This window comes from Loxodonta africana, chromosome 10 (genome assembly GCF_030014295.1).
Source record: "Loxodonta africana isolate mLoxAfr1 chromosome 10, mLoxAfr1.hap2, whole genome shotgun sequence".
Lineage (NCBI taxonomy): Eukaryota > Metazoa > Chordata > Mammalia > Proboscidea > Elephantidae > Loxodonta > Loxodonta africana.
In genome coordinates this window covers 31673845-31962202 of record NC_087351.1, presented here as the reverse complement: position 1 = coordinate 31962202, position 288358 = coordinate 31673845, and the positions used below count along the sequence as shown (strand labels likewise).

At 39.1% G+C, this 288358-nt stretch overlaps 1 gene segment (V, D, J or C); it reads right to left on the bottom strand.

The window, feature by feature from the left end:
• Positions 1–8620: 8620 nt before the first annotated feature.
• Positions 8621–9421, bottom strand: LOC104847281 (T cell receptor alpha variable 17-like). The segment is given in 2 exon segments: positions 8621–8979; positions 9166–9421. Coding segments are annotated over 2 exon segments (411 nt in total).
• Positions 9422–288358: the final 278937 nt, after the last annotated feature.

Genomic DNA, 288358 nt, shown 5'->3' with positions numbered 1-288358 from the left:
AAGCAACCTATTTGGACATATCAAAACAAAACAAATCAAGAAGCTAGGATACAGTAAGGAAACATAAAATAAAATAGTACAATAATTTATACATGGCTCAGAGAAAACAGTCAATATCAAATCACGTAAAGAAGCAGATCATGATCACTCCAAAAAGCTCCCAAAACAAAGAATTAAGAGATCTGCTGGATGAAGGTGCCTTCCTGGAATTGCTGAATACAGAATCCAAAAATTAATATACAGAGCTCTTCAAGACATGAGGAAGCAGATCAGGCAATATGCAGAACGAGCCAAGGAAAACAGAGATAAAGCACTTGAAGAAATTAAAAAGGTTATTCACAAACATAATGAAAAATTTAAAAAGCTGAAAGAATCCATATAGAGACAGCAATCAGAAATGCAGCAGATTAACAATAAAATGAGAGACTTAAAGAAACCGATAGAATGTCAGAGGAGCAGAATTCTGGAAGTGGAAGCCAATATTAGTGAGATTGAACGTAAAAAAAAAAAAAAAAATACTTGGCACCAATATATCTGAAGAAAAATCAGGTAAAAGAATTTTTTAAAAATGAAGAAATCCCAGATATTATGTGGGACTTTATAAACAGAAATAACCTACAAGTGATAGGAGTACCAGAACAGGGAGGGATAACAGAAAATAGAGAGAGAATTGTTGAAGATTTGCTGGCAGAAAATGTCCCTGATATCCTGAAAGATGAGAAAACATCTATCCAAGATGCTCATCTATCTCCACGTAAGGTAGATCTTGAAAGAAAGTCACCAAGACATATTATAATCAAACTATGCAAAATCACATATAAAGAGAGCATTTTTAGAGCGGCTGGGGTGAAGGAAAAGTTACCTACAAAAGGAGAGTCAATGAGAATGAGCTCAGACCACTCGGCAGAAGCCATGCAGGCAAGAAGGCAATGGAATGACTTATATAAAGCATTGAAGGAAAAAAATTGCCAGCCAAGAATCATATATCCAGCAAAACTGCCTCTAAAACATGAAGGCGAACTTAGGATATTTCCAGATAAAGAGAAGTTTAGAGGGTTCATAAAAACCAAACCAAAACTACCAGAAATATTAATGGGAGTTGTCTGGTTACAAAATCAATAAAATCAGATATTAATCCAAGACTAGAACAGAGAATAGAACAACCAGATGTCAACCCAGACAGGGAAATCACAAAAATAAATCAAGATAAAAAAAATGCTCAAAATAAGGAAACAGCAATGTCATTATGAAAAAGAACACAATATTAAAAAAATAAAGAGGGACTAAGGAATGAAGTCACAGATCTTTTGTATGGAGAGGAATACAGGGCAATATAAAGAAATAAAAGTTAGGTTTAAACTTAGAAAAATAGGGACAAATATTAAGGAAACCACAAAGCAGACTAACACTCCTACTCATGAAAGTAAAATGCAAGAAAAAAAAAAGACTTAGCAGAAACAAAATCAAGAACAAAGAGCAAGAGGAAAAGACAATATATAAGGACAAACTACTCAGCAAAAAAAATTAAGTGGGAAAAAGAAACAGCAACACACAGAAAAAGACATCAAAATGACATACCTATCCATAAATACACTGAATGGAAATGAACTAATTGCACCAACAAAGAGACAGAGATCAGCAGAATGGATAAAAATACACAATCCGTCTATACGCTGCCTAAAAGCGACACACCTTAGACTTAGAGACACAAACAAACTAAAATTCAAAGGGTGGAAAATATACATCAAGCAAACAACAATGAAAAAAGAGCAGGAGGGGTAACATTAATTTAAGAGAAATTAGAATTTGAAGTTAAATCCACCACAAAGGATAAGGAAAGACACTATATGATGATTAAAGAGACAATATAACAGGAGGATATAACCATATTAAATATTTATGCATCCAAGACAGGGCTGCAAGATACATAAAAAGAAATTCTAACAGCTTTGAAAAGTGAGATAGACAGCTCCACAATTATAGTAGGAGACTTCAACACACAACTTTCAGTGAAGGACAGAACATCCAGAAAGAAGCTCAGTAAAGATAACGAAGATCTAAATGCTACAATCAACCAACTTGACCTCATAGATACATACAGAACACTCCACCCAACAGCAGCCGAAGATACTTCCTTTTCTATGGAACATTTTCTAGACTAGATCACATATTAGATCATAAAGCAAGCCTTAGCAGAATCCAAAATATTGAAATATTACAAAGCATCTTCTCTGACCATGAGGCCATAAAAGTAGAAATCAATAATAGAAAAAGCAAGGAAAAGCAATGAAACATTGGAAGCTGAACAATAACCTGATCAAAAACAAATAATTTATACGAGACATTAAGGAGGGAATAAAGAAATTCATAAAGTCCAATGAGAATGAAAACACTTCCTATCAGAACCTTTGGGACACAGCAAAAGTGGTGCTCAGAGTTCAATTTATATCCATAAATGCAGACATCCAAAAAGAAGAAAGGGCTAAAATCAAAGAATTATCCCTACAACTTGAACAAATAGAAAGAGAACAACAAAAGACACCCTCAGGCACAGAAGGAAACAAATAATAAAAATTAGAGCAAAACTAAATGAAATAGAAAACAGAATAACGATTAAAAGAATTAACAAAAACAAAAGCTGGTTCTTTGAAAAAAACATCAAAATTGATAAACCATTGGCCAAACTGATAAAAGAAACACAGGAGAGGAAGCAAATAACCTGAATAAGAAATGAGATGGGTGATGTTACAACACACCCAACTAAAATTAAAGGAATCATATCAGATTACTATGAGAAACTGCACTCTAACAAATCTGAAAACATAGAAGAAATGGATGAATTCCTGGAAACACACCGCCTACTTAAACTAACAAAAACAGAGGTAGAACAAATAAACCCATAACAAAAAGGAAATTGAAAAAGTGATTTGAAAACTCCTAACAAAAAAAAAAACCCTGGCCTGGACAACTTCACTACAGAGTTCTACCAAACTTCCAGAGAAGAGTTAACACCACTACTACTAAAGGTATATCAGAGCATAGAAAAGGACGGAATACTCCCAAACTCATTCCATGAACCCACCATATCCCTGATACCAAAACCAGGTAAGACATCTCAAAAAAAGAAAATTACAGATCTATAAACCCTGGTGGCATAGTGGTTAAGCTCTATGGCTGCTAACCAAGAGCCCGGCAGTTTGAATCAACCAGGCACTCCTTGGAAACTCTGTGGGGCAGTTCTACTCCGTCCTATAGGGTCGCTATGAGTCGCAATTGACTCGAAGGCAGTGGGTTTGGTTTGGTTTTTTATATCCCTCAGGAACTTAGATGGAAAAACTCTCAACAAAATTCTACCCAATAGAATTCAACAACATATCAAAAAAGTAATTCACCATGACCATGTGGGATTCATACCAGGTATGCAGGGATGGTTCAGCATTAGAAAAACAATTAATGTAATCCATCATATAAATAAACCAAAAGACAAGAATCACACGATTTTATCAATTGATGCAGAAAAGGCATTTGACAAAATTCAGCACCTATTCATGATAAAAACTCTCAGCAAAATAGGAATAGAAGGAAAATTCCTCATCATAATAAAGAGCATTTATACAAACCAACAGCCACATCATCCTAAATGGAGAAAACCTGAAAGCATTCCCCTCGAGATGGGGAACCAGACAAGGATGCCCGTTATCACCACTCTTATTCAACATTGTGCTAGAGGACCTAGCCACAGCAATTAGGCTAGATAAGGAAATTTTTTTTTTTTTAGATAGGCAAGGAAGAAGTAAAAGTATCTCCATTTGCGGATGACGTGATCTTGTACACAGAAAACCCTAAAAAATCCTCAAAAAAAACTACCGAAACTAATAAAAGAGTTCAGCAGAGAATTCAGGTACAAGATTAACATACAAAAGCAGTTGGATTCCTCTACACCAACAAAAAAGAACATCAAAGAGGAAATCACCAAATCAATACCATTTACGGTAGCCCCTAAGAAGATAACATACTTAGGAATAAATCTTACCAGACATGTAAAAGACCTATAGAAAGAAAACTACAAGACACTACTGCAAGAAACCAAAAGAGACCTACATAAGTGGAAAAACATATCTTGCTCATGGATAGGAAGACATAACATTGTGAAAAAAATGTCTATTCTACCAAAAGTGATCTATAGTTATAATGCAATCCCAATCCAAAAACCAGTGACATTTTTTAATGAGATGTGGAAACAAATCACCAAATTCATATGGAAGGAAAAGAGACCCCAGATAAGTAAAGCATTACTGAAAAAGGAGAACACAGTGGGAGGTCTCACTCTACCTGATTTTAGAGTCTATTATACAGCCACAATAGTCAAAACACCCTGGTACTGGTACAACAACAGATGCATAGACCAATGGAACAGAATTGAGAATCTAAGCATAAATCCACCCAATAAGAGCAGCTGATATTTGACAAAGGCCCCAAGTCAATTAAATGGGGAAAAGAGAGTCTCTTTAACAAATGGTGCTGACATAACTGAATATCCATCTGCAAAAAAAAAAAAAATGAAACAAGACCCATACCTCACACCATGCACAAAAACTAACTCAAACTAGATTCAAAGACCTAAATATAAAATCTGAAATGATAAAGATCGTGGGCCAGGTGTCCTAATACATGACATAAACAATATACAAAACATTACTACCAATGCACAAACGCGAGAAGAGAAACTAGGTAACTAAAAATCAAACACCTATGCTCATCCAAAGACTTCACTGAAAGAGTAAAAAGATTACCTACGAACTGGGAAAAAGGTTTTAGCTATGACATTTCTGATCAGCATCTGAACTCTAAAATCTGTATGATACTGCAAAAACTCAATTACGAAAAGACAAATAACCTAATTAAAAAATGGGGAAAGGATATGAACACTTTACTAAAGGAGACGTTCAGGTAGCTAACAGATACATGAGGAAATGCTCATGATCATTAGCTATTAGAGAAATCTAAATCAAAACTAAAATGAGATTCGATCTCACTCCAACAAGGCTGGCATTAATCTAAAAAACACAAAAGAATAAATGTTGGAGAAGTTGTGGAGAGATCGGAACACTAATGCACTTAGACACTGCTTTCGGGAATGTGAAAAGGTACAACCACCTTGGAAATCGATTTGGTACTTCCTTAAAAAGCTAGAAATAGAACTACCATATGATTCAGCAATCGCACTCCTTGGAATATATCCTGGAGAAACAAGAGCCTTTACACGAGTACCCATGTTCACCGAAACACTGTTTACAATAGCAAAAAGGTGGAAGCGACCAAGGTGCCCATCAACAGATGAATGGATGAAAAAATTATGCGATATTCACACAATGGAATGCTACGCATTCATAAAGAACAATGATGAATCCATGAAACATTTCATAACATGGAGGAATCTGGAAGGAATTATGCTGAATGAAATTAGTCAGTTGCAAAAGGCCAAATATTGCATGAGACCACTATTATAAGATGTCAAGAAATAGTTTCAACAGAGAAGAAAATAATCCTTGATGGCTACGAGAGTGGGGAGGGAGGGAGGGAGGGAGGGAGAGGGGTATTTACTAATTAGATAGTAGACAAGAACTGTTTTAGGTGAAGGGAAAGACAACACACAATACAGGAGAGGTCGCACAACTGGACTAAACCAAAGGCAGAGAATTTTCGTGAATAAACTGAACGCTTCAAAGGCTAGCATAGCAGGGTTGGAGGTTTGGGGACCATGGTTTCAGGGGACATCTAGGTCAATTGGCATAATAAAATCTATCAAGAAAACATTCTGCATCCCACTTTGGACAGGGGTCTTAAGTGCTAGCACCCAGCCATCTCGATGTATCAGTTAGTCTCAACCAACCTGGAGCAAACGAGAATGAAGAACACCAAAGATTCAAGGTAATTATGAGCCAAAGAGACAGAAAGGGCCACATAAACAAGAGACTACATCATCCTGAACCAGAAGAACTAGATGGTGCCTGGCTACAACCGATGACTGCCCTGACACGGAACACAACAGAGAACCCCTGAGGGAGCAGGAGAGCAGGGGGATGCAGACCTCAAATTCTCATAAAAAGACCAGAATTAGTGGTCCAACTGAGACTAGAAGGATGGGAGATAAGATGGCAGAAGGGTTCAGAAGCTGGCCGAATGGACACGAAAAGTGAGAATGGAGAGAATAAGTGTGCTGTCTCATTAGACTGAGAGCAACTAGGAGTATACAGCAAGGTGTACATAAATTTTTATATGACATACTGACTTGATTTGTAATCTTTCACTTAAAACACAATAAAAATTTAAAAAATAAAAGGATTTTATTTTACACGGATCCACAATGAATACCCATTGAAGCAGCAATCAAGAAATCAAATGACATGTTGCATTGGGCAAATCTGCAGTAAAAGACCTCTTTAAAGTGTTAAAAAGCAAATGTCACCTTGAGGACCAAGGTGCACCTGACCCAAGCCATGGTACTTTCAATTACCTCATATGCATGTGAAAGCTGGAGAATGACTAAGGGAGACCGAAAAAGATCTGATGCCTTTGAATTATGGTGTTGGCGAAGAATATTGAATATACTGTAATCTGACAGAAGAATGAACAAATCTGTCTTGGAAGAATACAGCCAGAATGCTCCTTAGAAGCAAGGATGGTGAGACCTTGTCTCAAAGCGTACTTTGGACATGTTATCAGGAGGGATCAGTCCCTGGGGAAGGACATCATGCTTGGTAAAGTCGAGGGTCATCAACAAAGAGGAAGACCCTAAACAGGATGGGTTGACACAGTGGCTGCAACAGTGGTCTCGAACATAGCAACTGTTATGAGGAGGGCTCAGGCCTGGACTGTGTTTTGTTCTGTTGTACATAGGGTGGCTATAAGATGGAACCAACTCGATCTCGCCTAACGAGAATGATGACTAATATAGTTTGGTGTTGAGGATTCAGTTTGAGAAACACAGATATTATTCCTTTAATTAAGGAGCACACACAGTAGTAGTGGACACGGCTATTAGTCAGAGAAATAAAGGAGAAATTGCAGGTTTGAAAAGGCAGAGTTCCGTGATTGAATTTCCTTCAGTTACCAGCTCTTAAACAGATGTACAAGAATGAGTGTATATTTACTAGTTTCTACTCTTTTTAGGGGAGGAAAAAATTTTTAGGAAAAATAAAATGTAAATAAATAAAATATAAATTAAAGCTATTAGGTAAAACTTCTGAAAACGATTGCCTGAGCTAGAATGTATCCACTTGTCCTTCGACTTTCTCCTTCTTTCTGCCTGGAAGGTGTATAAGTTAGATGGATCTCTAGTAGTTTCTTAAAAGCATAAAAACAATATTGATATATGAAAGATGAGTAACAATAACCTAGAAAAACCCTGGATCTCTTATAATATGTTGAAATCACCATACCAGGCCCAAGTGCACAGTAGAGAGCTTCTTTACATGAGAGGAAGATAAGCTTCACTTTGTGAAAGACATTAGTATTTGAGTTTTCTGTAACATGAAGCTAAACTATTCTCTAATAGATACAGCAGATGCAGACAATGTTCATTAAAAATACCAATTCCTGGGACACTTCCTCAGAGGCAGATGGAATAAACTGGAATAGAGTCTAATAATCCAGATCTTCCAAGGGGTTCCAGATGATTCTGAGATGATTCTGACACAGGTGATGTTGACGGTTGAAGGTCTGCTGCTTGGGAATCCCTGCCTCTGTCCAGCCTTTCTCCTGCCCTCCCCCACCTTTTCACAAGCATGCACATAAAAATAAATGCCCTGTTTTCTCCACAAAACATTTTTAGTGGGATCAGAAGCGTCCAGAAAACTACATTTGGGATTTATGTTACTAGAAGCAAGAATAAATGGATGGAAAACTACTCTGTACTTGGTTATAGACCTACCCACTTTCGAATCAATATTTCAGAATCTGATAATAGAGAAAATACATCTTTCACTTGGATGGGGGAACTTTATGACTTTCTTATAAATTCTCATTCTACTAATGGAGAACTTGAGGCTTGGAAGTCATACAATTAATAAGTGACAGAGGAAGATTCAGATCCTTGTCTCTATTGCTCCAGAGTTCGAGTTCTTTCCACAACACAATATTTCCACTTCTCCACTGTAAAATGAAAGGTTTGTTTGAAAGAGTCCTGAGACCCCTTCTAATTCTAATGCCTGATGAATTCTGATACAGTTTCCTGTAGAGGAATGTAAGAATCATATCATGCACCTCAAAGACCCATCTAGGACTTGAGTGGCTGCACGTAAAATACTGAGCAGTCACTCCTCGTCCTCAGCAACTCTCCAGTGCAGTGTTTATTTCTTTAACTGAGAAAAGTAGTTTGAAGGATCTTTTGGACTCATCAATCCAAATACTTCACCTTTGGTTATTATGTGTCTAGGCTTATATGTCCAACATTTGCTGAACTGATCCTGGCATTTCAGTTTTTCACTCTAAATCTAGTGCCATTTTCCTCAGTCCAAGGTGCTGCCAAAAAAATCACAGATTTGAGAGGGTACCCCCTTTTTTATTGCCAGTGGTTGGTAGACTTTCCTTCGTGGGAAGGAAGATGTAACCACCAACTCTACCCGGTATTAGGGGGTCTGAGCAGCAGCTCAGGCAGGTTTGTGTAAAGGCTGCAGGTGCCTGGTAAACACTGTGTATACAGAGCACAGAAGTAAGTAGCAGTGTCTGCAGCCTGGGAAGCGGTGATGAACAGGAAACTGCTCTTGGTGGAGGTATCTAGCGTGGCTCTTAGTCTTCCATTAGGTTTCTCTTTCTCATTTGAGCGTATTAAAATTTGCAGGACAAGGCCTCTACCTGAATCTTGTCTATACCACTGTAAGTTGTCTATAGAAGTTTTATAGCTGCAGTTCATGGTGACGTTTTCACCCTCCTGGATGTGCAGAGCTTCAGGATCCTGTTCTACTTGGCTGTTCACCCCTACGCAGAAACACGAGGCAGAGAGACCAGGAGTCAGTCCTCACATATTCAATTTCTGGTGTTTTTTTACATTTCCTTCCCTAATCTTCAAGTACATTTCCAAATTAACAGGAAGGCTTTACCCCACATCCTGTGGACTCTGAACTTTGGTCTCCCTCTTCCCATCATCAAGAGCCCCCAACTTACTGGTCATTTGAAGCCATAGAATAACCAAAGACACTACAAGAAGTTTCTTCATTCTTCCTCCTTCTTGGGCTCAAAGAAGATGCAGGTCTGGGGTCTGAAATGCAGCAAAGTTTCTCAGTCAAAACTGCCCCTTCTCTAGTCCTTCTGTCCTCCCAGAGAGAGTCTCAGGTTTCTTACCTAGCCAATCAGAGACAAGCTCCATATTTCCTTTGAATCAAACAAGTGCTGATTTCAAAACAACGTGAGTCTGAGGAGAGAGAGGCACTGCCATCTTGTGGTAGCAACATCATGGGGCTAATTGAACACTCTCTGGAATGGTGAAGACTGTATCGAAATGATTCAGAAGAAGTTTTGAAGCTGTATTTTCTGCTTTCAATGAACTCTTCTGTTGCTCCCTATCACGTGCTGGGAAAGACTCCAAGAGTTTCAGGTAATGCAAAGCCCCAGGACAATAATGTTATTTGTTAACATTTATTTAACCCTTAACATGTACCAGGCACTGTACATGTTAAGGGTTAAAAATCCTTTTCTAAGCATTTTTCCTTTGTTTTTTTTTCATTTTCTGTCAAGTTGTTTCCAACTCGTGACCACCCAGCTGTGTCAGAATAGAACTGTGTTTCATAGGGTTTTCATTGGCTGGTTTTTGGAAGTAGATTGTCAACCCTGTCTTCCAAGGCACCTCTAGGTGGACTTAAACTTCCGATCTTTCAGTTTGCAGTGAGAGCATTAACTGTTTGCACCACCCGGGGACTTTATGTGTATCCTTTTATTTAAGCAGTCACAGAAATCAGAACCAATAAGTTACAAGTATATATATAGATAGAGATCGACTTCAAGGGATTGGCTCACGTGTTTGGGAGGGTGGGGGCTGGCAAGTCCAAAATCCATAGGTCAGATGGCACAGTGGAGATTTCTGCAGGCTTGCAACCCAGGATCCCTAGATCAAGTGACAGGAAGAGTGCAGAGTGGACAGAGAGTGAATTCTTCCAAACTAACTATTTATATCCTGGAGGCAGACCACACCCTAAGGAACTCTCCTTTCAACTGATTGATTATATTACATTAGATAACTTTATGGAAGGTGATTACATTACTTTGAGTTAGATTATATTATGGCACAGCAACTAGTCTTAGTATTAGGCCAAACCACTGAAAACAATAGCCTAGCCAAGCTGACACCTACAATTAACCATTACAAGATCTTTTAATATTCTGTGTGATAAAATGGGAAGTACACACAAAGCCCATGTGAAGTATACTGAGTATGATGTTGTCTTAAGGAAAAGCGTGGGTACAGTTGTTTGTGCCGCAAGCTGAACTACCCGCTTTCTCCTGGTACTCTACTTTCTACTTTAAAGCATGACTGACAGAAAAGCAGACTTGGGTGTTTGGCAGATAGTTTCTTGCAAAATCAACACCTCCAGATCGAGGAAAACAATTGACATTTGTTGCTGACAATGCTAAAATTGGAGCTTCCACATGAAAATTGGAATTTTTTGAAAGCTTGTATTCGCTAACATGGACTTGACGCTTTCCCAGTTCTTAAAGATTTCCCTGATAAAACTGGTGTTGAGGAGAAACCCTGAGAGTACAGCCCCCCATCACCCTCGTAGCTCAGGTTGAGATTCACCCTTCAGCCAAAGATTAGACAGGCCCATAAAACAAAATGAGACCAAATGGGCACACCAGCCCAGGGACAAGGACAAGAAGGCAGGAAGGGACAGGAAAGCTGGTAATAAGGAACCCAAGGTTGAGAAGAGGTGAGTGTTGGCATGGCCTGTAGTTGGCAACCAATGTCACAAAATACTATGTGCATTGTTTAATGAGAAACTAGTTTGCTTTATAAACTTTCATCTAAAATGCAATTTAAAAAATTAGAAGAAGATTGGTGGAATAGTAAACTATTTATTTCGACAGTATTATAGATTCACAAGAAGATGAAAAAAATAGTTCATACAGTTCTATGTACTGTTCACATAGCCTCCTCCAATGATGATATCTTACATTTAACTGCCGTACAATATCAAAACCAGGAGATTGACATTGATACTATAAGTTAACTAGAGTGCAGACCTTATTCAGTTTTTACCATCCATTTTTTACAAGCATTTCTGTGTGTATGTGTGTAATTTTATCTCATGTATAGACTCTTGTCACCATCACCACAATCAAGATACAGATCTATTCCTTCACCACAAAGAAATTCCCTCATGGTGTACCTTTGTAATCACAACTCTCCCCCATCTCCATCCCCAGCAACCATTAATTCTCCCCTACTTCTCTATTGTTTTGTTGTTCTGAGAATATTATATAGATGGAATCATACCATATGTAAGCGATTGACTATTTTTACTAAGAGTAATGCCCTTTGAGACCCATCCAGGTTGTTGCATGTATCAATAGTTTGTTTCTTTTTGTTGTTGAGTAGTATTCCACTGTATGAACTTACCAGTTTATACCATTCACTCATTAAAGAACATCTGGGTTGTTTCCAGTTTTTTACAATTATGAATAAAGCTGCTATAAACATGTGTGTACAGGATTTTATTTGAATATAAATTTCATTTCTCTGCGACGCACTGTGATAAGTGCCAAGATGAAAATAAATGCAGTGATTATAAAGCCGATGGGAATGTAGCTCCAGAGGTCATGAGGTGTTTAAAATATAAGAAACTGCTTGAGCTGGAAATTAAACAATGAGTAGGTATGGCAATAAACCCCACAAAAAATACCCAAGAGTGTCAATGCTTGGTTATATAAGTGCATGTTTAGTTTTATAACAAACTGCCAAGGTATTTTCCAGAGTGATTATACTATTTTACATTCCAACCAACAATGTCTGAGATAACTAGTTTGTCCACATCTTTACCAATATTTTGTAAAATTACTATTTTTATTTTAGTTGTTCTAATGTGTTTATACTGATAGCTTTTTGCAGTTTTAATTTACATTTTCCTAATAGATAAAGATGTCCAACATCTTTTCATTTACTTATTCTCCATCCATCTTTCTTCTTTGGTGAAATGTCTTTTCTTTTTCTAGTTGTATTGTTTATTTGTTGCCGTTGAGCTATGAGTTTCTTTTATGGACTCTGGATATAAGGCCTTTGTCAGATACGTGCTTTGCTAATATTTTCTATCTGTAGGTTGCCTTTTCATTCTCTAGACAGGGTCTTTCACGGCACCAAAGGTTTTTATTTTGATGAAGTCTAGCTTATCTTTTTTGTTTTTCCTTTATGAATTGTCCTTTGGTGTTATGTCCAGAAATTCTTTGCCTTGCTTTAGGTGTAAAAGGCTTTCTCCTACATTTTCTATTAAAAGTTTTATGTTTCATATTAGTAGTTTCTCAAAAGGGATAGGTTAAAGAGGGGGGTATTTAAAAGTTTTTTTTTTTAATTTTTTCGGAAATAGTTTAAGGCGGGTCTCTCAAGGTAGAGAACCAATTTAGATTGGGCAAAATTCATGACATAAGAGTTTAGGATTGGTGGATTCCATGTGGCAAAATTTTTATGATGAGTTTTAATGAAAAAAACTAAGCAAGTCATTTGCCCGGATAAACAAACTGCCATCCTGATTAGGCAGCTATTTGCCCAGATGAACATACTGTTTGTTTAGGTAAATCGACCTGCCACAATTTCCTGACGAAACCAGTAAAGACACATTGCCAGAGGTAGTCGCAAGTGCTCATAGGGAAGGATTTTTGCTTTTTTACATTTACCCTCCATGGGTTTATTTAACATGCTTTTACTGAGTACGTACTGTGTGCTGCATACTGTTAGAAGCTTAGGTTAGAAGCAGAGAGAACACCTGATTCTGCTCTGAAGTAGACAGTCCACAGGGAAAGAGACAAGATAAAGGTTCAATGCACTGTGATAGATGCCAGGATGAAAATAAACATATGGTACAGCAGTTATAAAGTGAATGGGAATGTAGCCCCAAAGGTCATGAGATGCTTAAAATATAAGAAACCACTTGAGCTAGAAATTTAACAATGAGTAGGTATCGTAGTTAACTAGTGCTGCTATAACAGAAATACCACAAGTGGATGACTGTAACAAGCAGAAATTTATTCCCTCACAGTTTAGGAGGCTAAAAGTCCAAATTCAGGGTGCCAGCTCCAGGGAAGGCTTTCTGTCTCTGTCGGCTGTGGGGGAAGGTCCTTGTCATCAATCTTCCCGCAGTCTAGGAGATTCTCAGTGCAGGGATCTTGCATTCAAAGAGCGTGCTCACTCTCAACTCTTGTTGGTTGTAGGCAATCCCTCTCCTCTAGGCTCAATTCGGTCTTTCATATCTCAAAAGAAATTGACACAAGATGCAACCTAATCCTGTGGATTGAGTCCTGCCTCGTTAGTACAACTGCCTTTAATCCTTCCTCCTTAACATCATGAAGACCCATTAGACCCTTTGCCATGGAGTCAATTCCTAGTGAGCTATACATGACAAAGTAAAAACTGCCCCATAGAGTTTCCAAGGAGCAGCTGGTGGATTTGAATGGCCAAGTTTTTGGGTAGCAGCCAAGCTCTTAACCACTGTACCACCAGAGTTAGTATTTACAACAGATAGGATTATCAGATCACAAAATGGAGGACAACCACACTATACTGGGAATCATGGCCTAGCCAAGTTCACACACATTTTGGGGGAACACAATTCAGTCCCTAATAGTAGATATGGCAATAAACCCCACAAAAATTCTTGCCACCTCAGTCAAGTTTCTAGGGGCTCAGTGCTCCAGGGAATATCAGGACATTCCCTCCAAAATGAAAGACACATTGATGCACCTCACACCACCTATCCCCCCAAAAAAGGCATAATACTTGCCAGGTCTTTTTGGATTATGGAGGCAAGCTATGCCACATGTGGGTGTGCTACTTTGACCTATTGACAAAGTCATCTGTAAAGTTACCAGTTTTGTGTGGGAATCAGAGAAAGAAGAGGCTCTGTAGTAAGTTTAGGCTTCAGTGAACTTGGGTCTTATGATTCGTAACATCCGAATCGATACTGGAGGTTTCCATTGTAAACAGAGATGCTGTGTGGAGATTCTGAGAAACACCAATAGGGAAATCGCAGTGTAGTCCTCTAGTATTTTGGAGAAAAATATATGCTCTTTTACTTCAAATAACTATTCTGCTTTTGAAAAACAACTTCCGGTTTGCCGATTGACCTTGGTGAGGAATGAGTGTCTAATTTAGGGAAAACAGGTGACTGCGCAGTATGAACTTTCATCACGAACTGAATGTTGTCTGATCTATTAAGCCCTAAGTTTGGGCGTGATCAGCAGCCATCTATCATCAAGTGGAAATGGTTTATAAGAGAATGAGCTCAGGAAGATTCAGAAGTAAGTTTCATGAGTGGGTGGATTTGATTCCTTTGACAACAATTTTTCTTGAACAATTTTTCTTGAACTGTCTTCTCTCCTTTAATTCATGCCTATGGCATCCTAGGGAATTTCTTACAACCAGTTGACTGAGGAGGAAAAACCTCAAGCCTGCTTTTCAAGTGAGTTTGCCCATTATGCTGGTACCACACGAAAGTAACATTGCAGCCACATTGACTGACAGTGGTCAAGGAAAAATCCCCCAGTGGACAAAATATCGAGGGTACATTTGGGTTGCTCACCTTGGCTGGAGTGTCAGAACTACTGATCTACATTGATCCATAGGCAATGGCTAATGGTTTGGCTAGGTGTTAAGAGACATGCAAGAAACAGGATTGGAAAACTGGTGACAAGAAAATCTGGGGAAGAGGTACCTGAATGGACCTCTCAGAATGGGCATAGACTATGAAGGTAAATATGTCCTATGTGAATATACACCAAGGGCAAACCAGTGCAGTGGGAGCTCTTTGACATGGATAAAATGTCATACTCCATGGATGGGTCAACATCTTTCCTTTGGCACTCCCATGCTTACTCAATCAGCCCATGAACAAAAGTGGCCTTGGTGGGAAAGATAGAAGTTATGTGTCAGCTCAGGAGCTTGAATTCTCCCTTATCAAGGCTTATCTAGCTAATGGTACTGCGGAGAGCTTTATCTGCCAACTACAGAGGCTGACTCTCAGCCCCTGATATAATGTCATTTCCCAGGGGAATCAGACACACGGTGACAGATTGATTGCATTTGCCCTCTTTCATCATGAAGATGGCTGCGGTTTATATTCTCTGTAATAGACACATACTTGTATGTGGATTTGCCTTCCTTGCTTCTAATTCTTCTGCCAGAAACATTTTAATAAACTCACAGAATTGCTAATCCACCATGAAGACATTCCCCATAGCATTTTTCCTGATGAAGGAACTATTTTCATTACAAAAGATGTACAGCAGTGGTCACATACCCATGGAATTATCTAGTCTTACCACATACCTTATTATCACCTAGACATGACTGGCCTATTAAAAAGTGAAACGGCTTATTGAAGACACAGTCATGGCACCAGTTGGAAGAAAACACTCTGAAAAGATGAGAGCCTATCTTAGAAGATGCAGTATATGCTTTATATCAGAGACCATTATATGGTGTTTTGTCCCCCGTAGACAGAATGCATGGGTCTTAGAATCACGGAAGTGGACATAGTGGATCCTCTCACTATTACAACCAGTGACCCACTGGCACAATTTCTGTCTCCTGTCTTTGTAACGTTGAGCTGTGCTGATTTGGAGGTCTAGTTCTCCGAAAGGACGAATGCTTCCACCAGTGACATAACAGTGGTTTCACTGAATTGGAAGATGGGGTAGCCATGTGGCCATTTGCGCTTCTGATGTCACTGGACCAACAGGTAGAAAAAGAGGTTATTCTACTGGCTAGAGTAATTGCTATCAATTCCCAAGGAGGGGTTGTGTTGCTGCTACACAAAAGTTGTAGAGAAGAGGACTACGTCTGCAAACTCAGGGCACTTCCATGCCCAGTAGGTAGCACAATGGTTAAGCATTTGGCTGCTAACCAAAATGTTGGCAGTTCAAACCCACCAGCTGCTCTGTGGAAGAAAAGACCTGGCAATCTGCTCCTGTAAAGATTGTTGTTAGGTGCTGTCAAGTCAGTTCTAACTCATGGTTACCTTAGATACTACAGAACGACACACTGCCCAGGCCTGCGCTTTGGACCTCCATTATTTCTTTCTTGTGTGAGCTTTATGGTTTTTATTTTATTTTATTTTATTTGTACTTTAGGTGAGAGTTTGGAGCTCAAGTTGGTTTCTCAGGCAAAAATTTAAACACATATTGTTATGTGATACTAGTTGCAGTCCCTATCATGTGACATGTTTTCCGTGTTCATTCAACCAGCTTCTGTCCCTTCCTGCCTTCTCATCCTGCCTCTGGATAGGAGCTGCCTGATTGGTCTCCTGTGTCTTCTTGAACTAAGAAGCACACTCTTCAGGAGTATTATTTTATGTTTTATAGTCCAGTCTAATCTTTGTCTGAAGAGTGAGCTTTGGGAATGATTTTAGTTCTGAGTTAACAGAGCTTGGGCGGCGGGGGCAGGGGGCAGGGGGTGGAATCCATGGTTTCAGGGGTTCATTCAGTCTCAGTCAGACCATTAAGTCTGGTCTTTTTACGTGAATTTGAGTTCTGCTCCATAATTTTTTCCCGCTCATGCAGGGACTCTCTGTTGTGTTCCCTGTCAGGCCAGTTGTAGCCAGGCACCACCTAGTTCTTCCAGTCTCAGGCTGGTGGAGTCTTTGGTTTACGTGGCTCTTTTGTCTCTTGGGCTAATATTTTCCTTGTGTCTTTGGTGTTTTTCATTCTCCTTGGCTCCAAGTGGGTTGGAACCAATTGATGCATCTTAGATGGCTGCTCGCAAGCTTTGAAGACCCCAGATACCACTCACCAAAGTGGGATGCAGAACATTTTCTTAATAAACTTTGTTGTGCCAATTGACCTAGGTGTCCCCTGAAACCATGGTTCCCATCCTCCAGCTCCAGCTACTCTGTCCCTCAAAGTGTTTGGTTGTGTTCAGGTAACTCCTTAGCTTCTGCTTTAGTCCAGTTGTGCTGACTCTGCCTGTACTGTGTGTTGTCCTTCCCTTCACTAAGATGATTCTTGTCTACTATCTACTTAGTGATTTTCCCTCTCCCTCCCTTCCCACCCTCGTAACAATCAAAGAATGTTTTCTTCTGTGTTTAAAGCTTTTCTTGAGTTCTTATAATAGTGGTATCTTACAATATTTGTCCTTTTTCGACTAATTTCACACAGCATATAACTTTCCAGATTTATCCATGTTATGTGAGATGTTTCACGGATTCATCGTTGTTCTTTCTCATTGCATAGTATTCCATTGTGTGAATATACCATAATTTGCTATCCATTCATCTGTTGATGGACACCTAGGTTGATTCCATCTTTTTGCTATTGTGAACACAGCTGCAATGAACATGGGTGTGCGTATATCTCTTCGGGTGACTGCTCTTATTTCTTTAGGACATATTAGTGTCAAATCAGTTTCCAAAGTGGCTGCACCATTTTACAATCCCACTAGGAGTATATAAGTGTTCCAGTCTCTCCACAACCTCTCCAATATTTTTTATTTTGTGCCTTTTGTATTAGCGCCAACCTTGTTGGGGTGTGATGGTATGGCATTGTAGTTTTGAGTTGCATTTCTGTAATGGCTAACGATCATGAACATTTCCTCATGTATCCGTTAGCCACCTGAATGTCTTATTTGGTGAAGTGTCTGCTCATACCCTTTGCCCATTTTTTTAATTGGGTTATTGGTCTTTTTGTTGTTGAGGTGTTGCCAGTATCTTGTAGATTTTAGAGACTAGGCCCTGATCGGATATGTTGGACCTAAATTTTTTTTCCCAGTCTGTAGGTTGTCTTTTTACTGTTTTGGTGAAGTCTTTGGATGAGCATAGGTGTTTGATTTTTAGGAACTCCCAGCTGTCTACTTTCTCTTCTGTCGTTTGTGCATTGTTAGTAATATTTTGTATACTGTTTATGCCATGTATTAGGTCTCCTAATGTTGTCCCTGTTTTCCTCCCATGATCTTTATCACATTAGATTTTATACCCAGGTCTTTGACTCATTTTGAGTTAGTTTTTGTACAGGTGTGAGGTACGGGTATTGTTTCTTTTTTTCCAGTTAGGTCAGCCCCATTTTAAAGAGACTGTCTTTTCCACATTTAGCTGACTTTGGGCTTTTGTTAAGTATCAGCTACTCATAAGGGGATGAATTCACATCTAGATTCTCAATTCATAACATTGTCTGTATAACTGTTGCTGTACCAGGCTGTTTTGACTACTGTGGCAGTATAATGGGTTCTAAAATCAGGTAGTGTGAAGCCTCCCACTTTGTTCTTCTTTTTCAGTAATGCTTTACTTATCTGGGCCTCTTCCCTTTCTGTAGGAAGTTGGTGATTTTTTTCTCCATCTCATTAAAAAATGTCTTTGGAGCTTGAATTGGGGCTGCTTTGTATTTGTAGAATGCTTTGGGTGGAATTGACATTTTCACAATGTTGAGTCTTCCGATCCATGAACATGGTATGTTTTTCCATTTATGTAGGTCTCTTTTGGTTTCTTGCAGTAGTGTCTTGTAGTTTTCTTTGTATAGGTCTTTTACATCTCTGATTAGGTTTATTCCTAGGTATTTTATCTTCTTGGGGGCTATGGTAAATGGTATTGATTTGTTGATTTCCTTTTCGAATTTCTCTTTGTTGGTGTAGAGGAATTCACCTGATTTTTGTATGTTTATCTTGTATCCTGATATTTTACAGAAATCTTCCATTAGGTTCACTAATTTTCTTGTGGATTCTTTGGGGGTTTTCTGTGTATTCTGGGAATAAGAATACTTTTACTTCTTCCATGCTAATTTGGATGCCCTTTATTTCTTTTTCTTGCCTTATTGCTCTAGTTAGGACCTTCAGCACAATGTTGAATAAGAGTGGTGATAAAGGGCATACTTGTCTGGTTCCCGTTCTCAAGGGGAATGCTTGCAGTCTCTCTCCATTTAGGATAATGTTGGCTGTTGGCTTTGTATAAATGCCCTTTATTATGTTGAGGAATTTCCCTTCTAATTTCTATTTTGCTGAGAATTTTTATCATGAATGACTATTGGATGTCGTCAAATGCCTTTTCTGCATCGATTGATAGGATCATGCGGCTCTTATTTTTTGTTTTATTTATGTGATGGATTACATTGATTGTTTTCTAATGTTGAACCATCCCTGCATACTTCGTCATGATGAATTCTTTTTTTATATATATTGTTGGATTCTATTGGCTAGAATTTTATTGAGGATTTTTGCATCAATGTTAATGAGGAATGTTGGTCTGTAATTTTCTTTTTTTGTGGTGTCTTTACCAGGTTTTTGTATCAGGGTTATGCTCGCTTCATAGACTCAGTTTGGAAGTATTCCACACTTTCCTATGTTCTGAAATACCTTTAGTAGTACTGGTGCTAACTCTTCTCTGAAAGTTTGGTAGAATTCTCCAGTGAATCCTTCCGGGCCAGGGCTTTATTTTTGTTGGGAGTTTTTTTTTTTTTTTTTTTTTTAACCTCTTCAGTCTCTTCTATTGTTGTAGGTTTATTTAGGTTTTTTTTTTTTTTTTTTTTTTTAACCTCGGTTCATGTTAGTTTAGGTAGGCAGTGTGTTTCTAGAAATTTGTCCATTTCCTCTAGGTTTTCAGATATGTTGGAATACAATTTTTCATAGTATTCTGTTATGATTCTTTTAATTTTAGTTGAGTCTGTTGTGATATCGCCCATCTCATTTCTTATTCAGCTTATTTGCTTCCTTTTCTGTTTTTCTTTTTTCTATTTGGCCAATGGTTTATCGAGTTTGTTGACCTTTTCAGAGAACCAGCTTTTGTTATTGTTGACTTGATTGTTTTCTATTCTCTATTACATTTATTTCTGCTCTAATTTTTAGTATTTCCTTTCTTCTGGTACCATGGGCATCTTTTGCTGCTCTCTTTCTATTTGTTCAGGTTGTAGGGTTAATGTTTTGATTTGGGGCCTTTCTTCTTTTTGGATGTGTGCATTTATTGCTATAAATTGACCTCTGAGCACTGCTTTTGCTGTGTCACAAGGATTCTGGTAAGATATGTTTCATTCTCCTTTGACTCTATGAATTTCTTTTTTCCATTCTTGATTTCTTCTATAACCCAGCACTTTTTGTGCAAGATGTTGTTCAGTTTCCACGGATTTGATTTTTTCCTTCCTTTTTTCTGTTATTGATTTCTACTTTTATAGTCAGAAAATAAGCTTTGTAACATTTTGATATTTTGGATTCTGTTAAGACTTGCTTTGTGGCCTAATATGTGATCTATTCTGGAGAGTGTTCCATGAGCACTGGAAAAGTAAGTATACTTGGCTGCTGTTGGGTGGAGTGTTCCATAAATGTCTATGAGATCAAGTTGGTTGACGGTGGCATGCAGGTCTTCTGTGTTTTTCTTGAGGTTCTTTCTAGGTGTTCTCTCCTCTATCAAAACTGGTGTGTTGAAGTCTCCTACTGCTATTGTGAAGCTGTCTATTTTTCTTTTCAGTGCTGTTAGGGTGTGTTTCATGTATTTTGGAGCCCTGTTGTTGAGTATGTAAATATTTTTATGGTTATGTCCTCCTGGTGTATTGAGCCTTTAATCATTATACAGTGTCTCCTGGTGTATTGACCCTTTAATCATTATATAGTGTCCTTCCTTACCCTTGTGGTGGATTTTGCTTTAAAGACTATTTTGTCAGAGATTCATATTGCCACTCCTGTTCTTTTTTTATTGTTTTTTGCTTTTTGTTTGTGCCTTTAAATCTAAGGTGTGTCTCTTGTAGGCAGCATAAAAACAGATCGTGATTTTTATTCATTCTGCCACTCACTGTCTCTTTATTAGTGTATTTAGTCCATTTACGTTCAGTGTAATTATTGATAGGTGTGAGTTTAGTGCTATCATTTTTATGTACCTTTTATTTTTGTGGTGTTGACAGCTATTTGTTCACTTAATTTTCTGTGCTGAGTCAGTATTTTTTTATGTACTTTCTTTCCATCTCTTCATTTTTGTTGATTTTGTATTTACTGAATCTTTATGTTTTTCTTCTTTTTTGTTTTAATGGTAGATTTGTTAGTTTCCTTTGTGGTTACGTAAAAATTTACCTCTATTTTTCTAAGTTTAAATCAATCTTTTATATCTTGATATTGCCTTAACTTCCTCCTCATATGAAATTTCTGTGATTACGTTATTTAGTCCCTCTTTTTTATTTTAATGTTCTCGTCTTTTACTTACTGAGGTCTCTGTTTCTTTATTTTCATTGTTTTAGCTTTGACTTATATTTGTGACTTCCCTATCTGGGTTGATATATGGTGGTTCTGTTGTGTGTTCTAGTCTTGAGTTCTTGCCTCATATTATTGGTTCTGTAGCCTGAGGGCTCCCTTTAGCATTTCTTATAATTTTGATTTGGTTTTTACAAATTCCCTTAACTTCTGTTTATCTGGAAATGCCCTATTTTCACCTTCATATTTGAGAGACAGTATTGCTGGCTATGTAGTTCTTGCCTGGCAATTTTTTTCCTTCAAGGCTTTATATATGTCATCCCATTACTTCAATTCTGCTCCTATGACTTTCTATTGACTATCTAATTCTGAAATTTTATTGTTAATCTTTTGGGTTTCTATTCGTTGTCTCTTCATGGAGTCTAACAGTCTGTTAAATTGGTCATTTTGTACTTGTATAGCTCTCCTAAGTCCTCTATTGCTTTGTCTTTGTGTTCCTTAGCTTGGTCTGAGTTTAGCCTGATCTCCATCCCGATCCCTGGAAGAGTTCTGTATATTAATCTTTTGCATTCTACCTCTGGTAATTCTAAGACTTTCTTTTCCTACAGGAAGTTTCTTGGTTTTCTTTTTTTTTCTTTTGTTTTTGTTTTGGTTGCTTCCTGGAGCCATCGTGGTCTGCCTCTTCATGTGATTTGACATCGACTATTGTCTCTGAGCCATCAATAAGTTATTTTATTTATCATATATTTGCTTACCGTGTCCGAGCTTTTTGTTTTGTTTTCATTTACCCAAATAGGGTGGGCGTGTGAGCTACTTTGGTTGTTGGTGTCTTTGAAGTGCTCACATCCTGTTATCTGGTGTTTAGAGCTTCTAGGAGGTATGTGAGCCCAGGAGTCCATTTACTTTTCTTGTGTGGATTAGGCTCAGGTGTCCCAGTCATCGTTCACTGAGCGTGTGTTGCAGGCTTTCATCTACACTCCTAGACAGGCAGAGCTATGTAGGAGTGAGGGTGACTGGAGCAGGCACAGTTATCTGGCTACAGTAGGGAGTTATGTGCTGAGCAAGGTAGGGGACTGATAGCTGCCTGAGTATCTAGGTAGAAGGCATGTCCCTCTACCCTACAGCAGGTAGGTTGGTGAGTTTTGCAGTCAGACTTTGGGCACCCAGTGCTGTTGGTTGTAAGGACTGGGAGACACCACCTATTCTTGGACTCCTGTTATGGGTGGCTAGGTGGAATGGGTGAAGCAACCAGTCCTCAGGTCCCTGATGTGAGTGGTTGAGGGCCCTGCTTAATGGGTAGGGTGGTGTCAAGTGTTACAAATCTGCCATTCCTCCTTAGCTGTTGCAGTTGAAAACAGGCTTCAGGTATATACCCTGTTGTACTATGCTAATGAGGGCCTATACCATTGAATGGGTCCACACAGGCCTAGGTATGGGTGAAAGGTATTTGAAGTCCATGGATCCCTAATGCCTGTGCCCAAGCAAAGGGGCAGTGCCTGCCCTGAGTTCTGGCTTAGTGGGCATGATGATTTTTTATAGCTGCAAGACTGGTTTGGGCACACTTAGACTTGAGCAACCAGCTTAGGGGAGCTTAAGGTTTCCTTTTTTTGTTTGCTCGTTTTTTCCCTCTGCAAAGCCAGGAGACTGACTTGGGCACGACAGGTCCCACTTCTGGCCTCAGGGGTGCGGCAACTGCTGAACACTGCCAGATCGGCACCAGAGCAGAGTGGGGAGAGGGCAGGTAGGGGAAGAGTGGCACTTCTCCATTTCGGAAGGCCCAGAGGTGGAAGGTTATTTTGATCCTGCATAGAATGTTAGATGCTTGCACTTAACTTTTGCAGATCCAGTGCTGAATCCTCCTGGTTCTGGAGGCTTGTACAGACTCTCCACCATGGTAAAATGTGTCCCGAGCACTACTCTTTGCCTCAGCCAATCCAGCCTGCAGGGTGTGGGCTAGCTCAGGTCTGGCACTTCTTTATTCTTCTGAACTATCTCTCCCTTCCCCTGCCGATCTGTCAAACTCCTCAATTTCATCATGTTCAGGGCTCCTGGATTGTCATATGTAATTGATTCACTTGTTTTTTTTGGGGGGGTAGCCTTTGTTGTAAGAGGGACCACAGGAAGCTTCTGACTATTCCTCCATCTTCTTCCTGTCTCCTGACTTCCATTTTTTCTGGTGAGAACTCAGGCATCATTCTAAATGTTGTTTCCCAGAATACAATGTATCATCTTTCTCTGGCTATGGTCAAGAATTTTTCTCACTTGAATATACAATCTGAATACGGATTTTCTATCCATGCCTGCAATTCTCCTGCAAAACCACATTTGGCGAATTTACAGAATTCCTATTCAGCTTCATGATAATCCACATAGCATTGCTCCTGATCAAGGAGCTTATCTTATAGCAAATCAAGTGCAGCAGCAAGTAGAGGTGATTTCTGAGAGCAAAGGGATTAGAGACTGGGTAACGGAAGAGGTGGTTATAAAAACCGACTGCAAACACATGACAATGTGCAGAAACAAGGACTATAATAGTCGTGAACATTTCATCTTCATTTCATATTAGCATATTTGTGTACATGTTAGCCATTTTTTACTCTGTCTCCCCCATTTGCCTACCTGTAGTAACATAAAATGTGCTAATAAAAGCTAAACTTATATCTCAGCAGTTAAGCTACAGGAGATCAAAGGGGAGTATGACTGCACTAGGGGAGGAAAGAACATCAGCCAAAGATGGATAAATGGATTTTGCAAACTCTTTGGGGGAGTTAGCATGTTTTTGGTTGAATTAGTAATAGTTATGTTAGGGGGAAGTTTGATTTTGCTGTTGTCTTTATTTGGAAGTTAAATGTTGTTAAAAGAGATGCATATGATAAAAGAAATTCCATGGTGACATGAAATGTACTGTGGTAGCTTTGTGCTGTGCCCACTTAATTAAGCTGAAAATACATTTCCAAGAATTTGCTTTCCTGTATAGTCCGGATTAGGGTTGACCGCAAGAGAAATCTCTGCAAGATTTGGAAGGTAGGAGTGAGGTGGCAGTCATATTTCTTATGCCCTGCAGGTTGATGCAGGGCTCAGGGCACTGTGGCAGCTCACGTATGCAGTCACTCACCTCTGCTAGCTCATCTTGATGGTGACTCACAACTTGACCAGCTCCCACTAGATCTTCTCCTTCAGCTTCTCTTTGTCCTGGGCCAAGTGTATGGCATGATGGCAAATGCGACTAGCTTCTACCAAACATCACCAGCCACTAGGAGACTAAAGGAAGTGAGAGACAGACAAGTTTCAGTTTGACCTTCTGGCTTCCAATTGTCTCCATGGGTTCCAATTTGTCCTTACAAGCTGTAGTTTGCCCATGGTCTTGTTCACATGCAGCTTTCCTTCTCAAATGTTGGTCTAGCTGACCTATAGTAACTTCAGGCTTAATACCAGATGCAAAGAAAAGAGCTTTGCCTAGACTCCACCAGCCCCAGCAATTGCATCAGCTGTAATCCTTAGAATTAACCTCTTATTTTATATCACTCATGGTGGCTCTGCTTCTCTGGTTGCACCCCAACTGACAAAAACCCTAAGGAAAGGGCAAAGGAAGAGATCATCATGCCTAGTCCAGATAGAAAAGACCCAGTTTTGTTCTGTGAAAGTCTTTAAGAGAAATTGTCACTTAATTAAGTTAATATAGGGCAATTTTTTTTCAAGGTTAGACATCTTGACACATGTTCTGTCTGACCTATTTTTAGTCAAAAATTCAAGATTGAGAATGTATATGAAGAATGTTGCTCTGGACACCTGTTTCCAAGTGAGCTTTAGGGAACTTTTATTTAGAATGAAATCCTCTGATCCGGACCACATATGAAGCCACCACAGTCACTACCATTTCTTGTCTGGGATCTGCAGGTGTGCATTTCCGCCCCGACCCTGGAGCAGGGAGAGCTCTGTTATTGAGCCCTGGGGTTTTTGTTCAGCTTTCACTATCACTTCAAACACTGTGAGTTCCCAGAGAGCACAGAAGTACTTTGCTGAATCTTCCAGCTGTAAGGTTGAAATGGTGAGGCTGATAAATTTATGTTCTTTTTGAAAGTCTAGAGAATAGCGACCTTCCTTTGAGTTCGGCTCAGAAGAATCCTGAAGAATAAGGAAAATGATCCCACCACTGGGAAGTTGCTTATACCAGAAAATACCGTAATATGTCTCACTTGTTTCATAGAGACAGTTCAGAGTGACGGCCGTCCCCTCCTGCATGGATATAGCTGGCTGGACTTGAGTAACTTTCTGGGCCACAGTGGATCCTGTGGGAAAAATCAGAGGACAGAATCGATCCTGTGGTGTAGTGAATAAAATATTGTAACAATTAGACTAATTGAGGACCCAAACTCAAACCAAATCGACACTGTAGTATACTTGCTTTTCTCCAATTCCCTTTTCCTCCTCAAATCCATGCAAAGTACCACAGGCTGTGCGCAATCTTTTCATACTTAACATTCTTCCCCACGTTTGGAACCTCCCTTACCAGAGTAGATGAAGGCCAGGAGCACCCACAGTGGGCTGGAGAGTGGCATGTGGCATGTATTCCTCTACACAAATGTGTTTTGTTCCACTTGGAGCTCAGAGTTCGGTATCTCAAGTGCTGCACAGTATATATAGGTAGTTCCTGGATTCTGATGCCACTCCTCCAAACAGGAAGTACGGTTTCTTACGTGCACAGACCACACGGCCTATGCAAAGGTGACAAGAAAATCTGGCTCACCCCGAACATTCACTTTGCTTACTTTTCTTTCCTTAGTAATTAAATTAGGCAATACCTGATAAGGGACATGAAGAAAAACAAGGCATATTGAGGGTTGGAGCTGAGAGAAACTGAAGATTGAATCAATTGTTTACATGGATTATTCAGTGAAATGATTTGGGGAACTCATTCAAAGCAGAATTTAATATGGGCCATGGATCCGCCTTGGAATCTACTTACTATTCATTTGTTTTGCCTATACTTTTCTCCATCCAGAATCCAATAAAAATAATGAAAAAAACCTCACAGATCCTTGGCTTTGTCAGTGTAAAGCGATTCTATCCAATACAATTACTGTATTTTAGGCAAATAATGTGTGCCTTCGTTTGTTTGCCAGCGGAGCCTTCTGTCCTCAAGGTATTTTCATAAACCCCAGCTACTAAGGTCAATTTTATTACATGTTGTTGTTAAAAAAGTTAGCATAGCACACTTAAGAAAATACCTCCTGTGCACTGATGAAATACCTTGCAGGGAGACCAGGGAGGAAGGGAGGGTGAGGTTGGCACAGAAGCAAAGAAGACAGCATTGTTTGCCTAAGACTACAGCACAGCACCTCTTTCTCCTGCCTTCCTGAGTTCCAGGGCTTTACTGAAGTCGTACAATAAATAGAGCTACTTCAAATCAAATGGTATAAACTCAGTCTTTCTGACTTGCAGAATCTATTCAGTTGTTTATGTTTTTGTAACATTGTAACAGGAATAAAATATTACTCTTTCAAAATATGACATTTAGTTTTACTTATCAGATTCTGAAGAGGATCAACACATTAACTTCTGTTGCCTCCACATTAGAATTGTTCTTATCAGATCACGTGTTCTAGAATTACCCTGGTATCACATTTTCTATCCCGTTGACGCGAAGTGTTCAGTCTCACCTGTTAAATTCTGTGTCTCGGGGTTTTATTTGTAAAATAAAGTCACAACAAGCATACCAGATCTCTCTGTGGCCTGATACTAGAATCTGCTCCTACAGAATGAGATCTCTATAGGCTGCAAGCACTTAGTACCACAGAAGTTGATGGCTGAACTTTTGTGTATTTTTAGGTTGTGTGGAATGCAGCTGTCAATCTTCCATTTGGCTTCACTATTTTAACGGCTTGATTAATATAAAGGGATCAAAGGACAAATAAAACCAACCTCCTTGCTGTTGGATCCATTCAGACCCTGTGTGTTACAGAGTAGAACTACTTCACAGGGGTTCCTAAACGTAGTCTTAATGGAAGCAGATTGTGGCACTGCTGGGTGCATTTGAACCATCTACCTTTAGGTTAACAGTCAGGCGTAAACCCGTTTGTGCCACCTGGGGACCTAAGAGGCAAACAGACAACTAGAAAAGAAAATCTAGACCAGGTCTCGAAAACAATGCCAGTTCTTTGATGCATGTGCAAAATAACATATCAAATGAATGGAGCAAGGAAGAGAGCCTCTAGCTGTTTGAGACATCTACTCCTCTGCCCCATTCCACCTCTGTGTACTGACAGGCAGCTGGCTCTCTGGTTTGTGATTATTTCTGCCTAAGCAGATGAAGACCATGAATACCCACAGCATCCAGGGGATCAGCAGGAAGGCAGGGCTTCCCCTCCTTGAAGTGGTCCCACTCTGTATTCCTGACAGGACAGGTGCAGAGCCTCCAAAATGTGGTTGTGGGTGAACCAAGTTTGAATGTGTTATGACACTCAGGTTGGGAAGTTTGGCCCATCTTAAGCATGGTTTTGCCTCTCCTTGTGGTAACTACTATACTGAGAAGACTCCATGCGTTAAAAAAATTTTTTTTTTACCTTTATAGAGATGTACCAAAAACCAATACACTGTATTTATATTTTGACATTTCTTATAAATTGTGTCACGTGTTTTTGTTGTTGTTGTTAGGTGACACCCAGTCGGGTCCAACTCATGGCAACCCTATGCACAACAAAACAAACCACTGCCCAGTCCTGTGCTATCCTCGTAACTGTTGCTATGATTGAGCCCATTGTTGCAGCCACTGTGTCAATCCATCTCGTTGAGGTTCTTCCTCTTTTCCACTGGCCCTCTATTTTACCAAGCATGACTGGTCCCTCCAGGGACTGATCCCTCCTGATAGTACGTCCGAAGTATGTGAGACATAGTCTTGCTTCTAAGGAGCATTCTGCTCATACTTCTTCCAAAACAGATTTGTTCGTTCTTTTGGCAGTGCATGGTATATTCAATATTCTTCGTCAACACCACAATTCAAAGGCATCAATTCTTCTTCCGTCTTCCTTATTCCTTGTTCTGCTTCCACATGTATATAATTCAAAACACCATGGCTTGAGTCAGGCACACCTTAGTCTTCAAGGTGACATCTTTACTTTTCAACGCTTTAAAGAGGTCTTTTGCAGCAGATGTGCCCAATGCAATGAGTCTTTTAATCTCTTGACTGCTGCTTCCATGGGTGTTGATAGTGGATCCAAATAAAATGAAATCCTTGACAACCTCAACCTTTTCTCCATTTATCATGATTTTGCTGATTGGTCCAGTTGTGAGGATTATTGTTTTCTTTATTTTGAGGTGTAACCCATACTGAAGGCTGTGGTCTTTGATTTTCATCAGTAAGTGCTTCAAGACCTCTTCACTTTCAGCAAGCAAGGTTGTGTCATCTGCATAACGCAGGTTGTTAATGAGTCTTCCACCATCCTGATACCACATTCTTCTTCATATGGTCCAGCTGCTTGGATTATTTGCTCAGCATACTAGGTACGGTAAAATGATACAACCCTGACCCACACCTTCCCTGACTTTAAACCAATCAGTATCCCCTTGTTCGTTCGAACAACTGCCTATTTATCCATGTACGGATTCCTCATAAGCACAATTAAGTGTTCCAGAATTCCCATTCTCTGCAACATTATCCATAATTTGTTATGATCCGCACAGTCGAATGCATTTGCATAGTCAATAAAGCACAGATAAATATCTTTCTGGTATTCTCTGCTTTCAGCCACAATCCATCGGACATCAGCATTGATATCCCTGGTTCCACATCCTCTTCTGAATTTGGCTTCAATTTCTGGCAGTTCCCTGTCAATATACTGCTGCAGCCACTTTTGAATGATCTTTAGCAAAATTTTGCTTGCGTGTCATATTAATGATATTGTTTGATAATTTCCATGTTTGGTTGGATCACCTTTCTTGGAAATAGGCATAAATATGGATCTTTTCTAATCTGTTGGCCAGCTGTCTTCCAAATTTCTTGGCATAGACAAGGGAGCACTTCCAGCACGGCATGTGTTTGTTGGACCATCTCAGTTGATATTTTGTCAATTCCCAGAGCCTTGTTTTTTGCCAATGCCTTCAGATCAGCTTGGGCATCTTCCTTCAGTACCATCGGTTGCTGATCATGTGTTACCTCCGGAAATGGCTGAACGATGACCAGTTCTTTTTGGTATAGTGACTCTGTGTATTCCTTCCATCTTCTTTTAATGCTTCCTGTGCTGTTTAATATTTTCCCTGTAGAATTCTTTGGTATTGCAACTTGAGGCTTGAATCATTTCTTCAGTTCTTTCAGCTTAAGAAATTCTGAGCATGTCATATGCATCATTTTCCAAATTGCTTTTTACAGTCTACATTTTATTTTTAAGATTCATCTAAAAAATATGTATAGACCTACTTCTTCGCTGTTAGTCACTACATTGTATTCTTCTTATATGAATAAATTACTATTTTCCATTCCATTATTGAGTGATTATAATTATTATTGTTAAAAGTGCTGCAGTGAACATCTTTGTAAATGTCTGCTTGTTCACACGATTGACTTTCTTTAATGTAGATATCAGGAATTGGAATTGCTGGATTTTTAGGTATGTATTTGTTTTTCTTTTGTAGTTGAGGGAAACTGTTCCCCAAGTAGTTGCTTTTCTCCATCTGAAAAAGCATGAGTCCCCATCTCCTTATATCCCAGGAAATACTTAATATTATCAGACTTTATAAATTTTGCTGATCCGATCAAAGTGAAATGGTAACTTCTTTTCATTTAATTTCCTCTGATTACTAGGGAGATTGATGTTTTATATGTTCACTGGCCATACCTATCTCCTCTTCTTTGAATTGCCTTCTATTCTTATATGTCTTTATTATTTTATTTTTTTCTTTATTAATTTGTAAGAGTTCCCTATCGAGCCTTAATTTATAATCTTTTCTTGGCTATCTGGTTTAGAACTACACCCTAGTATGTGTCTTGCTTTTAATTTTGTACTGGGAAGACATGCGGATTAAAAATTCCCATTCCGTTACTAATTTTATACGATTTTTTACATCTAAAATCATCAAATTAATGTAATTGGTTTAGTTTTTCAATTTCTTCTTGAGTCACTTGTAGTAATACATATTTTTCTATGAAATTGTTCCATTTCCTGTGAGCTTGTTATTTTATTGCCTCAAACTGTACATTATTTTATTGTAATAAGCTTTTTAATTTCTGCTGGATCTAGAGATACGTCTGCTTTCTAATCTTTCTTATTATGATTTGCATTAGTTTCCTATTATTGCTGTAACAAATTACCACAAACTTAAAATACCAATTTACTTTCTAAAGGTTCTGTAGGTCAAAAGCCCATACTCAGATTCACTGAGCTAAAATCAAGGTGTTGGGAGGCCTGAGTTCCTCTGGAGGCCCTCAAGGAGAAGTCATTTTCTTGCCTTTTCCAGCTTCTGCTGGCTGCCATCAGTTTCACATTATATCACCTTTCCTCCCTCTGCTTCCATAGTCACACAAGCTTCCCTCACTCTGACTCTACTGCCACCCTCTTACAAAGACCCTTGTGATTATGTTGGAAGACCTGGTGGCACAGTGGTTAAGCACTGCTCTGCTAATTGGAAGGTCAGTGGTTCAAACCCACCCCCTGGCTCCATGGAAGAAAGATGGTGGCAGCCTGTTTCCGTAAAGATTACAGCCTTGGAAACCCTATGGGATAATTCTACTCTGGTGGCTATGAGTCGAAACTGACCCCATGGCAACGAGTTTTAGTTTTTTGGTGATTATGTTGAGACCACCTAGATAATCCAGGATAACCTCCACATCACAAAATGCTTAACTTAATCACATCTGCAAAATCCCTTTTGCCAGGTAAAGCTCACAGATTCAGGACATGGACATCTCTGGGGGGGCGGGGGCGTTATTCAACTTACCACGTTAAGTATTTCTTTTTTTTTTTCATTGTCAATATTACCCAAGATTTGTCTATTTTTTAGTTCTTCAAAAATACTCAGAATTGGGTTTCCCCATTTATTACTTTCGTTTTGCTTAATTTCTAAGTTATCTTTATTTTCATTTATGTATACTTTATACAGTGAAATAAATGGATCCTAAGTATTGAGGAGTTTTGAAAATTGCAAACAGCTGTTTAAGCCATACCTTTATCCAGATATAGGACATTTCAATCACTCCAGAAACATCCCTTCTGCCCCGTCCCAAACAGTTCCTAACCCACAGAGGCAACTACTGTCGTGCTTTCTTTCAGCATTGATTAGTTTACCTACTTTAAAAAACCAAACCAAACTCATTGCTGTCTAGTCCATTCCGAAAGCGACCCAATAGGACAGAGTAGAACTTCCCCACAGGGTTTCCAAGGAGGACCTGGTGGATTGAACTGCCAACCTTTTGGTGAGCAGCCGAGCTCTTAACCACTACACCACCAAGATAGGCTTTTATATATGGAATTAAATGGTTTATACTCTTTTTGTCTGACATATTTGGCGAGGAATAATGTTATTGAGGTCTATTCATGTTATGTGCAGCAATGGCTCAGTCCATTTTATCACTGATTAGAGTTCCATTGTAGGTATATAGCTCCATTGGTTTATTCAGTCTCTTGTTTGTGAACATTTTCTCTTGTTTATTGCTATTATGATTAACACTGATATAAATATTTTTGTGCAAGTTTCTTTATGGTACATGTTTTCATTTCTCTCAGGTAAATGCCAAAAAGTGGAATTGTTAATGAGACACTACTAAAGTGGTTGCCCAATTTACATTACGACCTGTGATGTTCAAGAGTCCGGTTGCTTCACAGACTCACCTTTCATTTTGAAATAAGTCCACTCACACAGAAGTTGCAAAAATAGTACAGCATTCTGTTGTACACTTCATCTAGTTATCTGTAATGATACCATCTTACATAACTATAGTACAGTGGTCAAAACCAGGAAATTGACGCAACACTATTAATTAAACTACAGACGTTATTCTGATTTCAACAGTTTTTACGTGCACTGATTTTTTTTCTGTTGCTGTATAATTCCATGAAATTTTATCACATTTTAGGTTCACATAACCGCACTACAATCAGCATACAGAACTGTTCCATCACCCTCAAGAAACTCCCTTAGGCACACCCTCACCATCAATTACCCTGGCCAACTGCTGATCCAACCCTATAATGTTGTCATTTTAAGGATGTTAATAAATGGGACTATACATTACATAACCTTTTGAAGTTGACTTTTCACTCACAATAATGCCATTGAAATTTATCCAAGTCGTTGGCATGTATCAATAGCCCATTGCGCTTTATTGCAGAATTGCATTGCATTCATTGTAGGGACATACCACAGTATGTTTATTCATTCACCCATTGAAGAGCATTTGGGTTATTTCCACTTTTTAGTCATTGCAAATAAAGCTGTCCTCTTTATGTCTGGTAGGTAATACTCTTTAACTTGAAGTCTATGTGGCCTACATTAATAGAGTCATTGCATCCTTTTTTTATGATTAAGGTTTGCACATTATATTTTATCCCATCTTTTAATTTCAGCCTATCTGTGCTTTATATTTGATGTGTTTTATATTTGATGTGATTCTCTCGTAAGTAGAATATATTTAAATTTACTTCTTTTAACCTAGTCTAACAATCTCTGAGCTTAAATAGGATCTTTTTAGCTCTTTACATTTAACGTATTTATTTATGTAGTGAGGGTAAATCTATCCCCTTGTTTTCTTTTCCTTATTTATCCCATCTATTCTTTGTTCATTTTCCCTCTTTTCTTGCCTTTTTTAGATCAGTCCAGTATTTTCCAGTAGTCTATTTTTTTCTCCTCTATTGGCTTATTAGCTATACCTCTTTGTTTTATTTTTCATAGTTAATCTGGATTTTACAAATTTTATCTTTAATTCACCAGTCTACTTCCAAATAATACTATGCCACCTCACATATACTGTAAGAATCTTAAAACAGTATACTTCCAAAATCTTCCCTGTCTTTTGTGCCTTTTTATCATATATTTTATTTCTACATATATTACAAATCTCCTGATGAATTGTTAGTTTTTGCTTTATATAGACAGCTTTTATTTATTATTTTATTGTGCTTTAGATGAAAGGTTACAGAGCAAGCAAGTTTCTCATTAAACGATTAATACACACATAGTTTTCTGATGTGGTTTAACAACCCCAAAACATGTCAACAGACTCCCTTTCTCAACCTTGAGTTCCCCATTACCAGCTTTCCTGTCTCCTCCTGCCTTCTTGTCCTTGCCCCTGGACTGGTGTGCTCATTTAGTCTTATTTTGTTTAAGGGCCTGCCTAATCTTTGGCTGAAGGGTGAATCTCAGGAGTGACTTCAGTACTGAGTTAATTGGGTGTCTAGGGGCCATATGCTCAGGGTTTCTCCAGTCTCTGTCAGACCAGTAAGTCTAGATTTTTATTTTTTGTGAGTTAGAATTTTCTTCTACATTTTTCTCCAGCTCTGTCTGGGACCCTCTACTGTGATCCCTGCCAGGGCAGTCGGTGGTGGTAGCTGGGCACCATCTAGTTGTGCTGGACTCAGTCAGGTGGAGGCTGTGGTAGTTACAGTCCATGAGTCCTTTGAACTAATTTTTCCCTGTGTCTGTGGTTTTCTTCATTCTCACTTGCTCCAAATGGGGTGAGACCAATAGAGCATCTTTGATGGCCGCTTTCAAGCTTTAAGACCCCAGATGCTACTCACCAAAGCAGGATGTAGAACATTTTGTTTATAAACTATTTTATGCCAATTGAGCTAGATGTCCCCTGAGACCAGGGACCCCACAGCACTGAGCCCAGCAATTCAGTCCCTCAGGGAGTTTGGATATGTCTATGGAGCTTCCATGACATTGCCTTGGTCAAATCGTACTAGCTTCACCAGTATTGTGTACTGCCTAACCTTTTACCAAAGTTAGCACTTATCTACTGTCTATTTAGTGTTTTTCCTTCTCCTCCCCCCTTGAGACAGCTTTTATTTAAAGAGATCAAGGAAAGAGAAAATTTTTTATATTTACTGACATATTTACCATTGCCAGTGTTCTTTATTTCTTTGTAAAAATCTGAGTTTCCTTCTGGAAATATTTTCTTTCTACAAGATAAATTTTCTTCAAAATATCTTGTAGTCAAGGTCTGCTGGTAACTATCTGTGTCTATCGTCTGAAATCATCTTTATTTCATGTTCGTTTGTAAGGTATATTTTTACTCATATAGAGTTTAGTTTTATAGATTTTTGTTTGTTTCCTTCAAAACTATAAAAACGTCAGTCCATTGACTTCTGTTCCCCTTTTTTTCTTTAAATTTAAGCCACAATTTTTATTGTTTTCCTGTATGTAATGTGTTTTTTCACTAGAACTGATTTTTTTAATGGAGGTCACATTTACAAAAGAAAAAATTCATTCACTGTTTTAACTGTTTTAAAGGAGCCCTGCTGGCGTAAACAGTTAAGCCCTGGGCTGCTAACTGAAAGGTTGGAAGTTCCAACCCACCCTGTGGCTACTCTGGACAAAGACTTGGAGATCTGCTTCCATAAAGATTACAGCCAAGAAAACCCCCATGGGGCAGTTTAATCTGTCATATGGAGTCCCTATGAGTCAAAAAAAAAAAAAAAAAGACTCAAAGTCACCTAATAACAACAATAACAATGTGTACCCGAAAACTAGTCTATGTATCTGCCAGCCTAAGCCCCAGCAAGAGGGTTTGGCTGGAGCCCCAGATGCAGGTTTGGGTACAGGCTACATGTGCCTGCGGAGCGCTGTGCTCTTGCTGCACAGAAGTAGGTGGCTGAGTCTCTAGGCTGGGAGCCCACGATGTGCAAAGAGGAGTGCCTGGCAGTTTTGTTGAAGAAGACTGTGAATCTTCCTTTCTCATTCTCACTCTCAAATAGGCGTATGTCTATCAAGAGTTCAGGACTTTTATCAGGGTATTGTTGGTACCATGGGAAGTAGTCAAATGCACTGTTATCATGAGCACAGCTCAAAATTGGAGTCCCTCCTTCCTCGACTACCAGAGATTGAGGATTCTGCTTCAACTGCTGTCGGTCAATTTTCTCCTTCTGCTGGCCACTCACCCCTGCTTAGAAGAAGAATAAAAAATCATTAGGTCCCTAAATTTATACATCCTTCTTAAAGTTTCTACTTGCATGAGCTTGTCTACACCCCAATTTTTTAATTCCCTCAAATTAATACCATATCCAGAGGTTTTTCCTCCACAACTCACAGCCTAACTGAAAAAAAAAAAAAAAAAATTTTTTTTTTTTTTTTTTAGAATTAAAAATGATGCTCCTGGGAGGTTGTCCATCCCTCCTGGCACCAGAGCTCTGTGACAACCCAGAGGGTCTGTTCTTCTCTGCAGCTGGCACTCTGACTTTAAATTCACACCCACTTTCTTTCAACAGGCCCCTCCCTTTCACAAGTGCTTTCACTTAAAGATATTTCTTTCAAGGAAGCACGTCACCATTCGGTTCAAACTTACAATTGCTTAAAACACATTCATTGAGAATGAGAAATCCCTTCCATAAATCTGGATAAGGATCAGTTCAGAATTTTTCTTCTCCAGCCACCCTCTACCTTTTCTTCACATCTCCTAGAATGTTTGGAACTTTAGACTGGGAGAGCTGGAAGTGTCAGTAGAGATGACATGCTCCAAAATGCCATTTTTTTACAATGTTGAAAGAAAGGGACTGACACGAAGCCACACTACCAGCATGTTTATGGATTTTTTTTTTTTTCTTATACTAATTAAAGTTGATTCAGGACACACAATAGGCATAAGGTTCCATTATAAGCTAAGGTCATGGATCAGAACATTGAGAGGATATATGGTTTCTGTGCCCTCAGGTAACTTAAATTTTATTACAATCTTTGTATGTGTTCCTCTTTTACATGCCCTTATGAAATAATAGGAGATAATGAAGTCATTTGCAATTTCTTTATATTTCTTCTAAAATATAAATTAAATATTTCTAAGAATATACCTAGAGGAAAAAAACTAGGAAATAATGAAAATGTCTGCCCTGGGGGCATTTTGATCTACAAATTGATGAGAGGATGGAAATTTTGCAAGGACTTTAGAAGATATAGGGCCATGGCCATCCAATAATGCAGCATTTTTGGTGACTATCCCCCTCAGTTTGAACAAGTATTTAATATTTTCCTCACACTTTATCTTCATAAGTGAAATATGAAGAATCAACTTAGCTTTTTAGTGTTAATACAGGCAAGATAGAGAGGCAGAAATTGAGGATAAATTCAGAAGCATCCCTAAAAATAGGGGTGGTCTGTGCCATAAATGGAGCGTTGGTGGTGCAGTGGTTAAGATTTCTGCTGCTAACCAAAAGGTGGGCAGTTGGAATCCACCAGCTGGTCCTGGAAGCCCTATGGAGCAGTTCTCTGCTGTCCTACAGGATTGCTATGAGACGGAATGGACTCTATGGCAACAGGTTTTTGTGCCGTAAATAATACAATTTAAAAGAACGTAAAGAGCACTTTTTTTTCCTGAAGCACAAAGAGAAATGTATTCTACCTGTATTTGATCCCATATCAAATCCAAGCAAAGAATAACACCACCACAGTCCAACAAGAGACAATATAAGAGATTGTCGCTGTTGTTAGGTGCCCTCAAGTCGGTTCTGACTCTTAGCAACTTTATGTACAAAAGAACGAAACACTGTCCGGTCCTGCGACATCCTCACAATTGTTGCTATGCTTGAGCCCATTATTGCAGCCACTGTGTCAATCCATCTCACTGAGGATCTTCCTCTTTTCCACTGACTCTCTTCTTTACCAAGCATGATGTCTTGCCATCCTTGCTTCTAAGGAGCATCTGTTTGTACTTCTTCTAAGACAGATTTGCTCAATCTTTTGGCAGTCCATGGTATATTCAATATTCTTCATCAACACCACAATTCAAAGGCAGCAATTCTTCTTCAGTCTTCTTATTCATCGTCTGGCTTTCATATGCTCATAAGGGGATTGAAAACACCATGGCTTGGGTCAGGTGCACCTTAGTCCTCAAGGTGACATCTTTGCTTTTCAACACTTTAAAGAGGTCTTTTGCAGCTGATTTGCCCGATTCAATGCATCTTTTGATTCCTTGACTGCTGCTTCCATGGGTGTTGATTTAAGTAAGAGATTACATTCTTCAATTTACTTGTCAATCCCATTTTACTTCAATCTTCCAAGGGAATTTAGTATTATTATTATTGTTTGCTTTGGGCTTTGTTATGTTTTCTTTTCTTTTTCATTTAATTATTTATGCACATCTGCCATATACATTTACTGAGTTCCTACTATGTGGGCAGTACTTGGATCTCACTTATAAATGCAACAGTTCCAATCTTCAGTCAGCCTAGTCCCAACACACAAGTACAGCCAGATAACGTGCCAAAAGAGGTCTGTATATATACAAAGAAAAGGGTAATGAACTCTACTTCTGAAGCTGGCCTTAAATAATGGACAGATTTATCAGCTACAAGAGTGAGACAAGGAGATCAACAACAAATATAAGGAAAGGACAATATACAAAAAAAAAAAGTCTAGTCAGCACATAAAATCAAGTGGGAAAAAGAAGCTGTCAACACACAAAAAAAGACATCAAAACAATAGCACTAAATTCATACCCACCCATACTTACCCTGAATATAAAAGGATTAAATGCACCAATAAAGAGACAGAGAGTGGCAGAATGGATTAAAAAACAAGATCCGTCTATATGTTGCCTACAAGAGACACACCTTAGACTTAGAGACAAAACAAAATAAAACTCAAAGGATGGAAAAAAGATATGAAGCAAACAGCAATCAAAAAAGAACAGGAGTGGCAATATTAATTTCTGACAAAATAGACTCTAAAAATTAAATCCATTGCAAAGGATAATGAAGGACACTATATAATGATCAAAGGGACAATAGACCAAGAAGATATAACCATGTTAAATATTTATGCACCCAATGACAGGGCTGCAAGATACATAAAACAAACTCTATCAGCTTTGAAAAGTGAGATAGACAGCTCCACAATAATAGTAAGAAACTTCAACACACCACTTTCGGTGAAGGACAAGACATCCAGAAAGAGACTCAATAAAGACACGGAAGATCTCAATGCCACAATCAACCAACTTGACTTCGTAGACATATACAGAACACTCCACCCAACAGCAACCAACTATACTTTCTTTTCTAGTGCACATGGAACATTCTATACAATAGACCACATATGAGGTCATAAAGCAAGCCTTAGCAGAATCCAAAACATTGAAATATTACAAAGCATCTTCTCTGACCATAAGGCCATAAAAGTGGAAATCAATAACAGGAAAAGCAGGGAAAAGAAATCAAACACTTGGAAACTGAACAATACCCAGCTCAAAAAAGACTGGATTTTGGACAATACTAAGGATGGAATAAAGAAATTCAGAGACTCCAATGAGAATGAAAACACTTCCTATCAGAACCTTTGGGACATAGCAAAAGCGGTGCTCCGAGGACAATTTATATCAATAAATGCACACATCCAAAAAGAAGAAAGGGCCAACATCAAAGAACTATCTCTACAACTTGAACAAACAGAAACGGAGCAACAGAAGAAACCCACAGGCACCAGAAGAAAACAAATAATAAAAATTAGAGCTGAACTACATGAAATAGAAAACAGAAAAACAATTGAAAGAGTTAACAAGATCAAAAGCTAGTTTTTTGAAAAACTCAACAAAATAGATAAACATTGCCCAAACCGACAAAAGAAAAACAGGAGAGGAAACAAATAACCTGAATAAGAAATGACATGGGCGATATTACAACAGACCCAACTGAAATTAAAAGAATCATATCAGATTACCGTGAAAAACTATACTCAAACAAATTTGAAAACCTAGAAGAAATGGATGAATTCCTAGAAACACACTACCTACCTAAATTAACACAAACAGAGGTAGAACAACAAAATAGACCCATAAAAAAGAAGAGATTGAAAAGATAATCAAAAAATTCCCAGCAAAAAAAAAGCCCTGGTCCAGATGGCTTCGCTGCAGAGTTCTACCAAGCTTTCAGAGAAGAGTTAACACCACTACTACTAAAGGTATTTCAGAGCATAGAAAACGATGGAATACTACCAAACTCATTCTATGAAGCCACCATATCCCTGATACCAAAACCAGGTAAAGACATCACAAGAAAAGAAAATTATAGACTTATATCCCTCATGAATGTAGATGCAAAAATCCTCAACAAAATTCTAGCAAATAGAATTCAACAACATATCAAAAAAATAATTCACCATGACCAAGTGGGATTCATACCAGGCATGCAACATTAGAAAAACCACTAATGTAATCCACCACATAAATAAAACAAAAGACAAGAATCACATGATTTTATCAATTGATGCAGAAAAGGCATTTGACAAAGTTCAACACTCATTCATGACAAAAACTCTCAGCAATATAGGAATAGAAGGAAAATTTCTCAACATAATAAAGGGCATTTATACAAAGCTGGGTTATACAAAGCCAGCAGCCAACATCACCCTAAATGGAGAGAGCCTGAATACATTCCCATTGAGGTTGGGAACCAGACAAGGATGCCCTTTATCACCACTCTCATTCAACATTGTGCTGGAAGTCCTAGCCAGAACAATTAGGCTAGAGAAAGAAATAAAGGGCATCCAGATTGGCAAGGAAGAAGTCAAAGTATCTCTATTTGCAGATGACGTGATCTTATACACAGAAAACCCTAAGGAATCCTCCAGAAAACTACTGAAACTAATAGAAGAGTTCAGTAGAGAATTAGAATACAAGATAAACATACAAAAATCAGTTGGATTTCTGTACACCAACAAAAAGAACATTGAAGAGGAAATCACCAAATCAATGTCATTTACAGTAACCCCCAAGAAGATAAAATACTTGGGAATAAATCTTACTGGAGATGTAAAAGACTTATACAAAGAAAACTACAACACACTTCTGCAAGAACTCAAAAGAGACTTACACGAGTGGAAACATACCTTGCTCGTGGATAGGAAGACTTAACATTATAAAAATGTCTATTCTACCAAAAGCAATCTGTACATTTAATACAATTCTGATCCAAATCCCAAGCACATTCTTTAATGAGATGGAGAAACAAATCACCAATTTCATATGGAAGGGAAAGAGGCCCTGGATAAATAACGCATTAGTGAAAAAGAAGAACAAAGTGGGAGCCCTTACTTTACTTGATTTTAGAACCTATTATACTGCCACAGTCGTCCAAACAGCCTGGTACTGGTACAACAACAGATAAATGGACCAATGGAACAGAATTGAGAATCCAGACATAAATCCATTCACATATGAGCAGCTGATATTTGACAAAGGCCCCAAAACAGTTAGATGGGGGAAAGACAGTCTTTTTTAACAAATGGTACTGGCATAACTGGATATCCATCTGCAAAAAAATGAAACAACACCCATACCTCACTCCACGCACAAAAACTAACTTGAAATGGATCAAAGACCTAAATATAAAATCTAAAACAATAAAGATCATGGAAGAAAAAATAGGGACAATGTTAGGGGCCCTAATAGATGGCATAAACAGTAGAGAAATCATTATAAAGAACGTAGAAGAAAAACTAGATAACTGGGATCCCCTAAAAATCAAACACTTATGCTCATCCAAAGACTTCACCAAAAGAGTAAACAGACTACCTACAGACTGGGAAAAATTTTTAGCTATGACATTTCTGATCAGCGCCTGATCCCTAAAATCTACATGATACTGCAAAAACTCAACTGCAAAAAGACAAATAACCCAATTAAAAAATGGGCAAAAGATATGAATAGACACTTCACTAAAGAAGACATTCAGGTAGCTAACAGATATATGAGGAAATGTTCACGATCATTAGCCATTAGAGAAATGCAGATAAAACTACAATGAGATTTCATCTCAACCCAACAAGGCTGGCATTAGTCCAAAACACACAAAATAATAAATGTTGGAGAGGCCGTGGAGAGATTGGAACACTTCTACACTGCTGGTGGGAATGTCAAATGGTACAACCACTTTGGAAATCAATTTGGTGGTTCCTTAAAAATTTTTTTTAAAAATTTAGATACAGAAGTACCATACGATCCAGCAATCCCAGTTCTTGGAATATACCCTGGAGAAATAAAAGCCTTGACATGAACAGATACATGCATACCCATGTTTATTGCAGCACTGTTTACAATAGCAAAAATATAGAAGCAAACAAGGTGCCCATCAATGGATAAATAAATTATGGTATATTAACACAATGAAATACTATGCATCGATAAAGAACAGTGAGGAATCTGTGAAACATTCATAACATGAAGGAACCTGGAAGGCATTATGCTGAGTGAAGTTAGTTGCAAAAGGCCAAATATTGTATGAGACCACTATTATAAGAACTTGAGAAATAGTTTAAACTGAGAAGAATACATTCTTTTGTGGTTACAAAAGGGGAGGGGGGGTAGGAGAGGGGTATTCACCAATTAGATAGTAGATAAGAACTACTTTAGTTCAAGAGAAAGAAGGCACACAATACAGGGGAGGCCAGCACAACTGGACTAAACCAAAAGCAAAGAAGTTTCCTGAATAAACTGAATGCTTCGAAGGCCAGCGTAGCAGGGGCAGGTGCCTGGGGACCATGGTTTCAGGGGACATCTAAGTCAATTGGCATAATAAACTCTATTATAAAAACATTCTGCATCCCACTTTGCAGAGTGGCGTCTGGGGTTTAAACGCTAGCAAGCAGCCATCTAAGATGTATCAACTGGTCTCAACCCACCTGGATCAAAGGAGAATGAAGAACACCAAGGACATAAGGTGATTATGAGCCAAGAGACAGAAAGGGCCACATGAACCAGCGACTACATTATCCTGAGATCAGAAGAACTAGATGGTGCCTGGCTACAACTGATGACTGCCCTAACCAGAAACACAACGGAGAACCCCTAAAGGAGCAGGAGAGCAGTGGGATGTAGACCCCAATTTCTCATGAGACCAGACATAAAGGTCTGACTGAGACTGGAAGGACCCTGGTGGTCATGGTTCCCAGACCTTCTGTTGGCCCAAGACAGGAAGCATTCCCGAAGCCAACTCTTCAGACATGGATTGGGCTGGACAATGGGTTGGAGAGGAGTGAGCTCCTTGGATCAGGCGGACACTTGAGACTATGTTGGCATCTTCTGCCTGAAGGGGAGATGAGAGGGTGGATGGGGTTAGAAGCTGGCGAAAAGGACACAAAAAGAGAGAGTGGAGGGAGAGAGCAGTCCATCTCACTAGGGGAAGAGTAATTGGGAGTGTGTAGCAAGGTGTATATGGGTTTTTGTCTGAGAGACTGACTTAATTTGTAAACTTTCACTTAAAGTACAATAAAAATCATTTTTAAAAAAATTGTCCAAATGACACACTCATTCATGATGAAAAAAAAACCTCTAAAATAATAGGAACAGAGGGAAATTTTCTGAACTTGATAAAGAACATCTACAAAATAACTTTCGACTAACATCATACTTAATGGAGAAAAACTGAATGTTTTGTCACGGACATCAGGAATCAGAGAGGCAAATCTGTTTATCCATTTTCAGAACTCTTATTCGTCCTAGTGCTGGAAGTCCTAGTCAGAGCAATAAGGCAAGAAAAGAAAAGAAAGTGCATACCTATTGTAAGAGATTGAATTGTGTCCCCCGCAAAATATGTGTCAACTTGGTTAGGCCATGATTCCCACTATTGTATGGTTGGTCTCCATTTTGTGATTGATAAAATCTTCCTATGTGTTGTAAACCTAACCTCTGCCTGTGGTTAATGAGGCAAGATTGGGTTATGTTGAAGAGGATTAAGGTGAAATGTAACACCCTTATCCAGGTCACATCCCTGATCCAATGCAAAGGGAGTTTCCCTGGGGTGTGGCCTGCACCAACTTTTATCTTACAAGATATAAAAAAGAGAGGCAAGCAGAGAGTTGGGGACCTCATAGAACCAAGAAAGAGGCACCAGGAGCAGAACTCATCCTTTGGACCTGGAGTTCCTGCATGGAGAAGCTCCTAGCCCAGAGGAAGATTGATGATGAGGACCTTCCTCCAGAGCCGACACAGAAAGAAAGCCTTTGCTTGGAGTTGATGCCCTGAATTTGGACTTCCAGCCTACCAGACTGTGAGAAAATAAATTTCTCTTTGTTAAAGCCATCTACTTGTGGTATTTCTGTAACAGCAGCACTAGATAACCAAGATACATAACAAAAAGGAAGAATAAAACAATCACTATTTGCAGACGACATCTTTTTCTATGGAGAAAATCCCAAAGAATCTACCAAAAAAAAAAAAAAAAAAAAAACCCAAAACCCTAGAACTACTGAATGAGTTCAGAAGGTCATAGGATGCACCAAAAAAGATACAAAAATCTATTGTATTTCTATTTACTAGCAATGAACATTTAGGCATGAAAATTAAAAATACAATACCATTTCAAGATGGAGGAATCAAACGAAGACCCAGGCATGTGAACTCTGAGACCCTTAATTTATGCAGTTCAACAGATAAAACAAAGCCATTCTATGCTTATCTAAGATGGAAAAAAAGTAGCACGTTTAATTCCACTTCACTGCATCATTTGGGAAAATGTTGGCCTCCACTTTTATAGCTGTGCCTCTTCTCTTTGGACTGCATGGTATAAAATATTAAACATTAAACCATAAACCGGCACAAATGGTTGAGTGCTCTACTACTAGCCAAAAGATAGGTGTTTTGAACCCAGCTGGAGGTGCCTGCTAATCTGCTTCTGAAATGTCACAGCCTTGAGAACCCTATGGAGCAATTCTACTCTACACACATGGGGTCACCATGAGTCAGAATCAACTTGAGAGCAACTGAGAACAACATCATAAGTTCTACATCTAGTTTCTTGGTTGGGTTAGAAAATCTCCAGGGCTCCTTCCAACTCTAGGGTCCGCTGGGTTTCTACATGTAAGACCTCATCACAGCATGACTTTTCAATTTACATTGAGGATTCAAAGATCGAAGAATTCAGAATATAAATTCAGAATATTACATAAAGTTTGTATATTTGATTGGTTCTATCTGGAGAAAGGGTCAATTTGAAAAACTCCGTAATGCTAAAATGTTCCCCAGCCTCCAGAAAGGACATGTGGTTCCAGCCACAGTTTGGGTGTTGGTTATAGGTGTCTGCTGTGCACTGTGTCTCACAGCACAGAGATAGGTCGCTGAGTCACCAGTCTGGGAAGGTGCAATGTATACAGCACTATATCTTGATGATTTATCCAATGAGACTTCAAGTCTTCCACTCATTTGCTCCCTCTGATTTGACTGAATTAATGAGAGAGGTGCGAGACCTTTTCCAAGGTCATGCCTCTACCACTGAAGGAAGTAAATCACATTATCAGTGTAAGTGCAGTTGAGAACAAAGCCGTTTCCCTCTTGGACACTCAGAGCTGGAGGACTTTGCTGCACACCTCCTCTTTGCTGCTTACCCCTGTTCAGAAAGAGAAACACAGAGAGAGGACTGGTCAGTGGCTAATTATTCTTTGAAAATTACTTGCAAATTTGTTACATTCTCCACAGAATCTTCCAGAAAACCATACAGATACACCTCTCTATCTTTCTCTCTTCCTTGAGTGGAAATGTCCCAGAGTCTGCTTGTTCTTTGCCCATTTCCAGATCCCTCTCGCTCACAGTCTAGTTGCAGCCGAAGGATGATCAGGGCTAGGGCTTTCTCCATTCTTTCTGTCGCTTAGATTCACTGAGAGATGAATCCTTGTGTCTGAAATATTACAAGGGCTTTCAAGATAAAGAATCAAACATTTTTACAGTAAGCCCAAAGTTGCTCCAGCGAATCAGAGACAAGACACACACACACACACACACACACACACTGACCTTCAAAGGGAGTGGGGGTGGAGGTGAAGGTGGAAACGGAAACACTGCCATTTCAGGATCAAGGCTAACATTGCTGGAGAAACGCTTGTCTCTCCTTCTACTCCTCTTCCTCTTTGCTCCTCCTTCTTTGTTTTCTCTTGTTTTATTACTTGTTTCTTCATTTCTTCTTTTCCATCCTTCCCTTTCTCCTTTTCTGTTTCTATACCCCCCTTTCCTCATTTCTTCTGTTCTTCTATTTTTTCTCTTCTTTTTTCCCTTTCTCCTTTCTTCAGTTCATTTATTCACATATATATGTATATATGTATGTATATATATATATATATATGTTTAATCCTTAACATAGAATACAAGTAATCTATCTTGGTGGTAATAAGTATGTACTTACTTTGCCATGAGGTATTTTCCTTGCTATGGTCTTCTGTCTCACGGAGTAGCTGAAGAATCAGATGAAGTCTGGGAAGGCAGAAATTCTTGAAGCCTCCTCTATGCTCTATTGTCTTTCCTTCTTTGGTCCATGAATAGAAAGGGTGGCAGTGGGTGGAGGGAAATGGTTCATCTGATTTTCTAAAACTCATATAAACAATTAGAATTGGGACTGTGAGGCATATGACCTCACCCTCTTTTCTCCTGCTTTTGAATTTGATCATGATCATAACATGTCCCACCAAATAGATATTCAATCTATGCATATGTTTACACAGAGTTTTGCAAAAGAAAAAAAATATATGTTGAATACATAAGAAATGGCAACAAAATTTGGTGTACTGATTACACAATTTTGATTTCACTCTTAAATTTACATGTACAAGCTATAAAAAATGGAATTAAAACCATTATATGGGGTTAAGGTTGGTTGATAGCAATGTGGCACTGTGGTTGGAATTTTACACCAGACTGTATACTGAGAAAAAAACAAATCCACTGCCATCAAGTCCATTCCAATTCATAGCAACCATGGGACAGAGTAGAACTGCCTCATACAGTTTCCAAGGAGCATCTGGTGGATTTGAACTGTCGGCCTTTTGGTTAACAGCTGTAGCTTTTAACCACTACACTACCTGGTTTTCCTGTATACTGAGAAAAATTTTTTTTTTTTTTAAAAAGTACAGCTGATGCTGACCCTTATCCTCCTACAGGTTTTATCAAGAAATATTGATGTTAATGTATTCTACGCTGTTAACATAAGAAAGTTTGACCCTATTTTATGCATATTGTGTATAATGTGAAGAGAAAAATGAGTGAAACTTACTACATGGTGTTCAGTAATCTAAAATTAGGTCAGCTCACAAACACCAGATTTTCCATATTCTTGCCACGTTAGAGGAGAAACAGAAAGTCCTGCTCACAAAGACTGCCTGGGAAAATTGTCATCTATCTAGTACAGAGGAGTCACAATGGTTGAGAGTTTGGCTGCTAACCAGGAGGCTGGCAGTGGAAATCCACCAGTCACCCCTTGGAAACCCTGTGGGACAGTTCTGCTGTGTCCCACAGCATCTCTGTGAGTGGAAATTGACTGAATGGCAAAGTGTTTGGTTTTGGGTTTGGTTATCTAGTACAAAAATTATTTCAGCTATGCTCCCTCTTGAGAAATTTTTCCCCGTGGGGTTGCTCAGATTATATCAATGTTCTTAAGCCCAGTTTCCTCAAGGATTCATTAATTCATCTTAGGTAGTAAACATTAGGTTTTATTACACACAAAAAATGTCTGGATATGTTGAATAACTGTTACTGGGTTTAAAAACCAAGGAGAATTTGTAAAGGCAGTTATATGGGCTCCATAGTAACTAGCCTGTGGTTTAAAGCATCAACAATAGTAGATTAAAAGAAAAAGAACCAACAGTGGGACAAGGGATTGCATGAGACATATATGTAAGCTTGATCCTTTTTTGTTATTTGTTTACAGATTTTTTACAATTTTCTAAATGACAGAGTAGCTCACACAATAAAGAATATCACCTGTGAGTACTGTGCTCCTTTTAAAAAAAATCATCTATGTGAGACCAAATGGCTAACAATTACTTTAAAGCAAAGAAGAGAAGGTAAGGAGAAGGGAAAACTAGATTACTACACGGGAAACGGAGGAACCAGCATGGAAATAATGACAATGTTGACATCTTGTGAAGAATATAATAGTGTCACTGAACAAGTTTATGTAGAAATCATAGAATGGGAACCTAATTTGCTGTGAAAACTTTCACCGACAACACAATAAAGTATTATTTTTAAAAAGATTTTACAATTTTATCGAGTTTGATTTTGTCAATCATTTTAAGTAGAGAGGCTTTCTCTACTTTCTCATGAAGGAGCTGGGAAAGAGACATAGAAATGTTAGCTGTCATTACATTTGGAATTCCTTGCCATCTATCCAACTGAGATAGTAGCTCCTTGGTTAATATACCTTCCCTTTTATTTATTTATTTATTTATTAGGTCTAGGCACGCCTCTGAAGAGGCTAAGGCTATAAAACAGACTTCCAACTCCAACCCTGAGGGGGTTCCCTTGACACCATTTATGAGCTTTAAACTCTCAGAAGCTGAGTCTGGGAAAGGAAAATAAAATTCTTAAGGACAGCCTCCACCGAGAACTTTCTCTTATCATTTTTTCACAATTTAAGAGAAGGAATATATCTTATAGAAGATCTGATGTTACAGGCAGCACAGAGAAATTTATTTATTTATTTGCATTTAGGAAAACTGCACCAAGCCTTATATAGTCATTAGAAGATGGAGAAAGCTCCATCAAAAAGCCAGTAAAGAGCACAGGAGGCTCAGATGTAGAGTGATGTGCTAAAAGTAATGATGAGGCAGGTTAGAGTCAAAATCTGATCTAGAAGCCAAGTCTCCTGATCCTCCATCTCCTAAAATGCCTCTAGGGATCACATGCTTCTAGGAAGGCCTTTTTAGACTGTGGGTCTTGCTATAAATAAAACAAGAGACCTGGAATGGCACCCCATGAACTCTGCCCATAACCCATCTCACCCCATTTCCCATGTGGATGCTTCATGTGCCACGTACTAGTCTTTCATCACAGAGAAGAGAAAGCAAATGCACTGTAAGAAAGGAGGGACTAGCCTTGAAAACACTTTCTTACCTTCTCAAATGTAAGAGAATTGAATAGATGTGATAAAAATAATTCCTTTCTCACGAAAACAAACTTTTCTCTATCGCTTTAAAAATTGACCAGAAAAAAAAAAAAAAGTAGATTGAAAGCTCATAGCAACCCTGGTGTCCCTCTTTCTGTGTCATCCTATTTTAAATGGAAAGAAGAGTTTTCATAATGGGTTGGGACAGGGCCAGGGGCTATTGAATGTTGGATTCTGTATACCAACTGTTCTGCTTGTAAGAAACAGAATAAACCATTTCATTTGTCACATATTCTGCACAATCTCAATGCTGAATGGGAGGGAGTTACTCAGGAATTCTACTGACAGATGCAGTAGCCCCTCTTGTGACTAAACAGGTGAATGTCTGTATTCAGATCCAGAGCAAGTCTACCAACCTGCTTTTGGGAATTTGCTCTACAAATAGAGAATAGGATAACTTAGACATGCTTATGATGTTCATGGAAGGACTTAACCAAGTGTAGTCACTTTTGTTTCAGAAGGATTTCCACCTGTGACAGCACACTGTTTTTCAATATTAAGTTTTTTCCTTTTTTTTTTTTTTAACCACATGGCTTATCCTCATTCTAGTAGTTGGGAGATTCTCTGCTTGGTGCTTCAAGTAAGGGAGGTACAACAGAAAAAAATTAAAGTTTTTCCCTACTATTTATTTCAAAAGTTTCAACCTGATAGAGAAATTTTTTAAATCTGGCATAAACCATAGATTTAGGAAAATGATATACTATAAGTTTGCCTACCAGAGATTAAGTAAACATTTGCTAGGTTGTTCAAAGAGAAGGGGGAGGGGGAGTATTAATAAGAAAAGCAACGAGACTTAAGTTTTGTTGCGTTCTTTTGAAGGGAACCTGAAACTTCTCCCCTTAAGAACATCATGGAAAAATCCTAAAACCTCTGGGCCACTTTCAGTTATGACATAAATCTCAGCACCAAACCCAAACGAAACCCACTGCCATCAGGTCAATTCTGATTCACAGTGACCCTATAGGACAGAGTAGAACCGCCACATAGAGTTTCCAAGAAGCAGCCGGTGGATTCAAACTGCCAACCTCTTGGTTAGCAGCCACAGCGCTTAACCACTACACCATGAGGATTTCCAATCTCAAGATAGCCCTGTTTAAAACGTCAATCTTCACCTCTCTTCTGCTGTTCACACCACGGGTATGACCCCTGCCGCATTGAGGTTGACGTGGTCTTCTCTGTTATTCCTCCTCCCTCTTTTTCCTTTGGCTCTTGCTCTTTCAGGTTAAAACCAGTTACCGTGGAGTCATTTCTGACTTGTGGCAATGCATTGTGTGTCAAAGTAGAACTGTGCTACATAGGGTTTTCCATGGCTGATTTTTCAGAATTAGATCACCAGGCATTTATTCTGAGGACCTTCTGGGGATTCAAACCTCCAACTTTTTGGTTAGGAGCCTAGTGTCTTAACTGCACCACCCCAGAATAGATTAGATAGATGATAGATAGATACAAAGATAGATAGATAGATGATAGATAGATGATAGATAGATAGATGATGATAGATAGATAGATAGATAGATAGATAGATAGACAGACAGATGATAGATGATAGATAGACAGATGATAGATAGATAGATAGATAGATGATAGATAGATAGATAGACAGATGATACATAGATAGATGATAGATAGATGATAGACAGATGATAGATAGATAGATCATAGATAGATGATGATAGATAGATAGATCATAGATAGATAGATGATAGACAGACAGATAGATAGATAGATGATGGATGGATGGAGAGATGATAGAAAGGAAGGAAGGAAGGAAGGAGGGAGGGAGGGAGGGAGGGAGGGAGGGAGGGAGGGAGGGAGGAAGGAAGGAAGGAAGGAAGGAAGGAAGGAAGGAAGGAAGGAAGGAAGGAAGGAAGGAAGGAAGGAAGGAAGGAAGGAAGAAAGAAAGGAAGAAAGAAAAGAAAGGTAGATTTGTTACCAGGCATGATGGATTTGCTGCTTGTACTCTCGTTAAGAATAACTAAGAAGAGGCTGGGCCAAGGTGGCAGAATAGACAAAAGCTTCCAGCTAGCCCTCTTACAACAAAGACCCAAAAAAAAAACAAGTGAAATGAGTATATTTACCACAAGCTAGGAACCTTGAACATCAAAGGCAAAGTTAGAAAACAAACTGAGTAGCAGGGAAGGAAGAGATGGTTCAGAAACAGAGAGGAGTTACAGGACTTCAATGGCTGGGAGCCCTCAGGCACCATTCCGGGGTGCGGCTGCTGTGGGCTGAAACTAGCATTCAGCCGCACTTGCCTCAGGAAGAAGAAGCCAGACACACAGTTTACACACAACACTGGAACCGGAGAAGAATGACCAGAGAAGAAGGATGCTCTCGGCAAAAGCTGAGTAAACCAAAAAAAAAAAAAAAAAAAAAAACCACACCCAGTGCCATTGAGTCAATTCCGACTCATAGCGACCCTATAGGACAGAGTAGAACTGCCCCATAGAGTTTCCAAGGAGCGCCTGGCGGGTTCAAGCTGCCGACCCTTTAGTTGGCAGCTGTAGCACTTAACCACTATGCCACCAGGTTTTAAAAGCTGAGTATTTATGTATATATTACCTTGCCCCTGCCCCCAAGCCTGCTTCAGTGGCTGTTGAATTCTCTGGGCCTGAGATAGGCCCTGTTGAGCACCTAGAGCCATCCTTCCAGCCTTGGAGAGGGAATAAATTCACAGTTGAGGGAAAAGATAATTTGCTAGCTCCACTAACTGAGGGAGCTCAGCACAGAAGTAGCTCCTGTCCAGGCAGAAATTGTCCATGGACTTTGAGTACCTTTCCTCTCTGCATGGACCTGTGTGGGCCTATTTCAGGAGAATAGGCCCTTGTTGGCAGGCTCCAACTGTTTCAGTTGTGTGGTGGAGAGGTGAGTGTTTGATGTTTGGCAGTGTTTTGCCTGTTGAACAGGGTCCTCACCTACCCACATCAGGGGCCTAAGGACTAGTGGCTCCACTCAAGTCACCCAGCCACCTGTGACAGGGCTCCAAGGATAACTGGTATCTCCCAGTCCTTACAACCAAAAACTTTGTGTCCCCATGCGCTGTATGCAGAACACACCCACCTGTACGTCCTAAGGAAGAGGTACCCACTTTCCTCAGAGACACTTGGAGGATGATTCTCAGCCCCCTGCCTTGTTCAAAGCGTGACCCCCTGCTGCAACCAGATACCGGTACCTACACCAATCACCCCTGCCCCTCTAAGACTGTAGGAAAGAGCCTATACCACACACTTGATGATCAGCTACCTGGACAACTGAGCTGAATCCATGCAAGAAAAGTGAATGGACTTCTACGCTCATAAACCTGATAACAGCTCTAGCCATCTGGGGACAGCACATCAGAACTTCAAAGGTGAATATAATCAAGTTAGCTCACTCAACCAACTCATTCAGGTCTATCAAAACAAAACAAAGCGAGAAGCTGGGATACAGTAAGCAAAGATAAAATAAACTAATACAATAACTTATAGATGGCTTGGAGACAACAGTCAATAAGTCAATATCAAATCACATAAAGAAACAAACCTTAATCGCTTCAACAAGTTCTCAAAACAAAGAATCAGGGGATCTTCTAGATGGAAGTGTCTTCCTGGAATGACCAGAGGGAGAATACAAAAGATTAATATACAGAAGCCTTCAAGACAGCAGGAAGGAAATGAGGCAATACACAGAGCAAGCCAAGGAACACACAGATAAAGCAATTGAAGAAATTGCAAAGTTATTCAGGAACATAATGAAAAATTTAATAAACTGGAAAAATCCATAGAGAGACATCAATCAGAAATTAAGAAGACTAACAATAAAATTACAGAAGTAAACAACTCAATAGTAAGTCAGAGGAACAGAATTGAGTAAGTGGAAGGCAGAATTTGTGAACTTGAAGATAAAGCACTTGGCACCAATATCTTTGAAGAAAAATCAGACAAGAAGAATTTTAAAAAAGTGAGGAAACCCCAAGAATCATGTGCACTCTATCAAAAGAAATAACCTACGAGTGATTGGAGTACCGGAACAGGGAGGGATAACAGAAAATACAGAGAGAATTGTTGAAGATTTGTTGGCAGAAAACTTTCCTGATGTCGTGAAAGATGAGAAGATATCTATCCAAGATGCTCATTGAACTCCACATAAGGTAGGTTTTAAAAGAAATTCACCAAGACATATTATTATCAAGCTTTGCAAAACCAAAGATAAAAAAATTTTAAGAGCAGCGAGGGATAAACAAAAAGTCACCTACAGAGGAGAGCCAACAAAAATAAACTCGGACTACTCCGCAGAAACGATGCAGGCAAGAAGGCAATGGGGTGACCGATATAAATAATTGAAGGAAAAAAATTGCCAGCCAAGAATCATATATACAGCAAAACTGTCTCTCAAATACGAAGGTGAAATTAGGACATTTCCAAATAAACAGAAGTTTAGTGAATTAGTAAGAACCAAACCAAGACTACAGGAAGTACTAAAGGGATTTCTTTGGTTAGAAAATCAATAATATCAGGTATTAACCCAAGACTAGAACAAAGGACAGAGCAATCAGATGCCAACCCAGACAGAGAAATCACAAAAATAAATCAAGATAAAAAAAACACTGAACTTCTTGGATCAAGTGGACATATGAGAGTATGTTGGCATCTCCTGTCTGGAGGGCAGATGAGAAGACAGAAGGGCTAGGAAGCTACCCAAATGGACATGAAGAGAGAGAGTGGAGCAAAGAACTGTGCTGTCTCATTGGAGGGCGAGCAATTAGGAGCGTATAGCAAGGTGCATGCAAATTTTTGTATGAGAGACTGACCTGATTTGTAAACTTTCATTTAAAGCACAATAAAAATTAATTAAAATAAAATGCTCAAAACAGGGAAACAGCAACATCATTACATAAAAGAAGGCAACATTAAAACAATAAAGATGGACTGAGAAATGTACTCATAGATCTTTCGTACTGAGAGGAAGACCAGGTGATATAAGGAAACAAAAGTTAGGTTTAAATATAGAAAAATATGAGTAAATATTAAGGTAACCACAAAAGAGACAAAATACCCTCACATCAAAATAAAATACAAGAAGAAATAGAAACGAAATCAACAACAACGAAGAAGAGGAAAAGACAATATATAAAGATAAACTACACAGAACAAAAAATTAAGTGGGAAAAAGAAATTGTCAACAACACGTAAAAAAATACATCAAAATGATGGCACTACATTCATAAAAAAAATTCATACATATCCATAATTACGCTGAATGTAAATGGATAAATACACCAATAAAGAGAGAAGAGAGTGGCAGAATGCATAAAAAGAACATGATCCATCTATGTACTGACTACAAGAGACACACCTTAGACTTACAGACAAAAACAAACTAAAACTCAAGACATGGAAATAAAATATATCAAGCAAATAAACAATAAAAAAAAGCAGGAGTGGCAATATTAATTTCTGACAAAATAGACTTTAAAGTTAAATCTACCACAAAGGATAAGGAAAGACATTATATAATGATTAAAGGGACAATATACCAGGAGGAAATAACCACATTAAATATTTATGAACCCAATGACAGGGCCACAAGATACATAAAAGGGACTCTAACAGCATTGAAAAGTGAGATAGACAGCTCCACAATTACAATAGGAGACTTCAACACACCACTTTGGGTGAAGGACAGGACATTCAGAAAGAAGCTCAGTAAGGACACAGAAGATCTAAATACCACAATCAACCAACTTGAGCTTACAGAATTATACAGAACACTCCACCCAACAACAGTCAAGTATATTTTCTTTCCTAGTGCACTTGGAACATTCTCTAGGATAGACCACATAAGCAAGCCTTAGCAAAATCCAAAACGTTGAAATATTACAAAACATATTCTCTGACCATAAGGTCAAAAAAATGGAAATCAATAACAGAAAAAGCAGGGAAAAGAAATCAAACACTTGGAAACTGAACAATACCCTCCTCAAAAACGACTGGGTTATAGAAGACACTAAGGATGGAATAAATAAATTCATAGAATCTATGAGAATGAAAACACTTCCTATCCGAACTTTTGGGAAACAGCAAAAACAGTGCTCAGAGCTCAATTTAGATCAATAAATGCACACATCCAAAAAGAACAAAGGGCCAAAATCAAAGCCTTATCCCTACAACCTGAACAAATAGAAAGAGAGCAACAAAAGAAAGCCTCAGGCACCAGAAGAACCAAAAAATAAAAATTGGAGCAGAATTACATGAAATAGAAAACAGAAAAACAATTGAAAGAATTAACAAGACCAAAAGATGGTTCTTTGAAAAAATTGACAAAATTGGTAAACCACTGGCCAAACCGACAAAAGAAAAACAGTAGAGGAAGCAAATAACCTGAATAAGAAATGAAATGGGTGATATTAGAACAGACCCAACTGAAATTAAAAGAATCATATCACATTACTATGAAAAACTGTGCTCTAACAAATTTGAAAACCTAGAAGAAATGGATGAATTCCTAGAAACACACTACCTACCTAAACTAACACAAACAAAGTTAGAACTAAATAGACCCATAACAAAAGAAGATGTTGAAAAAGTAATCAAAAAACTCCCAACAAAAAAAGCCCTGGCCCAGATGGCTTCACTGCAGAGTTCTACCAAACTTTCAGAAAAGAGTTAACACCACTACTACTAAAGGTGTTCACAGAATAGAAAAGGATGAAATACTACCTAAGTCATTCTATGAAGCTGACATATCTCTGATACCAAAACGAGGTAAAGACACCATAAAAAAACAAAATTAAGGACCTATATCCCTCAGGAACTTAAATGCAAAAATCCTCAACAAAATTCCAACCAATAGAATTCAACAACATATGAAAAAAACAAAAGACAAGAATCACATGATTTTATCAATTGATGCAGAAAAGGCTTTTGACAAAGTTCAGCACCTATTCATGATAAAAGCTCTCAGCAAAATAGGAATAGAAGGAAAATTCCTCAGCATAGTAAAGGGCATTTATACAAAGCCAATAGCCATCATCATCCTAAATGGAGAGAGTCTGAAAGCATTCCCCTTGAGACTGGGAACCAAACAAGGATGCCCTTTATCATCACTCTTATTCAATGTTGTGCTGGACATCCCAGCCAGAGCAATTAGACTAGATAAAGAAATAAAGGGCATCCAGACTGGCAAGGAAGAAGTAAAATACCTCTGTTTGCAGATGACCTTATCTTATACACAGAAAACCCTAAAGAACCTTCAAAAAAAAAAAAAAAAAAAAACTCCTGAAACTAATCTAAGAATTCAGCAGAGCATCAGGATACAAGATAAACATACAAAAATCAGTTGAATTCCTCTACACCAACAAAAAGAACATTGAAAGGAAATCACCAAATCAATACTATTTACAGTAGACCCCAAAAGATAAAATACTTAGGAATAAATCCCACCAGAGATGTAAAAGACTTATGCAAAGAAAATTACACAAACTTCCGCAAGAACCAAAAGACACCTACATAAGTGGAAAAGCACACCTTGCTCATGGATAGGAAGATTTAACATTTTTAAAATGTCTATTCTACCAAAAGCCATCTATATAGATAAAATGCAATTCCTATCCAAATTCCAGGGACTTTTTTTAATGAGATAGCGAAACAAGTCACCAACTTCATATGGAAGGGAGAAAGGCCCTGGAAAAGCATAGCATTATTGGAAAAGAATAATAAAGTGGGAGGCCTCACTCTACTTGATCTGAGAACCTATTATACTGCCACAGTGGTCGAAACAGCTTTGTACTGCTACAACAAGAGATACATAGACCAATGGAACAGAATTCAGACTCCAGACATAAATCCATCCACATATGAGCAACTGATATCTGACAAAGGCCCAAAGTCAGTTAAATGGGGAAAAGATAGCCTTTTTAACAAATGGGGCTGGCATAACTGAATATCCATCTGCAACAAAATGAAACAAGACCTATACCTCACACCATGCACAAAAACTAACTCAAAATGGATCAAAGACCTAAATGTAAAATGTAAAGCAATAAAGATCATGGAAGAAAAATAGGGACAACTTTAGGAACCCTACTATATGGCATAAAGAGTAAACAAAACATTACTAACAACTAGAAACTAGATAACTGGGAGCTCCTTAAAATCAAACACCTATGCTCATCCAAAGACTTCACCAAAAGAGTAAAAAGATTGCCTACAGATTGGGAAAAAAGTTGTAGCTATGACATTTCCGGTCAGTGCCTAATCTCTAAAATCTATATGATACTGCAAAAACTCTACAGAAAGACAAATAACGCCATTAAAAAATGGGCAAAGGATATGAACAGGTGCTTCACTAAAGAAGGCATTCAGGTAGCTAACAGACACCTGAATCATTAGCCACGAGAGAAATACAAATCAAAACTGCAATGAGATTCCATCTCTCTTCAGCAAGGCTGGCGTAATCCAAAAAACACAAAATAATAAATGTTGGAGATGTTGTGGAGAGACTGGAACACTTATACACTGCTGGTGGGAATGTCAATTTGTACAACCACTAAGGAAATCATTTTGGCCCTTCCTTAATTTTTTTTTTTTAATAAGGTAGAAATAGAACTACCATATGATCCAGCAATCCTGCTCCTTGGAATATAAAACCCAAAATCCACTACATAGAGCTGATTTCGAATCATAGCTACCCAATAGGACAGAGTAGAACTGCCCCATAGAGTTACCAAGGAGTGCCTGGCAGATTCGAATTGCTGACCTCTTGGTTAGCAGGCATATTGCTTAACTACTGCGTTACCAGGGTTTCCCCTTGGGATATAGCCTAGAGAAATAAGAGCCTTCATATGAACAGATATATGCACACCCATGTTCATTTCAGCACTGTTTACAATAGAAAAAAAAGATGGAAGCAGCCAGGTGCCTATCAACGGATGAACAGATAAATAAATTATGGTATAGTCACACAATGGAATACTACCCATCGGTAAGAACAGGGATGAATTTGTGAAACCTTTCATAATGTGGAGGAATCTGGAAGGCATTATGCTGAGTGAAATTAGTCAGTTGCAAAAGCACAAATATTGTATAAGACCACTATTATAAGAACTCGAGACATAGTTTAAACTGAGAAGAAAATATTCTTTGATGGTTACGAGAGGGGAGAGGGAGGGAAGGGGAGGGATATTTACTAATTAGATGTAGATGAGAACTATTTTAGGTGAAGGGTAAGACAACACCCAGTACAAGAGAGGTCAGCACAACTGGACTAAACCAGAAGCAAAGAAGTTTCCTGAAAACACTGAATGCTCTGAAGGCCAGAGTAGCAGGGGCAGGGGTTTGGGGACCATGCTTTTGGGGAACATCTAAGTCAATGGGCATAATAAAATCTATTAAGAAAACATTCTACATCCCACTTTGGAGAGTGGCATCTGGGGTCTTAAATGCTAGCAAGCGGTTTTCTAAGATGCACGGATCGGTCTCAAACCACCTGGAGCAAAGGAGAATGAATAACACCAAAGATACAAGGTAATTATGAGCCCAAAGACAGAAAGGGCCACATAAACCAGAATCTACATCAACCTGAGACCAGAAGTACTAGATGGTGCCCGGCTACAACTGATGACTGCCCTGACAGGGAACATAACAGAGAACCCCTGAGGGAGCAGGAGAGCAGTGGGAAGCAGACCCCAAATTCTCATAAAAAGACCAGACTTAATGGTCTGACTGATAATAGAAGCACCAAGGTGGTCATGGCCCCCAGACCTTCTGTTAGCCCAAGACTAAAACCATTCCCAAAGCCAACTCTTCAGACAGGGATTGGACTGGACAATGGGATAGAAAATGATGCTGGTGAAGAATGAGCTCCTTGATTCAAGTAGACACATGAGACTATGTTGGCATCTCCTGTCTGGAGGAGAGATGAGATGGCAGAGGGGGTCAGAGGCTGGCCAAATGGACACTAAAAGAGAGAGTGGAGGGACAGAGTGTGCTGACTCATTAGGGGGAGAGCAATTAAGACTATATAGCAAAGAGTATGTTTTTGTATGAGAGACTGACTTGATTTTTAAACTTCCACTTAAAGCACAATAGAAAAAAAAGTAACTAAGAGTCAAATGGAATTTAAAGCAGACCTAGTTCATTACTTGTGACAAGTAAGGAGGCAGGGAGATCACTGTTAAAGCACTGTCGCCCTGAACTAAGGGCTGGGGAAAGTTTTTATGCTACCCAGGAAAGGGGGAGTCATACATATTCATTGAATTCCTGGGAAGTAGCAAGTATATTTATCATGGGGCTAGGAATTAGCAAGGAAGTAGCTGCTTGGCCTGAGTCTTTTGGTTCCTCGACTTGAGTTTCAGAGCTTGGATTCAAGTTCAGGTCACCAATTGTCTCATAGCACATGCAGGGGATCTGATTTCAGCTGGTTTGCCTGAAAAACATCTGCAAGCAGGGAGATTAGAAAGAAAGAGTATGGCGGGCCTTTGTCTGCAATCTGGTGTTTAAATTTGTTTTGTAAAATCCCTCACTGGCATAGTTTTCAGGTCAGAGCCTGTTTGTTTCCTAACTGGTCTCAGATAGATAGATACATATTCCAATAATATTAGGAATATCAAGAACATTCCATTAATATTAGGTGAACTTTGGGGATAAGATCCAATAATCAGTCTAACACCAACCAAAATTCACCACAGAGGAAAGGGAAAGCCTGGCTATGAAGGTATATGGCAGAAGGTTAAATATGACCATGAAACAATTATGAGTCATCAGTGTGGTCTACAATGGAAATTATTATGAAAACTATAAAGGCAGGAGTTAGAAAGTTATTGTCTTCTATTCTGCAATAAGCCAGAACTTTATCAGTGTTATAATCAATTTCCCTTACTATAAAGTTAAAATGTTGGGAAGAGACCAGAGAGAGTAAAATATCAATCTGAGCAATTAAATAAAATATGCTTAAATCCTAGAACAAAACAGGAAATATTAAGTGAGAATTAATTTACGGCCTTTCCAATATAGCAACGCTTATCTTTTAATTAACAATAAAGAATGGAAAACTTTTCTCCACGTTGGAGAATCAGATTCAGCTGTTCTGGTCTATTTCTGTCTCAGAAGTCTGCAACTGAAAGCCTTGTTCTGTCCCCCAGCACTCCTTGCTGTTTTTCAACTCATGGATAAATTTGCTTTTGTTGTTGTTGAAAAAAAAAATGTTACTTTCTTTAAATCATTAAAACAAGAGATTTTCTACTAATCAGAACAGGATATAGTCTTATATTAGAAATAAGGCTTTATCTGCATTAAGGCTGGGTAGGTTTCTTTTCCCCAGGTACCTCTTGTCTAAATTAACACACAATCACATGCAGATCTGTATCAGCCATTTTCCTGAAACACAACAGCCTTCCAGTTACTGTGTGTTTTCTCAGTAGAATCTCCAAATTGATAGAACCAATACCACCAGGGAACCCATTAAAATAGTAGGTTCCTGGCCTTCTGTGAGACCTATTGAATCAGAATCTTTGAGGATGAAGTTATTTTTTAAATAAATTCTTTATGGGATTCTTAAATGTACAGTAAAATTTGAGCAGTATTTTCCAATTGATTAACTCTGGGAAGACTTTGTTTTTTTATCTCATTTTATGATGCCTGTAGCATTTACTTTATCTCAGAAATTCCATCATCTCAAAATTTGCTTAAGCCTTGGTTTTTCTCATCTGAGAAATGGGATAATATTACTTCATAGTTACTGAATTATTAAATGAGTATGTAAAGTGCTGAGCACTGAACTTGGCATACGGTAAGGGCTCAGCAAATGATGATGGTAATGAGAAGGAAGGCAAGTTGGGGGCAGGTGACAGCAGGAATTCTCTGATAACTTTCTGATCTAGTCCCCTGAATGCATCTGTCATACACAGGGAAGACTGAAGGCTGTAAGGCCAAAGGGTTAAAATAGAACAAAATTGGGCAAAAGAACACTTAGTAAAAGTCTCTTTATTTGCAGGTGACATGGTGTGGATGTAAAAATTAAAAAAAAAAGCAAATTATTAGAATTAACAAGTTAATTTATGAAGTTAGCTGAATAGAAGGTCAACATACATAAGAAACAATTGGAAAATAAGAAGTTTAAGGACACTTAAAATAGCACGGAATCTTTACACATGGGAGTAATTCTGACTAGGATACACAAGATCACTACCATGAGAACTAAAATTATTGCTTAGAAAAATTAAAGATGACCTAAGATAATGGAGAAATAGTCTATGTTTATGGCATGAAGACTCAATGTCGCTATCAATTTTCCCCAAATTGTTCCATAGATGTAATAATCCATTTAAGGCAGGGAAGCAATGGGCTCAAAACTGTAGTTGAAATTTTGTGGAAATTGAAAAGTGACTCTAAAAATCGGTAAGGAATCACGAAGGACCTAGAATAACAATATCATTAAGAAAAATAAAAATGAAGAAAAATTAAACTATAAAGCTGCATTTATAAGCACATTACAATATAGGGGAAATGATGTACTAATTAACAGGCAAATGAAACAAAATACATACAGAGCCCAGAAACAGACCCACACATATATGGTCACTTGATTTCTGCAAAAGAGCCACTGCAATTCAATGAGAGAAAGGTGGTCTATTCATTAAATGGTCATGGAGCAACTGGACATCTCAATGGTTTTATATATATATATATAAAACCAAACTCACTGCCATCAAGTAGATTCCAACTCATAGCGACCCTACAGGACAGAGTAGAACTGCCCCATAGAGTTTCCAAGGAGCCCTGGTGGATTCGAACTGCCAACCTCTTGGTTAATAGCCGTAGTGCTTAACCACTACACCACCAGGTTTTTATATATATATATACCATGAAGTCTATTTTACAACATAAACAAAAACTGACTTGAAGTAGAATATGGACCTAAGTGAAATAAACACACCCATGCAGTGAATAACATTGCAAAGAATGGGAATTCCAGAACACTTAATTGCGCTCATGATAAAGATTAAGATAAAGGAGCAGTTTTATGTATCCTTTACATAGATAAAGGAGCAATTGCTCAGACAGAACAAGGGGATACTGATTGGTTTAAAGTCAGGAAAAGTGTGTGTCAGGCTTGTATTCTTTCACCATACCTATTCAATCTGTATGCTGAGCAAATAATACAAGAAGCTGGACTATATGAAGAAGAACGGGGCATTAGGATTGGAGGAAGACTCATTAACAACCTGCAGTATGCAGATGACTCAACCTTCCTTGCTGAAAGTGAAGAGGATACGAAGCACTTACTAATGAAGATCAAAGACCACAGCCTTCAGTATGGATTGCACCTCAACATAAAGAAAACAAAAACCCTCACAACTGGACCAATAAGCAACATCATGATAAATGGAGAAAAGATGGAATTTGTCAAGGATTTCATTTTACTTGGATCCACAATCAACAGCCATGGAAGCAGCAGTCAAGAAATCAAAACACGCATTGCATTGGGTAAATCTGCTGCAAAGGACCTCTTTAAAGTGTTGAAGAGGAAAGATGTCACCTCGAAGACTAATGTGCTCCTGACTTAAACCATGATATTTTCAATCGCATCATATGCGTGTGAAAGCTGGACAATGAAAAAGGAAGACTGAAGAAGAAATGATGGCTTTGAACTGTGGTTTTGGCGAAGAATATTGAATATACCATGGATTGCCAAAAGAATGAACAAATCTGTCTTGGAGGAAGTGAGGCCAGAATGCTCCTTAGAAGTAAGGATGGCGAGACTGCGTCTTACATACTTTGGACATGTTGTCAGGAGGGATCAGGCCCTAGAGAAGGACAACATGCTTGGCAGAGTACAGGGTCAGTGGAAAAGAGGATGACCATCAAAGAGGTGGATTGACACAGTGGCTGCAACAATGAGCTCAAGCACAACAATGATTGTAAGGATGACGCAGGACCGGGCAGTGTTTCGTTCTGTTCTGCATACAGTTGCTATGAGTCGGAACCGACTCTACGGCACCTAACAACAACAACAACAACAATGCCAGATTCATGCATGTTACGAAAACATACTAACCATAAAGGAAAAAAATTGATGAGTTGAACTTTATTAAAATTGGAACTTTTGTACATTGAAGGACATTATTTTATTTTTTTTTATTTTATTGTGCTTTAAGTGAATGTTTACAGTTCACATCAATTTCTCATACAAAAACTTACACACACATGGTTATGTGACCCTAGTTGCTCTCCCTGTAATGTGACAGCACACTCCTCTCCACCCTGTATTTCCTGTGTCCATTCAGCAAGCTTCTGTCCCCCTTTGCCTTCTCATCTCACCTCCGGACAGGAGCTGCCCACTGAGTCTCATGTGTCCACTTGAGCTAAGAAGCACACTCCTCACCAGTATCATTTTATGTTTTATTGTCCAGTCTCATCTTTTTCTGAAGAGTTGGCTTTGGGAATGGTTTCAGTTTGGGGCTAACAGAGATTCAGGGGGCCACGTCCTCTGGGATCCCTTTAGTCTCAGACTATTAAGTCTGGTCTTTTAACTAGAACTTGAGATCTGCATCCCACTTTTCTCCTGCTCTATCAGGGACTCTCTGTTGTCTTCGCTGTCAGGGCAGCAGTCACTGGCTGTAGCTGGGCACCACCTAGTTCTTCCAGTCTCTGGCTGGTGGAGTCTCTGATTTATGTGGCCTTTCCTGTCTCTTGGGCTCATATTTTCCTTGTGTCTTTGGTATTCTTCATTCTTCTTTGCTCCAGGTGGGTTGGGACCAATTGATGCATCTTAGATGGCCTCTCACTAGCTTTTAAGATCCCAGATGCCACTCACTAAAGTGGGCTGCAGAACATTTTCCTATTAAACTTTGTTATGGCAATTGACCTATATGTCCCCACAAACCATGGTCCCCAAACCCCCGCCCCTGCTACTCTGTCTCTCAAAGTGTTTGTATTTAGGAAACTTCTTAGCTTTTGGTTTAGTCCAGTTGTGCTGGCTTCCCCTGTATTGTGTGCTGTCTTTCCCTTCACCTAAAATACTTCTTGTCTACTATCTAGTTAGTGAGTTCCCGCTCCCTCCCTCCCCACCCTCATAACCATCAAAGAATGTTTTCTTCTGTGTTTCATCCTTTTCTTCAGTTCTTATGATAGGGGTCTCATACAATATTTGTCCTTTTGCAACTGACTAATTTCACTCAGCATGATGCCTTCCAGATTCATGCATGTTACGAGATGTTTCACAGATTCATCATTGTTCTTTATCATTTCGTAGTATTCCATTGTGTGAATATACCATAGTGTGTTTATCTGTTCATCCGTTGATGGGCACCTAGGTGGTTTCCATCTTTTTGCTATTGTAAACAGTGCTGCAGTGAACATGGGTGTGCATATATCTATTCATGATAGGGTTCCTATTTCTCTAGGATATATTTCAAGGAGTGGGACTGGTGGATCATATGGTAGTTCTATTTCTGCCATTTTAAGGAAGTGCCAAATAGATTTCCAAAGTGGTTGTACCATTTTACATTCCCACCAGCAGTGTGTAAGTGTTCCAGTCTCTCCATAACCTCTCTAACATTTATTTTTTGTGTGTTTTCTGGATTAATGCTAGCCTTGTTGGGGTGAGATGGTATCTCATTGTAGTTTTGATTTGCATTTCTCCAAAAAAAAATGGCCAATAATTCTGAGCATTTCCTCGTGTATCTGTTAGCTGCCTGAATGTCTTCTTTGGTGAAGTGCCTGTTCTTATCCTTTACCCACTTTTTAATTGGGTTGTCTTTTTGTTGTTGAGGTTTTGCAGTATCTTGTAGATTTTAAAGATTAGGCAATGATCAAATTTGTCATAGCCAAAAATTATTTCCCAGTCTGCAGGTTGTCTTTCTACTCTTTCGGTGAAGTCTTTGAATGAGCATAGGTGTTTGAATTTTAGGAGCTCCCAGTTATCTGGTTTCTCTTCTGGTGTTTCTGCATCATTAGTCGTGTTTTTATACTGTTTATGCAGTGTATTAGGGCTCCTAGCATTGTCCCTATTTTTTCTTCAATGTGGTTTATTGTTTTAGATTTTATATTTATGTCTTTGATCCATTTTGAGTTTGTTTTTGTGCATGGTGTGAGGTATGGGTCTTGTTTAATTGTTTTGCAGATGGATATCCAGTTATGTCAGCAGTATTTGTTAAAGAGACTGTCTTTTCCCCAGTAAATGGACTTGGGGCCTTTGTCAAATATCAGCTGCTTATAAGTGGATGAATTTATGTCTGGACTCTCCATTCTGTTCCACTGGTCTTTGTATCCGTTGTACCAGTAAATGAGGCTGTTTTGACTACTATGGCAGTATAGTTCTAAAATCAGGTAGTGTGAGGCCTCCCACTTGCTCTTCTTTTACAGTAATGCTTTACTTATCCAGGGCCTCTTCCCTTTCCATATGAAGTTGGTTATTTGTTTCTCCACCTCATTAAAAATGTCTTTGGAATTTGGATCAGGATTGCTTTGTATCTTTAGATCACCTTGGGTAGAATAGACGTTTTCACAATGTTGAGTCTTCTTACCCATGAGCAAGGTATATTTCCCTACTTATGTAGGCCTCTTTTGGTTTCTTGCAGTAGTGTCTTGTAGTTTTCTTTTATAGGCCTTTTATACCTCTGATTAGATTTATTCCTAAGTATTTTATCTTCTTGGGGGCTACTGTAAATGGTATTGATTTGGTGATTTTCTATTCAATGTTCTCTTTGTTGGTGTAGAGGAATCCAACTGATTTTTGTATGTTTGTCTTGTATCCTGATGCTTTGCTGAACTCTTCTATTTTTTTCTATTAGTTCCAGTAGTTTTATTGTGGATTCTTTAGGGTTTTCTGTGTATAAGATTATATCTTCTGCAAATAGAGACACTTTTACTTCTTCCTTACCAACTTAGATTCCTTTTATTTCTTTTTTTAGCCTAATTGCTCTAGCTAGGGCCTCCAGCACAATGTTGAATAAGGGTGGTGATAAAGGTATCCTTGTCTGGTTCCTGTTCTCAAAGCGAAAGCTTTCAGGCACTCTCCATTTAGGATGACGTTGGTGGTTGGCTTTGAATTATTATGTTGAGGAATTTTCCTTCTATGCCTATTTTGCTGAGAGTTTTTATCAAGAATGGGTGTTGGACTTTGTCAAATGTAAAGGACATCGTTCACAATCTATGTTGTTTTTGACAAGAGCTCATATCCAGAATATATAAAGAGCACCTACAAATGAATAATAGAAAAATATCTCAAGTAAAAAGTAAGCCAAAAACCTGGACAGCCAGTGAACAGAAGATAATATCCAGATGGTCAATGAATAGATGAAAAGGTGCTCAGCAAATTAAAACCACAATGAGATAACACTACATATAACCAGAATGTTTAAAAAAGACAAAAACAACAACAAACCTGACAGCATTTGTGGTGCAGATATGGAATAACTGGAACTGTCATTAGCATGATGCACAAGGGGACTGTCGAAGATACCTGGGCAGACTGAATAGTCATGTGCATTTACACGTATTTGTTCTCTGGCCATGACACAAGCCTTTATTCTCCATAGAACCTCTTGGTAAGAGGACCTAGGTGCTCAGTAAACACTCCTTTATCTGAGAAGAAAAGGCACAGAGATGCCTCTGCATTTATTCAAGAGCCCCAGCTGTAGGGCTTTCTTATAAGCTGCAGGTGCCAGGAGAGCACTGTGTCCACAGCACAGAAGTAAGTGGCTGAGTCTTCAGGTTTAGAGGCTGTCATGTGCAGGGAACTTTCCTGTTTTGATAATGTGCATCTCAGTCTCTCTTTCTGCTTTTTATCCACAAGTGAAGACAGGAGGAAGAGGAATTCAGGACCTTTCCCAGGATCTTGCTTATACCACTGTAGGCCTGTAAAATTGTTGACTGAGTAACTGCAGTTGAGGCTGGAATCATCTCCCTCCTGGAGTATCAGTGCCCGAGGACTCTGTTCCACTTGGTCTTCTCCACTTGACCCTGGCCAGGAAAACAATATCAGAAATGATACAAAGCTTTTAGTTCACCGGTTTTGAAAACAGCCAGCAGGAAACCTGGGGTGAGCTGAGACCCTGCCTCTCACCTTCAGGTTTGGATGAATGTGCCCATATGGTCCTTATCTTTTAGACTTCAATATAAGGAGCTTTGGTCGCACTAACTGAAAGGTTGGCAGCTCAAACCCACCCAGTGGCTCCACAGAAGAAAGACCCAGAGATCTGCTTCCATAAAGATTACAGCCAAGAAAATCCTATTGGGCTACCCCATGGGGCTACTCTGTCACACGGAGTCACTATGAGTCAAAATCAAGTCCACAACATTTAACCACAACAACCTCCAACTTACAGTCAAACTGAAGGCACATGACTATTAGTGTATATCCCAGAATTTTCTCCATCCCGATATCTCAGTCTTGATACAATTTGTGATTCCAAAGCTTCTTTTCTTAGAAGAGCTGTTTCTGTGTCTTAGTTCTTGTTTTCTAATGCACAAGAGAACCTTCTGTTGGTGACTCAGCCAATCAACACAAGCCCTTGGTTCCTTCCATGCTTTTGAAATTTTAGGCACCCGTGCAATGAGGGATATGGAACCACTGCCACCTCTTGGCCACACATGCAATCTCATGGTACCCACTTCATGTCAACTACAAAGAAAACAAATAAGGAAAAAACAGCCTTCATACTTGGAGGGCGTAGTGCATCTGACGTTTAAAGTAATACTCAGAAAAGCCCTCTCTTGGCTGTACTGTGCATTTTTTCATTGTTCTTTGACTGACCTTCAAGCTAAGCTGCTACCAGAAGTTCTAAATTAGTTGAACCAAAGTGGTAAGTATAATGGATTTTGTTTCTCTTTAAAGGATGTAAGAATCTGAGCATGTAAAACCTTCGAGCTCTGGGAAAAAGGAAGAGAGAGAATCAAATACTTTGTGGATAGGTATAGAAAGCTTTTTGATACAATGCGCAAAGAATTGGGAACGTAATTTAAGAAATCCGTTTCTGTGAATAATTTTATGCTTGGCTACAGAGAAAAGACCAAGTGTGATGAGTCACAAACTCGATAGATCCTGGAATGGAGGGAGGGAAGAGCATGGCAGAGGGAGAGAAAGAGCTCTCCATTTACAGACCTCACAGAGTCTCAAGAGCCACTGTGCCCATGCAAATGATAAACATGTCACAGAATATAACTCATTATAAAAAATAAGCTTTACTTTCTTGTTTATGTCAAGTGCCATAGTTCTCATTCACAGAGGCAACTGCTTCTACGGTGTGTGCACTCACACACACACACACACACACACACAAAGTATTTTCAGATAAACCAGTCTGTGCCTCACTTTGTTTGCACTCAAAATATCTTTTAGAGATTCTTTATTATTTAATGGCTGCCCAGTATTCATTGTATGAATGCACCTTATTTTGATTAAGCAGTTTTGTATTTTTGCAATTTTAGGTTGTTTCCAGTCTTCTACTAAGTCAATTTATGCTGAAATAAAAGTCCTCGTACAAAGATCTTAGCCAACATGAACACGTATGTACATAGAAAATATTCAAAGTAGAAAATCTACAACAAAAGAAACTTTTTATGACAGACACACCACTGGATTTTTCATGGAACATGTGTTTATTATATCCAAAAAGTTTTGTAAATAAGTTTGGTCATTGAACGTGTTTTATCTTGTTGAATTAAACATCATTTAAATGAGGTCTTTGGACTTGTAACAATAGCACACACTGTCCCCCGTTAGTATATCCTAGAAGAAAAAGCCACCTCCTTTCAGATTCACTGCTTCTGTGTCATTCCATCCTTTTTCCTACCCAGCAACAAGAAAAAATGAGCAACACAGAATTTTTGAACTAAGAGTATAAATACTTTGTTCATTTGTCTTTGAGAATTGATAATCCCTTAGTTATCTACAAATCATCACTGTAGTGTATAATTTATTATTCACCGATTTGATTTATTGTAGCCACAGTGAGCAAACTCTGATTCTTACAAATCATTTTAAAAGGCAGTTTTTCTCTCCTAAATATGTCTGCTTCAGAAAGAGAGTGAAAAGATCAATGCAAGATTAGCTCAAGGCTACTTTGCAGGGTGGGAACTAAGAGAACCCAAGAGCCGAGTGTATGATGCATAACAGAGGGAAAGGACATGATTCGCAATTAGTTGTTTTAGCCAAAATTTTCTTTAACGGTAAAAAATATTTTTAACTTTTTATTTCACAATAATTATAGATGCACAGGAAGTTTTAAAAAATGTACAGGGAGGTCCCACATGCTCTTTACTCAGCATCTCTTAAAGGCAATACGTTGCATAGCTGTAGTACAATATCCAAACCGAGAAATTGTCATTGGTACAATACACAGAGCTTATTAAGGTTTCCTAGTTTTACATGAGCTCATTTATGTGTGCCTGTGTTATTTCCATACAATTTTATTCCATGCGTAGTTTCATGTAACCACCACCACAATCAAGATACACAAATGTTTCATCACCACAAGGTTTCTTCATGCCACCCCTTTGAAGCCACACCTACCCTTGGTCCCCTAATCTCTGAAAAACACTCTGTTATCTAGCTCTATAATTTTGTTATTTCAAGAATTTTATAAAAACGGAGCCATACACTATATAACCTTTTGGTGTTGGCCTTTTTCACTAAATATGAGTGACAAAAGCATGAGATCCAACCACGTTGCTGTATTTATACAAATTCTTTGTTTCTTTTTCTTACTGAGTAGTAGTATGTCGTGTGGGTTAACCACAGTTTGCTCAACCATTTCCCTACGGAGGGACACTTGGGGTGTTTCCAGATTTGGGCTACTAAAAATAAAACTGCTATGAATATTCATGTATGGGTTTTTATGTAAACATAAGTTTTCATTTTTCTAGGATAAATGCCCAAGAGTTCCATTGTTGGGTCATTTGTAAGTGCATATTTATCTATATAAGAAACTGCCAAAATATTCTCCAGAGTGCCTTCCCATTTTAGTTTACCACCAGAAATGTATGAGTGATCCAGTTCCTTCACATATTCACCAGCATTTAGTGTTTTTATTTTATTTTATTTTACTATACCATACTTACTGGTGTGTAGTGATATCTCATTGTGTTTTTAATTTGCACTTGCTTATTTGCCATCTGTATATCCGATTTGGTGAAATGTGTGTTTACATCCACTGACAATTTTCTAATTGGCTTGTTTGTTTTATATATGTTATGTATGTAGTGGTTAAGTGCTACAGCTGCTAACCAAAGGGTAGGCAGTTCAAATCCACCAGGCACTCCTTAGAAACTCTGTGGGGTAATTCCGCTCCATCCTGTAGGGTGGCCGTGAGTTGGACTAGACTCGACAGCAACAGGTTTGGTTTCTCTATATATACATATATATTCTTTATATATTCTAGATAAAAATTTTTTGTCATATATATGGCTTATGAATATTTTCTCCCAGTCAGTAGCTTATCTCTACTTAACAGGATCTTTTACAGAGCAATATTTTGTTATTTTAATGAGGTCCAATTTAGCTTTTTTCTTTTGATAAATTATGTTTTTGGTATCAAGTCTAAGAACTCTTTGCCTAACCCAAGTCCTGAAGATTTTACCCTATGTTTTTGTCTAAAATTTTTATAGTTTTACTTTCAGCTCTGAAATCCATTTTGAGTTAATTTTTGTAAAATGTTTGTTTTTTAAAAGGGAAATATGTGGTTGGCTTTAATCATAGCAGATAATTTAGCTCTCTGCTATGATCACAAATATACCATCAACAACCTCAAAACAGCATAACCAAAATGTAAGTTGAGGACTTCTTACAGAGGAGTGTATCTGCCTCTTTTACATTTGGAGCCTGCACATTTACCTTTAATATTTAAATATACAAACATAACTTGTTTAATTGCAAAGTGGTGGTACAGACAATGAATGCACTGAGCTACTAACTGAAAGGTTGGTAGATCGAGTCCTCCCTAGGGAGCACAGTTCTACTCTGACAACCATGGGGGGTTTTATGAGTTGGAATCAACTCCACAGCACCTGGTTTGTTTGTTTTGTTTTGTAGCTAGAAAGTGGCTGTAGTGTGATAGCTGTCCGCTTTCAGGTGATGCCTACATATTGGGCAAAACCACCCATAAACCAGCCTGGTGGTCCCTGGTTAAGTGTTTGGTCTCTTCTAAGGTCCGGCAGCAATTCAAAAGCTGTTTCTCAAAAAGAGTAGTTACCTGGAGAGGAAGAGAGGACTTTGCTCTAAATCCTGAGTCTGCTCTGTGACTCACTGAGAAGGGCCTGCCAAAGGCTCTAAACGGCATCTCTGTCTGCAACCGACACTTCAGGCATCACCGGTTCTACCAGATCGTATGGCCCAAGTGTCAGAGCAGCTTGCACAGCTGCATGGGCCTGCCCAGAGCCTTCTCTCGTTCTGGGCCTCACTCAGAACGAGCAGGTTTTTGGTCATTTGGTAAATGGGCCAGAAGAGGACACCCAAATGAGGAATATGTTGCCTCCAAAATCTAAAAAGGCCCACTAGACTTTATGCCACCTTTTTAGTGATATATTTACATATTTAGTCATTAAATATGTAAATGTATAAACTTAAATATATAAGACCCAAACCAAACCCATCTCCAGCCGTCAATCTCAGAAATTTCCCACTATACATTACAGGGCAATGTTTTCTAGGATTGATTTGGAACATGGTTACATCTATCTTATGCTCAAAGGTAACTGTAATCGTTCCTAACATTCACATTCTTCCAAACTTTAAAATTCTCTAAGAAAGAAATGCCCATTAATCTTTAAGTCTTCAAACTGAACTAAAAAGATCAGATTGTCCTTCCTTATCTATAACTTACTTGAGCATATGTGTCTGGAAGAAAAGAATATCCTCTACAAATTGTCTGAAGAATGAGAAATCTCTCTTTCTATTATTACTTTCTGCTTAAATTCCATGTTTTCACCTACTTCTTTGCACAAACATACCTCCAGGGTCAAAGAGTTTCGTTTCCCCAGGATGTAGCCAGGGTTTTCCCTAATGTCTCAGGAGCAGAGTCCTGTTTTTTGTCCTCATATGTGGATTTTGAAAAAGAACAATTTGAAAGGTTGAGAGTCCAGGAGCTTTATTGATTTCTCAATTGAAACCATTCAATTTTGGGAACCAGAGTCAAGAAATTAGTAAAACAAACTTGTTTCCCTTAAACTTTAGCCTACAACTTTCACGAGAAAGAATAATATACATATAACAGCTAGGCCCCAACAGTCGATGCAGTTCCATTCCCATGACTCTGTGGTAAGTCAGTTTTGACCTAAGTTGAACACCTCTCTCTCTCTTTTTTTAATTTCATTGTTATTACCTGTTATTATCAATATCTTTGTAAATCCTATCTTTATTTGACATTGGGGGTTGGAAACATTACATATAAACTCACAGATATTTCTAATACATAAAAAAATACACAACTCATAAAAATTAACCCTAACGATGAAGAAGAGTTCGGCTACATGGGCATTTTGTCAGTGGTAGTAATAGCTCCACTTGTGGAAGCTTCTGGATCCTCTGGGAATGGGGATGGAGTTTCTAGTCAGGAAATTAGTGAGAGTTGTCTGCATGGCCCTTTTCTTTTCTTCTTCGTAACATCTCACTGCTTTCCCGAATCTGCCTGTTGACTTTAGCAAAGTGATCAACTGAAACCTCCGATTTAGTTTAGAAAAAAAACCCAGCTAATCATTTCACTGTAAAATTTTTTGACAACTCTCCTTCCTCTTCTGCATTATTTCTTTCTTCAGCATTTCTTTGCTCTTCAAAATCCAGTTAGTGCAGATCTGTCAGTTCCCCCTCTTCATGATCTATGAGCTGTTCTACATCGGCAATATCAAGTTCTAAATTCAGCATTCTTGCCATATGGAGGAATTTTCACCTATCTCTTCCATCATATTATCCTGGTCAAATGCTTGGAGTGTGTTCATATAACTGAGCAAATTTTTCCATATCCCATGTATGCATTTCCCTATAACTTCATCCCAGGAAGCTGTACTAATGACAAGATGTGCCAAAAACAAAAATGGATGGTCGCAAGTGCAGTTCCTTATAACTTGAATGCATCATAAGTCGGGGACTGCCTATATTTATGTATGTGTGCATGGGTGCATGTATACACACACGCACATGTATCTACCAGGCACTCCTTAGGAGCTCCACCGGGCAGTTCTACTCTGTCGTATAGAGCCTCTGTGGGTTGGAATCAACTCCAGAACAATGGGTATATACACATGCAGAGCAAACCATGGCAATGATAAACACAAAATAACTCAGCAACAGATAGTTTGACGCCTTCCAGTTGTAAGCGAGGGCAGCATCTAGTGTATAGAGATCACATAGCATACACGATTTATGTTATGTCATTTTGTGCCCCAGAATTATAATGAAAAAGAAGACAATGGGGACACAGAAAGAACTGCATTAACTGAGGTGTGATTTCAGAACTATTTCTGATCTAACACTGGCTTAGACTTAGTAAGCAATGCATAAATATTTGTGGAGTAAGCCTGAATAATCTAACAATTCAGGTTTAGATTTGGTCAATTGTTCCTGAACTCCCTAAGTCAATTCTCCTACTTTAATGTAATCACCACAAAAAACAGTTTATTTCTCAACCTTTTGCTAAATGATCGACTTCAAGATAAAGAACTGAAGATAAAGATGCTTTTTTATGAATGCTGCTTCTAGCTATCATATATGATCAAGAGTAGAAGCATTTTGCTTAAAGTCAAGTTTCCCTCTAGGGCCCCATCTCTGCAGAAACAGCCCTGCCTCTTCCTGTCTGTACTGACTCTTCCCCAGGTATTCATAGCATGGGGATGCATCCTACAGGGTTCTCAGGTTTCTGTAGGGCTCCTGAAGAAATACTCCTGCAGAAACACACTGCTGAGACCCCGAGCTGTGAGGCTATGATGGTGAGGCTAATGGATTTGGCTGTTTTCCGGAAATTCAGAGAATATGGACCCTCTGTTGCATTCTGCTCATTATAAGACTCTTGACAAATAAAGAAAATCATTTCCTCACTTGGTGGTTGTTTGTACCACAATAAGTAAATATTTGAAGTACTAGCTTCGTATTCACAATCCAAGGTTATTGGCTCCTGCTCCAGCATAGAAATTCCAGGTTGGGCTTGAGTTACCTTCTCACCATGATAGATCCTGCAAGAAAAAGAAGAGAATTAGACTGATTCTCTTGGTGGCAGTCATGGGGTTGTAAGGAACTAATGCAAAACTGATGGCACCAATTTCCCTGCCCATCACCCTGCTCTCCCAAGGCCCATTACACAACAACAGCCTGCCATTCCCAGTGAACTTGGTAGCTGAGAGGAGCTTGACTTCTGTATTTGTGGCCATCCTTACCAAGTCAGACGGAGGCTATGAGAAGAGCATGCTGGCAAGTCTTCCCCTGAGTGAAGTATGCTGTCTTTTGTCTCACAGTCAGGCCTCAATGCCTGGCCTGTGTCTGAAAGGGCGCTTGCACAATTACTGAGTTTACTGGTGGTGTAGTTGTTAAATGATATGGCTGCTAACCAGAACGTCGGCAGTTCGAATCCACTAGGTGCTCCTTGGAAACTGTACGGGGCAGTTCTACTCTGTCCTATAGGGTCTCTATGAGTCAGAGTTGCCGCCACGGCAACAGACATGATTTTTTGTTTGTTTCTTTTAAGATGCTTCTGCACCAGAGTGGGAAATGCAACTTCCTCGTATGAGCTTGCCTGTTTCTTGCCATGGTTTCTAGACGTGGTGAGAGTCTGATCTGCCTATTTGGTCTCACTGTACTTTAATTGGATAACAATTATATCTGGACATGTACATGAACTAAATTGAAAGGCAGTAATGATGCAAACATTTGCCATATTCAGGCAATCCATCTAAGATGGGCTTGTAAGTCTCATAAAAAGTGTGATATTATGGACTATGGTGACAACTGAGAACAAACAGTCATCCATCTTTGCATAAGTTGTATGCTTTCTTGGCTTCAGATGAAATCTACAGTGAAATATGTGCACAGATTTTTCTTCCAGGCAGGAAGATAAAACTATTCACTCTCAATCATCATAAATTTTTCCTTCTACCCTAAGACATTGGAGTCAAGGAAAATTTACATCAGATGAAGTTTCTTACCTGCTTAATGGTTTCAGAGTAATTTCCTGATTGGCAAAATTTATCCACCTGCAGGTGTCCAACTGCAGTTAATAGAAAGTTTGTGATAGAAAAATCTTGTTATCAAATACTGAGGCCTGTAAGCACAAGAAGCATAGTCAAACTTGCCAGATCATACTTTCCTGTTTTCTTTTTTGGTAAATGTAGCCATAACAAGCATTGCAGATGGCTCAACGCTGCAACCAGCTCACTGCCGCAGCAGCTGTGGCTAAAAGGCTTTGCTAGGAATACTGTAGGAGCTTTGTTTCAGCCGCATCGACGTGGCGACCGATTTACTGGGCATCAATGTGCTGACTTACGATTGTGATTCAGTTGATGGGTTTTTAATTGTCCATATACTTTCTTTCCCTTAAATGAATATATTAATTCAGTGAGATTTAAAGTTCTTGTTATATTATGAGAAAATAGAATGTTTATTCTTCAAGTAGTGGTAGAAGTATCAGAAAGTGGCTGCCTCTAGGAAGAGGGATTTGACAGGAAAGGGGCACAAGGAAACTTTCTGAAGAAACCCTAAGAATCATTAACACCAACATAGCTGAAAAAAAATCAGATAAAAGAATTTAAAAAATGAAGAAACCCTAAGAATCATGTGGGACTCTATCAAGAAGGATAACTTGCGTGTGATTGGAGTCCCAGAACAGGGAGGGAGGGCAGAAAACACAGAGAGAATAGTTGAAGATCTGCTGACAGTAAACTTCTCTGACATCATGAAAGACAAAAGGATATCTATCCAAGATGCTCATCCAACCCCATTTAAGATTGGTCCAAAAGGAAAAACACCAAGACATATTATCACCAAACTTGCCAAAACCAAAGATAAAGAGAAAATTTTAAAAGCAGCCAGGGAGAAAAGAAAGGTCTCCTATGAGGGAGAATCAATAAGAATAAGTTCAGACTACTCAGCAAAAACCATGCAGGCAAGAAGGCAATGGGATGACATATAGAGAGCACTGAAGGAGAAAAACTGCCAGCCAAGGATCATATATCCAGCAAAACTCTCTCTCAAATATGAAGGCGAAATTAAGATATTTACAGATAAACACAAGCTTAGAGAATTTGCAAAAACCAAACCAAAGCTACAAGAAACACTAAAGGAAATTGTTTGGTCAGAAAACCAATAATATCAGATACCAGCACAACACAAGGTCACAGAACAGAACATCCTGATATCAACTCAAATAGGGAAATCACAAAAACAAATTAAGATTAATTAAAAAAAAAATGCTCAAAACAGGGAATCATTGAAGTCAATATGTAAAAGATCACAATAATCAAAAAGAGGGACTAAATACAGGTGGCATAGAACTGCCATATGGAGAGGGATACAAGGCAATACAGAACAATACAAGTTAGGTTTTTACTTAGAAAAATAGGGGTAAATATTAAGGTAAACACAAAGAGGTATAACAACTCCATAACTCAAGATAAAAGCCAAGAAAAACGTAACGACTCAACAAACATAAAGTCAAACACTACGAAAGTGAGGATCTCACAATTTACAAAGAAAAACGTCTCAGCACAGAAAAGTAAGTGGAAAAATGAAATTGTCAACAACACACATAAAAAGGCATCAAAATGACAGCACTAAAAACTTATTTATCTATAATTACGCTGAATGTAAATGGACTAAATGCACCAATAAAGAGACAGAGAGTCTCAGACTGGATAAAGAAACACGATCCGTCTATATGCTGCCTACAAGAGACACACCTTAGACTTAGAGACACCAACAAACTAAAACAAAAAGGATGGAAAAAAACGTATCAAGCAAACAAGAAGCAAAAAAGAAGAGGAGTAGCAATATTAATTTCTGACAAAATAGACTTTAAACTTAAATCCACCACAAAGGATAAAGAAGGACACTACAAAATGACTAAAGGGACAATTGATCAGGAAGATATAACCATATTAAATATTTATGCACCCAATGACAGGGCTGCAAGATGCATAAATCAAATTTTAACAGAACCGAAAAGTGAGATAGACACCTCCACAATTATAGTAGGAGACTTCAACACACCACTTTCGGAGAAGGACAGGACATCCAGTAAGAAGCTCAATAGAGACACGGAAGACCTACTTACAACAATCAACCAGCTTGACCTCATTGACTTATACAGAACCCTCCACCCAACTGCTGCAAAGTATACTTTTTTTTCTAGCGTACATGGAATATTCTCTAGAATACACCACATATTAGATCATAAAACAAACCTTTGCAGAATCCAAAACATTGAAATATTACAAAGCATCTTCTCAGACCACAAGGCCATAAAAGTAGAAATCAATAACAGAAAAATTAGGGGAAAAAATCAAATACTTGGAAACTGAATAATACCCTCCTGAAAAAAGACTGGGTCATACAAGACATTAAGGAGGGAATAAGGAAATTCATAGAATGCAAAGAGAATGCAAATACTTCCTAACAAAACCTCTGGAACACAACAAAAGCAGTGCTCAGAGGCCAATTTCTATCAATAAATGCACACGTACAAAAAGAAGAAAGAGCCAAAACCAGAGAATTGTCCCTACAACTTGAACAAATAGAAAGTGAGCAACAAAAGAAGCCATCAGGCACCAGAAGAAAACAAATAGTAAAAATTAGAGCTGAACTAAATGAATTAGAGAACAGAAAAACAATTGAAAAAATTAACAAAGCCAAAAGATGGTTCTTCAAAAAAATTAACAAAATTGATAAACCATTGGCCAGACTGACTAAAGAAATACAGGAAAGGAAACAAATAACCCAAATAAGAAACGAGAAGGGCCACATCACAACAGACCCAATTGAAATTAAAAGAATCATATCAGGTTATTACGAAAAATTGTACTCTAAAAAATTTGCAAACCTAGAAGAAATGGATGAATTCCTGGAAAAATACTACCTACCTCAACTAACACAATCAGAAGTAGAACAACTAAATAGACCCATAACAAAAAAAGAGATTGAAACGGGAATCAAAAAACTCCCAACAAAAAAAAAGCCCTGGCCCGGATGGCTATACTGCAGAGTTCTACCAAACTTTCAGAGAAGAGTTAACACCACTACTACTAAGGGTATTTCAAACATAGAAAATGACGGAATACTACCTAACTCATTCTATGAAGCCACCATCTCCCTGATACCAAATCCAGGTAAAGACATCACAAAAAAAGAAAATTACAGACCTATATCCCTCATGAACATAGATGCAAAAATCCTCAACAAAATTCTAGCCAATAGAATTCAACAACATATCAAAAAAATAATTCACCACGACCAAGTGGGATTTATACCAGGTATGGAAGGCTGGTTTAATATTAGAAAAATTACTAATGTAATCCACCATATAAATAAAACAAAAGACAAAAACCACATGGTCTTATCAATTGATGCAAAAAAAGCATTTGACAAAGTCCAACACCCATTTATGATAAAAACTCTCACCAAAATGGGATTTGAAGGAAAATTCCTCAACATAATAAAGGGCATCTATGCAAAGCCAACAGCCAACATCACTCTAAATGGAGAGAACCTGAAAGCATTTCCCTTGAGAACGGGAACCAGACAAGGATGCACTTTATCACCGCTCTTATTCAACATTGAGTTAGAAGTCCTAGCCAGAGCAATTAGGCTAGACAAAGAAATAAAGGGCATCCAGATTGGCAAGGAGGAAGTAAAATTATCTCTATTTGCAGATGACATGATCTTATACACAGAAAACCCTAAGGAATCCTCCAGAAAACTACTGAAACTAATAGAAGAGTTTGGCAGAGTCTCAGGTTATAAGATAAACATACAAAAATCACTTGGATTCCTCTACATCAACAAAAAGAACACCGAAGAGGAAATCACCAAATGAACACCATTCACAGTAGCCCCCAAGAAGATAAAATACTTAGGAATAAATCTTACCAAAGGTGTAAAAGACCTATACAAAGAAAACTACAAAGCACTACTACAAGAAATTAAAAAGGACCTACTTAAGTGGAAAAACATATCTTGCTCATGGATAGGAAGACTTAACATAGTAAAAATGTCTATTCTACCAAAAGCCATCTATACATACAATGCATTTCTGATCCAAATTCCTATGTCATTTTTTAATGTGATAGAGAAACAAATCACCAACTTCATATGGAAGGGAAAGAAGCCTCGGATAAGCAAAGCATTACTGAAAAAGAAGAAGAAGGTGGGAGGCCTCACTCTACCTGATTTCAGAACCTATTATACAGTCACAGTAGTCAAAACAGCCTGGTACTGGTACAACAACAGACCACATAGACCAATAGAACAGAATTGAAAACCCAGATATAAATCCATCCACATATGAGCAGCTGCTATTTGACAAAGGTCCAGTGTCAGTTAATTGGGGAAAAGATAGTCTTTTTAACAAATGGTGCTGGCATAACTGGATATTCATTTGCAAATAAATGAAACAGGACCCATACCTCACACCATGCACAAAAACTAACTCCAAGTGGATCAAAGACCTAAACACAAAGACTAAAACGATAAAGATCATGGAAGAAAAAATAGGGACAACCCTAGGAGCCCTCATACAAGGCATAAACAGAATACAAAACATTACCAAAAGTGACGAAGAGAAACCAGATAACTGGGAGCTCCTAAAAATCAAACACCTATGCTCATCTAAAGACTTCGCCAAAAGAATAAAAAGACTACCTACAGATTGGGAAAGAATTTTCAGCTATGACATCTCCGACCAGCACCTGATCTCTAAAATCTATATGATTCTGTTAAAACTCAACCACAAAAAGACAAACAACCCAGTCAAAAAGTGGGCAGAGGTTATGAACACGCACTTCACTAAGAAGATATTCAGGCAGCCAACAGATACATGAGAAAATGCTCCCGATCATTAGCCATTAGAGAAATGCAAATTAAAACCACGATGAGATTCCATCTCACTCCAACAAGGCTGGCATTAATCCAAAAAACACAAAATAATAAATGTTGGAGAGGCTGCGGAGAGATTGGAACTCTTATACGCTGCTGGTGGGAATGTAAAATGGTACAACCACTTTGGAAATCTATCTGGCGTTATCTTAAACAGTTAGAAATAGAACTACCATACAACCCAGAAATCCCACTCCTCGGAATATACCCTAGAGAAATAAGAGCCTTCACACAAACAGATATATGCACACCCATGTTTATTGCAGCTCTGTTTACAATAGCAAAAAGCTGGAAGCAACCAAGATGTCCATCAATGGATGAGTGGTTAAATAAATTGTGGTATATTCACACAATGGAATACTAAGCATTGATAAAGGACAGTGACGAATCTGTGAAACATTTCATAACATGGAGGAACCTGGAAGGCATTGTGCTGAGCGAAATTAGTCAGAGGCAAAAGGACAAATATTGTATAAGACCACTATTATAAGATCTTGAGAAATAGTATAAACTGAGAAGAACAGATACTTTTGTGCTTACGAGGGGGGGAGGGAGGGAGGGTGGGAGAGGGTTTTTTACTGATTAATTAGTAGATAAGGACTGCTTTAGGTGAAGGGAAGGACGACACTCAATACATGGGAGGTCAGCTCAACTGGACTGGACCAAAAGCAAAGAAGTTTCCAGGATAAACTGAATGCTTCAAAGGTCAGCAGAGCAAGGGCAGGGGTTTGGGGACCATGGTTTAAGGAGACTTCTAAGTCAATTGGCAAAATAATTCTATTATGAAAACATTCTGCATCCCACTTTGAAATGTGGCGTCTGGGGGTCTTAAATGCTAACAAGCGGCCATCTAAGATGCATCAATTGGTCTCAACCCACCTGGAGCAAAGGAGCATGAAGAACACCAAGGTCACACAATACCTAAGAGCCCAAGAGACAGAAAGGACCACATGAACCGGAGACCTACATCATCCTGAGACCAGAAGAACTAGTTGGTGCCCGGCCACAACCGATGACTGCCCTGACAGGGAGCACAACAGAGAACCCCTGAGGGAGCAGGAGATCAGTGGGATGTAGAAACCAAATTCTCACAGAAAGACCATACTTAATGGTCTGACTGAGACTAGAGAAATCCCGGTGGTCATGGTCCCCAAACCTTCTGTTGGCCCAGAACAGGAACCATTCCCGAAGACAACTCATCAGACATGAAAGGGACTGGACAGTGGGTAGGAGAGAGATGCTGATGAAGAGTGAGCTACTTGTATCAGGTGGACACTTGAGACTGTGTTGGCATCTCCTGTATGGAGCGGGGATGGGAGGATAGAGAGAGTTGGAAGCTGGCAAAATTGTCACGAAAGGAGAGACTGGAAGGGCTGACTCATTAGGGGGAGAGCAAGTGGGAGTACGGAGTAAGGTGTATATAAACTTATATGTGACAGTCTGACTTGATTTGTAAACGTTCACTTGAAGCTCAATAAAAGTTAATAAAAAAAAAAAAGAAAGAAAAGACCAAAATGGATGTCAGAAGAGACTCTGAAACCTGCTCTTGAACACAGAGAAGCTAAAGCAAAAGAAGAGATGGTGACGTAAAAGAGCTGAATGAAGAGGGGCTCCAGAAGACAAAGTAAAGTATTATGGCAAAATGTGCACAGGCCTGGAGTTAGAAAACCAAAAAGAAAGAACAGGCTCAGCACTTCTGGAGTTGAAAGGGCTGAAGAAAACATTCAAGCCTCAAGTTGCAATACTGAAGGATTCTATGGGGAAAATATTAAACAATGCAGGAAGCATCTAAAGAAGATTGTAGGAATATACAGAGGCACTGTACCAAAAAGAATTGGTCGACTTTCAACCATTTCAGGACCTAGCATATGATCAAGAACCAATGGTCCCGAATGAAGAAGTCCAAGCTGACCTGAAGGCACTGGCAAAAAACAAGTCTCCAGGAACTGATGGAAAGCCAATTGAGATGTTTCAGCAAACAGATGCAGCACTGGAGTTGCTCGCTCATCTACGTGAAACAATTTGGAAGACAGCTACCTGGCTAACCAACTGGAAGAAATTCATTACAAAGAACGGTGATCCAACAGAATTCAGAAATTATCAAACGATGTCATTAATATCACTCACAAGTAAAATTTTGCTGAAGATCATTCAAAAGCAGTTGCAGCAGTACACAGATAGGAAACTGCCAAGAATTCAAGCTAGATTCAGAAGAGTATGTGGAACAAGGGATATCATTGCTGATGTCGGAAGAATCATGGCTGAAAGTAGAGGATACCAGAAATATGCTTATCTATGTTTTATGGACTTTGCAAAGATATTTGACTGTGTGGATCTTAACAAATTATGGATAACATTCAAACATTAGAAAATCCAGAACACTTAATTTTGCTCATGAGTAACCTGTACATAGGCCAAGAAGCAGCTGTTCAAACAGAACAAGAGGATACTGTGTGGTTTAAAGTCAAGACAGGTGTGTGTCAGGGTTGTATCCTTTCACCATGCTTGCTCAATCGTGTGCTGAGCAAATAATCTGAGAAACTGGACTATATGAAGGACGGGACATCAGGATTGGAGGAAGACTCATTAACAAACTGCAATATGCAGATGACACAACTTTGCGTGCTGAAAGTGAAGAGATCTTGAAGCAGTTACTGATGAAGATCAGTGGCTACAGCCTTCAGCATGAACTACACCTCAACATAAAGAAAACAAAAATCCTCACGACTGGACCAATAAGCAATATCAAGATACGCAGAGAAAATACTGAAGTTGTAAAGGACTTCATTTTGCTCGGACCCACAATCAATGCCCATGGAAGTAGCGGTCAAGAAATCAAAGGTCACATTGCATTGGGCAAATTGCTGCAAAGACCTTTTTAAAATGTTATAAACCTAAGCTGCCATTTTAAGGACTAGAGTGTGCCTGACCCAAGCCACGGTGTTTTTAATCTCCTCACGTGCATACGAAAGCCAGGCAATGAATAAGGGAGACAAAAGAATAGATGCATTTGAATTATGATGTCAGTGAGGAATGTTGAATGTACCCTGGAGTTCTAGAAGAATGAACAAATCTGTCTCAGAGGAAATACAGCCAAAAGCTCCTTAGAAGCAAGGATGGCAACACTTCGTCTCACTTACTTTGGACGCGTTATGAGAAGGGACTAGTCTCTGGAGAAGGACATCATGCTTGGTAAGGCTGAGGGTCAGGAAAAAAGAGCAAGACCCTCACTGAGATGGACTGACACAGTGGCTGAAACAATGGGCTCAAGTATAACAAGAATTGTGAGGACAGTGAAAGACCAGGCAGTGTCTCATTCTATTGCACATGGGGTCACTATGAGTCAGAACCAACTGGTTGACACCTAATAACAGCATCAGTAATTCATTCCTTTTTATTGCTAAATAATCTCCTTGTATGGATTACCATAATTATTATGCAATCTCGCGTTGATGTACATTTAGGTTGTTTCTAGTATGTGTCACACATGAATGAGGCTAATAGAAACATTTTTGTACTGGTCATTTGTAGGCTTCTCTTTTCACTTCTCTTAGGTAAATACCTAGTAGGCTTGCTGGGCCATCGCAGTTTCTCAGAGTGATTGTACCAGGCTCCTGCTGTGCTCAGGGTTTGTGCTCAGCTCCCCTGCAGTTCTTCTTACTGTGTCTCTCATGGCACAGTAGTAGAGAGCTGAGTCTGATATTTGGAGTGAGCGTTTCTGCAGGTGAAAGGAGTTTTCGCTCTTAACAAGATTGGCCTGAAAACCTTGATCCTCTGTTTCTGTTGAGCTCTTCAGCAAGAGTTGAGGAGCTTTGTTGAGATACTGGACATACCAGAAAAGGAAAGGACTTGTTGTATAGCTGCTCTGGTAAGTGCAGTTCAGGATCATAGGTGCCCCCTCAGAGAGGGTAACTGGGCCTTCAGTCTGGGTCACTGAGTCTCCATTGGTCCCTCCTAAAAAATAATTACTTCATTAGATTGAAAGGAGAGCTATTCAGAAAAAGTTTTCAGTTAGGGAAGGAAGCTAAAGGCTAACATAAGTGTAGGAAAATGAAAATGTTACTTACCAAATAGTAAGAAGATGGCAAGAATTGAGATGGTGGACGGCATGGTCGTTGAGAGGTAGAAGAAAAGAAAATGATCCTTATTCCCTGGCTACACCAAATCCAATAGGCGAGACACTAGTGAGACCTTATAGAAACTCTCCGTTCAGAAGCTAAGGGTCCCTTTGTCGTCTGCATCTGCCTTCAGGCTACAAAGAAGATAGGCTTGTCAAACCACCAAGCCAACGCAAATGTGAATAGAAGCTGAAGGAAGTAGCGCCCTCTTGTGGGTTTCTCTCAAATTGCACCACAGTCACAGGATTTGTAAAAGGACTGAAGGTTTGCTTCACAGATTCACAACTAGTGCAAATATTCAGTAATTATTTTCACCATTTTTTCTCCATGGTACAGAGATCTATAACTTTCCAAATAATCCCAGGCACAAATTTTCAGTGGAATACTTCAATATTTTCTCCGTGTATCATGATATTGCTTATTGGTTCACTTGTGAGGATTTTTGTTTTCTTTATGCTGAGGTATAGTCCATACTGAGGGCTGTAGTCATTGATCTTCATCAGTAAGTCCTTCAATAGTTAATATGTCCCCATGGTTCCCATGAGTCATGGAAGGATCCCTTTGCCCGGAATGTCCTCCCTCTCTTCTTTCCTCCAGTCCTTTACCTGAATTACCTCCGTTCATCCGCCACGACTCAATGAACACATCATCTCACTGAGGAAACCTTGTTTCATGCAGTTCTTCTCAAGTAATCTGTGCTGAAAGGCTAGTGTTGTTGTTGTTTTCTAATCGCTCACGAACGGATACATTTGTGTTGTCGTTAGTTGCCATTCAGCCGATTCTGACTCATGGCGATTCCATGTACTACGGAGTTGAACTGCTCCATAGAGTTTTATTTTATTTTATTATTTTTTTTTATTTAGCTTCATAACTTTTATTCATTTTTAATATAGAATTTCAAGGCTTATCAAGAAGTAATCTAGTCCATCGTAAGAAATGGTCTTTTTATTCATTTCAGAATGTGCCCTATTATTGTGTGTGTGCTTCTGGAGAAAAATCAACAGGGTTTAAGAGCAGAGGAACTGATACACTATTCCGTTTCTCCGTAGGATTTCTTGCTGTAATCTTCATGGCCCCTACATGTCTGTCAGTTTGTCGCACTGTGGGGGCTTGCATGTTGCTGTGATGCTGGAAGCTATGCCACCAGTATCCAGATACAAGCAGGGTCACCCATGGAGGATAGATTTCAGCTGAGCTTCCAGACTAAAACAGACTAGGAAGAAGGACATGGCAGTCTACTTCTGAAAAGCATTAGCCGGTGAAAACCTTATGAATAGCAGTGGAACATCATCTGATATAGTGTTGGAAGATGAGCCCTCCAGATTGGAAGGCACTCAAAAGATGACTGGGGAAGAGCTACCTCTTCAAAGTAGAGTCCACCTTAATGACATGAATGGAGTAAAATTTGAGGGACCTTCATCTGCTGATGTGGCACAACTCAAAATGAGAAGAAACCGCTGCAAACACACATTAACAATCGGAACTTAGAATGTACAAAGTATGAATCTAGGGAAATTGGAAATTGTCAAAAATGGAAAGGAATGTGTAAACATCGATATCCTAGGCATTAGTGAGCTGAAATGGACTGCTATTGGCCATTCTGAATCAAGCAATCATACAGCCTACTATGCTGGGAATGACAAGTTGAAGAGGAATCTTGTTGCATTCATCGTCAAAAAGAACGTTTCAAAATCTATCCTGAAGTGCAACGCTGTCAGTGATAGAGAAATATCCACACGCCTACAAGGAAGACCCGTTAATAAGACTATTGTTCAAATTTATACACCAAACACTAAGGCCAAAGATGAAGAAATAGAAGATTTTTATCAGCTGCTATAGTCTGAAATTGATCGAACATGCAATCAAGATTCGTTGATAATTACTGGAGACTGTAATGCGAAAGTTGGAAACAAAGACGAAGGATCAGTAGTTGGAAAATATACCCTTGGTGATAGAAACAATGCCGTAGATCCAAAGATAAAATTTTGCAAGACCAATGACTTTTTCATTGCAAATACATTCTTTCAGCAACATGAACGGTGACTATACACATGAACCTCATCAGATGGAACACACAGAAATCAAATTGACTACATCTGTGGAAACAGAGAATGGAAAAGCTCAATATCGTCAGTCAGAACAAGGCCAGGGGCCAACTGTGGAACAGACTATCAATTGCTTATAGGCAAGTTCAAGCTGAAAATGAAGAAAATCAGAGCAAGTCCATGAGAGCCAAAATATGACCTAAAATATCCCACCTGAATTTAGAAACCATCTGAAGAATAGATTTGACGCATTGAACACTAGTCACCAAAGACCAGACGAGTTGTGGAATGACATCAAGGACATCATCCATGAAGAAGACAAGAAGTCATTGAAAAGACAGGAAAGAAAGAAAAGACCAAGACGGATGTCAGAGGAGACTCTGAAACTTGCTCTCGAACGTCGAGCAGCTAAAGCAAAAGGAAGAATTGATGAAGTAAAAGAACTGACCAGAAGATTTCAAAGGGCTTCTCGAGAAGACAAAGTAAAATATTATGACATGTGCAAAGAGCTGGAGATAGAAAACCCAAAGGGAAGAACACACTCGGTGTTTCTCAAGCTGAAAGAACTGAAGAAAAAATTCAAGCCTCGAGTTGCAATAGTGAAGGATTCCATGGGGAAAATATTAAATGACACAGGAAGCATCAAAAGAAGATGGAAGGAATACACAGAATCATTATACCAAAAAGAATTAGTCGATGTTCAACCATTTCAAGGAGTGGCATATGATCAGGAACCGATGGTACTGAAGGAAGAAGTCCAAGCTGCTCTGAAGGCATTGGCGGAAAACAAGGCTCCAGGAATTGAGGGAATATCAATTGAGATATTTCAACAAAGAGATGCAGTGATGGAGGTGAGCACACATCTATGTCAAGAAATACAGAAGACAGCTTTCTGGGCAACTGACTGGAAGAGATCCATGTTTATTCCTATTCCCAAGAAAGATGATCCAACCAAATGTGGAAATTATAGAACGATATCACTAATATCACATGCAAGCAAAATTTTGCTGAAAATCATTCAAAAACGGCTGCAGCAGTGTATCGACAGGGAACTGTCAGAAATTCAGGCCGGTTTCAGAAGAGGACGTGGAACCAGGAATATCATTGCTGATGTCAGATGGATCCTGGCTGAAAGCAGAGCATACCAGGAGGATGTTCACCTGTGTTTTATTGACTATGCAAAGGCATTCAACTGTGTGGATCATAACAAATTATGGATAACATTGTGAAGGATGGAAATTCCAGAACACTTAATTGTGCTCGTGAGGAACCTTTACATAGATCAAGAGGCAGTTGTACGGACAGAACAAGGGGATACCGATTGGTTTAAAATCAGGAAAAGTGTGCATCAGGGTTGTATTCTTTCACCATACCTATTCATTCTGTATGCTGAGCAAATAATACAAGAAGCTGGCCTATATGAAGAAGAATGGACCATTAGGATTGGAGAAAGACTCATTAACAACCTGCGTTATGCAGATGACACAACCTTGCTTGCTAAAAGTGAAGAGGACTTGAAGCACTTACTAATAAAGATCAAAGACCACAGTCTTCAGTATGGATTGCACCTCAATATAAAAATTTTACTCTCAATCATTATACACTTTTGTTCCTATGTTACTAGTCATGAAATCCAGTGAAAGGTACACAAGAAAATTTTGTTATCAATAAGTGATATCGCATCATGCCTCCTGAATCACAAACTCTGTCAAGTGTGTATCAACATCAAGTGTTGTTTTTGTTAGGTGCCATCGAGTAGGCTCCAACTCACAGCAGCCCTATGTACAACTGAACGAAACACTCCCAGGTTCTGCGCCGTACTCACAACCATTGCTATGGTTGAGCCCATTGTTGCAGACACTGTGTCAACGTCAGAGAGTAGCAGGGAAAAAAACCCATAAATGTGTGTGGGTGTGTGTGTACACACATATACATGCTCATGTAAACAAAATCAGAAAATTTAGCTCAATACCCAAGTACAGAAATTCCTGTTATAATTCAATATATGTGTTCCTGAAAATCTTGCTTTTCCAAAGCACAAAATGATGTAGTAAATTGGAATAGAGAAAAAGTAATCAAAATAAATACAACTTGGTAACCAGAAGAAACAATAGAAATTCTCTTAAAAATACTAGCGTATTTCAATTTTCACTGGCATTTATCCTTCACATCATAGTAAACTCTTTGCAGCTTTGAACATTGGAACTTGTGTTTCACCCCTCTAGACGTAAAGGTCCATGAGGGCTTTAATTTCCAATAAGACCAGGTTCATCAAAATTTAAAAGGTTATTGTTCTATATAAAATCCATATTTTTGACACTGAAAAGGAAATATCTTCAGTCTTTATCTGCACTTTCAACTTCAACAGGTAACTTAATCTTGAAAAGTTTGGAAATTCTTGAAGCCACTGAAGCAAACACTCCTTACGCTAAAGCTGAGACCTTTTTTGTTTTTATTTTTTTGTAGTGAGAAACAAGTACCTAATAGTTCTTTGGTTTGTCACAAATTACTAATGTGTTTGGAAAACTCACAGAGAATCAACTGAATTTCCACATTGTATTGACATCATAACTGTGTTCACTAATACTTAAAAACTAATTTGGGTTAGAGAGATATGCATTGTGGCAGAACAGAAAATGTTGTGTCCTATACTCTCAATGAGTAAACTTATTTGCAATACTAAGTGCTCTAGTTTGTATTTGGAGAATGTAGTCTCCATTTCTATGGCGAATACCCCTATGTCTCCTACTTTCAGTCACTGTAGCTTAGCTGCGGCTCCCAGAATAGTTAGGCTATTCAGTCAGAGAGCATCTGTGGTGCAATGGATCACTTTTGTGTGGTCTTTCTCACCATAATCTTCCAACTTCCACCAAATGATTAGGTGGAACGAAGCTAATAAGGTACAAGGAACCCTAACATGGGAATTGGTTAGGTCTGCCACTACACTAAGCATAAAAGATAGTCAATTCCAGAGCAGAAGGAGAATCACACCACCACCAAGGAAGAAGACCCAAGAGCAGAGTATATCCTTTGGACCCAGGATTCCTGCACTGAGAAGCTCCTGGAACCAGAAGGCTGAAAGAGAGAGAGCGAGAGCTTTAACCCTGAAGACGGTGAGAAGTGGTGGCAGGAGAGACCAGCATGAGAAACCGGCAGGAGATGATATGGTGGGCTTCCTTGCCCACAGAGCCAGAAATCTGAGTGCCTTTAGGCAGGAGGCTTGCTGGTAGAGTACAGTGCCCCTGGGCACTTGGTGGAGCTACAGCTGAGGGACTTAGGGCCCAAAATTACTGGAGGAGTAGGGTGCCTCAGGGCACTTACCCAAAGAGCTAAAAGAGCTTTGTAACACTTGTCTGACCAGGTCAGAGGCCAAGGGCCAGAGAAAGGTGTGCCTGTGAGCACAGCTGAAAAGAGCCTGTCTTGACGGAAGAACTGTAACCTCTTACTTTCTTCTTAACCACATAATTGTGTGTACTGTGTGTGAGTTCTGTGTGGCCATTGCAATGAATTATCAAGCACACCAGAGAAGTAAAGAGTACCATGGGAGGGACAGTTGGAATCAGAATTGGCAAAGATGGTGGAAAGAGGAGGCATGACTGACCTCTGCCTCATAGGAATCAGCCCTAGACTGTTGATCTTGATTCTCCTTGCCACTTGTGAAGTTAGAGGAGGTCAGACGCTGTCCCCACACCATTTTCACAGCATCTGAGCAAGTTTTTGTCTTTGTTTTTAATTCTAACTCAAAATGTAATAGACTTAAAAATAACAGGACTTCTTGTTGGGTACAAGACATGTTCATAACAGCATTATTCATAATATCCAAAAAGTGGAAACAATCCAAATGTCCATAGCTGATAAATGAATAAATAAAATGTGGAATACCTATACAATGGAATATCATTCAGTCTAAGAAGGAATGAAGTTCTGATACGTATGCTACATCAGTGAAGCTTGAAAACATTACACTAAGTGAAAGAACCCAGACACAAAAGGCCACATATTATATGATTCCATTTATACGAAAACTACAGAATAGGCATAGACACAGAAAGTAGATTTGTGGCTGCCAGGGACTAGAGGGAGTGAGGAATGGGGAGCGATTGCTCATGGGTACACGGTTTCTTTTGAGGGAGAGGATAAAAATGTCCTGGAGTTAGGGAGTGGTGATGGTTGCACAACTCTATGAATATTTTAAAAACCACAGGATTGTATTCTTTAAAAAGGGTCAGATTTATGGTATATGAATTATATCTCAATAAAGGTGTTGTTAAAAAACAATAGAGTTTGAAATACTTAAAATAATATAGGTAGTGAATGACTCAAGTGCTGGGGTGGAAACGGAAATGGGGGCAAGACAGCCTGCCAATATCTAGATAAACTGTAACCATTATAATATTTCCATCTTAAAGATGAAGATGAGGAAGATACCCTATGGGATCCAAGAGACAAACATACCATGAAGCAAATTGGGCTTGCATTTTAGGATCCCTATTAGCGGTTCTGGAAACCCTGGTAGAGTAGTGGATAAGAGCTATGGCTGCTAACCAAAAGGTTGGCAGTTTGATTCCACCAGGTGCTCCTTGGGGCAGTTCTACTCTGTCCTATAGGGTTGCTATGAGTCAGAATCGACTCTACTGCAGTGGTTTGGGTTTTTTTATTAGCAGTTCTACTCTGTCCTATAGGGTTGCTGTGAGTTGCAGTTGACTCATTGGCAATGGGTTTGGGTTTATTAACACAGAGTAGGAAAAAGATGTGGTTGGCTGCTTCCCCAAAGATTACAGTCTTGGAAGTCCTATGTGGCAGTTCTACTCTGTCCTAGGGTTACCAGGAGTTGGAATTGACAGTAATAGATTTGATTTTTTTTTGTTTTTTAAATTAGAATTAGCCTGGGCCTTTTCCAAGGAAGGCCCTGGTAGGGACTCCAGCAATTTGCATTTGTCATTTCATTTTCTTTTCCTTAAAGAGGAGTCCTAAAACCATAAAAGTCTCAGGCCCTATAAAACCGGCATCACTACTTACCAAGCTTACAAAATAACACAAGGTGGATAAAGAACAAACAAAGCTCACAGGATTCCTAAATATTAGGTAAACGTTCTCTTGGTAAGCTACATCCCCTGAGTATCACAGGGAAAGGCCCAATTACTCTTTTCTATGCCCCTTTGGTATTGATAAGGATGATAAGGATTGGGTTTTTTATCCTTTTAGGGGTTCTGGCCAACAAGAGTCCATGGCCACTCTCCTTTTCTTACAAACGGACACCTGAGTCCTTTGGCTGCTGAATTTGACACACTTCAGAAGGAACACAGACATAAAGGCAATGATAACAATGATAAAAAAAAAAAATGATAGGTTACATTATTGTTAGTTGTCAACGAGTGCTCTCTGACTCATGGTGATGACAAGCAAACATAAGGAAATACTGCCTAGTCCTGTGGCATCTTAATGATCATTGGCATGTTTGAGTTCATTGTTGCAGCCATTGTGTAGTGTCTTCCAACCAAGGGGGCTCATCTTCCAGCACTATATTGGGCAATACTCTGTTGTGATACATATGGCTTTCAGTGGCTAATTTTCAGAAGGTCCCGGGCCTTTCTTCCTACTCTGTCTTAGTCTGGAAGTTCTGCTGAAACCTGTCCACCATGGGTGACCCTGCTGTTATTTGAAATACTGGTGACCTAACTTCCAAGCATCATAGCAACACACAAGCTACCATAGTATGACCAGCTGACAGATGGGCAGTGGTAGCTTACACAATTATAGTCATATCCAGAATTCATTTCCATCATCTAGAATTTCTTACTCAATTCCAGAATCCAGATCATTATTTAAAGTCAAAACAAAGAGCTGCTGTGGTGACAGGAAGATCAGCGTGGAGGTGAATCAGCATAGTGTGAGAAAGACATGCTATGGACACAGACTATACTGATTGGGCTGTTTTGACACTGCAATGCCTTTGATGTAAGGAAAATCTCTAGTCAGAAACCTCTCATTATAGAACTTCCTGAAAAAGCGACATTTCTAGAGCAGCCACAAAGGAAGGAAAAGTTGAGAGAAAAGAGAATGAAGTCCCCAGTTGCTGGAAAAGGAGTTTCTGCAGTCGAAACTCAACATGACATGCAATCCTGGTCCAAATTGCAAAAACAAGGGACTAAATGCAAAGTCATACATTAGTCCATGAACTGTTGCCCCGGAAGTCTTTATTAGTAAGGTACGAAGTATTACAGCATGTACCAACTGAAATGTCATATCAGAGTTAATGTCATTTCCCAGAAATATCTGACCTCTGGGGGAGAGAGGAGCCATCTGGGCTGAACGGACAGGCATTTCTGAAGAACAGGGCTTGAGTTCCTCTTTACAGTACCCCTCCCTCAATTATTCTCTGTAGAGTAATCCAAAAACTCCAAGGTTCCTAGCTCTGCGGCATCAGAGCTGCAAGCATTTTGAGGATGTTCCCAGCATAGAGCACTGTCTGGAGAGAAAATAATAACCCATTCCAGCGCTCCCCACACCCAGGCCTTCCTGTGCTCAGAGCTTATTCTCAGCTCCCTGTCACTCAGTTCCTGTCACTGTGTCACTCAGAACACAATAGTACACAGCCGAGTATGATATTTGAACTGAGGGCTTCTTTGGGTGGAAGGAGCTGTCACTCTTAACGTGGTTGGCCTGAAAACCTCCGCTGTCAGCCTTCCAGCTTTCTGATGAGCTCTTCAGGAGGAACTCAGATGCTTTGTTGAGATACAGGACATACCAGAAAAGGAAAGCTGAATAGCTGGTCTGGTAAGTGCAGTTCAGGGTAAGAGGTACCCCCTTGGGGAGAGTCACAGAACCTTCTGCCAGGGTCACTGAGTCTCCATTTGTGCCTCCTAAAAAAGTAAACACTTTGTTATACTCACATTTTAAAAGGAGCGTGTCAAGCCTGGAAGAGGTTAAAGGATATCTTCAAATCAAGGGATAGAGCATCTTCAAAGTTTTCAAGATCGTTACTTACTGAATATCAACAAGATCACAGGCCCTGAGCAGGAAACAGAGAACATGGTTGGCTGAGAAGCAGCTGCAGCTTTTGTTCTGAAATAAACCAAAACTGAGAAGGCTGTTCTACTTTCTTCATTCTTTGGTGGAATCGTCTAGAAACTCTTTGCTTGTGTGTTAGTCAAGACTAACTACCCTACAAGATCATACCACATGCTGTGGCAAAGAGAGATGTGCTCAGAAATGAACAATGATTTCTGTCAAACAACCACCAGAAGACAGCAGCACCCTCTTTGGTTTCCATGCAGTACCTGCAGCTGCTTTTATCTTTGAATTTGATCTTATCTAGGCTGGAGTGGAGGATCCCATGTGGTGCGGTCGTTAATCATTCAGCTGCAGACTAAAAGGTCAGTGGCTTGAATCCACCAGCCCACGTCGCACTGCTGTAAGGATTTACAGCCTTGAAAACCCTATGGGGTAGTTCTACTCTGTCCTATAGCGTTACTACAAGTAGGAATCAACTCAAGGGCAATGGGTTTGGGTTTTTTTAATGCTAGAATTAAATCATAGATACCCGAATCGTAGATATAAAGGGAAATGAGTGACCGAGTGAGTGGTAGGGCTCCAGGAAGGAAACACCAAACTCTTTCTTTGCAGACTTTCCAGCGGTGCCTGGGGCCAAGGCAGAGGGTGTCGTCAAGGCAGGGCTGTGTCATCTGCCTATGGCAGGTTGTTAATGAGTCTTACCGCAATTTTTATGCTATGTTCTTCATACAGTCCAGTTTCTCTGATTATTTGCTCATCATATAGACCAAATAAGTCTGGCAAAAGGATACAACCCTGACACACACCTTTCCTGACTTTAAACCATGCAGTATCCCCTTGTTCTGTTCTAATGACTGCCTCTTGATCCATGTACACATTCCTCATGAGCACAATTAAGTGTTCCGGAATTTCCATTCTCTGCAATATCATCCATAATTTGTTATGATCCACACGACCGAATGCCTTAGCATTGTCAATAAAACACAGGTAAACATCTTCCTGGTATTCTCTGCTTTCTGCCAAGACCCATCTGACATCAACAATGATATCCCTTGCTTCATGTCCTGTTCTGAATAAAGCTTGAATTTCTGGCAATTACTTGTTGATTGATCTCTGCAACAATTTTTGAAATATCTTCAGCAAAATTTTACTTGGGCGTGATATCTATCATAGTGATTGATAATTTCCATATTCTGTTGGATCACCTTTCTTTGGAATGGGCACTAATGTGGATCTCTCCCAGTCAGTTGGCCAGGTAGCTGTCTTCCAAATTTCTTGGCGTATACGAGTGAACACTCCCAGCATTGTATCTGTTTGTTGAAACATCTCAATTGGTATTCCACCAATTCCTGGAGCCTTGTTTTTTGCCAATACCTTCAGTGCAACTTGGACTTCTTCCTTCAATACCATCGGTTTTTGATCATAGGCTACCTCCTGATGGTTGAACCTTGGCCAATTCTTTTTGGTACAATGACTCTCTATTCCTTTCATTTTCTTTTGATGTTTGCTGTGTCATTCAACATTTTGCCCATAGAATCCTTCAATATTGCACCTCGAGGCTTGAATTTTTTCTTCAGTTCTTTCAGCTGGAGAAATGCTGAGCACGTTCTTCCTTTTTGATTTTTCTAACTCCAGCTCTTTGCACATTTTATTATAATACTTTGTCTTCTCGAGGTGCCCTCTGAAATCTTCTGTTCAGTTCTTTTACTTCATCCTTTCTTCCACTAACTTTGGCTACCCTATGTTCAAGAGCAAGTCAGAGTCTCTTCTGACACTCATTTTGGTCTTTTCTTTCTTTACTGTTTTTTTAATGATATTTCACTTTCCTTATGTATGATGTCCATGATGTCATCCCACAACTCATCTGGTCCTCAGTCATTAGTGTACAATGCTTCAGATTTATTCTCATGGTGATCTCGAAATTCAGGTGGAATATACTCAAGGTCTTACTTTGGCTCTCATGAAGTTGTTTTAATTTTCTTCACCTTCAAACTGAACTTGCATATGAGCAATTGATATCCTGTTCCACAGTCGGCCCCTGGCCTTTTTCTGATTGATGATATTGAGCTTCTCCAACATCATTTTCCGCAGATGTAGTAGATTTGATTCTTGTGTGTTCCCTCTGGCAAGGTCCATTTGTATAGTCACAGTTTACATTGTTGAAAAAAGGCACTTCCAATGAATAAGTCATTTGTCTTGCAAATTTCTATCATGTGATCTCCAGCGTCATTTCTATCACCTACGCTATTTTCCAACTACTGATCCTTCCTTTTTTTTTTACAACTTTCACATTCCAAACAGGAATAATTATCAATACGTCTTGACTGCATGTTTGATCAATTTCAGACTGCAGAAGGTGGTAAAAATCTTCAATTTCTTCATCTTTGGCATTAATGGTTGGTGTGTAATTTTAAATAATAGTCATATTAGCTGACTTTCCTTGTAGGCATATGGATATTATCCTATCATTGACAGCAGTGCATTTCAGGATAGATCTTGAAATGTTCCTCTTGACGGTGAATGCAACACCATTCCTCTTCCATTTGTCTTGCTTAGTAGACAGTATGATTGTCTGATTCAAAACGGCCAGTACGAGTCTATTTCAATTCACTGATGCTTAGGATATTGACCTTTATGGATTCCATTTCTTTTTTGATGACTTCCAATTCTTGTTAATTTACACTTCATACATTCCACATTGTGATTCTTAATGGATGTTTGCAGCTGTTTCTTCTCATTTGAGTTATGCCACATCAACAAATGAAGGTCCAGGATGCTGTACTCCATTCATGTCATTAAGGTCGACTGTACTTTGAGGAAGCAGCTCTTTCCCAGTCATCTTCTGAGTGCCTTTCAACCTGAGAGGCTCATCTTCTGGCACTATATCAGACAATGTTCCACTGCTATTCATAAGGGTTTCACTGGCTTTTTTTTTTTTTAGAAGTAGATTGCCAGTTCCTTCTTCCTAACCTGTCTTAGTCTGGAAGCTCCCCTGAAACCTGTCCACCATGGTGACCCTGTTCGTTTATTTCAAATACCAGTGGCATAGCTTCAAGCATCACAGCAACATGCAACCCACCACAGTATGACAAACTGACAGACAAGTCGTAGCCTGTCTGTATTACTATGAACTATATCACAACCAAAATTTTATGAACACTTTTCTCCATTTAAACAAATATGATGCCTTTATTTGTTGAGTGCCATTATTCTATGTGCATGTAATTTTGTAAAAAAAAAAAAAAAAAATTGTAGAAAAAATAAGTCAAACTCAGGCCTCAAAAACCAAGGGGAGTATTCAGTTATAAGGTAGTCGCACACATCTTTGGAACTATGACCTTATTTTTTTTTCTTGTTGTAGTTATTGTTGTCATCAAAAAGAAAACTCCAAATCTAAAAATCCTCATGTAATTCCTATACCTCAAAGGTTGGCAAATTTTTTTCTATACCACACCAAATAGTAAATATTTTAGGCTTTGTAAGTCTATTGCAGTTCCTCAACTCTGCTGTTAAAGTGCAAAAACAGCCATAATTGATGCATAAATGAATGGGAATGACTGTTTTCCAGTAAAAGTTTATTTACAGAAAGAGGTGGCAGGCTAGCTTTGACCCCTAGGCTGCTATACCCCAAGAATTTATTCACCTACCTCCAAGTATCCATGGACTGCTGTCTGAGAAACTCAGCTTCATTTTCTTGTTTCTTCACTAAAAGATTATGATAACTCTTTGAGCAGTCTAAAAATAAAAACTTATATTTTAAAAGTCAGTGAATAGAAATGAGGAAGGAGATTTGATGATCCTAATGATTAGGATCATAACAAATTACAGATAACATTGTAAAGAATGGGACTTCCAGAAAGCTTAATTATGCTCATGCGGAATCTGTATATAGACCAAGAGGCAGAACAAGGGGATACTGCATGGTTTAAAATCAGAAAACGTGTGTATCAGGGTTGTATCCTTTGACCATACTTAATCAATCTGAACTCCGAGCAAATACTCCAAGATGTTAGACTATATGAAGAATGCAACATCAGGATAGGAGGAAGGTTTGTTACCAACTTGTAAATGCAGATGACACAGCCTTGCTTGATGAAAGTGAAGAGGACTTGAAACACTTAGTACTGAAGATCAAAGACATGAAGCTAAACCACAGTCTTCAGTATGGATTACAACCTAACATAAAGAAAACAAATATCCTCACAACTGGACCAATAAGCAACATGATGATAACTGGAGAAAAGGCTGATGTTGTCAAGATTTTTATTTTACTTGGATTTACAATCAATTCCCATGGAAGCAGCAGTCAAAAAATCAAATGACATATTGCATTGGGCAAATCTACAGTAAAAGAATGCTTTAAAGTGTTAAAAAGCAAAGATGTGACCTTGAAGACCAAAGTGTACCTGACTCAAGCCTTGGTACTTTCAATTACCTCATATGCATGTGAAAGCTAGACAATGAATAAGGAAGACCAAAAAAGATCTGATGCCTTTGAATTCTGGGATTGGCAATGAACATTGTATGTATCAGGAACTGCCAGAAGAATGAACAAATCTGTCTTGGAAGAAGTACAGACAGAATTCTCCTTAGAAGCAAGGATGGTGAGACTTTGTCTCACATACTTTGGACAGGTTTTGAGGAGGGATGAGTCCCTGGGGAAGGACATCATGCTTGGTAGAGAAGAGGGTCATCACAAAACAAGAAGACCTTCAACAGGATGGATTGACACAGCGGTCAATGGCGGTCTCAAACATAGCAACTATTATGAGGATGGTGCAGGCCTGGGCTGTGTTTTGTTCTGTTGTACATAGGGTGGCTATAAGTTGGAACCAACTCGATGACACCTGACAACAATGATGACTAAGACACTTTGGTGTTGAGGATTCAGGGTGAGAAACACAGATATTATTCTTTTAATTAAGGAGTACACACAATGGTAGTGTACACAGCTACTAATGAGAGCAATAAGGAGAAATTGCAAGTCTGAAAACTCAAAGATCCATGATTGAATTTCCTTCAGTTACTGACTCTTGAACAGATGTACAAGAATAGGTGTATACTTACTAGTCTACTCTTTTTAGGGGAGGAAAAATTTTTTAGGGGAAATAAAATGTAAATTAAAACTATTAGTTCAAGCTTCTGAAAATGATTGGCTCAGCTAGAATATACCTACTTGTCCTTTGACTTTCTCCTTCTTTCTGCCTGGAAAGTGTATAAATTAGATGGATCTCTACTGGTTTCTTGAAAGCATAAAAACAATATTGACATATGAAAGATGAGGAAAAAAAAGCTAGAAAGACCCTGGATCTCTGATAATATGTTGAAATCACCATACTAGCTCCTAGTGCACGGTACAGAGCTTTTTTACGAGAAAAGAAAATAAGCTCCAACTTGTGAAAGACATTAGTATTTGAGTTTTCTGTAACTTGACGCTAAACCATTCTCTAACGGATACAGCAGAAGCAGACAACGTTCATCAAAAACACAAATTCCTGGGACACTTCATCAGAGGCAGATGGAATAAACTGGAATGGAGTCTAATAATCCAGATCTTCCAAGGGGTTCCAGATGATTCTGAGATGATTCTGAAACAGGTGATTTTGACTGTTGAAGGTCTCGTGCTTGGGAATCACTGCCTCTGCACAGCCTTTCTCCTGCCCTCCCCACCTTTTCCGAGCATGCACATAAAAATAAATGCCCTGTTTTTCTCCACAAAACATTTTCAGTAGTATCGTAAGTGTCCAGAAAACTATATTTGGCATTTATCTTACTAGAAGCAGGAAAAAATGGAAAACTCCTGCACATTTGATAGTAGAATTACCCTCTTTCAAAAAATATTTCACAAACTGGTAATGGAGAAAATACATCTCTCACATGAATGGGGGAACATTATGACTTTCTTATAAGTTCCCGTTCTATTAATGGAGAACTTGAGGCTTAGAAGTCATACAATTAATAAGTGGCAGAGTCAGATTCAGATCTTTTTCTCTATTGCTCCAGAGTTCAAGTTGTTTCCACAACACAATATTTCCACTTCTCAGCTTTAAAATGAAAGGTTTGGTTGAAAGAGTCCTGAGACCCCTTCCAATTCCAATGCCTGATGAATGCCAACACTGTTTCCTACAGAGGAATGTAAGAATCATATCATGCACATCAAAGACTCATCTAGGACTTGTGGGGCTGCACATAAAATATTGAGCACTCCCTCCTCGTCCTCAGTGACTCTCCAATGCTTACTTCTTTAACTGAGAAAATTAGTTTGAAGGATCTTTTGGGCTCATCAATCCAAATACTTCACCTTTGGTTATGATGTGTCTATGGTTATATATCCAGCACTGGCAGAACTGAACTTGCATTTTAGATTTTAACTCTAAACTTAGTGCCCTTTGCCTCAGTCCAAGGTGCTTCCAAAAAAAAATCACAGATTTGAGAGGGCACCCCCTTTTATGTTGCCAGTGGCTGGTAGACTCTCCTTCATGGAAAGATGTAACCACCAACTCTACCTACTGTTAGGAGGTCTAAGCAGCAGCTTAGACAGTTTTGTGTAAAAGCTGCAGGTGTCTGGTAAACACTGGGTATCCAGAGCACAGAAGTAAGTAGAAGTGTCTGCAGCCTGGGAAGTGGTGATGAACAGGAAACTGATTTTGGTGGAGCTGCCTAGCGTGGCTTTTAGTCTTCCATTAGGTTTCTCTTTCTCATTGGAAAGTATTAACATTTGTAGACAAGGCCTCTACCTGAATCTTGTCTATACCACTGTAAGGCATTTATACTAGTTTTATAGCTGCAGTTCATGGTGACATTTTCACCCTCCTGGATGTGCAGAGCCTCAAGATTCTGTTCTACTTGGCTGTTCACTCCTAGGCAGAAACACAAGGCAGAAAGACCACGAGTTAGTCCTTGCATATTCAATTTGTAGTGTTTACATTTCCTTCCCTAATCTTCAGGTATATTTCCGAATTAACAGGAAGACTTTCCCCACACCTTGTGGACTCTGAACTTTGGTCTCCCTCTTCCCATCACCAAGAGCTCCAAACTTACTGGCCAGTTGAAGCCATAGAATCACCAAAGACATTCCAAGGAGTTTCTCCATTCTTCCTCCTTGTTGGGCTCAAAGAAGATGCAGCTCTGGGGTCTGAAATGGAGCCAAGTTTCTCAGTCAAAACAGCATCTTTTCTAGTCCTTCTGTCCTCCTGGAGAGAACTTCAGGTTTCTTAATTAGCCAATCAGAGACAAGCTCCATTTTTCCCTTGAATACAAACACATGTTGATTTCAAACCAAGGTCAGTCTGAGGAGAGAGTGGCACTGCCATCTTGTGGTACCAACATCATCAGGTGAATTGAACATGCTCTGGAATGGTGAAGACTGTATGGAAATGATTCAGAACAAACTAAGTAGCTATATTTTCTAGTTTTGATGAACTCTAATGTTGTTCCCTATCAAGTGCTTGGAAAGACTCCAAGAGCTCTAGGTAATACAAAGTCCCAGGACAATAATGTTATTTACTACTATTTATTTAACCCTTAACATGTACCAGGCACTGTACATGTCAAGGGTTAAAAAAAACTTTTTCTAATGATTTTTCTTTTTTTCTGTCAAGTCGATTCCAACTCATGATAACCCATGTGTGTCAGAGTAGAACTGTGTTCCATAGGATTTTCAGTGGCTGATTTTTTGGAAGTAGATTGTCGGGTCTATCTTCCAAGGCACGTCTAGGTGTACTTAAACCTCTGACCTTTCAGTTTGCAGTGAAAGCATTAACTGTTTGCACCACTCAGGGACTTTACATGCATCATTTTATTTAACCAGTCACAGATACCACAACCATTGAGTTACAACTTTGTATATAGAAAGAGATTGACTTCAAGGGATAGGCTTACATGATGGGGTGGGATGGGGGCTGTAAAGTCCAAAATCCATAGGTCAGATGACACACTGGAGATTTCTGCAGCCTTGCATCCTATATTTCAGGTGACTGAAAGAGTACAGAATGGAGAAAGAGAACAAATTCTGCCATCATATCTATTTATAGCCTAGAGGCAGACCACACCTCCTATCAACTGATGTATTACATTACATTAGATTACTTTATGGAAAGTGATTACATTACATTGAATTATGTTACATTATGGCACAGGAACTAGTCTTAGTGTTAGGCCAAACCACTGAGAACCATAGCCTGCCAAGCTGACATCTAAAATTAACCATTACAAGATCTTTTAATATTCTGTGTGATAAAATGGGAAGTACACATGAAGCAGATCTGAAGTATACTAAGTATGATGTTGTCTTCAGAAAAAGCACAGGTACAGTTGTTTGAGTTGCAATCTGAACTACCTGCTTTCTCCTGGTACTTGACTTTTTACTTTAAAGCATGACTGACAGAAAAGCAGTCTTGGGTGTCTGGCAAATATTTTCTTGAATATAAAAGAAAGAAGCCTCCATTTCAAGGAATATAATTGGCATTGGCTATTGCCAATGATAAAACAGGAGCTTTCAGATGAAAATTGGAACGTTTTGAAAACTTGTATCCCCTGACATGGACTTGACACTTTCCAAATTCTTAAAGATTTCCCTGATAAGATTGGTGGAGAGGAGACACCCTTATAGCCCAGTAATGAAGTCATTCTTGAGGTTCACCCTTCAGCCAAAGATTAGACAGGCCCATAATACAAAATGAGACCAGATGGGCATACCAGCCCAGGGAAAAAGACAAGAAGGCAGGAAGGGATAGGAAAGCTAGTAATGAGGAACACAAGGTTGAGAAGGGGAGAGTGTTCACATGTCATGGTGTTGGCAATCAATGTCACAAAAGAATATGCATATTAATTATTTAATGAGAAACTAGTTTGCTTGTAAAAAACCTACATTGAAAGTACAATTTAAAAAATAATAAAAAGATTGGTGGGGAGGTGGGGCCAAGATGGTGGAGTAGACAGATGCTTCCGGTGATCCCTCTTACAACAAAGACCCAAACAAACAAGTGAAACAATTATATTTATGATGAGCTAGGAACTCTGAACATCAAAGGCAAATGTAGAAAATGGATTGAGTGGCAGAGTGCGGGAGAGAGGGTTCAGAAGCGGTGGGGAGTTACCAGATATGAATCGCCAGGAACCCTCAGGCACCATTCCTGGGAGTGACTGTGGACAGCTCCTGGTAGCATTCAGCTGCAGTTTCCTCAGGAAGAAACAGGCAGCTGCACAGCCTACTCATACCTCTGGAACCAGAGAAGAAAGGCTTTCTTGGCAAAAGCTAAGTACTTGCTATATTTTACCACATTCTCCACTCTCAAGCCAGCTTCAGTGGCTGTCAATTTTCCTGGGCCTGAGATAGGCACAGCTCAGTGCTCTAAGCCATTCTCCTGACCTTGGAGAAGGAATAAGTTCACAACTGGGGAAAAGACAATCTGCCAGCTACACTAACCTGCGGAGCTCAGGACAGAAGCCATTCCTGTACAGGTATAAAAGGCCCATGGGCTTTGAATACCTTTTCCCCCTGCAAGACCTGTGTGGACCTATTTCAGGAGAATAGTCCCTTGTTGGAAGAATGCAACTGTTTCAGGTTTGCAGTGGAGAGGTGGGTGTTTGATGTTTGACTTTGCTTTGATAATAATCAGGGTCCTCACCTGCCCACAAAAGGGGCCTAAGGACTGGTGTCTGCATTCATGTCACTAGCCATTCGTGGCAGGTGTCCAGGGATTACTGGCACCTCCCAGGCTTTAAAACCAAAAGCATTGGATACCCATGGTCCATCTGCAGAACCCACCCACCTGTGCACTCTAGGGAACAGGGATGCCATTTCCTCACAGACAGTCGTCAGGCCCCTTCCTTGTTCAGAACATGACCTCCTGCTGCAAGCAGATATCTGTACCTACACCTATCACCCCTGACACTCTAAGATTGTAGGACAGAGCCTGTAGCACACACTTGATGACCAGCTGCTTGGACACCTGAGCTAAATCCATACAAGAACAATGAATGGACTCCTAGGCTCATATGCCTGATAACAGGCCTAGCCATCTGATAACAGGACATTAGAACTTCATAGGCAGAAGTAATCAAGCTAGCTCATTTGAGTAACCGAATTGGGCATATCAAAACAAAACACAGCAAGAAGCTAGGATACAGTAAAAAAAAAAAAAAAAAAAAAAAGTAAGGAAACATAAAATAAAATAATATGATACTTATAGATGGCTCAGAGAAAAGAGTCAATAGCAAGTCACAAAAAGAAGCAGACAATGGCCACTCCAAAAGCTCTCAAAACAAAGAATCAAGGGATCTTCTGGATGAAGGTGAATTCTTAGAATTACCAGATACAGCATATAAAAGATTAATATACAGAACTCTTCAAGACATCAGGAACGGGATCAGGCAATATGCAGAACAAGCCAAGGACAGACAGATAAAGCACTAGAGGAAATTAAAAAGATTATTCAACAACATAATGAAAAATTTAATGAGCTGAAAGAATCCATAGAGAGACAGCAATCAGAAGCACAGATGATTAACAATAAAATTACAGAATTAGAGAAATAAATAGAAAGCCAGGAGCAGAATTGTGGAAGTGGAAGTCAGAACTAGTGAGATTGAAAATAAAATACTTGGCACCAATATATTTAAAGAAAAATCAGATAAAAGAATTAAAAAAAAATGAAGAAATCCTAAGAATCACGTGGGTCTTTATAAAGAGAAATAACCTACGAGTGATAGGAGTACCAGCACAGGGAGGGATAAGAGAAAATAGAGAGAGAATTGTTGAAGATTTGTTGGCAGAAAACTTTCCTGATATCTTGAAAGATGAGAAAATATCTATTCAGGATGCTCATTGAACTCCACATAAGGGAGATCTTAAACGAAAGTCACCAAGACACATTATAATCAAACTTGCCAGAACCAAAGATAAAGGGAGAATTTTGAGAGCAGCTAGGGATAAACAAAAAGTCCCCCACAAAGGAGAGTCAATTAGAATAAGCTCGGATTATGCAGCAGAAGCCGTGCAAGCAAAAAGGCAATGGCATGACTTATATAAAGCATTGAAGGAAAAAAATTGCCAGCCAAAAATTATATACTCAGCAAAACTGTGTCTCAAACATGAAGGTGAAATGAGGACATTTCCAGATAAACAGTAGTTTACAGAATTCGTAAAAACAAAACCAAAACTACAAGAAATACTAATGGGAATTTTCTAGTTGCAAAATCAATAATATCAGATATCAATCCAAGACTAGAACACAAGACAGAGCAACCAGATGACAACTCAGTTAGGGAAATCACAAGAAAAAAACCAAGATAAAAAACTCTCAAAACAGGGAAATAGCGATGTCATTATGTAAAAGAAGACATCATTAAAACAATAAGGAGGGCCTAAGAAATGAACTCATAGATCTTTCATATGGAGAAGAAGATAAGACGATATAAAGAAATAAAAGTTAGGTTTAAATTTAGAAAATAGCAGTAAATATTAAGGTAACCACAAAGGAGACTAACAATCCTTACTCATTAAAATAAAATATAAGAAAAAAATTAGACTTAGCAGAAACGAAATCAACAACAACAAACAAGCAGAAAAGACAATATGTAAATATAAACTACTCAGCACAAAAAATTGAGTGGTAAAAAGAAACTGTTAACAACACACACAAAAAGACATCAAAATGATAGCACTAAATTCATGCCTGTCCATCATTACACTGAATGTAAATGGACTAAATGCACCAATAAAGAGACAGAGAGTGCCAGGATGGATTAAAAAACACAATCCATCTATATATGCTGCCTACAAGAAACACACCTTAGACTTACAGACACAAACTAAAACTTGAAAGATGGAAAAAATATATCAAGCAAACAAAACCAAAAAGAGCAGAAGTGGCAACATTAATTTCTGACAAAATAGACTTTAAAGTTAAATCCACCACAAAGGATAAGGAAGGACACTATATAATGATTAAAGGGACAATATGCCAGGAGGATTTAATCATATTAAATATTTATGCACCCAGTGACAGGGCTGCAAAATACATAAAACAAACTCTAACAGCATTGAACACTGTGATACACAACTCCACAATTATAGTACAAGACTTCAACACACCACTTTCGGGAAAGGACAGAACATCCAGAAAGAAGCTCAGTAAAGACACCAAAGATCTAAATGCCACAATAAACCGACTTGAACTCATAGACATATACAGAACACTCCATCCAACAGCAGCCAAGTATACTTTCTTTTCTAGCGCACACGTAACATTCTCTAGACTAGATCACATATTAGGTCATAAAGCAAGCCTTAGCAGAATCTAAAACATTGAAATATTACAAAGCATCTTCTCTGACCATAAGTCCATAAAAATAGATATCAATAACAGAAAAAGCAGGAAAAAGAAATCAAACGCTTGGAAACTGAACAATACCCTGATCAAAAAAAAGATTCAGTTATAGAAGACATTAAGGATGGAATAAAGAAATTCATAGAATCCAGTGACAATGAAAACACTTCCTATCAGAACCTTTGGGACAAAGTGAAAGCAGAGGTCAGAGGTCAATTTATATCAATAAATGCACACGTCCAAAAAGAAGAAAGGGCCCAAATCAAAGAATTATCCCTACAACTTGAACAAAGAGAGAGCAACAAAAGAAACCCTCATGCACGAGAAGAAAGCAAATCATAAAAAGTAGAGCAGAGAACAGAATTGAGAACCAGATATAAATCCATCCACATATGAGCAGCTGATATTTGAAAAAGGCCCAGTGTCAGTTAATTGGGGAAAAGATAGTCTTTTTAACAAATGGTGCTGGCATAACTGGATATCCATTTGCAGAAAGATGAAACAGGACCCATACCTCACACCATGCACAAAAACTAACTCCAAGTGGATCCAAGACCTAAACATAAAGACTAAAACGATAAAGATCATGGAAGAAAAAATAGGGACAACCTTAGGAGCCCTCATACAAGGCATAAACAGAATACAAAACATTACTAAAAATGACAAAGAGAAACCAGATAACTGGGAGCTCCTAAAAATCAAACACCTATGCTCATCTAAAGACTTCACCAAAAGAGTGAAAAGACCACCTACAGACTGGGAAAGAATTTTCAGCTATGATATCTCCGACCAGCACCTGATCTCTAAAATCTATATGATTCTGTCAAAACTCAACCACGAAAAAACAAACAACCCAATCAAGAAGTGGGCAAAGGATATGAACACACGCTTCACTAAAGAAGATATTCAGGCAGCTAACAGATACATGAGAAAATGCTCTCGATCATTAGCCATTAGAGAAATGCAAATTAAAACCACGATGAGATTCCATCTCACTCCAACAAGGCTGGCATTAATCCAAAAAACACAAAATAATAAATGTTGGAGAGGCTGTGGAGAGATTGGAACTCTTATATACTGCTGGTGGGAATGTCAAATGGTACAACCACTTTGGAAATCTATCTGGCGTTATCTCAAACAATTAGAAATAGAAGTACCATACAACCCAGAAATCCCACTCCTCGGAATATACCCTAGACAAACAAGAGCCTTCAAACAAACAGATATATGCACACCCATGTTTTTTGCAGCTGTGTTTACAATAGCAAAAAGCTGGAAGCAACCAAGGTGTCCATCAATGGATGAATGGGTAAATAAATTGTGGTATATTCACACAACGGAATACTACGCATCGATAAAGAACAGTGACGAATCTGTGAAACATTTCATAACATGGAGGAACCTGGAAGGCATTATGCTGAGTGAAATGAGTCAGAGGCAAAAGGACAAATATTGTATGAGACCACTATTATAAGATCTTGAGAAATAGTATAAACTGAGAAGAACACATACTTTTGTGGTTACGAGGGGCGGAGGGAGGGAGAGGGTTTTTTACTGATTAATTAGTAGATAAGAACTGCTTTAGGTGAAGGGAAGGACAACACTCAATACGTGGAAGGTCAGCCCAATTGGACTGGACCAAAAGCAAAGAAGTTTCCGGGATAAACTGAATGTTTCAAAGGTCAGCGGAGCAAGGGCGGGGGTCTGGGGACCATAGTTTAAGGAGACTTCTAAGTCAATTGGCAAAATAATTCTATTATGAAAACATTCTGCATCCCACTTTGAAATGTGGCGCCTGGGGTCTTAAATGCTAACAAGCGGCCATCTAAGATGCATCAATTGGTCTCAACCCACCTGGATCAAAGGAGAATGAAGAACACCAAGGTCACACGATAACTAAGAGCCCAAGAGACAGAAAGGGTCACATGAACCAGAGACCTACATCATCCTGAGACCAGAAGAACTAGTTGGTGCCCAGCCACAATCGATGACTGCCCTGACAGGGAGCACAACAGAGAACCCCTGAGGGAGCAGGAGATCAGTGGGATGCAGACCCCAAATTCTCATAAAAAGACCATACTTAATGGTCTGACTGAGACTAGAGGAATCCCGGCAGTCATGGTCCCCAAACCTTCTGTTGGCACAGGACAGGAACCATCCTCGAAGACAACTCATCAGACATGAAAGGGACTGGACAGTGGGTAGGAGAGAGATGCTGACGAAGAGCGAGCCAATTATATCCTGCGGACACTTGAAACTGTGTTGGCATCTCCTGTCTGGAGGGGAGATGGGAGGATAGAGAGAGTTGGAAGCTGGCAAAAATGTCACGAAAGGAGAGACTGGAAGGGCTGACTCATTGGGGGAGAGCAAGTGGATGTACGGAGTAAGATGTATATAAACTTATATGTGACAGTCTGACTTGATTTGTAAACGTTCAACTGAAGCTCAATAAAAGTTAATTAAAAAAAAAAAGTAGAGTAGAATTAAAAAACAATTGAAAGAGTTAACAAGACCAAAAGCTAATTCTTTGAAAAAATTAACAAAATTGATAAGCAGTTGGCCAAACTGATGAAAGAAAAACAGAAAAGGAAGCAAATAACTCAAATAAGAAATGAGATGGGAGATATCACAACAGACCCAAATGAAATTAAAAGAATCATATCGGATAACTACTACGAAAAATTGTACTCTAAGAAATTTGAAAACCTAGAAGAAATGGGTGAATTTCTAGAAAGACAATACCTAACTAAACTAACAAGCCAGAGGTAGAACAACTAAATGAACCCACAGCAAAAGAAGAGATTGAAAAGGTAATTTAAAAACTCCCAACAAAAATAGCCTTGGACTAGACGGTTTCATTGCAGAGTTCTACAGACTTTCAGAGAAGAGTTAACACCACTACTACTAAAGAGATTTCAGAGCATAGAAAAGGAGGGAATTCTCCCAAAGTCATTCTATGAAGCTAGGATATCCCTCATACCAAAACCAGGTAAAGACACCACAAGAAAAGAAAATTATAGGCCTATATCCCTCATGAACGTAGATGGAAAAATCCTCAACAAAATTCCAGCGAATACAATTCAACAACATATCAAAAAATAGTTCACCATGACCACGTGGGATTCATACCAGGTACACAGCAATATTTCAACACTAGAAAAACTGTTAATATAATCCATCACATAAATAAAACAAAGACAAGAACCACATGATCTTATCAACTGATGCAGAAAAGGCATTTGACAAAGTTCTACACCCATTCATGATAAAAACTCTCAGCAAAATACGAATAGAAGGGAAATTCCTCAGCATGATAAAGGACATTTATACAAAGCCAACAGCCAACAGCATCCTAAATGGAGAGAGTCCGAAAGCATTCCCCTTAAGATCCACAACCAGACAAGGATGCCCTTTATCACCACTCTTATTCAACATTGTGCTCGAGGTCCTAGCCAGAGCAATTAGGCTAGAAAAAGAAATAAAGGACAACCAGGTTAGTAAGGAAGAAGTAAAAGTACCTCTATTTGCAGATGACATGATCTTATACACAGAAAACCCTAAAGACTCCTAAAGAAAACTACTGAAACTAATAAAAAGTTCAGCAGAGTATCAGGATAGAGATAGACATATAAAAATCAGTTGGGTTCTTCTACACCAACAAAAAGAACATTGAAGAGGAAATTACCAAATCAATACCATTTACAGCAGCCCCCAAGAAGATAAAATACATAGGAATAAATCTAACAAGAGATGTGGAAGACCCATTCAAAGAAAACTACAAAACACTACTACTGCAAGAAAGAGACATATATAAGTGGAAAAACATACTCTGCTCATGGATAGGAAGACAACATTGTGAAAAAATGTCTATTCTACCAAAAGCGATCTACAGATATAATGCAATCCCCATCCAAATACCGGTGACATTTTTTAATGAGATGGAGAAACAAATTACCAACTTCATATGGAAGGGAAAAAGGCCCTGGATAACTGAAGCTTTACTGAAAAAGAAGAACAAAGTGGGTGGCCTCACTCTACATGATTTTAAAACCTATTATACTGCCACAGTAGTCAAAAACAGCCTGGTACTGGGACAACAAGAGATACACAGACAAATGGAACAGAATTGAGAATCCAGACATAAATCCATCCACATAAGAGCAGCTGATATTTGACAAAGGCCCCAAGTCAGTTAAATGGGGAAAAGAGAGCCTCTTTAACAAACGGTGCTGGCATGACTGAATATCCATCTTCAAAAAAAATGAAACACAACACACACCTCACACCATGCACAAGAACAAACTCAAAATGGATCAAAGACCTAAATATAAAATCTAAAACAATAAAGATCATGAGCTAGGAGCCCTAATACATGACATAAGCAGTACACAAAACATTACTAACAATGCACAAACACCAGAAGAGAAAGTAGATAAATGGGAGCTCCTAAAAATCAAACACCTATGCTCATAAAAAAGACTTCAACAAAAGACTGAAAAGATTACCAACAGACTGAGAAAAAGTTTTTAGCTATGACATTTCTGATCAGTGTCTGATCTCTAAAATCTACATGATACTGCAAAAATTCAACTACAAAAAGACAAATAACCCAAATAAAAAATGGGCAAAGGATATGAACAGGCACTTTACTAAAGAAGACGATCAGATAGCTAACAGATACCTGAGGAAAGGCTCATGATCATTAGCCATTAGAGAAATGCAAATCAAAAGTAAAATGAGATTCTATCTCACCCCGACAAGGCTGGCATTAATTAAAAACATACAAAAGAATGAATGTTGGAGAGGTTGTGGAGAGACCAGAACACTTATACACTGCTGGTGGGAATGTGAAAAGGTACAACCACTTTGGAAATCGATTTGGTACTTCCTTAAAAAGCTAGAAATAGAACTGACATGTGATCCAGCAATCCCACTCCTTGGAATATATCCTAGAGAAATAAGAGCCTTTACACGAACACACATGTTCATTGCAGCACTTTTTACAATAACAAAAAGATGGAAGCAAACAAGGTGCCCGTCAATGGATGAATGGATAAGTAAATTATGATACATTCACACAACAGAATACTATGCATCAATAATGAACAATGATGAATCTGTGAAACATTTCATAACATGGAGGAATCTGGAAGGCATTATGCTGACTGAAACTGGTCAGTTGCAAAGGGACAAATATTATATGAGACCACTATTATAAGATGTCTAGAAACAGTTTAAACAGACAAGAAAATATTCTTTGATGCTTACAAGAGTGGAGAGGGAGGGAGAGAGAGGAATATTTACTAATTAGATAGTAGACAAGAGCTATTTTAGGTGAAGGGAAAGACAACACACAATACAGGAGAGGTCGCACAACTGGACTAAACCAAAAGCAAGGAAGTTTCCTAAATAAACTGAATGCTTTGAAGGCCAGCGTAGCACGCTTGGGGGATCGGGAACCATGGTTTCACGGAATGTCTAGGTCATTGGCATAATAAAATCTATTAAGAAAACATTCTGCGGCCCCCGAGGAGTGGGATTTCTGGCTTGTATGGTACTTCTATTTCTAATTGTTTGAGATAACGCCAGATAGATTTCCAAAGTGGTTGTACCATTTGACATTCCCACCAGCAGTGTATAAGAGTTCCAATCTCTCCGCAGCCTCTCCAACATTTATTACTTTGTGTTTTTTGGATTAATGCCAGCCTTGTTGGAGTGAGATGGAATCTCATCGTGGTTTTAATTTGCATTTCTCTAATGGCTAATGATCAAGAGCATTTTCTCATGTATCTGTTAGCTGCCTGAATATCTTCTTTAGTGAAATGTGTGTTCATATCCTTTGCCCACTCCAATCACACGCAAGTTATTTTTCTTGATAGAGTCCCACATGATTCTTAGGGTTTCCTCATTTTTTTTTTAATTCTTTTACCTGATTTTTCTTCAACTATATTAGTGTCAGTTGCCTTATCCTCCATCTCCCCCACTCTGCATTCCAATTCCTTGATTCTGCTCCTATGACTTCCTATCAAGTTGTCTAATTCTGTAATTTTACTGTTAATCTTTTGGATTTCTGAATGCTGTCTCTCTATGGATTCTTGCAGCTTATTAATTTTTCCACTATGTTCTTGAATGTTCTTCACCTGCTTTATCAGTGTGTTCCTTGGCTTTTTCTGTAGATTGCCTTATTTCATTTCTGAGGTCATCCCTGATGTCTTGAAGCATTCTGTAAATTAGTTTTTTATATTCTGCTTCTGGCAATTCCAGGATTGTATCTTCATTTGGGAAAGATTTTGGTTCTTTAATTTGGGGATTTGTAGAAACAATCATGGTCTGCTTCTTTTTGTGGTTTGATATCAACTGCTGTTTCCGAGCCATTTATAAGATATTGTAATGATTTATTTTATACTTGCTCACTGAGTCTTATCTTGTTTTGTTTTCTTTCAATATGCCCAGATGGGCTATTAGATTGTGCTGTCTTGATTATTGTAGCCTTTGAATCACTTATGTCTTAGTACCAGCTGATTTGGGCTGTTACCAGCTATATAAGCCTAAGAGTCCATTCACTATTCTTGAGTAGAATCTGATTTTAGGTCACCAAGTGTGTGGTGTAGACTGTCACCTATTCGCTTAGAGGAGTAATGGTGATAGTTTTGTGCACCAGATTCTAGTAGAGCAGGGGATCACACTCCAGGTGGGGCAGGATGCTGACAGGCTTCCCCCAAGTGCCAGTGAGGTAGGTTTGACTCTATTCCTAAAGGACTTTGGTGGGTGGGCTGTGCAGCTGTACCTTAGGCACCCAATACATGTACCTCTACAGATAGGTAGATGTCACTTTCCTCAGACCCCTATGGCAAGAGGCTAGGTGGTTTGGGTGGAGCTTCAGTCCTCAGTTCCCCATTGTGGTTCAGTCTGGGCTCTGTTTAAATAGGCAGAGATATCAGACCTGGAAAACTTGTCTTTTCCAGTAATCCGCTAAAACAATTATGGTCAGACCACTATCAGAATTGCCTTTGCATTATAATAGCCACCTTGTTCCCTGTAGTGATGAAAGCCCAAGACTGTGGATCTCATATACTTGGCTGGAGCTGGTTCTGTATTTTTAGTCCAATTTCGGGAAGTCAGGAAAGGATTTTTGGTCCCCGGGTTTTTTTGTAGCTGCTTCTCTCAGGCCCGGAGAATGGGTTAGGAAAAGACAAAACAAAAACAAAACAAAACAAAACCGCAGGGCACTTCACTCTCTGGCCTAGGAAATTCCAATGTTAATGAAGCCACCTGGGAAGGGAGGGGAGGGATCAGATAGATAGGAGAGAGTAGCACCCAGGAATATAGACAAAGTTACTTATCTTGCTTGGTGATGACTGTTTTATCTGAGATTCCCAAGGGGCGTGCAGCCTGTGTGCACTGGCTGGGTCAACATTGCCCCCGAGGGTCAGGTCCACGTCCTGTGCTTGTGCTGTCTCAGAAGATGTGGTCAGTTCCTCCGCTCCCAGTCCATAGCCCAGTGCCAAGGTTCCCTGGCAGGGACGCTGCACTTCAGGCTCCAAAACCAGTCCCTGTCTCTCAGTGACTTCTCCTATCAGCCGAGTTGCTGCACTGCCTGCATGCACTGGCTGGGCTTACTCTGAGGTCACTTCAGGGGGCTAGGTCTGTGTCCTGTGTTTGAACTGTCTCAGGATGACGTGCTCAACTCCCCTAAGCCCAGTCCAAAGCCTGGTGCCAAGGTTTTCTGGCTGGGATGCTGCCTCTAGGCTCCGAAAACAGTCACTGCTTCCCCATGGTTGCTCATTCTCTCGTTAGCCACGTCAGTGTGCAGCCTGCTTGCACTGGCTGAGTCTCAGCGGAGGTTACCCCAGGGGGCTACAGGCTAGGGCTTTGTACCATGTTTGCGCTGTCGTAGGAAGCCGTGCTCAGCTCCCCTGTGCCCATTCCAAAGCCCAGCACCAAGGTTTTCTGAATGGGAAGCTGGCTCCAGGCCCCGAAAACAGTCGCTACTTCCCCGTGGTTGTCAGTGTGCAGCCTGCTTGTGATGGCTGAGTCTCTACGGAGGTTACCCCAGGGGGCTAGGGGTTAGAGCTGTGTCCCATGCCTGCTCCGCCTCAGCAAGCCACAATCAGCCCCGCCTCTCGGCACCAGGGAACCGTGAGGGCTCAAGGCTACGGTGCTGGACGCTGGCTCCAGAGGCAGTTGCTGCTTCAGGACGCAGCTTTTCACTCATCTGTCATTCAGGTCAACTCTTTAGATCTGTGTTTGATGGTCAGGGTTCGTCGATTGTCATGTATGTGATCGATTCACTGGTTTTTCCGAGTTTTTGTTGCAAGAGGGATCCGAGGTAGCTTCTAACTAGTCAGCCATCTTGACCCTGCCTCTGTACATAAATTTTTATATGATAGGCTGACTTGATTTGTAAAGTTTCACTTAAAGCACAATAAAAATTTAAAAAATAAAAGAATTTTATTTTACATGGATCCACAATCAATGCCCATGGAACCAATAGTCAAGAAATCAAATGACTTACTGCTTTGAGCAAACCTGCAGTAAAAGACCTCTATAATGTGTTAAAAAGCAAAGACATTATCTTGAGGACTAAGGTGGGCTTGACCAAAGCCATGTATTTTCAATTACCTCATATGCATGTGAAAGTTGGACAATGAAAAATAAGGACCGAAAAAGATCTGATGCCTTTGAATTATGGTGTTGGTGAAGAGTACTGAATACACCATGAACTGCCAGAAAAACAAACAAATCTATCTTGGAAGGAGTACAGCCAGAATGCTCCTTAGAAGCCAGGATGGTGAGACTTTGTCTCACATACTTTGGACATGTTATCAGGAGGGATCAGTCACTGGAGCAGAACATCATGCTTGGTAAAGTAGAGGGACATCAAAAAGGAAGAAGAACTGGAGGAGGAGCCAAGATGGCAGAATAGACAGACACTTCCTTCAAGCCCTCTTTACAACAAAGACCTGAAAAAACAAGTGAAACAAGTAAATTTGTGACAAGGTGGGAGCCCTGAGCATCAAAGGCAAGCTTAGACAATGAACTGAGGGGCACGGGGAGGAAGAGGCTGTTAAGAAGCAGAGAGGAGTTGCCGGACCTGAATCACGGGGAGCCCTCAGGCACCATTCCCAGAGCAGCAGCAGGTGGCGGTGGGCTGGTCCTAGTGTTTGGCCTCAGTTTCCTCAGAAAGAAGCAGCCAGCCACACAGCCCACTCACACTGCCGGAACCTGAGGAGAAGGGCGCTCTCGGCAAAAGCTAAGTGCTTGCATATATTTTACCTCCCCACCCCCTACCCCCAAGCCAGCTTCAGGGGCTGAATCCCTAGGCCTGATTAATACATTTAATGCAATTCCGATCCAAATCCCAAGGACATTCTTTAATGAGATGGAGAAACAAATCTCCCATTTCATATGGTGGGGAAAGTGGCCCTGGATAAAAAAGGCATTCCTGAAAAAGAAGAACAAAGTGGGAGGCCTTACTTTACTTGGTTTTAGAACCTATTATACCACCACAGTAGTTAAAACAGCCTGGTACTGGTACAGCAGTAGGTACATGGACCAATGGAACAGAATTGAGTATCCAGACATAAATCCATCCACATATGAGCAGCTGTTATTTGGAAAAAGCCCCAAAACAGTTAAATGCGGAAAAGACAGTCTTTTTAACAAATGGTGCTGGCATAACTGGATATCCATCTGTACAAAAATGAAACAAGACCCATACCTTACTCCATGCACAAAAAACTAACTCCAAATAGATTAAAGACCTAAGTATAAAATCTAAAATGATAAAGATCATGGAAGAAAAAATAGGGACAACGTTAAGAGCCCTAATACATGGCATAAACAGTACAGAAAACATTATAAAGAACATACAAGAAAAACTAGATAACTGGGAGCTCCTAAAAATCAAACACCTATCCTCATATAAAGACTTCACCAAAAGAGTAGAGAGACTACCTACAGACTGGGAAAAAAGTTTTTAGCTATGACATTTCTGATCAGCACCTGATCTCTAAAATCTACATGATACTGCAAAAACTCAACTGCAAAAAGACAAATAACCCAATTCAAAAATGGGCAAAAGATATGAATAGATACTTCACTAGAGAAGACATTCAGGTAGCTAGCAGCTATATGAGGAAATGTTCACGATCATTAGCCATTAGAGAAACGCAGATCAAAACTACAATGAGATTTCATCTCACTCGAACAAGGCTGGCATTCATCCAAAAAACACAAAAGAATAAATGTTGGAGAGGCTGTGGAGAGATTGGAACACTTATACACTGCTGGTGAGAATGTCAAATGGTAAAACCACTTTGGAAATCCATTTGTCCCTTCCTTAAAACATTAGAAATAGAACTACCATACAACCTAGCAATCCCACTCCTTGGAATATATCCTAGAGAAATAAGAGCCTTTACACGAACACATATATGCACACCCATGGTTATTGCAGCACTGTTTACGATAGCAAAATGGTGGAAGCAAGCAAGGTGCCCATCACCAGATGAATGGATAAATAAATTATGGTATAATCACAGCATCCATAAAGAATAGTGAGGAATCTGTGAAACATTTCATAACATGGAGGAACCTGGAAGGCATTATGCTGAGTGAAATTAGTCAGTTGCAAAAGGACGAATATTGTATAAGAGCACTATTATAAGAACTTGAGAAATAGTTTATACTGAGAAGAAAACATTCTCTTGTGGTTACGAGAGGGTGGAGGGAGGGAGGGAGGATGGGAGAGAGGTATTCACTAATTAGATAGTAGATAAGAATTACTTTAGGTGAAGGGAAAGACAACACACAATATGGGGGGGTCAGCACAATTGGACTAAACCAAAAGCAAAGAAGTTTCCTGAAAAAACTGAAAGCTTTGAAGGCCAGCGTAACAGGGGCAGGGGTCTGGGGACCATGGTTTCAGGAGACATCTAAGTCAGTTGGCATAATAAAATCTATTAAGAAAATATTCTGCATCCCACTTTGAAAAGTGGCATCTGACGTCTTAAATGCTAGCAAGCAGCCATCTAAGATGCATCAATTGGTGTCAACGCCCCTGGATCAAAGAAGAATGAAGAACACCAAGGACACAAGGTGATTACGAGCCAAGAGACAGAAAGGGCCACATCAACCAGCAACTACATCATCCTGAGAGCAGAAGAACTAGATGGTGCCCGGCTACAACCGATGACTGCCCTGACAGGGAAAACAACACAGAACCCCTGAGATAGCAGAAGAGCAATGGGATGCAGACCCCAAATTCTCATAAGACCAGACTTAATGGTCTGACTGAGCCTGCAAGGACCCTGGTGGTCATGTCCCTGAGACCTTCTGTTGGCCCAGGACAGGAACCATTCCCGAAGCCAACTCTTCAGACATGGATTGGACTGGACTATGGGTTGGAGAGGGATGCTGGTGAGGAGTGAGCTTCTTGGATCAGGTGGACACTTGAGACTATGTTGGCATCTCCTGCCTGGAGGGGAGATGAAAAGATGGAGGGGGTTAGAAACTGTCAAAAAGGACACAAAAAGAGAGAGTGGAGGGAGAGCGGAGGCTGTCTCATTAGGGGGAGAGTAACTGGGAGTGTGTAGCAAGGTGTATATGGGTTTTTGTGTGAGAGACTGACTTGATTTGTAAACCTTCACTTAAAGCACAATAAAAATTATTTTTTAAAAAAGGAAGAAGATGCTCAAAAGGATGGATTAACACAGTGGCTGCAACAATGGTCTCAAACATAACAACTATTATGAGGATGCTGCAGCCCTGGACTGTTTTGTTCTGTTGTATATACAGTGGCTATAAATTGGCACCAACTCGACAGAAACTAACAACAATGAAGGCTAAGATACATTGGTGTTGAGGATTCAGGGTGAGAAACACAGATATTATTCCTTTAATTAAGGAGCACACACAGCAGTAGTGGACACAGTTACTGATCAGAGAAATAAAGGAGAAATTGCAAGTTTGAAAAGGCAGAGTTCCATGACTGAATTTCCTTCAGTTACTGACTCTTGAACAGCTGTACAAGAATGAGTGTATATTTACTAGTTTCTTTTTTTTTACTCTTTTTGGGGGAGGAATATAATTATAGGGAAAATAAAATGTAAATAAATCAAATATAAATTACAGCTATTAGGTATAGCTTCTTAAAATAAATTGGCTAAGCTAGAATATACCCACTTGTCCTTCAGCTTTCTCTTTCTTTCTTTTGGAAGGTGTATAGATTAGATGGATCTCTAGTAGTTCCCTGAAAGCATAAAAACAATATTGAGACATGAAAGATGAGAAACAATAAGATGAAAAGACCCTGGATTTCTGATAATATGTTGAAATCACCATGCCAGCCCCAACTGCACAGCACAGAGCTTCTTTATGTGAGAAGAAAATAAGCTCCATCTTGTAAAAGACATTAGTATTTGAGGTTTCTGTAACATGAAGTTAACCATGCTTTAACAAATACAGCAGATGCAGACAACATTCATCAAAAATACCAACTCCTGAGACACTTCCTCAGAGGCAGAGGGAATAAATTGCAATAGAGTCTAATAATCAAGATCTTCCAAGGGGTTCCAGATGATTCTGAGATGATTCTGAGATGATTCTGCCACAGGTGATGTTGACGGTTGAAGGTCTGCTGCTTGGGAATCACTGCCTCTGTCCAGCCTTTCTCCTGCCCTCCCCCACCTTTTCACAAACATGCACATAAAAACAAATGTCCTACTTTTCTCCACAAAACATTTGCAGTAATATCCTAAAAAAAAAAAAAAGAATTTTTTTTTTTTTTTTAGCATCCAGAAAACTACATTTGGCATTTATCTTACTAGAAGCAAGAATAAATGGATGGAAAACTCTTGTATATTTGATAATAGACGTACCCACTTTCAAAAAAATATTTCAGAATCTGGTAATAGAGAAAATACATCTCTCACTTGGATGGGGGAACCTTATGGCTTTCTTATAAGTTGCCACTCTACTAATGGAGAGCTTGAGGCTTGGAAGTCAGATAATTAATAAGCGGCAGAGGCAGATTCAGATCTTGTCTCTATTACTCCAGAGTTCAAGTTCTTTCCACAGCACAATATTTCCACTTCTCAGCTTTAAAATAAAAGGTCTGGTTGAAAGAATCCTGAGACCCCTTCTAATTCCAAGGCCTGATGAATTCTGATACTGTTTTCTGTACAGGAATGTAAGAATCATATCATACACCTCAAAGACCCATCTAGGACTTGAGAGATTACACATAAAATACTGAGCACTCCCTGCTCATCCTCAGCGACTCTCCAACGCTTACTTCTTTAACTGAGAAAATTAGTTTGAAGGATCTTTTGGGTTCGTCAATCTAAATACTTCACCTTCGGTTATGATGTGTCTATCGTTATATGTCCAACATTGGCAGAGCTGAACCTGGCATTTTAGTTTTTCACTCTAAATTTTGTGCCCTTTGCCCCAGTCCAAAATGCTTTCAAAAAAAAAAAAAAATCACAGATTTGATAGAGCACCCCCTTTTATGTTTCCAGTTGTTTGTAGACTCTCCTTCATGGGAAGATGTAACCACCGACTCTACCTACAGTTAGGGGGTCTAAGCAGCAGCTCTGGCAGGTTTGTGTAAAAGCTCCAGGTGCCTGGTAAACACTGTGTATCAAGAGCACAGAAGTAAGTAGCAGTGTCTGCAGCCTGGGAAGCGGTGATGAACAGGAAACTGCTTTTGGTGGAGGTATCTAGGGTGGCTCTTAGTCTTCCATTAGGTTTCTCTTTCTCATTTGAACGCAATAAAATTTGTAGGACAAGGCTTCTACGTAATTCTTGTCTATACCACTGTAAGGTGTTTATATTAGCTTTATAGCTGCAGTTCATGGTGACATTTTCACCCTCCTGGATGTGCAGAGCCTCAAGATTCTGTTCTACTTGGCTGTTCACTCCTAGGCAGAAACACAAGGCAGAGAGACCAGGAGTCAGTCCTCACATATTCAATTTGTAGTGTTTACATTTCCTTCCCTAATCTTCAAGTACATTTCCAAATTAACAGGAAGACTTTACCCCACATCTGTGGACTCTGAACTTTGGTCTCCCTCTTCCCATCACCAAGAGCCCCCAACTTACTGGCCAGTTGAAGCCATAGAATCACCAAAGACATTCCAAGGAGTTTCTCCATTCTTCCTCCTTGTTGGGCTCAAAGGAGATGCAGCTCTGGGGTCTGAAATGGAGCCAAGTTTCTCAGTCAAAACAGCCTCTTCTCTAGTCCTGCTGTCCTCCTGGAGAGAACTTCAGGATTCTTAATTAGCCAATCAGAGACAAGCTCCATTTTTCCCTTGAATACAAACACATGTTGATTTCAAACCAAGGTCAGCCTAAGAAGAGGGAGGCAGTGCCATCTTGTGGTAGCAACATCAACGGTCTAATTGAACATTGTCTGGAATGGTGAAGAGAGTATGGAAATGATTCAGAAGAAACTATGTAGTTATATTCTCTGCTTTTGATGAGCTCTACTGTTGCTCCCTATCACATGCTTGGAAAGACTCCAAGGGCTCCAGGTAATGCAAAGCCCCAGGACAAAGTTATTTGCTACGATTTATTTAACCCTTAACATGTACCAGGCACTGTATAAGTCAAGGGTTAAAAAAATCTTTTCCTAAGGATTTTTCTTTTTTTCTGTCAAGTCAGTTCCAACTCATGATAACCCATGTGTGTCAGAGTAGAACTGTGTTCCCCAGGGTTTTCAGTGGCTGATTTTTTGGAAGTAGATTTTCAGGTCTGTCTTCCAAGGCATGTCTAGATGTAACTGAACCTCTGATCTTTCAGTTTGCTGTGAGACCATTAACGGTTTTTTTTATCACCCAGGGAGTTTACATGCATCATTTTATTTGACCAATCACTAATATTAGAACAAATTACCAAGTATAAATATAGAAAGAGATTGACTTCAAGGGATTGGATAACATGATGGGGTGGGGTGGGGGCTGGCAAGTCCAAAATCCATAGGTCAGATGACACACTGGAGATTTCTGCAGCCTTGCATCCCAAGATCCCTAGGTCAGGTGACAGGAAGAGTACAGAGTAGAGAAAGAGAGCGAATTCTGCCATCATATCTATTTATAGCCTAGAGGCAGACCACACCCTAAGGAACTCTCCTATCAATTTATGGATTACTTTACATTAGATTACTTTATGGAAAGTGATTATATTACATTGAATTAGATTACATTATGGCACAGTAACTAGTCTTAGTGTAAGGACAAACCACTGAGGACCGTAGCCTGCCAAGCTGGCATCTAAAATTAACCATTACAAGATCTTTTAATATTCTGTGTGATCAAATGTGAAGTACTCATGAAGCACATCTGAAGTATACTAAGTGTGATGGTTGTCTTGAGAAAAAGCACAGGTACAGTTGTTTGAGTTGCAAGCTGAACTACCTACTTTCTCCTGGTATTTGACTTTTTACTTTAAAGCATAACAGATAGAAAAGCAGACTTGGGGGTTTAGCAATTTTTTTTTGACAAATAAAGGAAATAAGCCTCCATTTCCAGGAAAACAATTGACATTGATTACTGCCAATGATAAAAATGGAGCTTCCAGAGGAAAATTGGAATTTTTTTTTGATAACTTGTATTCCCTGACATGGACTTGACAGTTTCCCAGTTCTTCAAGGTTTCCCTGATAAGATTAGTGGTGAGGAGAAACCCCGAGTGTATGCCTGTCAACACCCTTATAGTTCACTAACGAAGTCACTCCTGAGGTTCACTCTTCAGCAAAAGATTAGAAAGGACCATAAAGCAAAACGAGACCAAATGGGCGCAACAACCCAGGGAAAAGATGAGAAGGCAGGAAAGGACAGGAAAGCTGGTAATGAGGAACATAAATTTGAGAAGTGGAGAGTGCTGACATGTCATGGGGTTGGCAATCAATGTCAGAAAACAAGATGCATATTAATTGTTCAATGAGAATCTAGTTTGCTCTGTAAACCTACATCTAAAGTACAATTAAAAAAAGTATAAAAGCTTGGTGGGAGATGGGGCCAAGAGAGCAGACTAGTCAGATGCTTCCTATGATCCCTCTTACAACAAAGACCTGAAAAAACAAGTGAAACGAGTATATTTATGACGATCTAGGAGCTATGAACATCAAAGCAAAGTTAGAAAATGGACTGAGTGGCAGGGGGAGGGAGAGATGGTTCAGAAGTGGCAAGGAGTTGCCAGACCTGAATCACTGGGAACAATCAGGCATGATTCCTGGGAGTGACTCTGGCCAGCTCCTGGTAGAATTCAGCCAGTTTCCTCAGGGAGAAACGGTCAGCCGCACAGCCTACTCACACCTCCGGAACCAGACAAAAAAGGTGTTCTTGGCAAAAGCTAAGTACTTGTGTATATTTTACCACACCCTCCACCCTTAAACCAGCTTCAGTGGCTGTTGATTTCCCTGGGCCTGAGATAGGTACTGGTGAGTGTTCTAAGCCATTCTTCTGGCCATGGACAAGGAATAAATTCACAGCTGGGGAAAAGATAATCTGCCAGCTTCACTAACCTGGGGCACTCAGGACTGAAGCAGTTCCTGTCGAGGTATAAACACTCCATGGGCTTTGAATACCTTTGCCCCCTGCATGGACCTGTGTGGGGCTATTTCAGGAGAATAGGCCCTTGTTGGCAGATTGCAACTGGTTCAGTTATGAGGTGGAGAGGTGGGAGTTTGATGTTTCACACCATTTTGCTTATTCAACAGGGTCCTCAACTACCCACAAAAGGAGCCTAAGGACTGGTGGCTGCTGTCATGTCACCCAGCTATCCATGAGAGGAGCCCAAGAATAACTGGTATCACCCAGTACTTACAACCAAAAGCATTGGGTGCCCATGGTCAATCTGCAGAACCCACCCACCTGTGTGCTCCAGGAAACAGATATTAATGTTCCTCACAGACACTCGGGAGACAGTCATCAGTCCCCCGCCTTGTTCAGAAAGTGACCCCTGCTGGAACCAGATACCTATACCTAGACCAATCACCCCTGCCCCCCTAAGACTGTAGAACAGAGTCTATATCATACACTCGATGACCAACTACCTGGACACCTGAGATGAATCCATTCAAGAAAACCAAATGGACTCCTAGGTTCAAATACCTGATAACAGCTCTGTCCATCTGGTGACAGGACGTTAGAGCTTCAGTGGTGAAAATGATCAAGCTAGTTCACTCAGGCAGCCTATTTGGACATATCAAAACAAAAGAAAGCAAGAAGCCAGGATACAGTAAGAAAACATAAAATAAAATAGTACAATAACTTATAGATGGCTCAGAGACAACAGTCAATATCAAATCACATTAAGAAGCAGACAATGGTCATTCCAAAAAGTTCTAAAAAAAAGAATCAAGGGATCTTCTGGATGAAGGCGGTTTCCTAGAGTTACTGGATATAGAATACAAAAGATTAATATACAGAACTCTCCAAGACATCAAGAATGACAACAGGAAGGAGATCAGGCAATATGCAAAACAAGCCAAGGAACTCACAAACACTTGAAGAAATTAAAAAGATTATTCAGGGACATAATGAAAAATTTAATAAACTGAAAGAATCCATAAAGATACAGCAATCAGAAATGCAGGAGATTAACAATAAAATTACAGATTTAGAGAAATCAATAGAAAGTCAGAGGAGCAGAAGTCTGGAAGTGGAAGTCAGAACTAGTGAGATTGAAAATGAAACACTTGGCACCAATATATTTGAAGAAAAATCAGGTAAAAGAATTTAAAAAAAATGAAAAAATCTGAAAAATTATACGGGATATTTTAAGGAGAAATAACCTACGAGTGATAGGAGTACCAGAACAGGGAGGGAAAACAGAAACTAGAAAATTGTTGAAGATTTGTTGGCAGAAAACATCCCCAATATCTTGAAAGATGAGAAAATATCTCTCCAAGATGCTCATCTATCTCCACGTAAGGTAGCTCTTAAAAGAAAGTCAGAAAGACATATTATAAACAAACTTGCCAAAAACAAAGATAAAGACAAAATTTTAAGAGTAGCTAGGGATAAACGAAAAGTCACCTACAAAGGTGAGTCAATAAGAATGAGCTCGGACTGCATGGCAGAAGCCATGCAAGTAAGAAGGCAATGGGAAGACCTACATAAAGCATTGAAGGGAAAAAATTGCCAGCCAAAAATCATATATCCAGCAAAACTGTCTCTCAAACATGAAGGTGAAATGAGGACATTTCCAGATAAACAGACATTTAGCAAATTTGTAAAAACCAAACCAAAACTACAAGAAGCACTAAAGTGAGTTCTCTGGTTAGAAAATCAATAATATCAGACTTCAGTCCAAGACTAGAACACAATACAGACCAACAGGAGGGCAACCAACAGGATGGCAATACAGACCAACAGGATGGCAACACAAAAATATATCAAAATTTAAAAAATGCTCAAAACAGGGAAACAGCGGTGTCATTATGTAAAAGAAGATAACATTAAAACAATAAAGAGTGAAAAAGAAATGTAGTCATAGATCTTTCATATGAAGAGGAAGACAAGGCAATAAAAAGAAATAAAAGTCAGGTTTAAACTTAGAAAAATGGGGGTCAATATTAAGGTAGCCACAAAGGAGACTTACAATCCAACTCATCAAAATAAAATATGAGAATAAAACAGAGATTTAGCAGAAACAAAATCAACAAAAGGGAGTAAGAGAAAAAGACAATATATAAAGATAAATGACTCAGCACAAAAAATTAGGTGAGAAAAAGGAGCTGTTAAGAACACACACAAAAAGGCATCAAAATGACAGCAATGAAATCATACCTATCCATAATTATGCTGAATGTAAGTGGACTAAATAGACCAATAAAGAGACAGAGATTGAAAAATGGTTAAAAAAAAAAAAAAAAACACGACCCATGTATATGCTGCCTAGAAGAGGCACACCTTGGAGACACAAACAAACTAAAGCTCAAAAGATGGAAAAAATACATATCAAGCAAACAACAACCAAAAAAGGAGCAGATGTGGCAATATTCATTTCTGACAAAATAGACTTTAAAGTTAAATTCACCACAAAGGATAAGGAAAGACACTATATTATCATTAAAGGGACAATATAATGGGAAGATATAACCATATTAAATATTTATGCACCCAATGACAGGGCTGCAAGATACATAAAACAAACTCTATCAGCATTGAAAAGTGAGATAGACAGCTCCACAATTATAGTACTAGACTTCAACACACCACTTTCGTTGAAGGACAGAATATCCAGAAAGAAGCTCAGTAAAGACAGTGAAGGTCTAAATGCCACAATCAACCAACTTGACCTCATAGACATATACAGAACACTCCACCCAACAGCAGTCAAGTATACTTTCTTTTCTAGTGCACATGGAACATTCTCTAGACAAGATCACATGTTCGGTCATAAAGCAAGCCTTAGCAGAATCCAAAACATTGAAATGTTACAAAGCATCCTCTCTGACCGTAAGGCCAGAGTAGAAATCATAACAGTAGGAATCAATAACAGAAAAAAGCAAGGAAAAGAAATAAAAAACTTGGAAACTGAACAATACCCTGATCAAAAATGACTGGGTTATAGAAGACAGTAAGGGGGGAAGAAAAAAATTCATAGAATCCAGTGAGAATAAAAACACTGGAACACTGCAAAAGCAGTGCTCAGAGGTCAATTTATATCAATAAATGCACATATCCAAAAAGAAGAAAGGGCCAAAATCAAAGAATTATCCCTACAATTTAAACAAAGAGAAAGAGAGCAACAAAAGAAAACCTCAGGCACGAGAAGAAAGAAAATAATAAAAATTAGAGCAGAATTAAATGAAATAGAGAACAGAAAAGCAATTGAGAGGGTTAACAAGACCAAAAGCTGGTTCTTTGAAACAGTTAACAAAATTAATAAGCAATTGGCCAAACGGACAAAAGAAAAACAGAAGAGGAAGGAAATACCTCAAGCATGAAATGAGTTGGGTGATATCTCGACAAGCTCAGCTGAAATTAAAAGAATCATATTGGACAACTACTAAAAAAAAATTGTACTGTAAGAAATTTGAAAACCTGAAAGGAATGGATGAATTCCTAGAAACAAACTACCTACCTAAAAAAACAAAAACAGAGGTAGAACATCTAAATAAACCCATAACAAAGGAAGAGATTGAAAGGTAATTTTAAAACTCCCAACAAAAAAAAGCACTGGCCTGGACAGCTTCACTACAGAGTTCTACCGAACTTTCAGAAAAGAGTTAACACCACTACTACTAATGGAATTTCAGAGCATAGAAAAGGACAGAATACTCCCAAACCCATTCTATGAAGGCAGCATATCCCTGACACCAGAACCAGGTAAAAAAAAAAAAAAAAAAACAGAAAATTAGACTTTTATCCCTCATGAACTTAAATGCGAAAAAACCTCAACAAAATCCTAGCCAATAGAATTCAACAAGATATCAAAAAAATAATTCACCATGACCATGTGGGATTCATACCAGGTATGCAGGGATGGTTCAACATTAGAAAAACAATTAATGTAATCCATCATATAAATAAAAGACAAGAATGACATGATTTTATCGATTGATTCAGAAAAGGCATTTGAAAAAGTTCAATGCCCATTCATGATAAAAACCCTCAGCAAAATAGGAATTGAAGGAAAATTCCTCAGCATAATACAGGGCATTTATACAAAGCCAATAGCCAACATCATCCTAAATGGGAACAGTCTGAAAGAATTCCCCTTGAGATGGGGAACCAGACAAGGATGCCTTTTATCACCACTCTTATTCAACATTGTGCTAGAGGTCCTAGCCAGAGCAATTAGGCTAGATAAAGAAATAAAGGCATCCAGATAGGTAAGGAAGAAGTAAAGGTATCTCTATTTGCAGATGACATTATCTTATACACAAAATAACCCTAAAGAATCCTCAAGAAAACTACTGAAACTATTAGAAGAGTTCAGCAGAGAATCAGGACACAAGAGAAACATACAAAAATTGAATGGATTCCTCTACACCAATAAAAAGAACATTGAAGAGGAAATCACCAAATCAATACCATTTTCAGCAGTCACAAATAAGATAAAATACTTAGCAATAAATCTTACAAGAGACATAAAAGACCTATACAAAGAAAATTATAAGACACTACTGCAAGAAACCAAAAGAGACCTACATAAGTGGGAAAACATACCTTGCCCATAGATAGGAAGACTTAACATTGTGAAAAAATGTCTATTCTACCAAAAGCCATCTATCTATCTATATCTATATATATATATAGATATATATAATGCAATCCCGATCCAAATACCAGTGACATTTTTTAATGAGATGGAGAAACAAATCACCACTTCGTATGGAAGGGAAAAAGGCCACAGATAAGAAAATCATTACTGAAAAAGAAGAACACAGTGGGAGGCCTCACTCTACCTGATTTTAGACCCTATTACACCGCTACAATAGTCAAAACAGCCTCGTACTTGTACAACAACCGATATGTACGCCAACGGAACAGAATTGAGAATCCAGACATAAATCCATCCACATATGAGCAGCTGATATTTGACAAAGGCGCCAAGTCAGTTAAACAGGGAAAAGAGAGTCTCTTTAACAAATGGTGCTGGCATAACTGGATATACATCTGCAAAAAAATGAAACAAGACTCATACCTCACACCATGCACAAAAACGAACTCAAAGTGGATCAAAGACCTGAATATAAAATCTGAAACAATAAAGATCATGAAAGAAAAAATAGAGACAACGCTAGGAGCCCTAATGCATGGCATAAACAGTGTACAACACATTACTAACAATGCACAAACACCAGAAAAGAAACTGGAGAACTGGGAGTGCCTAAAAACCAAACACCTATGCTCATCCAAAGTTTTCACCAAAAGAGTAAAAAGATTACCTACAGACTGGGAAAAAGGTTTGAACTATATTTCCCATCAACATCTGATCTCTAAAATCTACATGATGCTGCAAAAACTCAACTACAAAAAGACAAACAGCACAATTAAAAAATGGGCCAAGGATAAGAACAGGCACTCACTAAAGAAGACATTCAAGTAGCTAAAACATGAGGAAAAGCTCATGATCGTTAGTCATTACCCATCAACTTCGATTCCGACTCCTAACGACCCTATGGGACAGAGTAGAACTCCCCCATAAAGTTTCCAAGGAGGGCCTGGCAGATTTGAACTGCCAATCTCTTGGTTAGCAGGTGTAGCACGATAACCACTACGCCACCAGGATTTCCCATTAGCCATTAAAAAAAAAAAAATAGAGACATGCAAATCAAAACTACAATGAGATTACATCTCACTCCGATAAGGCTGGCATTAATCCAAAAAACACAAAAGAATAAATGTTGGAGAGGTTGTGGAGAGACTTGAACAATTATACGCTTATACACATATACACTTATACACTGCTGGTGGGAATATAAAATGGTTCAACCACTTTGGAAATCGATTTGGCACTTCCCTAAAAAGCTAGAAGTAGAACTACCATACAATCCAGCAATCCCGCTCCTTGGAATATATCCGGGAGAAATAAGAGCATTTACACAAACACCCATATTTATTGCAGCACTGTTTACAATAGCAAAAAGATGAAAGCAACCAAGGTGCCCATCAATGGATGACTGGATGAGTAAATTATGTTATATTCACACATACGCATTGATAAAGAACAACGATGAATCCATGAAAAATTTCATAACATGGAAGAATACTAGTGAAGAATGAGCTTCTTGCATCAAGTAGACACATGAGACTATGTGGGCAGCTCCTGTCTGGATAGGAGATGAGAGGGTAGAGGGGACCAGAAACTAGCTGAATTTACACCAAAATAAAGAGCAGAGAGAAGCAGTGTTCTGCCTAATTAGGGGTAGAGCAACTAGAAGTATACAGCAACGTGTTTATAAATTTTTATGTGAGAGACTGACTTGATTTGTAAACTTTCACTTAATGCACGATAAAAATTTAAAAAAGAATTTTATTTTACATGGATTCACAATCAATGCCTGTGGAAACAGCAGTCAAGAAATCAAATGATGCATTGCATTGGGCAAATCTGCAGTAGATGACCTTTTCAGAGTGTTAAAAAGCAAAGACATCAACTTGAGGACTAAGGTGGGCCTGACCCAAGCCATGGGATTATCGATTTCCTCATATGCATGTGAAAGCTGGACAAAGAATAAGGAAGACCAAAAAAGATCTGATGTCTTCGAATTACGGTTTGGTGAAGAATATTGAATATACCAGGAACTGCCAGAAGAACAAACAAATCTGTCTTGGAAGAAGTACAGCAAGAATGCTCCTTAGAAGCAAGGAGGGTGAGACTTTGTCTCACTTACTTTGGACATGTTATCAGGAGGGATTAGTCCATGGGGAAGAACACCATGCTTGATAAAGTAGAAGGAAAATGGAAAAAGAGGAACACCCTCAACAGGAAGGATTGACACACTGGCTGCAGCAATGGTCTCAAACATGACAACTATTATGAGGATGGTACAGCCCTGGACTGTGTTTTGTTCTGTTGTACATAAGGTGGCTATATGTTGGAACCAACTCGATGGCACCTAACAACAATGATGACTAAGATAGTTTGGTGTTGAGGATTCAGTGTGAGAAACACAAATATTATTCCTTTAATTAAGGAGCACACACAGTAGTAGAGGACACAGCTACTAATCAGAGAAATAAAGGAGAAATCGTAAGTTTGAAAAGGCAGAGTTCCATGATTGAATTTCCTTCAGTTACTTTATGAGTCAGAATCAACTCGACGACAACGGTTTTGTTTGTTTTTTTTTGACTGACTCTTGAACAGATGCACAAGAATGAGAGTATATTTACTAGTTTCTACTCTTTTTAGGGGAGGAAAACTTTTTAGAGAAAATAAAATGTAAAAAAATAAAATATAAATTAAAGCTATTAAGAAAAGCTTCTTAAAATGTTAGGCTCAGAGAGAGGCAGGGCCAAGATGGCTGACTAGGTAGAAGCTACCGTGGACCCCTCTTGCAACAAAGACTCGGAAAAACCAGTGAATCGATCACATACATGACAATCTACGAACCCTGACCATCAAACACAGATCTAAAGAGTTGACCTGAGTGACAGAGACTGAGAATGAACAACCACAGGGAAGTAGCGACTGTTTTCGGAGCCTGGAGCCAGCGTCCCAGTCAGAAAACCTTGGTGCCGGGCTTTGGACTGGGCGCAGGGGAGCTGAGTACGGCATCCTGAGACAGCGAAAACACGGGATGCAGACCTAGCACCCAGAAGTGACCTCGGGGGAAGCCCAGCCAGTGAATGCAGGCAGGGCAGTGACGCGGCTGACAGGAGGAGAAGTCACCGGGAGGCAGTGAGTGATTTTGGAGCCGAGAGTGCTGCGTCCCAGCCGGGGAACCTTGGTGCTGGGATTTAAACTGGGAGCAGAGGAACTGACCATGGCTTCTGAGACAGCACAAGCACTGGACGCGGGCCTGAACCTCGGGGGCAATTTGGACCCAGACAACACACACAGGCTACACACCCCTCGGGAATCTCAGGTAAAACAGTCATCACCAAACAAGATAAGTAACTTTGTCTATATTCCGGGGTGCTACACTCTCCTTTTTATCTAAATCCTCCTCTCCCCTTCCCAGGAGGCTTCATTAACATTGGAATTTCCTGAGCCAGAGAGTGAAGTGCCCTGCGGTTTTTCTTTTTTCTTTTTGGTCTTTTCCTAACCCATTCTCCTGGCCTGAGAGAAGCAGCTACAAAGCTACAAAAAACCCAGGGACCAAAAATACTTCCCTAATTGGACTAAAAATACAGAACCAGCTCCAGCCAAACATATGTGATCCACAGTCTTGGACTTTCATCCCTACAGGGAACAAGGTGGCTATTATAATGCAAAGGCAATTCTGATAGGGATCTGACTGTAATTTTTTAGCGGATTACTGGAAAGACAAGTTTCCCAGATCTGATATCTCTGCGAATTCAACAGAGCCCTCACTGACCCACAACAGAGAACTGAGGGCTGAAGCTCCCCCCAGACCACATAGCCTCCTGCCTTAGGGGTCTAAGGAGGGTGACACCTACCAATCTGTAGAGGTACTTGCATTGGGGTCCTAAGGGACAGCTGCAGAGCCCACCCACCAACGTGCTTTAGGAATAGAGACACACCTACCTCACTGGCACTTGGGGGAAGCCTGTCAGAATTCTGCCCCCCTGGAGTGTGAACCCCTGCTGCTACTAGAATCTGGTGCACACCACTATCACCACTACTTCTCTAGGTGGATAGGTGACAGTCTGCACCACACACTTGATGACCCAAAATCAGATTCTACACAAGAATAGTGAATGGACTCTTAGGCTTATATAGCTGGTAACAGCCCAAACCAGCTGGGAATAGGACATAAGTGATCCGAGGGCTACAACAATCAAGACAGCACAATCTAGCAGCCCATCTACGTATATTGAAAGAAAACAAAACAAGATAAGACTCAGTAAGCAAATATAGAATAAATCACTACAATATCTTAGAGATGGCTCGGAGAGAGCGGTTGATATCAAACCACATAAAGAAGCAGACCATGATTGCTTCTACAATTCCCCAAAGTAAAGAATCAAAATCTTTCCCAAATGAAGATACAATCCTGGAATTGCAAGATGCAGAATATAAAAAACTAATTTACAGAATGCTTCAAGACATCAGGGATGACCTCAGAAATGAAATAAGGCAATCTACAGAAAAAACCAAGGAACACACTGATAAAGCAGTTGAAGAAATCAAAAAGATTATTCAAGAACATAGTGGAAAAATTAATAAGCTGCAAGAATCCATAGAGAGACAGCATTCAGAAATTCAAAAGATTAACAGTAAAATTACAGAATTAGAGAACTCAATAGGAAGTCAGAGGAGCAGACTCGAGCAATTGGAAGGGAGAGGGGGGATTTGGAGGACAAGGGAATTGACACCAATATAGCTGAAAAAAAATCAGATAAAAGAATTTTAAAAAATGAGGAAACCCTAAGAATCATGTGGGACTCTATCAAGAAGAAAAACTTGCGTGTGATTGGAGTCCCAGAACAGGGAGGGATAACAGAAAATAGAGAGAATAGTTGAAGATCTGTTGGCAAAAAACTTCCCTGGCATCATGAAAGACGAAAGGATATCTATCCAAGATGCTCATCGAACCTCATTTAAGATTGATCCAAAAAGAAAAACACCAAGACATATTATCATCAAACTTGCGAAAACCAAAGATTAAGAGAAAATTTTAAAAGCAGCCAGGGATAAAAGAAAGGTCTCCCACAAAGGACAATCAATAAGTTCAGACTACTCAGCAGAAACCATGCAGTCAAGAAGGCAATGGGATGATATATACAGAGCACTGAAGGAGAAAAACTGTCAGCCAAGGATCATATATCCAGCAAAAATTTCTCTCAAATATGAAGGTGAAATTAAGATATTTACAGATAAACATAAGCTTAGAGAATTTGCAAAAACCAAACCAAAAAAACCAAAGCTACAAGAAATATTAAAGGAAATTGGTCATAAAAAAAATAATATCAGATACCAGCACAAGACAAGGTCACAGAGCAGAACATCCTGATATCAACTGAAATAGGGAAATCATAAAAACAAATTAATATTAATTTTAAAAAGGAAAAAACCCTCAAAGCAGGGAATCATTGAAGTCAATTTGCAAAAGATCACAATAATCAAACAGAGGGACTAAATACAGGAGGCATAGAACTGCCATATGGAGAGGGAAACAAGGCAATATAGGACAATACAAGTTAGGTTTTTACTTAGAAAAATAGGGGTAAATATTAAGGAAACCACAAAGAGGTGTAACAACTCCATAACTCAAAATAAAAACCAAGAAAAACATAACGACTCAGCAAACATTAATTCAACTACTATGAAAATGAGGAACACGCAATTTACAAAGAAAAACATCTCAGCACAAAAAAGTAAGTGGAAAAATGAAATTGTCAGCAACACACAAAAAAAGGCATCAAAATGACAGCACTAAACACATTCTTATGTATAATTACGCTGAATGTAAATGGACTAAATGCACCAACAAAGAGACAGAGAGTCTCAGACTGGATAAAGAAACACGATCCGTCTATATGCTGCCTCCAAGAGACACACCTTAGACTTAGAGACACAAACAAACTAAAACTCAAAGGATGGAAAAAAATATATCAAGCAAACAACAAGCAAAAAGAGCAGGAGTAGCAATATTAATTTCTGACAAAATAGACTTTAAAGTTAAATCCACCACAAAGGATAAAGGACACTACATAATGATTAAAGGGACAATAGACCAGGACGATATAACCATATTAAATATTTATGCACCCAATGACAGGGCTGCAAGATACATAAAACAAACTTTAACAGAACTGAAAAGTGAGATAGACATCTCCACAATTATAGTAGGAGACTTCAACACACCACTTTCGGAGAAGGACACGACTTCCAGTAAGAAGCTGAAAAGAGACACAGAAGACCTAATTGTTACAATCAAACAACGTGACCTGATAGCCTTATACAGAACACTCCACTCAACAGCGGCAAAGTGTACTTTTTTTTCTAGCGCACATGGAACCTTCTCTAGAATCAACCATATATTAGGTCACAAAACAAACCTTCGCAGAATCCAAAACATCGAAATATTACAAAGCATCTTCTCAGACCATAAGGCCATAAAAGTGGAAATCAATAACAGAAAAATTAGGGAAAAGAACTCAAATACTTGGAAACTGAACAATACCCTGCCCCAAAAAAGACTGGGTTATAGAAGACATTAAGGAGGGAATAGAGAAATTCATACAATTGCAATAAGAAAGAAAACAATCCCTATCAAAACCTCTGGGACACAGCAAAAGCAGTGCTCAGAGGTCAATTTATATCGATAAATGCACACATACATAAAGAAGAAGGAGCCAAAATCAGAGAACTGTCCCTACAACGTGAACAAAGAGAAAGGCAGCAACAAAAGAACTCACAGGCACCAGAAGAAAACAAATAATAAAAATTAGAGCTGAACTAAATGAATTAGAGAACAGAAAAACAATTGAAAGATTTAACAAAGCCGAAAGCTGGTTCTTTGAAACAATTAACAAAATTGATAAACCATTGGCCAGACTGACAAAAGAACTACAGCAAAGGAAACAAATAACTCGAATAAGAAACAAGATGGGCCACATCACAACAGACCCAACTGAAATTAAAAGAATCATATCAGAGTATTATGAAAAATTGTACTCTAACAAATTTGCAAACCTAGAAGAAATGGATGAATTCCTAGAAAAACACTACCTACTTAAACTAACACAATCAGAAGTAGAAAAACTAAATAGACCCATAACAAAAAAAGAGATTGAAAAGGTAATCGAAAAACTCCCAACAAAAAAAAGCCCTGGTCCGGACGGCTTTACTGCAGAGTTCTACCAAGCTTTCAGAGAAGAGTTAACACCACTACTACTAAAGATATTTCAAAGCATAGAAAATGATGGAATTCAACCTAACTCATTCTATGAATCCACCATAACCCTGATTCCAAAACCAGATAAAGACACCACAAAAAAAGAAAATTACAGACCTATATCCCTCATGAACATAGATGCAAAAATCCTCAACAAAATTCTAGCCAATAGAATTCAACAACATATCAAAAAAACAATCCACCACGAACAGGTGGGATTTATACCAGGTATGGAAGGCTGGTTTAATATTAGAAAAACCATTAATGTAATCCACCATATAAATAAAACAAAAGGCAAAAACCACATGATCTTATCAATTGTTGCAGAAAAGGCATTTGACAAAGTCCAACACCCATTTTAGATAAAAACTCTCACCAAAATAGGAATAGAAGGAAAATTCCTCAACATAATAAAGGGCATCTATAAAAAGCCAATAGCTAAGGTCATTCTAAATGGAGAGAGCCTGAAAGCATTTCCCTTGAGAACGGGAACCAGACAAGGATGCACTTTATCACCGCTCCTATTCAACATTGTGCTAGAGGTCCTAGCCAGAACAATTAGGCTAGACAAAGAAATAAAAGGCATCCGGATTGGCAAGGAGGAAGCAAAATTATCTCTATTTGCAGATGACATGATCTTATACACAGAAAACCCTAAGGAATCCTCCAGAAAACTACTGAAACTAATAGAAGAGTTTGGCAGAGTCTCAGGTTATAAGACAAACATACAAAAATCACTTGGATTCCTCTATATCAACAAAAAGAACATCGAAGAGGAAATCACCAAATCAATACCATTCACAGTAGCCCCCAAGAAGACAAAATACTTAGGAATAAATCTTACCAAAGGTGTAAAAGACCTATACAAAGAAAACTGCAAAGTACTAGTGCAAGAAACTAAAAAGGACTTACATAAGTGGAAAAACATACCTTGCTCATGGATAGGAAGACTTAACATAGTAAAAATGTTTATTCTACCAAAAGCCATCTGTACATACAATGCACTTCTGATCCAAATCCCAGTGACATTTTTTAATGTGATGGAGAAACAAATCACCAACTTCATATGGAAGGGAAAGAAGCCCCAGAGAAGTAAAGCATTACTGAAAAAGAAGAAAGTGGGAGATCTCACTCTACCTTAGAACATATTATATAGCCGCAGTAGTCAAAACAGCCTGGTACTGGTACAACAACAGGCACATAGACCAATGAAACAGAATTGAGAAGCCAGATATAAATCCATCCACATATGAGCAGCTGATATTTGACAAAGGCCCAGTGGCAGTTAATTGGGGAGAAGATAGTCTTTTTAACAAACGGTGCTGGCATAACTGGATATCCATTTGCAAAAAAATGAAACAGGACCCATACCTCACACCATACACAAAAACTAACTCCAAGTGGATCAAAGACCTAAACATAAAGACTAAAACGATAAAAGATCATGGAAGAAAAAATAAGGACAACCCTAGGAGCCCTCATACGAGGCATAAACAGAATACAAAACATTACTAAAAATGACAAAGAGAAACCCGATAACTGGGAGCTCCTAAAAATCAAACACCTATGCTCATCTAAAGACTTCATCAGAAGAGTAAAAAGACCACCTACAGATTGGGAAAGAATTTTCAGCTATGACATCTCCGACCAGCACCTGATCTCTAAAATCTATACGATTCTGTTAAAACTCAACCACAAAAAGACAAACAACCCAATCAAGAAGTGGGCAAAGGATATGAACACACACTTCACTAAAGAAGATATTCAGGCAGCTAACAGATACATGAGAAAATGCTCTCGATCGTTACCCATTAGAGAAATGCAAATTAAAACTACAATGAGATTCCATCTCACTCCAACAAGGCTGGCATTAATCCAAAAAACACAAAATAATAAATGTTGGAGAGGCTGCGGAGAGATTGGAACTCTTATACACTGCTGGTGGAATGTCAAAAGGTACAACCACTTTGGAAATCTATCTGGCGTTTTCTTAAAAAGTTAGAAATAGAACTACCATACAACCCAGAAATCCCACTCCTTGGAATATACCCTTGAGAAATAAGAGCCTTCACACAAACAGATATATGCACACCCATGTTTATTGCAGCTCTGTTTACAATAGCAAAAAGCTGGAAGCAACCAAGGTGTCCATCAACGGATGAATGGGTAAATAAATTGTGGTATATTCACACAATGGAATACTACCCATCGATAAAGAACAGTGAGGAATCTGTGAAACATTTCATAACATTGAGGAACCTGGAAGGCATTATGCTGAGAGAAATTAGTCAGAGGCAAAGGACAAATGTTGTATAAGACCACTGTTATAAGATCTTGAGAAATAGTATAAACTGAGAAGAACACATACTTTTGTGGTTACAAGGGGGGAGGGAGGGACGGTGGGAAAGGGTTATTTACTGATTAGTTAGTAGATAAGAACTACTTTAGGTGAAGGGAAGGAGAATACTCAATACACGGAAGGTCAGCTCAACTGGACTGGACCAAAAGCAAAGAAGTTTCCGGGATAAACTGAATGCTTCAAAGGTCAGCGGAGCAAGGGCGGGGGTTTGGGGACTATGGCTTAAGGGGACTTCTAAGTCAATTGGCAAAGTAATTCTATTATGAAAACATTCTGCATCCCACTTTGAAATGTGGTGTCTGGGGTCTTAAATGCTGACAAGCGGTCATCTAGGATGCCTCAATTGGTCTCAACCCACCTGGATCAAAGGAGAATGAAGAATACCAAGGTCACACGATAACTATGAGCTCAAGAGACAGAAATGGCCACATGAACCAGAGAATTACATCATCCTGAGACCAGAAGAACTAGATGGTGCCCGGCCACAACCGATGATTTCCCTGACAGGGAGCACAACAGAGAACCCCTGAGGGAGCAGGAGATCAGTGGGATGCAGACCCCAAGTTCTCATAAAAAGACCAGACTTAATGGTCTGACTGAGACTAGAGGAATCCTGGCGGTCATGGTCCCCAAACCTTCTGTAGGCCCAGGACAGGAAGCATTTCCGAAGACAACTCATCAGACATGGAAGGGACTGGACAATGGTTTGGAGAGAGATGCTAATGAAGAGTGAGCTACTTGTATCAGGTGGACACTTGAGACTGTGTTGGCATCTCCTGTCTGGAGGGGAGATGGGAGGGTAGAGAGGGTTAGAAAAAGGCAAAATTGTCACAAAAGGAGAGACCGGAAGGTGGGAGCGGGCTGACTAATTAGGGGGAGAGTAAGTGGGAGTATGGAGTAAGGCGTATATAAGCTTATATGTGACAGACTGATTTGATCTGTAAACTTTCACTTAAAGCACAAGAAAAATTATTAAAAATAAAATGTTAGGATCAGCTAAAACATACCCATTTCTCCATCGACTTTCTCCTTCTTTCTGCCTGGAAGGTGTATAAATTAGATGGATCTCTAGTAGTTTCTTAAAAGCATAAAAACCATATTGATATATGAAAGGTGAGAAACTATAAGCTAGAAAGACCCTGGATCTCTGATATATGTTGAAATCACCATACCAGGCCCAAGTGCACAGTACCGAGCTCTTTACATGGGAGGAAAATAAGCTCCATCTTGTGAAAGACATTAGTATTGGAGTTTTCTGTAACATGAAGCTAAACCACGCTTTAACAGATACAGCAGATGCAGACAATGTTCATTAAAAATACCAATTGCTGGGACACTTCCTCAGAGGCAGATGGAATAAACTGGAATAGAGTCTAATAATGCAGATCTTCCAAGGGGTTCCAGATGATTCTGAGATGATTCTGACACAGGTGATGTTGACAGTTGAAGGTCTGCTGCTTGGGAATCACTGCCTCTGTCCAGCCTTTCTCCTGCCATCCCCCACCTTTTCACAAGCATGCACATAAAAATAAATGTCCTACTTTTCTCCACGAAACATTTTCAGTAGGATCATAAGTGTCCCAAAAGTACATTCAGCATTTATCTTACTAGAACCAAGAATAAATGGATGTAAAACTCCTGTACATTTGATAATAGAAGTGCCCACTTTCAAAAAAATATTTCAGGATGTGATAATAGCGAAAATACATATTTCACTTGGATGGGGTAACGTTATGTCGTTCTTATAAATTCCCATTCTACTAATGGAGAACTTGAGCTTGGAAGTCATGCAATTAATAAGTGGCAGAGGCAGATTCAGATCTTTGTCTGTATTGCTCCAGAGTTCAAGTTCTTTCCACAACACAGTATTTCCACTTCTCCGCTGTAAAATGAAAGGTTTGGTTGAAAGAGCCCCGAGACCCCTTCTAATTCTAATGTCTGATGAATTCTGATACTGTTTCCTGTAGAGGAATGTAAGAATCATATCATGCACATTAGACTCATCCAGGATTTGAGGGGCTGCAAATAAAATACTTATCATTCCCTCCTCATCCTCAGCAACTCTGCAGTGCTTATTTCTTTAACTGAGAAAATTCATTTGAAAGATCTTTTGGGCTCATTAATCTAAATACTTCACCTTTGGTTATGACGTGTCTACAGTTATATGTCTAGCATTGGGAGAACGGAGCCTGGCATTTCATTTTTTCACTCTAAATCTAGTACCCTTTTCTCCAGTCCAAGGTGCTTCCAAAAAAAATCACAGATTTGAGAGGGCACCACCTTTATGTTGCCAGTTGTTGGTAGACTCTCCTTCGTGGGCAGATGTAACCACCACCTCTACCTACTGTTAGGGGGTCTAAGTGGCAGCTCAGACAGGTTTGTGTAAAAGCTGCAGGTGCCTGGCAAACACTGTATCAAAAGCACAGAAGTAAGGAGCAGTGTCTGCAACCTGGGAAGCAGTGATTTACAGGAAACTGATTTTGGTGGAGCTCTCTAGCATGGCTTTTATTCTACCCTTAGGTTTCTCTTCCTGATTTGAACGTATTAAAATTTACAGGACAAGGTCTCTACCTGAATCTTGTCTATACCACTCTAAGTTGCCTAAAGTAGTTTTATAGCTGCAGTTCATGGTGACGTTTTCACCCTCCTGGATATGCAGAGCCTCAGGATTCTGTTCTACTTGGCTCTTCACCCCTGGGCAGAAACACAAGGCAGAGAGACCTGGAATCAGTCATTAGGTATTCACTCTTTAGTGTTTACATTTCCTTCTCTAATCTTCAAGTACATTTCCAAATTAACAGGAAGAATTTGCCCCACATCTTGTGGACTCTGAACTTTGGTCTCCCTCTTCCCATCACCAAGAGCCCCCAACTTACTGGCCAGTTGAAGCCATAGAATCACCAAAGATATTCCAAGGAGTTGCTCCATTCTTCTTCCCTTGTTGGGCTCAAAGAAGATGCAGCTCTTGGGTCTGAAATGGAGCCAAGTTTCTCAGTTAAAACAGCCTCATCTCTACTCCTTCCATCCTCTTAGGAAGAGTCTCAGGTTTCTTACCCAGCCAATCAGAGACAAGCTCCATCTTTCCTTTGAATCAAACACATGCTGATTTCAAACCAATGTTGAGTCTGAGGAGAGAGAGGCACTGCCATCTTGTGGTGGCAACATCATCGGGCTAATTGAATATGCTCGGGAATGGTGAAGACTGTATGGAAATGATTCAGAAGAAATTATGAAGTTATATTTTCTGCTTTCAATGAACTCTACTGTTGCTCCCTATCACTTGCTGGGAAAGACTCCAAGAGTTCCAGGTAATGCAAAGCCCGAGGATAATAATGTTATTTACTGATGTTTATTTAACACTTAAAGTGTACCAGCCACAGTACTTGTTAAGGTTTAAAAAAATCCTTTTTTAAGGAATATTTCTTTTTTTCCATATTCTGTCAAGTCATATTCAACTCATGACAACCCATGTGTGTCAGAGTAGAGCAGTGTTCCATAGGGTTTTCAGGGCTGATTTTTTGGAAGTAGATTGTCAGGTCTGTCTTCCAAGGCACCTCTAGGTGTACTTGAACCTCTGATCTTTCAGTTTGCCATGAAAGCATTCACTGTTTGCACCACCCAGGGAGTTTACATGCACCATTTTCTTTAGCCAATCACAAATATCAGAGCCAATGAGTTACAAGTACATATAAAAAAAGAGATTGATTACAATGGTTTGGTTCACATAATGGCAGGGTGGGAGCTGGCAAGTCCAAAATCCATAGGTCAAATTGTACACTGGTGATTTCTGCAAGTCAGGTGACAGGGAGAGTGCAGATTGGAGAGGGAGAGCGAATTCTGCCAACATGTCTATTTATAGCCTGCAGGCAGACCACACTTCAGGAACTCTCCTTTCACCTGGTGGATTACACTATATTAGATTTTTTTATGGAATGTGATTATATTACGTTGAATTAGATTATGTTATGGTACAGCAACTGGACTTAGTATTAAGCCAAACTACTGAGAAACATAGCCTGCCAAGCTGACATCTAAAATTAACCATTACAAAATCTTTTAATATTCTGTGTGATGAAATGAGAAGTGCACATGAAGCACATCTGAAGTATACTAAGTACGATGGTTGTCTTGAGAAAGTAGCACAGATACACTTTGAGTTGCAAGCTGAACTACCTGTGTTCCCCTGGTACTCCACTTTTTACTTTAAAGCATGACTGACAGAAAAGAAGACTCGGATATTTGGCAAATATTTTCTTGAAATAAAAGAAATAAGCCTTCATTTCAAGGAAAACAATTGACATTGGTTACTGCCAATAACAAAACTAGAGCTTCCAGATGAAACTTGAAATTTTCTGAAAACTTGTATCTCCTAACATGAACTTGACACCTTCCCAGTTGTTAAAGATTTCCCTGGTAAGATTGGTGGTGAGGAGAAACCCCGAGCGTATGGTCCCCTTACACTCTTATAGCTCAGGTTGAGGCTCACTCTTCAGACAAACATTAGACAGGCCCCCAAAAAGAAAACAAAATGGGCATACCAGCCCAGAGAGAAAGATGAGAAGGCAGGAAGGGATAGGAAAGCTGGTAATGAAGAACACAAGGTTGAAAAGGGGAGAGTGTTGACATGTCATGGGGTTGGCAATCAATGTCACAGAACAATATGCATATAAATTGTCTAATGAGAAACTAGTTTGCTCTATAAAAAACCTACATTGAAAGTACAATTTAAAAAACTATAAAAAGATTGGTGGGGAGGCGGGACCAAGACGACAGAATAGTCAGACACTTCCGGTAATGCCCCTTACAACAAAGACCCCAAAAAACAAGTGAAAGGATTATATTTATGACAAACTTGGAGCACTGAACATCAAATGCAAAGTTAGAAAATGCATTGAGTGGCAAGGGAAGGGAGGAATGGTTCAGAAGCTGCAAGGAGTTGCCTGACCTGATTCGCCAAGAACCCTCGAGTACATTCCTGGGAGTGACTTCGGCCGGCTCGTGGTAGTGCTCAGCTGCAGTTTCCTCAGGGAGAAACAGTCAGCCTCACAGCCTACTCACACCTCTGGAACCAGACAAGAAAACATTCTTGCCAAAAGCTAAGTACTTTCATATATTTTACCACACCCTCCACCCTCAAGCCAGCTTCAGTGGCTGTTGATTTCCCTGGGCCTGAGGTAGGCACTGCTGAGCACTGTAAGCCATTCTCCCAGCCTTGGAGAAGGAATAAATTCACAATTGGGGAAAAGATAACCTGCCAGATCCACTAATCAGGGGAGCTCAGGTCAGAAGGAGTTCCTATCCAGGTATAAACAGTCATTGGGCTTTGAATACCTTTCCCCCCTGCATGAACCTGTGTTGGGCTATTTCAGGAGGCCCTTGTTTGCAGATTGCAACTGTTTCAGGTGTGCAGTAGAGGGGTGGGTGTTTAATGTTTGGCATCACTTTGCCGATTAGATAAGGTCCTCACCTACCCACATCAGTGGCCTAAGGACTGGTGACTGTACTCACATCACACTGCCATCCATGACAGGTGTGCAAAGATAACTGGTACCTTCCAGTCCTTACAAACAAAAGCATTGGGTGCTCATGGTCCATCTGCAGAACACACCCACCTGTGTGCTTTAGGGAACAAGGATGCGTTTCCTCACAGACACTCGGGGGACAATTGTCAGCCCTCTGCCTTGTTCAGACTGTGATGCTGTGCCACGCCCAGATACCTGTACCTACACCAATCACCCCCGCCCCTCTACAACTGTAGAACAGAGCCTGTACCACACACTTGCTGACCAACTACCTGGACACCTGAGCTAAATCCATATAAGAACAATGAATGGACTCCTAGGCTCATATACCTGATAACAGCAATAGCCATCTGGTAACAGGATGTTAGAGATTCAAAGGCAAAAATAATCCAGGTAGCTCACTCAAGCAACCTATTTGGACATATCAAAACAAAACAGATCAAGAAGCTAGGATACAGTAAGGAAACGTAAAATAAAATAGTAGAATAACTTATAGATGGCTCAGAGAAAACAGTCAATGTCAAATCACATAAAGAAGCAGACCATGGTCACTCCAAACAGCTCTCAAAACAAAGAATTAAGGGACCTGCTGGATGAAGGTGCCTTCCTGGAATTGCCAAGTACAGAATACAAAAGATTAATACACAGAGCTCTTCAAGACATCAGGAAGCAGATCAGGCAATATGCAGAACGAGCCAAGGAAAACAGAGATAAAGCACTTGAAGAAATTAAAAAGGTTATTCAAAAACATAATGAAAAATTTAATAAGTTGAAAGAATCCATAGAGAGACAGCAATCAGAAATGCAGAAGATTAACAATAAAAAGAGAGACTTAAAGAAACCAATAGAAAGTCAGAGGAGCAGAATTCTGGAAGTGGAAGCTAATATTAGTGAGATTGAAGGTAAAAAAAACTTGGCACTAACATATTTGAAGAAAAATCAGGTAAAAGAATTAAAAAAAAATGAAGAAATCCCAAATACTATGTGGGACTTTATAAACAGAAATAACCTACAAGTGATAGGAGTATCAGAACAGGGAGGGATAACAGAAAATAGAGAGAGAATTGTTGAAGATTTGCTGGCAGAAAATGTCCCTGATATCCTGAAAGATGAGAAAATATCTATCCAAGATGCTCATCTATCTCCACGTAAGGTAGATCTTAAAAGAAATTCACCAAGACATATTATAATCATACTTTCCAAAACCAAATATAAAGAGAGCATTTTAAGAGCGGCTAGGGGTAAATGAAAAGTTACCTACAAAGGAAAGTCAATAAGAATGAGCTCAGACTACTCGGCAGAAGCCATGCAGGCAAGAAGGCAATAGGATGACTTATATAAAGCACTGAAGGAAAAAAATCGCCAGCCAAGAATCATATATCCAGCAAAACAGCCTCTAAAACATGAAGGTGAACTTAGAATATTTCCAGATAAAGAGAAATTTAGGGGATTTGTAAAAACCAAACCAAAACTACCAGAAATACTAATGGGAGTTTTCTGGTTGCATAATCAATAATATCAGGTATTACTCCAAGACTAGAACAGAGAACAAAGCAACCAGATGTCGACCCAGAGAGGCAAATCACAAAAATAAATAAAGATAAAAAAAAAATGTTCAAAACAAGGAAACAGCAATGTCATTATGTAAAAGAACACAACATTAAAAAAATAAAGAGGGACTAAGAAAGGAAGTTACAGATCTTTTGTATGGAGAGGAGTACAGGGCAATATAAAGAAATAAAAGTTAGGTTTAAACTTAGAAAAATAGGGACAAATATTAAGGAAACCACAAAGCAGACTAACACTCTTACTCATGAAAATAAAATACAAGAAAAAAAAAAAAAAGACTTAGCAGAAACAAAATCAAGAACAAAAGAGCAGGAGGAAAAGACAATATTTAAGGACAAACTACTCAGCAAAAAAAATTAAGTGGGAAAAAGAAACAGTTAGCAACACACACACAAAGACATCAAAATGACAACACTAAACTCATACCTATCCATAATTACACTGAATGTAAATGAACTAATTGCACCAACAAAGAGACAGAGATCAGCAGAATGGATTAAAAAACACAATCCCTCTATATGCTGCCTAAAAGAGACACACCTTACACTTAGAGACACAAACAAACTAAAATTCAAAGGATGGAAAAAATACATCAATCAAACAACAATGAAAAAAGAGCAGGAGGGGCAGCATTAATTTAAGAGAAATTAGAATTTGAAGTTAAATCCACCACAAAGGATAAGGAAAGACACTATATAATGATTAAAGAGACAATATACCAGGAGGATATAACCATATTAAATATTTATGCACCCAAGACAGGGCTGCAAGATACATAAAAAAAAATTCTAACAGCTTTGAAAAGTGAGATAGACAGCTCCACAATTATAGTAGGAGACTTCAACACACAACTATCAGTGAAGGACAGAACATCCAGAAAGAAGCTCGGTAAAGGCAATGAAGATCTAAATACTACAATCAACCAACCTGACCTCATAGATACATACAGGAACACTCCACCCAACAGCAGCCGAGGATACTTTCTTTTCTAGTGCACATGGAACATTCTCTAGACTAGATCACATATTAGATCATAAAGCAAGCCTTAGCAGAATCCAAAACATTGAAATATTATAAAGCATCTTCTCTGACCATGAGGCCATAAAATTAGAAATCAATAATAGAAAAAGCAAGGAAAAGCAACGAAACACTTGGAAGCTGAAGAATATCCTGATCAAAAAGGAATAGCTTATACAAGACATTAAGGAGGGAATAAAAAAAATCATAAAATCCAATGAGAATGAAAACACTTCCTTTCAGAACCTTTGCGACACAGCAAAAGCAGTGCTCAGAGTTCAATTTATATCCATAAATGCACACATTCAAAAAGAAGAAAAGGATAAAATCAAAGAATTATCCCTACGACTTGAACAAATAGAAAGAGACCAACAAAAGACATCCTCAGGCACCAGAAGAAAAGAAATAATAAAAATTAGAGCAAAACTAAATGAAATAGAAAACAGAAAAACAATTAAAAGGATTAACAAGAATAAAAGTTGGTTCTTTGAAAAAATCAACAAAATTGATAAACCATTGGCCAAACTGATAAAAGAAAAACAGGAGAGGAAGCAAATAACCTGAATAAGAAATGAAATGGGCGATATTACAACACACCCAACTGAAATTAAAGGAATCCTATCAGATTACTATGAGAAACTGTACTCTAACAAATCTGAAAACTTAGAAGAAATTGATGAATTCCTAGATACACACTGCTTAGTTAAACTAACAAAAACAGAGGTGGAACAACTAAATAAACCCATAACAAAGAGGAAATTGAAAAAGTGATTTAAAAACTCCCAACAAAAAAAAAGCCCTGTCCTGGACAACTTCACTGCAGAGTTGTACCAAACTTCCAGAGAAGAGTTAACACCACTACTACTAAAGGTATATCCGAGCATAGAAAAGGACGGAATACTCCCAAACTCATTCTATGAACCCACCATATCCCTGATACCGACACCAGGTAAAGACACCTCAAAAAAAGAAAATTACAGATCTATAAACCCTGGTGGCATAGTGGTTAAGCTCTATGGCTGCTAACCAAGAGCCCAGCAGTTTGAATCTACCAGGCACTCCTTGGAAACTCTGTGGGGCAGTTCTACTCCGTCCTATAGGGTCGCTATGAGTCGCAATTGACTTGAGGGCAGTGGGTTTGGTTTTGCTTTTTATATCCCTCAGGAACTTAGATGGAAAAACTCTCAACAAAATTCTACCCAATAGAATTCAACAACATATCAAAAAAGGAATTCACCATGACCATGTGGGATTCATACCAGGTATGCAGGGATGGTTCAGCATTAGAAAAACAATTAATGTAATCCATCATATAAATAAACCAAAAGACAAGAATCACACGATTTTATCAATTGATGCAGAAAAGGCATTTGACAAAGATTGGCACCTATTCATGATAAAAACTCTCAGCAAAATAGGAATAGAAGGAAAATACCTCATCATAATAAAGAGCATTTATACAAACCAACAGTCACACCGTCCTAAATGGAGAGAGCCTGAAAGCATTCCCCTCGAGATGGGGAACTAGACAAGGATGCCCTTTATCACCACTCTTATTCAACATTGTGCTAGAGGTCCTAGCCACAGCAATTAGGCTAGATAAAGAAATAAAGGGCATCCAGATTGGCAGGGAAGAAGTAAAAGTATCTCCATTTGCAGATGACATGATCTTGTACACAGAGAACCCTAAAAAGTCCTCAAGAAAACTACCGAAACTAATAAAAGAGTTCATTAGAGAATCAAGACGCAAGATTAACATACGAAATCAGTTGGATTCCTCTACAGCAACAAAAAGAACATTGAAGAGGAAGTCACCAAATAGATACCATTTACTGTAGCCTCTAAGAAGATAAAATACTTAGGAATAAATCTCACCAGACATGTAAAAGACCTGTAGAAAGAAAACTACAAGACACTACTGCAAGAAACCAAAAGAGACCTATATAAGTGGAAAAACATATCTTGCTCATGGATAGGAAGACTTAACATTGTGAAAAAAATGTCTATTCTACCAAAAGTGATCTATAGTTATAATGCAATCCCGATCCAAAAACCAGTGACATTTTTAATGAGATGTGGAAACAAATCACCAACTTCATATGGAAGGAAAATAGACCCCAGATAAGTAAAGCATTACTGAAAAAGAAGAACACAGTGGGAGGCCTCACTCTACCTGATTTTACAGCCTATTATACAGCCACAATAGTCAAAACACCCTGGTACTGGTACAACAACAGATGCATAGACCAATGGAACAGAATTGAGAATCCAAGCATAAATCCACCCAATAAGAGCAGCTGATATTTGACAAAGGCCCCAAGTCAATTAAATGGGGAAAAGAGAGTCTCTTTAACAAATGGTGCTGACATAACTGAATATCCATCTGCAAAAAAAAAAATGAAACAAGACCCATACCTCACACCATGCACAAAAACTAACTCAAACTAGATTCAAAGACCTAAATATAAAATCTGAAATGTTAAAGATCTTGGGCTAGGAGTCCTAATACATGACATAAACAATATACCAAACATTACTACCAATGCACAAATGCCAGAAGAGAAACTATGTAACTAAAAATCAAACATCTATGCTCATCCAAAGATTTCACCAAAAGAGTAAAAAGATTACCTACACACTGGGAAAAAGTTTTTAACTATGACGTTTCTGATCAGCATCTGAACTCTAAAATCCATATGATACTGCAAAAACTCAATTACAAAAAGGCAAACAACCCAATTAAAAAATGGGCGAAGGATATGAACACTTTACTAAAGGAGACATTCAGGTAGCTAATAGATACATGAGGAAATGCTCATGACCATTAGCTATTACAGACATGCAAATCAAAACTAAAATGAGGTTCCATCTCACTCCAACAAGGCTGGCATTAATCTAAAAAACACAAAAGAATAAATGTTGGAGAAGTTGTGGAGAGACCGGAACACTAATGCACTTAGACACTGCTTTTGGGAATGTAAAAAGGTACAACCACTTTGGAAATCGATTTGGTACTTCCTTAAAAAGCTAGAAATAGAACTACCATGTGATCCAGCAGTCACACTCCTTGGAATATACCCTGGAGAAATAAGAGCCTTTACACGAGCACCCATGTTCACTGAAGCCCTGTTTACAATATCAAAAAGGTGGAAGCAACCAAGGTGCCCATCAACAGATGAATGGATGAAAACATTGTGCCATATTCACACAATGGAATGCTATGCATTGATAAAGAACAATGATGAATCCGTGAAACATTTCATAGCATGGAGGACTCTGGAAGGTATTATGCTGAATGAAATTAGTCAGTTGCAAAAGGCCAAATATTGTATGAGACCACTATTATAAGATGTCGAGAAATAGTTTCAACAGAGAAGAAAATATTCTTTGATGGCTACGAGAGTGGGGAGGGAGGGAGGGAGAGGGGTATTTACTAATTAGGTAGTAGACAAGAACTATTTTAGGTGAAAAGAAAGACAACACACAATACAGGAGAGGTCAGCACAACTGGACTAAACCAAACGCAGAGAATTTTCGTGAATAAATTGAATGCTTCAAAAGCTAGCGTAGCAGGGTTGGAGGTTTGGGGACCATGGTTTCAGGGGACATCTAGGTCAATTGGCATAATAAAATCTATTAAGAAAACATTCTGCATCCCACTTTGGAGAATGGGGTCTTAAGTGCTAGTACCCGGCCATCTCGATGTATCAGTTGGTCTCAACCAACCTGGAGCAAACGAGAATGAAGAACACCAAAGATTCAAGGTAATTATGAGCCAAAGAGACAGAAAGGGCCACGTAAACAAGAGACTACATCATCCTGAACCAGAACTAGATGGTGCCTGGCTACAACCAATGACTGCCCTGACACGGAACACAACAGAGAACCCCTGAGGGAGCAGGAGAGCAGGGGGATGCAGACCTCAAATTCTCATAAAAAGACCAGACTTACCGGTCCAACTGAGACTAGAAGGACCCTGGAGATCATGGTCCCAGACCTTCTGTTAACCCAAGACAGGAACCATTCCCAAAGCCATGGATTGGATTGGACTACGAGATGCAAAATGATTCTGCTGAAGAATGAGCTTCTTGGATCAAGTAGACACATGAGACTTTATGGGCAACTCCTGCCTGGATGGGAGATAAGACGGCAGAAGGGTTCAGAAGCTGGCCGAATGGACACGAAAAGTGAGAATGGAGAGAATAAGTGTGCTGTCTCATTAGGCTGAGAGCAACTAGGAGTATATAGCAAGGTGTGCATAAGTTTTTATATGAGAGACTGACTTGATTTGTAATCTTTCACTTAAAACACAATAAAAATTTAAAAAATAAAAGGATTTTATTTTACACAGATCCACAATGAATACCCTTTGAAGCAGCAGTCAAGAAATCAAATGACATATTGCATTGGGCAAATCTGCAGTAAAAGACCTCTTTAAAATGTTAAAAAGCAAACGTTACCTTGAAGACCAAGGTGCGCCTGATCCAAACCATGGTACTTTCAATTACCTCATATGCATGTGAAAGCTGGAGAATGAATAAGGAAGACCAAAAAAGATCTGATGCCTTTGAATTACGGTGTTGGCGAAGAATATTGAATATACCGTAATCTGACAGAAGAATGAACAAATCTGTCTTGGAAGAAGTACAGCCAGAATGCTCCTTAGAAGCAAGGATGGTGAGACCTTGTCTCACAAACTTTGGACATGTTATCAGGAGGGATCAGTCCCTGGGGAAGGACATCATGCTTCGTAAAGTAGAGGGTCATCAACAAAGAGGAAGACCCTCAACAGGATGGATTGACACAGTGGCTGCAACAGTGGTCTCAAACATAGCAACTATTATGAGGAGGGCTCAGGCCTGGGCTGTGTTTTGTTCTGTTGTACATAGGGTGGCTATAAGGTGGAACCAACTCGATCTCGCCTAACGACAATGATGACTAATGTACTTTGGTGTGGAGGATTCAGTTTGAGAAACACAGATATTATTCCTTTAATTAAGGAGCACACACAGTAGTAGTGGACACGGCTATTAGTCAGAGAAATAAAGGAAAAATTGCAAGTTTGAAAAGGCAGAGTTCCGTGATTGAATTTCCTTCAGTTACTGGCTCTTGAACAGATGTACAAGAATGAGTGTATATTTACTAGTTTCTACTCTTAGGGGGAGAAAAAAATTTTAGGAAAAATAAAATGTAAATAAATAAAATATAAATTAAAGCCATTAGGTAAAGCTTCTGAAAATGATTGGCTGAGCTAGAATATACCCACTTGTCCTACGACGTTCTTCTTTCTGCCTGGAAGGTGTATAAATTAAATGAATCTCTAGTAGTTTCTTAAAAGCATATAAACAATATTGAGACATGAAAGATGAGTAACAATAACCTAGAAAAACCCTGGATCTCTTATAATATGTTGAAGTCACCATACCAGCCCCAACTGCACGGTACAGAGCTTCTTTACGTGAGAGGAAAATAAGCTCCATCTTGTTAAAGACATTAGTATTTGAGTTTTCTGTAACATGAAGCTAAACCATTCTCTAATAGATACAGCAGATGCAGACAATGTTCATTAAAAATACCAATTGCTGGGACGCTTCCTCAGAGGCAGATGGAATAAACTGGAATAGAGTCTAATAACCTAGATCTTCCAAGGGGTTCCAGATGATTCTGAGATGATTCTGACACAGGTGATGTTGACGGTTGAAGGTCTGCTGCTTGGGAATCACTGCCTCTGTCCAGCCTTTCTCCTGCCCTCCCCCACATTTTCACAAGCATGCACATAAAAATAAATGCCCTGTTTTCCCCCACAAAACATTTTTAGTAGGATCATAAGTGTCCCATAAACTACATTTGACATTTATCTTACTAGAAACAAGAATAAATGGATGGAAAACTGCTCTGTATTTGGTTGTAGACCTACCCACTTTCGAATCAATATTTCAGGATGTGATAATAGAGAAAATACATCTTTCACTTGGATGGGGGAACCTTATGACTTTCTTATAAATTCTCATTCTACTAATGGAGAACTTGAGGCTTGGAAGTCATACAATTAATAACTGGCAGAGGCAGATTCAGATCCTTGTCTCTATTGCTCCAGAGTTCGTGTTCTTTCCACAACACAATATTTCCACTTCTCCACTGTAAAATGAAAGGTTTGGTTTAAAGAGTCCTGAGACCCCTTCTAATTCCAATGCCTGATGAATTCTGATACTGTTTCCTGTAGAGGAATGTAAGAATCATATCACACACCTCAAAGACCCATCTAGGACTTGAGTGGCTGCACGGAAAATACTGAGCAGTCACTCCTCATCCTCAGCAACTCTCCAGTGCTTATTTCTTTACCTGAGAAAAGTAGTTTCGAGGATCTTTTGGACTCATCAATCCAAATACTTCACCTTTGGTTATTATGTGTCTAGGCTTATATGTCCAACATTTGCAGAACTGACCCTGGCATTTTAGTTTTTCACTCTAAATCTGGTGCCCTTTGCCTCAGTCCAAGGTGCTTCCAAAAAAAACCACAGATTTGAGAGGGCACCCCCTTTTTTGTTGCCAGTGATTGGTAGACTTTCCTTCGTGGGAAGGAAGATGTAACCACCAACTCTACCTGGTATTAGGGGGTCTAAGCAGCAGCTCAGGCAGGTTGGTGTAAAGGCTGCAGGTGCCTGGTAAACACTGTGTATCCAGAGCACAGAAGCAAGTAGCAGTGTCTGCAGCCTGGGAAGCGGTGATGAACAGGAAACCGCTTTTGGTGGAGGTATCTAGCGTGGCTCTTAGTCTTCCATTAGGTTTCTCTTTCTTGTTTGAAAGAATTAAAATTTGTAGGACAAGGCCTCTACCTGAATCTTGTCTATACCACTGTAAGTTGTCTATAGTAGTTTTATAGCTGCAGTTCATGGTGACATTTTCACCCTCCTGGATGTGCAGAGCTTCAGGATCCTGTTCTGCTTGGCTGTTCACCCCTAGGCAGAAACACGAGGCAGAGAGACCACGAGTAAGTCATTACGTATTCACTCTTTAGTGTTTACATTTCCTTCTCTAATCTTGAAATACATTTCCAAATTAACAGGAAGAATTTGCCCCACATCTTGTGGACTCTGAGCTTTGCTCTTCCTCTTCCCATCACCAAGAGCCCCCAACTTACTGTCCACTTGAAGCCATAGAATCACCAAAGACACTACAAGAAGTTTCTCCATTCTTCCTCCTTGTTGCGCTCCAAAAAGATGCAGCTCTGGGGTCTGAAATGGAGCCCAGTTTCTCAGTCAAAACAGCCCCTTCTCTAGTCCTTCTGTCCTCCCAGAGAGTCTCAGGTTTCTTACCTAGCCAATCAGAGACAAGCTCCATATTTCCTTTGAATCAAACAACTGCTGATTTCAAACCAAGGTGAGTCTGAAGAGAGAGAGGCACTGCCATCTTGTGGTAGCAACATCATCGGGCTAATTGAACAGGCTCTGGAATGGTGAAGACTGTATGGGAATGATTCAGAAGAAATTTTGAAGCTCTATTTTCTGCTTTCAATGAACTCTTCTGTTGCTGCCTATCACATGCTGGGAAAGACTCCAAGATTTTCAGGTAATGCAAAGCCCCAGGACAATAATGTTATTTGTTAACATTTATTTAACTCTTAACGTACCAGGCACTGTATATGTTAAGGATTAAAAATCCTTTTCTAAGGATTTTTTTTTTTTTTTCATTTTCTGTCAAGTTGTTTCCAACTCATGACCACCCAGGTGTGTCAGAACAGAACTGTGTTTCACAGGGTTTTCACTGGCTGATTTTTGGAAGTAGATTGTCAGGCCTGTCTTCCAAGGCACCTCTAGGTGGACTTGAACTTCCGATCTTTCAGTTTACAGTGAGAGCATTAACTGTATGCACCACCCAGGGACTTTACGTGTATCCTTTTATTTAAGCAGTCACAAAAATCAGAACCAATAAGTTACAAGTTTATATATAGACAGAGATTGACTTCAAGGGATTGGCTCACAGGATTGGGAAGGTGGGGGCTGGCAAGTCCAAAATCCACAGGTCAGATGACACAGTGGAGATTTCTATAGGCTTGCAACCCTGGATCCCTAGGTCAAGTGACAGGAAGAGTGCAGAGTGGAGAGAGAGAGTGAATTCTTCCAAACTAACAATTTATAGCCTGGAGGCAGACCACACCCTAAGCAACTCTCCTTTCAACTGGCTGATTACATTACATTAGATAACTTTATGGAAAGTAATTACATTACTTTGAATTAGATTATATTATGGCACAGCAACTAGTCTTAGTATTAGGCCAAACCACTGAAAGCAATAGCCTAGCCAAGCTGACACCTACAATTAACCATTACAAGATCTTTTAATATTCTGTGTGACACAATGGGAAGTACACACAAAGCCCATGTGAAGTATACTGAGTATGATGTTGTCTTAAGGAAAAGCGTGGGTACAGTTGTTTGTGCCGCAAGCTGAACTACCCGCTTTCTCCTGGTACTCTACTTTCTACTTTAAAGCATGGCTGACAGGAAAGCAGACTTGGATGTTTGGCGGATAGTTTCTTGAAAAATCAAAGCCTCCAGTTCAAGGAAAACAATTGACATTGGTTGCTGACAATGCTAAAATTGGAGCTTCCACATGAAAATTGGAATTTTTTGAAAACTTGTATTCCCTAACATGGACTTGACACTTTCCCAGTTCTTAAAGATTTCCCTGATAAAATTGGTGTTGAGGAGAAACCCCGAGAGTACAGCCCCCCATCACCCTCGTAGCTCAGGTTGAGATTCACCCTTCAGCCAAAGATTAGACAGGCCCATAAAACAAAAATGAGACCAAATGGGCACACCAGCCCAGGCGCAAGGACAAGAAGGCAGGAAGGGACAGGAAAGCTGGTAATAAAGAACCCAAGGTCGAGAAGTGGTGAGTGATGACATGTCGTGTAGTTGGCAACCAATGTCACAAAACAGTATGTGTATTGTTTAATGAGAAACTAGTTTGCTTTATAAACCTTCATCTAAAATGCAATTTAAAAAATTAGAAGATTGGTGGAATAGTAAACTGTTTCTTTTGACAGTACTATAGATTCACAGGAAGATGATAAAATAGTTCACAAGCTCTATGTACTGTTCACATAGCCTCCTCCAATGATGACATCTTATATAAGTGCCGTACGATATCAAAACCAGGAGATTGACATTGATACGATAAGTTAACTAGAGTGCAGATCTTATTCAGTTTTTACCACCCATTTTTTACAAGCATTTCTGAGTGTATGTGTGTGCAATTCTCTGTGCGTGAGTGTAATTTTATCTCGTGTATAGATTCTTGTCACCACCACCACAATCAAGATACAGATCTATTCCGTCACCACAAAGAAATTCCCTCATGGTGTACCTTTATAATCACAACTCTCCCCCATCTCCATCCCCAAAATAAGAAAAAAAAAAAATCTACTCCTCTATTGTTTTGTTGTTCTGAGAATATTATATAGATGGAATCATACCATATGTATGCGATTGACTATTTTTTCTAAGAGTAATGCCCTTGAGACCCATCCAGGTTGTTGCATGTATCGATAATTTGTTTCTTTTTATTGTTGAGTAGTATTCCATGGTATGAACTTACCAGTTTATGCCATTCACTCATTAAAGAACATCTGGGTTGTTTCCAGTTTTTTACAATTATGAATAAAGCTGCTATAAACATGTGTGTACAGGATTTTATGTGAATATAAAATTCATTTCTCTGTGATGCACTGTGATAGGTGCCAAGATGAAAACAAATGCAGTGATTATGAAGGAGATGGGAATGTAGCTCCAGAGGTCAGGAGGTGCTTAAAATATAAGAAACCATTTGAGTTGGAAATTAAACAATGAGTAGGTATGGCAGTAAACCCCACAAAAAATACCCAAGAGTGTCATTGCTTGGTTATATAAGTGCATGTTTAGTTTTATAACAAACTGCCAAGATATTTTCCAGAGTGATTATACTATTTTACATTCCAACCAACAATGTATGAGATAACTAGTTTGTCCACATCTTTACCAATATTTTGTAAAATTACTATTTTTATTTTAGTTGTTCTAATGTGTTTATACTGATAGCTTTCTGCAGTTTTAATTTACATTTTCCTAATAGATAAAGATGTCCAACATCTTTTCATTTACTTATTCTCCATCCATCTTTCTTCTTTGGTGAAATGTCTTTTCCTTTCCTAGTTGGATTGTTTATTTGTTGCCGTTGAGCTGTGAGTTTCTTTTATGGACTCTGGATATAAGGCCTTTGTCAGATACGTGCTTTGCAAATATTTTCTATCTGTAGGTTGCCTTTTCATTCTCTAGACAGGGTCTTTCACGACACCAAAGATTTTTATTTTGATGAAGTCTAGCTTATCTTTTTTGTTTTTCCTTTATGAATTGTCCTTTGGTGTTATGTCCAGAAATTCTTTGCCTTGCTTTAGGTGTAAAAGGTTTTCTCCTACATTTTCTATTAAAAGTTTTATGTTTCATAATAGTAGTTTCTCAAAAGGGATAGGTTAAAGAGGGGGGTATTTTAAAGGTTTTTTTTTTTTTTCTGAAATAGTTTAAGGTGGATCTCTCAAGGTAGAGAACCAATTTAGACTGGGCAAAATTCATGACATAAGAGTTTAGGATTGGTGGATTCCATGTGGCAAAAGTCTTAAGATGAGTTCTAATGAAAAAACTAAGCAAGTCATTTGCCCGGATAAACAAATTACCATCCTGATTAGGCAGCTATTTGCCCAGATGAACATACTCTTTGTTTAGATAAATTGACCTGCCACAATTTCCTGACGAAACCAGTAAAGTCACCTTGCCAGAGGTAGTCGCAAGTGCTCATAGGGAAGGATTTTTGCTTTTTTACATTTACCCTCCATGGGTTTATTTAACATGCTTTTACTGAGTACGTACTGTGTGCTCCATATTGTGTTAGAAGCTTCGGTTAGACCCAGAGAGAACCCCTGATTCTGCTCTGAAGTAGACAGTCCACAGGGAAAGAGACAAGATAAAGAAAGGTTCAATGCACTGTGATAGATGCCAGGATGAAAATAAACATATTGTGCAGCAGTTATAAAGCGAATGGGAATGTAGCCCCAAAGGTCATCAGATGCTTAAAATATAAGAAACCACATGAGCTAGAAATTTAACAGTGAGTAGGTATCGTAGTTAACTAGTGCTGCTATAACAGAAATACAACAAGTGGATGACTGTAACAAGCAGAAATTTATTCCCTCACAGTTTAGGAGGCTAAAAGTCCAAATTCAGGGTGCCAGCTCCAGGGAAGGCTTTCTGTCTCTGTCGGCTGTGGGGGAAGGTCCTTGTCATCAATCTTCCCCTGGTCTAGGAGATTCTCGGAGCAGGGATCCTGCATTTAAATAGCGTGCTCATTCTCGGCTCTTCTTGGTTGTAGGCAATCCCTCTCCTCTCGGCTCAATTCGGTCTTTCATATCTCAAAAGAGATTGACACAAAATGGAACCTAATCCTGTGGATTGAGTTCTGCCTCGTTAGTATAACTGCCTTTAATCCTTCCTCCTTAACATCATGAAGACCCATTAGACCCTTTGCCATGGAGTCAATTCCTAGTGAGCTATACATGACAAAGTAAAAACTGCCCCATAGAGTTTCCAAGGAGCAGCTGGTGGATTTGAACGGCCAAGTTTTTGGGTAGCAGCCAAGCTCTTAACCACTATACCACCAGAGTTAGTATTTACAACAGATAGGATTATCAGATCACAAAATGGAGGACAACCACACTATACTGGGAATCATGGCCTAGCCAAGTTCACACACATTTTGGGGGATCACAATTCAGTCTATAACAATAGATATGGCAGTAAACCCCACAAAAATTCTTGCCACCTCAGTCAAGTTTCTAGGGGTTCCGTGCTGCAGGGAATATCAGGACATTCCCTCCAAAATGAAAGACACATTGCTGCACCTCACACCACCTATCCCCCCAAAAAAGGCATAATACTTGCTAGGTCTTTTTGGATTATGGAGGCAAGCTATGCCATATGTGGGTGTGCTACTTTGACCTATTGACAAAGTTATCTGTAAAGTTACCAGTTTTGTGTGGGAATCAGAGAAAGAAGAGGCTCTGTAGCAAGTTAGGCTTCAGTGAACTTGGGTCTTATGATTCATAACATCCAAATCGATACTGGAGGTTTCCATGGTAAATAGAGATGCTGTGTGGAGATTCTGGGAAACACCAATAGGGAAATCGCAGTGTAGTCCTCTAGTATTTTGGAGAAAAATGTATGCTGTTTTACTTCAAATAAGTATTCTGCTTTTGAAAAACAACTTCTGGCTTGCCGATTGACCTTGGTGAGGCATGAGTGTCTAATTTAGGGAAAACAGGTGACTGTGCAGTATGAACTTCCATCATGAGCTGAATGTTGTCTGATCTGTTAAGCCCTAAGTTTGAGTGTGCTCAATAGCAATCTATCATCAAGTGGAAATGGTTTATAAGAGAATGAGTTCAGGAAGATTCAGAAGTAAGTTTCATGAGTAGGTGGATTTGATTCCTTTGACAACAATTTTTCTTGAACTGTCTTCTCTCCTTTAATCCATGCCTATGGCATCCTAGGGAATTTCTTACAACTAGTTGACTGAGGAGGACAAACCTCAAGCCTGCTTTTCAAGTGAGTTTGCCCGTTATGCTGGTACCACAGGAAAGTAACATTGCAGCCACATTGACTGACAGTGGTGAAGGAAATATTCCCCAGTGGACAAAACATCAAGGGTACATTTGGGTTGCTCACCTTGGCAGGAGTGTTAGAACTACTGATCTACACTTATCCACAGGCAATGGCTAATGGTTTGGCTAGGTGTTAAGAGACATGCAAGAAACAGGATTAGAAAACTGGTGACAAGAAAATCTGGGAAGAGGTATCTGAATGGACCTCTCAGAATGGGCACAGACTATGAAGGTAAATATGTCCTATGTGAATATACACCAAGGGCAAACCAGTGCAGTGGGAGCTCTTTGACATGGACAAAATGTCATACTCTATGGATGGGTCAACATCTTTCCTTTGGCACTCCCGTGCTTACTCAATGAGCCCATGAACAGAAGTGGCCTTGGTGGGAGAGATGGAAGTTATGTGTCAGCTCAGGAGCTTGAATTCTCCCTTATCAAGGCTTATCTAGCTAATGGTACTGTGGAGAGCCTTATCTGCCAACTACAGAGGCTGACTCTAAGCCCCTGATATAATACCATTTCCCAGGGGAATCAGTCAGACACATGGTGACAGATTGATTGCATTAGCCCTCTTTCATCATAAAGATGGCTGAGGTTTATATTCTCTGTAATAGACACATGTACTTGTATATGGATTTGCCTTCCTTGCTTCTAATTCTTCTGCCAGAATCATCTTAATAAACTCACAGAATTGCTAATCCACCATGAAGATATTCCCCATAGCATTTGTCCTGATGAAGGAACTATTTTCATTACAAAAGATGTACAGCAGTGGTCACATACCCATGGAATTATCTAGTCTTACCACATACCTTATCGCCTAGAAATGACTGGCCTATTAAAACATGAAATGGCTTATTGAAGACTCAGTTATGGCGCCAGTTGGAAGAAAACACTCTGAAAAGATGAGAGCCTATCTTAGAAGATGCAGTATATGCTTTATATCAGAGAGCATTATATGGTGTTTTGTCCCCCATAGCCAGAATGCATGGGTCTTAGAATCACGGAAGTGGACATAGAAGTGGATCCTCTCACTATTATAACCAGTGACCCACTGGCAGAATTTCTGTCTCCTGTCTTTGTAACTTTGAGCTGAGCTGATTTGGAGGTCTAGTTCTCCGAAAGGACGAATGCTTCCACCAGTGACATAACAGTGGTTTCACTGAATTGGAAGATGGGGTAGCCATGTGGCCATTTGTGCTTTTGATGTCACTGGACCAACAGGTAGAAAAAGAGGTTATTCTACTGGCTAGAGTAATTGCTATCAGTTCCCAAGGAGGGGTTGTGTTGCTGCTACACAAAAGTTGTAGAGAAGAGGACTATGTCTGAAACCCCAGGGCACTTCCATACCCAGTAGGTGGCACAATGATTAAGCATTTGGCTGCTAACCAAAATGTTGGCAGTTCGAACCCACCAGCTGCTCTGTGGAAGAAAAGACCTGGCAATCTGCTCCTGTAAAGATTGTTGTTAGGTGCTGTCAAGTCAGTTCTAACTCATGGTTACCTTAGATACTACAGAACGACGCACTGCCCAGGCCTGCGCTTTTGACCTCCACTATTTCTTTCTTGTGTGAGCTTTATGGTTTTTATTTTATTTTATTTCATTTGTACTTTAGGTGATAGTTTGGAGCTGAAGTTGGTTTCTCAGGCAAAAATTTAAACACATATTGTTATGTGATACTAGTTGCAGTCCCTATCATGTGACAGCACACTTCCCCTTTTCACCCCGTGGTTTCCGTGTTCATTCAACCAGCTTCTGTCCCTTCCTGCCTTCTCATCCTGCCTCTGGATAAGAGCTGCCCGATTGGTCTCCTGTGTCTTCTTGAACTAAGAAGCACACTCTTCAGGAGTATTATTTTATGTTTTATAGTCCAGTCTAATCTTTGTCTGAAGAGTGAGCTTTGGGAATGATTTTAGTTCTGAGTTAACAGAGCTTGGGCAGCGGGGGCAGGGGGCTGGGGGGAATCCATGGTTTCAGGGGTTCATTCAGTCTCAGTCAGACCATTAAGTCTGGTCTTTTTACGTGAATTTGAGTTCTGCTCCATAATTTTTTTCCCGCTCATGCAGGGGCTCTCTGTTTTGTTCCCTGTCAGGCCAGTTGTAGCCAGGCACCATCTAGTTCTTCCAGCCTCAGGCTGGTGGAGTCTTTGGTTTACGTGGCTCTTTTGTCTCTTGGGCTAATATTTTCCTTATGTCTTTGGTGTTCTTCATTCTCATTTGTTCCAAGTGGGTTGGAACCAATTGATGCATCTTAGATGGTTGCTCGCAAGCTTTGAAGACCCCAGATACCACTCACCAAAGTGGGATGCAGAACATTTTCTTGATAAACTTTGTTGTGCCAATTGACCTAGGTGTCCCCTGAAACCATGGTTCCCATCCTCCAGCTCCAGCTACTCTGTCCCTCAAAGTGTTTGGTTGTGTTCAGGTAACTCCTTAGCTTCTGCTTTAGTCCAGTTGTGCTGACTTTCCCTGTACTGTATGTTGTCCTTCCCTTCACTAAGATGATTCTTGTCTACTATCTAGTTAGTGAATTCCCCTCTCCCTCCCTTCCCACCCTCGTAACAATCAAAGAATGTTTTCTTCTGTGTTTAAAGCTTTTCTTGAGTTCTTATAATAGTGGTATCTTACAATATTTGTCCTTTTTCGACTAATTTCACACAGCATATTGCTTTCCAGATTTATCCATGTTATGTGAGATGTTTCACGGATTCATCGTTGTTCTTTCTCATTGCATAGTATTCCATTGTGTGAATATACCATAATTTGCTATCCATTCATCTATTGATGGACACCTAGGTTGTTTCCATCTTTTTGCTATTGTGAACACAGCTGCAATGAACATGGGTGTGCGTATATCTCTTCGGGTGACTGCTCTTATTTCTTTAGGACATATTAGTGCCAAATCAGTTTCCAAAGTGGCTGTACCATTTTACAATCCCACCAGGAGTATATAAGTGCTCCAGTCTCTCCACAAACTCTCCAATATTTTTTATTTTGTGCTTTTTGTATTAGCGCCAACCTTGTTGGGGTGTGATGGTATGTCATTGTAGTTTTGATTTGCATTTCTGTAATGGCTAATGATCATGAACATTTCCTCATGTATCCGTTAGCCACCTGAATGTCTTATTTGGTGAAGTGTCTGCTCATATCCTTTGCCCATTTTTTAATTGGGTTATTGGTCTTTTTGTTGTTGAGGTGTTGCCAGTATCTTGTAGATTTTAGAGACTAGGCCCTGATCGGATATGTTGCACCTAAAATTTTTTTCCCAGTCTGTAGGTTGTCTTTTTACTGTTTTGGTGAAGTCTTTGGATGAGCATAGGTGTTTGATTTTTAGGAGCTCCCAGGTGTCTACTTTCTCTTCTGTCTTTTGTGCATTGTTAGTAATGTTTTGTATACTGTTTATGCCATGTATCAGGGCTCCTAATGTTGTCCCTATTTTTCTTCCATGATCTTTATCATTTTAGATTTTATATCCAGGTCTTTAACTCGTTTTGAGTTAGTTTTTGTACAGGTGTGAGGTACGGGTATTGTTTCTTTTTTTCCAGTTAGGTCAGCCCCATTTTAAAGAGACTGTCTTTTCCACATTAAGCTGACTTTAGGCTTTTGTCAAGTATCAGCTACTCTTAAGGGGATGAATTCACATCGAGATTCTCAATTCGTAACATTGTCTATATAACTGTTGCTGTACCAGGCTGTTTTGACTACTGTGGCAGTATAATGGGTTCTAAAATCAGGTAGTGTCAGGCCTCCCACTTTGTTCTTCTTTTTCAGTAATGCTTTACTTATCTGGGGCCTCTTCCCTTTCCATAGGAAGTTGGTGATTTTTTTCTCCATCTCATTCAAAAATGTCTTTGGAGCTTGAATTGGGACTGCACTGTATTTGTAGAACGCTTTGGGTAGAATTGACATTTTCACAATGTTGAGTCTTCCGATCCATGAGCATGGTATGTTTTTCCATTTATGTAGGTCTCTTTTGGTTTCTTGCAGTAGTGTCTTGTAGTTTTACTTGTACAGGTCTTTTATGTCTCTGGTTAGGTTTATTCCTAGGTATTTTATCTTCTTGGGGGCTATGGTAAATGGTATTGATTTGGTGATGTTCTTTTCCAATTTCTCTTTGTTGGTGTAGAGGAATTCACCTGATTTTTGTATGTTTATCTTGTATCTTGATATTTTACAGAAATCTTCTATTACTTCCACTAATTTTCTTGTGGATTCTTTGGGGGTTTTCTGTGTATCCTGGGAATAGAAATACTTTTACTTCTTCCTTACCAATTTGGATGCCCTTTTTTTCTTTTTCTTGCCTTATTGCTCTGGTTGGGACCTTCAGCACAATGTTGAATAAGAGTGGTGATAAAGGGCATACTTGTCTGGTTCTCGTTCTCAAGGGGAATGCTTGCAGTCTCTCTCCATTTAGGATAATGTTGGCTGTTGGCCTTGTATAAATGCCCTTTATTATGTTGAGGAATTTCCCTTCTAATTTCTATTTTGCTGAGAATTTTTATCATGAATGAGCATTGGATGTCGTCAAACGCCTTTTTGCATCGATTGATAGGATCATGCGGCTCTTGTTTTTTGTTTTATTTATGTGATTCATTACATTGATTGTTTTTCTAGTGTTGAAACATCCCTGCATACTTTGTCATGATGAAATCTTTTTTTATATATATTGTTGGATTCTATTGGCTAGAATTTTATTGAGGATTTTTGCATGAATGTTCATGAGGAATATTGGTCTGTAATTTTCTTTTTTTGTGGTGTCTTTACCAGGCTTTTGTATCAGGATTATGCTGGCTTCATAGAATGAGTTTGGAAGTATTTCACACTTTCCTTTGCTCTGAAATACCTTTAGTAGTACTGGTGCTAACTCTTCTCTGAAAGTTTGGTAGAATTCTCCAGTGAATCCTTCAGGGCCAGGGCTTTATTTTTGTTGGGAGTTTTTTTTTTTTTTTTTTTTTTTAACCTCTTCAATCTCTTCTATTGTTGTAGGATTATTTAGGTTTTTTTTTTTTTTAACCTCGGTTCATGTTACTTTAGGTAGGTAGTGGTAGGTAGTGTGTTTCTAGAAATTTGCTCATTTCCTCTAAGTTTTCAGATATGTTGGAATCCAATTTTTCAGAGTATTCAGTTATGATTCTTTTAATTTTAGTTGAGTCTCTTGTGATATTGCCCATCTCATTTCTTATTCAGCTTATTTGCTTCATCTTCTGTTTTTCTTTTTTCAATTTGACCAATGGTTTATTGAGTTTGTTGACCTTTTCAGAGAACCAGCTTTTGTTATTGTTGACTCGATTGTTTTCTATTCTGTATTACATTTATTTCTGGTCTAATTTTTAGTATTTCCTTCCTTCTGGTGACCATGGGCATCTTTTGCTGCTCTCTTTCAATTTGTTCAGGTTGTAGGGTTAATGTTTTGATTTGGGGCCTTTCTTCTTTTTGGATGTGTGTATTTATTGCTATAAATTGACCTCTGAGCACTGCTTTTGCTGTGTCACAAGGATTCTGGTAAGATATGTTTTCATTCTCATTTGACTCTATGAATTTCTTTTTTCCATTCTTGATTTCTTCTATAACCGAGCACTTTTTGTGCAAGATGTTGTTCAGTTTCCATGGATTTGATTTTTTCCTTCCTTTTTTCTGTTATTGATTTCTACTTTTATAGTTTTATAGTCAGAAAATAAGCTTTGTAAAATTTTGATATTTTGGATTCTGTTAAGACTTGCTTTGTGGCCTAATATGTGATCTATTTGGGGAGTGTTCCATGAGCACTGGAAAAGTAAGTATACTTGGCTGCTGTTGGGTGGAGTGTTCCATAAATGTCTATGAGGTCAAGTTGGTTGACTGTGGTATGCAGATCTTCTGTGTTTTTTTCTTGAGCTTCTTTCTAGATGTTCTCTCCTCTACCAAAAGTGGTGTGTTGAAGTCTCCTACTGCTATTGTGAAGCAGTCTATTTCTCTTTTCAGTGCATTAGGGTTTTTTTCATGTATTTTGGAGCCCTGTTGCTGAGTATGTAAATATTTTTTTATGGTTATGTCCTCCTGGTGTATTGACCCTTTAATCATTATATAGTGTCCTTCCTTAACCTTGTGGTGGATTTTGCTTTAAAGACTATTTTGTCAGAGATTCATATTGCCACCTCTGTTCTTTTTTTTATTGTTTTTTGCTTGATGTGTTTTTTTTCCATCCTTTGAGTTTTTGTTTGTGCCTTTAAATCTAAGGTTTGTCTCTTGTAGGCAACATAAAAACAGATCGTGATTTTTATTCATTCTGCCACTCATTGTCTCTTTGTTAGTGCATTTAGTCCATTTACATTCAGTGTAATTATTAATAGGTGTGAGTTTAGTGCTATCATTTTTATGTACCTGTTATTTTTGTGGTGTTGACAGCTATTCCTTCACTTAATTCTCTGTGCTGAATCAGCTGAATTCTCTGTGCTGAATCAGCTGTTTTTTTCTGTACTTTCTTTTCATCTTTCTTCATTGTTGTTGATTTTGTATTTACTGAATCTTTATGTTTTTCTTCTTTTTTGTTTTGATGGTAGATTTGTTAGTTTCCTTTGTGGTTGCATTAAAATTTACCTCTGTTTTTCTAAGTTTAAAGCAATCTTTTATATATCTCGATATTGCCTTAACTTCCTCCTCATATGAAATTTCTGTGATTACGCTATTTAGTCCCTCTTTTTTGTTTTAATGTTCTCATCTTTTACATATTGAGGTCTCTGTTTCTTTATTTTCATTGTTTTAGCTTTGACTTATATTTGCGACTTCCCTATCTGGGTTGATATATGGTGGTTCTGTTGTGTGTTCTAGTCTTGGGTTCTTACCTCATATTATTGGTTCTCTAGCCTGAGGGTTCCCTTTAGCATTTCTTATCATTTTGGTTTGGTTTTTACAAATTCCCTAACTTCTATTTATCTGGAAATGCCCTAATTTCACCTTCATATTTGAGAGACAGTATTGCTGGATATGTAGTTCTTGCCTGGCAATTTTTTTCCTTCAAGGCTTTATATATGTCATCCCATTACTTCAATTCTGCTCCTATGACTTTCTATCGACTTGTCTGATTCTGAAATTTTATTGTTAATCTTTTGGGTTTCTATTTGTTGTCTCTCTATGGAGTCTAGCAGTCTGTTAAATTGGCCATTTTGCTCTTGTATAGCTCTCCTAAGTTCCCCTGTTGCTTTGTCTTTGTGTTCCTTAGCTTTGTCTGAGTTTTGCCTGATCTCCATCCTGGTCCCTGGAAGAGCTCTGTATATTAATCTTTTGCATTCTACCTCTGGTAATTCTAAGACTTTCTTTTCCTACAGGAAGTTTCCTAGTTTTTTTTTTTTTTGGTTTGGTTGCTTCCTTGAGCCATCGTGGTCTGCCTCTTCATGTGATTATTGTCTCTGAGCCATCAATAAGTTATTTTATTTATTGTATATTTGTTTTTGTTTTGTTTTCATTTACCCAAATAGGGTGGGCTTGTGAGCTACTTTGGTTATTGGTATCTTTGAAGTGCTCACATCCTGTTATCTGGTGTTTAGAGCTGCTACGAGGTATGTGAGCCCAAGAGTGCGTTTACTTTTCTCTTGTGGATTCAGCTCAGGTGTCCCAGTCATCGGTCACTGAGCGTGTGGTGCAGGGTCTCATCTACAATCCTAAACAGGCAGAGCTATGTAGGGGTGAGGGTGACTAGAGCAGGCACAGTTATCTGGCTACTGTAGGCAGTTATGTGCTGGGCAAGGTAGGGGACTGATAGCTGCCTGAGTACCTAGGTAGAAGGCATGTCCTCTCCCCTACAGCAGGTAGGTAGGTGAGTTTTGCAGTGAGACTTCAGGCACCCAATGCTGTTGGTTGTAAGGACTGGGAGGCACCACCGATTCTTGGACTCCTGTTATGGGTGGCTAGGTGGAATGGGTGAAGCAACCAGTCCTCAGGCCCCTGTTGTGAATGGTTGAGGACCCTGCTTAATGGGTAGGGTGGTGTCAAAAGTTAGAAATCTGCCATTCCCCCTTAGCTGTTGCAGTTGAAAACAGGCTTCAGGTATATACCGTGTGGTGCTATGTTAATGAGGGCCTATGCTGTTGAATGGGTCCACACAGGCCTAGGCATGGGTGAAAGGTATTTGAAGTCCATGGATCCCTAATGCCTGTGCCCAAGCAAAGGGGCAATGCCTGCCCTGAGTTCTGGCTTAGGGGGCATGTTGATTTTTTTAAAGCCGCAAGACTGGTTTGGGCACACTTAGACCTGAGCAACCAGCTTAGTGGAGCTGAAGGTTTCCTTTTTTTGTTTGCTCGTTTGTTCCCTCTGCAAAGCCAGGAGACTGACTTGGGCACAACAGGTGCCACTTCTGGCCTCAGGGGTGCGGCAACTGCCGAACACTGCCAGATTGGCACCAGAGCTGAGTGGGGAGAGGGCAGGTAGGGGAAGAGTGGCACTTCTCCATTTCGGAAGGCCCAGAGGCAGAAGGTTATTTTGATTATGCATAGTAGGTTAGATGCTTGCACTTAACTTTTGCAGATCCAGTGCTGAATCCTCCTGGTTCTGGAGGCTTGTGCAGACTCTCCACCGTGGTAAAATGTGTCCCGAGCACTACTCCTTGCCTCAGCCAATCCAGCCTGCAGGGTGTGGGCTAGCTCAGGTCTGGCACTTCTTTATTCTTCTGAACTATCTCTCCCTTTCCCTGCCGATCTGTCAAACTCCTCAATTTCATCATGTTCAGGGCTCCTAGATTGTCGTATGTAATTGATTCACTTTTTTTTTTTTTTTTGAGGGGGAGGCCTTTGTTGTAAAAGGGACCACAGGAAGCTTCTGACTATTCCTCCATCTTCTTCCTGCCTCCTGACTTCCATTGTTTCTGGTGAGAATTCAGGCAACATTCTAAATGTTGTTTCCCAGAATACGATGTATCATCTTTCTCTTGCTATGGCCAAGAATTTTTCTCACTTGAATATACAATCTGAATACATATTTTCTGTCCATGCCTGCAATTCTCCTGCCCAAACCACATTTGGTGAACTTACAGAATTCCTATTCAGCTTCATGATAATCCACATAGCATTGCTCCTGATCAAGGAGCTTATTTTATAGCAAATCAGGTGTAGCAGTGAGTAGAGGGGATTTCTGAGAGGAAAGGAATTAGCGACTGGGTAATGGAAGAGGTGGTTATAAAAACCGACTGCAAACACATGACAATGTGCAGAAACAAGGACTATAATAGTCGTGAACATTTCACCTTCATTTGATATTAGCATATTTGTGTACATATTAGCCATTTTTTACTCCATCTCCCATTTGCCTACCTGTAGTAACATAAAATGTGCTAATAAAAGCTAAACTTATATCTCAGCAGTTAAGCTACAGGAGATCAAAGGGGGAGTATGACTGCACTAGGGGAGGAAAGAATATCAGCCAAAGATGGATAAATGGATTTTGCAAACTCTTTGGGGGTGTTAGCATGTTTTTGATTGAATTAGTAATAGTTATGTTAGGGGGAAGTTTGATTTTGCTGTTGTCTTTATTTGGAAGTTAAGTGTTGTTAAAAGAGATGCATATGATAAAAGAAATTCCATGGTGACATGAAATGTACCGCGGTAGCTTTGTGTTGTGCCCACTTAATTAAGCTGAAAATACATTTCCAAGAATTTGCTTTCCTATATAGTCTGGATTAGGGTTGACCACAAGAGAAATCTCTGCAAGATTTGGAAGGTTGGAGTGAGGTGGCGATCATATTTCTTATGCCCTGCAGCTTGATGCAGGGCTCAGGGCACTGTGGCAGCTCACATATGTGGTCACTCATCTCTGCCAGCTCATCTTGTTGGTGACTCACAACTTCACCGAATCTCCTCCTTCAGTTTCTCTTTTTCCTGGGCCAAGTGTATGGCATGACGGCAAATGTGACTAGCTTCTCCCAAACATCACCAGCCACTAGGAGACTAAAGGAAGTGAGAGACAGACAAGTTTCAGTTTAACCTTCTGGGTTCCAATTGTCTTCACGGTTTCCAGTTTTTCCTTACAAGCCGTAGTTCGCCCATGCTCTTGTTCACATGCAGCTTTCCTTCTCAAATGTTGGTCTAGCTGACCTATAGTAACTTCAGGCTTAATACCAGATGCAAAGAAAACAGCTTTGCCTAGACTCCTCCACCAGCTCCAGCAGTTGCATCAGGTGTAATCCTTAGAATTAACCTCTTATTCTATATCACTCATGGTGGCTCTACTTCTCTGGTTGTGCCCCATCTGACAAAAACCCTGAGGAAAGGGCTAAGGAAGTGACCCTCGTGGCTACTCCAGATAGAAAGACCCAGTCTTGTTCTGTGAATGTCTTGAAGTGAAACTGCCACTTCATTAAGTTAATATAGGGCAATTTTTTTTCAAGGTTAGACAACCTGACACATGTTCTGTCTGACCTATTTTTAGTCAAAAATTCAAGATTGAGAATGTATATGAAGAATGTTACTCTGGACACCTGTTTCCAAGTGAGCTTTAGGGAACTTTTCTTTAGAATGAAATCCTCTGATCCGGACCACATATGAAGCCACCACAGTCACTACCATTTCTTGTCTGGGATCTGCAGGTGCGCATTTCCGCCCCGACCCTGCAGCAGGGAGAGCTCTGTTATTGAGCCCTGGGGTTTTTGTTCAGCTTTCACTGTCACTTCAAACACTGTGAGTTTACGAGAGCACAGAAGTACTTTGCTGAATCTTCCAGCTCTAGGGCTGAAATGGTGAGGCTGATAGATTTTTCTTTTTTTTGGAAGTCTAGAGAATAGCGACCATCCTTTGAGCTTGGCATAGAAGAACCCTGACGAATAACAAAGATGATCTCACCACTGGGAAGTTGCTTGTACCAGAAAATATAGTAAACTGCCTCACTTGTTTCATAGAGACAGTTCAGAGTGATGGCCAGCCCCTCCTGCATGGATATAGCTGGCTGGACTTGAGTAACTTTCTGGGTCACAATGGATCCTGTGGGAAAAATCAGAGGGCAGAATTGATCCTGTGGTGTAGTGAATAAAATAATGTAACAGTAGACTAATTGAGGACCCAAACACAAACCAAATTGACATTTTAGTATACTTGTTTTTCTCCAATTCCCTTTTCCTCCTCAAATCCATGCGAAGTGCCATAGGCTGTGTGCAATCCTTTCATACTTAACATTCTTCCCCAAATTTGGAACCTTCCTTACCAGAGTAGATGAAGGCCAGGAGCACCCACAGTGGTCTGGAGAGTGGCATGTGGCATGTATTCCTCTACGCAAATGTGTTTTGTTCCACTTGGAGCTCAGAGTTCAGTATCTCAAATGCCACACAGTATATATAGATAGTTCCTGGGCTCTGATGCTATGCCCCCAAACAGGAAGCACTATTTCGTACGTGCACAGACCACATGGCCTATGCACAGATGAGAAGGAAATCTGGCTCAGCCTCAACGTTCGCTTTGCCTACTTGTCTTTCCTTGGTAATTAAATTAGGCAATACCTGATAAGAGACATGAAGAAAAACAAGTAATATTTAATATTTAGGGATGGAGCTGAGGGAAACTGAAGATTGAATGAATTGTTTACATGGATTATTCAGTGGAACTGTTTTTTTTTTTTTTGGTGTTTTTATATCAGCTTTTAAAAAAAATTTTGTTGTGCTTTGAGTGAAAGTTTACAATTCAAGTCAGTCTCTCACACAAAAACTTATCAGTGGAACGATTTGGGGAACTCATTCAAAATACAGAATTTAATATGGGCCATGGACCCTCCTTGTAATCTACTTACTATTCATTCATTTGCATATATTTACTTTTCTCCATCCAGAATCTAATAAAAATAAAGAAAAAAACCTCACAGACCCTTGGCTTTCTCAGTGTAAAGCAATTCTATCCAATACAATTACCGTATTTTAGGCAAATAACGCGTGCTTTCTACATTTGTTTGCAAACGGAGCCCTCCCTTCTCAAGGTATTTTCGAAAGCCCCAGCCACTAGGTCAATTTTGTTTACGTGTTGTTGTAAAAAAGTTAGCATAGCACACTTAGGAAAATACCTCCTGTGCACTGATGAAAATGCCTCCTGGGGTGGGGAGTGGGGGGAGGTTGGCAAAGAAACAAAGAAGGCAGCATTGTTTGCCTAAGAATACAGCACTGCACCTCTTTCTCCTGCTTTCCTGAGTACCAGGGCTTTACTGAAGTTGTACAATAAATACAGCTGCTTCGAATCAAATGGTATAAACTCAGTCTTTCTGACTTGCAGAATCTATTCAGTCATTTATGTTTTTGTAACGTTGTAACAGGAATAAAATATTACTCTTTCAAAACATGACATTTAGTTTTAATTATTAGATTCTGAAGAGGATCAACACATTGACTTCTGTTGCCTCCACATTAGAATTGTTCTTATCAGATCATGTGTTCTAGAATTATCCTGGTATCACATTTTCTATCCCGTTGACGTGAAGTGTTCAGTCTCACTTGTAAAATTCTGTGGCTCGGGGTTTTATTTGTAAAATAAAGTCACAACAAGCATACCAGATCTCTCTGTGGCCCGATGCTAGAATCCGCTCCTACAGAATGAGATCTCTATAGGCTACAAGCACTTAGTACCACAGAGGTTGGTGGCTGAACTTTTGTGTATTGTTAGGTTGTGTGGAATGCAGCTGTCAATCTTCCGTTTGGTTTCACTATTTTAATGGCTTGATTAATATACAGGGATCAAAGGACAAATAAAACCAACCTCCTTGCTGTTGAATCCATCCAGAATCTGTGTGTTACAGAGTAGAACTGCTTCACAGGGTTTCCTAGATGTGATCTTAATGGAAGCAGATTGTGGCACCGCTGGGTGCATTTGAACCATCGACCTTTAGGTTAATGGAAAAAAAAAAAGGTTAATAGACAAGTGTAAACTCGTTTGTGCCACTTGGGGACCTAAAAGGCAAATAAAAAACAAAAAAAAAGGCAAATAGACAACTAGAAAAGAAAATCTAGACCAGGTCTCGAAAACAGTGCCAGTTCTTTGATGCATGTGCAAAATAACATATCAAATGAATGGTGCGAGGAAGAGAGCTTCTAGCTATTTGAAACATCTTCTCCTCTGCCCCATTCCATCTCTGAGTACTGACAGGCAGCTGGCACTCTGGTTTGTGATTATTTATACCTAAGCAGATGGAGACCATGAATACCCACAGCATCCAGGGGATCAGCAGGAAGGCAGAGCCTCCCCCTCTTGAAGTGGTCCCACTCTGTGTTCCTGACAGGGCAGGTGCAGAGCCTCCAAAATGTGGTTATGGGTGAATCAAGTTTGAATGTGTTATGACATTCAGGTTGGAAAGTTTGGCTAACTTGCCTCTCCTTGTGATTTCATTAACAAATAATTATATCTGGTAAAGGACAAGCATAAAGCTTAATCTAGAAGGAATTATTGGAAGGAAATTTCCAAGATCAGTGAATTAATCTGTGATAAGGTGTGAGGGGCTTATCAGAATAAATTTATTCCTGCTTCGGGCTAGGAGAGCAAACATTCATTTGTGCTTTGATTGTGCTCTTCTTGCCTCTAACCTGATTCTAAGGTGAAAAATATCACTCAGTTTCCAAGAACCACTTGCTGTCGAGTCAATTCTGACTCATGGCAACCCCATGCGTTTTGGAATAGAACTATACTCCACAGGATTTTCAATGGTTGATTTTTCAGAAGTAGATCATGAGACCTTTCTTCTGAGTCCCCTGGGTGGACTGGAATCACTAACTTTTCAGATAGTCTTACCAGCCAAGCCATGGAAACTGGTAACTTTACAAGAGCAAAGTACCTGCTCATACACATGATATTGAAAGTAGGCTTTTCTGGCTTCATTAATCTCTCCAGTTGTGTATTTGGAATGCAAGTAGTAGCAGCAATAAAGTCATATTCATTTAAAATGTAACTTTATGCCTAATTTTACTAGAAGTTCTAGGAAGGGGATGGAACTATGCACCCTAGAGAAACCATGCACCCTCTAAATTGTTGCCATGAGTGTACGTGTATTTTTTCGGTGCAGTTCTACAATTCTTACCATAGGTGTGAAGAAGACAAAACCTCTCCAAAAATGCTTTCCTATAAGTAAAAATATTCAAGACTATTAATAGTATAAATGTTGTCCAAAATCAAAATACATTCCTCCCAAGACACTGCAGGACTGAAGAGTCTGTCCCATTTTAAAATAACAATTTCTCGGGTGTAAGGGGATTTATGTCAAATTATCAAAACTAAGAATTGCATGACTGCCCCATACGGAAACTCTAATAAGAATAACTGAGTTATAGTTTAGCATACGGTCCTCAGATTCCCTGTAATTCCTTTATAGAAGTCCCCAAACACATCACCACTGACATTCCCAGATTTTTTCTATTCTCCTTCCCTCTTCTACCCTTTATAATGGATGTCCTCAGATGCTGAACCAGGCATTCTAACCTAGGGATTGTACCCATTTTATCCTTTCAGCCCAATGAAAGCTACTTCAATCAGACATAAATACTATTCCAAACTTTCTACTCAACTTTTCAAACTGCCTAAAAAGGAAGTAAAACAGTCTTTGATGGCCATGGGAGTTCATATACAGGCATCTTGTGGACACATCTCCAGCACTAAGCCAGTTAATTTGACGCCCTCACCCCGTGCCTTTTTTTTATGGTGTATTGGGAAAGTATAAGTTGGGGGAAGCTTATTTTAGGTTGAACTTCCATTAATTCATAAACTAATTAAAATATTTTTCTACTGGAATTTATATTGGCTTTTATGTAGCCTATTGGGAACACATCTGGCAAAGTTGTAGGTCATAGGGGTTTCCATTCTCCATTCTGTGGCCTGGTTGAGAGAGTAAACACTGTGGTTGTTGCTATCCATTTTTAAAAAAACATATATTTTTGAAAATTTATTAAATGATTCTTATATAGAAAAGTACGAAAAAGAATTATATAGTAAACATCTTTTCACCCACAATAAGAATAAACAGGTATTTAATTTTAATGTGCTCTCTATAGATCTTCCCTCTCTCTCTCTCTCTCTCTGTGTCAAATATTTTAGACACAGTTGAAAGGGTAATTCCCTTTCCTTCTTCTTTGCAATGTGGTAACCATTATATTCAGAAGATTCCATGCATTAAAATTTTTTTTTTACCTTTATAGAGATGCAGCAAAAAACCATACACTGTATTGTATTTGTATTTTGACATTTCTCATAAATTGTGTCATGTGTTTTTGTTGTTGCTGTTAGGTGCCGTCCAGTCGATTCTGACTCATAGCCACCCCTATTCACAGCAAAACAAAATACTGCCCAGTCCTGTGCCATCCTCACAACTGTTGCTATGCTTGAGCCTACTGTTGTAGTCATGGTGTCAGTTCATCTCGCTGAGGGTCTTTCTCTTTTCCACTGACCGCCTACCAAGCATGATGTCCTTCCTCAGGAACTGATCCCTTCTGATAACATGTCCAAAGTATGTGAGACGTAGTCTCAACACCTTGCTTCTAAGGAGCATTCTGGCTGTACTTCTTCTAAGACAGATTTGTTCATTCTTTTGGCAGTCCACAATATATTCAATATTCTTCTCCAACACCACAATTCAAAAGCGTCAACTCTTCTTCAGTCTTCCTTATTTGTTGTTCAGCTTTTGTATGCATATGAGGTGATTGAAAACACCATGGCTTAAGTCAGGGGCATCTTAGTCCTCAAGGTGACATCTTTGCTTTTCAACACTTTAAAGAGGTCCTTTGCAGCCGATTTGCCCAATGCAATGTCTCTTTTCACTTCTTGACTATTGTTTCCATGGTGTTGATTGTGGATCCAAATAAAATGAAGTCCTTGACAACCTCAATCTTTTCTCCATTTATCTTGATGCTGCTTATTGGTCCAGTTGTGAGGATTTTTGTTTTCTTTATGTTGAGGTGTAATCCATACTGAAGGATGTGGCCTTTGGTCTTCATCAGTAAGTGCTTCAAGTCCTGTTCACTTTCAGCAAGCAAGGTTGTATCATCTGCATAACGCAGGTTGTTAATGAGTCTTCCTCCAATCCTGACGCCCTATTCTTCTTCATATAGTCCAGCTTCTCAAATTATTTGCTCAGCATGCAGACTGAATAGGTATGGTGAAAAGATACAACCCTGAAGCACACAATTCCTGACTTTAAACCATGCTGTATCCCCTTGTTCTGTTCAAACAACTACCTCTTGTACAGATTCCTCACGAGCACAATTAAGTGTTCTGCAATTCCCATTCTCTGCAATGTTATCCATAATTTGTTACAATCCAGACAGTCGAACGCCTTAGCATAGTCAATAAAACACAGGTAAATGTCTTTCTGGTATTCACCGCTTTCAGCCAGAGTCCATCTGACATCAGCAATGATATTCCTGGTTCCTCTTCTGAATCCAGCTTGAATTTCTGGCAGATCCCTGTCGATATACTGCTAAGCCGTTTTTTAATTATCTTAAGCAAAATCTTGCTTGCATGTGATATTAATGATATTGTTCGATAATGTCCACATTTGGTTGGACCACCTTTCTTGGGAATAGGCATAAATATGGATGTCTTCCACTCGGTTGGCCAGGTAGCTGTCTTCCAAATTTCTTGGCATAGTTGAGTGAGCATTTCCACCTCTAGATCCATTCTTTTAAACATCTCAGTTGATATTTTGCCAATTCCCAGAGCCTTGTTTTTCGCCAATGCCTTCGGCTTGGACTTCTTCCTTCAGCATCATTGGTTCCTGATCATATGTTACCTCCTGCAGTGGTTGAACGTAGGCCAATTCTTCTTGGTATAGTGACTCTGTGTATTCCTTCCACCTTCTTTTGATGATTCCTGGGTTTTTAAATATTTTCTCCATAGAATCTTTCAGTATTGCAACTTGAGGCTTGAATTTTTTCTTCAGTTTTTTCAGCTTGAGAAATGCTGAACATGTCATGTGGTGTGTATCATTTTCCCACTTGCTTTTTACAGTCATTTTATTTTTAAGATTCATCTAAAAGAATATGTATAGGCCTACTTCTCTGTTAGTCACTACATTGTATTCCTCTTATATGAATAAATTACTATTTTCATTCTATTTTTGAGTGATTATAATTATTATTGTTAGAAGTGCTTCAGTGAGCATCTTTGTAAATGTCTTCTTGCTCATCTATTTGAACTTCTTCAGTGTAGATATCAGGAATTGGAGTTGCTGGATTTTTAGCTACATATTTTTTCTTCTTTTGTAGTTGAGGCAAACTGTTCTCCAAATAGCTGTTTTTCTCCATCTGAAAAAGTATGAGTCCCCATCTCCTTATATCCCAGCCAATACTTAATGTTATCAGACTTTATAAACTTTGCTGATCACATCGAAGAGAAATGGTAACTTCTTCTCATTTTATTTCCTCTGATTACTAGGGAGTTTGGTGTTTTACGTGTTCACTGGCCATCCCTATCGCCTCTTCTTTGAATTGCCTTCTGTTCTTATATGTCTCTATTATTTTGTTTCTTCCTTTATTGATTTGTAATAGTTCCCTGTTGTTGTTGTTGTTGTTGTTAGGAGCCGTCGAGTCATTTCTGACTCATAGCAACCCTATGCAAAACGGAACAAAACACTGCCCGGTCCTGAGCCATCCTTACAATTGTTGCAATGCTTGAGCTCATTGTTGCAGCCACTATGTCAATCCACCTCGTTGAGGGTCTTCCTCTTTTCCACTGACCCTGTACTCTGCCAAGCATGATGTCCTTCTCCAGGGACTGATCCCTCCTGACAACATGTCCAAAGTATGTAAGATGCAGTCTCCCCATCGTTGCCTCCAAGGAACATTCTGGTTGTACTTCCTCTAAGACAGATTTGTTTGTTCTTTTGGCAGTCCATGGTTTATTCAATATTATTTGCCAACATCAGAATTGAAAGACATTAATTCTCCTTCGGTCTTCCTTACTCATTGTCCAGCTTTCACATGCATATGATGTGATTGAAAATACCATGGCTTGGCTCAGGCGCACCTTAGTCTTCAGGGTGACATCTTTGCTCTTCAACACTTTAAAGAGGTCCTTTGCAGCAGATTTACCCAATGCAATGCATCTTTTGATTTCTTGACTGCTTCTTCCATGGCTGTTGATTGTGGATCCAAGTAAAAAGAAATCCTTGACAACTTCAATCTTTTCTCCATTTATCATGATGTTGCTCATTGGTCCAGTTGTGAGGATTTTTGTTTTCTTTATGTTGAGGTGCAATCCATACCAGAGGCTATGGTCTTTGATCTTTATTAGTAAGTGCATGAAGACCTCTTCACTTTCAGCAGGCGAGGTTGTGTCATCTGCGTACCACAGGTTGTTAATGAGTCTTTCTCCAATCCTGATGCCCAGTTCTTCTTCATATAGTCCAGCTTCTCGTATTATCTGCTCAGCATACAGATTGAATAGGTATGGTGAAAGAATACAACCCTGACACACACCTTTCCTGACTTTAAACCAATCAGTGTACCCTTGTTCTGTCCAAACAACTGCCTGTTGATCTATGTAAAGGTTCCTCACGAGCACAATTAAGTGTTCTCGTATTCCCATTCTTTGCAGTGTTATCCATAATTTCTTATGATCCACACAGTTGAATGCCTTTGCATACTCAATAAAGCAGAAGTAAACACCCTTCTGGTATTCTCTGCTTTCAGCCAGGATCCATCTCACATCAGCAATGATACCCCTGTTTCCATATCATCTTCTGAAACAGGCCTGAATTTCTGGCAGTTCCCTGTTGATATGCTGCAGCCATTTTTGAATGATCTTCGGCAAAAGTTTGCTTGTGTGTGAGATTAATGATATTATCCTATAATTTCCACATTTGGTTGGATCATCTTTCTTGGGAATAGGCATAAATATGGATCTCTTCCAGTCGGTTGGCCAGGAAGCTGTCTTCCATATTTCTTGGCATAGACGAGTGAGCACCTCCATCGCTGCATCTGTTTGTTGAAACACCTCAATTGATATTCCATCCATTCCTGGAGCCTTGTTTTTCACCAATGCCTTCAGAGCAGCTTGGACTTCTTGTTTCAGTACCATCGGTTCCTGATCATATGCCACCTTTTGAAATGGTTAAACTTTGACTAATTCTTTTTGAAATAATGAGTCCGTGTATTCCTTCCATCTTCTTCTGATGCTTCCTGCGTCATTTAATATTTTCCCCATAGAATCCTTCACTACTGCAACTCGAGGCTTGAATTTTTTCTTCAGTTCTTTCAGCTTGAGAAACACTGAGCATGTTCTTCCCTTTTGGTTTTCCATCTCCAGCTCTTTGCACATGTCATTATAACACTTTGTTTTCTCTAGATACCCTTTGAAATCTTCTGTTCAGTTCTTTTACTTCATCAATTCTTCCAGTTGCTTTAGCTGCTCGAAGTTCTAGAGAGAGTTTCAGAGTCTCCTCTGATATCCATCTTGGTCTTTTCTTTTTTTCCTGTCTTTTCATTGACCTCTTGCTTTCTTCATGGGTGATGTCTCTGATGTCATTCCACAACTCGTCTGGTCTTCGGTCACTAATGTTCAGTGCATCAAATCTATCCTTCAGGTGGTCTCTAAATTCAGGTGGGATGTACTCAAGGTCACATTTTGGCTCTCGTGGACTTACTCTGATTTTCTTCAGTTTCAGCTCGAACGTGCTTATGAGCAATTGATGATCTGTTCTACAGTCGGCCCCTGGCCTTGTTCTGACTGATAATATTGAGCTTTTCCATCGTCTCTTTCCACATATGTAGTCAATTTGATTTCTGTGTGTTCCTATGGCAAGGTCCATGTGTATAGTCGCCGTTTATGTTGATGAAAGAAGGTATTTGCAATGAAGAAGTCGTTGGTCTTGCAAAATTCTATCATCCGATTTCCGGCATTGTTTCTATCACCAAGGCCATGTTTTCCAACTATTAATCCTTCTTCTTTGTTTCCAACTTTCACATTCCAATAGCCAGTAATTATCAATGCATCTTAATTGCATGTTCGATGAATTTCAGACTGCTACAGCTGATAAAAATCTTCTATTTCTTCATGTTTGGCCCTAATGGTTGGTGTGTAAATTCGAATAATAGTCGTATTAACTGCTCTTCCTTGTAGGTGTACAGATATTACCCTATCACTGACAGCATTGTACTTCAGGATAGATCTTGAAATGTTCTTTTTGATGATGAATGCAACACCATTCCTCTTCAAGTCGTCATTCCCAGCATAGTAGACTATATGATTCTCTGATTCAAAATGGCCAATAGCAGTCCATTTCAGCTCACTAATGCCTAGGATATCGATGTTTATGTGTTCCATTTCATTTTTGACCATTTCCAATTTTCCTAGGTTCGTACTTCATACATTCCAGGTTCCGATTATTATTGGATGTTTACAGCTGTTTCTTCTCATTTTGAGTCTCGCCACATCAGCAAATGAAGGTCTCGAAAGCTTTACTCCATCCTCGTCACTAAGGTTGACTTCGTTTTGAGGGGGCAGCTCTTCCCCAGTCATCTTTGGAGTGCCTTCCAACCTGGGTGGGGGGCTCATCTGTCAGCACTATATCAGACAATGTTCTGCTGCTATTCATAAGGTTTTCACTGGCTAATGTTTTTCAGAAGTAGACTGCTGGGCCCTTTTTCCTAGTCTGTCTTAGTCTGGAGGCTCAGCTGAAACCTATCCTCCATGGGTGACCCTACTGGTTTCTGAATACCGGTGGCATAGCTTCCAGCATCACAGCAACACACAATCCCCCACAGTAGGACAAACTGACAGACACGTGGGGGAATAGTTCTCTATCTAGCCTTAATTTATAATCTTGTCTTGGTTATCTGGTTTAAAAGTACATTCTAGTATGCATCTTGTTTTTGATTTTGTACAGGGAAGACATGCAGATTAAAAATTCCCATTCCATTACTAATTTCATAGGAATATTTACATTTGAAACAGTGAAATTAATGTAATTGGTTTAGTTTTTCAATTTCTTCTTGAGTTACTTGTAGTAATGCATATTTTTCTATGAAATTGTTCTATTTCCTGAGAGCTTTCTAATTTATTGGCTCAAATTGTACATTATTTTATCATAATAAGCTTTTAATTTCTGCTGTATCTAGAGATATGTCTGCCTTCTGATCTTTCTTATGATGATTTGCATTAGTTTCCTATTGTTGCTGTAACAAATTACCACAAACTTAAAATGCCAATTTACTTTCTTAAGGTTCTGTAGGTCAAAAGCCCAAACTCAGATTCACTGAGCTGAAATCAAGGTGCTGGGAGGCCTGAGTTCCTCTGGAGGCTATCGGGGAGAATTCATTTTCTTGCCTTTTCCAGCTTCTAGCGGCTGCCATCAGTTCCACATCATATCACCTTTCCTCCCTCTGCTTCCGTAGTCACACAAACTTCTCTAACTCTGACTCTACTGCCACTTTCTTATAAAGACCCTTGTGGTTATGTTGGAAGACCTGGTAGCACAGTGGTTAAGCATTGCTCTGCTAATAGGAAGGTCAGTGGTTCAAACCCACCCAGTGGCTCCATGGGAGAAAGATGGTGGCACTCTGCTTCTGTAAAGATTACAGCCTTGGAAACCCTATGGGGTAGGTCTACTCTGGTCACTATGAGTTGAAATTGAGTCAATGGCAAAGAGTTTTAGTTTCTTGGTGATTATGTTGAGACCACCTAGATAATCCAGGATAACCTTCCCATCACAAGATGCTTAACTTAATCACATCCGCAAAATCCCTTTTGACAGGTAAATCTCACATATTCGGGACCCGAACATCTCTGGGGGAGGGAGGTTGTAATTCTGCCTATCACATTAAGTATTTCTTATTTTTTTCATTATCAATATCACCCAAGATTTGTCTGTTCTTCAAAAATATTCAGAATTGGATCTCACCATTTGTTGCTTTCATTTTGCTTAATTTTCTAAGTTATGTTCATTTTTATTTAAGTATAATTTATACAGTGAAATAAATGGATCCTAAGTATTGAGTTAGAGGAGTTTTGAAAATTGCAAACAGCCATTTTAAAAAAATAAATAATAAGCCACACCTTTATCCAGGTATAGAACATTTGAATCACTCCAGAAACATCCCTTGTGTCCCATCCCAAACAACTTCTAACCCACAGAAGCAACCGCTGTCCTGCTTCCTTTCAGCATTGATTAGTTTACCTACTTTAAAAAACCAAACCAAACTCATTGCTGTCAAGTCAATTCCAATAGCGACCCAATAGGACAGAGTAGAACTTCCCCACAGTGTTTCCAAGAAGCACCTGGTGGATTGAACTGCCAACCTCTTGGTGAGCAGCCAAGCTCTTAACCACTACACCACCAAGATAGGCTTTTATATATGGAATTAAATGGTTTATACTCTTTTTGTCTGACATATTTGGCAAGGAATAATGTTATTGAGGCTTATTCATGTTATGTGCATCAATGGCTCAGTCCACTTTATCACTGATTAGAGTTCCATTGTAGGTATACAGCCCCATTGGTTTATTCAGTCTATTGCTTGTGAACATTTTCTCTAGTTTATTGCTATTATGATTAACTCTGCTATAAACATTTTTCTGCAAGTTTCTTTATGGCACATGTTTTCATTTCTCTCGAGTAAATGCCTAGAAGTGGAATTGTTAGATCATGGTAGATACTTGGTTAAATTAATGAGAAGCTCCTAAAGTGGTTACCCAATTTACATTACGACCTGTGATGTTTAAGAATCGGGTTGCTTCACAGACTCATGTTTCATTTTGAAATAAGTCTGCTCACACAGAAGTTGCAAAAATAGTACAGCATTCGTCTAGTTATCTCTAATGATACCATCTTACATAACAATAGTACAGTGATCAAAACCAGGAAATTGACATAACACTATTAATTAAAATACAGACCTTATTCTGACTTCAACAGTTTTTACATGCACTGATTTTTTTTTCTGTTGCTGTATAATTCTATGAAATTTTATCGCATTTTAGTTTCATATAACCGCACTACAATCAGCATACAGAACTGTTCCATCACCCTGAAGAAACTCCCTTAGGCACACCGTCACCATCCATAGCCCTGGCCAACTGCTGATCTCTTCTTCAACCCTATAATGTTGTCATTTTAAGGATGTTAACAAATGGGACCATTCATTACATAACCTTTTGAAGTTGACTTTCCAGTCAGAGTGATGCCATTGAAATTTATCCAAGTTGTTGCATGTATCAATAGTCCATTCCTTTTTATTGCTGAATTGCATTGTATTCATTGTATGGACATACCACAGTATGTTTATTCATCCACCCGTTGAAGAGCATTTGGGTTACTTCCACTTTTTGTCATTGCAAATAAAGCTATTCTCTTTATATTTGGTAATACTCTTTAACTTGAAGTCTACATGGTCTATATTAACAGTCATTGAATCCTTTTTTATGCTTAAGGTTTGCACATTGTATTTTATTCCATCTTTTAATTTTAGCCTATCTGTGCTTCATATTTGATGTGATTCTCTTGTAAATAGAATATATTTAAATTTCCTTTTTTATCTTGCTGAACAATCTCTTAATGAGTTTAAATAGGAGCTTTTATGGCTTTACATTAAGAGTATTTATTTACGTGGTGAGAGTAACTCTATCTCCTTGTTTTCTTTTATTTATTTATCTCATCTCTTCTTTGTTCCGAAACCCTGCTGGTGTAGTGGTTAAGTGGTATGGCTGCTAACCAAGAGGTCCGCAGTTCGAATCCACCAGGGGCTCCTTGGAAACTCTATGGAGCAGTTCTACCCTGTCCTATAGGGTCGGTATGAGTAGGAATCAACTCAACGGCAGTGGGTTTTTGGTTGGTTGTTCTTTGTTCGTTCTTCCTCTTTTCTTGCCTTTTTTAGATCAGTCCAGTATTTTCCAGTAGTCCATTTTTTCCTCTTGTATTGGTTTATTAGCTATACCTCTTTGTTTTATTTTATTTTTCATAATCAGGAGTTTACAAATTTTATTTTTAATTCACCAGTCTACTTTCACATAATACATGCTGCCTCACATAAACTGTAAGAATCTTAAAACAGTATACTTCCCAAATCTCCCCCTCTGTCTTTTGTGGCTTTTTAATCATATATTTTATTTCTACATATATTGCAAATCTCATGAAGAATTGCTGTAAGTTTTTGTTTTATACTGACAGCTTTTATTTATTTATTTTATTGTAGTTTAGATGAAGTTTTAGAGAGCAAGCAGTGTCTCGTTAACAAATTAATACACGTATAGTTTTGTGACATTGGTTAACAACCCCAAGACTTGTCAACACACTCCCTTTCTCAAACTTGAGTTCCCCATTACCAGCTTTCCTGCCTCCTCTTGCCTTCTTGTCCTTGCCCCTGGACTGGTATGCCCATTTAGGTTCATTTTGTTTTATGGGCCTGTCTAATCTTTGGCTGAAGGGTGAACCTTAGGAGGGAGTCAGTATTGTGTTAAACAGGTGTCCAGGGGCCATATTCTCAGGGTTTCTCCAGTCTCTGTCAGACCAGTAAGTCTGGATTTTTATTTTATTTTTTGTGAGTTAGAATTTTCTTCTACATTTTTCTCCAGCTCTGTTTGGGACCCTCTATTGTGATCCCTGCCAGGGCAGTCGGTGATGGTAGCTGGGCACCATCTAGTTGTGCTGGACTCAGTCTGGTGGAGGCTGTGGTAGCTATGGTCCATCAGTCCTTTGAACTAATTTTTCTCTTATGTCTGTGGTTTTCTTCATTCGCTCTTGCTCCAGATGGGGTGAGACCAATAGAGCATCTTAGATGGCCACTCTCAAGCTTTTAAAACCTCAGATGTTACTCACCAACGCAGAATGTAGAACATTTCCTTTATAAACTATTTTATGCCAATTGAGCTAGATGTTCCCTGAGACCAGGGTCCCCACAGCACTCAGCCCAGTAATTCGGTCCCTCAGGGAGTTTGGATGTGTCTATGGAGCTTCCATGACATAGCCTTGGTCAAATTGTGCTGGCTTCCTCAGTATTGTGTACTGTCTAACCCTTCACCAAAATTACCACTTATCTATTGTCTATTTAGTGTTTTTCCCGCTGCTCCCCACCCTTGAGACAGTTATTATTTAAAAAGATCAAGGAAAGAGAAAATTTTTATTTTTTATATTTACTGACGTATTTACCATTGTCAGTGCTCTTTATTTCCTTGTAAAAATCTGAGTTTCCCTCTGGAAATATTTTCTTTCTACAAGATAATTTTCCTTCAAAATATCTTGTAGTCAAGGTCTGCTGGTAACTAATTATCTGTGTATATCATCTGAAATTACCTTTATTTCATGTTCATTTGTAAGGTATATTTTTACTCACATAGAGTTTAGTTTTACAGATTTTTGTTTGTTTCTTTCAAAGTTATAAAAATGCCGTTCCATTAACTTGTGTTCCCCTTTCTTTTTTAAGTTTAAGCTACAATTTTTATTGTTTTCCCGTATGTAATGTGTTTTTTCACTAGGGTTGATTTTTTTAATGGAGGTAACATTTACATAAGATAAAATTCATTCACAGTTTTAACTGTTTTAAAGGAGCCCTGGTGGTATAAGCCGTTAAGTGCCTGACTGTTAACTGAAGGGTTGGAAGTTCCAAGCCACCCAATGGCTACTCCAGACAAAGACCTGGAGATCTGCTTCCATCAAGATTACAGCCAAGAAAACCCTGTGGGACAGTTTAATCTGTCATATGGGGTCCCTATGAGTCAAAAAAAAAAAAGACTCGAAGTCACCTAATAACAACAATAACAACAATGTGTACCTGAAAACTAGTCTGTGTATCTGCCAGGCTAAGGCCCAGCAGCAGGGTTTGGCTGGAGCCCCAGCTACAGGTTTGGGTACAGGCTGCACGTGCCTGCAGAGCACTGTGCACTTGCTGCACAGAAGTAGGTGGCTGAGTCTCCAGGCTGGGAGCCCATGATGTGCAAAGAGGAGTGCCTGGCAGTTTTATTGAAGAAGACTGTGAATCTTCCTTTCTCGTTCTCACTCTCAAATAGGCTTATGTCTATCAATAGTTCAGGACCTTTACCAGGGTATTGTTGGTACCATGGGAAGTAGTCAAATTCTCTGTTATCATAAGCACAGCTCAAAATCAGAGTCCCTCCTTCCTGGGCTACCAGAGATTGAGGATTCTGCTTCACCCACTGTCGGTCACTTTTCTCCTGCTGCTGGCCACTCACCCCTGCTTAGAAGAAGAATAAAAAGTCATTAGGCCCCTAAATTTATATTTCCTTCTTGAAGTTTCTACCTACATGGGCTTGTCTACACCCCAATTTTTTAATTCCCTCAAATTAATGACATATCCAGAGGTTCTTCCTCCACAACTCACAGCCTAGCTGAAGCCATAGAATTAAAAATGATGCTCCTGGGAGCTTGTCCATCCTTCTTGGCACCAGAGCTCTGTGACAACCCAGATGGTCTGTTCTCTGCAGCTGGCACTCTGACTTTCAATTCACACCCAATTATTTTCAACAGGCCCCTCCCTTTCACAAGTGCTTTCACTTAAAGATATTTCTTTGAAGGAAGCACGTCACCATTTGGTTCAAACTTAGAATTGCTGAAAACACATTCATTGAGAATGAAAAATCCCTTCCTTGAATCTGGATAAGGATCAGTTCAGAATTTTTCTTCCCCAGCCGCCCTCTACCTTTTCTTCACATCTCCTAGAATGTTTGGAACTTTATACTGGGAGAGCTGGACGTGTCAGTGGAGATGACACACTCTAAAATGCCTTATTTTACAATGGTGAAAGAAAGGGACTGTCACAAAGCCACATTATCAGCATGTTTATGGATGCTTCTTTTTTATTTCTTATACTAATTAAAGTTGATTCAGGACATGCGATAGCCATAAGCCTCCATTACAAGCTAAGGTCATGGATCAGAACATAGAGATGATGTATGGTTTCTCTGCCCTAAGGTAACTTAAATTTTATTACAATCTTTGTATGTGTTTATCTTTTACATGCCCTTAAGAAATGGTAGGAGATAATGAAGTCATCTGAAATTTCTTTATATTTCTTCTAAAATATAAATTAAATATTTCTAAGAATATACCTAGAGGAAAAAAACTAGGAAATAATGAAAATGTCTGCCCTGGGGGCATTTTGATCTACAAATTGATGAGAGGATGGAAATTTTGCAAGGACTTTAGAAGATATAGGGCCATGGCCATCTAATAATGCAGCATTTTTGGTGACTATCACCCGGAGTTTGAACAAGTATTTAATATTTTCTTCACACTTTATCTTCATGAGTGAAATATGGAGAATCGACTTAGCTTTTAGTGTTAACACAGGCAAGATAGAGAGGCAGAAATTGAGGATAAATTCAGAAGCATCACTAAAAATAGGGGTGGTCTGTGCCATATATGGAGTGTTGGCGGTGCAGTGGTTAAGATTTCAGCTGCTAACCAAAAGGGTGGACAGTTGGAATCCACCAGTCGCTCCTTGGAAACCCTATGGAGCAGTTCTACTCTGGCCTATGGGATTGCTATGAATCGGAATTGACTCTATAGCAACAGGTTTTTGTGCCATAAATAATACAATTTAAAAGAATGTAAAGAGCACTTTTTTTCCCTGAAGCACAGAGAGAATTGTATTCTATCTATATTTGAACCCATATCAAATCCAAGCAAATAAAAATACCACCATAGTCCAACAAGAGACAACATAAGAGATCGTTGCTGTTGTTAGGTGCCCTCAAGTCGGTTCTGACTCATAGAAACTCTATGCACAAAAGAATGAAACACTGCCCAGTCTTGCAACATCCTCACAATTGTTGCTATGCTTGAGCCCATTATTGCAGCCACTGTGTCAATCCATCTCACTGAGGATCTTCCTCTTTTCCACTGACTCTCTACTTTACCAAGCATGATGTCTTGCCATCCTTGCTTCTAAGGAGCATTCTGGTTGTACTTCTTCCAAGACAGATTTACTCGATCTTTTGGCCAAAAACCCAACCCACTGCCTTCGAGTCGATTCCCACTCGTAGCGACCCTATAGGACAGGGTAGAACCGCCTGATAGAGTTTCCAAGGAGCACCTGGCAGATTCGAACTGCAGACCTCTTGGTTAGCAGCGGTAGCACTTCACCAGTACGCCACCAGGGTTTCCGATCTTTTGGCAGTCCACGGTATATTCAATATTCTTCACCAGCACTTCTTCATCGACACCACAATTCAAAGGCAGCGATTCTTCTTCAGTCTTCTTATTCATCGTCTGGCTTTCACATGCTTATAAGGGAATTGAAAACACCATGGCTTGGGTCAGGTGCACCTTAGTCCTCAAGGTGGCATCTTTGCTTTTCAACACTTTAAAGAGGTCTTTTGCAGCTGATTGGCCCAATTCAATGCATCTTTTGATTGCTTGACTGCTGCTTCCATGGGTGTTGATTTAAGTAAGAGGTTATATTCTTCAATTTACATGTCAATCCCATTCTACTTCAATCTTCCAAGGGAATTTTTATTATTATTATTATTGTTTGCTTTGGGTTTTGTTCACTATGAGTCAGAATCAACTCAACGGCACTGGGTTTTGGGTTTTGTTATGTTTTCTTTTCTTTTTCATTTAATTATTTATGCACATCTTCCATACACATTTACTGAGTTCCTACTATGTGGGCAGTACTTGGATCTCACTTATGAATGCAACAGTTCCAATCTTCAGTCAGCCTAGTCCCAACACTCAAGTATAGCTAGATAACAGGTACCAAAGAGATCTGTATATATATACAAAGAAAAGGGTAATGAACTCTACTTCTGAAGTTGGCCTTAAATAATGGATAGGTTTACCAGCTATAAGAGTGAGATAAGGAAATCCTAGGCACAGATTGTGGTTGGAGGTTGGGCTGTGTATGGGTGGAAACAATATGAGTTTACATTACAGAAGCTTGTGTGGCCCTGACTTTGAAGGATGGCATGTATCATTCAAAGATGAATTGAACTCCAAAGTCATTTTTTTCTACTCTATTGGACTAGAATAAACACAGATGCTATTTAGGAAAATAGATCGATGACTGATCAATATAAATTGAAGCAACGTGGGAGATAATAATTTATAAATTAGATTCTTTTAAAGATAATCTGTGGCTACTTGATGAATATGTGTATATGAGACAAATTTCAACCTTCTCTGAAGCAGCTTTGCCCCTTTGTGGCCATATAGGGAGGTAACACTGAGCAATTTCCTACAGCTTCTTAGAAGCTCAGTAACTGTTGAAGTTACTCAATTCTGGCATTGTAACATGAAAAAAGCTATTGAAAACATGTAAACAAGTGAGCATGACTATGTTCCAATAAAATTTTATTTAAAAAAATATCTGGCAGATTGGATTTGGCTCATGGGGTGTATCTTGCTAACTCCTGATATAGAGCATCTCTTCATGTGCTTATTAGTCATATATCTCACTTTGTGAAAAATCTACTAAAATATTTTGCCCATTTTTAACTGGATCATTTGTCTTCTTTCATTAAGTTGTAAGAGTTCTTTATGTATGAGATACACAATTCATTTGAATGATATATGTATTTCTAACATTTCCACTTATTTGGTGGCTGGTCTTTTTGTTCTCTTAAAGATATCTAAGACCTCTGCACTAAAAAGTTCAAAACAAAACTGACAGAAATTTTTAAAAGCTTAATCAATGGAAAGATATACCATGTTCATGAGTTAGAAGACTCAGTAGTTTTAAGATGGCCATTCTCCCCAAATTCCTCCATAAAATCAATTCAATCCTATGCAAAATTCAGTAGGGTTTTAGGCAGGAATTGACAAATTGATTCTAAAATTTATATGGAAATGCAAAGGATCTACAATAACCAAAGCCATTTTTTAAAGAAAAAAAGTTGGAGGATTCATCCTACTTGATTTTAAGGCTTATTATAAAGAACAATAAAGTAGACAGTTCGGTCCTGGTGAAAATAAGACATATACATCAATGGAACAAAACAGAGATTACAGAAATAAGCTTGAAAATACAAGTTTAATTAATTTTCAACAAAGACGACAGGCAATTCAATGGGGGAAAACGTATTTTCAGGAACTGGTGCTGTGTCGGCTAGATATCTATATAGATAAAAATGATCATTGACCATTACCTTAACGGCAAATGGATTATAGGCCTAAATGTAAAACCTAAAACTATAAAACTTTTAGAAGAAAATTTTTGCAAAACTAAGATAGGCAAAGTTTTCTTAGAACAGGGATAACATGAAGCATAAAAGAAAAAATTAATAAACTGGGCTTCATAAAAGTAAATGCAGAGTGATAATTCTCAAACATAATTCAGTAAATATAACTTCTCTACTCAAAATCCTCCAACAGCTTTATTTCACTTACAACAAAAGCCAAAGTCTTTACAATGTTCTAAAAGCCCCTGTACATTCGGGTCTCCTTTACATCTCTGATTGTGTCCTCTGCTACTCTCTGTCTTAATCACTCCATCTACGTTGGCAACGTTACTTTTCCTCCAACATGTTAACACACTTCTCCTTCAGGGACTTCAACTTGTTATTCCCTCTGCCTAGAATAGATTTGCCTCAGATATTTTCTAACTTGCTTCCTCTCCTCTCTCTGGTGTTTGTTAATTTGCCACCCTCTCAGCATGGTCTTGCCTCTCTCCTCTCTATAAAATTACAAACAATAGTGCCTACAAATACCCTGGACTTGTGATGCTGGGCAGAGCTGGAAGAAAGCAGACAGCACCTAGAGGCAGGGTTAGAGAGAAGGCAATGGGGACAATGACTGATCAGCTGAGCAGTTACAATGTCAGTGTTTCACAATGAGGTAGAGATCAGAACTTGCAATAATACTTGCACCTCGGAAACATGGCTTTATCCCTGCCACATGGGGATCAATTACTTATCACCAAGGGAGATTAGAGGATGCGGAAGACATAACAAAGGGCCCCAGCTGCCTCCTTTTTATAAAGGTGATTTAAAGCAAAGGTAAGAAACACTCAGTCCCTTCCTCCAAAAAGAGTATTGGTTCAATGCTGACTAAATCTTCAGATATTTAAACCCTGAACAATTCAGGATAGGATAAGACAGAAATGTCTAATGCGAAGTTACAGATTTCTAGCATGGGGATAACATTTTGTTGTTTTCTGTACCGATATAGAGTGTACATTTTTTACATTGGGTGCTGTGTTAATACTTAATTAAAGAAGTAAGCTAACACAAATGTTGTACTTGGAACACTGCTTAAGATTTTTATTTGAAATAGTCTAAAATTTCTAGAATTAAAATGAGTGTAATTTCAAAATAGTTCTCCTTCGTATCATTATTTTTATAAGTTAAAATTTAATTATTCTGATACCCACTTCTTAACACCATCATCTATATCAAAGTACTTAGTTTCCCTTTGAAAAGGGGAATGTCATTTGTCTTCCTTGTCCAGAGAATTCAGAATAGACCTTCCTCTGAAATTTGATGTTAACTTTGGTGTTCCAAACCCAAAAAAAGTAGTTATCTAATGAGTATTAAAGTTGTGTCCCCGTACCAATCTAGTCACTTTAATCTTATTAAGAGAATATTCTGTGTTTCTCTGTAACACTACATGTATAGAGTGAAAGGCATAGCTTTAAGACAAAATGTAGTAATTTCACAATTCCTCAAAATCTAGCCATCATTTTAAAAACTAGAACAGGATAGAAAGACAGTCAGACAAGAGAGGTAAAATTTGTCAAAAAAAAAAAAATAATAAGAGAAGCAAAACAGGTCAAATTGGAAAATGAAATACTTGAACGAACCTTCTAGCTGAGAGCAAGTAGCTGGGGACTTACAATAAAATATGTACATGTTATTTTTGACCTCTAGTATCATAATATCTATCCAGTCATTTAGGTGAAGGCATAATTAATCACCTAAAAGTTGTATGCTGGAAGAACTTGGTATACGATGTGAAATAAGAAGAAATATTTCTAGTACAGTTATTTTTTCAAATGGCATGTTCTTGATGCAGTGAGGACTATCATTGCTGTGTGACACACAACCACCCTAAAAGTAATCTAAAACTGCTTTGCAAAAGCTGGCTTTGGAACAAGCAGATACAGAGTAGCAAACAGAATGATTCTGACTGGAATGAGCTGCAAAAAGCAATGCATTTTTCCATGCTCATAAATGTTGATTATGCTGTAAGTTCTGATAGCACGCCAACCACTTTTACTGATGGTGAATTTCAAACTAGAACAGACATCTTTGATGCTAAAGAACTGTGGAAATTTTTAGGAGTTAAACAGTAAGAAAAGATGTTCAAGTTCAAAATGTTCCCCAAGAAAATATACCCTGACAGCTGCCAAAGTATGAGACCACTACTCAATATCTGAAAAAAAAAAAAAAGACAAAGCTGAAGTTATTATCTACAATAGCAAAAGAGAGCTAGGCAGTTCAGATGCAGTCTTGCTGAGTACAACAGATGTGATCTTTTATTGGGCTTTTGGGAATTGGGGAATTCATGGATTGGCAAACTTTCAGAGTTGTAAATGAGTTGACATTGTCTGTAGAAAAATGGTCACTAGCATGAAGTTGTTGGCTGGTTTGTACTCAGAGGTGTTTTCAATGCACTGAGTCTACTCCTGATTGTCTGACTTTCAGAAGCCAGGGGCTGACACTGATTGGCTGGCTTGCAAACTCAGATGTTCGCTGAAGGGAGTTGTTGTTGATCAATTAAGTAGGTGTAAAACAGGTTCTGATGGCTACAGAATAATCTATCTCTTCCTAAGTGTGTGGGAAGAATTTTATTTCCAGGTCCCCTGCCCCTACCTTTTGGTCCTCATTCAGTCAAAGCTATGGGAGAGACTTTCAAGAACTCTCCAGGTCTTCCCCCACTGTTTGTAACTTTCCTTGCAGGAGAGATTTGGCCCGGGGGGATACAATTTCTAATTAACACATGGACCAGCGTGAGTTTATCTGATTTTTGCCTTTGGATTACTTGTTGAATCATTTTTCAGCACAGCAGCTTCACAGAAGCATGTAAGACCCCACATAACCACACAACAAATAGAAAAACTAGAAGTATGACAGAAAGTGACTGACTGGAAGACACTTTGCCACCATGACCCAAGATTTTCCAGATCTGATTAAGAAAACAAGCTCCAATGATTTTCTGAGTGCATTTCAGGTAACTAGGTTGTTTCTATCTGCCTATACACCTATTTTTCCTTAAACTATTTTTACTCATGTGTAGTATTAATGTTAATTTTTTTTTTTTTTTTTTTTTTTTAGTATTAATGTAGGGTCAGCAAGAAGTGTTAGCAATGGCTTGGACCTCACTGATCTAAGGAAATATAGGCTATTGTATTTCGACTCGATGGCACTGGGTATTACACATAGCTCCTTGGGTTAAGGAATTTTAGCTGGTTTGTCATTCCCCCAGAGTTTTGAATATATTATTTATGAAGTCAAGCAATGTGAAGAAATAATTTGTGATGATCACTTCTAGTTTTCTCTTGCTTATGGATGGCGTCACTATCCTCAGGAGTCTTCACTGAGAAAAGATTTTATCCCCTTAGACTCTTTGTAAGGATATGTAGATGGGATAGCTGGGATTAAAGAGCAAGAGGTCTGAAGGAAAGCTCAGGGAGTCAACAGTGGGCCAGGAGAGGAACATGGAGATTTGAGTAAGAAATGTCCTTTATCATTGAGGAAGCAGAAACCTCTGGGTTTGAAAACTGGGTGGTGCTAGGGGGAGGAGGTACACAGCAGTGGCTAGAAAAAGGTACATGCTGAGAAGTTTTACTTGAATAATAACATAGCAGTCCAACCTAGAGAAGAACGAGTTCAAATAATAAAAGTTACCATGGATGTACTAGACATTGCTGGTGCACCACTCATATTCTCTTGGAAACTTCTTACTGGTTCTCTGTGCCCATCCCCCAGATTTTCTGTGCTTTGCTGCTGATGGCATAGCTAATAACTGACCTCTGTGGATGTACTGGAGCCCTGGTAGCACAGTGGTTAAGCATTTGTTTGCCAACCAGAAGGTCAGAAATTCAAATTCACCAGCCACTCTTTGGAAACTCTATGAGGCGGTTCTACTCTGTCCTATAGGATCACTAGAGTCAGACTCTACTCGACAGCAAGGGATTTTGTTTTGGTTTTTTGGTGGATGCACTAAAGCCCAGACCCTTTGCCTCAAGGTGGACAAACTGCAGTAGGATTTATGCTTTAGAATTCCCCGCAAAATCAGGCTGGCGGAATGTTGGGAACATCACCTGAAAGCTGATCCTTGATTATTTCCCCTTCCCTATTTGGGAATATACATTCTCATCTCACAGTCTGCCTCTGCAGAACTTAAGACAGTGAGTATGTAAATACAGCTAGTTTACTATGGCTCCTGAGTAGTGCAAACAGTTGGGCACTTGACTACTAACCAAAGAGTTGAAGGTTTGAACCACCCAGAGACGCCTAGAAAGAAAGGCCTGATGAGCTGCTTCTGAAAGTCACAGCCTTGGACACCCTGTGGAGCACAGGAGCTGTAATACCTGGGGTCACTCTGAGTCAGAATTGACTCGTCAGCAGCTGGTTTGGTTTTTTGGTTTTAGTTTGTTCACTATTTTCATTGCTTAAAAAAACAGCAGTATGTATCATTATTATTACATTTGCAATAGTCATGATATATCTATAGCACTAAAGGTACTTTCAGTTACAGAACCAAAACTTACAAAAAATGAGTCTTAGTCTTCATTTATTTTTGGTAATACCTCTAAACACAACTAGTGATCGATGTAAAAAAAGACACGATGTTCCTATTTTCCACCATTAATATTCTCACAGATGTTGGATGATGGTGATACATGATATGTTGAAATAATTATATATGTTAGGTGAAGGACAACACGACAGCCTTCTTTCTCAATGGGAAAAGTAGTTTAATACCAAAGAAAAGCTAAACTTTTGATTTTCTTCTGTCTAGACATCTTCTAAAAAATCCCACCCTGGTAGTGCAGTGGTTAAGCACTTGGCTGCTACCGCAAAGGTGGTCAGTTCGAACCCACCAGCTTCTCTGTGGGAGAAAGATGTGGGAGTCTGCTTCCGTGAAGATTCTGTAGGGTTGCTATGAGTTGGAATTGACTTGATAGCAACAGGTTTGGTTTTGGGTTTAGACCTCTTCTATGTGTTGCCAACATAAATGGGACTCTGTGACTTCCAAAATGATGGCATGAGAAGATCATGGACACCCCTCCCAGCAAAACATCCTGGTGAAAATTATAAAAATCAAACCAATTCTCCGAAAATTGTTCTAAGAGTGTACAGCAAATGGAAAAATATGTATTTAAAAAAAAAAAAAAAAACCTACCGAATCTCTGTAAGAACAGAAGAGTACATGGCATTTGAACCACGCCGTACGCTCTGTCATCAGCTTGGAATGATGGAAGCTTTACTCTGGACAGGTGCAGCCAAGAACACATGGCTCCCTCTCCCCCAGCTCCCATTTGAGTTTGTAGCATATATAGATGTAATAGGAATAACAAGAATAGCAGAAAAAAGGAAAAAGAGGAACAGAACTAAAAAGATGTAATATTTCTATCTCACTGAAATTAAGTTAGTGTAAATCTGCTGTAGATCCTGATAATTTAGATGTTTACTGTAAGCCCTAAAGTAACCACTGCCCTGTGCCTCGGAAAATAAATAATACAATGAAAATAATTAAAGGAATTAAAATATTACAGTACAAAATACTTAATGCAAAAGAAAGCAATAAAGAAAGGAGAGGAATAAAAAAGATGTGAAAAATATAGAAAATCGAAAGTAAAATGGCAGATAAAAATCCAACTATATCAATAATAACGTTGTGTGAATGGATTAGATAATCTAAACAAAAGGCAGAGATAATCAGACTGATTAAAATAACAGGTTTCAACTATATGATGTCTACAGGAGACACACTTTAGTTCAAAGATACAAATAGTTCAAAAGTAAACAATGGAAAAAGATATACAAAAACAACCATAAGAAACCTGGAGTTGCTGTGCTAACATTGCACAAAATAGACTTTAAAACAAAAAATTTTACTAGAGATAAAGGGAGGCATTTTCAAATGATAAAAGGGTCAGTTCATCAGGAATTATACCAATTATTAACATATACGTACCAAGCAACAGACCTCAGAATACCTAAAACATAAACTGACTGTTTTGAACGGAGAAATACATAATTCAATAACAATCGTTGAAGGCTTCAATACCTCACTTTCAGGAATGGATAGAACAACAGGGCAGAGATCAACAAAGAAAAAGAAGATAGGATAGACCATATGCTAGGCCATAAAACAAACCTGAAGAACATAAATGGGACTTAGTTGAATGGAACTTACATTATAAAGTTTGCTTCCACAGCTGTTAATCTATGAACATTCAGCAAATATTTTTCTCCTTTTCCTTGCTGCACTGTTATATGGCATGCAAGGACTGTCCCTTAATTCTTGGGACATTTCATGGTGAGGCAGACCTGAATGCGCTTGAAACACCCAACTAAGCTGGAACATTGTCTAATAACATCTCTGTTCAGGTGATTTTTTTTTTTCTTCCACCTTTTACACTTTGGGAGATCAGCATGCTGTAGCTTAAATATTTATCCTTATTCTGTCTTCTGGCCAACTAATCTCCTAGTTGCAAGTAAAGGAGGAGGTGTAGATTGAGAAGGGAAGATAAAGACCGAGTGTCCCAATGCTGTAGGGTCAAAAGGTATCCGTGGTTAAACTCCACCAGTGGAGGTAAGAAACATTAAGCTGTGCAACGCTGCTGTGGTGGCCTTGTGACATGCCATGGCTGGGGGAGGAGCTGGGGCAAGCTGCAGGTGCAGGGGGAGCACTGTGACTCACAGCACAGAAATAAATGGCTGAGTCTGTGGTCTGGGAAAAGGAAATGTATAACGAACTGTGGTGTTCTTTAGTGACTGTCGTGGCACTCAATCTTCCATCCTGCTTTGTCCCTGTAGGAACGTAGAACAGGGTGGTGAGGCGTCCGCCAGAATTTTGACGAAACCACTGCACGCTGGTCGAAGAAAAAGAAAAATTGCACCTCATCGTACAGCTGGCTCCCTCCTGGAGGCTCAGGACTGGAGGACTCTGCTCCACCTGCTGTCCTGTCACACCCGATCAGAAACAGAAAAACAGTCACTTGTATTGTCCCTGTAGACTATGAGGAAGAGAGAAAGAAGATAGAAAGCCTGGAAGACTTCTGAACTCCTTTCCCTCCCTCTCCTCAACAATACTGCAGGTGCAAAATGCTTTCAGATTTCCACTTGGGACAGCCCCAACTTACAGCAAACCTGGGCACAGAGAAATCCCAGCAGAGTGCTCAATCGTCTCTTCATGATGTTTTGCCTTGTTGCTCGGGGCATTTTCACCATAACATATATTATAATAACCCCTGGGCTGGTGAGTGTCATGACTTGGTTCTGGAACTGTTCCTGCTCTTGCAACAAATCAGCTCCACACTATAAACCTCCCCCCCCGACCCCCCCACCCCCCGCCCCCTCAGGCCCAGGCAATACTGAGTTCCTTCAGGTGGCTCAGTGACAGGAAGTCCCACCTCCAGCCTCAACCTAACCAAGTGGGGTGAAGAGTGGTAGAGTGAGACAGGAAAAAGAAGGGTCATTTTTCTATTACTTGAAGGACATTTTCTGGTAATCCTAGATGTGGTAAGGAGCATGAGAGTTTGTGTGAGAAGGGGAGAGGCCCCCTCAAGAGGAAAACATGCTTCATCTATGCTAATTACAGACTTGGGAGCATCACAGAATCCACATTTTTAAACCCAAAAAACAAGCAACAAAGAATGTTTACTGACCTATAAATTAATTTATTTGATAATTCATACTAGTCATACAAAGTAATAAAAGTATTAATTCCATGTATTATATATTTAATGAGTTCTTATTATTGGAAATGTGAAATATATGGAAATATTTATGTATATGTGTATTTGAATTATATAGGGTCCCTATGCGGCAGAATGAACTCAGTGGCAACGGGTTTGGTTTTGGGTTTTGGTATATCTGAATTATATGTTTGAATTCACATATATATGAACTGGGACCTTTTTTCAATAACCAAGATTTCTGGCAAATATTGTTATAAGAAATTACCCTCAATAAGACTGTAAATTGTAAGGAAAAAATAGAACAATTCAGATATCATTTCTACATCTTCCTCTCCCTGACATAGTTTTCTAATTTTTATCAGTAAAAACTTCCTGGGTGCCACACACAGCTCTGTTAATCTTTTTTTCTAGTTCCTCTCTATCCCATTTTCCATTTTTCCCCCCTCATTACATTTCTATTTCCATATTCTCCGTTTTTCTTACCTCTCTCCTTTTTTTTTTTTCTTCTAGATACAGGATATGGGCCGAAGGGATATTAAAGAAAAAAACATCATTCAATAGTTTACAAATCATTTTCAACCTGCAAAATGAAAGCTCTGATTTTTCCCTGATAACCAAAGTGGCAATACAAATGAGAAAAACCCAATATCTATTTTTTAGACCTCAGTAATCTCCATATGATTACTCCGTTTGGTCCAGCTATCTTTTCTGACAGGTGTAGATAAAGATAATGAAAACAATGTAAATATAGATACATGCATCACAGCTACAAACTTCTAGTTTTTGGATCAAGTAGGAAATCTGTAAATCAGTCTTTGATCTTGTTTTAATAGCAGGGCTACTAATTGAAAGTAATATTCAGCAAAAAGCAGGTTTTATATGTGCTGATAGAAATTTAGTTTGTCCTCACACCCAATTATTCCCCTCTTTTTGATATTATTAGCCCCATCTCCACACTCAGAGAATTTCTCAAATCTTTCAACAGCTGTTCACTACTAGGTCCTCCAGGGTAGTCCTTCAGTTTAAGAAAAGCTTATACCAAACAAACAAACCAAAAAACCATTGACATCGAGTCAATTTCGACTCATAGCGGCCCTACAGGGACGAGTAGAACTGCCCTATGTGGTTTCCAAGGAGAAGCTTGTAGATTCAAACTGCCTACCTTTTTGGCACAGTGGTTAAGAGCTTGGCTGCTGACCAAAAGGTAGGCAGTTGAAATACACCAGCTGCTCCTTGGAAACCCCATAGCAGTTTTATCCTGTGGGAATACACTTGTTGGCAATGGATTTGGTTTAATGGGCTAAAACATTTAGACAGGAACACTTCTTACCCAGCTGGCATGGATAGCTCAGCCCAGCTGTCCTCTTCTAGGGCTGTGCCTGTGGAGTGACTTGAAGCCATGGAGGTGTCCACAAGGAGAAAGACTACCATGAATAGGACCATAATTTCCCAGTGTGCTTTTTTTTTTTTAATTTTTATTGAGCTTCAAGTAAACGTTTACAAATCAAGTCAGTCTGTCACATATAAGTTTATATACACCTTACTCCATACTCCCACTTGCTCTCCCCCTAATGAGTAGCCCTTCCAGACTCTCCTTTCATGACAATTTTGCCAGCTTCCAACCCTCTCTACCCTCCCATCCCCCCTCCAGACAGGAGATGCCAACACAGTCTCAAATGTCCACCTGATACAAATAGCTCACTCTTCATGAGCGTCTCCCTCCTACCCACTGTCCAGTCCCTTCCGTGTCTGATGAGTTCTCTTCGGGAATGTTTCCTGTCCTGGGCCAACAGAAGGTTTGGGGACCATGACCGCCGGGATTCCTCTAGTCTCAGTCAAACCGTTAAGTCTGGTCTTTTTATGAGAATTTGTGGTCTGCGACCCACTGATCTCCTGCTCCCTCAGGGGTTCTCTGTTGTGCTCCCTGTCAGGGCAGTCATCGGTTGTGGCCAGGCACCAACTAGTTCTTCTGGTCTCAGGATGATGTAAGTCTCTGGTTGATGTGGCCCTTTCTGTCTCTTGGGCTCTTAGTTATCGTGTGACCTTGGCGTTCTTCATTCTCCTTTGATCAAGGTGGATTGAGACCAATTGATGCATCTTAGATGGTCACTTGTTAGCACCAGTGTGCTTTTTATGATAATAAATATAAGTTGGAATTGACTGGATGGCAAAGGGTTTTTTTTTTTTTTTTTAATGATGCATTCTTACGGATAACTTAAAAAAATGAGCCTTCCAAAGCTTTTCAATTCCGTTTAGTCAATATATTTAATACTGTCTTAGATCTAGGAAATAAAAAATAAAAGAGCTTGTGATATAGTGGGGGAGACAAATATCTCCATAAATGTAATAACTCCTCAAAGATGCCATTAAAAAAGCATGCCATAAACACCGCCTGAGCCAGACAATAACAACTACTTCAAGCTTATATTACAGGAGACTGCTCAATGAAGGAAGTGATATGTATGCCTTTTATGGAAGTAAAAGGAGCCCTACTAGTGAGAGCTCAGCTGCTAACCCAAAGGTCAGCAGTTCAAATCCACCAGCCACTCTTTGGAAACCCTATAGGGCAGTTCGTCTGTGTCGTATAAGGTAGCAGAGAGTACGGATGGGCGATCTTTGAAAAGTGACTATTTTTAATATAAGAGACAGAGAAGATGAGCAAACAAGTAAGAAGAACCACCCTCAGACACAGATAAAAGGATCCTTGCCCTGACCCGCATATCTTACAGGGCCACCCAATTACACACACACACACACACGTAAATGCGTTGAAGAATATAAGGATGTCTCTGTCTCTCAGGTTCTGGCATAATCCATATCCTGAAACAACTGTTTTTACGACTAACACTTCTCAGCTTTGAAGAAAATGCTCCTTCACATACCTTGACCCTTGCCTTGAAACTGCATTTTGAATATCAGAAAAAATTTTGGCTGTGCTGCTGCTGACATAGGAGGAAGATTCTGATTTGGGACTTGGGGGGATTTGAGGGAGAAAAATACTTATGGAAAAGACAAATTCATGAACAAGATCAATCTTTTCCTCAGATGGCTAGGGTACAACAGATTCCTGCATAATAGGGTCCAGTTTCAGGAGTGCTGGGGTTACATTTTCTTGCTTCTTTAATGTACTCATCTGTGGTTCTGAAGGGCACCCACAACTCAGCACAGTGTGCACAGCAGTTGCTCACGATAGCTGAAGCACTTTGCATTATCGAGCAACATTACTCTTCAAATCGGATATATTTATTCTCTGCTGAACCTGCAATAAACAACTATATTGATTCTTTAGCATTTAGAGTGTCAAGGAGACTAAAATTGTGAATAGTTTTGTTTTTATAAAAAATATCTACAGTTCAATTAAGTTTTAAGGTAAATAAATATTCGGCATTTATTTAAATGAGCTGTATTGAAATCATCCGTTATTAATTATTCCTATTTTGCTTTTTTTAGTTTTAATAGATGATTTTAAATGATTTAAAAGAAAAATGAGCCTGTCGGGGCCAAGATGGCTGACTAGGTAGAAGCTACCTCGGATCCCTCTTGCAACAAAGACTCAGAAAAACAAGTGAATCGATCACATACATGACAATCTAGGAACCCTGAACAACAAACACAGATTTAAGGAGTTGACCTGAGTGACAGAGACTCAGAAAGAACAACTACGGGGAAGCAGCAACTGTTTTCGGAGCCTGGAGCCAGCGTCCCAGTCAGTGATGGCTCGGAGACAACAGTTGATATCAAACCACATAAAGAAGCAGACCATGACAGCTTCTACAACCCCCAAAACAAAAGAATCAAAATCTTTCCCAAGTGAAGATACAATCCTGGAATTATCAGACACAGAATATAAAAAACTAATTTACAGAATGCTTCAAGACATCAGGGATGACCTCAGAAATGAAATAAGGCAAACTGCAGAAAAAGCCAAGGAACACACTGATAAAACAGTTGAAGAACTCAAAAAGAATATTCAAGAACATAGTGGAAAAATTAATAACTTGCAAGAATCCATAGAGAGACAGCATGTAGAAATCCAAAAGATTAACAATAAAATTACAGAATTAGACAACTCAATAGGAAGTCAGAGGAGCAGACTCAAGCAATTAGAATGCAGAGTGGGAAATCTGGAGGACCAGAGAATTAACACCGACATAACTGAAAAAAAATCAGATAAAAGAATTAAAAAAAAATGAAGAAACCCTAAGAATCATGTGGGACTCTATCAAAAAGCATAACTTGCATGTGATTGGAGTCCCAGAACAGGGAGGGAGGACAGAAAAGACAGAGAAAATAGTTGAAGATCTGCTGACAGAAAACTTCCCTGACATCATGAAAGACGAAAGGATATCTATTCAAGATGCTCATCGAACCCCATTTAAGATTGATCCAAAAAGAAAAACACCAGAACATACTTTCATCAAACTTGCCAAAACCAAAGATAAACAGAAAATTTTGAAAGCAGCCAGGGATAAAAGAAAGGTCTCCTTCAAGGGAGAATCAATAAGAATAAGTTCAGACTACTCAGCAGAAACCATGCAGGCAAGAAGGCAATGGGATGACATATTCAGAGCACTGAAGGAGAAAAACTGCCAGCCAAGGATCATATATCCAGCAAAACTCTCTCTCAAACATGAAGGCGAAATTAAGATATTTACAGATAAACACAAGCTTAGAGAATTTGCAAAAACCAAATCAAAGCTACAAGAAATACTAAAGGAAATTGTTTGGTCAGAAAACCAATAATATCAGATACCAGCACAACACAAGGTCACAGAACAGAACATCCTGATATCAACTCAAATAGGGAAATCACACAAAAAAAATTAAGATTAATTAAAAAAAAAAATGCTCAAAACAGGGAATCATTGAAGTCAATATGTAAAAGATCACAATAATCAAAAAGAGGGACTAAATACAGGTGGCATAGAACTGCCATATGGAGAGGGATACAAGGCGATATAGGACAATACAAGTTAGGTTTTTACTTAGAAAAATACGGGTAAATATTAAGGTAACCACAAAGAGGTATAACAACTGCATAACTCAAAATAAAAGCCAAGAAAAACGTAACAACTCAACTAACATAAAGTCAAACACTACAAAAATGAGGATCTCACAATTTACAAAGAAAAACGTCTCAGCACAAAAAAGTAAGTGGAAAAATGAAATTGTCAACAACACACACAAAAAGGCATCAAAATGACAACACTGAACACTTATTTATCTATAATTATGCTGAATGTAAATGGACTAAATGCACCAATAAAGAGACAGAGAGTCTCAGACTGGATAAAGAAACACGATCCGTCTATATGCTGCCTACAAGAGACACACCTTAGACTTAGAGACACAAACAAACTAAAACTCAAAGGATGGAAAAAATATATCAAGCAAACAATAAGCAAAAAAGAAGAGGAGTAGCAATATTAATTTCTGACAAAATAGACTTTAAACTTAAATCCACCACAAAGGATAAAGAAGGACACTATATAATGATAAAAGGGACAATTGATCAGGAAGACATAACCATATTAAATATTTATGCACCGAATCACAGGGCTGCAAGATACATAAATCAAATTTTAACAGAACTGAAAAGTGAGATAGACACCTCCACAATTATAGTAGGAGACTTCAACACACCACTTTCAGAAAAGAACAGGACATCCAGTAAGAAGCTCAATAGAGACACGGAAGACGTAATTACAACAATCAACCAACTTGACCTCATTGACTTATACAGAACTCTCCACCCAACTGCTGCAAAGTATACTTTTTTTTTCTAGCGCACATGGAACATTCTCTAGAATAGACCACATATCAGGTCATAAAACAAAACTTTGCAGAATCCAAAATATTGAAATATTACAAAGCATCTTCTCAGACCACAAAGCAATAAAACTAGAAATCTATAACAGAAAAACTAGGGAAAAGAAATCAAATACTTGGAAAATGAACAATACCCTGCTGAAAAAAGACTGGGTTATAGAAGACATCAAGGAGGGAATAAGGAAATTCATAGAATGCAACAAGAATGAAAATACTTCCTATCAAAACCTCTGAGACACAGCAAAAGCAGTGCTCAGAGGCCAATTTCTATCGATAAATGCACACATACAAAAAGAAAAAAGAGCCAAAATCAGAGAACTGTCCCTACAACTTGAACAAATAGAAAGGGAGCAACAAAAGAATCCATCAGGCACCAGAAGAAAACAAATAATAAAAATTAGAGCTGAACTAAATGAATCAGAGAACAGAAAAACAATTGAAAGAATTAACAAAGCCAAAAGCTGGTTCTTTGAAAAAATTAACAAAATTGATAAACCATTGGCTAGACTGACTAAAGAAATACAGGAAAGGAAACAAATAACCCGAATAAGAAACGAGAAGGGCCACATCACAACAGACCTAACTGAAATTAAAAGAATCATATCAGATTATTATGAAAAATTGTACTCTAACAAATTTGCAAACCTAGACGAAATGGATGAGTTCCTGGAAAAACACTACCTACCTAAACTGACACAATCAGAAGTACAACAACTAAATAGACCCATAACAAAAAAAGAGATTGAAAAGGTAATCAAAAAACTCCCAAGAAAAAAAAAGCCCTGGCCCGGCTGGCTATACTGCAGAGTTCTACCAAACTTTCAGAGAAGAGATAACACCACTACTACTAAAGGTATTTCAAAGCATAGAAAATGACGGAATACTACCTAACTCATTCTGTGAAGCCACCATCTCCCTGATATTAAAACCAGGTAAAGACATCACAAAAAAAGAAAATTACAGACCTATATCCCTCATGAACCTAGATGCAAAAAACCTCAACAAAATTCTAGCCAAAAGAATCCAATAACATATCAAAAAAATAATTCACCACGACCAAGTGGGATTTACACCAGGTATACAAGACTGGTTTAATATTACAAAAGCCAATAATGTAATCCACCATATAAATAAAACAAAAGACAAAAACCACATTATCTTATCAATTGATGCAGAAAAGGCATTTGACAAAGTCCAACACCCATTCATGATAAAAACTCTCAGCAAAATAGGAACTGAAAGAAAACTCCTCAACATAATAAAGCGCATCTATACAAAGCCAACAGCCAACATCACTCTAAAAGGAGAGAGCCTGAAAGCATTTCCCTTGAGAACGGGAACCAGACAAGGATGCACTTTATCACCACTCTTATTCAACATTGTGCTAGAGGTCCTAGCCAGAGCAATTAGGCTAGACAAAGAAATAAAGGGCATCTGGATTTGCAAGGAAGAAGTCAGATTATCTCTATTTGCAGATGACATGATCTTATACACAGAAAATCCTAAGGAATCCTCCAGAAAACTACTGAAACTAATAGAAGAGTTTGGCAGAGTCTCAGGTTACAGGGTAAACATACAAAATTCACTTGGATTCCTCTACATCAAAAAAAAGAACATCGAAGAGGAAATCACCAAATCAATACCATTCACAGTAGCCCCCAAGAAGATAAAATACTTAGGAATAAATCTTACCAAGGATGTAAAAGACCTATACAAAGAAAACTACAAACTACTAGTGCAAGAAACTAAAAACGACCTACTTAAGTGGAAAAACATACCTTGCTCATGCATAGGAAGACTTAACATAGTAAAAATGTCTATTCTACCAAAAGCCATCTATACATACAGTGCACTTCCGATCCAAATTCCAATGTCATTTTTTAAGGTGATAGGGAAACAAATCACCAACTTCATATGGAGAGGAAAGAAGCCTTGGATAAGCAAAGCATTACTGAAAAAGAAGAAGAAAGTGGGAGGCCTCACTCTACCTGATTTCAGAACCTATTATACAGTCACAGTAGTCAAAACAGCCTGGTACTGGTACAACAACAGACACATAGACCAGTGGAACAGAATTGAGGACCCAGATATAAATCCATCCATATATGAGCAGGTGATATTTGACAAAGGCCCAGTGTCAGTTAATTGGGGAAAAGATAGCCTTTTTAACAAATGGTGCTGCCATACTGGATATCCATTTGCAAAAAAATGAAACAGGACCCATACCTCACACCAAGCACAAAAACTAACTCCAAGTGGATCAAAGACCTAAATATAAAGACTAAAACGATAAAGATCGTGGAAGAAAAAATAGGGACAACCCTAGGAGCCCTAATGCAAGGCATAAACAGAATACAAAACATTACCAAAAATGACAAAGAGAAACCAGATAACTGGCAGCTCCTAAAAATCAAAAACCTATGCTCATCTAAAGACTTCACCAAAAGAGTAAAAAGACCACCTACAGACTGGGAAAGAATTTTCAGCTATGACATCTCCGACCAGCGCCTGATCTCTAAAATCTACATGATTCTGTCAAAACTCAACCACAAAAAGACAAACAACCCAATCAAGAAGTGGGCAAAGGATATGAACACACACTTCACTAAAGAAGATATTCAGGCAGCTAACAGATACATGAGAAAATGCTCTCGATCATTAGCCATTAGAGAAATGCAAATTAAAACCACGATGAGATTCCATCTCACTCCAACAAGGCTGGCATTAATCCAAAAAACACAAAATAATAAATGTTGGAGAGGCTGCGGAGAGATTGGAACTCTTATACACTGCTGGTGGGAATGTAAAATGGTACAACCACTTTGGAAATCTATCTGGTGTTATCTTAAACAGTTAGAAATAGAACTACCATACAACCCAGAAATCCCACTCCTCGGAATATACCCTAGAGAAATAAGAGCCTTCATAGAAACAGATATATGCACACCCATGTTTATTGCAGCTCTGTTTACAATAGCAAAAAGCTGGAAGCAACCAAGGTGTCCATCAATGGGTGAATGGTTAAATAAATTGTGGTATATTCACACGATGGAATACTACGCATCGATAAAGAACAGTGATGAATCTGTGAAACATTTCATAACATGGAGGAACCTGGAAGGCATTATGATGAGCGAAATCAGTCAGAGGCAAAAGGACAAATATTGTATAAGACCACTATTGTAAGATCTTGAGAAATAGTATAAACTGAGAAGAACACATACTTTTGTGGTTACAAGGGGGGGAGGGAGGGAGGGAGGGAGAGGGTTTTTTACTGATTAATTAGTAGATAAGAACTGCTTTAGGTGAAGGGAAGGACAATACTCAATACATGGAAGGTCAGCTCAACTGGACTGGACCAAAAGCAAAGAAGTTTCCGGGATAAACTGAAGGCTTTGAAGGTCAGCGAAGCAAGGGCGGGGGTTTGGGGACCCTGGTTTAAGGGGACTTCTCAGTCAATTGGCAAAATAATTCTGTTATGAAAACATTCTGCATCCCACTTTGAAATGTGGCGTCTGGGGTCTTAAATGCTAACAAACGGCCATCTAAGATGCATCAATTGGTCTCAACTCACCTGGATCAAAGGAGAATGAAGAACACCAAGGTCACACGGTAACTAAGAGCCCAAGAGACAGAAAGGGACACATGAACCAGAGACCTACATCATCCTGAGACCAGAAGAACTAGTTGGTGCCCGGCCACAATCGATGACTGCCCTGACAGGGAGCACAACAGAGAACCTGTGAGGGAGCAGGAGATCAGTGGGATGCAGACCCCAAATTCTCATAAAAAGACCATACTTAATGGTCTGACTGAGACTGGAGGAATCCCGGCGGTCATGGTCCCCAAAACTTCTGTTGGCCCAGGACAGGAACATTCCCGAAGACAACTCATCAGACATGAAAGGGACTGGACAGTGGGTAGGAGAGAGATGCTGATGAAGAGTGAGCTAATTATATCAGGTGGACACTTGAGACTGTGTTGGCATCTCCTGTCTGGAGGGGGGATGGGAGGATAGAAAGAGTTGGAAGCTGGCCAAATTGTCATGAAAGGAGAGACTGGAAGGGTTGACTCATTAGGGGGAGAGCAAGTGGGAGCACGGAGTACGGTGTGTATAAACTTATATGTGACAGACTGACTTGATTTGTAAACATTCACTTGAAGCTCAATAAAAGTTAATAAAAATAAAGAAAGAAAGAAAGAAAAATGACTCTTTGAAAACTTATATGAAAATAGTTTTAGTTTGTACTCTTGACCCAAGCTCTGTGAGTAATAATAATTCTCTGTAGATGGATTTGGAGATAAAAGAGATGGAAAATGAGGATTCCTGAATCCCTGGGTAGTGAAAACAGTTAATGCGCTCAGCTACTAACTGAAAGGTTGGAGGTTTTAGTTCACCCAGAGACACCTCAGAAGAAAGGCCTGGAGAACTACTTACAAAAAATCAGCCATTGATAACCCTATGGAGCACGGTTCTACTCTGACACACACGGGGCAACCATGAGTCAGAATTGGTTTGCTTTATCTCAGCTGACATAACAGCCTCAGTGCATCTCAGTTCATCATTGTCTCAAATAACACAGAAGCAAGTGAAAATCCTATAGTCACCTGCCTTCTAGAATCCTGACCTCTAGGGTAAAAATGCTGTACCTCAGATAACTTCTGACTCCTCTTTTTGCAAAACAGCAAATAAATCCAAGATATTCAAAGAAACTAAACACTTCCCAGGATTCTGCTTCCTCTGAACTATTTGCCTTCACAGAACATGCTGAGACCCTGAGTCTTTTAAGCTACAATGCCTCAGGTAGTTTGTGTTCAGTTCACCCTGCAGCCCCAGGCACTCTGTCACTCAGAGTACAGAAGTCCTAAGCCGAGTCTCTCCAATGGGCTGATGGCTTCCTCAGGTCAAAGGAGTTTTCCATCCTCCTAAATTCAGCCTCGAAACCTTTGATGCCTGACACAAGCATGTTTCCTGACGTGTACTTCAGGAGAACCTGGAGGTCTTCGTTAGGGGATCGGATGTACCAAAAGAGAGTCGGTGGAACAGAAGATGAGTAGTTGCACCTCAGCATCAGAGGGGCTCCTTCAGAGACAGTGACATGGATGTCAGGCTGGGTCACCGCCTGGGCTCCAGTTCCTCCTGCAACATCAACAATGTGCCAGTGAATTCAGATAAGACAAACAGCCTCTATTCACAGTCAAACCAGAGCAGTGGTCCATTTGTGGGCAAGGAGTAAAATGGAATGATACTCACTTGGGGACAGGAGAACCCCAAGCATCAAGATGAGCACCAAGGTCTTGACCAAGCAGTGAGAAAGCAGCCCCCTTCTGTGAGATTCCTTGCAAACAAATATCAAATGCTCAGTCGGAGCACCTCCTTAAGCTGTGGAGAAAAAAAAGGCTTTTATGAGGTTATTCTGACCCTTTGTAGAAAGCCATTTCCAATGTATGCAACATTGCCCTCCAGGGGCCAAATAGAGAGCTAAGGAGAAATTCAGAATTTTTGCAAACCTTCTCCCACCTCCTTCTTGCCTTTCTAGGGTTGAATTTCAAAGAATCAGGATCATGTACACGGGAGAAACTTATAAAATGAGATCTTTATTTAAAAAAAAAAAACATGATTATGAATTAAAAAATGTGCAGAAAAAAATAATGTTTTGGAATGAGAAATAAAATCAAAACAAATTACATATTTTTAAAAACAGACAAATAACTCAAAAATCATAAAATCCAGAAAAATTGTAATTTTTCATCAGCAGCAGCAGTTGATCATGAGCTCTCTCACCTCATCAGCTGGTAATGAACTTCCCTACAACGGAGAATCAGTGGAAACCTTGTGGGGAGCCTGGACTTCCACCACTACCAGGAGTAATGAGGTGCCCATTGCCCTGCACCCAGGGTGATGTCAGAGGATGCCTACAGTCATCATCATTCAGTAGTAGCAAGACCACCCCTACCACAGTGTCAGGGAAGACCATGTGGGGAGACAGAACTTCAATACCCTTTCTCCGGCAACAGTAGTAAGAAGTTCACCCCTCCAGGGTCAACTAAGGCTGAATGGAGAACCTGGGTTTCTACCCACCTGGCAGTAAGGAAGCAGCACCAACTCTTCCCCTTTCAGAGCAACATCAGGAAAAAACACATAAAACAAAAAGGTAAGCAAGATGCACAGTCTCATAACATACATCATACCAAGAACCAGAAAATCGCAACTTGAATGAGAAGACAATCAACAGATGCTGAAAGCAAGATAATAAAGATGTTAGAATTATCTGACAACAATTTTAAAGCAGCCATCAAAATATGCTTCAGTGAGCAATTATAAACATGTTTGAAGTAAATTAAAAAAGAAAGAAAGTGTAAGTAAAGAATCTGAAGATATAAAGAGGAACTGAATGGAAAAGAAAATACAACATCAAAATTTGCGGGACATACCTAGAACAGCACTGAGATGAAAATACATTAGAATAACAAAGCTGTATTTATTTTTATTTTTTAATTTTTATTTACACTCAAAAGTACAGTGAATGGGCTCAACTCTACATAGCAAAATTATCTACAGAAGGTAGGGGAAATCAATAATTCTCAGATGAGCAAAAACTAGAATTTATAGCCAGCAAATCTACCCAAAAATAATGTCTAAAGAAAGTTCTCTAAACAGAAAAGAAATTATAAGTGTCCTGGAGATTTTTATCTTAAGAGTAAAGAGTTGTTCAGTTTTGTCATGCATAAGCTCATTTAGTTTATTGCAAGGTAGTCACATCAAGGCATACAGGTAAGACCTCAAGACATGCATTTAGCATTGGGGAATCAGAATTAACAATTACAATGTTAGTTTACATGTTAGAGTCCAAATCTTTAGACTTCAGGCTTTTACCTTTAACAAGTGGTCTCAGGGAGGAGGCTTGGCCAGCCCTCCAACTCAGAGGAGGTCGTGGGTAGCTAGGGTCTGAGGTCAGTTGTGACCAGCAGCATCTCAGCAGGCTTCTCAGTCTTCACATGGAGAGTCAGAGAGAACTTTTGCTTCTGTCTTCTCCAAATCTCCACAGATTTATGTACCTTGTGTGCTGTCATATTCAACTCTAATTGGTATGTTTTATTGTCAGTGAAGGGCATTGTAGGACATATTTATGTTTTATTCATTTATATTGTTTTATTGCCCACTAGGGAATTGTTGTATGACATATTTATGTTCTTGTTTACTACATGTTTTGAGGCTAAATTGGCTAATTAAATATTATGGGAATTGTTTAGTGACTGTCATGCACTGAGCTGTGTCCCCCCAAAATATGTGTCAGCTTGGTTAAGTTATGATTCCCAGTATCATGTAATTGTCTACCATTTTCCCATCTGATATGATTTCCCTATGTGTTGTAATCCTGTCACTATGATGTCATGAGATGCACTAGTGGCAGTTATATTGATGAGATCTACAAGATCAGATAGTGTCTTAAGCCTATCTGTTTTGAGATATAAAAAGAGAGAAGCAAGCAGAAAGACATGGGGAGCTTATACCACCAAGAAAGCAGCGCCAGGAGCAGAGTGCATCCTGTAGACTTGAGATTCCTGTGCTGAGATGCTCCCAGACCAAGGGAAGACTGATGACAAGGACCTTCTTCCAGAGCTGACAGAGAGAAAGTCTACCCCTGGAGCAGGCACCCTGATTCGGACTTCTAGCCTACTGGACTGTGAAGGAATCAACTTCTCTTTATTAAAGCCATCCACTTGTGGTATTTCTGTTATAGTAACACTACATGACTAGGACAGTGACATATTCTTGTTTTGCTAACTTATAGAGATTTGATTAATGTTACATTCCGATATCCCAGAGTGAATGTATACAGCCTAATTTCAGAAACTTATTTACCACCTACCTCACGTACTTTCATTATCTTATTTTGAAGGTTAGAGCAACTTTCTAATGACATATTTACTGGTTAAAGAGCATTATAGAAATATATGTGTTTCTAATTCTAAGTTCTCTATTTAGAACTTTACATTATAAGTGATTTATAGAAAGATGTTTAAAAGCATTATAAAAACATCCTAACAGTATAAAAAACATTACAGAAGTGCAAATAATAATAACTTACACGTTTGTGTTTTAAGAACATTAAAGAGTCAGATGTGATTTGAGAGCATACAGAAAGCATGCATAGCAAGAAGGAGCCTGGGAACATCAGAAAGGAAGAATGCAGTAAGCAAAGATATAGTAAATACTGTCAGCTTTCATTTTCTTCTTGAGTTTTCTAAATTATATTTGACAGATTAAGCAAGAATTGTAACACTGCTGAGGTTCTAAATGTCCGTAGAGAAAATATTACAGAAAATTATAATTCAGGAAGGACAAGTGGGTTCAAAGGGAAATAATGTTTCTACGCATCATTTAAACTGGTGGAATAACTCCAGTAGACTGTGCTAAGTTATGTGTATATAACATAAATCCTAGAACAACAGCTAAAAAAAGCTACACAAACATACATTCCAAACACTAGAAACAAACTGAAGTGGAATTCTAGAAAATGTTGATAACCTATAGGAATTCAGTGGGAAAAAAAAAAAATCCATCAACTGACAGAATCCAACTGACATTTATAGAATACTCCACTCAATAACAGCAGAATACAAGTTCTTTTCAAGTGCTCACAGAGCATATAACAAATGAGACCATATTCTGGGTTATAAAACCAACCTTAACAAATTTAATTTAGAAGACTTGAAATCATAAAGAGTGTGTTTTCTGACCACAGTGGAATCAAAACAGAAACACTAAGAAAACATAGCAGGAAAATCCTCAAACACTTCAAATCTAAACAATACTTTTCTAAATACTCCAAGGGCAAAATAAATCTCCAAGGAAATGAAAACATACATTGAACTGAATGGAACTGAAAATACAACACATCAAAATTTGCAGGCCACATCTAGAATAGCACTGAGAGGAAAATATATACATTAGAAAAGATAAAAAGTCTCAAACGAATAATCTAAGCTTCCACCAAAGAACCTAGGAAAAGAAGAGAAAAATAAACCCAAAGAAAGAATTAAAAAGGAAATAATAAAAATAAGAGCAAAAATCAGTAAAATCAAAACAGAAAAATAACAGAAGTAATCAATAAAAAAAAGAGCTGTTTCTTTAAAAGGACTTTGTTTAAAATTGGCAAACTTCTAGCAAGACAGACAAAGAAAAACGACACATATTACCAATGTCAGGTATCAAAATGCAGACATCAAAAAGGATAATAAGAGAATACTTCAAACAGCTCTACACACTAAAATTTAACAACTTAGATGAAAAGGACTAATTCCTTGAAAAACACAAACTACAACAATTCCCCCAATATGAAATAGATAATCTGAATATCCTGTGCCTTGGTTTCCTAGTGTGGCTGTAACAGAAATACCCCAAGTAGGTGACTTTTAAAAACAGAAATTTATTTTCTCACAGTTCTGGAGGTTCAAAGTCCAAATCAGTGTCTCAGTCATGCTGATTCCTTCCTATAGGTAGTCGTGGATGTTCTTTCATTCCTTAATTTTTAGATGATCCTCACATGGCGCCTGTCTTCCTCTGTATGTGTGTGTGTGTCTGTATCTATGCTCCTCTTTATATAATTCAGAGGTGATAAGATTTAGGATCTACCCTACACTGGTATGACCTCAACACGTCAGTTAATTACATTGTATTAGATTGCATTATGGAAAATGATTACATCATGTTAGATTACATTATGGAAGGTTAGATGTAAAGTCATTACATTATACGACATTCACAGGTGTAGGGGTTAGGCTTTCAACACATATTTTGAGGGGACATGATTTAAAAAAATTTTTTTTTTTTTTACTTTAGATGAAAATTTACAGAACAAATTAGCTTCTCATTAAGTGGTTAGTACATGTATTGTTTTATGACATTGGTTAACAACCCACAACATGTCAAAGCTCTCTCTTCTCAATCTTGGGTTGCCTATTAGCAGTTTTCCTGTCCTCTTCTGCTTCTAGTCCTTGCCCCTGGGCTGATGTGCCCTTTTAGTCTTGTTTTATGGGCCTGTCTAGTCTTTGACTGAAGGGTGAACCTCAGGAGTGGCTTCATTACTGAGCCAAAAAGGTGTCTGGGGGCCATAGTCTTGGGATTTCTCCAGTTTCTGACAGGCCAGTAAGTCTGGTCTTGGTGAATTAGAATTTGGTTCTACATTTTTCTCCATCTCTGTCCAGGACCCTCTATTGTGATCCTGTCAGGCAGTTGGTGGTGGTAGCCAGGCAGCGACCCATTTGTGCTGCACTCAGTCCGGTGGAGATGGTGGTAGTTGTGGTCCGTTAGTCCTTTGGACTAATCTTTCCCTTGTGTCTTTAGTTTTCTTCATTCTCCTGAAGGGGTGAGACCAGTAGAATATCTTAGATGGCCACTCACAGGCTTTGAAGACCCCAGAGGCTACTCACCAAAGTAGAATGTAGAATATTTTCTTTATAAATTCTGTTACGCTTTTTAAGCTAGATGGGGGGACACAGTTTAACACGTATCATTCCACCCTTTGGCCCCCCAAGTTAATGTCATTCTTATGTGCAAAACACGTTTACCGTTCATATCATCCTCTAAAATCTTAACCCATTTCAGCACCAAATGCAAAACCTCATCTTCTAGATCATGTAAATTAAGTATGGGTGAGACTCTGGTTGTGTTACAACCCCTGGGGCAAAAATTCTTTTCCTGCAGTGGACCTGTGGAATCTAGAATACAAGTGGAACAGACAGAGTAGACATTTCCATTGCAAATGGAAGAAATTAGAGGGAAAAGAGGGGTCATGGGTATCAAGCAAGTCCAAAACCCAGCACAGCAAATTTCATTAGATCTCAAGGCTTAACTTAAAAATAATCCTGTCTTCCAGGCACATCTGAGCAATGGCTTCACCTCCATCTCTGGGCATTGGCCACACTCTCCAGAACCTAGACAGAAGACTCCGGGCACTGGGTGGAGGCCCCACCTTCCAGACCCAGTGGGATGGCAAGCCTACTCCTTTGGCTTTGGGTAGCTCATTCTCCTGGTCCACATGAGTGGTGACTCCAACCCCTTGGCCCCAAGTCGCTCCATTCTCCTGGCCCAGTTTTTCGAAAATGCATATAAACAATTAGAATTGACACTGTGAGGTTTATCGCCCCACTCCATTCTCCTACTTTTGAGTTGGAACAACTTGATTTTGATCATCATACATTCCTCCAAGTGATATGCAAGCAATACATATTTTTCACAGGCATTTTAGTAAACATGAAAAAATATATAATTTCTTATATATAAGAGATGGCCTTACCTCCTCAACTTTGGGCAATGGCACCATTCTCTTGGCCCGAAAAGAATCAGATGATCATATTAATCAATTTTAAAAAAAATTGTCAAGAGGCAGAGCCAAGATGGCTGAATAGAAAGATGCTTCTGTTGAGCCCTCTTTGCAACAAAGACCAAAAAAACAAGTGAAACAAGTATATTAGTGACAAGCTGGGAGCCCTGACCATCAAAGGCAAGCTTAGACAACGAACTGAGGGGCAGGGGAAGGAAGAGACCATTCAGAAGCGGAGAGGAGTTGCCGGACCTGAATCACAGGGAGCCCTCAGGCACCATTCCCGAATCGGCAGCGGCAGCACTGGGCTGGTAGTAGCGTTTGGCCACAGTTTCCTCGGGGAGAAGCAGCCAGCCACACAGCCCACTCACACCTCTGGAACCTGAGGAGAAGGGCACTCTTAGCAAAAGCTAAGTGCTTGTGTATATTTCACCTCGCCCCCCCCACCCCACCCATAAGCCAGCTTTATCGGCTGAATCCCTAGGCTGGGGAGCACCTGGAGCCGTCCTCCCAGCCTTGGGGAAGGAAAAAATTTGCAGCTGAGGGAAAAGATAATTTGCTGGCTCTGTTAACTGAGGGAGCTCAGGACAGAAACAGGTCCTGTCCAGGCATAAACCATCCGTGGAACTTGAGCACCTTTCCCTTCTGCATGGACGTCTGTGGACCTATTTTGGGAGAATAGGCCCTTGTTGGCAAACTGAAGCCATTTAAGTGGTGCGGTGGAGAGGTGGGTGTTTCACATTTGACACTGCTTTGCCTACTAAACAAGGTCCTCACCTACTCACAAGAGGGACCTAAGGGCTGGTGGCTCCACTTGGGTCACCCAGCCACCCGTGACAGGGGTCCAGGGATAAGTGGTACCTTCCAGTCCTTACAACAAAAACTTTGGGTGCCCATCATCCCTCTGCAGAGCCCACCCACCAGCACACTCTAGGGAACAGAAACGTGTTTTCCTCAGAGAAACTTGGGGTTCGATTCTCTTCCCCCTACCTTGTTCAGAGCATAACCCCCTGCTACAATCAGATACGGGTATATACACCAATCAACCCTGCCCTCTAAGACTGTAGGAAAGAGCCTGTACCACACACTTGATATCAGCTACCTGGAAACCTGAGCTGAATTCATACAAGAAAACTGAATGGACTCCTAGACTGATATACCTGATAACAGGTCTAGCCAGCTGGGAACAGGACACCAGAGCTCCAAAGGTGAAAATAATCAACCTAGCTCACTAGGGGTATACCAAAACAAAAGAAAGCAAGCAGCTACGACACAGTAAGCAAGCATAAACTAATACACTAACTTATAGATGGCTTGGAGACAACAGTCAATATCAAGTCACATAAAGAAACAGGCCATGATCACCTCAACAGGCTCTCAAAACAAAGAATCCAGGGATTTTTTAGATGAAAGTGCATTCCTGGAATTACCAGAGGCAAAATACAGAAGTTTAATATACAGAACTCTTCAAGATATCAGGAAGGAAATGAGGCAATATGCAGAATGAGCCAACGAACACAAAGATAAAGCAACTGAAGAAAACAGGAAGATTATTCAGGAACATAATGAAAAGTTTAATAAGCTGGAAAAAATCCATAGACAGACACCAATCAGAAATTCATAAGATTAACAATAAAATTACAGAAGTAGATAACTCAGTAGAAGGTCAGAGGAGCAGAATTGAGCAAGTAGAAGCTAGAATTTCTAAATTTGAAGATAAATCACTTGGCACTAATATATGTGAAGAAAAATCTGATAAAAAAAACAATTAAAACAAGTGAAAAAACCTTAAGAATCATGTGGGACTCTATCAGGAGAAATAACCTACGAGTGATTGGAATAACAGAACAGGGAGGGATAACAGAAAAAACAGAGAAAATTGTTGAGGATTTGTTGGCTGAAAACTTCCCCGATATCGTGAAAGATGAGAAGATATCTATCCAAGATGCTCATCGAACTCCACATAAGGTAGATCTTAAAAGAAAGTCATCAAGACATATTATAATCAAGCTTGCCAAATCCAAAGATAAAGAGACAATTATAAGAGCAGCAAGGTATAGAAGAAAAGTCACCTACAAAGGATAGCCAATAAGAATAAGCTTGGCCTACTTGGCAGAAACCTTGCAGGCAAGAAGGCAATGGGATGATATATTTAAAAAATTGAAGGAAAAAATTGCCCACCAAGAATCATATATCCTTCAAAACTGTCTCTTAAATATGAAGGTGAAATTAAGACATTTCCAGATAAACACAAGTTGAGGGAATTCGTAAAAACCAAACCAAAACTACAAGAAATACTAAAGGGAGTTCTTTGGTTAGAAAATCAATAATATCAGATATAGACCCAAGAATAGAACACTGGACAGAGCAACCAGAAGTTGGCTGAGACAGGGAAATCAAAAAAAAAAAAAAAAGCAAGATTAAAAAAAAAAAAATCCCAACACAAGGTAACGGCGATGTTATTATATAAAAGAAGACAACATTAAAATAATAAAGAGGAATTAAGAAATATCATCACACACCTTCCATATGGAGAGGAAGATACGGTAATACAAAGAAATAAAAATTAGTTATAAATTTAGAAAAATATGGGTAAATAAGAAGTTAACCACAAAGGAGACAAACTATCCTACTCATCAAAATAAAATACGAGGGAAAAATACAGGCTCAGGAGAAACAAAATCAACAACAAATATAAGGAAAGGACAATATACAAAAAAAAAAAACTACTCAGCACATAAAACCAAGTGGGAAAAAGAAGCTGTCAACACACAAAAAAAGACATCAAAATGATAGCACTAAACTCATACCTATCCATAATTACCCTGAATATAAAAGGACTAAATGCACCAACAAAGAGACGGAGAGTGGCAGAATGGATTAAAAAACAAGAACCTTCTATATGTTGCCTACAACAGATACACATTAGACTTAGAGACACAAACAAACTAAAACTCAAAGGATGGAAAAAAGGTATGAAGCAAACAACAATCAAAAAAGAGCAGGAGTGGCAATATTAATTTCTGACAAAATAGACTTTAAAGTTAAATCCATCAGAAAGGATAGGGAAGGACACTATATAATGATTAAAGGGACAATACACCAAGAAGATATAACCATATTAAATATTGATGCACCCAATGACAGGGCTGCACATACATAAAAAAACCTCTATCAGCATTGAAAAGTGAGATAGCTCCACAATAATAGTAAGAAACTTCAACACACCACTTTCGGTGAAGGACAGGACATCCAGAAAGAAACTCAATAAAGACTCGGAACATCTTAATGCCACAATCAAACAACTTGACCTCGTAGACATATACAGAACACTCCACCCAACAGCAACCAACTATACTTTCTTTTCTAGTGCACATGGAACATTCTCTAGAATAGACCACATATGAGGTCATAAAGCAAGCCTTAGTAGAACCCAAAACACTGAAATATTACAAAGCATCTTCTCTGATCATAAGGCCATAAAAGTGGAAATCAATAACAGGAAAAGCAGGGAAAAGAAATCAAACACTTGGAAACTGAACAATACCCTGCTCAAAAAAGACTGGATTATGGACGATATTAAGGATGGAATAAAGAAATTCAGAGACTCCAATGAGAATGAAAACACTTCCTATCAGAACCTTTGGGACACACCAAAAGCGGTGCACCGAGGACAATTTATATCAAGAAATGCACACATCCAGAAAGAAGAAAGAGCCAAAATCAAAGAACTATCCCTACAACTTGAACAAACAGAAAGAGAGCAACAAAAGAAACCCACAGGCACCAGAAGAAAACAAATAATAAAAATTAGAGCTGAACTACATGAAATAGAAAACAGAAAAACAATTGAAAGAATTAACAAGAGCAAAAGCTGGTTTTTTGAAAAACTCAACAAAATTGATAAACTATTGTCCAAACTGACAAAAGAAAATCAGGCGAGGAAACAAATAACCTGAATAAGAAATGAGATGGGTGATATTACAATAGACCCAACTGAAATTAAAAGAATCATATCAGATTACTCTGAAAAACTGTACTCAAACAAATTTGAAAACCTAGAAGAAATGGAGGAATTCCTAGAAACACACTACCTACCTAAATTAACACAAACAGAGGTAGAACAACTAAATAGACCCATAAAAAAGAAGAAGAGATTGAAAAGGAAATCAAAAAGCTCCCAACAAAAAAAAAAAGCCCTAGTCCGGACGGCTTCACTGCAGAGTTCTACCAAGCTTTCAGAGAAGAGTTAACACCACTACTACTAAAGGTATTTCAGAGCATAGAAAAACATATTCTGCACTGTTAACATAAGAAAGTTTGACCCTATTTTATGCACATTGTATATAATGTGAAGAGAAAAATGAGTGAAACTTACTACATGGTGTTCAGTATTGGAAAATTAGGTCCACTCACAAACATCAGATTTTCCGTATTCTTGCCATGTCAGAGGAGAAACAGAAAGTCCTGCTCACAAAGACTGCCTGGGAAAATTGTCATCTACCTAGTATAGAGGAGTCACAATGGTTGAGAGTTTGGCTGCTAACCAGGAGGTTGGCAGTGGAAATCCACCAGTCATCCCTTGGAAACCCTGTGGGACAGTTCTACTGTGTCCCATAGCGACTCTGTGAGTCGAAATTGACTAAAAGGCCAAGTGTTTGGTTTTGGGTTTGGTTATCTAGTACAAAAATTATTTCAGCTATGCTCCCTATTGAGAAATTGTTACCCGTGGGGTTGCTCAGATTCTATCAATGTTCTTAAGCCCAGTTTCCTCAAGGATTAAATTAATTCATCTCAGGTAGTAAACATTAGGTTTTATTACACACAGAAAATGTCTGCGCATGTTGAATAACTCTTACTGGGTTTAAAAACCAAGGAGAATTTGTAAAGGCAGCTATATGGGCTCCATAGTAACTAGTCTGGGGTTTAAAGCATCAACAATAGTAGATTAAAAGAAAAAGAATCAACAGTGGGACAATGGATTGCATGAGACATATATGTAAGCTTGATCCTTTTTTGTTATTTCTTTACAGATTTTTTACAATTTTCTAAATAACAGAGTAGCTCACAAAATAAAGAAGATCACCTGTGAGTACTGTGCTCCTTTTAAAAAAAATCATCTATGTGAGACCAAATGGCTAACAATTACTTTGAAGCAAAGAAGAGAAGGTAAGGAGAAGGGAAAACTAGATTACTATACGGGAAACAGAGGAAGCAGTATGGAAATAATGACAATGTTGACACCTTGTGAAGAATATAATAGTGTCACTGAACAAGTTTATGTAGAAATCATAGAATGGGAACCTAATTTGCTGTGAAAACTTCCACCGACAACACAATAAAGTATTATTTTTAAAAAGATTTTACAATTTTATCGAGTTTGATTTTGTCAATCATTTTAAGTAGAGAGGCTTTCTCTACTTTGTCATGAAGGAGCTGGAAAAGAGACATAGAAATGTTAGTTGTCATTACATTTGGGATTCCTTGCCATCTATCCAACTGAGGTAGTAGCTCCTTGGTTAATATACCTTTCCTAGGTTTTTTTTTAGGTTTAGGCACGCCTCTGAAGAGGCTAAGGCTATAAAACAGACTTCCAGCTCCAACCCTGAGGGGGTTCCCTTGACACCATTTATGAGCCTTAAACTCTCAGAAGCTGAGTCTGGGAAAGGAAAATAAAATTCTTAAGCACATCCTCCACCGAAAACTTTCTCTTATCATTTTTTCACAACTTAAGAAAAGGAATATATCTTATAAAAGATCTGATGTTACAGGCAGAACAGAGAAAATTTTTTTTTTTTTTTTTTTTTTAGGAAAACTGCACCAAGCCTTATACAGTCATGAGAAGATGGAGAAAGCACCATCTAAATGCCAGTAAAGAGCACAGGAGGCTCAGATGTAGAGTGATGGGCTAAAAGTAATGATGAGGCAGGTTAGAGTCAAAATCTGATCTAGAAGCCAAGTCTCCTGATTCTCCATCTCCTAAAATTCCTCTAGGGATCACATGCTTCTAGGAAGGCCTGTTTAGACTGTGGGTCTTGGGATAAAAAAACAAGAGACCTGGAATGGCACCCCATGAACTCTTCCCACAGCCCACCTTGCCCCATTTCCCATGTTCATGCTTTGTGTGCCTTGTACTAGTCATTCATCACAGAGAAGAGAAAGAAAAGGCACTGTAAGAAAGGAGGGACTAGTCTTGAAAACACTTTCTTACCTTCTCAAATTTAAGAGAATTGAATAGATTTGATAAAAATTATTCCCTTCCCACCAAAATAAACTTTTCTCTATCTCTCTAAAAATTGACCAGAAAAAAAAAAAAGTAGATTGAAAGCTACATAGCAGCCCTGGTGTCCCTCTTTCTGTGTTATCCTATTTTAAATGGAAAGAAGAGTTTTCATAACGGGTTGGGGCAGGGCCAGGGGCTATTGAATTTTGGATTCTGTATACCAACTGTTCTGCTTGTAAGAAACAGAATAAACCATTTCGTTTGTCACATATTCCGCACAATCTCAATGCTGAATGGGAGGGAGTTACTCAGGAATTCTACTGACAGATGCAGTAGCCCCTCTTGTGACTAAACAGTTGAATGTCTGTATTCAGATCCAGAGCAAGTCTACCAACCTGCTTTTGGGAATTTGCTCTACAAATAGAGAATAGGATAACTTAGACATGCTTATGATGTTCATGGAAGGACTTAACCAAGTGTAGTCACTTTTGTTTCAGAAGGATTTCCACCTGTGACAGCACACTATTTTTCAATATTAACTTTTTCCTTTTTTTTTTTTTTCTATCCACATGGCTTATCCTCATTCTAGTAGTTGGGAGATTCTCTGCTCGGTGCTTCAAGTAAGGGAGGTACAACAGAAAAAAAATAAAGTTTTTTTCCCTACTATTTATTTCAAAAGTTTCAACCTGATGGAGAAATTTTTTAAATCTGGTATAAACCATAGATTTAGGAAAATGATATACTATAAGTTTGCCTACCAGAGATTAAGTAAACATTTGCTAGGTTGATCAAAGAGAAGGAGGAGAAAGTATTAAAAAGAAAAGCAATGAGAGTTAAGTTTTATTGAGTTCTTTTGAAGGGAACCTGAAACTTATTCCCTTAAGAACATCATGGAAAAATCCTAAAACCCACTTTCAGTTATGAAATAAACCTCAGCACCAAAACCAAACCAAACCAAACCCACTGTCATCAGGTCAATTCTGATTCACAGTGACCCTATAGGACAGAGTAGAACTGCCACATAGAGTTTCCAAGAAGCAGCTGGTGGATTCAAACTGCCAACCTCTTGGTTAGCAGCCACAGCACTTAACCACTACAGCACGAGGATTTCCAATCTCAGGATAAAAAAAAATAGCCCTGTTTAAAACGTCAATCTTCACCTCTCTTCTGCTGTTCATACCACGGGTTTGACCCCTGCCGCATTGAGGTTGACGTGGTCTTCTCTGTTATTCCTCCTCCCTCTTTTTCCTTTGGCTCTTGCTCTTTCAGGTTAAAACCAGTTACCGTAGAGTCATTTCTGACTTGTGGCAATGCATTGTGTGTCAAGGTAGAATTGTGCTACAAAGGGTTTTCAATGGCTGATTTTCTGAGGACCTTCTGGGGATTCAAACCTCCAAATTTTTGGTTAGGAGCCTAGTGTGTTAACTGCACCACCCCAGAATAGATTAGATAGATAAATAGATGATAGATAGATAGACGATAGATAGACAGATAGATAGATAGATAGATAGATAGAGAGAGAGAGAGAGAGAGAGATGATGGATAGATACATAGAGAGATAGATAGACAGACAGACAGATGATAGATGATAGATAGATGATGATAGATAGATAGATAGATGATAGATAGATAGATAGTTGATAGATAGATGATAGATAGATAGTTAGATGATAGATAGATAGATAGATGACAGACAGATGATAGATAGACAATAGATGGATAGATGATAGATAGATAGGTAGATAGATAGATAAATGATGATAGATAGATAGATGATAGATGATGATATAGATAGATGATAGATAGATAGATAGATAGATAGATGATAGATAGATAGATAGATAGATGATAGATAGACAGATGATAGGTAGATAGATAGATTGATAGATGATAGATAGATGATAGATGATAGATAGACAGTTAGATGATAGATAGATAGATAGATAGATGATGATAGATGATAGATAGATAGATAGACGATGGATAGATAGAATGAAAGAAAGAAGGATAGGTATGTTACCACACACGAAGCATTTGCTGCTTGTACTCTTGTTAAGAATAACTAAGAGGAGGCGGGGCCCAGGTGGAAGAATAGACAAAAGCTTCTGGCTAGCCCTCTTACAACAAAGATCCAAAATAACAAGTGAAATGAGTATATTTACGACAAGCTAGGAACCCTGAACATCAAAGGCAAAGTTAGAAAACAAACTGAGTAGCAGGGAAGGAAGAGATGGTTCAGAAGCAGAGAGGAGTTACCAGACTTGAATGGCTGGGAGTCCTCAGGCACCGTTCCAGGGAGTGGCTGCTGTGGGCTGATACTAGCATTCAGCCACAGTTGCCTCAGGGAGAAACAGCCAGCCACACAGTTTACACACAACACTGGAACAAGAGAAGAATGACCAGAGAAGGACACTCGTGGCAAATGCTGAGTAAACCAAAAAAAACAAACCCAGTGCCATTGAGTCTATTCCAACTCATAGCGACCCTATAGGACAGAGTAGAACTGCCCCATAGAGTTTCCAAGGAGCACCTGGTGGGTTCGAACTGCCGACCCTTTAGTTGGCAGCTGTAGCACTGAACCACTAAGCCACCAGGTTTTAAAAACTGAGTACTTATGTATATTTTACCGTGCCCCTACACCCACGTCTGCTTCAGTGGCTGTTGATTTCTCTGGGCCTGAGATAGACCCTGTTGAGCACCTAGAGCCATCTTTCCAGCCTTGGACAGGGAATAAATTCACAGTTGGGGGAAAAGATAATTTCCCAGCTCCACTAACCGAGGGAGCTCAGCACAGAAGCAGCTCCTGTCCAGGCATAAAAGGTCCATGGACTTTGAGTATCTTTCCCCTCTGCATGGACCTGTCTAGGCCTATTTCAGGAGAATAGGCCTTTGTTGTCAGGCTCCAACTATTTCAGCTGTGTGGTGGAGAGGTGAGTGTCTGATGTTTGACAGCGTTTTGCCTGTTGAACAGAGTCCTCACCTACCCACATCGGGGCCTAAGGACTAGTGGCTCCACTCAAGTCACCCAGCCACCCGTGACAGGGCTCCAAGGAAAACTGGTATCTCCCAGTCCTTACATCCAAAAACTTTGTGTCCCCATGGTCTGTATGCAGAACCCTCCCACCTGTACGTCCTAAGGAAGAGGTACCCACTTTCCTCAGAGACACTTGGAGGATGATTCTCAGCCCCCTGCCTTGTTCAGAGTGTGACCCCCTGCTGCAACCAGATACCAGTATCTACACCAATTACCCCTGCCCCTCTAACACTGTAGGAAAGAGCCTGTATCACACACTTGATGATCAGCTACCTGGACAACTGAGCTGAATCCATGCAAGAAAAGTGAATGGACTCCTAGGCACATATACTTGATAACAGCTCTAGCCATCTGGGGACAGGACATCAGAACTTCAAAGGTGAAAATAATCAAGTTAGCTCACTCAACCAACTCATTCAGGTATATCAAAACAAAACCAAGCAAGAAGCTAGGATACAGTAAGCAAACATAAAATAAACTTAGGCGATAACTTATAGATGGCTTGGAGACAACAGTCAAAAAGTCAATATCAACTCACATAAAGAAACAAACCATAATCGCTTCAACAAGTTCTCAAAACAAAGAATCAGGGGATCTTCTAGATGAAAGTGCCTTCCTGGAATTACCTGAGGTAGAATACAAAAGATTAACATACAGAAGCCTTCAAGACAGCAGGAAGGAAATGAGGCAACACACAGAGCAAGCCAAGGAACACACAGATAAAGCAATTGAAGAAATTACAAAGTTATTCAGGAACATAATGAAAAATTTAATAAGCTGGAAAAATCCATAGAGAGACATCAATCAGAAATTCAGAAGATTAACAATAAAATTACAGAAGTAGGCAACTCAACAGAAAGTCAGAGGAGCAGAATTGAGTAAGTGGAAAGCAGAATTTGTGAACATGAAGATAAAGCACTTGGCACCAATATATTTGAAGAAAAATCAAATAAAAAGAATTTTAAAAAAGTGAAGAAACCCTAAGAATCATGTGGGACTTTATCAAGAGAAATAACCTATGAGTGATTGGAGTACCAGAACAGGGAGAGATAACAGAAAATACAGAGAGAATTGTTGAAGATTTGTTGGCAGAAACCCTTCCTGATATCGTGAAAGTTGAGAAGATATCTATCCAAGATGCTCATTGAACTCCACATAACGTAGATTTTAAAAGAAATTCACCAAGACATGTTATGATCAAGCTTTGCAAAACCAAAGATAAAAAGAAAATTTTAAGAGCAGCGAGGGATAAAGGAAAAGTCACCTACAAAGGAGAGCCAACAAAAATAAGCTCGGACTACTCTGCAGAAACGATGCAGGCAAGAAGGCAATGGGATGACTGATATAAAGAATTGAAGGAAAAAAATTGCCAGGCAAGAATCACATATACGCCAAAACTGTCTCTCAAATATGAAGGTGAAATTAGGACATTTCCAAAAAAACAGAAGTTTAGTGAATTAGTAAGAACCAAACCAAGACTACAGGAAATACTAAAGGGAGTTCTTTGGTTAGAAAATCAATAATATCAGGTATTAACCCAAGACTAGAACAAAGGACAGAGCAATCAGATGTCAACCCAGACAGAGAAATCACAAAAATAAATCAAAATAAAAAAAACACTGAACTTCTTGGATCAAGTGGACATATGAGACTATGTTGGCATCTCCTGTCTGGAGGGCAGATGAGAGGACAGAAGGGTTAGGAAGCTACAGAAATGGACACGAAGAGAGAAAGTGGAGGGAAGAACTGTGCTGTATCATTGGAGGGTGAGCAAATAGGAGTGTATGGCAAAGTGTATGCAAATTTTTTGAGAGACTGACCTGGTTTGTAAACTTTCACTTAAAGCACAATAAAAATTAATTTAGAAAAAAAAAAACGGGAGGCGGAGCCAAGATGGCGGACTAGGCAGACGCTACCTCGGATCCCTCTTACAACAAAGACACGGAAAAACAAGTGGATCGATCACATACATAACAATCTACGAACCCTGAACAACAAACACAGATTTAGAGACGGAGAACGAACTAATACGGGGAAGCAGCAATTGTTCTCAGAGTCTGGAGCCAGTGTACCAGTCAGGTAGGGCACAAGCACAGAGAGCTGCTCCACCCCCCTGAACTAACCCCGGGAGGGGGACCAGCCGGTTCTGCGGGCGGCGTGGGACGTAGCCGGTAGGAGAAGTCCCCGGGAGGCAGTGACTGGTCTTGGAACGGGGACAGCAGCGTCCCAGCCGGGGAACCGTCTCACGAGGATTTGGACTGGACGCAGGTACGGCATAAACACGGAGAGCTGCTCCACCCCCCTGAACTAACCCCGGGAAGGGGCCCAGCCAGGTCGAGCGGGCGGAGTGGGACACAGCCGGTAGGAGAAGTACCCGGGAGGCAGCGACTGGTATTGGAGCGGGGAGAACAGCGTCCCAGCCGGGACACTCGGTCACGGCACAAGCACGGGGAGCTGCTCCACCCATCTGAACTAACCCCAGGAGGGGGCCCAACTGGTTCGCGGGAGCGGCACGGCCACGCCGCTGGAGGGAGGAGAAGTCCCCAGTAGGCAGCGACTGATTTTGGAGTCGAGAGTGCACCGTCCCAGTAGGGGACCCTTGATGCTGGGCGTGGGGCTGGAAGCGGAGGATCTGACCGTGACTCCAGCCAGCCAGACCCCCCGGGGGCAATCCCACACAGCCAGCACACATAGGCGATGCGCCCCGTGGGAATCTCAGATATAATAGTCATTCCAAGCAAGACAAGCAACTCTGGCTATATTCTGAGGTGCTACTCTCCTATCTCACTGTTCCCTCCCCCACCCTCCCCAGGCGGCTTCATTAACATCCGAATAGCCTGAGCCAGAGGGAGAACACTGATAGGGATCTGACTGCATTTTTTTTTTAGCGGATTTTCTGGAAAAACTAGTTTCCCAGTGATGGCTCGGAGACAACAATCCATATCAAACCACTTAAAGAAGCAGACCATGACAGCTTCTCCAAACCCCCAAACAAAAGAATCAAAATCTTTCCCAAATGCAGATACAATCCTGGAATTATCAGATACAGAATATAAAAAACTAATTTACAGAATGCTTAAAGATATCACAAATGAAATTAGGATAACTGCAGAAAAAGCCAAGGAACACACCGATAAAACTGTAGAAGAACTCAAAAAGATTATTCAACAACATAGTGGAAAAATTAATAAGTTGCAAGAATCCATAGAGAGACAGCATGTAGAAATCCAAAAGATTAACAATAAAATTACAGAATTAGACAACACAATAGGAAGTCAGAGGAGCAGACTCGAGCAATTAGAATGCACACTGGGACATCTAGAGGACCAGGGAATCAACACCAACATAGCTGAAAAAAAATCAGATAAAAGAATTTAAAAAAATGAAGAAACCCTAAGAATTATGTGGGACTCTATCAAGAAGGATAACCTGCGGGTGATTGGAGTCCCAGAACAGGGAGGGGGGACAGAAAACACAGAGAAAATAGTTGAAGAACTCCTGACAGAAAACTTCCCTGACATCATGAAAGACGAAAGGATATCCATCCAAGATGCTCATCAAACCCCTTTTAAGATTGATCCAAAAAGAAAAACACCAAGACATATTATCATCAAACTCACCAAAACCAAAGATAAACAGAAAATTTTAAAAGCAGCCAGGGAGAAAAGAAAGGTTTCCTTCAAGGGAGAATCAATAAGAATAAGTTCAGACTACTCAGCAGAAACCATGCAGGCAAGAAGGGAATGGGACGACATATACAGAACACTGAAGGAGAAAAACTGCCAGCCAAGGATCATCTATCCAGCAAAACTCTCTCTGAAATATGAAGGCGAAATTAAGATATTTACAGATAAACACAAGTTTAGAGAATTTGCAAAAACCAAACCAAAGCTACAAGAAATACTAAAGGATATTGTTTGGTCAGAAAACCAATAATATCAGATACCAGCACAACACAAGGTCACAAAACAGAACATCCTGATATCAACTCAAATAGGGAAATCACAAAAACAAACAAATTAATTAAAAAAAAAAATACACATAACAGGGAATCATGGAAGTCAATAGGTAAAAGATCACAATAATCAAAAAGAGGGACTAAATACAGGAGGCATTGAACTGCCATATGGAGAGTGATACAAGGCGATATAGAACAATACAAGTTAGGTTTTTCCTTAGAAAAATAGGGGTAAATAATAAGGTAACCACAAAAAGGTGTAACAACTCTATAACTCAAGATAAAAGCCAAGAAAAACATAACGACTCAACTAACATAAAGTCAAACACTATGAAAATGAGGATCTCACAATTTACTAAGAAAAACGCCTCAGCACAAAAAAGTATGTGGAAAAATGAAATTGTCAACAACACACACAAAAAGGCATCAAAATGACAGCACTAAAAACTTATTTATCTATAGTTATGCTGAATGTAAATGGACTAAATGCACCAATAAAGAGACAGAGAGTCTCAGACTGGATAAAGAAACACGATCCATCTATACGCTGCCTACAAGAGACACACCTTAGACTTAGAGACACAAACAAACTAAAACTCAAAGGATGGAAAAAAATATATCAAGCAAACAATAAGCAAAAAAGAAGAGGAGTAGCAATATTAATTTCTGACAAAATAGACTTTAGACTTAAATCCACCACAAAGGATAAAGAAGGACACTATATAATGATAAAAGGGACAATTGATCAGGAAGACAAAACCATATTAAATATTTATGCACCCAATGACAGGGCTGCAAGATATATAAATCAAATTTTAACAGAACAGAAAAGTGAGATAGATACCTCCACAATTATAGTAGGAGACTTCAACACACCACTTTCGAAGAGGGACAGGACATCCAGTAAGAAGCTCAATAGAGACACGGAAGATCTAATTACAACAATCAACCAACTTGACCTCATTGACTTATACAGAACTCTCCACCCAACTGCTGCAAAGTATACTTTTTTTTTCTAGCGCACATGGAACATTCTCTAGAATAGACCACATATTAGGTCATAAAACAAACCTTTGCAGAGTCCAAAACATCGAAATATTACAAAGCATCTTCTCAGACCACAAGGCAATAAAAGTAGAAATCAATAACAGAAAAACTAGGGAAAAGAAATCAAATACTTGGAAAATGAACAATACCCTCCTGAAAAAAGACTGGGTTATACAAGACATCAAGGAGGGAATAAGGAAATTCATAGAATGCAACAAGAATGAAAATACTTCCTATCAAAACCTCTGGGACACAGCAAAAGCAGTGCTCAGAGGCCAATTTCTATCGATAAATGCACACATACAAAAAGAAGAAAGAGCCAAAATCAGAGAACTGTCCCTACAACTTGAACAAATAGAAACTGAGCAACAAAAGAATCCATCAGGCACCAGAAGAAAACAAATAATAAAAATTAGAGCTGAACTAAATGAATTAGAGAACAGAAAAACAATTGAAAGAATTAACAAAGCCAAAAGCTGGTTCTTTGACAAAATTAAAAAAATTGATAAACCATTGGCTAGACTGACTAAAGAAATACAGGAAAGGAAACAAATAACCCGAATAAGAAACGAGAAGTACCACATCACAACAGAACCAAATGAAATTAAAAGAATCATTTCAGATTATTATGAAAAATTGTACTCTAACAAATTTGCAAACCTAGAAGAAATGGATGAATTCCTGGAAAAACACTACCTACCTAAACTAACACATTCAGAAGTAGAACAACTAAATAGACCCATGACAAAAAAAGAGATTGAAACGGTAATCAAAAAACTCCCAACAAAAAAAAGCCCTGGCCCGGACGGCTTCACTGCAGAGTTCTACCAAACTTTCAGAGAAGAGTTAACACCACTACTTCTGAAGGTATTCCAAAGCATAGAAAATGACAGAGTACTACCCAACTCATTCTATGAAGCCACCATCTCCCTGATACCAAAACCAGGTAAAGACATTACAAAAAAAGAAAATTATAGACTTATATCCCTCATGAACATAGACACAAAAATCCTCAACAAAATTCAAGCCAATAGAATCCAAGAAAAATAATTCACCCTGATCAAGTGGGATTTATAGCAGGTATGCAAGGCTGGTTTAATATCAGAAAAACCATTAATGTAATTCACCACATAAATAAAACAAAAGACAAAAACCACATGATCTTATCAATTGATGCAGAAAAGGCATTTGACAAAGTCCAATACCCATTTATGATAAAAACTCTTACCAAAATAGGAATTGAAGGAAAATTCCTCAACGTAATAAAGGGCATCTATGCAAAGCCAACAGCCAATATCACTCTAAATGGAGAGAACCTGAAAGCATTTCCCTTGAGAACGGGAACCAGACAAGGATGCCCTTTATCACCGCTCTTATTCAACATTGTGCTGGAAGTCCTAGCCAGGGCAATTAGGCTAGACAAAGAAATAAAAGGTATCCGGTTTGGCAAGGAAGAAGTAAAGTTATCACTATTTGCAGATGACATGATCTTCTACACAGAAAACCCTAAGGAATCCTCCAGAAAACTACTGAAACTAATAGAAGAGTTTGGCAGAGTCTGAGGTTATAAAATAAACATACAAAAATCACTTGGATTCCTCTACATCAACAAAAAGAACACCGAAGAGGAAATCACCAAATCAAAACGATTCACAGTAGCCCCCAAGAAGATAAGATACTTAGGAATAAATCTAACCAAGGATGTAAAAGACCTATACAAAGAAAACTACAAAGCTCTACTACAAGAAATTCAAAAGGACATACCTAAGTGGAAAAACATACCTTGCTCATGGATAGGAAGACTTAACATAGTAAAAATGTCTATTCTACCAAAAGCCATCTATACATTTAACGCACTTCTGATCCAAATTCCAATGTCATATTTTAAGAGGATAGAGAAACAAATCACCAATTTCATATGGAAGAGAAAGAAGCCCCGGATAAGCAAAGCACTACTGAAAAAGAAGAAGAAAGTGGGAGGCCTCACTCTACCTGATTTCAGAACCTATTATACAGCCACAGTAGTCAAAACAGCCTGGTACTGGTACAACAACAGGCACATAGACCAATGGAACAGAATTGAGAACCCAGACATAGATCCATCCACGTATGAGCAGCCGATATTTGACAAAGGACCAGTGTCAGTTAATTGGGGAAAAGATAGCCTTTTTAACAAATGGTGCTGGCATAACTGGATATCCATTTGCAAAAAAATGAAACAGGACCCATACCTTACACCATGCACAAAAACTAACTCCAAGTGGATCAAAGACCTAAACATAAAGACAAAAACGATAAAGATCATGGAAGAAAAAATTGGGACAACCCTAGGAGCCCTAATACAAGGCATAAACAAAATACAAAACATTACCAAAAATGATGAAGAGAAACCCAATAACTGGGAGCTCCTAAAAATCAAACGCCTATGCTCATCTAAAGACTTCACCAAAAGAGTAAAAAGACCACCTACAGACTGGGAAAGAATTTTCAGCTATGACATCTCCAACCAGTGCCTGATCTCTAAAATCTATATGATTCTGTTAAAACTCAACCACAAAAAGACAAACAACCCAATCAAAAAGTGGGCAAAGGTTATGAACACGCACTTCACTAAAGAAGATATTCAGGCAGCTAGCAGACACATGAGAAAAATGCTCTTGATTGTTAGCCATTAGAGAAATGCAAATTAAAACTACAATGAGATTCCACCTCACTCCAACAAGGCTGGCATTAATCCAAAAAACACAAAATAATAAATGTTGGAGAGGCTGTGGAGAGATTGGAACTCTTATACACTGCTGCTGGGAATGTAAAATGGTACAACCACTTTGGAAATCTATCTGGCGTTTTCTTAAAAAGTTAGAACTACCATACAACCCAGAAATCCCACTCCTCAAAATATACCCTAGAGAAATAAGAGCCTTCACACAAACAGATATATGCACACCCATGTTTATTGCAGCTCTGTTTACAATAGCAAAAAGCTGGAAGCAACCAAGGTGTCCATCAACGGATGAATGGGTAAATAAATTGTGGTATATTCACACAATGGAATACTACGCATCAATAAAGAACAGTGACGAATCTGTGAAAGATTTCATAACATGGAGGAACCTGGAAGGCATTATGCTGAGCGAAATCAGTCAGAGGCAAAAGGACAAATATTGTATAAGACCACTATTATAAGATCTTGAGAAATAGTAAACCTGAGAAGAACGCATACGTTTGTGGTTACGAGGAGGGGAGGGAGGGAGGGTGGGAGAGGGTTTTTTATTGATTAATCAGTAGATAAGAACTGCTTTAGGTGAAGGGAAGGACAACACTCAATACATGGAAGGTCAGCTCAATTGGACTGGACCAAAAGCAAAGAAGTTTCCGGGATAAAATGAATGCTTCAAAGGTCAGCAGAGCAAGGGCGGGGGTCTGGGGAACATGGTTTGCGGGGACTTCTAAGTCAATTGGCAAAATAATTCTATTATGAAATCATTCTGCATCCCACTTTGAAATGTGGCATCTGGGGTCTTAAATGCTAACAAGCGGCCATCTAAGATGCATCAATTGGTCTCAACCCACCTGGACCAAAGGAAAATGAAGAACACCAAGGCCACACGACAACTAAGAGTCCAAGAGACAGAAAGGGCCACATGAACCAGAGACCTACATCATCCTGAGACCAGAAGAACTAGTTGGTGCCCGGCCACAATCGATGACTGCCCTGACAGGGAGCACAGCAGAGGACCCCTGAGGGAGCAGGAGATCAGTGGGATACAGACCCCAAATTCTCATAAAATGACCAAACTTAATGGTCTGACTGAGACTAGAGGAATCCCGGCGGCCATGGTCCCCAGACCTTCTGTTGGCACAGGACAGGAACCAACCCCGAAGACAACTCATCAGACATGAAAGGGACTGGTCAGCGGGTGGGAGAGAGACGCTGATGAAGAGTGAGCTAATTATATCAGGTGGACACTTGAGATTGTGTTGGCAACTCTTGTCTGGAGGGGGGATGGGAGGATAGAGAGAGAGGGAAGCCGGCAAAATTGTCACGAAAGGAGAGACTGAAAGGGCTGACTCAAGAGGGGGAGAGCAAGTGGGAGTAGGGAGTGAGATGTATGTAAACTTACGTTGGACAGACTAATTGGATTTGTAAACGTTCACTTGAAGCTTAGCAAAAGTTAAAAAAAAAAAAAAACGCTCAAAACAGGGAAACAGCAATATTATTAGGTAAAAGAAGGCAACATTAAAACAATAAAGATGGACAGAGAAATGTACTCATAGATCTTTCCTATGGAGAGGAAGACCAGGTGATGTAAAGAAACAAAAGTTAGGTTTAAATTTAGAAAAATATGAGTAAATATTAAGATAAATGCAAAAGAGAAAAACTACTCTCACATCAAAATAAAATATAAGAAAAAATAGAAATGAAATCAACAACAATGAAGAAGAGGAAAAGACAATATATAAAGATAAACTACACAGAACAAGAAATTAAGTGGGAAAAAGAAATTGTCAACAACACATAAAAAAATACATCAAAATGATGGCACTGCATTCATACTTATTCATAATTTTGCTGAATGTAAATGGATAAATACACCAATAAAGAGACAAGAGAGTGGCAGAATGGATTAAAAAAATATGATCCATCTATGTACTGACTACAAGAGACACACCTTAGACTTCCAGGCACAAACAAACTAAAACTCAAGGGATAGAAAAAAAATGTATCAAGCAAATAAACAATCAAAAAAAAAAAAGCAGGAGTGGCAGTATTAATTTCTGACAAAATAGACATTAAAGTTAAATCTACCACAAAGGAAAAGGAAGGACATTATATAATGATTAAAGGGACAATATACCAGGAGGAAATAATCATATTAAATATTTATGCACCCAATGACAGGACAAGATACATAAAATGGACTCTAACAGCATTGAAAAGTGAGATAGGCAGCTCCACAATTACAGTAGAAGACTTCAACACACCACTTTGGGTGAAGGACAGAACATCCAGAAAGAAGCTCAATAAGGACACAGAAGATCTAAATACCACAATCAACCAACTTGACCTTATAGAATTATACAGAACACTCCACCCAGCAGCAGTCAAGTATATTATCTTTCCTAGTGCACATGGAACATTCTCTAGAATAGACCATATAAGCAAACCTTAGCAAAATCCAAAACATCGAAATATCACAAAACATATTCTCTGACCATAAGGTCAAAAAAGTGGAAATCAATAACAGAAAAAGCAGGGAAAAGAAATCAAACGCTTGGAAACTGAGCAATACCCTCATCAAAAATGACTGGGTTGTAGAAGACATCAAGGAAGGAATAAAGAAATTCATAGAATCTATGAGAATGAAAAAACTTCCTATCAAAACCTTTTGGACACAACGAAAGCAGTGCTTAGAGCTCAATTTGGATCAATAAATGCACACATCCAAAAAGAACAAAGGGCCAAAATCAAAGCCTTATCCCTACAACTAGAACAAATAGAAAGAGAGCAACAAAAGAAACCCTCAGGCACCAGAAGAAACCAAAAAATAAAAATTGGAGCAGAATTAAATGAAATAGAAAACAGAAAAACAATAGAAAGAATTAACAAGACCAAAAGCTGGTTCTTTGAAAAAATTGACAAAATTGGTAAACCATTGGCCAAACTGACAAAAGAAAAACAGGAGAGGAAGCAAATAACCTGAATAAGAAATGAGATGGGTGATATTACAACAGATCCAACTGAAATGAAAAGAATCATATCAGATTACTATGAAAAACTATACTCAAACAAATTTGAAAACCTAGAAGAAATGGATGAATTCCTAGAAAGACACTACCTACCTAAACTAACACAAACAGAGGTAGAACTAAATAGACCTATAACAAATGAAGATGTTGAAAAGGTAATCAAAAAACTCCCAACAAAAAAAGCCCTGGCCCAGATGGCTTCACTGCAGAGTTCTACCAAACTTTCAGAGAAGAGTTAACACCACTACTACTAAAGGTGTATCACAGAATAAAAAAGGATGGAATACTACCTAACTTGTTCTATGAAGCTGACATATCCCTGATACCAAAACCAGGTAAAGACACCATAAAAAAACAAAATACTAACCAACAGAATTCAACAGCATATGAAAAAAATAATTCCCCATGACCAAGTGCGATTCATACCAGGTAAGCAGGGATTATTCAACATTAGAAAAACAATTAATGTTATCCATCATAGAAATAACACAAAAGACAAGAATCACATGATTTTATCAATTGATACAGAAAAGGCTTTTGACACAGTTCAGCACCTATTCATGATAAAAGCTCTCAGCAAAATAGGAATAGAAGGAAAATTCCTCAGCATAGTAAAGGGCATTTATACGAAGCCAATAGCCATCATCATCCTAAATGGAGAGAGTCTGAAAGCATTCCCCTTGAGTTTGGGAACCAAACAAGAATGCCCTTTATCATCACTCTTATTCAACGTTGTGCTGGACATCCCAGCCAGAGCAGTTAGGCTAGATAAAGAAATAAAGGGCATCCAGATTGGCAAGGAAGAAGTAAAATATCTCTATTTGCAGATGACCTGATCTTATACACAGAAAACCCTAAAGAACCTTCAAAAAAACTCCTGAAACTAATCTAAGAATTCAGCAGAGCATCAGGATACAAGATAAACATACAGAAATCAGTTGAATTCCTCTACACCAACAAAATAACATTGAAAGGAAATCAGCAAATCAATACTATTTACAGTAGCCCCCAAAAGATAAAATACTTAGGAATAAATCCTACCAGAGATGTAAAAGACGTAAACAAAGAAAATTACACAAACTTCTGCAAGAAACCAAAAGAGACCTACATAAGTGGAAAAGCACACCTTGTTCGTGGATAGGAAGACAACATTTTTTAAATGTCTATTCTACCAAAAGCCATCTATATAGATAAAATGCAATTCCGATCCAAATTCCAATGATTTTTTTTAATGAGAAAGCGAAACAAGTCACCAACTTCATATGGAAGGGAAAGAGGCCCTGGATAAGCATAGCATTATTGGAAAAGAATAATAAAGTGGGGGGCCTCACTCTACCTGATCTTAGAACCTATCATACTGCCACAGTCGTCAAAACAGCCTGGTACTGCTACAACAAGAGATACATAGACCAATGGAACAGAATTCAGACTCCAGACATAAATCCATCCACATATGAGCAACTGATATTTGACAAAGGCCCAAAGTCAGTTAAATGGGGAAAAGATAGTCTTTTCAACAAATGGTGCTGCAATAGCTGACTATCCATCTGCAACAAAATGAAACAAGACCCATACCTCACACCATGCACAAAAACTAACTCAAAATGGATCAAAGACCTAAATATAAAATCTAAAGCAATAAAGATCATGGAAGAAAAATAGGGACAACGTTAGGAGCCCTACTACATGGCATAAAGAGTAAACAAAATATTACTAACAACTAGAAACTAGATAACTGGGAGCTCCTTAAAATCGAACACCTATGCTCATCCAAAGGCTTCACCACAAGAGTAAAAAGATTACCTACAGACTGGGAAAAAATTTTTAGCTATGACATTTCCAGTCAGTGCCTGATCTCTAAAATCTATATGATACTGCAAAAACTCTACAAAAAGACAAATAACACCATTAAAAGATGGGCAAAGGATATGAACAGGTGCTTCACTAAAGAAGGCATTCAGGTAGCTAACAGATACCTGAAGAAATGCTCAGGATCATTAGCCACGAGAGAGATGCAAATCAAAACTACAATGAAATTCCATTTTGCTTCAGCAAGGCTGGCATAATCCCCAAAACACAAAATAATAAATGTTGGAGATGTTGTGGAGAGACTGGAACACTTATACACTGCTGGTGGGAATGTCAATTTGTACAACCACTAAGGAAATCATTTTGGCCCTTCCTTAATAAGGTACAAACAGAACTACCAAATGATGCAGCAATCCCACTCTCTGGAATATAAAACCCAAAACCCACCACCATCGAGCCGTTTACGATTCATAGCGGCCCAATAGGACAGAGTAGAACTGCCCCATAGAGTTACCAAGGAGCGCCTGGCAGACTGGAATTGCCGACCTCTTGGTTAGCAGCCATATTACTTAACTACTGCACTACCAGGGTTTCCCCTTGGGATATAGCCTAGAGAAATAAGAGCCTTTATACAAACAGATATATGCACACCCATGTTCATTTCAGCACTGTTTACAATAGCAAAAAGATGGAAGCAGCCAAGGTGCCCATCAACGGATGAACAGATAAATAAATTATGGTATAGTCACACAATGGAATACTACCCATAGATAAGAACAGGGATGAATCTGTGAAACATTTCATAACATGGAGGAATCTGGAAGGCATTATGCTGAGTGAAATTAAAAAATTATGCTGAGTGAAATTAGTCAGTTGCAAAAGGACAAATATTGTATACGACCACTATTATAAGAACTCAAGACATAGTTTAAACTGAGAAGAAAATATTCTTTGATGGTTACAAGAAGGGGGAGGGAGGGAAGGGAAGGGGTATTTACTAATTAGATATAGATGAGAACTATTTTAGGTGAAGGGTAAGACAACACCCAGTACAAGAGAAGTCAGCACAACTGGACTAAACCAGAAGCAAAGAAGTTTCCTGAATAAACTGAATGCTCTGAAGGCCAGCATAGCAGGGGCAGGGGTTTGGGGACCATGGTTTCGGGGGACATCTAAGTCAATGGGCATAATAAAATCTGTTAAGAAAACATTCTGCACCCCACTTTGGAGAGTGGCATCTGGGGTCTTAAATGCTAGCAAGCGGCCTTCTAAGATGCATGAATTGGTCTCAAACCACCTGGAGCAAAGGAGAATGAATAACACCAAAGATACAAGGTAATTATGAGCCCAAAGACAGAAAGGGCCACATAAACCAGAATCTACATCAACCTGAGACCAGAAGTACTAGACGGTGCCCGGCTACAACTGATGACTGCCCTGACAGGGAACATAAAAGAGAACCCCTGAGGGAGCAGGAGAGCAGTGGGAAGCAGACTCCAAATTCTCATGAAAAGACCAGACTTAATGGTCTGACTGATAATAGAAGCACCAAGGTGGTCATGGCCCCCAGACTTTCTGTTAGCCCAAGACTAAAACCATTCCCAAAGCCAACTCTTCAGACAGGGATTGGACTGGACAATGGGATAGAAAATGATGCTGGTGAAGAATGAGCTCCTTGATTCAAGTAGACACATGAGACTATGTTGGCATCTCCTGTCTGGAGGAGAGATGAGATGGCAGAGGGGGTCAGAGGCTGGCCAAATGGACACGAAAAGAGAGAGTGGAGGGACAGAATGTGCTGACTCATTAGGGGGAGAGCAATTAAGACTATATAGCAAAGAGTATGTTTTTGTATGAGAGACTGACTTGATTTGTAAACTTCCACTTAAAGCACAATAGAAAAATAAAGAACTAAGCGTCAAATGGATTTTAAAGAAGACTTAGTTCATTACTTGTGACAAGTAAGGAGGCAGGGAGATCACTGTCAAAGCACTGTCTCCCTGAACAAAGGGCTGGAGAAAGTTTTTATGCTATCCGGGAAAGGGGGAGTCATACATATTCACTGAATTCCTGGAAAGTAGCAAGTATATTTATCATGGGGCTAGGAAGTAGCTGCTTGGCCTGAGTCTTTTGGTTCCTTGACTTGAGTTTCAGAATTTGGATTCAAGTTCAGGTCACCGATTGTCTCATAGCACATGCGGGGGGATCTGATTTCAGCTGGTTTGCCTGAAAAACATCTGCAAGCAGGAAGATTAGAAAGAAAGAGTATGGCGGGCCTTTGTAATCATGACTGTAATCTGGTGTTTAAATTTGTTTTGTAAAATCTCTCACTGGCATAGCTTTCAGCTCAGAGCCTGTTGTTTCCTAACTGGTCTCAGATAGATAGATGCATATTCCAATAATATTTGGAATATCAAGAACATTCTATGAATATTAGGTGAACTTTGGGGATAAGATCCAATAATCAGTCTAACACCAACCAAAATTCACCACAGAGGAAAGGGAAAGCCTGGCTATGAAGATATATGGCAGAAGGTTAAATATGACTGTGAAACAATTATGAGTTATCAGTGTGGTCTATAACGGAAATTGTTATGAGAACTATAAAGGCAGGAGTGAGAAACTTATTGTCTTCTATTCTGCAATAAGCCAGAACTTTATCAGTGTTATAATGAATTTCCCTTATTATAAAGTTAAAATGTTGGGAAGAGACCAGAGAGAGTAAAAGATCAATTTGAATAATTAAATAAAATATGCTTAAATCCTAGAACAAAACAGGAAATATTAAGTGAGAATTAATTTAAAGCCTTTTCAATATAGCAACGCTTATCTTTTAATTAACAATAAAGAATGGAAAACTTTTCTGCACGTTGGAGAATCAAATTGAGCAGTTCTGGTCTATTTTTTTGGGTCTATTTCTGTCTCAGAAGTCTGCAGCTGAAAGCTTTGTCTGTCCCCCAGCACTCCTTGCTATTTTTCAACTCATGGATAAATTTCCTTTTGTTGTTGTTGAAAAAAAAAATATTACTTTCTTTAAATCATTAAAACAAGAGATTTTCTACTAATCAGAACAGGATATAGTCTTAGAAATAAGGCATTACCTGCATTAAGGCTGGTTAGGTTTCTTTTCCCTAGGCACCTCTTGTCTAAATTAACACACAATCACATGCAGATCTGTATCAGCCATTCTCCTGAAACACAACAGCCTTCCAGTTACTGTGTGTTTTCTCAGTAGAATCTCCCAATTGATAGAACCAATACCACCAGGGAACTCATTAAAATAGTAGGTTCCTGGCCTTCTGTGAGACCTATTGAATCAGAATCTTTGAGGATGAAGTTATTTTTTAAATAAATTCTTTATGGGATTCTTAAATGTACAGTAAAATCTGAGCAGTATTTTCCAATTGATTAACTCTGGGAAGACTTTATTTTTTTATCTCATTTTATGATGCTTGTAGCATTTACTTTATCTCAGAAATTCCATCATCTCAAAATTTGCTTAAGCCTTGGTTTTTCTCATCTGAGAAATGGGGTAATATTACTTCACAGTTTTTGAATTATTAAATGAGTATGAAAAGTGCTGAGCACTGAACTTGGCATATGGTAAGGGCTCAGCAAATGATGATGGTGATGAGAAGGAAGGCAAGTTGGGGGCAGGTGAAAGCAGGAATGCTCTGATAACTTTCTGATCTAGTCCCCTGAATGCATCTGTCATACACAGGGGAAGACTGAAGGCTGTAAGGCCAAAGGGTTAAAATAGAACAAAATCGGGCAAAAGAACACTTAGTAAAAGTCTCTTTATTTGCAGATGACATGGTGTGGATGTAGAAATTTAGAAATTAAAAAAAAAAAAAACATAAAGTTTTAGAATTAACAAGTTAATTTATCAAGTTAGCTGAATACAAGGTCAACATACATAAGAAACAACTGCCAAATAAAAATTTTAAGGACACTTAAAATAGCACGGAATCTTTACACATGGGAGTAATTCTGACTAGGATACACAAGATCACTACCATGTGAACTAAAATTATTGCTTAGAAAAATTAAGGATGACCTAAGATAATGGAGAAATAGTCTATGTTTATGGCATGAAGACTCAATGTCACTATCAATTTTCCCCAAACTGATCCATAGATGTAATAATCCATTTAAGGGAGGGAAGCAATGGGCTCAAAACTATAGCTGAAATTTTGTGGAAATTGAAAAGTGACTCTAAAAATCGGTAAGGAATCACGAAAGACCTAGAATAACAATATCATTAAGAAAAATAAAAATGAAGAAAAATCAAACTATAAAGCTGCATTTATAAGCACATTACAATATAGGGGAAATGTTGTACTAATTAACAGACGAATGAAACAAAATACATACAGAGCCCAGAAACAGACCCACACATATATGGTCACTTGATTTCTGCAAAAGAGCCACTGCAATTCAATGCGAAAAAGATGGTCTATTCATTAAATGGTCATGGAGCAACTGGACATCTCAATGGTTTTATATATATATATATATATATATATATATATATATATATATATATCCAAACTCACTGCCATCGAGACGATTCCGACTCTTAGTGACCCTACAGGACAGAGTAGAACTGCCCCATAGAGTTTCCAAGGAGCGCCTGGTGGATTCGAACTGCCAAACTCTTGGTTAACAGCCGTAGCGCTTAACCACTACACCACCAGGGTTTCCTATATATATACATATATATATACCATGAAGTCTATTTTACAACATAAACAAAAACTGACTTGAAGTAGAATACGGACCTAGGTGAAATAAACACACCCATGCCTTGGATAACATTGCAAAGAATGGGAATTCCAGAACACTTGATTGTGCTCATGAGAAACCTTTATATAGATAAAGGGGCAGTTGCTCAGACAGAACAAGGGGATACTGACTGGTTTAAAGTCAGGAAAAGTGTGTGTCAGGCCTGTATTCTTTCACCATACCTATTCAATCTGTATGCTGAGCAAATAATACAAGAAGCTGGACTATATGAAGAAGAACGGGGCATTAGGACTGGAAGAAGACTCATTAACAACCTGCGTTATGAAGATGACACAACCTTGCTTGCTGAAAGTGAAGAGGATTCGAAGCACTTACTAATGAAGATCAAAGACCACAGCCTTCAGTATGGATTACACCTCAAAATAAAGAAAACAAAAACCCTCACAACTGGACCAATAAGCAACATCATGAGAAATGGAGAAAAGATTGAATTTGTCAAGGACTTCATTTTACTTGTATCCACAATCAACATTCATGGAAGCAGCAGTCAAGAAATCCAAAGACGCATTGCATTGGGTAAATCTGCTGCAAAGGACTTCTTTAAAGTGTTGAAGAGCAAAGATGTCACCTTGAAGCCTAATGTGCTCCTGACTTAAACCATGATATTTTCAATCGCACTGCATGCGTGTGAAAGCTGGACAATGAATAAGGAAGACTGAAGAAGAAATGACGGCTTTGAATTGTGGTGTTGGCGAAGAATATTGAATATACCATGGATTGCCAAAAGAATGAACAAATCTGTCTTGGAAGAAGTACAACCAGAATGCTCCTTAGAAGCAAGGATGGCGAGACTACGTCTTACATACTTTGGACATGTTGTCAGGAGGGATCAGTCCCTAGAGAAGGACATCATGCTTGGCAGTGTACCAGGTCAGCGGAAAAAAGGAAGACCCTCAACAAGGTGGACTGACGCAGTGGCTGCAACAATGAGCTCAAGCATAACAACAATTGTAAGGATGGCTCAGGACCGGGCACTATTTTGTTCTGTTGTGCATACAGTCGCTGTGAGTCGGAACCGACTCTACGGTACCTAACAACAACAACAGCAATGCCTTGCCTAAGGCTAGGATTCTAACAGGACAGAAAACACACTAAGTGTAAAGGAAAAAATTGATTAGTTGAACTTTATTAAAATTGGAACTTTTGTACATTAAAGGACATTATTTTATTTTTTTGTTGTGCTTTAAGTGAATGTTTACACTTCACATCAATTTCTCATACAGAAACTTACACACACATGGTTATGTGACCCTAGTTGCTCTCCCTGTAATGTGACAGCACACTCCTCTCCACCCTGTATTTCCTGTGTCCATTCAGCAAGCTTCTGTCCCCTTTGCCTTCTCATCTCACCTCCGGACAGGAGCTGCCCACTTAGTCTCATGTGTCCACTTGAGCTAAGAAGCACACTCCTCACCAGTATCATTTTATATTTTATTGTCCAGTCTCATCTTTGTCTGAAGAGTTGGCTTTGGGAATGGTTTCAGTTTGGGGCTAACAGAGATTCAGGGGGGCACGTCCTCTGGGATCCCTTTAGTCTCAGACTATTAAGTCTGGTCTTTTTACTAGAATTTGAGATCTGCACCCCACTTTTCTCCTGCTCTATCAGGGACTCTCTGTTGTCTTCCCTGTCAAGGCAGTCATTGGGTGTAGCTGGGCACCATCTAGTTCTTCCAGTCTCAGGCTGATGGAGTCTCTGGTTTATGTGGCCCTTTCTGTCTCTCGGGCTCATATTTTCCTTGTGTCTTTGATATTCTTCATTCTCCTTTGCTCCACGGGGGTTAGGACCAATTGATGTGTCTTAGATGGCCTCTTACTAGCTTTTAAGATCCCAGACTCCACTCACTAAAGTGGGCTGCAGAACAATTTCTTATTAAACTTTGTTATGGTAATTGACCTGCATGTCCCCACAAACCAAGGTACCCACCCCACCCCACCCCCCCCCGCTACTCTGTCCCTCGAAGTATTTGACTGTATTTAGGAAACTTCTTAGCTCTTGGTTTAGTCCAGTTGTGCTGGCTTCCCCTGTATTGTGTGCTGTCTTTCCCTTCACCTAAAATACTTCTTGTCTACTATCTAGTTAGTGAGTTCCCCTCTCCCTACCTCCCCACCCTCATAACCATCAAAGAATGTTTTCTTCTGTGTTTAAGCCTTTTCTTCAGTTCTTATGATAGAGGTCTCGTACAATATTTGTCCTTTTGCAACTGACTAATTTCACTCAGCATAATGCCTTCCAGATTCATGCATGTTATGAGGTGTTTCACAGATTCATCATTGTTCTTTATCATTTCGTAGTATTCCATTGTGTGAATGTACCATAGTGTGTTTATCTGTTCATCCGTTGATGGGCACTTAGGTTGTTTCCATCTTTTTGCTATTGTAAACATTGCTGCAGTGAACATGGGTGTGCATATATCTATTCATGATAGGGTTCTTATTTCTCTAGGCTATATTCCAAGGAGTGGGATTGATGGATCATATGGTAGTTCTATTTCTGCCATTTTAAGGAAGCGCCAAATCGATTTCCAAAGTGGGTGTACCATTTTGCATTCCCACCAGCAGTGTGTAAGTGTTCCAGTCTCTCCATAACCTCTCCAACATTTATTTTTTGTGTGTTTTCTGGATTAATGGTGGCCTTGTTGGGGTGAGAGAGTATCTCATTGTAGTTTTGATTTGCATTTCTCTAATGGCTAATGATCCTGAGCATTTCCTGGTCTATCTGTTAGCTGCCTGAATGTCTTCTTTGGTGAAGTGCCTGTTCTTATCCTTTACCCAGTTTTTAATTGGGTTGTCTTTTTGCTGTTGAGGTTTTGCAGTATCTTGTAGATTTTAAATTTTAGGCAATGATCAAATTTGTCATAGCCAAAAAATATTTCCCAGTCTGCAGGTTTTCTTTCTACTCTTTTGGTGAAGTCTTTGAATGAGCATAGGCATTTGAATTTTAGGAGCTCCCAGTTATCTGGTTTCTCTTCTGGTGTTTCTGCATCATTAGTTGTGTTTTGTATACTGTTTATGCTGTGTATTAGGGCTCCTAGCATTGTCTCTATTTTTTCTTCAATGTGGTTTATTGTTTTATGTTTTATATTTATGTCTTTGATCCATTTTGAGTTTGTTTTTGTGCATGGTGTGAGGTATGGGTCTTGTTTAATTGTTCTGCAGACGGATATCCAGTTATGTCAGCAGTATTTGTTAAAGAGACTGTCTTTTCCCCAGTAAATGGACTTGGGGCCTTTGTCAAATATCAGCCACTTACAAGTGGATGAATTTATGTCTGGTTTCTCAATTCCGTTCCACTGGTCTTTGCATCTGTTGTTGTACAAGTATGAGGCTGTTTTGACTACTACGGTGGTATAGTATGTTCTAAAATCCGGTAGTGTGAGGCCTCCCACTTTGCTCTTCTTTTACAGTAATGTTTTACTTATCCAGGGCCTCTTCCCTTTCCCTATGAAGTTGGTTATTTGTTTCTCCACCTCATTAAAAATGTCTTTGGAATTTGGATCAGGATTACTTTGTATCTTTAGATCACTTTGGGTAGAATAGACGTGTTCACAATGTTGAGTCTTCTTACCCATGAGCAAGGTATGTTTCCCTACCTATATAGGCCACTTTTGGTTTCTTGCAGTAGTGTCTTGTAGTTTTCTTTTATAGACCTTTTATACCTCTGATTAGATTTATTCCTAAGTATTTTATCTTCTTGGGGGCTACTGTAAATGGTATTGATTTGGTGATTTTCTGTTCAATGTTCTCTTTGTTGGTGTAGAGGAATTCTACTGATTTTTGTATGTTTATCTTGTATCCTTATGCTTTGCTGAACTCTTCTATTAGTTCCAGTAGTTTTATTGTGGATTCTCTAGGGTTTTCTGTGTATAAGATTATATCTTCTGCAAATAGAGACACTTTTACTTCTTCCTTACCAACTTAGATGCCTTTGATTTCTTTTTTTAGCCTAATTGCTCTGGCTAGGGCCTCCAGCACAATGTTGAATAAGGGTGGTGATAAAGGTATCCTTGTCTGGTTCCTGTTCCCAAAGGGAAAGGTTTTAGGCTCTCTCCATTTAGGATGATGTTGGCAGTTGGCTTTGAATAAATGCCCTTATTATGTTGAGGAATTTTCCTTCTATTCCTATTTTGCTGAGAGTTTTTCTCAGGAATGGGTGTCGAACTTTTTCAAATGTAAAGGACATCATTCAGAGTCTATGTTGTTTTTGACAAGAGCTCATATCCAGAATATATAAAGAGCACCTACAAATGAAAAATAGACAAATATCTCAACTAAAAAATAAGCCAAAAACCTGGACTGGCAGTGAACAGAAAAAAATATCCAGATGGTCAATGAATACATGAAAAGGTGCTCAGCAAATTAAAACCACAATGAGATAACACTACATAACACCAGAATGGTTAAAAACAACAAAAACAACAACAAACCCGACAGCATTTGTGGTGAAGATATGGAATAACTGGAACTCTCATTAGCATGATGCACAAGGGGACTGTCGAAGATACCTGGGCAGACTGAATAGTCATGTGTATTTACACATCTTCATTCTCTGGCCATGACACAAGCCTTTATTCTCCATAGGACCTCTTGGTGAAAGGACCTAGGTGCTCAGTAAACACTCCTTTACCTGAGGAGAAAAGACATAGAGATGCCTCTGCATTTATTTAAGAGCCCAGCTGTAGGGTTTTCGTATAAGCTGCAGGTGCCAGGAGAGCACTGTGTCCACAGCACAGAAGTAAGTGGCTGAGTCTTCAGGTTTAGAGGCTGTGATGTGCAGGGAACTTTCCTGTTTTGATAACGTGCCTCTAAGTCTCTCTTTCTGGTTTTTATCCCCAACTGAATACAGGAGGAAGAGGAATTCAGGACCTTTCCCAGGATCTTGCTTATACCACTGTAGGCTTCTAAAATAGCTGACTGAGTAACTGCAGTTGAGGCTGGAATCGTCTCCCTCCTGGAGTATCAGTGCCCGAGGACTCTGTTCCACTTGGTCTTCTCCACTTGACCCTGGTCAGGAAAACAAAATCAGAAATGATACCAAGTTTTTAGTTCATCAGTTTTGAAAACAGCCAGCAGGAAACCTGGGGTGAGCTGAGACCCTGCCTCTAGTCTTCAGCTTTGGATGAATGTGCCCATATGGTCCTTATCTTTTCAACTTCAATAAAAGGAGCTTTGGTGGGACTAACCGAAAGGTTGGCAGCTCAAACCCACCCAGTGGCTCCACAGAAGAAAGACCTAGAGATCTGCTTCCATAAAGATTACAGCCAAGAAAATCCTATTGGGCTACCCCACGGGGCCACTCTGTCACATGGAGTCGCTATGAGTCAAAATCAAGTCCACAACATTTAACCACAACTACCTCCAACTTACAGTCAAACTGAAGGCACATGACTATTAATGCATATCCCAGCATTTTCTCCATCCCAATATCTCAGTCTTGATACAATTTGTGATTCCAAACCTTCTTCTCTTAGAAGAGCTGTTTCTGTGTCTTAGTTCTTGTTTTCCAATGCACAAGAGAGCCTTTCTGTTTGTGACTCAGCCAATCAATGCAAGCCCTTGGTAACTTCCATGCTTTTGAAATTTAAGGCACCCGTGCAATGAGGGATATGGAACCACTGGCACCTCTTGGCCATACTTGCAATCTCACTGTACCCACTTCATGTCAACTACAAAGAAAAAAAATAAGGAAAAACAGTCTTCATACTTGGAAGGCGTAGTGCATCTGACATTTAAAGTAATACTCAGAAAAGCCCTCTCTTGGCTACAGTGTTCATTTTTTCATTTTTCTTTGAATGACCTTTAAGCTAAGCTGCTACCAGAGGTTCTAAATTAGTTGAAACAAAGTGGTAAGGGTAATGGATTTTGTTTCTCTTTAAAGGATGTAAGAATCTGAGCATGTAAAACCTTCAAGCTCTGGGAAAAAGAGAGAGAGAGAATCAAATCCATTGTGGTTATGTCTAGAAAGCTTTTTGATACAATGTGCAGAGAACTGGGAAGGTAAACTAAGAAATCCATTTCTGTGAATAAATTTATCCCTGGCTACAGAGAAAAGACCAAGTGTGATGAGTCACAAACTCGATGGATCCTGGAATGGAGGGAGCGAAGAGCATGGCAGAAGGAGAAAGAGAGCTCTCCATTTACGGACCTCAGAGAGACTCAAGAGCCACTGTGCCCATGCAAATGATAAACGCGTCACAAAATATGATTAATGTACAGTAAAAATAACTTTTACTTTCTTATTTGACGTCAAATGCCGTAGTTCTCATTCACAGAGACAGCTGCTTCTATCGTGTGTGTGCACTCACACACACACAAAGTATTTTCAGATAAACCTACACACTGCATTCTGTGCCTTACTTTGCACTCAAAATATGTTTTAGAGATTCTTTAGTATTTAATGGCTGCCCAGTATTCCATTGTATGAGTGCACCATTTTGTATTTTTGCAATTTTAGGTCGTTTCCAGTCTTCCACTAAGTCAATTTATGCTGAAATAAAAGCCCTCGTAAGAAGATCTTAGCCAACATGAACACGTATGTAAATAAAAAATATTCAAAGTAGTAAATCTACAACAAAAGACACTTTTTATGACAGACACACCACTGGATTTTTCACGGAACATGAGTTTATTATATCCAAAAAGTTTTGTAAATAAGTTTGGTCATTGAATGTGTTTTATTTGTTGAATTAAACATCATTTATATGAGCTCTTTGGACTTGTAGCAATAGCACACACTGTCCCCCATTAGTATATCCTAGAAAAAAAACCACCTACTTTCAGATTCACTGCTTCTATGTCATTCCATCCCTTTTCCTACTCAGCAACAAGAAAAAATGAGCAACACAGAATTTTTGAACTAAGAGTATAAACACATTGTTCATTTTTCTTTGAGAATTGATAATCCCTTAGTTATCTACAAATCAGCACTGTAGTGTATAATTTATCATTCACTGATTTGATTTATTGTAGCCACAGTGAGCAAACTCTGATTCTTACAAATCATTTTTAAAAGGCAGTTTTTCTCTCCTTCTAAATATGTCTTCTTTGGAAAGAGAGTGAAAAGATCAATGCAAGATTAGCTCAGGGCTACTTCGCAGGGTGGGAACTAAGAGAACCCAAGAGCCGAGTGTATGATGCATGACAGAGGGAAAGGACATGATTCGCAATTAGTTGTTTTAGCCAAAATTTTCTTTAACAGTAAAAAATATTTTTAACTTTTTGTTTCACAATAATTATAGATGCACAGGAAGTTTAAAAAAATGTACAGGGAGGTCCCACATACTCTTTACTCAGCATCTCCTAAAGGCAATAGGTTGTGTAGCCATAGTACAATATCCAAACTGAGAAATTGTCATTGGTACAATACACAGAGCTTATTAAGGTTTCCTAGTTATACATGAGGTCATTTATGTGCGTCTGTGTTATTTCCACACAATTTTATTACATGCGTAGATTCATGTAACCACCCCACAATCAAGATATACAAATGTTCCGTCACCACAGGGCTTCTTCATGCCACCCCCTTGTAACCACACCTATCCCTGGTTCCCCAATTCCCGAAAAACACTCGTCTGTTATCTAGCTCTATAATTTTGTTATTTCAAGAATTTTATAAAAATGGAGCCATACACTGTATGACCTTTTGGTATTGGCCTTTTTGACTAAATAGGAGTGACAAAAGCATGAGATCCAACATGTTGCTGTGTGTATACAAATTCTTTGTTTCTTTTCCTTCCTGAGTAGTAGTATGTCGTGTGGGTTAACCACAGTTTGCTTAACTGTTTACCTACGGAAGGACACTTGGGTTCTTTCCAGATTTGGGCTATTACAAATAAAACTGCTATGAATATTCATGTACGGATTTTTACGTAAACGTAAGTTTTCATTTTTCTAGGGCCCAAGAGTTCCATTGTTGGGTCATATGTAAGTGTGTATTTAGCGATATAAGAAACTGCCAAAATATTCTCCAGAGTGCCTTCCCATTTTACTTTACCACCAGAAATGTATGAGTGATCCAGTTCCTCCACATATTCACCAGCATTTGTGTTTTTATTTTATTTTACTATACTAACAGGTGTATAGTGATATCTCATTGTGTTTTTAATTTGCACTTGCTTATTTGCAGTTTGTATATCCGACTTGGTGAAATGTCTGTTTACGTCCACTGACAATTTTCTAACTGGCTTGTTTGTTTTTTATATATATGTTATGTATGCAGTGGTTAAGTGCTACAGCTACTAACCAAATGGTCGGCAGTTGAAATCCTCCAGGTGCTCCTTGGAAACTCTGTGGGGTAATTCTACTCCATCCTATAGGGTCGCCGTGAGTTGGAATCGACTCGACGGCAACAGGTTTGGTTTTTTTGGTTTTGATATATACATATGTATTCTTTATATATTTATATATTCTAGATACAAATTTTTTGTCATATATATGGTTTATGAATATTTTCTCCTAGTCAGTAGCTTATCTCTACTTAACAAGATCTTTTGCAGAGCAAATTTTTTTGTTATTTTAATGAGGTCCAATTTAGCCTTTTTCTTTTGATAAATTAGGTTTTTGGTATCAAGTCTAAGAACTCTTCACCTAACCCAAGTCCTGAACATTTTACCCTACGTTTTTGTCCAAAATTTTTATAGCTTTACATTTTACATTCAGCTCTGAGATCCATTTTGAGTTAATTTTTGTAAAATGTTTGTTTTTTAAAAGGGAAATATGTGGTTGCTTTTAATCATAGCAGCTAATTTAGCTATCTGCTATGATCACGAATATACCACCAACAACCTCAAAACAGCGTAACCAAAATGTAAGTTGAGGACTTCTTACAGAGGAGTGTACCTACCTCTTTTACATTTGAAGCCTGCTCATTTACCTTTAATATTTAAATATACAAACATAACCTGTTTAATTGCAAAGTGGTGGTACAGACAATGAATGCACTGAGCTGCTAACTGAAACGTTGATGGATCAAGTCCTCCTAGGGAGCACAGTTCTACTCTGACAACCACGGGGTTTTATGAGTTGGAATCAACTCCACAGCAACTGGTTTGTTTGTTTTGTTTTGTAGCTAGAAAGTGGCTGTAGTGTGATAGCTGTCCGCGTTCAGGTGATGCCTACATATTGGGCAAAACCACCCATAAACCAGTCTGGTGGCCCATGGTTATGTGTTTGGTCTCTTCTAAGGTCCAGCAGCAATTCAAAAGCTGTTTCTCAAACAGAGTAGTTATCTGGAGAGGAAGATAGGGCTTTGTTCTAAATCCTGAGTCTGCTCTGTGACTCACTTAGAAGGGCCTGACAGAGGCTCTAAACGGCATCTCTATCTGCAACCGACACTTCAGGCGTCACCGGCTCTAGCAGATCGTGTGGCCCAAGTGTCAGAGCAGCTTGCACAGCTGCTTGGGCCTGCCCAGAGCCTTCTCTCGTTCTGGGCCTCACTCAGAACTAGCAGGTTTTTTGGTCATTTGGTAAATGGGCCAGAGGAGGACACCCAAATGAGGAATATGCTGCCTCCAAAATCTAAAGAGGCCCACTAGACTTTATGCCCCCTTTTTACTGATATATTTACATAGTTAGTTGCTAAATACGTAAATATATAAACTTATAGGGTCACTATGATTCGGAATCGACTCGATGGCACTGGGTGTGTTGGGGAAATATGTAAGACCCAAAACAAACCCGTCTCAAGCCATCAAACTCAGAAATTTCCCACTATACATTACAGGGCAATGTTTTCTAGGATCGATTTGGAACATGGTTACATCTATCTTACGATCAAAGATAAGTGTAATGCTTCCTAACATTCACATTCTTTTAAACTTTAAAATTCTCTAAGAAAAAAATGCCTATTAATCTTTAAGTCTTCAAAATGAACAAAAAAAAAAAAAATGAGATTGCCCTTCCTTATCTATAACTTACTTGAGCGCATGTGTCTGGAAGAAAAGAATATCCTCTCCAAATTGTCTCAAGAATGAGAAACATCTTTCTCTTACTAATTTCTGCTTAAATTCATGCCTTCACCTACTTCTTTGCACAATCATAGCTCCAAGGTCAAATAGCTTAGTTTCCCCAGGATGGAGCCAGGGTTCTTCCTAATGTCTCAGGAGCAGAATCCTGTTTTTTTGTCCTCATATGTGAATTTTGAAAAAGAGCAATCTTACAATTGAGGATATTTTCTAAAAGTCCTGTGAAGAGTTAACAGTCCAGGAGATTTATGGATTTCTCGATTGAAATCATTCAATCTTTGGAACCAGAGTCAAGAAATTAGTAAAACAAACTTGTTTCCCTTAAACCTTAGCCTAGGACTTTCAATGAGAAAGAGTAATATATATATAACACGTAGTCCCCGATGTATGATGCAGTTCCATTCCCTTGACTCTGTGGTAAGTCAGTTTTAACCTAAGTTGAATACCTCTCTCTTTTTTTTTTTTTTTTAAATTTCATTATCATTAACTGTTACTATCAATACCTTTATAAATCCTATCTCTATTTGTCATTGGGGGTTGGAAACATTACATATAAACATACAGATATATTTTTTAAAATAACTTTTATTGTGCTTTAAGTGAAAATTTACAAATCAAGTCAGTCTGTCACACATAAGCGTATATACACCTTACTCCATACTCCCACTTACTCTCCGCCTAATGAGCCAGCCCGCTCCCTCCTTCCAGTCTCTCCATTCCGGACGGTTTTGCCAGTTTCTAACCCTCTCTACCCTCCTATCTCCCCTCCAAACAGGAGGTGGCCAACACAGTCTCTCTCAAGTGTCCACCTGATACAAGTAGCTCACTCTTTGTCAGCATCTCTCTCCAACCCATTGTGCAGTCCCTTCCATGTCTGATGAGTTCTCTTCTGGAATGGTTCCTGTCCTGGGCCAACAGAAGGTTTGGGGACCATGACTGCCGGGATTCCTCTAGTCTCAGTCATACCATTAAGTCTGGTCTTTTCATGAGATTTTGGGGTCTGCATCCCACTGATCTCCTGCTCCCTCACAGGTTCGCTGTTGTGCTCCCTGTCAGGGCAGTCATCGGTTGTGGCCGGGCACCATCTAGTTCTTCTGGTCTCAGGATGATGTAAGTCTCTGGTTCATGCGGCCCTTTCTGTCTCTTGGGCTCATAGTTATCATGTGACCTTGGTGTTCTTCATTCTCCTTTGATCCAGGTGGGTTGAGACCAATTGATGCATTTAAGACCCCAGATGCCACACTTCAAAGTGGGATGCAGAATGTTTTCATAATAGAATCATTTTGCCAATTGACTTAGAAGTCCCCTTAAGCCATAGTCCCCAAACCCCCACCCTTGCTCAGCTGACCTTCAAAGCATTCAGTTTATCCTGGAAACTTCTTTGCTTTTGGTCCAGTCCAGTTGAGCTGACCTTCCATGTATTGAGTATTGTCCTTCCCTTCACCTGAAGTAGTTCTTATCTACTAACTAATCAGTAAATAACCCTCTCCCACCCTCCCTCCCTCCCCCCGTCGTAACCACAAAAGTAAGTGTTCTTCTCAGTTTATACTATTTCTCAAGATCTTATAATAGTGGTCTTATACAATATTTGTCCTTTTGCCTCTGACTAATTTCACTCAGCGTAATACCTTCCAGGTTCCTCCACATTATAAAATGTTTCACAGATTCATCACTGTTCTTCACGATGCTTAGTATTCCATTGTGTGAATATACCACAATTTATTTAACCATTCATCCATTGCTGGACACCTTGGTTGCTTCCAGCTTTTTGCTATTGTAAACAGAGCTGCAATAAACATGGGTGTGCATATATCTGTTTCTGTGAAGGCTCTTATTTCTCTAGGGTATATTCCGAGGAGTGGGATTTCTGGGTTGTATGGTAGTTCTATTTCTAACTTTTAAGAAAATGCCAGATAGATTTCCAAAGTGGTTGTACCATTTGACATTCCCACCAGCAGTGTGTAAGAGTTCCAATCTCTCCGCAGCCTCTCCAACATTTATTATTTTGTGTCTTTTGGATTAATGCCAGCCTTGTTGGAGAGAGATGGAATCTCATCATAGTTTTAATTTGCATTTCTCTAATGGCTAACAATCGAGAGCATTTTTCTCATGTATCTGTTAGCTGCCTGAATATCTTCTTTAGTGAAGTGTGTGTTCATATCCTTTGCCCACTTCTTGATTGGGTTGTTTGTCTTTTTGTGGTTGAGTTTTGACAGAATCATGTAGATTTTAGAGATCAGGCACTGGTCGGAGATGTCATAACTGAAAATTTTTTCCCAATCTGTAGGTGATCTTTTTACTCTTTTCGTGAAGTCTTTAGATGAGCATAGGTGTTTGATTTTCAGGAGCTCCCAGTTATCTGGTTTCTCTTTGTCATTTTTGGTAATGTTTTGTATTCTGTTTATGCCTTGTATTAGGGCTCCTAACGTTGTCCCTATTTTTTCTTCCATGATCTTTATTGTTTTAGTCTTTCTGTTTAGGTCTTTGATCCACTTGGAGTTAGTATTTGCGCTTAGTGTGAGGTATGGGTCCTGTTTCATTTTTTTGCAAATGGATATCCAGTTATGCCAGCACCATTTGTTAAAAAGACTATCTTTTCCCCAATTAACTGACACTGGTCCTTTGTCAAATATCAGCTGCTCATATGTGGATGGATTTGTGTCTGGGTTTTCAATTCTGTTCCATTCGTCTATGTGCCTGTTGTACCAGTACCAGGCTGTTTTGACTTCTATGGCTGTATAATATGTTCTAAAATCAGGTAGAGTGAGGCCTCCCACTTTCTTCTTCTTTTTCAGTAATACTTCACTTATCCGGGGCTTCTTTCCCTTCCATATGAAGTTGGTGATTTGTTTCTCCATCACTTTAAAAAATGTCATTGGGATTTGGATTGGAAGTGCATTGTAGAATAGACATTTTTACTATGTTAAGTCTTCCTATCCATGAGCTAGGTATGTTTTTCCACTTATGTAGGTCCTTTTTAGTTTCTTGCACTAGTACTTTGTAGTTTTCTTTGTATAGGTCTTTTACATCTTTAGTAAGATTTATTCCTAAGTATTTTATCTTCTTGGGGGCTACTGTGAATTGTGTTGATTTGGTGATTTCCTCTTCGATGTTCTTTTTGTTGATGTAGAGGAATGCAAGTGATTTTTGTATGTTTATCTTATAACCTGAGACTCTGCCAAACTCTTCTATTAGTTTCAGTAGTTTTCTGGAGGATTCCTTAGGGTTTTCTGTGTAGAAGATCATGTTATCTGCAAATACAGATAATTTTACTTCTTCCTTGCCAATCAGGATGCCCTTTATTTCTTTGTCTAGCCTAATTGCTCTGGCTAGGACCTGTAGCACAATGTTGAATAGGAGCGGTGATAAAGGGCATCCTTGTCTGATTCCCATTCTCAAGGGAAATGCTTTCAGGCTCTCTCCATTTAGGGTGATGTTGGCTGTTCACTTTGTATAGATGCCCTTTATTATGTTGAGGAATTTTCCTTCAATTGCTATTTTGCTGAGAGTTTTTATCATGAATGGGTGTTGGACTTTGTCAAATGCCTTTTCTGCATCAATTGATAAGATCATGTGGTTTTGTCTTTTGTTTTATTTATATGGTGGATTATATTAATGGTTTTTGTAATATTAAACCAGCCTTGCATAACACATTAATGGTTTTCTAATATTAAACCAGCCTTGCACACCTGGTGTAAATCCCACTTGGTCGTGGTGCATTCTTTTTTTTGATATGTTATTGAATTCTATTGGCTAGAATTTTGTTGAGGATTTTTGCTTCTATGTTCATGAGGGATATAGGTCTGTAATTTTCTTTTTTTGTGGTGTTTTTACCTGGTTTTGGTAACAAGGATATGGTGGCTTCATAGAATGAGTTACGTAGCATTCTGTCATTTTCTATGCTTTGAAATACCTTTAGTAGTGGTGGTGTTAACTCTTCTCTGAAAGTTTGGTAGAACTCTGCAGTGAAGTCATCCGGGCCAGGGATTTTTTTGTTGGGAGTTTTTTGATTAACTTTTCAATCTCTTTTTTTGTTATGGGTCTATTTAGTTGTTGTACTTCTGATTGTGTTAGTTTAGGTACGTAGTGTTTTTCTAGGAATTCATCCATTTCTTCTAGGTTTTCAAATTTGTTAGAGTACAATTTTTCATAATAATCTGATATGATTCTTTTAATTTCAGATGGGTCTGTTGTGATGTGGCCCATCTCGTTTCTTATTCAGGTTATTTGTTTCCTTTCCTGTATTTCTTTAGTCAGTCTGGCCAATAGTTTATCAATTTTGTTCATTTTTTCAAAGAACCAGCTTTTGGCTTTGTTAATTCTTTCAATTCTTTTTCTGTTCTCTACTTCATTTAGTTCAGCTCTAATTTTTATTATTTGTTTTCTTCTGGTGCCTGATAGATTCTTTTGTTTCTTGCTTTCTATTTGCTCAAGCTGTAGGGACAGTTCTCTGATTTTGGCTCTTTCTTCTTTGTGTACGTGTGCATTTATTGATATAAATTGACCTCTGAGCACTGCTTTTGCTGTGTCCCAGGGGTTTTGATAGGAAGTGTTTTCGTTCTTGTTGCATTCTATGAATTTCTGTATTTCCTTTTAATGTCTTCTGTAACCCAGTCTTTTTTGAGCAGGGCATTGTTCAGTTTCCAAGTATTTGATTTCTTTTCCCTAATTTTTCTGTTATTGATTTCCACTTTTATGGCCTTGTGGTCTGAGAAGATGCTTTGTAATATTTCGATGTTTTGGATTCTGCAAAGGTTTGTTTTATGACCTAATATGTGGTCTATTCTAGAGAATGTGCCATGTGCGCTAGAAAAAAAAGTATACTTTGCAGCTGTTGGGTGGAGAGTTCTGTATAAGTCTATGAGGTCAAGTCGGTTGATTGTAGCAATTAGGTCTTCCGTGTCTCCCTTGAGCTTCTTACTGGATGTCCTGTCCTTCTCCGAAAGTGGTGTGTTGAAGTCTCCTACTATAATTGTGGAGGTGTCTATCTCACTTTTCAGTTCTGTTAAAGTTTGTTTTATGTATCTTGCAGCCCTGTCATTGGGAGCATAAATATTTAATATGGTTATATCTTCCTGGTCTATTGTCCCTTTAGTCATTCTGTAGTTTCCTTCTTTATCCTTTGTGGTGGATTTAAGTTTAAAGTCTATTTTGTCAGAAATTAATATTGCTACTCCTCTTCTTTTTTGCTTGTTGTTTGCTTGATACATTTTTTTCCATCCTTTGAGTTTTAGTTTGTTTGTGTCACTAAGTCTAAGATGTGTCTCTTGTAGGCAGCATATAGACGGATCATGTTTCTTTATCCAGTCTGAGACTCTCTGTCTCTTTATTGGTGCATTTAGTCTGTTTACATTCACTGTAATTATAGATAAGTATGTGTTTAGTGCTGTCATTTTGATGCCCTTTTGTGTGTGTTGTTGACAATTTCATTTTTCCACTTACTTTTTTGTGCTGAGACGTTTTTCTTTGTAAATTGTGAGTTCCTCATTTTCATAGTAGTTGAATTGATGTTTGCTGAGTCGTTATGTTTTTCTTGGTTTTTATTTTGAGTTATGGAGTTGTTATACCTCTTTGTGGTTACCTTAATCTTTACTCCTATTTTTCTAAGTGAAAACCTAACTTGTATTATCCTATATCGCCTTGTTTCCCTCTCCATATGGCAGTTCTATGCCTCCTGTATTTAGTCCCCCTTTTTGATTATTGTGATCTTTTACATATTGACTTCAATGATTCCCTATTTTGAGCATTTTTTTCTTTTTAAAATTAATCTTAATTTGTTTTTGTGATTTCCCTATTTGAGTTGATATCAGGATGTTCTGTTCTGTGACCTTGTATTGTGCTGGTATCTGATATTGTTGGTTTTCTTACCAATTTCTTTTAGTATTTCTTGCAGCTTTGGTTTGGTTTTTGCAAATTCTCTAAGCTTGTGTTATCCATAAATGTTTTAATTTCGCCTTCTTATTTGAGAGAGAGTTTTGCTGAATATATGATTCTTGGATGGAAGTTTTTCTCATCCAGTGTTCTATATATATCATCCCATTGCCTTCTTGCCTGCATGGTTTCTGCTGAGTAGCCTGAACTTATTCTTATTGTTTCTCCTTTGCAGGAGACCTTTCTTTTATCCCTGGCTGCTTTTAAAATTTTCTCTTTATCTTTGGTTTTGGCGAGTTTGATGATAATATGTCTTGGTGATTTTCTTTTTGGATCAATCTTATATGGGGTTCGATGAGCATCTTGGATAGATATCCTTTCATCCTTCATGATGCCAGGGAAGTTTCCTGCCAACAGATCTTCAACTATTCTCTCTATATTTTCTGTTATCCCTCCCTGTTCCGGGACTCCAATCACACGCAAGTTATTCCTCTTGATAGAGTCCCACATGATTCCTAGGGTTTCTTCATTTTTTTAAATTCTTTTATCTGACTCTTTTTCAGCTATATTGATGTCAGTTCCCTTGTCCTCCAGGTCCCCCACTCTGCACACCAATTGCTCAAGTCTGCTCCTCTGACTTCCTATTGAGTTGTGTAATTCTGTAATTTTACTGTTAATCTTTTGGATTTCTGAATGCTGTCTCTCTATGGATTCTTGCAGCTTATTAATTTTTCCACTATGTTCTTGAATAATCTTTTTGAGTTCTTCAACTGCTTTATCAGTGTGTTCCTTGGCTTTTTCTGTAGATTGCCCTATTTCATTTCTGAGGTCATCCCTGATGTCTTGAAGCATTCTGTAAATCAGTTTTTTATATTCTGCATCTGGCAATTCCAGGATTGTATCTTCATTTGGGAAAGATTTTGATTCTTTAGTTTGGGGAGTTGTAGAAGCAATCATGGTCTGCTTCTTTATGTGGTTCGATATTGACTGCTGTCTCCGAGCCATGTATAAGATATTGTAATGATTTATTTTATATTTGCTCACTGAGTCTTATCTTGTTATGTTTTCTCTCAATGTACAGAGATGGGCTACTAGATTGTGCTGTCTTGATTGTTGTAGCCCTTGAATCACTTATGTCCTATTACCAGCTGGTTTGGGCTGTTACCAGATATATAAGCCTAAGATTCCGTTCATGATTCTTGAGTAGAATCTGATTTTGAGTCATCAAGCATGTGGTGCAGATTGTCACCTATCCACCTAGAGGAGTAGTGGTGATAGTTGTGTGCACCAGATTCTAGTAGCAGCAGGGGGTCACAATCCAAGGGGGTAGGATGCTGACAGGCTTCCCCTAAGTGCCAGTGAGGTAGGTGTGCCTCTATTCCTAAAGCAATTTGGTGGGTGAGCTCTGAAGCTGTACCTTAGGCATCCAATGCAAGCACCTCTACAGATTGGTAGGTGTCACCTTCCGTAGACCCCTAAGGCAGGAGGCTAGGTGGTCTGGGGGGAGCTTCAGCCCTCATTTCCCCAGTTGTGGGTCAGAGAGGGCTCTGTTGAATATGCAGAGATATCAGACCTGGGAAATTTGTCTTTCCAGTAATCCGCTAAAACAATTACAGTCAGATCACTATCAGAATTGCCTTTGCATTATAATAGCCACCTTCTTCCCTGTAGGGATGAAAGCCCAAGACTGTGGATCTCACATGCTCGGTTGGAGCTGGTTCTGTACTTTTAGTCCAATTAGGGAAGGATTTTGGTCCCTGGGTTTTTTGTGGCTGCTTCTCTCAGGCCAGGAGAATGGGTTAGGAAAAGACCAAAAAAAAAAAAAAAAGAAAGAAAAACCACAGAGCACTTCACTCTCTGGCTCAGGAAATTCCTATGTTAATGAAGTTGCCTGGGAAGGGGAGGGGAGGGCTAAGATAAATAGGAGAGAGTAGCACCCCAGAATATAGACAAAGTTACTTATTTTGTTTGGTGATGACTGTTTTATCTGAGATTCCCGAAGGGGTGTGTAGCCTGTGTGTAGCTTGGGTTGAGATTGTCCCAGAGGGTCAGGCCCGTGTCCTTTGCTTGTGCTGTCTCAGAAGCCGTGGTCAGTTCCTCCACTCCCAGTCCAAAGCCCAGCGCCAAGATTCCCAGGCTGGGATGCCGCATTCCAGGCTCCAAAATCAGTAGCTGCCTCCTGGTGACTCCTCCTCCTGTCAGCCGCGGCACTGTGCTGCCTGCGTGCACTGGCTGGCTTCCCCCAAGGTCACTTCTGGGGCTAGGTCTCCGTCCCCTGTTTGCACCTTCTCAGGACGCTGTGCTCATCTGCCCTGCGCTCAGTTCAAAGCCTGGCACCAAGTTTTTTCTGACTGGGATGCTGGCTCCAGGCTCCGAAAGCAGTCGTTGCTTCCCTGTGGTTGTTCTTTCTCAGTCTCTGTCACTCAGGTCAACTCTTTAGATCTGTGTTTGATTGCCAGGGTTCGTAGATTGTCATGTATGTGATTGATTCACTTGTTTTTCCAAGTCTTTGTTGCAAGAGGGATCCGAGGTAGCTTCTACCTAGTCAGCCATCTTCGTCCCGCCTACAGATATTTTTAATACATAAAAAAATACACTACTCATAAAAATTTACTCCAATGATGAAGAAGAGTTTGGCTACATTGGTAGTTTGTCAGTTGTAGTAATAGCTCCACTCTGTATTATCCCTGGGAATGGGGATGGAGTTTCTAGTCAGAAAATTAATGAGAGTTGTCTACATGGCCCTTTTCTTTTTTTCTTCATAACGCCTCACTGCTTTCCTTAATCTGCCTGTTGACTTTAGCAAAGTGATCAGTGTTTGGGTCCATGTTTTCAAGCAACTGAAACCCCTGACTTAGTTTAGCAAAAAAACCCCGGCTAATCATTTCACTGTAAAATTTTTTTGGCAACTCTCCTTCCTCTTCTATATTATTTCTTTCTTCAGCATTTCTTTCCTCTTCAAAATACAGTTAGTGCCGATCTGTCAATTCCCCTTCTTCATGATCTATAAGCTGTTCTACATTGGCAATATCAAGTTCTAAATTCATCATTGTTGCCATACGGACGAATTTTCACCTATCTCTTCCATCATTTTATCCTGGTCAAATGTTTGGAGTGTGTTCATGTAACTCAGCAATTTTTTCCATATCCCATATGTGCATTTCCCTGTAACTTCCTCTCAGGAAGCTATACTAATGACAAGATGTACCAAAAACAAAAATGGATGGTCCCAAGTGCGGTTCCTTATATAACTTGAACGCATCATAAATCGGGGACTACCTGTATTTATGTATGTGCGTGTGTGTGTGTGTGCATGTATACACACATGCACATGTATCTACCAGGCACTCCTTGGAAACTCTTTGGTGCAGTTCTACTCTGTCCTATAGAGTCTCTGTGAGTTGGAATCGACTCCACAACAACGGGTATATACACATACAGAGCAAGTCATGGCAATGATAAAGACAAAATAAACACATCAACAGATAGTTTGACCTGTTCCAATTGTATGCAAGGGCAGCGTCTAGTGTATAGAGATCAGATAGCGTACACGGGTTATGTTATGTCATTTTGTGCCCCAGAATTATAATGAAAAAGAAAACAATGGGGACACAGAAAGAACTGAATTAATTGAGCTGTGATTTCACAAATATTTCTGATCTAACACAGGGCCTAGACTTAGTAAGCAATGCATAAATATTTCTTGAGTAAGCATGAATAAGCTAACAATTCAGGTGTAAAAAAAAAAAAAAACAATTCAGGTGTAGACTTGGTCAATTGTTTTCGAACTCTCTAAGTCAATTCTCCTACTTTAATGTAATCACCACAAAACAAAAGTTTACTTTTCAACCTTTTGCTAAATGACCTGCTTCAAGATAAAGAACTGAAGATAAAGATGCTTTTTTATGAATGCTGCTTCTAGGTCTCATCTCTGATCAAGAGAGGAAGCATTTTGCTTAAAGTCAAGTTTCCCCTCTAGGGTCCCATCTCTGCAGAAACAGCCCTGCCTCTTCCTGTCTGCACTGTGACTCTTCCCCAGGTGTTCATAGCATGGGGATGTATCATGCAGGGTACTCAGGTTTCTGTAGGGCTCCTGCAGAAATACACTGCCGAGACCCTGAGCTGTGAGGCTATGATTGTGAGGCTGATGGATTTGGCTGTTTCCTAGAAGTTCAGAGAATACGGACCCTCTGTTCCATTCAGCTCATTATAAGACTCTTGACAAATAAAGAAAATCATTTCCTCACTTGGTGGTTGTTTGTACCACAATAAGTAAAAATTTGAAGTACTAGCTTCGTATTCACAATCCAAGGTTAATGGCTCCTCCTCCAGCATAGAAATTCCAGGTTGGGCTTGAGTTACTTTCTGGGCCATGCTGGATCCTGCAACAAAAAGAAGAGAATTAGTCTGATTCTCTTGGCAGCATCCATGCGGTTGTAAGGAAAGAATGCAAAACTGATGGCAGCAATTCCCCTGCCCATCACTGTGCTCTCGCAAGGCCCATTAGACAACAACACCCTACCTTTCCCAGTGAACTTGGTAGCTGAGAGGAGCTTGAGCTTGAGTCCTGTGTTTGTGGCCATCCTTACCAAGTCAGATGGAGGCTATAAGAAGAGCATGCTGGCAAGTCTTCCCCTGAGTGAAGTGTGCTGTCTTTTGTCTCACAGTCAGGCCTCAATGCCTGGCCTGTGTCTGAAAGGGCACCTGCACAATTACTGAGTTTACCGGTGGCGTAGTTGTTAAATGATATGGCTGCTAACCAAAAGGTCGGCAGTTTGAATCCACTAGGTGCTCCTTGGAAAATGTATGGGACTGTTCTACTCCATCTTATAGGATCTCTATGAGTCAGAATTGACTCCACGGCACCAAATATGATTTTTTGTTTCTTTGTTTTAAGATACTTCTGCACCAGAGCAGGAAATACAATTTCCTGATATCAGCTTGCCTGTTTCTTGCCATGGTTTCTTGATGTGGTGAGAGTCTGACCTGCCTATTTGGTCTCACTGTACTTTAATTGGATAACAATTATATCTGGACATGTACATGAACTAAATTGAAAGGCATGAATGATGCAACTGTTTGCCATATTCAGGCAAGGCATCTAAGATGGGCTTGTAAGTCTCATAAAAAGTGTGATTTATTATGGACTATGGTGACAACTGAGAACAAACAGTCATCCATTTTTTCATAGGTTGTATGCTTTCTTGGCTTCGGCTGAGATCTAAAGAGAAATATGCTCACAGATTTTTCTTCCAGACAGGAAGATAAAACTATTCACTCTCAATCATCATAAAATTTTCCTTCTACCCTAAGGCATTGGAGTCAAGGAAAATTTACATCAGATGAAGTTCCTTATCTGCTTAATCGTTTCAGAGTAGTTTCCTAATTGGCAAAATTTATCCACCTGCAGGTGTCCAACTGCAATTAATAGAAAGTTTGTGATAGAAAAATCTTGTTATCAAATACTGAGCCCTGTAAGCACAAGGAGCATAGTCAAACTTGCCAGACCATGCTGTCTTGTTTTCTTTTTTGGTAAATGTAGCCATAACAAGCATTGCAGATGGCTCAAGGCTGCAACCAGCTCACTGCCGCAGCAGCTGTGGCTCAAAGGCTTTGCTGGGAATACCGTAGGAGCTTTGTTTCAGCTGCATTGACATGGTGACCATTTTACTGGGCATCAATGTGCTGACTTACGATTGTGATTCAGTTGGTGGGCTTTCAAGTGTCTATATACTTTCTTTCCCTTAAATGAATATATTAATTCAGTGACATTTAAAGTCCTTGTTATATTATGAGAAAATAGAATGTTTATTCTTCAACTAGTGGTAGAAGTATCAGGAAGTGGCTACCACTAGGAGGAGGGATTTGACAGGAAAGGGGCACAAGGAAACTTTCTGAAGCAAAGCAAATGCTCTGTACATGGTTTTCCTGCATAAAAAACCAAACCCGTTGCCATCGAGTCGATTCTGACTCATAGCAACCCCGTAGGACAGAGTAGAACTGCCCCATGGGGTTTGTAAGGAGTTGCTGGTGGATTCGATCTGCTAACCTTTTTGTTAGCAGCCAAGCTCTTAACCACTATGCCATCAAGAGTCTGTTTTTTTTTTTTTTTTTTTTTTTTTTGCATGGGTGCATGTAATTCTCAAACTCATTGAACAGTACAACTAAAATCTATGCATTTCAGTGTAGGACAAATTATACCTCAATGAAAAAGTGAGCCAAAATAAAATCAAATATACACTAAGAAAAGTAATTTATCCAGTTTTATGTTTATGAAGTTGCAGAAATTTATTGGTACTTTTCTAATTGTTACAGAACAGCTTTAACAGGTGTGGCCGCTGCAAATGCAGCCGACTCCAAATCCCGCTGACTCCTGAGACTTGGAATCGACAAAGACTAGCTGGACTTCAGTCTCCTCTGGGAGGCCAAATAAACACAAATGAAATGATTAAACAAAATGGAATACTGCACAGCTGTGAGAATAAAGATCTATAGCTACACATATAATATCATGAATAAATCTCACAAAGGTAAGAATTTGTGGAAAAATATTCAAATACAGGAATTCATGCTAAACAATACCATTTGTAAGTACTAAAAAGAGAAAATGAATCTGTTCTGTTAGATGTCAGGATAGTGCCTACTTGGGGTGGTAGAGACAGGGAGCAGGTAGAAGGTGGCCTGGCATTGGGCAAATGTTCTGTTTTCCATATGGATGCTGGTTAATTTGTGAAAACTTATCTAGCTTTACACTTACAGGCCCGTCTGTCAGTTTGTCACACTGTGGTGGCTTGCATGTTGCTATGATGCTGAAAGCTATGCCACTGATGATCAAATACAGCAGCATCACACATGGGAGACAGGTTTCAGTGAAGCTTCTAGACTAAGAAAGACCTGGTTACATATTTCTGAAAATTAGTCAGTGAAAACCTTATGGATCACAAAAGAACATTTTCCAACTTGCTTGCTTTGGATACTTCAACAGGGAAGAGCAATCGTTGAATGGGGACATCTTCTTTGGTGAAGTAGAGGACCAACAAGGGTAAGGGAGACCCTCAATAAGATAGATTTGCCCAAATGCCACAACAATGGTATCAAACATGCCAGCAATTGTCAGAATGATGCAGGACCTGGCAATGTTTTGTTCTGTTGTGTATAAAGTTGTCATGAGTGAGAGTCCATTTGACAGAACTAACAATAGCAACATATTTATGGAGGTGCATATTTAACTAATTATAGGTTATTAAGTTTTATTTTGGCTCATTTTTATTCAGACATATTTTACTTACAATAAAATGCACAGACCCTATATGTTCATTTCAATGAGTTTTGGGAAATTTATACATCTGTGTAACCACTACCCAAAACAATATATAGAACATTTCTATAACCCTAGAGAGTCCCCTTTTACCCCTTTCCAGTGAAACCCTCCTTCCCAGAGGAAAACACCTTTTTACTTTAACCACCATTGTTTAGTTTACTCTGTTCTTGAATTTCAAGTAAATGGAATGTAGTATTTTCTGGGGAGGGGTCTGGCTTCTATTCTTCAACATAAGGTTTAGAGATCCATTCATATTGTTGTGTCTGTCAGTTTGTCATACTGTGGGGGCATGCATGTTGCTGTGATACTGGAAGTTACGCCACCAGTATTTCAAATACTAGCAGGGTCACCCTTGGTAGACAGGTTTCAGTGGAGCTTCCAGACTAAAACAGACTAGAAAGAAGGACCTGGCAGTCAAATTCTGAAATACTTTGCCAGTGAAAACCTTATGAATAGCAAAGGAACATTGTCTAACACAGCACCAGAAGATGAGCCCCTCAGGTTGGAAGGCACTCAAAATACGAATGGGAAGAGCTGCCTCCTCAAAGTAGAGTTGGCCTTAATGACTTAGAAAGCTTTCAGAACCTTCGTTTGATGATGTGGCACGACTGAAACTGAGATAAAATAGCTGAAAACATCCATTAATGATAAAAACATGAAATGTACTAAGTATGAATATGGGAAAATTGGAAATTGGCAAAAATGAAATGGAACATGTAAACATTGATATCCTACGCATTAGCGAGCTGAAATGGGCTGGTATTGGCTATTTTGAATTGGACAATCACATGGTCTACTACTCTAGGAATGACAAATTGAACAGAAATGGCACTGGATCCATCTTCAAAAAGAATATTTCAAGACCTCTCCTGAATACAACACCATCAGTGTTAGGATCGCATCTATACACCCACAAGGAAGACAAATCAAAACAACTATTATTCAAATTTACACACCAGTGACTAAGGCCAAAGATGAAGAAATTGAAGATTTTTATCAACTTCGCAGTCTGAAATTGATCAAACCTACAATCAGGATGCACTGATAATTACTAGTGATTGAAATGAGGAAGTTGGAAACAAAGAAGAAGGATTGCTTTTAGAAAATATGGCCTTGGTGATAGAAATGATGCCAAAGAGCACATGGTAGAATTTTTCAAGGCCAATGACTTCCTCATTTCAAATAAACTTTCTTCAACAACATAAATGGCGACTATACCCTTGGACCTCACCAGATGGAATACATAGGAATTGAATCAACTACATCTGTGGAAAGAGACAATGGAAAAGCTCAATATCATCAGTCAGAACAAGGCCAGGAGTTAAATGTGTAACAGACCATCAGTTGCTCATATGCAAGTTGAAGTTGAAGGTAATGACAGCAAGTCCACAAGAGCTAGAGTACAAACTTGAGTATATCCCACCTGAATTTAGAGACCACCTCAAGAATAAATTTGACCCGTTCAACACTAATGACCGAAGGCCAGATCAGTTGTGGAATGACACCAAGGACATCATACATGAAGAAAACAAGAGGCCATTAAAAAGACGGGAAAGAAAGAAAAGACCAAAATGGATGTCAGAAGAGACTCTGAAACTTGCTCTTGAACATAGAGAAGCTAAAGCAAAAGAAGAGATGATGACGTAAAAGAGGTGAACAAAGAGGGGCTCCGGAAGACCAAGTAAAGTATTATGACAAAATGTGCACAGGCCTGGAGTTAGAAAACCAAAAAGAAAGAACAGGTTCAGCACTTGTCGAGTTGAAAGAGCTGAAGAAAATATTCAAGCCTCAAGTTGCAATATTGAAGGATTCTATGGGGAAAATATTAAACAATGCAGGAAGCATCTAAAGAAGATTGTAGGACTATACAGAGGCACTGAGACAAAAAGAATTGATCGACTTTCAACCGTTTCAGTACTTAGCATATGATCAAGAACCAATGGTACTGAATAAAGAAGTCCAAGCTGCCCTGAAGGCACTAGCAAAAAACAAGTCTCCAGGAATTGATGGAATGCCAATTGAGATATTTCAGCAAACAGATGCAGCAGTGGAGTTGCTCATTCATCTATGTGAAGAAATTTGGAAGGCAGCTACCTGGCTAACCAACTGGAAGAAATTCATTACAAAGAACGGGGAACCAACAGAATTCAGAAATTATCAAACGATATCATTAATATCACTCACAAGTAAAATTTTGCTGAAGATCATTCAAAAGCAGTTGCAGCAGTACATCGACAGGGAACTGACAAGAATTCAAGCTAGATTCAGAAGAGTACGTGGAACAAGGGATATCATTACTGATGTCGGAAGGATCATGGCTAAAAGTAGAGGATACCAGAAAGATGCTTTTCTTTGTTTTATGGGCTATGTAAAGATATTTGACTGTGTGGATCTTAACAAAATATGGATAACATTCAAACATTTGAAATTCCAGAACACTTAATTTTGCTTCTGAGTAACCTGTACATAGGCCAAGAAGCAGCTGTTCAAACAGAACAAGAGGATACTGTGCGGTTTAAAGTCATGACAGGTGTGTGTCAGCGTTGCATCCCTTCACCATGCTTGCTCAATCATGTGCTGAGCAAATAATCTGAGAAACTGGACTATATGAAGGACGGGACATCAGGATTGGGGGAAGACTCATTGCCAATCTGCAATATGCAGATGACACAACCTTGCTTGCTGAAAGCAAAGAGGTCTTGAAGCAGTTACTGATGAAGATTAGTGGCAACAGCCTTCAGCATGGACTACACCTCAACATAAAGAAAACAAAAATCCCCACAACTGGACCAATAAGCAATATCAAGATACACAGAGAAAATACTGAAGTTGTAAAGGACTTCATTTTGCTCGGATCCACAATCTATGTCCATGGAAGTAGCGGTCAAGAAATCAAAGGTCACATTGCATTGGGCAAATTGCTGCAAAGACCTTTTTAAAATGTTATAAAGCTAAGATGTCATTTTAAGAACTAGGGTGTGCCTGACCCAAGCCATGGTGTTTTCATTCTCCTCACATGCATACGAAAGCCAGGCAATGAATAAGAGAGACAAAAGAATAGATGCATTTGAATTATGATGTCAGCGAGGAATGTTGAATGTACCATGGACCTCTAGAAGAATGAACAAGTCTGTCTCAGAAGAAATACAGCCAAAACCTCCTTAGAAGCAAGGATGGCAACACTTCGTCTCACTTACTTTGGACGCGTTATGAGAAGGGACTAGTCTCTGGAGAAGGACACCATGCTTGGTAAGGCTGAGGGTCAGGAAAAAAGAGCAAGACCCTCATTGAGATGGATTGACACAGTGGCTGAAACAATGGGCTCAAGTATAACAGAGGACAGTGAAAGACCGGGCAGTGTTTCATTCTATTGCACATGGGGTCGCTATGAGTCAGAACCAACTGGATGACACCTAATAACAGCATCAGTAATTCATTCCTTTTTATTGCTAAATAATCTCATTGTATGGATTACCATAATTGCTTTTGCAATCTCACATTGATGTACATTTAGGTTGTTTCTAGTATGTGTCATTCATGAATGAGGCTAATAGAAACATTTTGTACTGTTCATTTGTAGGCTTCTCTTTTCACTTCTTTTAGGTAAATACCTAGTAGGCTTGCTGGGCCATCGCAGTTTCTCAGAGTGATTGTACCAGGCTCCTGCTGTGCTCAGAGTTTGTGCTCAGCTCCCCCTGCAGTTCTTCTCACTGTGTCTGTCATGGCACAGTAGTAGAGAGCTGAGTCTGATATTTGGACTGAGCGTTTCTGCAGGTGAAAGGAGTTCTCGCTCTTAACAAGATTGGCCTGAAAACCTTCATTCTCTGTTTCTGTTGAGCTCTTTAGCAAGAGTTGAGGAGCTTTGTTGAGATACTGGACATACCAGAAAAGACTTGGTGCATAGCTGCTCTGGTAAGTGCAGTTCAGGATCATAGGTGCCCCCTCAGAGAGGGTAACTGGGCCTTCAGTCTGGGTCACTGAGTCTCCATTGGTCCCTCCTAAAAAATAATTACTTCATTAGATTGAAAGGAGAGCTATACAGAAAAAGTTTTCTGTTAGGGAAGGAAGCTAAAGGCTAACATGATTGTAGGAAAATTTAAATGTTACTTACCAAATAGTAAGAAGATGGCAAGAATTGAGATGGAGGACAGCATGTTGGTTGAGAGGTAGAAGAAAAGAAGAAAATGACCCTTATTCCCTGGCTACACCAAATCCAATAGGCAAGACACTAGTGAGATCTTATAGAAACTCTCCATTCAGAAGCTAAGAGTCCCTTTGTCGTCTGCATTTGCTTTCAGACTACAAAGAAGATAGGCGTGTTAAACCACCAAGCCAACGCAAATGTGAATAGAATCTGAAGGAAGCAGCGCCCTCTTCTGGGTTCCCTTCAAATTGCATGACAGTCACAGGATTTGTAAAAGGACTGAAGGTTTGCTTCACAGATTCACAACTATACTTGTGCAAATATCCAGTAATTATTTTCATCATGTTTTCCCCATGGTGCAGAGATCTATAACTTTCCAAATAATCCCAGGCACAAATTTTCAGTGGAATACTTCAATATTTTCTCCGTGTATCATGATATTGCTTATTGGTTCACTTGTGAGGATTTTTGTTTTCTTTATGTCGAGGTATAGTCCGTACTGAAGGCTGTAGTCGTTGATCTTCATCAGTAAGTGCTTCAATAGTTAATATGTCCCCATGGTTCCCATGGGTCAGGGAAGGATCCCTTTCCCCGGAATGTCCTCCCTCCCTTCTTTTCTCCAGTCCTTTACCTGAATTACCTCCGTTCATCCCCCACGACTCAATGAACACATCATCTCACTGAGGAAACCTTGTTTCATGCAGTTCTTCTCAAATAATCTGTGCTGAAAGGCTAGTGTTGTTGCTGTTTTCTCATCCCTCATGAACGGATGCATTTGTGTTGTCGTTGGTTACCATTCAGCCGATTCTGGCTCATGGCGATTCCATGCACTACGGAGTTGAACTGCTCCATAGGGTTTTATTTATTTTTTTGATTTAGCTTCATGACTTTGATTCATTTTTAATATGGAATTTCAAGGCTTATCAAGAAGTAATCTAGTCCATCATAAGAAATTTATTCATTTCAGAATGTGCCCTATTATTGTGTGTGTACTTTTGGAGACAAATCAACAGGGTTTAAGAGCAGAGGAACTGATACACTATTTGCTTTCTCCGTAGGTTTTCTTGCTGTAAACTTCATGGCCCCCACATGTCTGTCAGTTTGTCGTACTGTGGGGGCTTGCGTGTTGCTGTGATGCTGGAAGCTATGCCACCAGTATCCAGGTACAAGCAGGGTCACCCATGGAGGACAGATTTCAGCTGAGCTTCCAGACTAAAACAGACTAGGAAGAAGGACATGGCAGTCTACTTCTGAAAAGCATTAGCCAGTGAAAACCTTATGAATAGCAGTGGAACATCGTCTGATATAGTGCTAGAAGATGAGCCCCCCAGATTGGAAGGCACTCAAAAGATGACTGGGGAAGAGCTGCCTCCTCAAAGTAGAGTCCACCTTAATGACGTGGATGGAGTAAAGTTTGAGGGACCTTCATTTGCTGATGTGGCACGACTCAAAATGAGAAGAAACCGCTGCAAACACACGTTAACAATCGGAACTTAGAATGTACAAAGTATGAATCTAGGAAAATTGGAAATTGTCAAAAATGGAATGGAATGCATAAACATTGATTTCCTAGGCATTAGTGAGCTGAAATGGACTGCTATTGGCCATTTTGAATCAGACAATCATACAGCCTACTATGCTGAGAATGACAAGTTGAAGAGAAATGTTGTTCCTTCATTGTCAAAAAGAACATTTCAAAATCTATCCTGAAGTACAAAGCTGTCAGTGATAGGATAATATCCATACGCCTACAAGGAAGACCAATTAATACGACTATTATTCAAATTTACACACCAAACACTAAGGCCGAAGATGAAGAAACAGAAGATTTTATCAGCTGCTACAGTCTGAAATTGATCGAACATGCAATCAAGATTCGTTGATAATTACTGGAGACTGTAATGCGAAAGTTGGAAACAAAGAAGAAGGATCAGTAGTTGGAAAATATACCCTTGGTGATAGAAACAATGCCATAGATCCAATGATAGAATTTTGCAAGACCAACGACTTCTTCATTGCAAATACCTTCTTTCAGCAACATAAACGGTGACTATACACATGGACCTCACCAGATGGAACACACAGAAATCAAATTGACTACATTTGTGGAAACAGAGAATGGTAAAGCTCAATATCATCAGTCAGAACAAGGCCAGGGGCCAACTGTGGAATAATTACTTCATTAGATTGAAAGGAGAGCTATACAGAAAAAGACAGTCAATTGCTCATATGCAAGTTCAAGCTGAAAATGAAAATGAGAGCAAGCCCATGAGAGCCAAAATATGACCTACAATATCCCACCTGAATTTAGAAACCATCTGAAGAACAGATCTGATGCATTCAACACTAGTGACAAAAGACCAGACGAGTTGTGGAATGACATCAAGGACATCATCCATGAAGAAGGCAAGAAGTCATTGAAAAAACAGAAAAGAAAGAAAAGACCAAAACAGATGTCAGAGGAGACTGAAACTTGCTCTCGAACGTCAAGCTGCTAAAGCAAAAGGAAGAATTGCTGAAGTAAAAGAACTGACCAGAAGATTTCAAAGGGCTTCTCGAGAAGACAAAGTAAAATATTATGACATGTGCAAAGAGCTGGAGATGGAAAACCAAAAGGGAAGAACATGCTCAGCGTTTCTCAAGCTGAAAGAACTGAAGAAAAAATTCAAGCCTTGAGTTGCACTAGTGAAGGATTCCATGGGGAAAATATTAAACGACACAGGAAGCATCAAAAGAAGATGGAAGGAATACACAGAGTCATCATACCAAAAAGAATTAGTCGATGTTCAACCATTTCAGGAGGTGGCATATGATCAGGAACCGATGGTACTGAAGGAAGAACTCCAAGCTGCTCTGAAGGCATTGGTGGAAAACAACGCTCCAGGAACTGAGGGAATATCAATTGAGATATTTCAACAAACATATGCAGCCCTGGAGGTGCTCACTTGTCTATGTCAAGAAATACAGAAGACAGCTTCCTGGGCAACTGACTGGAAGAGATCCATATTTATGCCTATTCCCAAGAAAGATGATCCAACCAAATGTGGAAATTATAGAACAATATCGTTAATATCACATGCAAGCAAAATTTTGCTGAAGATTATTCAAAAACGGCTGCAGCAGTGTATCGACAAGGAACTGTCAGAAATTCAGGCTGGTTTCAGAACAGGACGTGGAACCAGGGATATCATTGCTGATGTCAGATGGATCCTGGCTGAAAGCAGAGAATACCACAAGGATGTTTACCTGTGTTTTATTGACTATGCAAAGGCATTCGACTGTGTGGATCATAACAAATTATGGATAACATTGTGAAGGATGGAAATTCCAGAACACTTAATCATACTCATGAGGAACCTTTACATAGATCAAGAGGCAGTTGTTTGGAGAGAACAAGGGGATACTGATTTGTTTAAAATCAGGAAAAGTGTGTGTCAGGGTTGTATTCTTTCGCCATACCTATTCAATTTGTATGCTGAGCAAATAATACAAGAAGCTGGCCTATATGAAGAAGAATGGACCATCAGGATTCAAGAAAGACTCATTAACAACCTGCGTTATGCAGATGACACAACCTTGCTTGCTAAAAGTGAAGAGGACTTGAAGCACTTACTAATAAAGATCAAAGACCACAGCCTTCAGTATGGATTGCACCTCAATATAAAAAAAAACAGAAATTCTCACAAGTGAACCAATGAGTAAAATCACGATAAAAGGAGAAAAGATTGAATTTGCAAGGATTTCATTTTACTGGGATCCAAAATCAACAGCCATGGAAGAAGCAGTCGAGAAATCCAAAGACGCATTGCATTGGGTAAATCTGCTGCAACAGACCTCTTCAAAGTGTTGAAGAGCAAAGATGTCACCTTGAAGACTAAAGTGTGCCTGACCCAAGCCATGGTATTTTCAATGGCGTCATATGCATGTGAAAGCTAGACAATGAATAAGGAAGACTGAAGAAGAATTGACACCTTTGAATTGTGGTGTTGAGAAGAATATTGAATATACCATGGACTGCCAAAAGAACGAACAAATCTGTCTTGCAAGAAGTACAACCAGAATGCTCCTTAGAAGCAAGGATGGCGAGACTGCATCTCCCATACTTTGGACAGGTTGTCAGGAGGGATCAGTCCCTGGAGAAGGACATCATGTTTGCAGAGTACAGGGTCAGTGGAAAAGAGGAAGACCCTCAAAGAGGTGGATTGACACAGTGGCTGCAACAATGAGCTCAAGCATAACAATGATTGTGAGGATGGCTCAGGACCAGGCAGAGTTGCATTCTGTTGTGCATAGGGTTGCTATGAGTCAGAACTGATTTGATGGCACCTAACAACAACAACAATCTTAATGGAACTGGATCTCCAGGCCTTTTCTTCCATGGTACTGCTGGGAGGGTCAAACCTCCAACCTTTAGGTTAGCAGTCAAGTGCAAATCATTTGAACCACCTAGGGAGGGACCTTATATAAATAATAATTATCATTAATTCTGTCTGTATAGGGTCATTATGAGTCAGAATCTACTCCACAGCAGCGGGTTTGCTTTTTTGTGTGTGTGCTGTGTCAAGATGCCATGCTATGTACTTGTGCTAAAATTGTATGTATTGGAGTCCCTGGTGGCCCAAACGGTTAAGCACTCAACTACTAGCCAAAAGATTGGCAGTTCTAACCCACCCAGAGGTGTCTCAGACAACCAGCTTGGCAATTTACTTCTGAAACATCACAGCCTTAAAAATCCTATGGAGCAGTTCTATTCTGCACACATGAGGTCACCGTGAGTTAGAGTTGCTAACAATGACAATAAAAACATACATATGTACATATAATTAATATATATGCATATATAATTTTATTTTAATTCTCGCCTGAATCCTATGAGGTAGATTCTGTTATCCTTGTTTTACAGATGAGGAAACTGAGGCAAGACAGGTTAAAGAACATGTCCAAAGTCAATGCAAGGGAGATGATGAATTTTAATTTATCCATTTTCTATTTTTAGCTTTGTTAAGAACGATTTCAAATGTATTCAAATATATAAACAATGAAGCTCCATATACCTACCTATTACCCAGTTTCTTCATTTATCAGTTCATGATAAATCAGTTTCGTTTATACCCTGACCTGTATTTCATCTGTACCCCCACCATTTCTCCATCCCATGCTTTATAGAAAAATCCTGCATATTGTATCACATTTCCTTGATCATTTTAGTATCTATCTCTAAAAGTTGACTTTTCAAAACACAACCACAATGCTTTTATCACATCTAAAAATTAACAATAATTCCATTGAGTACCTAATGTGTGTTCAGACTGCCAGTTTTCTCATTTATCTTACGGTTTGTTTGATTTCGAATCCCCCTAATGGCCGCACATCGTAATTGGTCGATGTGTCCTTTACATCTCTATTTTCTCATTTGTAGTTTATTGTTGAAGAAATCAAGTGTTATTTTTTTTCTACAGAGATTTTCATACTCTGAATTTTGCTTATTACAATCTTGTGATGGACTTAATATGTTCTTCTCTCCTTTTTACTTCTTATAAATTTTTTATTGTGTCTAGAGGGCAATATCTTTTTGAATCTAGTAAACAAGAAAAAAAATGTTTTTCCACTTCTTTTGAAAGTGGTGTGAAATGCGGAAAATGCACTGTATTTCAAGGGACACTGATGGGATAATTTTTCTCTTTTTCAAAGAAAAGGAAACTTTAGTTATGAAATCAGGTGGGGGTGTTTTAAAGGAGCCAGCTTGGAGGGCCCTGGGCTGTAGAACCTGCCTCTCATTGGCTGGAAGTAAATGGGGATGAGGTCCAGCGCAGCAGTGGACACAGATGCCAGACGGGCTGAACAGGGGCCAGCCAGACAAGCAACTCTTATGCATACTCAGCAGTGCTAAGTGAAGTGGGTCAAGGGACTAGGTTCAGAGCTTCTTCGTATTGCACATAATATGTACCTAATATCAACCTATATCTTTTCTTTTAAAGAAATATTCATGACAGTGGGTCAGGATGCCTCCTTGAGAGTGCCTTTGTGTTGACTTTCTGTTCCTGTATTCAAAAGGCCTCACCATCTAGATCAGATTGCAAAGAGGCAGCCCCTAGGGTTATGACAGGTCTGCATACAGAGTCTCTTTGGCATGCAGTTCTTTCTGTTAGTTTTTTTTTTTTTTTTTTTTTAACTGAGTCAGACCTTGGCCTGGGGATACTTGAGCAACCTTGCAATGGAGATAGTGTTTGCAAGATCAGAAGCTCTGTGATGTGGGCTGTTATAAAAACTAAACCCACTGCCCTCGAATCGATTCTGACTCAGGGTGACTGTCTTAGTCATACAGAGCTGCTATAACAGAAATACCACAAACGGATGGCTTCAACAAACAGAAGTTTATTCTCTCACAGTTTAGGAAGCTAGAAGCCCAACTTCAGCATGTCAGCTCCAGAGGAAGGCCTTCTCTTCTCTGTTGGTTCCAGTGGAAGGTCCTTGTCAACTATCTTCCCTTGGTCTAAGAGCTTTTCTGTGCAGGAACCTCGAGTCAAAAGATGTGCTGTGCTTCCAGCACTGCTTTCTTGGTGGTAGGAGATTCCCATGTCTCTAGGCTCACTTCTCTCTTTTATATCTCAAAAGAGATTCACCTAAAACACAACCTAATCTTGTAGATTGTGTCCTGCCTCATTAACATAGCTGCCACTAATCCCACCTCATTAAAATCACAGAGATAGGATTCACAACACACAGGAAAATCACATCAGATGACAAAATTGTGGAGAACCACACATACTGGGAACCATGAACTAGCCAATTTGACGCACATTTTTGGGGGACAGAATTCAATCCATAACAGTGACTAATTTCAGAGAACCCATGAAGAGGGAGAGGACTGTAAGAAATTAGCAGGGGCTAGAACCTGATGTTGGCCGTTAGCAATCTCCTTATTCACAGGGGCTGGATTAGCCTCAGCTGTCCTGATCGCTGTGAACGCTTCACTTTCCCAGCTTCCCACCCAGAAAAATATTTTAAAAAATGGTGCCCTGTATTATGGCTCTTTGTGCACTGGCCTGTCCATATTTAAAAAGCTTGTAGTCTGAGTTGCATGGGACTCATGGGTAAAGCGACAAAATTCCAATCTTTGGATAACCTTGCAGGAACCCCACTTAACTTGAGAGAAGCCTTGGGTTTGCAACATCACTTTTCTTCATCTTTCTCCTACACAATTCCTTTTCACTGAGGGGCACTGAAACCAGAGTGAAATGACACATCATTGGGTTTGCACCTTTTATTTTTTAAAAAAACACTTGTTTATCCACACTCATTTTTACTATGCTTTTGTCATCTACGTGTGTTTACATTTGCAGTCCATATCTAGATAAACTCTCTGATATTGAATGAACCTCACCCAGCTAGAATGTTCTCAGTCCCTCTAGGGTCAGATGAATTGCCTTCATTTTACTAAGCACCCCTAAACAAAAACAAGCAAGCCCATTGCCATGAATCAATTCTGACTCTTAGTGACCCTACAGGACAGAGTAGAACTGCCCCATAGGGTTTCCAAGGAGTGGCTGGTGTATTCGAACTGCTGATCTCTTGGTTAGCAGCCGAATGCTTACCCACTGGCGCTACCAGGGCTCCAAGTCAAATCCATTGCCATGAAGTCAATTCTGACTCATAGCGACCAATATGATTTGTCATCCCTATGACTAGAATACCTGGCTCCCAAACACCTTATAATTTTATAAGAAGGGCTGTGTCCCCTGCAGATCTAGCCTGCTAGTCAAGGCTCAATATGGCCATCTTCTGCAGTTCCTGATTGTCCCAAAGCAAGGAAAGGAAATGTGCCTTGTAAAAGAAACCATACATCAATTCCAAATAAAAACTTTTTTGCCTGAGTAAAATGAGTTAGTACCTCTTTTTTTTTTTTTCTCTCTCTCTTTCATAGCTGCATAGAGTAGTGACTCCTATGTGCTAAAAGCAGCTGGTTTTCTAAGTTACTCTTCTCGCTCTCTGCTCTGTTTGGCTTCCTGTCATCACTGGTACATTATCATGCAGTGTGTGGAACACAAGGGTTAATTTCTATGACATCTAATAGAGATTAACCAAATCAAAAGAGAAAGCCAGTAAGTGTTAGGAACTCAAAAAGGACAACAGACCAAGTGCTCTTGTGATGCTTGAAAATTATGGAAAGGACTGTTCAACTGTTCAATAGCAACTGCCCTAACTAAATCTCTTCATTGTACACATGAGGAAACACAAGTTCAGAGAAGTTAAGCAACTTGTTTAAGGTCAATAATTTGTAAAATAAACACTAGAAAATTAGTTTATTGTTCTTTCTGACTATTATGCAATACTGGAAGTCTCCAGGTTTTAAAGTAGATCTGTTCCTAAGTCTGTCTTTAAGTCAAATTTGTGGGTAAGTTGGAATAGGTACATAGTTCTTATTTAGGGTCAATTACTCAAATGTTTGTCTTAGTGTATAATATATATTTTACCTTTCTACGCATATAAAACACTTAAGAAACACTTCCAAACCGAGCAATGTTTCCATGAGTGTTGCAAAGCAGTGCGTGTATTTATTATTTCGAACCATTGTATTTAACTCAAAATTGTAATATAATAGGTTTTATAGCATTCTTTTTTTTTTTTAAGTACTAGCTGTCTGTAAGCTGGATATTTGTAATTCGGGGACTGCCTGTACTAGATGTCATTGTAACTCACTAGAATATGATCTCCATAAAGGCAGGAATCATGTCTGTCTTAATAACTAATGCTCTGTTATGAGCATTAGTTATACTTGAGTTTCTCCAACTGGTATACATAGCCTTGATACACGAAATCATGGGGGGAGGGAAAACAGGTATAGTTTCATGACATGTCAATTCCGATTTGTTTTTTGTGCAGATTAGTTTATGCATTAGAGCTAATAATTTAAATTTTTACTTTTAGGTTAATTCACATTGTGGAATGAATGGTAAATTCACATAAATTTTAAAAATAAAATGAGGCTATATCAAAGTCATTACATGCTCATAGCAGAACTTTGACCTACACCCCAGAGGGTCTAGTTTTGCTAGATCTTCCAATTTTTATACATACCTTACTGTAAATGTGATGACTGAATTTTAAATGTTGAAAACTAATGCAGAGGTTTGTAAGAACAAAGCATATCCTTGTACATGAGCACCTGTTTCACCTGTTGTAACACCTGAGAAAAAATATGCTCACTGGATGGGACCAGATAGGTGTTGGTGGCCATGGTGACCATCATTCCAGCCCTGGCTGCTTTTCAGCTTCAAACTGGCCAAAGCTCAGAAGGCAAAGGGTGAATGAAGGCAAGAGACTTGCTAGGTTAGTACAAATTCTCCCCACCTCACATCTCCCTCTGTGGGCAGCTTCTAAATGACAGCAATAAGTTTAGGTACTTCTTAAAAAAAATCATAATCATGTCATGAAGAGACAGTAGCAAAGGGGGTGGGGTGGAATAATATGATGAGCATTTAAAAATCTAATCTTCTGTACAAGAAGTTATTAGTATGATTACGGAAATGAATCTAAATTAAATTATATATTCTACCTCACTGAATAATGATATTCTTTTTGAGAAAAATCAGTGGAAGGTAATTTCATATTACAAGTTGATGAAAGCGTATGGCATGATAATGAATACATAAATGAATGAATGATTCTGAAATTTTCACAACTCCTTAGTAGAATCACCCATTACTTTTGAAGACAATTAGATCATTTTCCACCACATCAAAACTTAATACGCTTTGTCATTGCCTTTTTATGTTTTTATTTTTTTCATGGTCTACCTGTGCTCTTTCAAACTATTCTAATGAATAGAAGATAGTATGCTTTTAATGAGTGGTATGTCTAGACAATCTATACAAATTGAACTGAGGTTCCCCCACCTGTGCTGACACAGCCCCTGCCTCCTCCTGTCTATGACAGTCTCGCCCCAGGAGCCCTTCCTCATGTTGAGGTTTCTGTAGGGCTCCTGCAGGTGCCCATCTCACTGTGGAATCTTTCAGAGCACAGAAATACACAGCTGAGTCCCTGAGCTGTGAGCCTGTGATGGTGAGGCTGATGAATTTGGCTTCTTTCTGGAAGTTCAGAGAATACCGACCCTCCGTTGCATTCTGCTTATTATAAGGCTCTTGACGAACAAGGAAAATCATTTCCCCACTTGGGGGTTGTTTGTACCAAAATAAAGCATAATTAATATCTTGGGCTTTATACACACAGTCCAAGGTCACAGCCTTCTTCTCCACAACAGAAGTTGCTGGCTGGTCTTGAGTTACCTCCTGGGCCATGGTGGATCCTATAGGATAGAGAAAAGAAGTAGAGTGATCCTTTATTTGTAACCATGAGGGTGTAAGGGAGGAACTGGGTTAGGACCCAGGGCTTTGCGTCCTCTGCCCATTGCCCCACCCTCCTAAACCCTATTAGACAATGACAGCCTGCCTCTCCTACAAACGTGGGAGCTGAGAGGAGCCTGAGTCCTGTGTTTGTGGCATCCTTACCAAGACAGATGGAGGTTATGACTGCCCTCAGCAGGCTGGGTAGAAGCATGCTGGTAGCTCTTCTTTTCGTGAAATGTCCGGCGTTCTCTCTCAAATCCAGACCTTAATGCTGCAGCCTGTGCTTGAGAGAGTAAGGAAAGATACTAGGCTGTGTGATGCTTCTGCCCCCACACAAGAAATACAGTTTCCAGATATGACAGCTTGCCTGTGTCTTGTCACATGCTTCCTGTGTAGGGAGGAGATTCTAGACTGTCCTGAGCCTCTATTTTGTCTCATTATAACTTATTGGACCATGATTTTGCCTAAAAATAACATGAGTAAAATTGAATCATGCTCAGTCAATTCTTTTTTGATGGAAAGTGTAAGGCTTTTGTGGAACACACTGTATTATGAACTGTGCAGAGTATGTGGGATCACAGTTAGGCACTTTTTGGTCTTCTGTATGTCTTCTTTTTTCCAGGGAGAATCAAGGTGAAAAATAGCCACACAGTTTTGACTTTAACCAGAAGATAAAACTTTTGCTCTCAATCATTATACACTTTTGTTCCTACATTACTAGTCATGAAATCCAGTGAAAGGTACACAAGAAAATTTTGTTATCAATAAGTGATATCACATCATGCCTCCTGAATCACAAAATCTGTCAAGTGTGTATGAACATCAAGTGTTGTTTTTGTTAGGTGCCATCAAGTAGGCTCCAACTCACAGCAGCCCTATGTACAACTGAACGAAACACTCCCAGGTTCTGCGCCATACTCACAACCATTGCTATGGCTGAGTCCATTGTTGCAGACACTGTGTCAGTGTCAGAAAGCAGCAGGGAAAAAACCCATAAATGTGTGCGGGTGTGTGTGTACACACATATACATGCTCATGTAAACAGAATCAGAAAATTTAGCTCAATACCCAAGTACAGAAATTCCTGTTATAATTCAATATATGTGTTCCTGAAAATCTTGCTTTGCAAAGCACAAAATGATGTGGTAAATTGGAAGAGAGAAAAAGTAATAAAAATAAATACAACTTGGTAACCAGAAAAAACAATAGAAATTCTATCAAAAATACTAGCATATTTCAGTCTTCACTGGCATTTATCCCTCACGTCATAGTCAGTAACTCTTTGCAGCTTTGAACATTGGAACTTGTGTTTCACCCCTCTAGATGTAAAGGTCCATGAGGGCTTTAATTTCCAATAAGACCAGGTTCATCAAAATTTAAAAGGTTATTGTTCTACATAAAATCCATATTTTTGACACTGAAAAGGAAATATCTTCAGTCTTTCCTGCACTTTCAACTTCAACAGGTAGCTTAATCCTGAAAAGGTTAGAAATTCTTGAAGCCACTGAAGCAAACACTCCTTACGCTAAAGCTGAGACCTTTTTTGTTTTTATTTTTTTGTGGTGAGAAGCATGTTCCTAATAGTTCTTTGGCTTGTCACAAATTACTAATGTGTTTAGAAAACTCACAGAGAATCAACTGAATTTCGACATTGTATTGACATCATAACTGTGTCCACTAATATGTAAAAACTAATTTGGGTTAGAGAGATACGCATTGTGGCAGAACAGAAAATGTTGTGTCCTATACTCTCGATGAGTAAACATATTTGCAATACCAAGTGTTCTAGTTTGTATTTGGAGAATGTAGTCTCCATTTCTATGGCGAATACCCCTATGTCTCCTACTTTCAGTCACTGTAGCTTAGCTACGGCTCCCAGAATAGTCAGGCTATTCAGTCAGAGAGCATCTGTGGTGCAATGGATCACTTTTGTCTGGTCTTTCTCACCATAATCTTCCAACTTCCACCAAATGATGAGGTGGGACCAAGCTAATAAGGTACACAGAACCCTAACATGGGAATTGGTTAGGTTTGCCATTACGCTAAGTATAAAAGATAGTCAATTCCAGAGCAGAAGAATCACACCACCACCAAGGAAGAAGACCCAAGAGCAGAGTATATCCTTTGGACACAGGGTTCCTGCACTGAGAACCTCCTGGAACCAGAAGGCTAAAGAGAGCGAGAGCAGTAACACTGAAGATGGTGAGAAGTGGTGGCAGGAGAGACCGGCAGGACAGACCAGCAGGAGTAACCGGCAGGAGATGATATGGTGGGCTTCCATGCCCACAGAGCCAGAAATCTGAGTGCCTTTAGGCAAGAGGCTCGCTGGCAGAGTACAGTGCCCCTGGGCACTTGGTGGAGCTACAGCTGAGGGCCTTAGGGCCCAAAATTACTGGAGGAGTAGGTTGCCTCAGAGCACTTACCCAAAGAGCTAGAAGAGCTTTGTAACACTTGCCTGACCAGGTCAGAGGCCAAGGGACAGAGAAAGGTGTGCCTGTGAGCGCAGCTGAGAAGAGGCTGTCTTGATGGAAGAACTGTAATCTGTTGTTTCTTCTTAACCACATAATTGTGTGTATTGTGTGTGAGTTCTGTGTGGCCATTGCAATGAATTATCGAGCACACCAGAGAAGTAAAGAGCACCATGGGAGGGACAGAATTGGCAAAGATAGTGGGAAGAGGAGGCATGACTGACCTCTGCCTCATAGGAATCAGCCCTAGACTGTTGATCTCGATTCTCCTTCCCACTTGTGAAGTTAGAGGAGGTCAGGCGCTGTCCCCACACCATTTTTACAGCATCTGAACAAGTTTTTGTTTTTGTTTTTAATTCTAACTCAAAATGTAATAGAGTTAAAAATAACAGGACTTCTTGTTGGGTACAAGACATGTTCATAATAGCATTATTCATAATTGAATGATCCATATTGCAAAAACAAGGGACTAGATGCAAAGTCATACTTTAGTCCATGAACTGTCGCCCCTGGAAGTCTTTATTAGTAAGGTACGAAGTTTTGCAACATGTACCAACTGAAATGTCATAGCAGAGTTAATGTCATTTCCCAGAAATATCTGACCTCTGAGGGAGAGAGGAGCATCTGGGCTGAATGGACAGGCATTTCTGAAGAACAGGGCTTGAGTTCCTCTTCACAGTACCCCTCCTCAATTATTCTCTGTAGAGTAATCCAAAAACTCCAAGGTTCCTTGCTCTGTGACATCAGAGCTGCAAGTATTTTGAGGATGTTCCCAGCATAGAACACTGTCTGGAGAGAAAATAATACCCCCTTCCAGGGCTCCCCACACCCAGGCCTTCCTGTGCTCAGAGCTTATGCTCAGCTCCCTGTCACTCAGTTCCTGTCACTGTGTCACTCAGAACACAATAGTACACAGCTGAGTATGATATTTGAACTGAGGGATTGTTCAGGTGGAAGGAGCTGTCACTCTTAACGTGGTTGGCCTGAAAACCTCTGTGGTCAGCCTTCCAGCTTTCTGATGAGCACTTCAGGAGGAACTCAGGTGCTTTGTTGAGATACAGGACATACCAGAAAAGGAAAGCTGAATAGCTGGTCTGGTAAGTGCAGTTCAGGGTCAGAGGTGCCCCCTTGGGGAGGGTCACAGAACCTTCTGCCTGGGTCACTGAGTCTCCATTGGTGCCTCCTAAAAAAGTAAACACTTTGTTATACTGACATTTTAAAAGGAGCATGTCAAGTCTGTAAGAGGTTAAAGGACATCTTCAAATCAAAGGATAGAGCATCTTCAAAGTTTTCAATATTGTTACTTACTGAATATCAACAAGATCACAGGCCCTGAGCAGGAAACAGAGAACATGGTTGCCTGAGAAGCAGCTGTACCGTTTGTTCTGAGATAAACCAAAACTGAGAAGCCTGTTCTACTTTCTTCATTCTTTGGTGGAATCTTCTAGAAACTCTTTGCTTGTGTGTTAGTCAAGACTAACTACCCTACAAGATCATACCACATGCTGTGGCAAAGAGAGATGTGCTCAGAAATGAACAATGATTTGTGTCAAACCACCACCAGAAGACAGCAACACCCTCTTTGATTTCCACGCAGTACTTGCAGCTGCTTTTATCTTTGAATTTGATCTTATTTAGGCTGGAGAGGAGGATCCCTTGTGGTGCGGTAGTTAATCATTCAGCTGCGGACTAAAAGGTCAGTGGCTTGAATCCACCAGCCCGCTTCGCACTGCTGTAAGGATTTACAGCCTTGAAAACCCTATGGGTTAGTTCTACTCTGTCCTATAGGGTTCCTATGAGTAGGAATCAACTCAAGGGCAGTGGGTTTGGGTTTTTTAATGCTAGAATTAAATCGTAGATACCCAAGTCGTAGATATAGAAGGGAAATGAGCGTCTGAGTGAGTGGAAGGGCTCCAGGAAAGGAACACCAAACTCTTTCTTTGCAGACTTCCCAGCGGTGCCTGGGGCCAAGGCAGAGGGTAATTCTCCTGCCACTCTCTCTAAGGTGCAGGGCCATATGGCTCCCTTAAGTCTCCTCACTCCCAGCATCTACCATCTCTTCGCACCCAGCATTAAGCCAGTTTTAGGCACCTTAGGTTACATTAAGTGCATAAAACAGAATGTTCTGAGATCTCCTTTTGGCTTATTCCCTACTGGTTTCCCGGAACCAGGAACTGAGCCCTTCTGTTTTGAGTGTTCTCATTTCTCTCTCCTATCCTTTGCCTGGATAAATCCTATTTGTTCTTTAAGAACCAATTTACATGCCACCTCCTTGTGAAAACATTCACCCATCTTATCAGGCTGAGTAAGGTTGTTGTCCTTACAACATCATAGTAGAAACACTTGTGTCCTATTTTTCAAACTAGCCTTGGTGTTCCTAAGCTCAGGAACTTAGTTTTAATTAGTCTTGGTTTCCCATTTCCCAAAATATACAGATCTTTAGCTCATAGTAGATGCTCAAAAAATACTTGTAGAACGAGTGAATAAATGAATGAATGGACACGTCTTGTGTGTGAAATTATCTCCTTGTGGAGTACAGTCCGGGTGAGAGGATATGTGTTAGGCGCCTGGTGGGAATAGCTTTTTCCAGAGAGCGGTTCCAGGACCCAGAAAACAGGTGGATTTCATAATTTGTTTCAGTGTTTCTCAATATTGGATAAGGCACAGTTCTTCTTAAAAGGATCCACTCCCATGTTGGCTATTGTTTAGTATGATGGTGAGTTAATGTACATAAAAGTATAATTAGGTGTAAGCTTCTTAGGGTCATGGGTCTTACCAATTGTTGAACCAAACAAAGAAAATGAATGTAAAAAATATAAATCAATAGTATTCAAATTAAAAATTAATGTGGGTGAACTTCTTTTGCTGGAAATAAAGTTAGCATAGATTTATTAGAAAAAAATATGAGTGGGTATAGTTAAGCAATGACTTGATTAAAGTGATTTGGAGCTTTATGTACTGTAATCTGAGTTATTCTGATTAGTAATTACTAGTATTGTTACTTTTTTTCAAAAAATCTTAAGTCCTTATCATACAATTTTAGCATTTAATGAAGCACCCAAAATTTCAGCAATAAAAAAATATATACTATGTGTATACTGCTACTCTTGCATCTAATGAATTTATAATTCAAATACTGAATGTGAGCAATACAGCCCCTTCCAATAGGTAAACAGTAGTGGCTATGGGTAGCACACATTCTTTGGAGTTTGGCCTGTCTGTGTTGTGGTTGTTAGATCCTGTCATGTCACAGCAATCCTATGTACAACAGAATGAAGTGGGGCCCAGTGCAGTGCCATCCTCACAACTGTTGCTATGTTTTAACCCATTGTTGTAGCCACTGTGTCAACTTATCTCTTTGAGAACCTCCTCTTTTTCACTGACCCTCTACTTTACCAAGCGTGATGTCCTTCTCCAGGGACTGGTCCCTCCAGATAACATGTCCAAAGTACATGGGAAGAAGTCTCACCATCCTTGCTTCTAAAAACCATTCGGACTATACTACTTCTGAGACAGATTTGTTCATTCTTTTGACAGTTCATGGTGTATTCAATATTCTCCATCAACACCATAATTCAAAAGCTTCAATTCTTCCTTATCCATTGTTCAGCTTTCCCATGAATATGAGGCATTCAAAAATTCCATTTGAGGACCTTAGTCCTCAAAATGCCATCTTTAATTTTAACACTAAAAAGAGATATTTTGCAGCAGATTTCCCCAATGCAATACAACATTTGACTTCTTGGCTGCTGCTTTCATGGGCATTGGTTGGGGATCCAAGTAAAATAAAATCCTTGACAACTTCAATATTTTCTCTGTTTATCATAGTATAGCTGATTTGACCAGTTGTGAGGATTTTTATTTCCCTCAGGTTGAGTATAATCTCTACTGAAAGCTATAGTCTCTGTTCTTCATCAGGAAGTGCTTCAAGTCCTCTTTACTTTCAGCACATAGCGCTCTGTCATCTGCATATAGCATTTTGTTAATGAGTCTTACTCCAATTTTGATGCTACGTTCTTCATATAGTCTAGTTTCTCTGATTATTTGCTCATCATATAGACTGAAAAAGTCTGGTAAAATGATACGACCCTGACACACACCTTTCCTGACTTTAAACCATGCAGTATCCCCTTGTTCTGTTCTAATGACTGCCTCTTGATTCATGTACACATTCCTCATGAGCACAATTAAGTGTTCTGGAATTCCCATTCTCTGCAATATTATTATAATCTGTTATGATCCACACGACCAATGCCTTAGCATTGTCAATAAAATACAGGTAAACATCTTTCTGGTATTCTCTGCTTTCTGCCGGGATCCATCTGACATCAACAGTGATATTGTCCTCTTCGGAATAAAGCTTGAATTTCTGGCAATTCCCTGTTGATGTATCTCTGCAACCATTTTTGAAATACCTTCAGCAAAATTTTACTTGGGCATGATATCAATCATATTGATTGATAATTTCCATATTCTGTTGGATCACCTTTCTTTGGAATGGGCACTAATATGGATCTCTTCCAGACAGTTGGCCAGGTAGCTGTCTTTCAAATTTCTTGGCATATACAAATGAACGCTCCCAGCATTGTATCTGTTTGTTGAAACATCTCAATTGGTATTCCACCAATTCCTGGAGCCTTGTTTTTTGCCAATACCTTCAGTGCAACTTGGACTTCTTCCTTCAATGCCATCGGTTCTTGATCATAGGCTACCTCCTGAAATGGTTGAACATTGGCCTGTTCTTTTTGGTACAATGACTCTCTATTCCTTTCATTTTCTTTTGATGTTTCCTGTGTCATTCAATATTTTGCCCATAGAAAATGCTGAGCACATTCTTTCTTTTTGACTTTTCTAACTCCAGCTCTTAGAACATTTTATTTTAATACTTTGTCTTCTCAAGCTGCCCTCTGAAATCTTCTGTTCAGTTCTTTTACTTCATCCTCTCTTCCACTAACTTTGGCTACCCGATGTTCAAGAGCAAGTCAGAGTCTCTTTTGACACTCATTTTGGTCTTTTCTTTCTTTACTGTTTTTCTAATAACATTTCGCTTTCCTTATTATGATGTCCGTGATGTCATCCCACAACTCATCTGGTTCTCAGTCATTAGTGTGCAATGCTTCAGATTTATTCTTGAGATGGTCTCTAAATTCAGGTGGAATATACTCAAGGTCGTACTTTGGCTCCCATGAAGTTGTTTTAATTTTCTTCACCTTCAAACTGAACTTGCATTTGAGCAATTGATAGCCTGTTCCACAGCCGGCCCCTGGCCTTCTTCTGATTGATGATATTGAGCTTCTCCATTGTCTTTTCCACAGATGTAGTAGATTTGATTCTTGTGTGTTCCCTCTGGCAAGGTCTATTTGTATAGTCACAGTTTACATTGTTGAAAAAAGGCACTTCCAACGAATAAGCCATTGGTCTTGCAAATTTCTATCCTGTGATCTCCAGCATCATTTCTATCACCTATGCTATATTTTCCAACTACTGATCCTTCTTTTTTTTTTTTTTTACAACTTTCACATTCCAATCAAGAATAATTATCAATGTGTCTATACTGCATGTTTGGTCAATTTCAGACTGCAGAAGGTGGTATAAATCTTCAATTTCTTCATCTTTGGCATTAATGGTTGGTGTGTAATTTTAAATAATAGTCATATTAGCTGACTTTCCTTGCAGGCATATGGATATTATCCTATCATTGACAACACTGCATTTCAGGATAGATCTTGAAATGTTCCTCTTGACAGTGAATACAACACTATTCCTCTTCAATTTGTCTTGTTTAGTAGACAGAATGATTGTATGATTCAAAATGGCCAATACCAGTCCATTTCAGTTCACTGATACCTAGGATATTGATCTTTATGCATTCCATTTCTTTTTTGACGACTTCCAATTCTTGTTAATTTACACTTCATACATTCCACATTCTGATTCTTAATGGATGTTTGCAGCTGTTTCTTCTCTTTTATTTTACTTGCATCCACAATCAATTCCCATGGAAGCAGCAGTCAAGAAATCAAATGACATATTGCATTGGGCAAATCTGCAGTAAAAGAACTCTTTAAAGTGTTAAAAAGCAAAGATGTAACCTTGAAGACCAAAGTGTACCTGACCCAAGCCTTGGTACTTTCAATTACCTCATATGCATGTGAAAGCTAGACAATGAATAAGGAAGGCCAAAAAAGATCTGATGCCTTTGAATTCTGGTATTGGCAAAGAATATTCTATGTACCATGAACTGCCACAAGAATGAACAAATCTGTCTTGGAAGAACTACAAACAGAATGCTCCTTAGAAGCAAGGATGGTGAGACTTTGTCTCACATACTTTGGATAGGTTATGAGGTGGGATCAGTCCCTGGGGAAGGACATGATATTTGGTAAAGAAGAGGGTCATCAAAAAAGAGGAAGACCCTCAACAGGATGGATTGACACAGCGGTCAACAACGGTCTCAAACATAGCAACTATTATGATGATGGTGCAGGCCTGGGCTGCGTTTTGTTCTGTTGTACACAGGGTGGCTATAAGATGGAACCAACTCAATGACACCTGACAGCAATGATGACTAAGATACTTTGGTGTTGAGGATTCAGGGTGAGAAACACAGATATTATTCCTTTAATTAAGGAGCACACACAATAGTAGTGTACACAGCTACTAATCAGAGAAATAAAGGAGAAATTGCAAGTCTGAAAACTCAGAGATCCATGATTGAATTTCCTTCAGTTACTGACTCGAACAGATGTACAAGAATGAGTGTATATTTTCTAGTCTACTCTTTTTAGGGAAGGAAAAATTTTTTAGGGAAAATAAAATGTAAATTAAAACTATTAGGTAAAGCTTCTGAAAATGATTGGCTCAGCTAGAATATACCCACTTATCATTCGACCTTCTCCTTCTTTCTGAATGGAAAATATATAAATTAGGTGGACCTCAAGCAGTTTCTTGAAAGCATAAATACAGTATTGATATATGTAAGATGAGAAAGAGTAAGCTAGAAAAACCCTGGACCTCTGATAATATGTTGAAGTCACCATACCAGGCCCAAGTGCACAGTACAGAGCTTCTTACATGGGAGGAAAATAAGCTCCATCTTGTTAAAGACATTAATATTTAAGTTTTCTCTAACATGAAGCTAAACCATTCTCTAACAGATACAGCAGATGCAGACAATGTTCATTAAAAATACAAATTTCTGGGACATTTCCTCAAAGGCAGATGGAATAAACTAGACTAGTGTCTAATAACCCAGATCTTCCAAGGTGTTCCAGATGATTCTGAGATGATTCTGACACAGGTGATGTTGACGATTGAAGGTCTGCTGCTTGGGAATCACTGCCTCTGTCCAGCCTTTCTCCTGCACCTCCCCCACTTTTTCACAAGCATGCACATAAAAATAAATGCCCTGTTTTTCTCCACAAAACATTTTCAGTAGTATCATTAAGTGTCCAGAAAACTACATTTGGCATTTATCTTACTAGAAGCAAGAATAAATGGATGGAAAACTCCTGTATATTTGACAGTAGAAGTACGCTCTTTCAAAAAATATTTCAGAATCTGGTAATGGAGAAAATACATCTTTCACTTGGATGGGAGAACCTTATGACTTTCTTATAAATTCCCATTCTACTAATGGAGAACTTGAAACTTGGAAGTCATACAATTAATAAGTGGCAGAGTCAGATTCAGATCTTTGCCTCTATTATTCCAGAGTTCAGGTTCTTTCCTCAACACAATATTTCCACTTCTCAGCTGTAAAATGAAAGGTTTGGTTGAGAGAATCCTGAGACCCCTTCTAACTCCAATGCCTGATGAATTCTGATACTGTTTCTTGTAGAGGAATGTAAGAATCATATCATGCACCTCAAAGACCCATCTAGGACTTGAGGGATTGCACATAAAATACTGAGCACTCCCTCCTCGTCCTCAGCGACTCTCCTATGCTTACCTCTTTAACTAAGAAAATTAGTTTGAAGGATCTTTTGGGCTCATCAATCCAAATACTTCACCTTCGGTTATGATATGTCTACCATTATAAGTCCAGCATTGGCAGAGCTGAACCTGGCATTTTAGTTTTTCACTCTAATTTTCTGCCCTTTGCCCCAGTCCAAAATGCTTCCAAAAAAAAAAAATCACAGATTTGATAGAGCACCCCCTTTCATGTTTCCAGTTGTTGCTAGACTCTCCTTCATTGAAAGATGTAACCACCAACTCTACCCACTGTTAGGGGGTCTAAGCAGCAGCTCTGGCAGGTTTGTGTAAAAGCTGCAGGTGCCTGGTAAACACTGTGTATCAAGAGCACAGAAGTAAGTAGCAGTGTCTGCAGCCTGGGAAGCGGTGATGAACAGGAAACTGCTCTTGGTGGAGGTATCTAGCGTGGCTCTTAGTCTTCCGTTAGGTTTCTCTTTCTCAAATGAACGTATTAAAATTTGTAGGACAAGACCTCTACCTGAATCTTGCCTATACCACTGTAAGTTGTTTATATCAGTTTTATAGCTGCAGTTCATGGTGACATTTTCACCCTCCTGGATGTGCAGATCCTCAGGGTTCTGTTCTACTTGGCTGTTCACCCCTAGGCAGAAACACAAGGCAGAGAGAACAGGAGTCATTAACTGCAAGTTCACTCTCTAGTGTTTACATTTTCTTCCCTAACCTTCTGGTACATTTCCAAATTAACAGTAAGACTTTTACCCTACATCTTGTGAACTCTGAACTTTGGTCTCCCTCTTCCCATCACCAAGAGCTCCAAACTTACTGGCCAGTTGAAGCCATAGAATCACCAAAGACATTCCAAGGAGTTTCTCCATTCTTCCTCTTTGTTGGGCTCAAAGAAGATGCAGCTCTTGGGTCTGAAATGGAGCCAAGTTTCTCAGTCAAAACAGCCTCTTCTCTAGTCCTTCCGTCCTCCCAGAGAGAGGTTCAGGTTTCTTACCTAGCCAATCAGAGACAAGCTCCATTTTTCCCTTGAATACAAACACATGTTGATTTCAAACCAAGGTCAGTCTGAGGAGAGAGAGGCACTGCCATCTTGTGGTACCAACATCATTGGGCTAATTGAACATTCTCTGGAATAGTGAAGACTGTATGGAAATGATTCAGAAGAAACTAAGTAGCTCTATTTTCTGCTTTCCATGAACTCTTCTGTTGCTCCCTATCACGTGCTTAGAAAGACTCCAAGAGCTCCAGGTAATGCAAAGCCCCAGGACAATAATGTTATTTGCTACTATTTATTTAACCCTTAACATGTGGTAGGCACTGTACATGTCAAGGGTTAAAAAAATCTTTTTCTAAGTTTTTTTCTTTTTTTCTGTCAAGTTGATTCCAACTCATGACAACCCGTGCATGTCAGAGTAGAACTGTGTTCCATAGGGTTTTCAGTGACTGATTTGTTGGAAGTAGATTGTCAGGTCTGTCTTCCAAAGCAAGTCTAGATGTACCTGAACCTCTGATCTTTCAGTTTGCAGTGAAAGCATTAACTGTTTGTGCCACCCAGGAAGTTTACAAGCATCATTTTATTTAACCAATCACAAATATTAAAACCAATGATTTACAGGTATATATATATATAGAAAGTTTTTTTTTTTTTTTTTATGGAAAGAGATTGACTTCAAGGGATTGGCTCACATGATCAGGTGGGGTTGGGCCTGGAAAGTCCAAAAGCCATAGGTCAGATGGCACAATGGAGATTTCTGCAGCCTTGCATCCCAAGATCCCTAGGTCAGGTGACAGGAAGAGTACAGAATGGAGAAAGGGAGCAAATTCTGCCATCATATCTATTTATAGCCTAGAGGCAGACCACACCCTAAGGAACTCTCCTATCAACTGATGGATTACATTACATTAGATTACTTTATGGAAAGTGATAACATTACATTGAATTAGATTACATTATGGCACAGGAACTAGTTTTAGTGTTAGGCCAAACCGCTGAGAACCATAGCTTGACAAGCTGACATCTAAAATTAACCATTACAAGATCTTTTAATATTCTGTGTGATAAAATGGGAAGTACACATGAAGCACATCTGAAGTATGCTAAGTATCATGGTCATTTTGAGAAAAAGCGTGGGTACAGTTGTTGGAGTTGCAAGCTGAACTAC